The sequence below is a fragment of the Dreissena polymorpha genome, chromosome 1 (assembly GCF_020536995.1).
Source record: "Dreissena polymorpha isolate Duluth1 chromosome 1, UMN_Dpol_1.0, whole genome shotgun sequence".
NCBI classification, from domain to species: Eukaryota; Metazoa; Mollusca; class Bivalvia; order Myida; family Dreissenidae; genus Dreissena; species Dreissena polymorpha.
In genome coordinates, this window is record NC_068355.1 from 164,644,759 (window position 1) to 164,933,116 (window position 288,358).

General features: G+C 37.6%; 5 protein-coding genes across 25 annotated transcripts in view; 3 read left to right on the forward strand and 2 right to left on the reverse strand.

The window, feature by feature from the left end:
* Positions 1–12,747: 12,747 nt before the first annotated feature.
* On the forward strand, positions 12,748–17,473 carry LOC127859167 (toll-like receptor 4). Its single transcript, XM_052396516.1, has one exon. The coding sequence runs from the start codon at positions 13,034–13,036 to the stop codon at positions 15,617–15,619; it is 2,586 nt and encodes an 861-aa protein (XP_052252476.1). The 5' UTR covers positions 12,748–13,033; the 3' UTR covers positions 15,620–17,473.
* Positions 17,474–31,278: 13,805 nt separating this feature from the next.
* Positions 31,279–218,869, reverse strand: LOC127859027 (E3 ubiquitin-protein ligase HUWE1-like). Of its 19 annotated transcripts, none has more exons than XM_052396422.1 (79): positions 218,801–218,869; positions 197,733–197,789; positions 196,045–196,143; positions 194,781–194,900; positions 193,944–194,104; positions 192,714–192,855; positions 192,369–192,446; positions 190,959–191,084; positions 188,351–188,450; positions 187,409–187,509; positions 184,362–184,423; positions 183,996–184,084; positions 181,832–181,912; positions 181,229–181,314; positions 180,805–180,906; positions 176,487–176,724; positions 168,836–168,937; positions 166,486–166,566; positions 166,032–166,138; positions 163,487–163,664; positions 162,477–162,568; positions 161,754–162,016; positions 160,200–160,269; positions 154,767–154,943; positions 152,335–152,580; positions 151,231–151,552; positions 150,406–150,470; positions 149,402–149,646; positions 148,223–148,345; positions 138,869–138,942; positions 137,439–137,593; positions 136,448–136,570; positions 133,006–133,191; positions 130,734–130,859; positions 130,008–130,100; positions 128,611–128,749; positions 125,841–125,965; positions 125,261–125,383; positions 121,523–121,641; positions 115,606–115,693; positions 114,827–114,994; positions 113,704–113,924; positions 112,324–112,564; positions 111,059–111,245; positions 110,234–110,395; positions 105,786–105,928; positions 105,185–105,382; positions 103,937–104,230; positions 102,972–103,230; positions 100,558–100,785; positions 99,146–99,274; positions 97,487–97,668; positions 92,591–92,723; positions 90,536–90,649; positions 89,359–89,560; positions 84,418–84,568; positions 83,778–83,904; positions 82,582–82,736; positions 68,959–69,103; positions 67,997–68,588; positions 65,266–65,552; positions 61,576–61,657; positions 59,708–59,903; positions 58,977–59,072; positions 50,349–50,649; positions 47,617–48,767; positions 47,254–47,359; positions 44,102–44,318; positions 43,547–43,675; positions 41,989–42,194; positions 41,163–41,423; positions 39,969–40,160; positions 39,274–39,480; positions 38,279–38,554; positions 37,657–37,927; positions 36,758–36,863; positions 35,262–35,561; positions 33,907–34,097; positions 31,279–33,366 (listed from the first exon to the last, which is right to left on the reverse strand). In XM_052396422.1, the coding sequence occupies exons 2-79, from the start codon at positions 197,775–197,777 to the stop codon at positions 33,264–33,266; spliced, it is 13,761 nt and encodes a 4,586-aa protein (XP_052252382.1). In that variant the 5' UTR covers positions 197,778–197,789; positions 218,801–218,869; the 3' UTR covers positions 31,279–33,263. The 19 variants fall into 19 exon arrangements, with proteins under 19 accessions (XP_052252382.1, XP_052252391.1, XP_052252377.1 ...); XM_052396431.1 differs by having other exon boundaries at positions 162,477–162,565; positions 218,711–218,844; XM_052396417.1 differs by having other exon boundaries at positions 218,711–218,844.
* A 5,385-nt stretch (positions 218,870–224,254) lies between these two features.
* On the forward strand, positions 224,255–228,454 carry LOC127859300 (protein shisa-4-like). The gene is made up of 4 exons (XM_052396559.1): positions 224,255–224,405; positions 225,374–225,506; positions 226,806–226,963; positions 227,710–228,454. The coding sequence occupies exons 1-4, from the start codon at positions 224,360–224,362 to the stop codon at positions 227,802–227,804; spliced, it is 432 nt and encodes a 143-aa protein (XP_052252519.1). The 5' UTR covers positions 224,255–224,359; the 3' UTR covers positions 227,805–228,454.
* Positions 228,455–231,525: 3,071 nt separating this feature from the next.
* On the reverse strand, positions 231,526–237,441 carry LOC127867597 (uncharacterized). Of its 3 annotated transcripts, none has more exons than XR_008043574.1 (5): positions 237,305–237,441; positions 236,017–236,137; positions 234,186–234,307; positions 233,766–233,887; positions 231,526–233,070 (listed from the first exon to the last, which is right to left on the reverse strand). XR_008043574.1 is itself a non-coding variant. In XM_052408889.1 (5 exons), coding segments are annotated over exons 2-5 (510 nt in total). In that variant the 5' UTR covers positions 236,019–236,137; positions 237,305–237,441; the 3' UTR covers positions 231,526–232,762. The 3 variants fall into 3 exon arrangements, 2 of the variants coding, with proteins under 2 accessions (XP_052264849.1, XP_052264839.1); XM_052408889.1 differs by having other exon boundaries at positions 233,766–233,843; XM_052408879.1 differs by having other exon boundaries at positions 233,766–233,846.
* A 50,400-nt stretch (positions 237,442–287,841) lies between these two features.
* LOC127867608 (uncharacterized) overlaps positions 287,842–288,358 on the forward strand; it is a 4,086-nt gene continuing 3,569 nt past the window's right edge. The window contains exon 1 of the mRNA XM_052408902.1: positions 287,842–287,938. Coding sequence (XP_052264862.1) covers positions 287,893–287,938 — 46 coding nt within the window. The 5' untranslated portion in view covers positions 287,842–287,892. The remainder of the gene's footprint in view (positions 287,939–288,358) is intronic.

Genomic DNA, 288,358 nt, shown 5'->3' on the forward strand with positions numbered 1-288,358 from the left:
ATGGTTTTATTAAACTGGTTCTGTCTTCTGGTTTATTGGTGTCCACAAAAACAATCTCTCTTCTTCTAAGAGGTATCTGTAGCACCAGGTAAGCAGCCTCTTGAGCACCTATCTCAACACTGGACAAAAACTGATTACCAATACGCCGCACCTGGTCACGCATTGTACTGTCTTTTTCTTTTGCATCTTCACATGCTTGCAGCAGCAAATTTGATAGGCCTCTTTGACCTTTTGATATGTATGAAACAATGTAAGACACACACGAATATGCATCCAAGATGTACTGAATGTTCATATTTGCCTCCCAAGAAGAAATCAAGAGCTTATTATAGTTATTGATTCTACTTTCTGACACTTGTCTTTTTAAGAGAACAGTAACTCTTTTCAAACAGGAGCGTACAGCTAACAGGTATTCTTCCCAGGACATTTTAAGTTTCAGTAGAAATTCATTAAATGATATCGTGTTCCCGTCCTTATGCAATTCACTCAAAACAGCCATAACTATCTGGTAGTTGGCTTTGTACACGTTGGAGGTTTCTGAGTCGTCAAGTGGGTATAGTATAATTGTTCCTGGCATCGGTGGTAAAGGGAAATTGAAGCGACAAACAGATTTTCCCATTTTCCTACATGTCTTCGCATGTCTATGTGTTTGATAGTTGACCAGTTGTGATATAGAATCATCGTTTGCGCAAGTGACATACTTGTCAATAAAAGATGAAACTTCTGATGCCGAAGAATTGTCAATCAAAGGAGCATTTTTTATCCATAGCAGCATGTGGATATGGGGTGATCCTCTTTGTTGGAACTCCACTCTGTAGAAAAAGTCAGCAATTTCACCAATTGGGCGTGAAGAATGTTTAAGGACATGCCTTATGAAACACTGTATGCGAAAGTCAAAGTACCTTGCACAAGTAACAGGATCTGACTTAATGAGATTACATTTCTCCTGCCAATTCAGATTGTTAACGTCAACAGTCGACAAAATCTTTCCATTCAGAAGTTTTGACAGTGAACACAAGACAGGTTCCCATTTTGTTTCACCAGCTGAAAATGAACAGAACCATGTGGGAATTCCTAACTGTCTGATCATAGCAAACAGATCTCTCTTTGCATGTTCCCAGTAAGGAGGGTTCCCTCTGATAGTCCTCAGAACTCGGAAACCATCATCCTGCAGTGTCAATTTGTCAACAAATCCTGGTGACAGGATATCCCCAGCAGTTATACTCTGCCCTTTGCGTTTGCATTTACGTATTGCTAATGTCACCTTGTCTGTAATCTGCTTAATTTGAAGCTTCTTCAACTTGTAAAAAATGTTAGGAACACACAGAGCAACCCTTCTATCAACATTTCTTAATTCCCATTTACAGATATCGCTATAATGCAGTGGGATTTCCCTGTCTGTGTTTTGCAAGCATTTCTGACCACAATATATTGACGGGAAAGATAGAATTTCCGAATGCAAGTCTTGAAATATGCTTATAGGGGAACTGTTTTCTGCAGGCCAATACATAAACTCTGATTGAATTCGCGAAAATCAGCAGCTTGCAAGAATGTATCTGTATAACCAGTTGGTTTATCTTGGAAGTTATCATCTTCTGTCCACTCATCAGACATTCTTTCAGCATTATTTTCCAAGTGCTTCTCAGAAGTACTGGCCGCATAAGATACACCCAGAGATTTTGTTATGTAAGTCTGCAACCAGGACTCATCAACAACAATGCCTTCATTTCTAAAAATCTCACTGTTACTTACTAACCACTTGGCAGCATCAAATGCCTTATTAGGTCTCATATTTTCAAAAGCAACATTATGTTTGTAAGACAATTTACGTTTCAACTGCAACATGATGGTCTCGCTGTCATCAATCATTCTCGGCAATGATTTAATTGTGCTATTCACATCTGCAGGCACATTTACAACGTTTCATCTTACACTCACTTGACCACCACGGGGCATTTCACGTAGCTGCATGAAAGCTAGCCTATGCGAAACCAGCCTTTCCTCTAGGTTAGTAAGCTCTAATTCTTTGGGTCTACTAGGGAACATTAAACCATTGTTAGTACACAATTTGGGCATGCTACCCTTCCTTGCAGTAGTGAGGCATGTCATACATATCCACTTTGTAATGTTACTTCCACAGTAACTCAAGTACTTTGAGATTAAGTTACCGTCTTTCAAGTTGTTAGTGTTGTGTACAGAATGTCTGAAAAATGTCTGTGAGCAACACGAACAGACAAAGTCCGGTCCTTCAGATACCATATTTTTAAACTTTTTACATACAAGTTCAAAAAGATCATCATTAACTGATGAACTTGATTGATTGGCTTCATACATATCATCTATAAAAATGTTCAGATCATCATGACTTTCAAGAAGCGATTGCACTTGTTGACGCTTGCTTTGACACTCATTGACATCATTGTTTGCAAACCGTTTTTGAGCAATAATTTTTTTACTGCAAATGTCCTTCAATGTATAGCCAGAACCTTCAAGTATAACACAAACACCTGCCTTTGAACAATTCTTTGTTTTGATTGAAAATGAATGGACATCAAATTGTATCAAGGACGCACAATTACTGTCAACAGATCGAACAAGGTCCTGTATGAAAGAGACCAATGCCTTTAATGATGGAACGTGACCTAAAACACAAGTACCATTATCACAAACAAATCCATGGCTATTTCTGGAATGGCTGTCAAAAATGACATATTGACCATCCTGAAAAAGTATGCCTATGGCAACATTACTGAAAACTAACATCATGTGCTTTGAGCCGGAAAGGAAAAACGCAGTCTCCAGTGAAAAAGTATTGACACCATCAGAACTGTTAGGACTACTTGTTAATGATCCAGAACGAACACCACAATGCTCAACACTAAAAAGCTTTCCTTTACACTTTATTCTTCTTGGAAGATTCAATGGATCAATGAAATTGGTGCCAGTGTTGGACAACTTTGAAACGGCACAGTACAAATAACTACCAACCATAAGAATATCTTCTAAATGTTCCTTCTTCATGTCTTGTACCTTACTAAAGTACTGTGCATAAGCAAGGAATAAAAAACTACTTGTAACACACTGTCTTCTTCTCGCATCAATTGGCAAACATTCATTACCTTGGTGAAAGCCAGCTGTCGCTAACATGGAATATTCGCCCATTCTAAATAATAACTCGTCAAGCTTTGTGCAATCAGGGCATGTGTAAATAAAAAAGCGTATAGTTATAACAAAAAAAATACTTTCACTTTTCTTACAGTGAAAGTGGATTCATATTGTATAATGTAAACTTGGATTAAGGCATTACGATTGCATTGAAATTTACAATACACTATGTACAACTTGTAACAAGCAGATTCAGATCAAAGCAGAAAATTTACACTAACAAAGTACAAGTCTAAGTGAGTTTATGCAAACTTTTAAGCAATTTCCTTTTTTGAAGGTTAGCAATGAAATTCAAAACACCATTTATTCTAAATCACATCGGTTTGGTAGTTGAAATCAAGCAGTAAATATCACAGTTGTAAGCACTTTAAAATCAAAGCAGTAGTATGTACATTATGCTTTACGCAGCTCCAAGATGAGTCAATGCAAAATTTGAAAATCTCAATATTGGCATGCAGTTTAAAATCAAATCAGAAATTTGTGGCTGAAAAAGTGCACCTCACAGATAACCAATGCAAAGTTTTACTATCAAAAGTCCAAGCAACTCCAGTCAGTTTGAAATCAATCACATGTCCAAGCAGTTTGGTCCAATGATAATCCAGTATGATATCAAAATCAGAACTCCAAGCAGTTTCAAACTAAAGCAGTACAGTATGTGGCAAAGGGCAACTCCAAGATGCATGTCAACAAATCAGAATTCCAAGCAGTTTCAAACCAAAGCAGTACAGTATGTGGCAAAGGGCAACTCCAAGGTGCATGTCAACTTACAAAGTTACAAATCCAAGCAGTTTGTTTGCTTCGTTTTGGGTCACAGTATTGTTTGACACCATCGATCTATTATTGATAAAAAAATATTCTTTCAGTCTTCATGCAAACTATTTGAAGGTCTTTTAATATAAAAATACCTTTAAAGCAGGGAATGGGGTGAATTTTGGACTCATATAAATGAAACAAAACTATGCTATGCCAATGACATGAGTAAAATGTTTGGTTTCACATCAGTAATGAATGTAATATATGAACATCGTACATTGAAATAGTATTTTCATCGAATACAAATTATTCTGTACAGTTATTTCAAACGTTACGATTGTTAACAATAGAAACGTATAATATAATGACAACACAACAGTAACAACAACTTATCGTGTAATGTTGTCAGTTTAAAGCTCGGAAAAACAATGCTCAATGTGATATATGCAATAAATTGATCATTGTTCAATATAGAAGAAAATGAAGCAATATGTTTAATTCATATAATACATTTAACATTAATGCACAATATAAATTACAATAATACTTGCGATCATGGTGCATCAGCTACTCAGTTACAAAATGGCGTCACGTAGTATAATGTAGTTCGATATCGCCATCCGCGAATTTCTCAAATCAATAATTTCAAACAATTACCGACTATTTAAATAGATAATCTTTCCATTTACATCAGTGTTTGAAACGCTTATGAAAATTAATTACCCAAGCCTTTCAAAAAAAAAATTCACAAATGAAAATAGACGCTACCCTATTCGTCTGCGTCAAGAATTTGTCGTAAAAATTATGGTAAGCGTTAGATGCAGACGTGCACAACAGATTGAGTTCTGAATACAGATTTCTGAATACAGATGTTTATAGAAACTCCTCACAGCAGTTACTTTCCTTGCTTCGCCCGGTTAGTAACTTCTAGTATAAGGGAGAACACTGCGTAGGAGATTGAGATTTATAGTGCAGATAGAATTGTTTTACGAACGAAATTTGTTTTAGGTTATAAGAAGATTTTTTCACGTAAAAAGGTCTTAGAAAAATTCACTTAAAACGGTGTCAGCAATATTCTTGGAAGAAAACGTTAGAAAAACGTTTCCCAAAAAAATTGTAAGAATTACCATATACTAAATTGAATAGATATTTCGTCTGATTTTTGATCAGGTAAGGCTTCATAATGGTCAACCGATCGATGTGGGTTTTCGAAATGTCGTATATACGTAAAGCATAGGTGCATTGCACCTATGCTAAAAACGAGCATTTTGTATCTCGTTAAATCTATGTTTCCATACCACATCTAGCGTTGAAATTTTAGCTATTGCTATAAGGAACACTGATCGATTATGTGTTCACTTTATTTTACGAAATATTTTGCGAAGTAATCGTTGATTTTGAGTATTTATGTTACAAAGAGTATAATAATAACAAGTTAGTATGCAGTGATATGCAAGTGCATGTCATAATGGGGTAGGGGGATGAAAAGTACTCGTCGATGTATTATGATAGCAGATTACTTAAATATACAATACAGAACAGAACACAAAAAACTACAACATGAATGTAAGTCAACTTTCAAATACTTTGCATAACATCGTTTTGGAAGTTAATCGAACTGTGTTACTATTAAGTGTACAAATAAAATCTTCCAAAAAAAATTAAACTGGGAAAGTGTTTTTATACGCTAAAAGGAAAATATTTATTCAAGTACATATTTAAAATGAGGTTATTGCGTTAGTTATGTTTGTGCTTCGGATAACTCTAAATTTAACATGAACATTTCTTATTATCAATAGACAAACCGTTTAAAAGCTTCTTTTTTAAGAAAAACACTCTTAGTTTTCAACTACTGAATTATGCAGGCATTGCTTGGTATTAAACAAGTAACAAAACTTCCTTCTCCAGTCTGCAGCGGGTGAATTTTAAATTTTTTAAAGACAGTCTAAGGCCATGAGGCGCTCAACTCAGACCCCAAGGATACGTAGTTGCCAGGTTTTTCAACACACAACAATCATGTTCGAACGCTGCTCGGATATATACAAGTATTTAATGATCCGAGCAAGGTTCACGATGAGTGTGTAAAACATGTGACTTCTTGATTGTTCAAATAGTGCCCTACTTTTAGACGCAACGTATATACAATTATTAAATGTTCCGATCAAGTTTCACGATGAGTGTGTAAAACATGTGACTTCTTGATTGTTCAAATAGTGCCCTACTTTTAGACGCAACGTATATACAATTATTAAATGTTCCGATCAAGTTTCACGATGAGTGTGTAAAACATGTGGATTCTTGATTGTTTAAATAGTGCCCTACTTTTAGACGCAATGTAATCCAGTATCGAATTCATTAGAGATATCATGCGGACAAATATTCGGACAAAGTTTCATGAAGATAGGGCAATACATGTAGCATCTTGTAATTTCACAAGCTCTTGCTTCAATTTGATCCACTTACGAACTCATCCGAGACCCAGTTTTGAACTCAGCCGATATTTCATTGGCAAAAATATGCTGTCTCCCATTTATTGTGTTTACACGCTTCTTTCTTGTATTCTTGTATGTTACCCCGTAACTTGGTTTCGGACCATATGGGGTTCAGATTTGAATCCGATGAGATCTCGTTTCGAACTATTTTAACCAAGTTAAAGCTCTTGGTCAATAGTTGTGATCGCTAGAGTGTCCACATGGTTTTTCTTTAATATGTCCAAGTTACATAACTTTTGACCAAATAATGACCCAAATTCAAACACGGACGAGATATCAAAAGCGCAAAAGTTCTTACTATTTTTCATGAAGATTGGACAAGCAATGTGGTCTAGGAGTTTTTTCAAGACAAATGTTGACGATGCCAAATGGACGAAAAGCGATCACATAAGCTCACCACGAACACATTTTTCTAAAGTGTGCTAATATACTGTTTAAATTATAGTAAATATAAATTTCCTAATTTCTACGTCTACTACTAAGGCGGCGACTGATTCTGCTTAAAAAAAGTATTGCTTATGTATCTGGTGTAAGTGGATGTTTTGTTCATCATTATGTCCTTCAATGTCTTGTTAATTTATCATCTTTTACACAGACTGGAGGTTTGTTCATGTGTAAGTCCGCCCACCTTTTAATGAAAACAAATATATTTCATGAAAATGTTTGAGACGCTATGAGATGTGTTCCTGTTACAAATAACTAGGTTGACAATTATAACTCAGTGCTGATACTGATATTTATGATGCTAATAATAAGGATGACAACGAATATACATTTGACTGTTCGAATAAATAGTAGTAGTAGTAACACCTGTTCCGTATCTAAAAGTTCAATGTCACACTAAAAGGTCAAAGGTGGCAATAAAACAGCGTCTAATTTTGTTACTCATCGTGCGATTTGAAAATAACTTACAATATATGACTACTATGGAGAGACGAATTCCCGCGTTGTACATTCGTTTTCCTACCTCAAAGATAGGAATGTAACTTTGTCATTCATCAAGTAATTCCAAAATTACATGTCACAAATCACTTCCATAACAAGACGTAACAAACAATATTTGGGATTAGGGTCCGTGTACATACCGTCTAAACAAAAAACGACAATCAACGCATATTAGTTCATATTCCGATTTCCTAATGACCAAAACAAAAACAAAATATGAAAAAAAAGACTTTCTATATAATTTTTTGTTTAAATCTTCATATAACAAAAGTCAATGATTAAAACTTGAAACGGATGGTTTGGTCACGTTTACCGTTCTTGGTTCAATATTACGGTAAACGAAAAACGACAAACGATTGGCACTGTAAAAAGATCTATAAATAAATATGTTTATATATAGATCTTTGCTCTGTGCTGCTTTCTTGGGGAGGTAACTCATTAGTGGCGTTTGCGCGATTTTTTTCCAGGTGGTCCTATTTAAGAGCTTTACTGCACCTTCCCTTGAGTCCCGTATTCCTTTTATTATTAAATCGTATTCCGCATGCAGTTTAAACAGCAAAATAATCGGCGGCGGCTGCTAAAATGTCCCCTATGTTTTACTTTAAACATAAGCTTATATAATAGTATGTTTAAGTAATATTTATAATACCAATATTGAAACACAGAACAGGACAAAGGAATAATAAATGAAAGATTGTTTAAATCTTATGGAATGGGAAAGTGCAAGGTGTCTCATACACAGCTTTGCATTCGAGAGAGAAATTGAAAATCGAAGAGAAATGCTACGCTGAACAAAGATATTTTATTGTGCCATGATTATCGAAATGCATGTTGTACGTGTACACAAATCCAATGATTTTAAACAAAAACAGACATGTACATTCGTTTCATAATTTGATATTTCTAGATCAATTCATTTTCGAATTAGACTAGCCAACAATAGCTGTACCAAAACTCGACAATTCTTCTTCTATAAGTTTGTACATTTATGTATTCAAAATAATAATATCTAAGGGAGAAAACTGCGAAAAAAGATCAATAATGACTTATCTCTCGAATTCGGCAGCGCCACTCTGTTTTCGTTTTTCGTTTTGCCAAACCAAAAACGGTAAACGGGACCAAATACTTCGTTTCAATTTTCTAATATTGATTTTCGTAAAATTAAAATTATAACGAAATATGAATAGGGAAATTCGTTTCTTGTTTTGTTTTATAATAAGTACACAAAGAAACACGATTTAAGAATATAATTTTGTTCTCGTATTTTTGTCGGTTATAAGAAAATCGGAATACGAACTAATATGCGTTGATGTTCATGTTTTCTTGTGTCGAATCCCAAACGAAACGACGGTATATTAACGGGCCGATTAGCTGATTTTTGAGATTATATGGTATAAACCAAACGTCGCCTTTCTTAAGTAATAAATTCGCTTTACATGTAATTTGATAATGAAATAGCGTAATATTAATCAGAGAAACATATTTATAGGGCATTGTAAACGTCAAAACACGGTAGAACAAAATATACTTAAAAACGCTTTTTAAATATCCTTTTACAAAATTAATGGTGGGTAAATTTTGGTTTTCCCCGAGAAGCTAACGGTTTAAACTTGAGCCGTCCCGAAGAGCAGGTATTTTATGAAAGCGCGTTATATTCCCCTTTACAATACTGGCGCAGGTGTCGGTTTACATCACGGTAAAGTCTTCTCTTGGTTTGTTTGACATCGTTGATTACATTATTTTTCGAAATCAAAATATACGAAGAGATGAACGTGTATCTTGTTTACAATGCATTTCGAGCAGATATTGTATTTCGACTATTCCCACAATTATATTAGCCCATTGTAAGCAATATAAAACTACCGCTTCAGATAAATATTGCGTTACCTTTACTTGCATAGGGACACAATTAATGTTCTAAATACTTGATTATATAACTATCTAAAGATTGACAACTGATGATCTTTGTAAATTATAAATTTCATGAATATCATCGTGGATACATCGAAACATTCAACTATTGCTCACGTGTTCTGCTGTTTGTGTTGTACATCTATACCGATGGAATCAACAACGGGTATTGAGTCCCTTTTACATACATTGACATTAAAGTACTGGAGATATTTAGTAACAATAATATGGTGCATATATATTATGACAGTAAATAATACATTTGTCCTGCAAATGAAAGTGTCAGAACTGCTACGCACATACTTTGGTATGACGCTTGAAATATGAAGAGAGCATAATGAAACTTCAGAGACTTGACCAGAAGAGAAACACTTCAAAACACCTTCGCTGTTTTATTTGATACAGGTGACCAAATTACTATACACTCCCGGACCAAATCCATAAATATTTTAAACTCGAAGCTATGCATTATAGCGTTCGCAATTCAAACATAAAACAGAAGAATCTAAACAAGCATACAGTTAACACAAAATAGCAAACCTTTGAAACTCCAGAAACTAATTAATCTATTATCATCTCATTCAAACGGTCAATGTATACACCCTTCATTCTTACACACTTTATATTGTAGCAAATTGTAAAGATACTAACTTAACCGGACGTCAAATCACATAAACATTAATTTCATTGCAAAACATATTCTTCACCTCGTCAGTTGACCCCTGTACAAATTCAAAGACTGTTCAATACTTACAATCAAAATATATACTGTCAAGAATAAATAGTACGGGAGATCTAGTTCTTTAACATGTAGTGGAAAATAAAACATATGTTGCAAACCATGTTCATGTCATTAAATGTTTCAATTTACAAGAATGAAAAGGCTTCGAATAGTATGTAAACTTAAATTAGATAAAACCCATAAAGTGAAAATTAAGTTCAACTCCTCCGCATTGTTGTTTGAGGATGCATATCTAATAACCACAAAGTATAACCATTACCATAGGGTATGTGTTTTATCACAACCAAAATGCACTTTTGCTTAACCGAGAAAGCCGTGATATTCAGGTGACAGGAAGCAATTGCATATTAATGACATTTGGGGAAGCGTCTATTGCGCAGCCTACACAGGCAGCATCGAACAGTCCTTAGAGAAATGCCATCAATATTGAAGCCACGATTGCCGTATTGAGGGTAAGGCTAACCCTAACCCTTACCCCTTGATTGGTCATGTTTAACTTATATAAAATATACATTGAACTGTGTATCGTATATGAGGCTGTTTAAGCTTTAAACTTCATCAAATGTGTTCCACAATCACAATCACTAGCGACATATCCTCCCCTCTAGAATATATGCTCTCCATATGCGCCATCATATGAGAAAATTACCAGAAAGCAAAAATGGAGGTGAGGAAGAAGATGAAAGAGGCCAGGGCGGAATGGAACAATTGAGGAACAATATATCATCATCGACAAAGAGATGACCGCAGGCAGCAGTAAGAAGGCATACAACACCCTCAAGACCCTCACGAAGACCAGTCAGCCCAAGTCCGGTATTATATCAGACGCTGACGGGAATCCGCAGTCCTAAACAGGGAGACTCAATACTGCACTGACATCTACGAATACCAGCTTCAACAGACTCCAGTCTTCTTCAGAACGATCCCAGCCCGGATGAGGCCGACGAAAGTCCGCCCATACTTTAGGCAGAGGTGGAGGAGGCAGTTCGTAGTCTTAAGGCAGGAAAATCTCCGGGAATGAACAACGACCCTTCCGAGCTAATTAACCAGGGAGGAGAGGCAACCACTGAAGCAATGACAGAACTATTCCAAAAGATCTGGGATCATAGGAAGTAGCCCAGGGAGTAGCAGTCACTACCGAAAAAGGTCAACCTCAAGCTGTGCGAGAATTACCGCACCATCAGCCTTATCAGTCATCCAAGCAAAGCCATGGTATGAATTATCATTAATCGACTTAAAAGTAAGACCGAGGAACTGCTGGCCGAAAAGCAGGCTTGATTCGCAGAACGCAGGATACATGCAATTGAACATAAATGTCTACGAAGACTGTTCCGCATCTCCTAGACGGAGCACAAGACCAACGAGAACGTCCGGAACATGAATGCAACACTTGTTTGTCCACAAGAACCCCTAATGGCGACCGTCAAACGACGATAGCTGGCTTGGTTTGGACACGTCACCAGGCATGACTCTCTGTGCAAGACTGTTCTCTAGGGCACGCTTGATGGAAGTCGACGTCGAGGACGTCAGAATAAAATTGTGGTGATGGTGGTGATGGTAGTGTTGATGTTGATGATGATAATGACGACGACGGTAGTGGTGGTGGTGTTGATGATGATGATGGTGATGATGATGATAATGTTATCTGAGATGGCGTAACTAGGAAGAAATTATCTTTAGTGATTACAGAATTAAGCAATACCCGTCTCTAGTCGAGAATGACATACTGTCGTCTGCATACGATTTAAATGCGTCGCATTTATAGTTTTGTATAACTGTGTAATCAGGGAGCATTTGAAATTTCAAAAGTCTATTCTTTGACATGTTCAAAAAGTATCGTATTCTCCGGCGATGCTTGTATATCACACCGAAAGTGATTAATTACATGAATATTGCAAAAGCTAGTTTTTTTTAATGTATTAAAGGGTCCTTTTCACAGATTTTGGCATGTATTGAAATTTGTCATAAAATGCTTTATATTGATAAATTTAAACATTGGACCTAAAAATCTCAAGTAAACAAACACGAACTCATTTTCAAAAAAAAGAAAACAACTAATCCTCAACTGGGCTCGAACTACTGATCCCTGGGGTCCTGGAGTTAAAAAACTTCCGCTTAGACTATTCCGCCATCCGTGCTCATGTTTTAAAGCGATGCAATTTTACTTTATATTTAAGCAATCCTCTTAGTTTCACAAAATATAACGACAACAACAGAACATTCCAAGTTATTCAATCATTTCGAATTGCAACGCTTTATAATTTTAAGGTTTTCAAATCGTCAAAAGATGCATATAATGGATATTTTAGAGCATGGCAAATGTTTAGTATTACTATTTCCTCGCAAATATCATAACTAAAACGAAAATTTGCGAATTTGAAACAAAATTTTTAATTTTGTCAATTCACCAAAACGTGAAAAGTCCCCTTTAAGTAGTACTTTGTTCTTTGTAATAAACGTTGTAATATGTATTGTCAATTAATGCATATACGTGCTCCTATTTATTTTGTGTAAGAAATTGCCCATCATACTTACAGTTTACATGTAGACGTATTTTCTTACAAATATATAAGAAACGTTTATGTGTTTTATGAAAATACAAATGCTGTTCTGTTCTTTAAAAAATGTATTTTAAACTTGTAATCATAGACGTTTTCTGGTTATTGCACCTACAACACTTGCAAGAGCTTTATTTAACCCGTCGTATTATTATATAACTAAGATATTCAGACGCGCAGGCGATGATCGGCGTCGCTTTTTTTTCACAGTCATGATATATGACTCAGGAACCATTTATTGTTGCGGATAATAGACATGCGTGGTCGCCGATGAATTGAATGTTCGTGTGGAAGGGCGATTGTCAAATTACAGGTGAGGCGGATTTGATATTAGTCAATTAATTTTGGGGTGGAGCTGCGTCCCTTGCCGCCCAATTACCGCCGCCAATTTAACGCATTCGTTTAACCAATTCAGACGTTCTTTATAAATGTGTTATAGATGTATGCCGGGTATGCTCATATGAAAAATGTCGACTCTCCAGATAACACTGATTGTTTGCATGTTTGCAACAGCCAAGAGTGTAAATGCCATGACCGTGTATACGTGTGGACCAAACAATACGTGTGTATGCACATATGATAAACAGGAAAGGATTACAATGGACTGTGAAGGAAGGGGAAACCTTAAACTTTCCGAAATATGTGTGTTTATTGGAAATGTCACATCACTTAAAGCTGGAAGAAATAACTTCGGCAACTTAACAGCATCGGATCTGAAAGGATGTGAGAATTTAACAGAAATATCTTTTAATTTTAATCAGATTGCACACATAGAACGAGAGACATTCCAGGACTTTCGGCACCTACATCTATTAGATCTGTCAAGAAATTTGCTTCAGGTCTATTCCAAAGGCTGGGATGCATCTTGTCTTCCAAAGAACCTTCAGACATTAAAAATAAACGGCAATCCAATACCTTATAATGTAAACTTTCCGAATCTGGACAGTCACGATAATCTCAATAAACTGACATCGGATGGATTTTCGAATACGGCTTTTAACGTTTCAAAAATAGCATCTTTGTCTCTATCCGGATTAAATTTAGAAACACAATGTAACCTCACCCAAATAAACAACAATACGTTCTCGCTGTCAGATTCACTAAAAGTTCTGAACATTTCTGCTTGTGGAGTTATCAGCATCACTGCTGGAGCTTTCGAGCATCTTCACAGTCTAGAGGTTCTGGATCTATCTTATAACCGTCAGCTGGAATTATGGAGTTTGGCCAATGTCACGTACGGTTTGCAGTTTACACGGATTCGTTTTTTGAACATATCAAACCTTTTCAGTAGGTTTGGCGGCGGAGTACAATTAACAATGCCGAATTTTTGTTTCCTCTGGAACATAACGGTTGAGGATTTAGATATATCGGGAAATAAAATAGATAGTATTGAAACTAACGCACTAATATTGACTCCTCCGTCGTTAAAGATTATTCGCGTAAATCATAATAAATTTTGGTTCGGTCCATATGTGCTTCAGTTAGGATGTTTAGGCAATGTTTCAACGATATTTTCCAGTCGCCTTAATTACATCCCTAATCCATTTATTTATACTCTAGAAAACAGTAAACGATATTCTGCACCAAAAGTGGAACTTTATCAAATGACATGTCCTTTCTGTAATGTAGATTTTCTGAAAGAGTACGCAATGCGTACCAAAGAGTGCTCCTATATTGAGAATGGTGTCATAGATTTACTAAATCCGAAAATTCCTGTAAAACTTGAACGTCTGATTGCTAATGATTGTGATTACAGACATGACCTAAGTTCTAATTACTCTTATAATCCGGAAAATATTTCAATTCGTTATATCGATATATCGGGAAACACGTTTGTGTCGGTCACCGGATACGTTGGAGATATACCAATGCTAGAAACCTTAAATATGTCTCGCTGCTACATCTCAACTATTGGTTTGACCAGTTTAAACTACAGATCACTGAAAACGTTGCGACTGGCTGACAATGATCTAGGCGCACAACTGGCAGATTCAAAACGATCAAACATATTCGATATGCTACAATCCCTTCAAGATTTGGATCTGTCTTCAAATGGAATAACAGTATTGTTTACTTCGACTTTTACAGAACTTGTCAATTTGGAACGCTTAGATTTAAGCAACAACGATATAGAACACTTTGACGTCAATATAAACACATTACCACATTTGTTGCAAATTAATCTTGAAATTAACAGTATTCATACATTAAATATAGGAGTTCGACGCAAACTTGAAGCCAACGAAAACGATCGTTCTAAATTTTCAATAAACTTACAAAACAACTCGCTGGCATATGAATGCAACAATCAAGAATTTCTACATTGGTTGATTCAACACAAAGCGAACATGGTTGGATTCAGCATATATAGATTTGTTACATCTGACGATGTGACAATAACTTTCGACAAAATGATGACTGATCTGGACCACCTAGCATCGAGGTGTAGGTCATATGTAGCTGTCATTATAATTGGTTTGTTGGCATTAGCAACATTCTTGTCAGTGATTATCGGTGGAGTGATATACAAGTATCGCTGGAGAATACGATACCTCATGTACATGTCAAAGAAGAGATTTTTTGGGTATCATATGCTTCCTGATTACACAGCCATACAAAACTACAAATACGACGCATTCATATCGTATGCAGAAGACAATATACGTTTTATACTTGATGACGTCATTCCCCGACTAGAGACGGATATTATTTCATTGTGTATTCACCAAAGGGACTTTATTCCTGGAAACGCAGTCTCAGACAACATAATTCACGCCATCCAGAGCAGCAGAAAGACGGTCGTCATATTGTCAAATGCCTTTCTGAAGAGCAAGTGGTGCATGTACGAATTCAACATGGCGCGAATGGAAAGCATATATTCTAGAGGGGAGGACATTTCGCTTGTTATTGTGATGCTGGAAACTGTTCCAAATAGCGCTATGCCGTTGGAAATGTTAAGATGGATTCAAGACAATAATTATATTGAATACACGACTGATCACGAGGGGAACGCTCTTTTCTGGGACAAACTGAGACGTGTTATAACATCGTAAATTCGAGCATGCTAAATGTTATTCTTAGTATCTCTTTTTTTACTTTCTTCTCAGCCATTTAAATGAGTGTTCATGTTTTAGCCTAAACTGTATGTATTCAAGCCTTACGTTAGGTATGTAGTTTCTTGTATGTTTTATATGAGATCTAATAAGACATATTCCACTTTAAATTCGGCCATAGTGGTTTCAATCTTGGTAAGCAATTGTTTAAGGGTGAGTTTAATGCCTGTAGGCTGCGCAAAGCACCCGTCCACAAATGCTAAGTACATGTGCATCTGAAATTGTTTCCAGTCAGTTGAATATCACGTTTTTAGCAGTTTAACTATGTTATACAATAGGTCTTTTTTGACACATGGTAATTTTTATGAGTTGCGATGATCATGTATTGTATATGTCGTCAAACAAAAGCTGTTGATGAGTTAAAATTAACATAAAATATTTATTTGTATTTAATAATGTTAGATATTATACGACAGTCTTGTTGTCTTTATATTGTGAAACACTTACTTACATGACCATAGTTTGAAATATCCGATTTATTTTCAATGAACCTTTAGCAAACTCTGTCGCATCTTTTTATTAAATAAGAAATCATACGAACTATTTATTCGTAAAAGTATATTTTGATTTCAAAGAAACGAAAAGTGTTTGAATGTGTGCATGGGTCACCATGGAATATAAAAAATAATCGTTAATTAAATTAATTTAATTGAAAACGTTTTTTGTGCACTAGCAACATTTTATTATGTGAAGGTGATGTCAAGTCCGGTAACAATTAGTGAAGCAGATGAGAAAATATGACGTACACTTGTATATACTTTAGGGTTGTTTTAATGTTGTTGTTTTCTAGCTGAATGTTGAATGCTATTATGCTTTGGGTCTGGTTAAAATATACGTTTGATGTGTGTTTTCTAGCTAAATGTTGAATGCTGTAATGCTTGGGTATGGAACGCCAATGCTGCCTTCTGATGGCACTGGTCTTTATGTTCTGTGCATTAACTAAGTTGTTTTGAGTAAACTACATTTTGTCCTGAAGAAACATAATTTTGTTCTGTACATATTTCATTATGCTATGTGCATTTGCAATATCTAACAACATTTTGTTAGGTGTATACATCATTTCGTTCTGTGCATTCGTCATTATGATGTGTGCATTTACTAACTCGTTCTGTACTAACGACATTTCATTTTGTGCATACATCATTTCGTTCTGCCATCAGAAGGCTGCATTGGCGTTCCATACTTGGGGTCTGGTAAAAATCTACGTATGATGTGGTCCTGGATTGTTTAGAACTTTGGCCACGTGCCTCAAACAAAACAGCAGAGATTGTTCCTCTTCTGGTGATGTCACTGAAGCTTTGTTATTCATAGGTTCTGCTCATATTTCAAGCGTCCACCAAAGATATGCGTGTATCAGTAGTCACACTTTCTATGACATTGCAAATTTGGTGTTATGTTACGTTATAATATTATATGTACCGTATTGTATTTAATAATAATAGTACTTGATATTTCATTGAAGGTAAATAAGAAGATTCAATACCCTTCTTTGTATTGATTGATATGGTTATATTTCCCAGATATTAGAGCAAACGAGGTGTACATGAATGTTAACATTTATCCAACATATCAATAAAGTACATTTTTAATTTTAAAACATCATCAGTTGTAAAGAGTAGGGACATAATGTCATTACTTGTAAAGAATATCAATTAACGCATTAACTGGGTACCTATTCAAGTAATGAAATATTTATCAGGTTTTGGTATTTTTATTTCGCTTCCGATGAGCTTATATAATTGTGTTAATATATGATATGTACTATGTGAAATAAATAAAATGTACAGCTGCTAAGTGATAAACGTGGATCTCTTCGTGTCTTCTTATTTTGAAGAATGATTCATCTTAATCAATAAAAGAGTATACCTTTACGTAAACCGACACCTGCGCCAGCATTGTATAGGGGAATATAACGCGATTTTTTTTATATAAAGCGCTTCGAAAAGGTTCAACTCTAAAAACATAAACCTATCGGGGAATACCCAATTTTACCCATCTATTTTGTAAAGATGACAAACAGCGCTTTTGTTAGTTTATATTTACTCCCAGTATTAAAATTGCAAGATGATTAATAAAGTCACAGTCCGAATAAGATGTTTTAGGGTCGAATTTGAAATTTGACCTCTCAGTGTGACGGTGACCTTCGAGGTTGGGAGACAGGTGTTACTCGCTTAACGTCGCCTCATGATCGTGAAAATTTAAGTTAAGTCTTTTTTTATTGTATGATGAATGGCAAAGTTAAGCTCTGGACAAGCACGAAAAAACGCAGAAACAGACGGAAATACTCTACAACTGTGATTACAATATCGAGCTTTCCGCAAGCGGGCTCGAAACAAATGTTTGGTCCATTTATTGCTTATATTAATCACACAAATTAGATTTTTGCTGTTTTTGCAACTGAATTTTTGAAGTAGTTGATGTACATACAATCAGGTAAAAAAAACTTGTTAATAGCATGTTGCTATAGATTAAAAAGCCTTGTTAACAGCACCTTGCTTTTGGCTTAAACACCTTGTTTAACGCATGATGCTATAGGGTAAAAACCTTGTTTAAAAAGTGTTGTTAAGGGGTAAAAACATTGGGTACAGCATGTGTGTATGGGATCAATCGTTGGTAATCGCTCATTGTTATGGGTTTTAAGACATTGGTTAGAGCATATTGCTTTGGCATTAGAAAATAGCCTATATTATGACATTTTGAGGCTGTCACGTTTACGGTTAATCAGCTAACAAGGGAAACAATCATTTCCATGCTCTTACCTACCTTGGTCTATTCCATCATAGATAGCTATATGTTGATTTAAAGTGCAATTAAGACGAATAAGTTCGTATCAAACACCGCTCATCAACTACCGCTTCTCTTACCCCAAGTCTGTTAATGCCTTCTGCACTTCTTATTAGAACTCTTTTATCATTTTAAGATTATGGTTTTCGATTCGTTAAAACAAATATTATATCAGATTTGTCGTATTTTATAACTTAAAGAATTCTCTAATTAGAAGCACGTAGTACAACTATTGTTATGCCTTTAACAGACTAAACTGTCTCGATTTAGCCTTACTACAGTTAACCTGTTGAACAAAATGTTTAAATCATCTTAATGTAAGAGCTTCGTACACTTTGCTTGCTTGTTCAATACATACTATGAGTTACAACATTGGTTATAGTTTCAACGTAATTGCAAGTGTATTGTAAGTTACTAGTTAACTGTAATTGTGACGGTATATTTAATGAAACAGAGCTAGCGCGAGCTCATAAATTATGCACGCATTCGCTCACGATGATAAGAAACAATGACACTGTATAATTAATATTATAGCGCAGTGGATCAATTTGAGGCTCTTGAAACAAATTTAATTGGTAAGAGCTCAGCCCTTTTATTCGTTTAATTCTATGATTTTCGTGCAAATACTGTGTCATATATTTCATTAATAATATGTGCTTCATCTCAGTCTGAAATTATGTATTAATTTTAATTTAATTGAAGTTTTTTGTTCAGTCTTATTTTTATTTGTGTTCGTTTGCTGGCTGGCTCAGTTGGTAGAGCAATAAACTACCGAGGATCGCGGGTTCGATTCTCGGTCCTATTACTTGTGACTAGCTCAGTTGGTATAGCAATCAACTACCGCGGATTCCGGGTTCGATTCCCGGCCCTATTACTTGTGGCTAGATCAGTTGTTAAAGCAATGAACTACCGAGGATCCCGGGTTCGATTCCCGGCCCTATTACTCGTGGCTATCCCAATTGTTAGAGCAATGATCTACCGCGAATCGCGGGTTTGAATCCCAGCCCTAATACTTGTGGCTAGCTCAGTTGTTAGAGCAATGAACTACCGAGGATCTCGGGTTTGATTCCCGGCACTACTGCTTGTGGCTAGCTCAGTTGTTAGAGCAATGAACTACCGCAGATCCCGGGTTCGATTCCAGGCCATATAACTTGTGGCTAGCTCAGTTGCTAGAGCAATTAACTACCGCGGATCCCGGGTTCGATTCCCGGCCATATTACTTGTGGCTGGCTCGGTCGGTAGAGCAATAAACTATCGAGGATCGCAGGTTCGATTCCCGGCCATATTACTTGTGGCTGGCTCAGTAGTTAGAGCAATGAACTATCGAGGATCGCGGGTTCGATTCCCGGCCCTATTACTTGATGCTAGCTCAGTTGGTAGAGCAGTGAAGTACCGAGGATCCCAGGTTCGATTCCCGGCCCTATTACTTGTGGTTGGCTCAGTCGGTAGAGCAATGAAATACCAAGGATCTCTGGTTTGATTCCCGGCCCTATTACTTAAGGCTAGCTCATTTGGTAGAGCAATGAATTACCGAGGATCGCGGGTTCGATTCCCGGCCCTATTACTTGTGGCTAGCTATGTAGGCAGAGCAATGAACTATCGAGGATCGTGGGTTCGATTCCTGGCCCTATTACTTGTGGTTAGCTCATTGGTAGAGCAATGAACGATCGAGGATCGCGGGTTCGATTCCTGGCCCTATTACTTGTGGCTGGCTATGTTGGCAGAGCAATGAACTACCGAGGATCGCGGGTTCGATTCCCGACCCTATTACTTGTGGCTGGCTATGTTGGCAGAGCAATGAACTATCGAGGATCGCGGGTTCGATTCCCGGCCCTATTGCTTGTGGCTAGCTCAGTTTGTTATAGCAATGAACTACCGCGGATCGCGGGTCCGATTCCCGGCCCTATTACTTGTGGCTAGCTCAGTTTGTTATAGCAATGAACTACCGCGGATCCCGGGTTCGATTCCCGGCCCTATTACTTGTGGCTAGCTCAGTTTTCTATAGCAATGAACTACCGCGGATCGCGGGTTCGATTCCTGGCCCTATTACTTGTGGCTAGCTCAGTTTGTTAGAGCAATGAACTACCGCGGATCGCGGGTTCGATTCCTGGCCCTATTACTTGTGGCTAGCTCAGTTTGTTAGAGCAATGAACTACCGAGGATTGCGGGTTCGATTCCTGGCCCTATTACTTGTGGCTAGCTCAGTTTGTTATAGCAATGAACTACCGCGGATCCCGGGTTCGATTCCCGGCCCTATTACTTGTGGCTCGCTCAGTTTTCTATAGCAATGAACTACCGCGGATCGCGGGTTCGATTCCTGGCCCTATTACTTGTGGCTAGCTCAGTTTGTTAGAGCAATGAACTACCGAGGATCGCGGGTTCGATTCCCGGCCCTATTACTTGTGGCTGGCTTAGTTGGTAGAGCAATGAACTACCGAGGATCCCGGTTCGATTCCCGGCCCTATTACTTTTGGCTATCTCAGTTGGTAGAGCAATGAACTACCGAGGATCGCGGGTTCGATTCCCGGTCCTATTACTTGTGGCTGGCTTAGTTGGTAGAGCAATGAACTACCGAGGATCGCGGGTTCGATTCCCAGCCCTATAACTTGTGGCTGGCTCAGTTTGTTAGAGCAATAAACTACCGCGGATCCCGGGTTCGATTCCCGGCCCTATTACTTGTGGCCTGCTCAGTTTGTTAGAGCAATAAACTACCGAGGATCGCGGGTTCGATTCCCGGCCCTATTACTTGTGGCTATCCCAATTGCTAGAGCAATGAACTTCCAAGGATCGCGGGTTCGATTCCCGGCCCTATTATTTGTGGCCTGCTCAGTTTGTTAGAGCAATAAACTACCGAGGATCGCGGGTTCGATTCCCGGCCCTATTACTTGTGGCTATCCCAATTGCTAGAGCAATGAACTTCCAAGGATCGCGGGTTCGATTCCCGGCCCTATTACTTGTGGCTGGCTCAGTTGGCACAGAAATTAACTACCGAGGATCGCGGGTTCGATTCCCGTCCCTATTACTTGTGGCTGGCTGAGTTGGCAAAGCAATGAACTACCGCGGATCTCGGTTCGATTCCCGGCCCTATTACTTGTGGCTGGCTCAGTTGCTAGAGCAATTAACTACCGCGGATCCCGGGTTCGATTCCCGGCCCTTTTACTTGTGGCTGGCTCAGTGGGTAGAGCCATGAACTACCGCGGATCCCTGGTTCGATTCCCGGCCATATTACTTGTGGCTAGCTCAGTTGGCAGAGAAATGAACTCATGCGGATCGCGGATTCGATTCCCGGCCCTATTACTTGTGAAGTGATCGATCATTAAATTTAAAAGGCGGCGATTTGCCGCTTTTGACAATTGACCCTGGTAGGGCGTTTGTCATTTAGTTTTACAAAAGTGTGTGCACTAAATACTGTTTCCGCTTTCATATTCCAGTTGTGAATATTTCTACTTATAACATGAATTAGTGAAACAAGTGACTCACATTCATCATTTATTTCAGTCATTCCCAATCGACACTGAATCATGAAATATGATTTTCCTTTTATTTGGTATCAACGCCCTTATATTATTATTACATCCTAGTTCTGCAAATGGAAATTGTCAATACTTCCCTTATATTTGGTATCAACGCCCTTTCTATTACATCCTAGTTCTGCATAATGGAAACTGTCAACACTTTCCTTATATTTGGTATCAACGCCCTTTTAATTACATCCCAGTTCTGCACAATGGAAACTGTCAAAACTATCACAAGCTACTTGTAACCACGATTCATTCCTCTTTAGGTGGTCTGATTTTTTTTACCTGAACATTATTGTCCGTTTGAATTTCTATAGAATTAGCGGCTGCACTAACTACATACAGTACAGCTCACGCAAAACCAACAAATTCCGCGATCCGCGGAGTTTGACGACATCAATTGTTCGCGGAGTCGACTCGGCATCGACCATCTTGTCGCCGAGTCGCCGTGTCTGTTCGCCGAGACACGCCGCGGCACGCCTCGGCATGATGCCGAGGAAATTGTTGGTGATACGACGCTGAGTCACTCGGCGAACAATCTTATAAACTATAATTTACCTGGGATAGAAACTGATTACAAGTTCTGAAATCATGATGTTTATTAAATGTAGATTAACTACGTTCGGACAATTCCTCTAAATAAAATATAATTTAAACACACTGTATCGTTACCGTTACGCTGTTTCAGTTCCTTCATTACTGAAACAATTAGTGTATTGTATACTGACTGCAGCTTCTTGGGAAAACAGGGCTTAATGCATATGCATAAATTGTCAACCCAGTACCAGAGACTGTCTTTAAACGAAAAACTCCATAGAATCAGAAAGTGTCGTCCTTGATTAGCTTGTGCGAACTGCACTGGCTAATTAGTGTGCACAGGACACCACTTATTGGACATACATAAGGCCCCGTTTTCCCTGAACGCAGCCAATATGTACAGATTTCAATGACAAACTGGCCAATGTCGGCGCACAGGCTGTTTAACACTATTGATTACATACACACACTCACTGTCTGCAGTGTACCAGTGGTAAAGCATAAACAGGCTAATCAGTGTGCACAAGCAGATGCGGTGGTCATCGTTCTTAGGGTAGTTAAGAGCAGACCGACTTGCAAAACTAGCTCTTAACCTTAATTGTTCGCAAGCGAACAACTAACAAGAGAGGTGTTTGTCAGAAACACAATGCCCCCTTCTGCTCCGCTTTGAAGCCATTTATTTGATCTTTGACCTTGGAGGATGACCTTGACCTTTGACCACACAAAAAGTGCAGCTCCATGAGATACACATGCATGCCAAATATCAAGTTTCTATCTTCAATATTGCAAAAGTTATGACCAATGATTAAGTGTTATGACGGACGGACGGACTGACGGACAGACAGACAGACAGACGGACGGCTTGACGGACAGTTAAAAAACTTCATGCCACTCTTCGGGGGGCATAAAAAAAAGTACGTATGCCAAATACTGCTGTTCACAGAACATTATTGTATTTCAGCTAATGGAACCACATATATCTCAGACACGTGAAGTATCATATGCAAATGATGATGATGATGGTGATGAAAATGACGACGACGACCACGACGCCGCCGCCGCCCCGTCACCACCGCCGATGCTGCTGCTGATGATGATGATGATGGTGCTGATTATGTTCAATATCACGACCGCATTTGAACATAGATGTAGAAGTGGACCGCTAAACATTAGAACTGACGTGTATACATGTACATCGAACAAGCATAATAGGCTTCAATTTAACCCTTTACCACTTAGATACGTATTTTCACGCATTTGTAGTCCCTTGGAAAGTTATATTTAATTTAAGACCTTTCTTACTCGATTCAAGTTCTTAAGCCTTCATCTACAAACATTAGATACTGATGAGCAGCAAACAGCATTAAACCTGAACAGACTGCGAGTTACTCGCAGGCTGTTCTGGTTTTATGCTGTTTGCACATAGCCATTTCCACTTTGCTGATAGGGAAAGGGTTTAAACAAGTGTTCTGATTAAAAATAAGTAGCTTTTCTTCACATGGACTGGGTATTAAAGATAAAGACCGCAGGAGCACATTGGCAATCGAATAGCGCGAATTCTGTACCCCCGCAAATTCATGTGTTGAACATTACGTTAAGAAAATAAGAACACTGTCATTACATTATTCTTACAAAATTCCTTGCGTGTCATGAATTACCAAAAGGTTGTAATCGTAACACCATTATACGTTTGCCTTACATATACGTATCGAAGGCAATGATACGTGAAGTTTTCAGTGGTAAACCTTTATCATGATTTTTGGCAAAATATGCATTGAAACATTTGGTATTTATACCTGCTCTAACTGCCACACTTAAAATGATCGCACTACCAAAAAGCTTTAAAATTACGACGAAAATGATCACCTGAACACTATTTTAGACTTAAATAATCAATTTACATAATCGCGCCTGTAACTTAAGAAGCCTCTCCAAGCAAATATTCAGCAATCAATACAACCATGACCTACTTAAATACAATGGCTGTTTATACAAGTTAACATGTAATATAATGTGATTCACATAACTACTGAAAACCGCACTATGGCGCATAGGCGTTTGCAAGTAACAGGATTAAAGATCTTAACTACAATGTAAAGCGTGTTGTTCATGAATGTTCCTTATTCTTGATCATACAAATAGTTGTCTGAAAAGGCTTGATGTATAATACAATGCATATTGCAAAACATTTACAATGGCAGGAAAATAATATGATCGGAAGAAACACGTATTAAATATCCTTGCATAATGACACATCAGACCACCATTGCATGCACCTGTTTAATTGTTCTTAAGTGTTAATACTCTCTTGGTTAGTCGTTGGAAATTCTACACATTCGATACTTATCTTCCTGTTGTCATGGACAATTAAGAAACTATATATTCAGCCTGCTGGTATGCAAAATATATTAATGTAGAGCAGGCTTGGCTGGGATATCGATTTTATCAGACCGCCATTCCCGGGCGTTGTATCAGATTACAAAGATACAATACGTATTCAAATGTTTGTTTGAAAACTAACGGCGCACTGTCATGTTTTCAGCGCTAACATGCACGTAGGCCATGCTTAAGTACGGTATACTTTTCCACAATGAAATTGAGGCCTTGACATAAATTATTGCATTTTTAAGAGGGTTTTAACATGCAATTTAGTTGCAGTTTCGTAACATGTTACCGCTGTGTGCTGTAAACATTAAGCTTGTAATATGATGCGGGAATAAAAGTAGGCCTGTTAAAGGGAGCTTACACTTTTGAATGAAATAAGAAAACGAATGAGGTGTATTGCCAATATATGAAGGTGTGTCCCCCATTTATATGTGGTACTATATTATTGTGCTTTATTATTCACATATCCATAATACTTATAATGAGTTAATGGAAAAGACGATTATATAAAGTACAACATGGTAGATAATAAGACGAGACTTAATGTCATTTGCAGTACATAGGATATACACTTTTTTTATTAAAAAAATAAACATAATAAAATGCAACATGAATTCAAAACCATAAATATATATAATAAAAATATGTTATGTGTTTCTATTATACAATTAATCGATTTTATGATGCTTGTTTCAAACAGAAAATGATAACTGATCGCACTTAATAAAATAACTCATCCTATTACGTGTATATCCCAGTAAACCATGTCTCGTAGGAAAAGAATATTAATACACATCTAAAAACTTTAAGTGTATTATCAATAACGTAAATAATGGCCAGCTTGTAGGGGAATTTTCTTTTCTTTATTTAAGAGTGTGCAAATCTAGTATCAGTTTAACGATCGGTATGTCCAGTTCCGAAAATTGGAATAACAAATATATATCAAGCATTTGCGTTACACACGGAAGTTTTATACATAAAAGTAGTTAATAAGATATCAGCTATGTCTGCCCGACTTAAGTTATTCATTGAAAATAATTGGCATTGCAAATATGTTCTTCCCGTTTCACAAAATCTTAAAACAGCAAGCCCAAAAATTAAAGGACGTACTTGCAAACCTATTTTATCATATACAAAAACAAGCTTTGCAGGGGTATCGATTGCAACAGACCGGGATTTTTCAAAGCCGTATCAGATTTCACAAGTACAATTTAAACTTATGAGGCGTTCGTTATGGGTCTTATAAATATTGGGTGTATTAACATAAACGAAATATCAAGCGCACAAGCCCTCCCGTTCATCATGTTTAAGGTACACGATCTTCAACAATAGACAAATACATACTAGTAATACATGCCATGGCCAATGCGTCCCAACAATATATACCAGAGTGCAAGCTTCATTTTTATATTATAACGGGTATTTGACCATAACATACATACTTTGGAATTTTTACAAGTTTAAGATTTATAAAAATATGTTATGTTAAAGGTTTTATAATCGTACGGTCAAATAAAACATTATATCAAATCGCTGAAGGCACTGAAGTTGTTCGCTATTGCATAATCTTAGTTTTCAAAATTATGTTATAGCTTTTTATACCGCAAGTTTGAAATGCACACAACCCATTCAAATTTATAAAGAGTGTGTCGCAAAGCACAGGTTGAGATATGGGTGCACTGTTTATCCTCATATTAATGTTATAGAGATAACTTAGACAAAGCAACAACAATATATCTTTCTTTTTTCGCAGATGGTTGCTGCACTGGCAGCCATCTTTAGAATTTTGGTTGCCTTGCTAAAGAATAATAGGCCTAGAATCATGTACATGTTGTAAAATGTGTATCTAATACTACATTTATTTTCTTTAAATTATTAAGCAACAATTTTCGTTCCCGAAATAATCTACGTGATTTAACAGTGTAAACTTTAACTCAATATAGATCTAGTTATCGACATACACAATAATTGTTTTGACAGATGACATCCGATTGATAATTTAATTAAATGTATGCAGATATAGAGAAATGTTAACAATCGCACAGCGTATTTTCTGTGTATGTTTCTATATTTCGATAACACGTGTTATAGATTAGTATACAATCAATATTTGTAAATAGTTATACTCGGCGAATCGCCGCATCTACGCGGCGTTACTCCGCGAATCGATGCCGAGGCAAAAACAGACGCGGCGTCACTCCGCGAAATTTCGCCGAGTGCCTCGGCATCATGCCGAGTAAATACGCGGCGAAAATACGTTAACAGAAGAATCTATATGCCGCGGACTTTGTTGGTTTTGCGTGAGCTGTACTGTAATTATAAGGGGAATCCGGATGTATTGTATGAAACATCGACTGTTTAGAGATTAATATCTTACTATATCATATTTCTTATTAATAGATTCCCCATACAGGATTTCAGTAAATGTTCATGTAATAAAATGTTGTGATCTGTAAACAAATATTTTGTTTAATTAATCTTCCAAGATTATTGTGGGTGCATGTCGTTTTTTTTTTGTTTTTTTTTTACATACATTCATACTTGGGTGAGATGGTTGTAATCGTATTTTAACCCATTTATGCCTAGTGGACTCTCCCATCCTTCTAAATTGGATCAATTTATTTCAAAAATTAGGGATGTCTAGTACATTTATTTTTATATTTTGAATATTTCTTACAGAAATTCCTTTAAGCAAACAGCGCAGACCCAGATGAGACGCCGCATCATGCGGCGTCTCATCTGGGTCTACGCTGTTTGCCAAGGCCTTTTTCTAGACGCTAGGCATAAATGGGTTAATTTGTATCTTGAAAAAATAGAAAATACAATTTGAAAAAAAAACAATGCTCCAATTGAGTGTCAATGGACGCTAACCGGTCATCGAAAGTCGTCTACATTCGTTTGCAATTGATTATAGTTTATTCGTTTTTGAAACCTTGAACTGTGACTTGTACAGGTCCTAAGTGTGTTTATTCAAACCGCCCGGTATTGTGGCGACCATGTTATAAACAGACAGGAACCATTTTCGAAGTCGGCAAGAGATCATATGAACCAATTTTCTGTCCGGCTGGATGTATATTGGACTAAACAAAGATACCATTAGAAAAAATGTTATGATTTAGTTTTATGATTATTGGAAATAAATGTGAATTCTAGAGTGTTTACAAGGTTTTTCTATAGCCATATAGGGAAAAGTCCTCACCCCCCCCCCCCCCTTCCTGTTGGTCTTTTTTTTTAAACAGACCAGAACCATTTTCGAACTAAGATATCATTAGATATCAATAGAACACATGTTCTGACCAAGTATCTTGACGATTGTACAATAAAATGAGACTTCTAGATCTTTACTATAGCCATATAAGGAAAACAACCCGCCCCCACCTTTGTGACTATGTTTTTCAATAGACCTGAACCATTTTCGAGCTCAGCTCAGATATAATGTTCTGACCAAAGTTCGTCGATATTGGACAAAAAGGTGACTTCTATAGTGTTAACAAGGTTTTACTATAACAGCCATGTGAGGAAATCTGCTTCTCCCCCTGGCGGCTATGTTTTACCACGATCCGGAACCATTTTCGAACTGAGCTGATATATCATAAGAACCAATGTACTGACCAGCTTGCATTAAGAATCGACTATAAATGTTACTTCTAGTGTTAACAAGGCTTTATAATAGCCATATATGAAAAACTGCCCGTCCCCTGTAGGTCATATGTTCAACAAACCGTAACAATTTTCGAACTCAGCTGAGATATTAATGGAACTATTGTTCTAAACCAAGTTTCATAAAGATTCGACTATAAATGCGACTTCTATAGTGTTAAGAATATTTTACTATAATACATATAAGGAAAACGTCCCCCGCCCCTTGCGGACATGTTTTTCTTCGATTAGTAACCATTTTCGAGATATCCTGTGAACAAATGTTTTGACCAAGTTTCAAAAAGCTAAGACTTTAAATGAGAGTACTAGAGTATTAACAAGCTTTTTTCTTTCATTTGACAAAGTGACCCAGCTGTTGACCTCACTCGACCCAAGAATTTACTTGGCCAACATATGATTGGGCCAAATCATCTAACCAAGTTTTATAAAATGGGGCCTCTATACAGTGTTAACCAGGCAAATGTTGACGACGCATGATGGACGACGGAAAAAAGGCGATCACAAAAGATAAGAAGCACGTTGTGCTCAGAAGAGCGAAAAACGATGGTAATTGATCAAGCATGACATTTGTTATTCGTTAAATAACAGCTGCTTGCACATGTAGGGCGATGCAGACGTTGATGGCAAGATTCTGATGGTTGTTTGAGGTGCTTGCGGAGATCTGGTCATGCTGCTGAAGTCGGTGGCAGTGATGCTAGGTTGAGCGGTTGCAGAGCTAATGTAAATATCGTCGGCAGCGATGCTGAAGTCAATTGTGTTGATGTTGATTTGAGATACGGCGGTGCTAACATCGGATATGCTTACACTGACTGTGTTTCTGGGGTTGCAGGAAACTTCTGAGAACCCATTTGCGATAACGAACAGATTGACCTACTCCATGTCGATTTCAGCTCATCAAATACTTTGCCTCCTATAAGCAATTTCCCATTCAAAATACGAGCATCCTAGTCTTGCTATCAGATGTTTTGGTATATTAAGAATTTAAGTCTCGCTCTGGGAACAACCTGGCTTAATACATGTGCGTGAAGTGTCGTCCCAGATTAGACTGTGCAGGCCACGCAAAGATGACACTTAATGCACATGCTTTAAGTCCCGTTTTCCCCAAGCATTTTTTATCAAAGTGACTCTGGACTGGGACTCAGTGGCCACAATTTTGAAGATTTTTTGTATATGACCACTATTTGATATAACATACCAATAATAAATGATGAAACATATCGGCCTTTTGATATAAGAGATTTGCTCAAGTTTTCACTGAAAACAATATTGTTTAATATTTTGACCAATGCAGCTGAAATGAACGATTTGAACAAGGATCATTTCTTTAGTCTCCTAAACATCTGCCAAGAGATTGAGAAGTTAAACGACAAATGACAATGTACTCACACATAAGGTACTTAACATAAGCTCTTATCATGTGAACACAAAGTGCTCAGTTGAGTTAAACTACAGCTTTTTACAAATATGACAAATACCCCTGCACCAATAAAATGTTGTGTTCACTGAGGATGAAGGGAAATAACTGGTGATATATTGATCACTGAGGACATAGGGCGAAAATTCTGGGATGGAATGATCACTGAGGATGAAGGGAGATAACTCTGTAATGTATTTATCACTGAGGATAAAGGGAAATAATTTGGTAATGTATTGGTCACTGAGGATGATTTAATGACTCTGGGATGTATTTAACACTGAAGATAAAGGGAGCTAATTCTGTACTTTATTGATCACTGTGAATGAAGGGAGATAACTGTGGGATGTATTCATCACTGAGGATAAAGGGAGATAACTCGGGGATGCATTTATCACGGAGGATGACGGGAGATATATTTTGATCACTGACAATCAATTGAGATAACTCACGGATGTATTGATCGCTGAAGAAGAAGTGCTTTGCACATCTACACTTCATAATGATATTTGAAAGTTCAATTTAATCCTTTGAAAAATATGAAGTTTGCTGAACAAACATTAAAAATTTATTCAGACTGTGCGTTTTGAGCAGTTTTATTTTTAAAGTGCAAAAACATCAGGAATGTTTAACTGAGAAAAGTGTCTTACACATCTACTTTTTGATGACAAATCAGAAGTTTAAGTTTAAAAGGGGCCTTTATCCCTTTTTGGTTAATTGACAAAATTGAAAAAAAAATGTTTCAGATTCACAAATTTTAGTTGTAGTTATGATATTTGTGAGATTACAGTAATACTGAACATTTACCATACTCTAAAATATCCATTATATGCATCTTTGGACTATTTAAAAACTTGAAAATTATAAAGCCTTTCAACACAAAACAATGGAATAATTTGGAGGGTTCTGTTGCTTTCGTTGTATTTTGTGATACTACGAGCATTGCTTATATAAAGTATAAAATACACCTTTCATTGTATGAGCACGGATGACCAAGTGGTCTAAGCAATAGTCTTTTACTCCAGGGGTAAGTGGTTCGAGCCCATTTGAGGGTTACTTTTTGTCTTTCTTTAATTGTATTCTTGTATTTTTACTGGAGCTTTTTAGATCCAATGTTTACATTTATCAATATAAAGCATGTAATGACAAACTTCAATACATGCCAAAATATGTGAAAAGGTCCCTTTAAAAGTTCAAGCTGATAAAGGGAAGGACTGAATGACTAATTTCCTACAATGATATAAACATATACTGTATAGTTTGTACAGAGAGGCTGATTGTTGAAGGAGCACTGAAAACACTTTCAAAACATGATTTATTTACACAAGACATGAAATCAACTTGAAGCAGCACAATATGTACAAATATACCAAACATTTTACTTACAGAGATATTTCTAGCATGTCCAATATACACTGGCATAGTTGATATCAATACCTAACATAACTACGCAAGTCGGAGATAATCACAACAACCATCAAGTGATAATTTGAATTCACATTTGAAATATATCTAGCACTTAACTGCATCGCACTTAATCATATTGCAAATAAGAGTAGAAGTGAACAACTAGTGACGCCTATACCCATATATTACTTGTGTGACAAAAACATGTGCCACTCCAACAATTAATACACAACGATACACTAGTGACGTTTGTCCTATCACTAACCACAAGGGCTAAGTGAATACCTACTGAACCTGATCCAAAATTGAGCTATGCTCTGGAAAAACAAGGCCAACTGGACAAGAAGAAAGTGCTGTCCCAGATTAGCGTGTGCAGTCTGCTCAGGCTAATTAAAGGCATAACTTTCCGCTTTTAGGGAATATTTTTGTTTTAAGGAAATCTCTTCTTAACGAAAATCCAGTCTCAGCAGATAGTGTCATACCTGATAATCTTGGAATCTTTAGGCAAATGGCAGAGAGACAAGTTTAATGTTGCAAACTGTAAAGGAGCCAAGCGTAAATGGGTCTTCAGTGTTTGCCATATGCGGCCAATCTAGCTCCGGACCAGCCAATCACATAGAGCAGTCTGATCAGGAGGTGTCTTACCCCCTTATGACACCGCAACATCTTGCGTGCCTTTAGTCGTGAGGGTAGCTTTACAAGACTCATACTTGGTTAGAACATTATCCAAATAAAAAAACAATGTTTTACAATGCTTACAAATCATTTACTCAATTAATGGAAAACAGTTCTTAAACCAAGGTTAACATTGTAATTGCATTATACATAACTATTTACTTTTTGCGTGACATTAAAGGTACTCATAATATATTATTCAGGAACAGAATAGGAGGAAACATGACCTCTGCATGCATGTATAGACTGGTAGTTTCTTTGATTCAGGACATCAAACAGTCTACATTTGAAGATATTGCGGCAATTAAAGTAATGCTCTACTTATAATAGAAAACTATAATAACCTACTTAACAATAAGTAACTTGCGCAGGCTATTTACAAGTTGTTCAAACGTACAGAAACTTGTGAGTAATAGTACAAACAATAATAAACACAGTTGAACAATTTTGCAACATGTCAATGGATTAAACAAACATACATCTTTATGTAAATCATATAATTCACCATGTTGCATGTGAAAGCACTTTTAATTGTATGAAATTGCAAACAAACTAAACAAAATATAACAAACAACAAAAACAGGATATTTCAAGTGCTTGAGCAACAGCTACTGAGTCACCACAGAGGATGTAGACCTTGGTACGCAAGGTCCATAACTCAGTGAAAGTCAAGCTCAACCATTTCAAACAAACGTTGTTCAGCACTTTATAACCATAACAGAGATTATCCGTTATAGTACTAGAATAAAGCATAGCACAAGATATACAACTAAACAATATATAACAATATGATAAACTGCTTCTTATTCACACAACTCAGGATAATTGTTTAATTACCATGCATTTAGTGATGCAGAGTGATTTTGCTCTTGCATACATATATAATATTCTGCAATAAATATTTAGCACATGTTGAACCCATTCATTGCACAAGATTTGAACTTCCATATTGTGATAACTAATGTCAGCGTTCCCAGCCACCATGTTCTGTATGACCTTGGCTGGCTGGATGGCTCTGTTGTTCACCCTTTACCACACGGACACCTATTTTGACGTCCCTAAGTAAATCATTTAAAATAAATCCTTCTCTTACTAGATTCCAGTTTTAAATGCTTCAGTTCAAACCCTCGGGTATTGATGACCAGGTTTGTTGCTGTTTGCACATGCCATTTTCACTTTGCTTCTGAGCTGGCTGTGTGGTTAATTAGGCAAGTCCAAAGCCCTCTGAACACTCGTTGATGGCCAGCAGCAGCATGTGACGCAGCTTGTCATACGTCTCGTACGCTGGTAGATCCAACTGGTTGAAACTGGAGAATAAAATATGAAAAGCTTGTGTCATAACTTATGAATTTAATCAAAATGATCTGATTGCTATTTGAGTTATTTTTTAACCAGTTAATTTCATAAAAAAAATAAAACTGCCAACATCATGAAAGATATGTTAAATACTTTGATTATTTTGTAAATATTAGCTGTAATAAATCACATATCATTTGCAATAACCTTTAAAGATATGTCCACATTTGTATTACCATATTTTACAAAATACCATGTTCCAATTTGTAATAAATATGTATCAAGTGACTTCAATCCCATGAAAATAGTAAAACAAACCTTATCTGACAAGAATCAGGCAAGTATATTCCTTCAATACAATAAACCATTAATGTTATAAACCCAAACTTAACTTTAATACCATGGTTCTCTACCATACACTATAGTTTTATTATGACAGGACAAAAGCTTCTCTGTCAGCACAAAAGTAAAGGGAATTGAGCCCCACTTATCTCTCTCAATTACTCTGTGATACAGAAAGCAACATATGTAGAAAGCAAACAGTTGTTTACCAAGTATGTGCAGCAGGCAGGCGGTCCGTGGACCGGTCGTCACGGTGAATCTGGAACTTCTGCGTGCCGTTCATGCCCTCAAGGTGTGCGAACCCCTGCAGTGGCACCTTGGATGTGCCAGTCACAAACTGCAGAAACCGCGCTCGGTCAGCCTGGTCAAATGAGCGCAACGCTCGCCAGAACCACTGGATCTGAAGATGAGTAACAGATTACAAGATGACACTTTATCTTATAAGAATTCAGGACCACAATTACCAAACTAATTCTAAGACTTAAGTCTGAACATAAAGAATATTCTTGAAACTTGTTTTGTTCTAACATACATTAATACAGTTGAATATGACACACAATTGAAAACACCATTCTTTGTTAAATGAAAACAATAAATTAAAAAAAAAATTTTTTTTTTTATAGAATCTATCATTTTTCTTGGTTTCAAGTCTTTTCCTTTTTCTTATGTCTCAGAATGGGTTGATGAATACAGACTCAGGGCATATAGGAGATGTATAAACTTCAAGTGGATACACAATTACTTAAGGTATACCCCTTTACCACTTAGATCTGTATTTTCACGCCTAATTTTGTAGTCCCATAGAAAGTTATATTTAATTGAAGACCTTCCTTACTAGATTCAAGTTTGTAAGGCTTCATCTCCAAACCTTAGGTATTGATGAACAGCAAACAGCATGAAACCTTAACAGACTGCGGGTTACTAGCAGGCTGTTCTGGTTTTATACTGTTTGCACATAGCCATTTTTACTTTGCTTCTAAGTAAGAAAGGGATACTTACATAAACTTGAATAATTCAATCCATGTGCCAATAACACCTGACTTTTATTAATACATAAACTGAGCCTCTTTGTAACTACAAATATTCCATAATCATTAGAGCTATTGATATCAACCTGTCTTCACATTTTTTTAATCCACAAATTGAATTTTTTTTATTATAATAGTAAACATGTGAAATTTTCCCTAGCAAGACTACATTAACATTCAATTTCTACAAGTTACATTTTGCCAAAGCCAGGTAGTCAGTTTAATGGTAAGCCTTTACAAATGGGTCGTGCTCTGTGAAAAGGGGGTTTAACGCATGTGCGTAAAGTGTCATCTTAGATTAGTCTGTGCAGTCCGCACAGGCTAATCAGGGAAAACACTTTCTGCCTAAACTGGATTTTGGCTAAAAAGAGACTATCTTGAAACGACAAATACCATAAAAGTTGAAAGTGTCGTACCTGATTAGCCTGTGCGGACACTTTACGCACATGCATTAAACCCTCTTTTCACGCAGCGCGGCTCAAATATATCAACCAACTTCAAACACCAACCCATGATATTGTGCTCTATAAACTTACCTGTAGAGAGTTCTGCTGGTACTTGTGATACTCTGTATTGCCCTTAAGATCCTCTATATCTATGGTCGGCAGGCCAGAAATTAGCAACTCCAGCTCCTGCTCATTGAAGATGGAGATCAGTTTCTTGGGGATAATGTCGTAGAAGCCCTCCATGAAAGCGTTCAGCTGCTGTCGTATCGCCCCTGTCATCTTCATCTGACAGACGTGCTTCACGTACTCGTATTTTGTCTCCTCAGTGACATTGATGTTACGGCCGTTGGGAATTAGGTCTCGAATCTGGTTCACACCAAACTCTTGAATCTGAAGGAAATATACAAGCAATGGTTTAGTAACACAAGTTTACAAACAAGAAATATATTCAATCCTATATTCCTGAGATTCAAACTCAAAATATAAAGACAGACATTTTAGTGCTCTATCAACCAATACACTTGGCCTAGCAAAAATCACTTAAAAAAAATAGCCATGTGCCCATACCTCTATGCTAAAGGTGAGCTCATATCCTCCTATTCTTTGACAATTCAACCCAGCCATGTGCCCATACCTCTATGCCCATACCTCTATGCTAAAGGTGAGCTCATATCCTCCTATTCTTTGACAATACAACCCAGCCATGTGCCCATACCTCTATGCGAAAGGTGAGCTCAAATTCTCCTATTCTTTGACAATACAACCCATTCATGTACCCATACCTCTGTGCTAAAGGTGAGCTCATATCCTCCTATTCTTTGACAATACAACCCAGCCATGTGCCCATACCTCTGTGCTAAAGGTGAGCTCATATCCTCCTATTCTTTGACAATACAACCCAGCCATGTGCCCATACCTCTGTGCTAGAGGTGAGCTCATATCCTCCTATTCTTTGACAATACAACCCAGCCATGTGCCCATACCTCTGTGCTAAAGGTGAGCTCATATCCTCCTATTCTTTGACAATACAACCCAGCCATGTGCCCATACCTCTATGCGAAAGGTGAGCTCAAATTCTCCTATTCTTTGACAATACAACCCATTCATGTACCCATACCTCTGTGCTAAAGGTGAGCTCATATCCTCCTATTCTTTGACAATACAACCCAGCCATGTGCCCATACCTCTATGCGAAAGGTGAGCTCAAATTCTCCTATTCTTTGACAATACAACCCAGCCATGTGCCCATACCTCTGTGCTAAAGGTGAGCTCCTATCCTCCTATTCTTTGACAATACAACCCATTCATGTGCCCATACCTCTATGCTAAAGGTGAGCTCATATCCTCCTATTCTTTGACAATACAACCAATTCATGTGCCCATACCTCTGTGCTAGAGGTGAGCTCATATCCTCCTATTCTTTGACAATACAACCCAGCCATGTGCCCATACCTCTGTGCTAAAGGTGAGCTCATATCCTCCTATTCTTTGACAATACAACCCAGCCATGTGCCCATACCTCTGTGCTAAAGGTGAGCTCATATCCTCCTATTCTTTGACAATACAACCCCGCCATGTTCTCATACCTCTGTGCTAAAGGTGAGCTCATATCCGAGGTCTTTGACGTTGTTCTCCAGCAGGAAGACCAGGCTCTGGTAGAACGAGTTGTCCTCACTCTCCATGTCAGTGTGCCTGCAGGGTACCAAAACAGCATTAGTTTGCATTGAAAGTTTGAAACCAATTGAAACACTCTATGGTCAGTTTCCTGGGTAGAACTAGTACTTTGAGGGACATCTAAAAAACCAGTCCACAGTGGGATCGAACTGGTGACCTCCGGGTTGCTAAGCAGACCCCATACCCACTACGCCACGGCTTCCTTGCCGATCATGAGTTAACCCAAACATGGCTATCCTCTTTTTATGTAAACCCTTTACTCGGATACACTCTTGTAGTATCTTTGAAAATCCAATTAAACTTAAGACCTTTCTACTGGATTCACGTTTTAAAGGCTTCATTTCCAACCCTTAGATACTGATAAGCAGCAAACAGCATAACACCTCAACAGACTGCAAGTAACCTGCAGGCTTTCCTGGTTTTATGCTGGTTGCATTTAGCCATTTCCAATTTGATTCTGAGTGGGAAAGGGTTAATCAAAACAAGGTTATCATCATTGTACACTAATAATACAAAAAAAATATCCAAACAATGTCAAGTGTTTCCTAATCACAATTTTCTATCTTAACCAAGTTGAATGGCAAAAAAGAGCTGCTTCAGGACACCATTTGTTTCTATTTATAGCTCTCTGATTATACTGTCAAGTCAGTACTTTCCACTTAAACTTCTTCATTAAAAATTCAAAAAAAATAAGAAAAAAAATGTCCCTACACAGGCTATTCTGGGAAAACAATTATTAAAGCACATGCATTAATCTCCGTTTTCCCAAAGCCCAGATTATATTGAGATAAGGACACTATATCATACTAACTTGACAGACTGGCCCAAGATATGCTTGTAGAAGGACCGCGTGAAATAACACTCCATGAGCTTGTTATCGTAGATGGCCTTGGCAATAACCCGGCCCACGAACTTGAAATAGCTCAGGTGGTTGCTGTTGCAGTGAGAGAGGGTGTTGATGGTATAGATGACACGGTCGCCTGGCGAGGTGATGAACAGAGCGTACATCGGGTTGAAGATCTCGCGGGCTATGATGATGTACCACTCCCTCAGCAGCCCGCCTGCGTCCTGCCCGTCCTCACCTGAAAACAGATATACAATACAGGGCCTGCATTCACCGAACCATTCTTAGAATAAAGCATAGACTTAGAACCAAGATACATACATCCAGCATTTGAATACACACAGGCTCCCATTGGGAGTGATGTCATAAAAGAAATTGTTCTACATGAAGAAGGTTAAATATCAATAGGCTAATAAGGGAGGACACTTGAATTGTTTTCTATTTTAAGTTTTAATGAAGTTTCCTCAAAAAAAGATTCCACCTACGGCTTTGTTGTCCCTGATTAGCCTTTTTTTGTGAGTTTCCACAATCAGAAAGGCACCAGCCCAATTTCAAAAATGGTGAAAATTACTGCGAATCTAGCACTCACCCTCAAACACGATGTAGAACCTGTGTTTCCACTCCTCAGCCGTGCGCCTGAACAGCTCCCGGAACGAGTCCTCAAACACGTGTTCTCTCCTCACGTGGACTGCGAGATCCTCTCGCCTCATACCCTTGTCCATACGCTCCAGCTCCTGTCTGAAGTAGCGACGCTTCACGTCAAAGTCTAGGATCCGTGTGTGGTCTACCAGCACAGAAAAGGGGCCATCTGCCAGTGGGGTGGTGGACTGGCGAAGGATCTGGTTCAACACTGTCCGATGGGTCTCTGGAACAGGAATTGGCAGGGCTTTAATTCTTTGTGAGAGAGTGGCTGTTTTTCACAAATTTGATAAGTTCTTGACTCAAAGTGTTCACAATTTAAAGAAGTTCACATCAAATTCACATTTGAAAAAATGTGCTCATCATTTTTTAATATTTTGAACAGTTTGTGACTTATTTTTTGGCAGTCTTGAACAGTTCGGTATCTTTTTTCAACAAATTAGGAGGCCAAGGCCGCTTCACAAAGATGGGAAAACAACCCTGATTGGTATATGATACACCTCATGGCTAGTCAACAGTTCATAACATACAAACTTCCACACTTATTAGGTAAACTTTACAAATAACATTTTATAACATTCATACAGTAAATACATAGCGAGAACAGTTATAAACATTAGCTAGGAGATTCAGGGAAAGTAATATACATGTAGCAGTTAATGATAAAAGTTTAAAAATATTTTGGCCGTGCTCTGTAAATAGGGGGTTGAATGCATGAAGGTAAAGTGTCATTCCGGATTATCCTGTGCAGTCTGCACAGGCTAATCAGGGACGACACTTGCCGCTTGTATGGTATTTTTCTTTTAAAGACAATCTCTTCTTAGCAACAATCAAGTTTAGGCGGAAAGTGACTGCACAGGCTAATCTAGGATGACACTTTATGCACATTAATTAAACCCCCTTTTCATAGAGCACGGCTCATATATTTTACAACTATAAACTTACCAGCAAACTTGAGGAACTTCTGTGTGTCTGGAGGAAGGTTGACGGTGGACATGCTGGCCTGCATGGAGTTCTCCCTACTGTATCCCTGGGGCCTGTCAGTGGTGGAGGAGGAGGGCTGGGGGGAGGGCGGCATCTCCATGTTGAGATGGTCCAGCTGGTCCTCACGCTTGCTGGGCCCAGACTCCTTCACCTTCACCTCCTTCTCACCTGCAGCAGTACACACAATATGACAACAGCAGGCTCAGGCAACATAACAGAAATACATTGGTAAGGAAATGTAAGCAATAGCAGGGTCAGGCAGTACAGCAAGACCAGGTTAATGGTAGAGCAGGGTCAGTCATAGGAGAAATAAAATACAGAAATGTCAACATTCAAGTCTCTTCCAAACGAAAATCCAGTTTAGGCCGAGTGTTGTCCCTGTTTAGCCTGTCAAGACTACACAGGCTAATCTGGGATGACATTTTCTGTTTTCATTGAATTTTTCTTTTAAAAAGAGTCTCTTCTAAACAAAAATCCAGTTATGGCAGATTGTTGTCTCTGATTAGCCTGTGCTGACTGCAAAGGCTTATCTGGGACAACACTTTACACACATGCATTAAGCCCAGTTTTCTCAGAACAAGGACAAAATATACCATACATGCACAAAGCAGAAAAGAAAGCTAATTTTTTAAATCTAGACTATAAATATACCCTACCTGCATGAACGAGAAAGAAAGCCTCTACAGCTGGCTGCAGTATGAGTACGGCGTGGTGGTCGGGGGTCTTGTCCAGCTCTGACAGGCACTCTCCCAGCATCAGCCACAGCTCCTCAAGGCCTAGCTGCTCACTTAGCCGCGGCAGCTTCACCTCCTGGGGGCGCCCTGCACCTGTAGACTCGCCGGACGTACCTGAGACAGAGTGGTAATTGTTTGGATGGCCGTTTTCAACAGTTAAGTTATCATTTCAGTTTTCATGAGTACGCTAGACTTATTGCCTGTATAAGGTAATTGATAATTGCCCTCCTTGATTCAGAGAAACAAGATTATGCCCAAAGAGATAACTTCAAAAACAATGCCCACACAATATGGCAGGGCTTGGAATCAAACCAGCAAGCTTTGGATTGCAAACCAACAACAGCTCTCAATACAGAGAGGGGATAAAAGGGCAGTGTGAAATACAGATTTGTTTATTGAGCAAAGTTTAAAATCTTGAACCATGACAAAAAGCAAAAAGTGTAAACATGGAACTCTACAATCTAGTTAGCCTTATATGGAATAATTGATATCAGCTATATGTAACCTAAGACAACATGTAAGATACAGCAAGTGGAAGTAAAGCTAAACTACATTGTATTAAAGATTCTAAACATAAAATTAAATGCTGTTTTATTCATCTCGCTTCAATGTTATAACTAATAATCCATAAAAAGTTTGAAGTGGAATTTGTCTGCACAGACCAGCTTGATTAACTTTCAACAATCAAGATGTATCTTTAATTATCATCTTTTTTTTTTTACAATTATGTGATAATATCTTGTCATCTTTTTGTCTCAACTTAATGTTATAATAATTCAATAAATGGAGAAAGCCTTATTTGAAAGGCATTTAAATATATTGAGTAATTTCCTCAGCGTATTTGACCCTCTATAAGATATAGCAATAAAGTGTAAGGCTTTTTGTGCTCATTATTTCCATCTTATAACATTTCATAACCTCATGTAATGACAAACAACAAAGACTAGCAATACCAAATGTACTTAGCAATAAAAGAAACAAATTTTACTTCATAATATACATAACAAAATTTCTACCAGCCCCAATATCATGTCATAAGCCCCATGCTGTTTAGCCATTAACTAAGAAGTCTAAGAACCATCGAACAGCACATCCAATCCTGTGCCCAGGGCCTACCAGGTTTGTCAGTCTCCATGGGCGACTCCCCATTCGTCTCCTCCCTATCCCTAGCGGTAGACCTGATCCCCGCGGAGGCGTACAGGGGCGGCACATGGGGACTGTCTGGCTCATTGTCATCCTCGAAGATGTCGAAGCCCGGTCTGGGTACAGCGCGGGAGGCACCAGGTCTGGGGCGCGTTACAAACTGCATGATGGCGTCTGCCTCAGCCTCAAGGAGAGCCATAGCCTCACCAAGGTCTCGGATATCACGACTGGCAGCTGAAACATTGACAATAGGAAACATTCAGAATACAAAAAGAAAGAATCTTAGAGACTGATGTTTGAAACTGAACTAATGAACTGACTGATAAGTCATTAACTTTTAAAATGCTAACTGATACAACATCATGGCATGCCATCAAAGATCTTACTACATCTTATTCTACAGCAGATTCTGACATTCAAGCACTATTTGTAACTGAAATAGACTATTTACATTTAAAAACCTAGGTTTAGTGGGATATAAAATGCTATCACTATTCTTACGCCTGTCCTGCAGATACACAAGAGACTTGATCTGGATAAACTGGAGTCAATATATGTGCATAAAGTGTTGTACCAGATAACCTTGTTAAGTCCGCACAGGCTAATCAGGGACAACACTTTCCAATTGTATGGTATTTTTCGTTTAAATGAAGTCTCTTCTTAGCGAAAATCCAGTTTAATGGAAAGTAACATCCTTTATAAGCCTCTGCTGACTACGTAGGCTAATATGGAATGACACTTTATTAACATGCATTAAGCCCAATTTTCCAAAAAGAGGCCCATACATAAAGCATCATACCTGCTCTAGAAGACAGCAGGCTGGTCTTTTTCTTCTTGTTAGCAGACCTGGCAGCCTCTCTCAGCTGTATGATGACCTTCATGATGCGCAGCAGGAAGTGCTGGCTTGAGGTCTTGCTGGTCAGCCGCGCCATCGAGGCCAGCTGCAGCTCGCGTCCAGTCTTCAACTTCTTGGGAGCCATCACCACCACCGTGTGGCCCGTGAACCTGCAACACCACCACAGAGAGGCCTTCATGCATGTGTGGAAAGTGTCATCCCATATTAGCCTGTATAGTCTGCACAGGCTAATCAGGGACGACACTTTCCCCTTTAATGGTATTTTTCGTTTACAAAAAGTATCTTCTTAGCAAAAATCAATTTAAGGTGGAAAGTGTCTTCCCTAATTAGCCTGTGCAGACTGCACAGGCTAATCTGGGATGACACTTTACGCACATGAATTTATTCCTTTTTAAAAGACCTCCTAAGAACAAACAAGAAACCAAGAGACGGGTGATGCTCCCCAAAGTTTTTTTTTGTCACAATATTGCACTATGTATTCAGATAAAAGGAAACGTCTTGAGGGGCATACCTTTGGACAAAATAATACGATGGATGGTTGAGCAACTTAAAAATTTCAAGGGCCATAACTCTCTAAATAAATCATCTAACCAGAACCCACAAATAACATGCGCATCTCCTCAAGGTAGTTCAGCTTCCCATAAAGCTTCATTGAATTCCAGTCAGTAGTTGGGGAGAATTAGCCCGAACAAGAATTGCACTATATGTACAGTTTATAGAAAATTTCAAAGGGGAGCATAAAAATTTCATAAAAGCAGAAAGTGTCACCTAAGACAACCAAAATATAGGTTCTGAGAGTTACAAAATAGCCTGCAAGTCTTACCAGACAAATTAATTTTTCTTTTATATTTTTTAATCCAGTGATTTGGCATGTATTTACAAACATAACTATACATCAAATGTGATTAAAGAGTCCAGAGACTATTTGCATAATAGCAATTAGACTGTACTTATAAGGAATTACAAGCCAAATGAAAACCTTGATGAAGTGTTGTTATTGGTCAATTACAAGCCAAACAAGAGATGTGTTTCTCAAAAACACAATGCCCCCTACTGCGCTGCTTTGATTTATTATTTTGTTGTTGATAATATCCCTTTAAAAATATTACTTCCCTTGTGAAAATGATCTGTACCTGCCAAATGATAAATATAAATTATCTCCCTTTAAAGCTTCTAACTTCCATTGGATCTTTTTTTACCTTTGACCTTGAAGGATGACCCTGACCTTGAACTTTTACCACTCAAAATGTGCAGCTCCATGAGATACACATGCATGCCAAATATTAAGTTCCTATCTTCAATATTGCAAAAGTTATGGCCAATGTTAAAGTTTTCCGACGGACAGACAGACAGTCTGACAGAGGGTTCCACTGCTATATGCCAACCTACCGAGGGCATAATTTAAAGCTGAATGAAATGTTGTTATTGGTCAATTACAAGCCAAATTTAAAGCTGAACAAAACCCCAGAAATCCCAAAGTCAATTTAATAGTTTTTCTTACTTGTCATGGAGAATTCCCTTAGCCGCGGCGGTTGCTGTTGCTACTGTGTCTGGTTCCCGCACCTCTTCTACCATTTCCCCATCTGGGCCCAGCTTCTCCCTGATGCTACGCAACTCCTCGTACAGAAGTCTGAACATAACACAATATAATTGTATACTTTTATTAACATTATAACACAGCAAGGAATCAGTCAGGGATGGTAACGATCTATTTTGTATACTGCCATTATGTCAACGAAAGGATTTCTTGAAAAACTCACAGTACAACCAACAAGAAAACTTGAATAGTTAAGCATCTAAGGCAACAAGGCATTTTGTCAGTACATAAAAACCGTAACATGATCACCTATATCCATTTTAAGTTCCTCAATTCTCAATGCATAGCAAATTGATCATTTCATGTTCACAGACACAGCATTTCATCTCTTACCATTTCAACAAGACTATTCTTTCACAGCCTGTCATACCAAAACCCAACCTACCTGACATGTTCACAGATGGTGATATCTCACCACACATCATGAACACCTCCCCCCCCCCCCACACACACACCTACCTGATGTTGTCACAGACTGTTATGCCCAATGTTCTAGCTCCCTCCAGCAGCATGTTGAGCACAGCGCCCCTGGTGGCTGTGTTAGCCTGTGAGAGCTGCAGCAGCAGGTTGGTGGCGTCCTCCAGTCCCTCCTCACTGCACGCCTTGGACGTGAGCACCTGCACAGCCATCTCTAACTGACGCTCCAAGATGGCACATTCGGGCTCACCCTCTGATACTGGGGAAAGACAACAGAAGAGGATTAATGCATGTGCCTATATATTTTAATCCCAGATTATAAGGGAGCGACAATTTTTGTCTAATGTGGATTACGGCCAAAAGGGAGACTTCAATACAAAAAGAGTCGTCTCTGATCAGCCTATGTGGACTGCACAGACTAATCTGGGATGACATTTTTTGCACATTAATTTAGCCCTGTTTTCTCAGAGAGAGGTTCTGGTTCACCCTCTGGGAGAGGGGCGGACAGTCAGTGTATGGCTGGGAGAGGGGCGGACAGTCAGTGTATGGCTGGGAGAGGGGCGGACAGTCAGTGTATGGCATCATTAGAACAGCGCTCTCTGGGAGAGGGGCGGACAGTCAGTGTATGGCATTATTAGAACAGCGCTCTCTGGGTAAACTGGGCTTCATGCATAAGCATAAAATGTCGTCCCAGTTTAGCCTGTGCAGTCCATAGGCAATCAGGATCAAAATGACACTTCCCGCCTACACTGGATTTTGTTTAAAAAGGCTTTCATTATAATGAAAACTTCCATACATGCTGAAAATGTCTTCACTGATCAACCCATGCAGGCTGCACAGGCTAATCTGGAACCAAGACTTTATGCATTAAGCCCTGTTTTCCCAGAACGGTGCAAATTATCAGATAACTAAGTTCAGGTTCAGCCTCATTGACTGACAACAGGGTACAAAGTCTCTGAATTGTTAATGTTGGCCCATATTCATGTCAGATACAGGGGTGGCAAAATCTAAAAAAAACTATCCCTATCCACGGACAACCATTTAGGAAATTAAACTTGGCCGTTGCTGAACTACACTTGTCCGTTAATGTTTATATAAATTATAAACGCATTTATTGATTGAAGTAAAATAATGTGGAATAAATCAAAATTAGTATAATTTGCTTGTTTTAGTTATAGTTGTACTTCCATGGTACATTCATTATAGCAGTACATGTATAGTACAAACAATATTAAGACTAGTTTAATTTAGTTGACAAGGCGTTTACGCACTTTTTTCATGAGCAGACAATGTGTCCTTACAATTAACAGTCATTCCAGTGTAAAGTCCACACTAAGTATCGGCCAAAAGGGGGAATTGCTTACATATTTTACGTGTAGCAATTTGATTATCATCAACTCGTAACCTTGGAAAGTCTTTTAGCCAAGTTTCTTGAACAGTTCTGGTGCGTTTATTTAGATCATATTTTTTATCATAATCTTTCTTAGTTTTTTTGAGGGGTGGACTGCTCAAAGCTTCAGGTTCCTGTTCCGTTGTTGAAGATTTTTTAAAAACCGTTCCATCTTTACCGTTAAGTTGTCTGAAATAACAAGGTAGACCATGTTTTGGTTATCTTAGTTTGATACTTTTATTTCCATCTGATTGTAAAAATAAAGAAACCAGTGTGTACACTGTCTAACAGTCAGGCAAAATGATGAAAATGCGGCATGCTCCCAGTCTCTTAAAGCATTAGGGAGATCACTGCGCAGGAGAGTGCCTGTATTTTAGCTTGATAGCTCCGCAAATAGCACTGACAATGTTATCGCATGTCTACATCCCGTTTTGTAAAACTTAATTACGGTTTAATACAATGTTGTTGTTTTTGTATTCCTCGACCAGACTTTAAAAAAACTGGTTGTCCACGGACAACTTAATGGAAAACAAGATGCGTTTGTGAAACACAATGTCCCCCTATTTGACGTTTGACCTTAAAGGATGACCTTGACCTTCACCCTTCACTCAAAATGTGCAGCTCCATGACATACACATGCATTTCAAATATAAAATTGCTAGCTTCAATATTGCAGAAGTGACATTACATGAGCAATTTTGACCCATATATTTGACCTTGAAGGATGACCTCGACCTTGACCTTTCACCACTTAAAATGTGCAGCTCCATGAGATACACATGCTTGCCAAATATCAAGTTGCTATCTTCAATATTGCAAAAGTATTCATAAAATAAGCGATTTGGGCCACATATATTTGACCTCTGACCTTGAAGATGACCTTGACCTTTCACCACTCAAAATGTGCAGCTCCATGAGATACACATGCATGCCCAATATCAAGTTGCTATCTTCAAGATTGCAAAAGTATTCATAAAATAAGCGATTCGGGCCACATATATTTGACCTCTGACCTTGAAGGATGACATTGACCTTGACCTTTCACCACTCAAAGTGTGCAGCTCCATGAGATTCACATGCATGCCAAATATCAAGTTGCTATCTTCAATATTGCAAAAGTATTCATAAAATGAGCGATTTTGGCCACATATATTTGACCTCTGACCTTGAAGGATGACCTTGACCTTTCACCACTCAAAATGTGCAGCTCCATGAGATACACATGCATGCCAAATATCAAGTAGCTATATTCAATATAGCAAAACTTATTGCAAAATGTTAAAGTTGGCACAAACCAACCAACCAACAGACCAACCAACAGACAGGGCAAAAACAATATGTCCCCCACTACTATAGTGGGGGACATAAAAATCAGTTGCCCAGACAAGAAAATGTACGACTCAAGCAACTCGGACATTTGATTTCGCCACCCCCTGGGATAGCCTGTTCAGGTCCAATCAATAGGCATCCTGTCGAATTGGGCACAACCTAACAAAACTGTTTACTTTTCGAGGTTCATACTTACAAGCTTGATGGTGTAAAAACAGAGCCTATAACAAACAATACAGCACAAAACCACAAATTGTTACTAATCTTTTGACATTTCAATTCTGACACAAACCAGTTCCATTAATAAATACATAGTATGAAATACATATCTTAGAAGCTTAGATCAGAAAGTCAGGATCATTTATAAAATAAAAGTTACACTTCCAACAACAACCAGTTGTCAGATCATAATCATTTTTTTGAAAGTCCACATGTACACGACAACATAAAGGAAAATTGCCTGGCTGCCACTGACCTTTACTCTCAGGTTCCATGACCTTGCCCGGCTGTTGTTCCACTTCCTTATCAGGCCCAGGGGTCTCTAAAGGTGGTGTTGGCACCTCCTCAGGGGTACTTGTTGCCTAGAAAACAGAGAGTGCAGCATCAGCTACACTTATCCGGAAATGCCAGTCACAACATGTGAAACAAATTTTGATACAAAAAAGAGAATCATTTTTACTTGTCCCATCATGACAATGAACTGTTTCCTTTATCAAAATCAGTTGAAAATATGTTTTTTCAGGACTGCACACGCTAATCTGGGATGCACAAGCATTAAGCCCCATTCTTCTAGAGCTCTGCTCAATGTCATGCGAATGCTGTTTCTAACACTTCATACCTGTGGTGCCGGCTGAACAGGGGGCTGCACATCTGTTACTGTGTTCTCAACACGCCTGACGATGGCTGGTGTGACTTCCTGGGCCCGGGACAGGCCCGTGGTACCGACCACAGTGTGCCCAGAGTCAGCCAGCACACGGGAGACTAGACCCAAGAGACGTAACAGGCGGTCAGTGAGAAGCTGACTACGCTTGATCACGGGATGGGACAGCATGGCCATCAGCTGACCAATAGGAGAGTTGTCGTAGTCCCTGAAGGCAGCCTCATGGTCACTGTTCACTCCACTGTGGGCTCGCTGAATGCCCTTACCTTTCTTACTACTGCATAGAGAATCTAATTTCACAAGTAATTCCCAGAAATCAGTTTCACGAACATTATCTGTTTTAGAGTCAGTTTTCTCTAATACTTTAACTTTGGGTGTTGCACCAGTGGAACTTGTAGACGATATCTTTGATTTCACTTCAGATTCTTTGTTGTCTTTGTTGTTGTCCTTGTTACTATTATCACATTTTTGGACTTCTTTCACTTTAGAAGGCAAGAACTGATTCGGGAACATTCTTGCCAATGATATCAATGCGTCCAGCACATGCCTACACACTATAGGAGCTGCCTGTGGGTGGATTGTCACAACTGCGTTAGAATTGGACGAATGCTTCTTACCAGGTGCCTTCTGTATTTGAAAGACATTTGCCCTACATCCCAGGGCAGCCTCTAGACTGATGGACAGCCAGGAACCGTGATTGCGTGCTTCAACCCTGGACCCAGTTGGCGTATCAGTGTGCATGGGGGTCTGTGAGACGGATCTCTTTCCCTTGCCTTTCTCCCCGGGGCCTGGCCCCTTCCCCCTCTCCTCTATCTCCACCCGGGTCTCTGCAGTGCGCCCCAGTATGGCCAGCAGGGCCTGAAGGACCCAAGCGCGAGTAGGCCCGTGGTAACACAGATTGCGCAATACCCGGTGAAGTCTTCCTGTGTTCAGCTTAGGCTCGTCTACAAACAGCAGAACCAGCAGACAGGTCAGAGCCTCGTGGTCCAGCAGATGGCGCCCACGCAGCTTGAGGGAGGCCATTGGTAGGACGGCGTCACGGTCCCTGTTCCCGAATGAGAACTCCTGACCGGTCCGCGGATTACGTCCCAATGTGCAGCGGATGGTACCTGCAATGGAATGAGTTTGTAAAAATACATTCAATAGAAGGAAAAGTATATAATCTCCAAAGTTTACAAGCAATAGCCAAAATAATTATAAACAAGGTTTTACAAGATCAGTGTTTTGTCAAATAGTCAAGATTCAAATATTCATTATTGTTTCTGTAAAAACAGAACTCTTTTTAACCAATATTCAAAAGTTTTTTGTTACCATCTCAATGTTTCTCCTAGGACTAAAAAAAAGTGCAGTCAACAAGTAATTGTAAATCAGCATAGATAAACTATTTCCCCCTCAAAAGCAAAGTGAGTAATTGGCAGGCTGTTCAGATTTTATGCTGTTTGCCACTCATCAGTAGGTTTGGAAATTAACCCTTTAAAATGATTTATTTACCAAAAAAGGTCTCTAATCACAGTCAATCTTGTATTTAGAGACCACTAAAGGGAGTAACCAAAAGTGGTCTCTTAATAAAATGGTCTTTAAATTTAAAAAAGGCCATTTGTGATGAATGCCGACCTTTGATTTTAAATCCAGATATCGGATTATCTCTTTTTGACACAGCGATTTCTGCTTTTGTAATCAAACGAATCTAAATATAAATAAAATGAATAAACAATTTTTTACTTTAAATAAGTTGTATTTGTTTTCTCTAATTCTAAATACAATGTAAATGGTTTGCACAAAGAATGGGTTTTTCCGACTCCAAACTCATTCGCTATTAAATTTACGTGCACTTTTACTCTTCGACACTTCCAATACCCGAATTTTCTCATTTAACGTTAATACTTAATGTTTTGACATTTCAATTTCTGCATGTAAGCTTATATATATCTGACTCGATTATGGTACATAAGGAATTAAATAAAACTTCTTGATTGAAAACTAAATAAACACGCCTGATTGGAAAATTTGCTAACACAAACTAATTAGCATAATAACAATTACATCTTTTAATGAACAGATTTCGCTACATGTTACCAATTAATAGTTTATTTTTTACACCTCTCGAGAACACTGTGAAAATGTTTGTCGCGTTGGCGCATTGTTTCTGCAATAAAATTGGCGATCAAATTGGTCACTTAACATCCCAGATAGTAACTCTTTAACCCGTAGACTGTTGGCAATACCTCACTGTATTATTCGACACCAAAAATTGATACGCAGTCAGCATTAACACCGGTCAGAACCGGTCATCGAGACAAAGGAAAATGGCTGGTGTGAAATCACAACAAAGGTGTCATCGTTCATGTTATCGGCTTATAAACAATCAACACTGATTTGTCCCTGAACGGTCAACAGATTTTCCACTTTTACCTTAAAGCGGTCGCTTGATTCAAGACTTGGGCATCAAAATACACTAAAATCAGCAGTCGCTGGGCGCGTAAGACAAAAGTCACTTAATACAATATGAAAATATAGGTAAAACGCTCGGGCTGGATTAAAAGTGGTCGCCTAAGACAAAAGTCACTTAATTCAAGTGGTCGCAAGCACAAGATTGACTGTATATTTGATTTTCTAACGGACTGCTAACAGGTCAAAATGCGCTTCTTTGCAAGAAAGGGAAAATGTACAAAGCCAATGAAACCACATACCGGCATGTCTGAGTATAGAGGAGAGGTAGCCCCCGGACCCCTGCTGAGTGATGAGTCTCTCCTCCATGATGCGCCGGTGTCGGTTCTCCAGCTCCCTGCGCAGGCTCTGAGCCTCCGCAGCGAGGTCGGCAGGTAGCACGGCCATCATGCTGTCATCCATGTCTGCCAGCACGGACTGGCGCAGGCTAGAGGGCAGCGTGGCAAAGAAGCTGGCCGGGTCCACAGGAGCCTCTGGGTTGGCCACTGTAGGGTTACGTGAGGCGGCCAGGCGCTCCTGCTCTATACGCTGCTGGGCTAACACCTGGAGTGGGTGGTAGGGAGTCAATTATATGACTTCCTTTGCTATAGTACATATGACAGATTACTTGCTATGGGTTAGTCAAAGTCCCTTTTGCAGTCCAAAGGACTTCGAAAAAACAAAGTTGAGCTGTAGTATTTGAATGTTTATACAATACAATTGCATTAGACACCCTTCATTTGCCTTTTAAAGCAATGCAACAAAATTTAAAACACAATTATACCCAACAGAGCGAAGCCGGCAATTGACTGCTTCCTGACCTCATTTTTAGACTTAAGAATAACGAATCGTCCTTGACTCATTAAAAATACCTCACATTTTGCATGTATACAGGCAAACAATGGTGCTAATATTAACGTATTGTTCTAAATGAAGAATAATATAATAAAGAGCAAATTTATTGAATTGAAATTCCCAGCCAAATAAACTTTGTTTATGGATGGGTGCAAATCCCTTCATAAACTGCTTATTCATGAAGTGTAGGGTAATACTTTATAGGAAATAATTAGATGTAAGGTCATTTTCTTTCTGAATTGCAATTCTCCTCATTGATATCTAGACACCCATGAAGTTTAATGATGAAATCTTGTAGCATATCTGATATATAGCTCTGAAAAATTCCATCATACAAAAAAACTAAGGGCAATTACTCTTATTTAAGAAAGTGAAGGGTTACGGTTCTTAAGCAAGGCACTTTTCCTAATTAATATCAATAAAGCAATGAACTTTCATGTTGAAATCTAGCATGGTATCTGAGATTTAGCCCTTAAAAGTTACATCATACGAAAAACAGAATAAAGAGCAATAACCCTTAAAAAAGAAAATGTAGGGTTATGGTTTTTGTGCATGGCACTTCTGCTCATTGATATCTATACACCAATGAAGTTTCATGTTGATATTTTATATAGTTTCTGACATATAGCCCTAAAAAGTTTTGTGACAGACAGACGAACAATGCCAATTCTATATCCCTCCAGCTTTGGCAGGGGATCAAAAGTCCTTACTGCCATGCTACACTAGACTTTCAATCACTGTAAGTACAGTACAGTTTCAAGAATATTTTTTACTTTTAAGACTTGATTCTAAGAATACTCTCACCTCTGCCTGAATGCTGGGGACAATTCACTTTTTAAGCAAAACAGCAACATTTAACCCACCATAAAACACAAAAGACCCCTTGCTTTTCTTATGGCTTCACAAACTGGCAATTTAATCATAGATCTCTCAATTTCTTTTTAAAGCAATGCAGAAACTTTTAACCCACCATTATACTAAACAGAGAACTGGCTTTTCTTATGACTTCAAACATTGTCAATTAAATCTCTTAGATCTCTCAATTCCCTTTTAATTCAAAGCAACAACACAAGAGCACCGCATAACGGGTGCCACGCTCAGCTGTGGAAGCAGTTTTGAATAAATGAAAGCATGTCAGAATTATTTTTATTTTTTTTATTTTTTTAGAGGTCACAGTGACCTTGACCTTTGACCTAGTGACCCAAAAATGGGTGTGGCATGTAGAACTCATCAAGGTGCAGCTACATATGAAGTTTCAAAGTTGTAGGTTGAAGCACTTTGATTTTAGAGCCAATGTTCAAAACCTTATCAAAATGTTAAGGTTTTAGCACGACGCGGACGGCGAACATGACGACGGACACGACGAGCTGGCTATGACAATACCTTGGGTTTTCTCCAAAAACAGCCGAGCTTATAATGTTATCACACCATCCTACCCAATATCAAGAAGCCACCATTACCCAAATGGGACACTCTTCCCATTGTTACCTGTAAATGACATGTCTTTGTTATTATGTTATATAAACTGTTATTTGCTCATTGTGAAAATGTACATACTGTAGAAAATTAAAATGAGTTGCGTTCTGAGAAAACTGGGCAAAATGCATGTGTGTAAAGTGTTGTCCCAGATTAGCCTGTGCAGTCCGCACAGGCTAATCAAGGACGACACTTTATGCCTAAACTTGATTTTTGGTAAGGAGGGACTTCCTTAAAACAAATTTTTTAAATAAAATTCATTTTAATTATTAAATACTTACCTGTTATCGTATGCTTATACTTTCCAAGGGGAAATAACTCATCCGGAATTTTAACTGGGAATCCGCCACCTCAATACCGTAATACAGGCCAGGTTAAACATAGTGCAATGCAACCTAGCCAAAAATCGGTAACCAACCCTCAATATTCTTTCAATATATATACAAAAATATTAATCGAATAGCGGGGTGGGAGGTGGGACTTACCGATAACAGGTAAGTATTTAATAATTAAAATGAATTTTATTTAAAAAATTTGTTTTAATGTCATAAATACTGACCTGTTATCGTATGCTGATTTTGCAGCTGCGGTGGGAAGGTTCGTATATATTTTCCCAACACAGTAGAACCCATAAACAGGGTTATCAGCTAATGATATCAAGTAATCTTCGTTAAAACGGTATTAATTATGACTTCTCGGACAGAGTAATATGTCTATGTCGTAAAGAAGACACTACCGTTAGTGAAACCACAACAAGCCCAAACGTATACAAATTGTATTGTTGGCACTTCAGAAAACGAAGATAAAAAGATGACAAGGTGGTCGGATTCCTCCAGTAAACAGCTTAGAGCACGTCAAAAAGTGGGGTGTGATTAATATATGCCCACAAAACAGACAGAGCTCTTAATTCATGCGGTCAGATCCTAAAAAGGAATGAATCCTTAGATAGGATAAGATTAACTTTCCTTAGTCGAGGTCTAACCCCGAGAAATAGAAGCCGCAGACACATCTCCCCCCCTTTTTTGGGGAAATGAAGAGTGTCTTTGAGAACCTCGAATGGACTTCTGACTAACACTGCTGAGATAGAACTTCAAAGCCCTGATTGCCCAAAGAAGTTTATCCTCATCTTCATGACTACCAGTTTAAGAAAACTTGGAAACTTGAAGGTAGAAGCCATATAGAGGACTTGATATTAAGCAAGGAATCCTGGCTGACACAACAAAGTGAAAACGACAATAGATCCAACTGGAATTGGTCGTATTCAACAGAAAAAGCATGAATTTCACTTCTCCGTATGGTCAAAGCCATAATAAGAAGGAAAACCGTCTTAAAATTATATTGGAACTGTTAATAAGCCTGATGAAAAAGGTTCATAGGGAGCTCATTAAGCATCCCAACATGTTACACAAGTCAAAACCGCTTAAGAAGGTAAAGGAACGAAAAACATAGTGTTGACGTTCCATAGTTTGGATCAGTTCCAAAATAGGTAAGACAGCACAGAGTTGCGATGACTTACACAAAACAAGGTATACGAAAGCATAATCTCTATCCTTTGATGAAGAAAAGAACAAATTTCTTATCATCAAGAAAAAGATGAGTAAAACCTCTATGTATCTAGCAGAGTGATTAAGGTAATAACTATGCTCTCAATTACCCAGTAAAAAATGAATTTCCATAGAACCTTTATACAGTTCTGATGGAATTATCCTTGCACAAGTAACAAGGATTGAAACTCTAACAGAAAAACGTTCTTCTGTAGAGATAACTAAAAGTTATTAATGGCCAGACATGAAGTGGCACATGTTTGGATCAGTAAAAATATGTCTCAGTGATATTTGACCTGTGAAGAAGTTTCCTGAAAATAATTGTACAGGAGACTTAAAAGGTCGTAGAACAATAATCCCATGGTTCATTAAGTATATTTCATGAAATTATGGCAAAAACTCAGTTATTGCAAAAACTCACCAAGAAGGCAAGATATTCCAGTTTATGTCAATGGACGAATGTATAACAATCGCACACCCTGCTGGATCGATTTCTGTGAACTGCATTGTTGACGTTGTTCAGCATACCGGTATACACTGCGATATACGATCGCATAACGCTAATAACTAGCGTTTGATGATAAACAACATTCTTTGATATACTATGTACACCATGCAACTCGTCTGCAACTTCACTGCCGCGCATGCGCAATTACATTATTGAACCCAACGGAAAAATAATTCGAAAGAAAGAACTGCAGGACAAAAGGTCCAACAGGGCGTTGAGACGAACTGGTATGAGAAAGACGATAGAGAAAATTTGTTGTTCTTGCAAAGAACGAATAAGTTCCTGATTTCCAGTTACAAGGAGTGATAATATGATCACCTCCGTGTCTGTAAGTAAACCACGACCGATGTGTGATAGTTGAAACCATCACAAAGGAATCGTGAAAATGTGTTGTAAATGAAAAACAGCTAAAAAGAATTTTCGCTTTTCAAGATGTAGATGTGCAGGTGATATTCGTTAGGATACCACATAATTGAGAAAATCAAGATACGTTGTTCTATGTGATCGTCCATAACCTTATCTGCTCACATCTGTATAAGATGTAAGGAAGGTTGTGGTAGAATAACTATATTCTTGCCAAGATAATCTTCTAGTCTAGACACCACTGAATAGTGGTAAATAATGACAAAAAAGATGGAAATCTGTGTCATTAAATAATCCCGAGATTAATACAATTATCTTAAAAATAAAGCTGAAACGGACGTAAGAAAAGACGTCTCAGCAGAAGGACCGGTGACCGGACCGGTAAATACCGACCGGTGACCGGAACCATTTGTCAAGGATGGGTGGGCAAAGAAACCACGGCAAGCCGAACTTTCCCACTCCAAACACACTTGAAAATTGGTAGAATAGGACAGTGTTTAACACTTATAAGTTTATGACCTATCTACAGAATATAGCCTCTTCTTGAACCAATAACAGGCGCCTTTAAAATCCTGGATAATACAGGTCGCGAAGTCATCGATTTGCGAAGTACGGAAATATGATTGATAGTGGTACCTCCGGAATCGGAGGTGTGATGGCAGAAAAAGGTGAAAACCCTAGGGGTAACCTTAAGCGGGTCCACGCTTGCCGGTAGAATGCATGGAAGTCTTAAATTCTGACTTGATTAATCCATTTACTTCAAGACTTCTAACCTGGACGAATTCCGAAAGGAATACGACCAGTTATAGGAAGACGGCCTGTTATGGCCAGAAGTGTAATAGAAGAATAACTTTAAGATGAGGTCCCTCCAGATCCTAGGATCTAAGATCTGAGTTCAATAGGTCCTAAGCCATCTACAAGACTGTAGCCGCTATGCGGTCAATCTGATAGGCAATCCTATGTATCAGAACTCTTGTTGATTCCAGTAGCTTGAAAATATGCACTGCCGTAGGAGCAATAGAAAAGCAGAAGTCGATACAAATGTCGTCTTGCTAATCCTGTTAGCGTCATTAATGTGTCCCAACTGTTCCGTGACACTGACTGCAAAGTCTGTAGCCGACAGGTAAAGGCGGTTAAAACAATTCATCCTTCGGGTCTCGAACATAAATTAATAGAGGTCAAATAGTAATGTTCGACCTCAATGCTAGTCTCCGAGCCCACTTCAGCCGATCTATCTGCAAGACCAGTAGTCTGCATGTAGCCGGTTGAGATAGAAGTACAAATAACAGATATAGCATGATTTGGTAACCGTCGCCAGTAGAACATCAGTATTGAAAAACACAAAAAGTCATGTAGATTGTTGAATCCATAAAATATAGTATTCAATACAATCATAGCCAGGGGTATACAACTATGTAATGTAGACGATACCCGTGATACTAAAAATTGACCGATGAAAACACAGTGGAATACCGGTAATTGGTAAGTGGTGACCGAACCGGACCGGTCAATGACCGGTAACTGTAGCCCGGTGAACGGACCAGTCATAATATGACCGGTGACGTTACCAGTTAAAGACCGAAAAATGGTGGAATCCATATGGTCTGTTATCAATGTCAAGCACTGCTCGGAAAAGAAGATCATGCCAAAAAAATCCAATCCGATGGCGATGAGACATCACTTATTCTGACCGGTGATCAGTGATCGGTGATATGACCGATGAATGGTGACCGATGTCCGGTGATCGGGACCGGTATAATATAACTGCGTCAGAATGGAAATATCTGGTGCAGAAGAATGACCATCCACGAAGTCATCTGATAATGTTAACCGGAAAACAACGGTAGATTATCAGTATTAATAGGCATAAGTGTCCTTGTAGTCGTAGTGGAGAAAAGAACAGCTTATCCCGAAGCCTGAATGTTAAACGAACTAGTGTTCGTATACAACTACGGCTCGGTGACTGCAACATGTGTGGATGCCATAAGAAGAACCATCACACGTGGAATGGAGACATGATATTCCTAAAGGAATAAAATGGAGAACGTCGATATGACCAGTAGGTTCATTAACGCCTACGTGAGAAGTGGCGACATCCATATAACTTCGATGCCGAAATATTGTTCGGCTACGCTGGAAATATTGTCTTCTACAATATTGTCTCCGTGAGCATTGACATGATCGCTTACGAGCGTATCAACGCCGAGAACTGCTCAATGCAGGAGAGGTATGTTCGATAAATATCCAGTGGTGCTCAATGCAGTCCGCTGATGTCTACGTGAAGGTTGACGACGTCCTCGTTTCCTGCGATGTCGAGATCTGGATCGGCCGAGATGTGGATCGGCTGCGATGAGACCGAGATCTTCTAGAATAACGTCTCCGTGAGTGACGACGTGATCGCTTACGAGAGCCGCGGCGATGAGAACAGCTCGACGAAGAAGAGCGTGTCCGATGTCTAATCCTTGATGAAGACGATGTATTCAACGAAGAATAGGAGAATAATTCAATGAAGAAGACCGAGTTCTTCTTCTTGACCGGTGACTGGTGTTATCGGTGGCAGGCCTAACTGATGACTGTTGACCGGTGACCGGAGCGGTGATCAATGACCAGACCGGTGACCGGACTGGACCGTTGACATGACCGAACCGGTGACATGACCGGACCGGTGAAATGACCGGTGACCGGACCGGTGACATGACCGGTGACCGGACCGGTGATCAATGACCGGACCGGTGATCAATGACCGGACCGGTGACCGGACCGGACCGGTGACATGACCGGTGACATGACCGGTGACCGGACTGGTGATCAATGACCGGACCGGTGACATGACCGGTGACCGGACCGGACCGGTGACATGACCGGTGACCAGACCGGTGATCAATGACCGGACCGGACCGGTGACATGACCGGTGACCGGACCGGCTGGTCAGACGTCGATCAATGGTCCGTGATCAACGTCCCCGGTGACGTACCGGTCATATCATGACCAGTGTTGTCACCGGATAATGACCGTATGGCGGATGCCAAATGGTCCGGCATTGGTCGATGTCCTTGACCAATGCCATCGGGCAAAGACCGGCTGACGGGTGTCGCCATATGGTCTGATGTTGACCGACTGTCTAAGAGACTTAGCATAGTACGGTCGCGATCGTGCCCGATACCCGGTGACTGATACTGCAACTATCATCCATGATCTGCGAAGTCACCGGGTATTTATCCACTCTTGTTTCTGCGACCATCATGTAGTCGAATATATGAAAAACAAGAGCAAAGCATATTCAACCATAAACTGGTCACAGACCAGATTATCATACGGCACATAAAATCATTATTTGACCATAATGAAAATTATAATAATACTGCCGTAGATCATAAATTAAACAAAAGTTTAATGCAAAACAGATGAAAAATAAAATGACGATCAATTAGATTGTCATACGGAACGTTAAAATCATTATTGCACACAATGGCAAATGATAAACAATCTGTCAATAGAAGAACACGCTTTGCACGATCTCGTAACATATTAGAAGAACATGCTTTGCACGTTCTAGCAATGTATTAGAAGAGCACATTTTGCACGTGGTCGTTCGCGCCTGAAAACACCCAGCATGGTAGAAATAAACCATTGTTCGATAAAAACAAGCATGGCTTACCTTTTACAAATGAAACAAAATCCATTAAATCCACACAAATTAATCCGAATGAGAAATAAAAAGATAAATAACACAATTTATCTATTCAAAACCCCAATCAACCAAGTGAAAAACAATATTTTAATTCAGAGCCGTAAAAGACACGTATACACCTGGTTGATCCGGAAAGAATATTGAGGGTTGGTTACCGATTTTTGGCTAGGTTGCATTGCACTATGTTTAACCTGGCCTGTATTACGGTATTGAGGTGGCGGATTCCCAGTTAAAATTCCGGATGAGTTATTTCCCCTTGAAAAGTATAAGCATACGATAACAGGTCAGTATTTATGACATTAAAACTAAAAATACCATAAAAACGGAAAGTGTTGTCCCCGATTAGCCTGTGCGGACTGCACAGGCTAATCTGGGATGACACTTTACACACATGCATTAAGCCCAGTTTTCTCAGAACGTGGCTCAATTATACAAAACGAAACAATCCCTCACCTCCTCCTGTATGTTGGGTGGCAGTGCGGCCAGGAACTCTGGGCTGACCTCCATGCCCCCTGGAGCTGTGTTCTGCTGCTGTTCACGGGTTCGGGCCTGCAGTGATTTTTGTTTTTGCGTTATAATTATTAGCGTGATAAACCATGACATTGGGGAAAATGAAACATAATTAATATGATTATAAATATAAACAAGAAATTGCCAAGCAATATGGTCCCCTACCGGTGAAACTCCACCAGTCAGTAAAAAAAATAATTAATTATTTGTTGCCATAGCAACCAGAATTTTTTATGTAGAAACAAAATGAAATGACGTGAATAATCACCATATTGCAATCTATCTACGTTTCAAGTTTCATGAAAAAATATGAAGAACTTTAAAAGTTATCGCAGGATCCAGAAAAGGGTGACGGACTGACTGAGACAGACAGACTTACAGACAGACGGAGTGTAAACCATAAGTCCCCTCCGGTTTCACCTGTATGGGACAACAACAATATTCTAATCGATTGTTTATCAGTGCATGTTTGACTACAGTGTTTAATTTTTATTATAAAGTGCAAGGGCGTTATATCCCTGAATAATAAACTCAATAAACCAATTATTTTGTTCAATGCAAAATTTTGGCTTTTTGGGGTAAAATTTTGGTCAGATCTTGGAGATATAATATCACTTTTTGATTAGGAAACATTCTAAAAGAGGCAGTATATTTAGGCATATAAAATAACATGCCTGTATCCTCTGCATGCGCAGGTGGTCGGCTATCACCTCGGCACGGATGTTCTCTGGTAGCGCGGCCAGGAAGGAGGGGTCAAGGCCGTCTGGTACCCCTCCCTCAGAGCTCCCGGATTGTGCTGCAGCCTCCCCGGTACTTGAACCTGCCGCTGCCTGGCTTGCTGGGGTGGACTGAGGGCCACTGGGCTCAGTACTGTGGGTAAGATGAAGGGAATAATACTAAATACTATTGGAAAACAAGAGCTGTCAAAGGACAGCGCGCTTGACTATTTGAGTGCTTGACAGTATAACGCAAGCCATCATAGGGAAATTGTTCATATTCAATAATTTATTAGAAGATCTTTCAAAAATAAAAAAGGAAAAAAAAAAAAAAAAAATTTTTGCTGGGGTGGGGGGGGGGGGTTTGAAAGGGGGTATAATGTGGGGTGTGGTCATTTATTAGACGATCATTCAAAAATAAAAAAAGGAAAAAAAAAATTGGAGGGGGGGGGGGTAAGGGGGCTGAGAGGGGGGTATAATGTGGGGTGTGGTAATTTATTAGATGATGTATAAAATAAATTGGGGGGGGGGTAGGGGGGGTGAGAGGGGGGTATAATGTGGGGGGGGGGGGTTAATTTATAAGATGATATTTAAAAAAAAACAATTGGGGGGGGAGGTTGGGGGGGGGGGGGAGGAATTCTGGGTAGGGGCGTGGGGTATTGTTTGGGTGGAATCCATTGTGGTATTTAGGTAAGTGTTTTGTCAAAGTAATAATAAAATGTGATCATAAATAAAGAAGTTATGGCAATTTAAGCAAAATGTTCATTTATGTAAAAGGGGCCATAATTATGTCAAAATGCTTGATACAGTGGTCTGCTCTTGTTTATAGGTTGGGGTCATGTTGGTTAACAAGTAGCAACATATAAAAGCAATATGTCAAAGGATAAAGGAAATATTTGGGCTAGTACGCAAACTTTAACATAGAATATTGATAAATCTAAGTATAAAAGGGGCAATAATTATGACAAAATGCTTGATAGAGTTGTCTGCTCTTGTTTATAGGTTGGGGTGATGTTGGTAAACAAGTATGTAAAATATGAAAGCAATATGTCACGGGACAATGAAAATAATTGGGGTAGTACGAAAACTTTAACATTTGCACGCTAAAGGAAACAGAAATGCCGACGCCGGGGTGAGTAAGATAGCTCCACTATATATATTTCATATATAATTGTTGAGCTTATAACAAACACTCAAAACATAAATATGGCCCGGACAAGCTCATTTATGGCCTTTTTTGACCTTTGAACTCAAAGTAAGACCTTGACCTTGGAGTAATCGCCGTAATTCTTTCACGCCACACAGCGTCCAATTATGGTGAACAAATGTGCCAAATGATTTTAAAATCTCACAATAAATGAAAAAGTTATGGCCCAAACAAGCTCATTTATTGCCATTTTTGACCTTTAAACTCAAAGTGTGACCTTGACCTTTGCGAAATAGACGTAATTCTTTTGCGCGAAACACTGTCCAAAGATGGTGAACAAATGAGCCTAATGATTTTAAAATCTCAAAATGAACAACAGTTATTGCCCGGACAAGATTTCAGGACAGACTGACAAAGTGACTCCTATATAGCTCCAATTACCAATGGTAATGAGGGTATAAACACAGACTGTTTACTTTGGGTTAAGAAGTATTGTTTCCTTAAAGCTTGTTTGTTGTTTTTTTTGTAACAAGGCTGTACTGTGAAACACATGAAGGGAATAACACTAAAATATAATCACTTTTATCTCTGTTTTGTCAACTTGTATATTGGATGGATACTTTCAGAGATAAAGGACAGCTGTTTGTTTGTGTGAAGATTAAACACCAGGCGTAGTTACCTGGTTGATGTGGACACTGAGGTTACACTATCAGGTAAAAGGGTGAGAATGGTCATGTCCCCTACTTGCTCCTCTGGGCTCCCTGAAAACAGGAGTCAAAGGCATCAAATCAGTCATTGAGTATGCAAACATGAGCTTTGCTCTGTGAAAATCCAGCTAAATGTATGAGAGCTAAATGTATGAGAATAAATGTCGCATTCGGCACACACTAGTTAGGGACGACCATTAATGCTTAATGAAAATCTTTCTTAAAACAAGGGCTGTTTGTAAAACATGCATGCCCCCCATATGGGCTCTCAGTTGTAGTGACAGCCATTTTGTAAATATGTTTTTTGTCACTGTGACCTTGACCTTTGACCTAGTGACCTGAAAATCATCAGAACTATTGTAACTAACTATATATTTCATATATAATTGTTGAGCTTATAACAAACACTCAAAACATAAATATGGCCCGGACAAGCTCATTTATGGCCTTTTTTGACCTTTGAACTCAAAGTAAGACCTTGACCTTGGAGTAATCGCCGTAATTCTTTCACGCCACACAGCGTCCAATTATGGTGAACAAATGTGCCAAATGATTTTAAAATCTCACAATAAATGAAAAAGTTATGGCCCAAATCCAGCTAAATGTATGAGAGCTAAATGTATGAGAATAAATGTCGCATTCGGCACACACTAGTCAGGGACGACCATTAATGCTTAATGAAAATCTTTCTTAAAACAAGGGCTGTTTGTAAAACATGCATGCCCCCCATATGGGCTCTCAGTTGTAGTGACAGCCATTTTGTAAATATGTTTTTTGTCACTGTGACCTTGACCTTTGACCTAGTGACCTGAAAATCAATCGGGGTCATCTGCGAGTCATGATCAATGTACCTATGAAGTTTCATGATCCTAGCCATAAGCTTTCTTGAGTTATCATCGGGAAGCCATTTTACTATTTCGGGTCACTGTGACCTTGACCTTTGACCTAGTGACCTGAAAATCAATAGGGGTCATCTGCCAGTCATGATCAATGTACCTAACAAGTTTCATGATCCTAGGCATAAGCGTTCTTGAGTTATCATCCGGAAACCTTTTACTATTTCGGGTCACTGTGACCTTGACCTTTGACCGAGTGACCTCAAAATCAATAGGGATCATCTGCGAGTCATGGTCAATCTACCTATCAAGTTTCATGATCCTAGGCATAAGCATTCTTGAGTTATCATCCGGAAACTATTTTACTATTTCGGGTCACCGTGACCTTGACCTTTGACCTAGTGACCTCAAAATCAATAGGGGTCATCTGCGAGTCATGATCAATCTTCCTATCAAGTTTCATGATCCTAGGCATAAGCGTTCTTGAGTTATAATCCGGAAACTATTTTACTATTTCGGGTCACCGTGACCTTGACCTTTGACCTAGTGACCTCAAAATCAATAGGGGTCATCTGCGAGTCATGATCAACGTACCTATAAGTTTCATGATCCTAGGCATATGCTTTCTTGAGTTATCATCCAGAAACCATTTTACTATTTCGGGTCACCTGTGACCTTGACCTTTGACCTAGTGACCTGAAAATCAATAGGGGTCATCTGCGAGTCATGATCAATCTACCCATCAAGTTTCATGATCCTAGGCATAAGCGTTCTTGAATTATCATCCAGTAACCATTTTACTATTTTGGGTCACAGTGACCTTGACCTTTGACCTAGTGACCTCAAAATTAAAAGGGGTCATCTGCGAGTCATGATCAATGTACCGATGAAGTTTCATGATCCTAGGCCTAAGCGTTCTTGAGTTATCATCCGGAAACCACCTGGTGGACCGACCGACCGACATGTGCAAAGCAATATACACCCTCTTCTTCGAAGGGGGGCATAATTAAGTCTCTTCTTTATGAAAATCCAGTGTAAGCAGAAAAAGTTGTTCCTCTTTAACGTGTGCAGACTGTTAAGGCTAATCTGGCGCTACACTTTACGTACATGCATTGTGCCCTGACGCTACACTTTACGTACATGCATTGAGCCCTGACGCTACACTTTACGTACATGCATTGAGCCCTGATGCTACACTTTACGTACATGCATTGTGCCCTGACGCTTCACTTTATGTACATGCATTGAGCCCTGATGCTACACTTTACGTACATGCATTGAGCCCTGACGCTTCACTTTACGTACATGCATTGAGCCCTGGCGCTACACTTTACGTACATGCATTGAGCCCTGACGCTACACTTTACGTACATGCATTGAGCCCTGACGCTACACTTTACGTACATGCATTTAGCCCTGGCGCTACACTTTACGTTCATGCATTTAGCCCTGGCGCTACACTTTACGTTCATGCATTGAGCCCTGGCGCTACACTTTACGTACATGCATTGAGCCCGACGCTACGCTTTACGTACATGCATTGAGCCCTGACGCTATGCTTTACGTACAGGCATTGAGCCCTGGGGCTACACTTTACGAACATGCATTGAGCCCTGACACTACGCTTTACGTACATGCATTGAGCCTTGAAGCTATGCTTTACGTACAGGCATTGAGCCCTGGGGCTACACTTTACATACATGCAATTGAGCCCTGACGCTTCACTTTACGTACATGCATTGAGCCCTGGCGCTACACTTTACAAACATGCATTGAGCCCTGACGCTACACTTTTCGTACATGCATTGAGCCCTGACGCTACACTTTACGTACATGCATTGAGCCCGGACGCTACACTTTACGTACATGCATTGAGCCCTGACGCTACACTTTACGTACATGCATTGAGCCCTGATGCTTCACTTTACGTACATGCATTGAGCCCTGATGCTACGCTTTACGTACATGCATTGAGCCCTGACGCTATGCTTTACGTACAGGCATTGAGCCCTGGCGCTACACTTTACGTACATGCATTGAGCCCTGACGCTACGCTTTACGTACATGCATTGAGCCCTGACGCTACACTTTATGTACATGCATTGAGCCCTGACGCTACACTTTATGTACATGCATTGAGCCCTGACGCTACACTTTATGTACATGCATTGAGCCCTGGCGCTACACTTTACGTACATGCATTGAGCTCTTGCCTACAATAAACGTACATGCATGGAGCCAAAATGCTACACTTTACGTACATGCATTGAGCCAAGTTTTCCCAGTACCAAATCCAATAAGCTACACTTAGCGTACATGCATTGAGCCAAGTTTTCCCAGTACCAGATCAAATGATCTCACATTCACAAGTGAATACTAATAATTTCTCAAAAGAGTACACTGCTGTGCACATATGTAGTGGAATAAAATATACATTCTTTTAACATGCACAAAATAAGTTCAACTGACACATTTAAATATTACCTTAAAATGATCTTTGCCCTGATTCTGGATGTACAGGAACCCTTATCTGATGCATACATTTACAATGAGTTTTTGATAAGAAAGTCATTTTTTAGACCAACGTCACGAAGTTATTTTTCCCCCTCAGAAGGAAAGTATAAATGGCTATAAGCAACCAGCAGAATACCAGAACAGCCTGTGAGTCTATTCAGGTTTAATGCTGCTTTGGGTTGGAAATGAACGCTTTAAAACTTAAATCTAGTAAGAAACGTTTTTCAATTACTTACATTTTCTAAGATACTAAAAAAGCATAAAAGTTTGTATCTGAGTTGCAAAGGGTTATCATCCCATGCGGTGTCTCACCCGACGAAGATGAATGCACAGTGGCAGCATCAGAGCTGATGATATTGGACCCCTCCTCTGGGGTGATCACGCCGGACTCTGCCTCGGTCCTATGTTCCATCCCGTCCTGGCCAGTTGCCAGGGAGTCAACATGGGCCTCCGTTGCTATGGTGTCATTGGCCGAGAGCAGCAGGGATGAGAGGTTGCCTGCAGGAATGCCAGGGAGACCTCTGTTGGTTGCTGGGGTGGCACTAGGGGTCTGTCCAAGACCACCGTGCAGGTAGCTCTCAAACATGCCTCGCAGGTAACTGGTAACACACATAGTATATATATATATATTACATTTTAGATTTACCTTTCCAAAATGCTTGAATTAAAAATGCAAGATTCTGCTTCAATTGAAATTCCCAAGTTTGATACAGGTCTGTGTACTTTTACAGTGTTGTATTTGTACGGACATTCTTAGAAGATACGGATTTTGAGAGCGCCCGCAGATGATCATGTCCGAGAAAATGTGTATTTTCGCTATTATTGCATAAACAAATCACACATACCAAAATAATTTTAAATAACATTGAAAACAATATATTTTGTTCATTCGACATCGACAAAATAATTTGATTATTTCAATACAGTTCAAAGTTGTGTTTTACATATGCCTCACTCAGTCATCATCCGAAATGACAAGGCTTTACCTTCGGATAGCCAGTTTTCGATTTAAAATGTGTTTAAACAGTGGATTAATGCAAAGTTGAAATGCAGCCGCGCAAAGTAAGAAATGAGGAATTATTTTGGAATTTACAGCAGGAACTTGAAGGTACATACACACTTACATTTACAGCATAGTCTTTTGAAAGTGTTGAGTAAATAACCTTAACTTCATTGACGTTGCCAATAAAATAAAGCTGTTGTCAAGAGAGTGCAGATGGTATAACTTGAAAAGTGGATTGAAATAGTTATTATCCCTGCATGCATGAGGAAACTGGTGCTTATTCAGTTCCCTATTTATGCTTGGAAAGTTGTCGAAGGCTGAAGAAGGGAAGTAACTGCGCGTTGACCAGATTATGGATATGAAAAACACATAACAGGGCTTGAACGGCACATGAATCGCATTGTTAATACACGATTTCTCCCGTTCAAGCCCTCCTTTTGCCAAGTTTCTGCACCCCGCCAGAGGGCATTATAGATAGAGTTTATGAAATAATTATAATAGGTGTATTTTCTTGTAATAAGTACATGCAGATCAATAGTGAAATCAGGTGACTGCATAATATAAACAAGAACAATTCTCTCATGATCACTGATATAATAATAGCTATCCCAAGACATCTCATTCAACTATTCTTCAGCTTTGAAAGTATTCTTTACATGTTTTGTAGGTCCCAATGTATTAGTTACCTAACCTGATGATTCTTAGGACATGTGTGACTTTTCTATTGGATATCTGTAGTGGTAACAGAGATATATACTTGTAGCATGCAAAGATAAACCTGAATTTCAACATTCATGAAAACGTTTATATGATTTTTTAAGTATACAAGGGGACATAATCCTGCCAAAAACCATGTCACAGTTAAAGACTCTGATCAGTTAGTGCATACAAAAACCATGAACACATATGTCAAGTTATATTTCAATATCTCTTGTAAGTATAGATAGATCACGTGCAAATATTTACCATAATTGTTCAAGTACAAAAAGGGGGAATAATTCCATTAAACTGCATATCAGAGTTATCAAACTTTGTCACACAATGAACCAAAACACATGTGTGAAGTTTAAATTGAATACCTGCAGTAAAAACAACTAGAGCTTTGTCACAGACGTGACATATACCCCCACTAGCCGCATTGACACAGACTATTTCGCATCCTGTCTTTACAAAACAAGAGAATCTAATTTCTGGCGATTTTTTAAGAATTATTATGCAATTATCATTTATGGCCATTTTTGACATTTGAACTCAAAGTGTGACCTTCACCTTGGAGATATCGACAGTATTCTTTTGTGCGACACCTTGTCCAATGATGGTGAACAAATGATTTTAAAATGTTACAAAAAAGTTATGGCCCGGACAAGCTCATTTATGGCCATTTTTTACCTTTGAACTCTGTGTGACCTTGACCTTGGAGATATCGATGTAATTCTTTGGCGCGACACACCGTCCAATGATGATGAACAAATGTGCCAAATGATTTAAAAATCTCAAAATGAACGACATAGTTATGGCCCGGACAAGCTCATTTATGGCAATTTTTGACCTTTGAACTCAAAGTGTGACCTTGACCTTGGAGATATTGACATAATTCTTTTGCGCGACACACTGTCCAATAATGGTGAACAAATGTGCCAAATAATTTTAAAACCTCACAATGAACGACATAGTTATGGCCCAGACAAGCTCATTTATGGCCATTTTTGACCTTTGAACTCAAAGTGTGACCTTGACCTTTGAGATATTGACGTAATTCTTTCGTGCGACACACCGTCTAATGATGGTGAACAAATGTGCCAAATGATTTTTAAATCTCACAATGAACAACATAGTTATTGCACGGACAAGATTTCGGGACAGACCGACAAAGTGACTCCTATTTAGCATGGATAGGTTGCATGTTAACCTTAACCGCAGCGTGACACCGACATTTGGGTCAGTAGTATAGCTCTAATTAATGAACAGTAAAGCTAAAAGCTACATATTTAAAGACATAAATTAAACACATTTTCCCATAAACTTGGGAATTTAAAATACCTTGCATTTCCCTGCCTATCAAATCTGGGAGCATTTGGCGTTGTAGTGGCAATATTCTGATTGGCTGGAGTGTACATGGATGCTAAAGGAACATATCCCTGGCTGGTCCAGAAACCCCTGAGGTTGGGGGGAGGTGGCCCCATGGCACTGGAAGCACTGCCCCTGAACATGGACGGTACCTGGCCTGAAGGAGTGGATGTGGCCGAGGGCTGGGCCAAGCTGGAGGGGGTGGAGGAGGGCACAGCGTCCGGGAAACTGGGGCTGGGCGCTGACATTGTGGGCGGGGCAAATATGTGACTGGCAGCAGGTGGCATGGGGGTAAACTGCAGCCCTGTAGGGGTCGTGTCAGTCAGAAGGCTCTGAGGCAGGGCTGGCCCTCCGGGGTACATGGTGACAAGGTCTCCTGGGGCCAGGCTAGGGAACTGCCCGGGGATACGGGGTCGGGCCCCTAACGACGTGCCAACAGGGGTCTGCTGCATGGACCGAGGGGCCGAGGTTGTGGAGAGGGGAGGCATTGCATGGAAGCCCCCCATACTGGACGCAGGCATGTCCATGGCCACTAACTCACTGATCAGATCAGCTGCCGAGGAGGCTGCAACGACACATATATACTTTTATTATAAAATGTATGACAGCTACCGTATTTTGTTTCACTCGAAGTTGCAGCTTTTTTCCAGATAAAATTCACCTATTCCGCTGAATCTATATTTTATAGTCATAATTGCATAAATGCCTAAGTAATAACCATTTATTTGTTTTGTTCTGCCGTTTTCACTTAAATTTTTACTTTAAACACAAATAGATAACACACTTCTAAACAAATCGTATTAAAATCGCACATGCAAAACTTGTGCAAGTTTGAATGTTGAACTTTGAATAAATTCACATTTTGTTCATATGGTAATTTTTAATTGTTAACCACATCAATACCAAACAGACTTTGACAGTCTTCAATCACTCACCAACCACTGAAGAAGGCATGCTGCTGTTGTCAATGGTGGCACCGGTAGCAGCAGAGGTGGTAGTGGCGGCTGTTTCACCCGGCAGAGGGATGTTGCTGATGTCAGAGAACAGGGTGGTAGCGGGGCTGGGACCACACTGGGACACCTATAACACAGGATCATTGCAGTGAGATAGGCTACACATGGTACTTCAATGAAGTAGGCTACACATAGTACTTCAATGATGTAGGCTACACATAGTACTTGCAGCATCCAGACTGAGCATTGGATTAAGAATTTAAGCTTCAAGTTAAAGGCACTTAAACACTTTGTAAGTAATACACGTTTCTGATGAATAATTGTTAAAAAGTGGTACAAATGCTTTATTATTTTTCCCATTTTGATTGAAGATAATTATACAAAAAAATATAGTTTTACTATATTTCTTAGTCTGGCGTTTAAGTTTGGTTGATTTTCAATATAATGCCTACATTCTTATTGAATTTATCCAAGTATTTATGCATTACATTAAATCTGAGACAACACTATAAAAACACAAAGCCTCATTTCCCCTGCAAGAGGCTTAAACACATTCTTACGGTGTACACTTCCATCAGCTTAGTTGCAAAGTGACAAAGTTATCATTACCACATTTTTCAGGAATGTACTTAACTTAACAATACAGATAACAAAGTAATTGGAATATACTGTTTACTATATCTACTAGGGCTGCAACGGATATCCGAAATATCTGAGATTCCCGGATCCAAACGAGGATTTGCGGATCTAACCGTGATTGGTACAATCGGTTTGGTCCGAATCATATTTGAGTTTAACCTTTCGTTTGCGTTAATTGTTTCTTTTGCCCTAATACTTTTCGTTAAATTGTTTCTTTCTGTTTGAAAGGCTGACTGGTATGTAGTTTGTCACAATTATCGCTACTTTTTCGACAAAAACATGGTACTACACAGTCTACTTTTGTTTTCGATGGTGCAAAGTGGCGCAGAAGAAAAATCGCGATGCACCTAAACAATCAAAATCCTCAGTGTGGAAGCATGTTGGGTTTTATCAGCATACTAATTCTGGCTTATTAGTAGTCGTTACGAAGTATTTAATTGATACTTATTGCAGATTGCGTATGATGCGTTTTTTGCTTGTTAAAATACAGCGTTATTCATATTATATCTGACTGACATAGATGTGTTTAATATGAGACATTATTATTTGTGTTTGTTGTTAAAATGCTTACACTTTTTCGTGTATGTGCAATTTTGAGAAATTTGCGGAATCTGGACCTGGGTATAAATTTTTTTTCAAACAACATTAGTCCATTTTTTCATCTACTTAGTATTTGTTTTTGATGTCGTTATTTCTGCTTCCACTACTGCTGTTGCGGCTGCAGCTGCATCTACCAATGCTGCTAAAGTAGTATAAATATTAGTAGCTGTAAAGCTTGTAATAATAATAAAACTTAATTACTTTTTTCATAAGACATTTATAAGTTGTGGGGTTTCAAAACATAATTTTGGTTATAGCAATATAAATTATAATTTATTGTGTGTATTTTTACTTTCAAATTAGGATTCGAACCGATATTTGATATCCGAGCCTTTGGATTCGAATTCAGATCCGATTGAAATTTTGGATTCGCTGCGGCACTAATACAAATTTCTTAAATAAAATTCATTTTAATTATGAAATACTTACCTGCTATCTCATGCTTCTCCTTTCCAAGGGGAATTAACTCATCCGGAATTTTAACTGGGAATCCGCCACCTCAATACCGTAATACAGGCCAGGTTAAACATAGTGCAATGCAACCTAGGCAAAAATCGGTAACCAACCCTCAATATTCTTTCAATATATATACAAAAATAATAATCAAATAGCGGGTTGGGAGGTGGGACTTACCGATAGCAGGTAAGTTTTTAATAATTAAAATGTATTTTATTAAAAAAAATTGTTTTAATGTCATAAATACTGACCTGCTATCGCATGCTGATTTTGCAGCTGCGGTGGGAAGGTTCGTATATATTTTCCCATCACAGTAGAACCCATAAACAGGGTTATCAGCTAATGATAGCAAAACCCTAAACAATGGTTATCAAGTAATCGTCGTTAAAACGGTATTAAACTTCTCGGACAAAGTAATATGTCTATGTCGTAAAGAAGACACTACCGTTAGTGAAACCACAACAAGCCCAAACATATACAAATTGTATTGTTGGCACTTCAGAAAACGAAGATAAAAAGATGACAAAGGTGTAATATTCCTTCTGGATTCCTCCAGTAAACAGCTTAGAGCACGTCAAAAAGTGGGTTGTGATTAATATATGCCCACAAAACAGACAGAGCTCTTAATTCATGCGGTCAGATCCTAAAAAGGAATGAATCCTTAGATAGAGATAAGAGTAACTTTCCTTAGTCGAGGACTAACCCAGAGAAATAGAAGCCACAGACACATCTCCCCCCACCCCTACCCTTTTTTAGGGAAATGAAGAGTGTCTTTTGAGAACCTCGAATGGACTTCTGACTAACACTGCTGAGATAGAACTTCAAAGCCCTGATTGCCCATAGAAGTTTATCCTCATCTTCATGACTACCACTTTAAGAAAAACTTGGAAACTTGAAGGTTTTTTAAGAAGCCATATAGAGGACTTGATATTAAGCAAGGAATCCTGGCTGACACAACAAAGTGAAAACGACAATAGATCCAACTGGAATTGGTCTTATTCAACAGAAAAAGCATGAATTTCACTTCTCCGTATGGTAAAAGCCATAATAAGAAGGAAAACCGTCTTAAAATTATATTGGAACTGTTAATAAGCCTGATGAAAAAGGTTCATAGGGAGCTCATTAGGCAACCCAACATGTAACACAAGTCAAAACCGCTTAAGAAGGTAAAGGAACAAAAAACATAGTGTTGACGTTCCATAGTTTGGATCAGTTCCAAAATAGGTAAGACAGCACAGAGTTGCGATGACTTACACAAAACAAGGTATACGAAAGCATAATCTCTATCCTTTGATGAAGAAAAGAACGAATTTCTTTCATCAAGAAAAAGATGAGAAAAACCTCTATGTATCTAGCAGAGTGATTAAGGTAATAACTATGCTCTCGAATACCCAGTAAAAAAATGAATTTCCATAGAACCTTTATACAGTTCTGATGGAATTATTCTTGCACAAGTAACAAGGATTGAAACTCTAACAGAAAAACGTTCTTCTGTAGAGATAACTAAAAGTTATTATAATGGCAAGACATGTAGTGGCATATGTTTGGATCAGTAAAAATATGTCTCTCTGAGATATGATATTTGACCTGTGAAGAAGTTTCCTGAAAATAATTGTACAGGAGACTTAAAAGGTCGTAGAACCATAATCCCATGGTTCATTAAGTATATTGCATGAAATTATGGCAAAAACTCAGTTATTGCAAAAACTCACTAAGAAGGCAAGATATTCCAGTTTATGTCAATGGACGAATGTATAACAATCGCACACCCTGCTGGATCGATTTCTGTGAACTGCATTATTGACGTTGTTCAGCATACCAGTATACACTGCGATATATGATCGCATAACGCTAATTACTAGCGTTGATGATAAACAACATTCTTTGATATACTATGTACACCATGCAACTTCACTGCCGCGCATGCGCAATAACATTATTTGAACCCAAAGGAAAAATAATTCGAAAGAAAGAACTGCAGGACAAAACGTCCAACAGGGCGTTGAGACGACCTGGTATGAGTAAGACGATAGAGAAAATTTGTTGTTCTTGCAAAGAACGAACAAGTTCCTGATTTCCAGTTACAAGGAGTGATAATATTATCACCTCCGTGTCTGTAAGTAAACCACGACCGATGTGTGATAGTTGAAACCATCACAAAGGAATCGTGAAAATATGTCGTAAATGAAAAACAGCTAAAAAGAATTTTCGCTTTTCAAGATGAAGATGTGCAGGTGATATTCATTAGGATACCACATAATTGAGAAAATCAAGATACGTTGTTCTATGTGATCGTCCATAAACTTCTCTGCTCACATCTGTATAAGATGTAAGGAAGGTTGTGGTAGAATAAACTATATTCTTGCCAAGATAATCTTCTAGTCTAGACACCACTGAATAGTGGTAAATAATGACATAAAGATGGAAATCTGTGTCATTGAATAATCCCGAGATTAATACAATTATCGTAAAAATAAAGCTGAAACGGACGTAAGAAAAGACGTCTCAGCAGAAGGACCGGTGACCAGACCGGTAAATACCGACCGGTGACCGGAACCATTTGTCAAGGATGGGTGGGCAAAGAAACCACGGCAAGCTGAACTTTCCCACTCTAAACACACTTGAAAATTGGTAGAATAGGACAGTGTTTAACACTTATAAGTTTATGACCTATCTACAGAATATAGCCTCTTATTGAACCAATAACAGGCGCCTTTAAAACAAATTTTTCTAGTAAAATTCATTTTATTAGTAATTACTTACCTGATATCATATGCTATTTACTCCGATAGGATCGAAATTCATCCGGAATTTTCTGTCCGAGGAATCCCACACTTTTCATAAACCCGTCAGGTAGGTCAGAACAGGTCACATAGTGCCGTGTAGCCGTACAACCAAAACGGGACATTACCCAGAATCCACTCTTATTCCAATAAAAAATATGAAATATTAGACGAAGAGCGGGGTGGGAGGTGGGACTTACCGATATCAGGTAAGTAATTACTAATTAAAATGAATTTTACTAGAAAAATTTGTTTTAATAGCTTAATTACGTTACCTGATATCATATGCTGAATTTGCAGCTGAGGCGGGAAGGTTCGCGAAAATCTCCCCATCACAGCGGAACCCATATCTCGGGTTCTCAGCTAATCTTCGTTATTACGGTATTAACTTAATTCACGGATAAGCGTAATATACCTATGCCGTAGAAGATACTACCGTTTGTGCAACCACAAGGGGGCCCAACAAATACAAGTTGTCCTGTTGGCACTCCAGAGAACGAAGATAAAAAGATGAAAACGTGGTCTGATTCCTCCAGAAAGCAGCTTGAAGCACGTCAGAGAGTAGGGTATGATTAATATATGCCCACGAAGCCAACATTGCTCGTAATTCATGCGGTCTAATCTTAAAAAGGGATGAATCCCTTGAAGAAAGAGAAGAGTAAGCCCTTTTAATAGTCGAGGCTACCCAACGGGAAATAGAAGCCGCAGACACATGGCCCCCCCCCCCCCTTTAAGGGAATGAAGAGTCTCTTGCGAGAACCTCGAATAGACTTAACTCTACTAAGATAGAACTTCAAAGACCTGACAGGGCAGAGGAGTCTATCTTCATCTTCATTACCACAAGTTCTAGAAAGACTTGGGACCTTGAAGGGTTTAGAAGCCATTGAGGGGAGTTGATTTTTAGCAAGGAATCCTGGCTGACACAACAAGGTGACAGAGCCATCGGAGGAATCAAAACGAAGATGGCTTTCTTCGATAGAAAGAGCATGAATTTCACTTCTACGTTTGAATGAAGCCATGGTAAGAAGGAAAACGGTCTTCCAGGTTAGGAACTGTAAAGAAGCCTGATTAAGGGGTTCATAGGGAGCTTTAATAAGTGATCCAAGAACACAAGCCAAATCCCATTTGGGGGTAAGAGAACGAGACACAGGACGTTTAAGTTCCATGGCTCGGATCAGTTCCGAAATTGCTGGGTCAGCACAGACTTGTGATGACTTACGAAAAGCCAAGGTATGCGAAAGCACAGATCTGAATCCTTTGATGGAGCTAAGAGAAAGTTTCTTATCATCAAAGAGATAGATTAGAAAATCCGCTATGCGTCTAGCAGAGGGATTGAGTGGATCAATTTTCCCTCGAACACACCAATTAGAGAAGAGTTTCCAGCGAGCATCATAGACTGCTCTGGTGGACTTTCTCCTTGCAGAGGCAACGAGCGTTGAAGCCCTGACAGAAAAGCGTTTCTTCTGCAGGGATTGCCTGATAACGGCCAGACGTGTAAGTGGAACATGTCCGGATCCAAGTGAAGTCTGCCTCTCTGAGATAGGAGATCTGACCTGTGCGGGAGTTCCCTGGGAAATTCAAACAGGAGACCGAGAAGGTCGTTGAACCAGGATCTCCTGGGCCACCAAGGGGCTATCAGGAGGACCCGGCAAGAGCTCACACTGATTTCCCTAAGATTTGGGGAATTAGAATGGGTGGGGGATAAGCGTAAGCGTCCAGTTGATCCCAATCAAACGAAAGCGCGTCTACCGCCCACGCTGCTGGTTCGTACACTGGACTCACATACAGAGGAAGTCTGTGGTTGTCTCTGGTCGCAAACAGGTCGACCAGTGGATAACCGAATGTGAGGAATATCTGATTGGCCACTTCCTGATGAAGTGTCCACTCCGATGGAAGTAACTGGTGTTTGCGAGACAAACCGTCCGCCAGGGCGTTGAGACGACCTGGTATGTGTTTGTACAAGAGAGAGACGTTTAGGCTCTTGCAAAGAACAAGTAATTTCATTGTTTCCAGATACAGGGAGTGAGAGTGTGTACCGCCCTGTTTCTGGATGTAAGCCACGACTGATGTGTTGTCTGTCGATACCATCACACAGGAGTCCCGAAGATGTGATTGGAATTGAGAAACAGCTAGAAAGACTGCTCGCATTTCGAGATTGTTTATGTGCAGGAGAGACTCCTGAGGAGACCACAATCCTGATAATGTCAGGCTGCGGGGTTCCAGGTGAGCGCCCTAACCTTCCATGCTCGCATCCGTTATGAGATGTAAAGACAGTTGCGGGGGAAGAAGAGGTACTCCTGCCAACAGGGTCTCCTCGTCTAGCCACCATAGAAGGTGGGGGACTAAGGACGGAAGGATGGGAATCTGTGTTAGCAGATTGTCTGGAGACCATTTCCATCGAGCTGAGAGATAGTGCTGAAGAGGACGTAGGAAGAGACGTCCCAACTGCACGAAGTCTGCTACAGAGCTCAGGATACCGTTGAGTGAGAGGAAATCTTGAGCTGTGATATGAGATTGGGACAGCACCCATCTGACCTTCAAAAGGAGGTCTGATACACGTTGCGGTGAGACCCTGACCCGATTGATGTGGGTCAGAAAATTCATTCCCACGAATATGAAATCCTGTAGAGGGAATGAGGTCTGACTTGGCTACATTGAGAAGGAGTCCTAAGAGAGGAGCTCCTTCCAAGAGAACTCTAGGTGTAGCAGAAGCAGTCGACGATCGAGCTGGTGTAAGAGCCAATCGTCGAAATACTGAAGCAGTTGAACCACGTGTAATCGGAGGTGTGCGCTCACTGCGGCCATGAGTTTGGTGAAAACTCGTGGAGCTGTGGCCAATCCAAAGGGCATCGCCCGAATTGGTAGACCTGGCCTCGAAAGGAGAAGCGCAGGTACTTCCGGTAGTTGGGATGGATAGGAACATGGAAGTATGCATCTTCCAGGTCCAAGGAAACCCCCCAGTGCATGGGTTTGATGGAGCGCCGAATGAAGGCAGGAGTCTCCATCTTGAAAGTAGGTTTGACTAGAAACGTGTTGAACACTTTTAAGTCTATGACTGGTCTCCAGGAGCCGCTTTTCTTTTGAACAAGGAAAAGGCGACTGTAAAATCCTGGAGAACAAGGGTCGTGAACCCTTTCTACCGCCTGTTTTTCCAGGAGTCCGAGAATGGAGTCTGGAAGTTGTGGATGCGGAGATACCAGATCTATTGGGACGCGAGAGAGTGGGGGCCTTTTTTTTAATTGAAAAGTGAGGCCTTGTGTGACAAGAGAATGAACCCATGCGTCCGAAGTTATTTGGAGCCATTAATTTGCGAAGTGCATAAGTCTGGCCCCGACTGGTACCTCCGGCATCAGAGGTTGTGGCGGTAGAAAGGGGTATGACCTAGGGCTGACCTTTAGGAGGTCCACCCTTGCCGGAAGAAGGATTAAATGACTTCTTGTCCGCATTGGGTTTGCCCTTACTCCAATTTTGGATTACAGAATGCTTCCGATAGGAAGTTGTTCTGTTCTGAAAAGGAGGCCTATTTGTGGGCTGATGTGGAGCAGACGGACGCTTAGTAGGGAAACTGTCCATTTTAGCGTTCTTGGCCGGTGGGGCTCCTGGGGGCTTAGAAGCAGGGCGCTTAAAAACCACAGGGCGCTGGCCAGAGTTGCTCCTAGCTAAGGAGGCATGTATCTGATCTTCACGATCAGCAGTAAGTGCCGACTGTATCCTCCCTCCGAAAAGAGACTTTGCTGTTAGTGGAGCAGTTCGAAGGGAGTTTACGCCTGTTTCCAAAAGGAAATTATTGGGCAAGGAAGAGAGGATGAGGTCTCTCCGAAGCCGTAACATCTCAGACATAGACGACGCAGCATTGTGAGATAAACACTGCGTAGTACGTGAAAGATGTATCAACAAGGCCCGGAGCTCCTCTGGGATTGAATCAGAGAGCTCCCAAACCAAGTCTAAGGCTGTGGCTGCCATGAGATCTAGCTGGTTAGCCAGACCTATGGAACGGCTTTCTCTCAGCTCCCAATTTTCCAACAGGGAAAGAGGGACTGCTGTATGGGTAGATGATGAAGGCATTGTAAGTGACAGCTTACTAATGTCAGCATCAGGAACCGGAAGTTTGGAAAGGTCCAAACCGGTAGCAGGGTCGGGTACCGGGGCCTTATAACTTTTCCCGCCGTTCATCTGTTTAGGCTCCGTCAGCTCCTTAGGGGCTTTCCATGGAGATGGCGAAGGCTTATTGGCTGGTTCAAGTGACTGGAAAACAGCCATTGTGGAAGAGCCAATAGGAAGGCGTAGATCCACTCGGGAAGTAGCCTTACTTATCCTGCCGGGATCTCGTCTGCGTGCTACCTGTTCTGTAACGGTAACCGCAGATCCTGTGAGAGACAAGGAAGGGTGGGGGCAGAAGTCCTCATCTAAGGTATTGAACATTAGTTTGTATACCTGATTGATGGAGGCCAAATAATAAAGTTCGGCCTCAATAGACTCCGAACCCGCCTCAATCGAACCGTCTGCGGGAGCATTGGATTGATTGAAACCGGTGGATATAGAAGTAGGAATAATAGATTCATTCGCTTCTATCATGAGAGAATCGTTTTCCGGCACCATCAAAGATATAGCTGGTGAGTTAGGTCTCTCAGAGATCAAGTCAGCAGACTCACTTTGAATACCAGAGGTCGCTGGTAAAGGATCAGTCGAAAAATGGGACAAAGATTCCCGGCGACTGTGTGATCCACAAAGTATTGGGATTTGATGGTGTAGCGGCAGCCTGGGGTATACTTCTATGCAATGTGGAAGAGACCCGTGGGGCTGAAAACGCAGACGAAGTGGTTAGATGAATCCCTGTACCTTGAGCTTGATATGTATGCAAACTAGTGTTTGAATACAAATTATGTTCAGTGGTTGTAGGAACGGCTGAAGTGTGTGTTGAGGCCAAAATAGAGGCCGACACACGTGGAAGGGTGTCAATATATTCCTCAGAGAAGGATCGACTAGGGGACCTATGAGTCCGAGAGCGCCTAATAGAGGAAGGTCCCTTATCCCTGCGATGCCGAGACACTGTTCGGCGGCGCTGGGAATGATGTTTCATGATCGAACGTCTCCCCGAGCGCTGGCGTGATCGCTCTTTACGAGGCAATCTACGCCGAGAAACACTCGGTGAGCGTGAACGACGTCCCCTCCGATAATGATGAGGGCTATTTGAAGTAGACGATGAGTCATACGACGAAGAGCCCGAGGTGGAGCAGTAGCCGGAAACATCAGACACTACACGTTTACGTCTGTGACTCACAGCAGAAACGCGACTGCGTCTGCCTTTGTGGAGCACTGACAAGGTAGTGTCAACATCTACAGTGACCGGAACGGTCTGTGACACAGACCGGTACCCGGTGACCGGATCGGCCATTACATGACCGATGACCGGACCGGTCAATGACCGGACCGGTCATAGCATGACCGGTGACCGGACCGGTCAATGACCAGTGACCAGACTGGTCATAGCATGACCGGACCGGTCAGTGACCGGTGACCAGTTGACCGGTCATAGCATGACCGGTGACCGGACCGGTCAATGTTGACCGGTGAAGTCTCCGGACCGGTCAACTGGTCATTCCCGATAAACGGACCGGGCAATTTTTGTCCGGTGTCGTCACGGGGTAAGGGCCGATGCCTGGCAGCTACTGGTGGCATATGGTCAAGATCGTGTGGTGAAAAGTCCCGACACACGGAACTTTCCCTACTTTGATCTGAACTATTCTTGTTGCGTCCACGACTCTTGAAGGGTCGATGCTTGATGGCCCAGGTATCTGCAGACCAATGCTCACAGAAAGGGCAGCAGTTATCCTGGGTACATCCTGCACACGACAGGCAGCTACCATGGTTGTCCCATGCTGCCCTTATGTGTCCACATGAGCCACGTGTTTGAGGCATATTTTGCCTTGAACAAACAAACAAATACACAAAACAATACAGAAATACACGGATATATATGTTTTAACGCAATACAAAAACTTCTCTATTCTGTTAAAAAGAAGAATCCAGCGAAACAGAAGCAACAATTAAGTTAATAACAAAATGTCGGCCTTTGTATATCGCCATCCGGAATAAGAGTGAATTCTGGGTAATGTCCCGTTTTGGTTGTACGGCTACACGGCACTATGTGACCGTTCTGACCTACCTGACGGGTTTCTGAAGTGTGGGATTCCTCGGACGAAAAATTCCGGTTAAATTACGATCCTATCGGAATAAGTAAGCATATGATATCAGGTAACGTAATTAAGCTATTAAAATTGACCGATGAAAACACAGTGGAATACCGGTAATTGGTAACTGGTGACCCAACTGGACCGGTCAATGACCGGTAACTGTAGCCAGGTGAACAGACCAGTCATAATATGACCGGTGACGTTACCAGTTAAAGACCGAAAAATGGTGGAATCCATATGGTCCGATATCAATGTCAAGCACTGCTTGGAAAAGAAGATCGTGCCAAAAAAATCCAATCCGATGGCGATGAGACATCACTTATTCTGACCGGTGATCAGTGATCGGTGATATGACTGATGAATGGTGACCAATGTCCGGTGATCGGGACCAGTATAATATAACTGCGTCAGAATGGAAATATCTGGTGCAGAAGAATGACCATCCACGAAGTCATCTGATAATGTTAACCGGAAAACAACGGTAGATTATCAGTATTAATAGGCATAAGTGTCCTTGTAGTCGTAGTGGAGAAAAGAACAGCTTATCCCGAAGCCTGAAAGTTAAACGAACTAGTGTTCGTATACAACTACGGCTCGGTGACTGCAACATGTGTGGCTGCCATAAGAAAAACCATCACACGTGGAATGGAGACATGATATTCCTAAAGGAATAAAATGGAGAACGTCGATATGACCAGTAGGTTCATTAACGCCTACGTGAGAAGTGGCGACATCCATATAACTGCGATGCCGAAATATTGTTCGGCTACGCTGGAAATATTGTCTTCTACAATATTGTCTCCATGAGCATTACGCCGAGAACTGCTCAATGAAGGAGAGGTATGTTCGATAACTATCCTGTTGTGCTGAATGAAGTCCGCTGATGTCTACGTGAAGGTTGACGACGTCCTCGTTTCCTGCGATGTCGAGATCTGGATCGGCTGAGATGTGGATCGGCTGCGATGAGACCGAGATCTTCTAGAATAACGTCTCCGTGAGTGACGACGTGATCGCTTACGAGAGCCGCGACGATGAGAACTGCTCGACGAAGAAGAGCGTGTCGATGTCTAATCCTTGATGAAGACGATGTATTCGACGACCAATAGGAGAATAATTCAATGAAGAAGACCGAGTTCTTCTTCTTGACCGGTGACTGGTTTTATCGGTGGCAGGCCTAACTGATGACTGTTGACCGGTGATCAATGACCGGACCGGTGACCGGTGACATAACCGGTGATCAATGACCGGACCGGTGACCGTACCGATGACATGACCGGTGACCGGACCGGTGATCAATGACCGCACCAGACCGGTGACCGGACCGGTGACATGACCGGTGATCAATGACCGGACCGGTGACAGACGTACCGGTCATATCATGACCAGTGTTGTCACCGGATAATGACCGTATTGCGGATGCCTAATGGTCCGGCATTGGTCGATGTCCTTGACCAAATCCATCGGGCAAAGACTGGCTGACGGCTGTCGCCATATCGTCTGATGTTGACCGACTGTCTAAGAGACTTAGCATAGTACGGTCGCCATCATGCCCGATACCCGGTGACTGATGCTGCAACTTGTCATCCATGGTCTGCGAAGTCACCGGGTATTTATCCACTCTTGTTTCTGCGACCATAATGTAGTCAAATATATGAAAAACAAGAGCAAAGCATATTCAACCATAAACTGGTCACAGACCAGATTATCATACGGCACATAAAATCATTATTTGACCATAATGAAAATTATAATAATACTGCCGTAGATCATAAATTAAACAAAAGTTTAATTCAAAACAGATGAAAAATAAAATGACGATCAATTAGATTGTCATACAGAACGTTAAAATCATTATTGCACACAATGGCAAATGATAAACAATCTGTCAATAGAAGAACACGCTTTGCACGATCTCGTAACACATTGGAAGAACATGCTTTGCATGTTCTAGCAATGTATTAGAAGAGCACATTTTGCACGTGGTTGTTCGCGCCTGAAAACACCCAGCATGGTAGAAATAAACCATTGTTCCATAATAATAAGCATGGCTTACCTTTACAAATGAAACAAAATCCATCAAATCCACATAAATTAATCCAAATGAGAAATAAAAAGATCAATAACACAATTTTTCTATTCGAAACCCCATCAACCAAGTGAAATAAATAAAAAAACAATTTTCAATTAAGAGCCGTAAAAGACACTTATACACCTGGTCGATCCGGAAAGAACATTGAGGGTTGGTTACCAATTTTGCCTAGGTTGCATTGCACTATGTTTAACCTGGCCTGTATTACGGTATTTAGGTGGCGGATTCCCATTAAAATTCCGGATGAGTTAATTCCCCTTGGAAAGGAGAAGCATGAGAGTAGGTCAGTATTAATGACATTAAAATCTACACAAGGTCACAAAGCAACCAAGCAAAAATATTCATCCACAACATATGATCAAAATACTGTATTATCATTTCGGCCGTGGTCTGTGAAAAGGGGTCTTATGCATGTGCATAAAGTGTCGCCCCAGATTAGCCTGTGCAGTCCACACAGGCTTATCAGGGACAACACTTTCCGCCTAAACTGGAATTTTTGCTAAGAAGAGAATTTTTTAAACCATAATATTGTTAAAGCGGAAAGGTGAGTCCCTCATTAGCCTGTGCGGACTCTGGGACAACAATTTAGGCACATGCATTAAACCCCCTTTTCACAGACCACGGTCAACTTATATTTGTCAGCATAAAATTTCCAGATTAAAAAAAGGAGACTTTTTCATGGGCACGTAATTAAATAAATTTCTGATTTGTGATAAAAAGTGGAAACTGCTCAATATCTGATGTGTTTGAGTTAAAATCTATGGATCGTCAACCAACGAAATCAATGAAGATTAATGCCCCAGGAATACATATGATTTAATGGTATCTGTGTAAGTCCAAGAACCTCCATCTTCTGTTCCCCAGACTCTGTTTTCTTCTCATTCTCTGCAGCTTTCTTGGCAGCCTCTTCCTCGGCAGCTTTTTGTCGTTTGTCTCGGCGTTCAGCCAGCTCCTCGTCCCGCTTCTTCTCCAGCATGTCAACTATGCCTGGCTTGATGGCTGAAACACATGCCAGGATTGCAATATATCTAAGCCTCATTCTGGCAAAGTGGGGCTAAATGCATGTGTGTGTCGTCCCAGATTAGCCTGAGCAGTCTGCTTAAAAGCGTTCTGCTTTCGCAGTATTTTTCGTTTGAAGGAAGTCTTTTTTACCCAAAATCCTGTCTAGGTGATGCCATTCTTCATTAGCCTGTATGGACTGCAAAGGTTTATCTGGGACGACACTTTACGTACAGATATTAAGTCCCATTTCCCTTATTGAGAGTAATGGTAACAAACTTGTAGCTCAAATAAAAAGTTCTTAAGCATTTTGTTTAAATTCTTTGTCCTCATTTAAATAGTTTAAAAAAATCATATTTCAGTCAAACATGAGGTCAACATTGTGAAAAACAACCGCTTTCAAATTTGATTGCCTAGTAAAGACTTTGTAGCTAAGAGACATATATGACATCTTTTCTTATAACTTACTTTTTCTCCAAACTAAAAACCATTATTTTACACTGTATGTACAGTGCTAGGGATGAATAAAATGTGCAATAAAGATGAAAAAAGAGGGTATGAAAGGCCCAGTTGCTCACCTGAGATAACAAGATATTATTGGGACAAATCTTCTGGACAAGTTTCATGAAGATCAGAAAATACATGTGGCCTTTAGAGTGTTAACAAGGTTTTACTATAGCCATATAAGGAAAAATGCCCCACCCCCTGGCAGCCATGTTTTCCAACCATCCGGCATCATTTTTGAACTTGTCATAAATATTATTGGGATGAATCTTCTGACAAAGTTTCATGAGATCGGACAGTAAATGTGGCCCCTAGAGTGTTAACAAGATTTTACTATAGCCATATAATGTAAAATGCCCCGCCCCTTGGAAATTAAGGGAAAATTGTTAAGAAATATTCTGAGGGGAAGTTGCCTATATAAGGCCCGTGCTAAAGAATGAAAAAGTCCTGTTGATGGATACAAACCAGAGTTTGCACCAAATTGTGAACATGTCAAGCGCTAAATAATAATCACCATTTATCTCACACACTACTGACCTGCCATGCAGTCTAGGATGCTGTCCCCGTCGAGCACCTTGGCCTCCTCAGTCCAGCGGTTCAGCGTGCTCGGGATACTGGACAGGGTACCAAAACTGGACGCACTGCTACCATCAGAGTACGATTCCTGCAGGGGGGGACCATACACACATAATGGGCTTGATGCATGTGCTTAAAGTATGGTCCCAGATTAGCCTGTGCAGCATGCATAGACTAAAACAGGGATGACACTACCGCTTTCATGTTATTTCCCATTTATTCTTAGCTAGGTGGAAAGAATTGTCCTTCATTTGCCTAACTGGACTGCAGAAGTCATTTATGCCATGACACTTTAAACACATACATTAAGTCCTGTCTTCTCAGAGCAAGAACCATAGTTTCCATTTGTTTGTTGGGCATGGAGAGCAACATGTCAATGACATTGCAACACTAAACATGGTGGAGCAGTTTGAAAAGTAGGATAGAGAAACTGTTCTCCATAATAAATGTGATATAATTTGAGGACAAAAGTTTATCACTGAAATAATGTTTGGGAAAGCAAGCTCTTCAACAGCAAAATATCAATATTTGTGTGTATTAATATATTTAAGTGCATATCTGAGAGGTAATGGGTAAATCCTTGCCCCATACTGGTCCATACCTGAAAGAGATCCTCAAGTATCTCCTCGTACTCTGGCCGGGAGCTGATCCCGTTGTTGGAGAGGACAACCCGGGTGTGGGCGGGGCCTGCCTGGGTACTCAGGGTGTTGGTCAACTGAAGGATGTCTGCAGCTGTGCTGGGGCCCAGCAACCTATGTGAATACAGATTTTTTCATGTTTACATTCAAGGAAACCAAACTTGTGTTTTAACTTGAGATATGGGGATGATTTATGATAATACATGAGGCCTACACAATACATGCTTAAACTATCCAATTGTTAAATTTATACCCCCCCCCCTCCCAAAAAAAAATTATAAAAAAAAAGTTTATGGATGGGTACAAATCCCTTGATATACACTATAATTCTTAAAAGAAATATTAACCAAGTGTAGGGCAATTGATTTTATGCATTGCAATTATCCTAAATGATATCTATACACTTATGAAGTTTCATATTGAAATCTTGTAGCGTACCTGAGATATAGCCCTCAAACATTATATCATACAAAAATAACAACGGGCAATAACTTATATTGAAGAAAGTGTAGGGTTATGGTTCTTATGCATGGCACTTTCCTCATTGATATCTTTACACCCATTAAGTTTCATGTTGATATCTTATATTGTTTCTGACATATAGCCCTAAAATATTACACTATACAAAAAAGCAAAGGGCACTAACTCTTATTTCAGAAAGTTTAGGGTTATGATTGTTGTGCATTGTACTTCTCACTGAAGTTTTATGTTTATATCTTGTATCATTCCTGAGATATAGCCATAAACGGTTCGTGACAGACGCCAATTCTATATCCCTCCCCCTTTGGCGATGGATAATAAAGTGCATTTTAAGGTTATTGGCAGTACAAAGTACCAGTATAATACTTCTAGTAATATCATCAAAAAAAACAAGAGCACCGCCTTGCGGGTGCAGACCGCTCATCTATTTTCTTTTTAAAGGTGAAGGGACTCTCATTTTCAATCACAAAGGAGGGAGGAGTGGAGTGAAGAGGGGTGTATAGTGTGGGGTTGTGGACATTTATTACATTATCTTCCAAAAAAGCGAAAAAAAAATTAAAAAAAAATTAAAAAATCGGGGCGGGGGGGGGGGTGTTTTGGGTGCGATGGTTGGACGGTATTTCAAACATAACCGTTTTAAAAAAAAAATGGGGGGGGGGGTATAGTGTGAGGGTGTGGTGATAATTTGTGAGATGATCTTAAAAAAAAAAAAAAAAAAAAAAAAAAAAAAAAAATCAAAACAAAAAATTGGGGGGTGGGGGGGGTGGGGGTATAGTGTGAGGGTGTGGTGGTCATTTGTGAGATGATCTTAAAAAAAAAAAAAAAAAAAAAAAAAAAAAAAAATTAGGGGGGGGGGGGGGGAGGGCACGGGGGATGGTTTGGGTGAAGTCTATTGTGGTATGTCAGGCAAGAGTAGTTTCATCAAAGTATCAATCAAATCTAATCATAAATAAAGAAGTTATGGCAATTTTAGCAAAATTTAATAATTTGACCTTGAGAGTCAAGGTCATTCAATGGTCAAAGTAAAATTCAAGTTGCCAGGTACAGTAACCTCATGATAGCTTGTAAGAATTTGAAGTTTGAAAGCAATAGCCTTGATACTTCGAGTGGATCGAAACACAAAATTTAACCATATATTAAAAGTTACTAAGTCAAAAAAGCCGACGCCGACGCCAAGGTGATGACAATAGCTCATAATTTTTTTTCAAAAAATAGATGAGCTAATAATATTTAATTCTCAAAAAAGTGATCATGAATTCAACAAAGAATATCAAGCAATTGATATTTCTGAACTTTTATTTTTGCAAACAATTTATTTTCTCTATTGAATAACAGAACATCAAATTAGCAGATCAACATCATTATTGATTTTTATTGCTATTTAAAAAAGCAAATTTGTTTAATTGATATCCCCTGCCAATATACTTCTAGACACAAAAGTTTTCTGGACGGATGGACAACGTCAACGTTCATCATCTTCTATCCATATATATATATATATACTCATACCAAGTTTCAATGAAATCCGTCAAAGCACTTCCAAGATATGGCTCCGGACACACCCAAAAAGATTTTTTCAATATACAAAGGGCCATACCTCTGTTATTATTCAATGGTATACAATGCCATTTGGTGTGCATCATACTCTTATCCATATATATACTCATACCAAGTTTCAATGAATTCTGACAAAGCACTTCAAAGATATGGCTATGGACACAAAAAAGCATTTTTTCAGGATACAAAGGACCATAACTTCGTTATTAACAGATGGTGTACAAAGCCATTTGGTGTACATCATATGTATATCTATATATATACTCATATCAATTTTCAATGAAATCCGCCAAAGCAATTCCAATATATGGCTCCGGACACAAAAGTGCCGGACGGAAAGACAAAAGGAAGGACAACACCGAAACAATATCCATTCACCTATATATAAAATGTGGAAATACAGTCGACACCAATAGCCCCAATCCCCATTGATCCCAAGTTTGACTTCTACGAGTACATACTAAACAATATAGGCCATGCTCTGTGGAAAAGGGGTTTAATGCATGTGCATAAAGTGTCATCCCAGATAAGCCTGTGCAAACCACATAGGCTAATCAGGGACAACACTTTTTGCCTAAGCTTGATTTTTGCTAAGAAGAGACTTTCTTTAAAAGAAAAATATCATAAAAGCAGAAAGTGCCGTCCCTAAATAGCTGTCGCAGACTGCACAGGCTAATCTGGGACAACACTTTACGCACATGCATTTAACCCCCTTTTCACAGTGCACGACCTATGAAGACAACTATAAAATTATCATATACCTTTGTCACAATAAAGGACTGGTTAATTAAATACTTAAATAAAATACTTAAATACTTTATTCCCAAATTGACAATTTATTGAGTAATCTGGCACATGTTTTTGGCAGGCTAGTGTTAACTGGCAGTAGGTCTAGCACAAGAAATAACACTTGTATGATTGATTTGATGCAACGGAAATGCTTTTCACAGAGCACGGCCTATGTAGACAACTATAATATTATCATATACCTTTGTCACAATAAAGGACTGGTTACTTAAATACTTAAATAAAATACTTAAATACTTTATTCCCAAATGGACAATTTATTGAGTAATCTGGCACATGTATTTGGCAGGCTAGTGTTAACTGGCAGTAGGTCTAGCACAAGAAATAACACTTGTATGATTGATTTGATGCAAAGGAAATGCTTTTTTTTTTTTTTTACTATTGAGGTTAACCTTTACAAGAAAATGTAACTAATAAACATACTGTTCAGTACGTAAACAATTGACCTCCTGCATCCCTAAAAAATATCAAGGGCCTTGACTTGAGACATGACATCAGGGTTTTTTAAGTTTTCCAAGGTCTGTTTTTCATTAACCCTTCTAAGACTTATTAGTGCTGACTTTTAAAGGTTCAAACTTATAATTTGGTATAAATTATCGCAAGCATTATCACACAGGGGACAGACACAATCCAGCGTTAGAAGTACATTTATTGAGCAAACCTTAAAATTGTGATTGAGAACAATAAATGTAGACCGTGACTTAAACCAAGTGGTTTTTCCACCAGGCTTTATTGCTTAGCCAATTAATATAGCTATATGTTTACTCCACAAGACGCAATGGACACTGTGCTTATGGGAAGAGTATAGCATTCATAAAGTAAACATGAAAATTACATTGCCAAATCTGCAAAATAAAATCAACCAGGCTTAATTTCTGGAACATTCATGTAGCTATTTGTTAACACCATGGGGCACATTGACTCTGTGTAAATGGGAATAGTATAGCATTCAATCTGATGTTTTTAAATTAACACAGTAACAACATTGAAACTGAAATGTAGTTCCAGACTTGATCCTGGCAGTTTTCTACTAGGCTTGATTTCTGGAACATTCCTGTAGCTATATATTTACTCCACAAGACACATTGAACACTGTGCTTATGGGAAGAGTATAGCATAACTTTATTAGTCAATATGCCATTTACACCAATCAACATAAATATTTAAGTAATAAAAAATAAAATATACCAATTCAAAAGTGCACAAAAAAAATATATAAAAAGATGAACCAGTAGATAACATTGTCCTAATGATACCAGTGGACCACTGTAAATCTTAATTACTTGTGAGACATTAATTTTCGTAGATTTTGTGGGTGACCGATCTACCAATTTAAACCTTTACCACTCAGGAACGCACTTTGACACATTTGAAGTCTTTTAGAAAATTAAATTAAATTTGAGTCCTTTCTTAATAAATTCAAGTTTAAAAGGCTTCATTTCCAACCTTTAGATCCTCATGAGCAGCAAACAGCATAAAACCTGAACAGACTGTGAGTTACTGGCAGGCTGTTCTGGTTTTATGCTGTTTGCACATAGCCATTTTTACTTTGCTTCTGAGGGGGAAAGGGTTAAACACATCAGAAAATGACCAACATAAATTTCTCTTTTTTCTCCAAAATCACAATCCACGCATGTACATGTCCACCAAATAAAACACACTTTTTTCCAAACCACGAAACTGCAGGCCAACAAATATCATTGATTTAACAGCAAGGCTTTTTTTTGCTGTTTTTGTGAAGTGGCCTTTGCCCCCCCCCCCCCCCCCATTTTGTAAAAAATTGAGTTGCAAACTGTTCAAAATTGTGAAAACACGAGTCGGGAACTTTCTAAAATTGTGAAAATTTGAGTTGCAAACTTCTTGAAATTGTAAAAATTTGAGCAAACTTCTAGGAATTGTGAAAATATGAGTCAGAATTTCCCAAAAGTGTGAACAACAGCCATTCTCACAGAAGGTCAAAAGCCCTGTACAGTATACAAAATCAACAGCCAACATTTGCTACATATCCCAGGGACTATCCTTACTGTGCCACTATTGCTACACACCCTGACTGATCTTACCTCTGCAGTATCACAGGTGGGTTGGGTGGGCGAGGGAAGTTCATGTTTATCGTCTGAGTCCCGGGTGTGTGTCTCCACAAGCCTGCACGACCCCGGCCCCGGCTCTGCAGTCGGTACACGGAGCTGGACTGGGTCTCGGACTGGCGCGCCAGTAGAGGGTGGATCATGGTCACATTACTTGGTGCTGGGGGCACTGTGGGAGCTGTCAAAGATGGGATAACTGGGCTTAATGCATGTTCGTCAAGTGTCATCCCAGATTAGCCTATGCAGTCTGCCGAGGCTAATCAAGGAAGACACTTTCTGCTTTTATGGTATTTAATGTGCAAAGCGGTCTCTTCTTAGCAAAAGTCCACTTAAAACGGAAACTGAACAGTCAAATCTGGGTTGACACTTTAGTTACATGCATTTATATTAGCCCTGCTATCCCAGATCAAGGCTCAAGTAATACACTTGAGTAAACAACAACGCTTAAACTGAAACAAATCTGGCCTTTTACTGAGGTATCTATAATTCTCAATAATATTGCAATTACGTCTAACAAAGTATATAACTTTCATTTATATGATTAAGTTCTACTAATTTCTATTAAATTAGTTTTCCGCAGACTTTTCAAGCAAAAACAAACCAAATCCCCAAATTTAATTTTTTACCAAAATGGCCAGGAAAAGGCTTGCAAACACCAAACAAAAGCTGTAAGAACATACACACCTTTAACATGGTATGGCATTAAAAATAAGATGAATGACAAATGTTTAAAATGAGTTTATAAAACAACTACATGTATAAGTCATGTATACACAATAACTGTGCCACTGTTTAAACCAAAATGAACCTTCACAAATTAATTGCCGTTGCAGACATGAACCTTTACTTTGCAATTTTTCGACAAATAATTTTTAGTGAAAGGTCTTAATTTGAAGCGCACTTATCATGTCTACAACACATCTAGGTCGCAGTGGTGTAGTGGATATGACTTCTGCCTAACAATCGGGAGGTCATGGGTTCAATTCCCATTGTCAGAGCGTTCTTTAGATTTCCCCTATAGACATCAATGCACTGGTTCTAGTCCCAAGCAATGGACTCATGAGCGTTTCAAATAATCCTTAGGCTTTTCATGCAATAGAGCTAAAATTAATAGGTTAAAACTAACACATCTAGGTACGGTAATGCTACATACCTGCGGTATCATTGCCATTGTTATCATTATCATGGATGGAGATGGGGACCTGGTAGGTGCGAATGTTGCCACCATCATCCAGGGCATTGGCCAGCAGCACAGGACGCATACCACCTTGACAACACAGACAAAATATCAAGTGAGATAGCCTGTCATATCAACACTGGATGCATACCACCTAGACACACAGACACAATACCAAGTGAGATAGCCTATCATATCAGCACAGGACGCATACCACCTAGACACACAGACACAATACCAAGTCAAATAGCCTGTCATATCAACACAGGATGCATACCACCTAGACACACAGACACAATACCACAGACACAATACCAAGTCAAAAAGCCTGTCATATCAACACAGACACATTATCAAGTGAGATAGCCTGTCATATCAACACAGACACAATACCAAGTCAAATAGCCTGTCATATCAACATAGACACAATACCAAGTCAAATAGCCTGTCATATCAACACAGACACATTATCAAGTGAGATAGCCTGTCATATCAACACAGACACATTATCAAGTGAGATGATTAAATAGTAACAGCATGTAAAGTTACATACGTCCCTTTAAACTTACCATGTTTACTATCCAACAACAGGGTTTTTACCTTCTTTAGCAATGGCCTTATAAAGGCCCCTTCCCTTAAGAGAATTTCTTAAAACTGATGCCATATTCCCCAAAATTCAAGCTTACTTTCGGAAATTTCTTCCCTTTTTCAGTAAAAAAAAAAATTCACCTTAAATGGAAGGCCACTTTCCCCAAAACAAGACAAGAGATTGCCAAGCAATATTGTCCCCTACCAGTGAAACTCCACCATTGTCAGATTTTTTTTGATTTTTTTTATTTGTTGCCATAGCAACAAGAATTCTTGATGTAGGAACAAAATGAAATGACGTGCATAATCTCCATATTGCCATCTATCCATGTTTCGAGTTTCATGAAAAAATATGATGAACTTTTAAAGTTATCACAGGATCTAGAAAAGTGTGACAGACAGACAGACTGACTAGTGACAGACTGACTAAAAGACTGACAGACGGAGCACAACCTATAAGTCCCCTCCGGTTTCACCGTTAGGGGACAAAAAAAAGCCCTGAACAATTTTCATAAAAAGATGCCCTACTGCCCCTTTTAAGGCCTCTGGCCATTATATAGTCTTTCTTAATCCTAAATAACTGTAACATACATTTTCAGTGTTTTTTTTTTTGATGAAATATTCGGCGTTATTCGGCCCCATTCCCCCATCTTTAGAGTATATATTTTTCCCCAAAATATTTTTTAAATTCCCCTCTCGGAAGTGTTATTCAATTTTAATCAATACCTCATTTAAATACTTTCATTACGAATTTACTACAATTTTCCTGAACTGCATCCGCGTGTTTACTTTATTTTAGCCTTTACGGCAAACAATACGTAGTTCACTATCACGACTTTCGCTTTACGACATCTACTGCAAACCATATGTATTCCAACATGTCGCACAACAACAAAAGCTATCGTAAAAAAATTGACAAATCTGTTTTAACTAAAAAATAAATTGATATTCTTTTCAAACAAGTACAATTTAAAGTCAGTCTTCTTCAAATGCCGGCAGTGAAACGCCAGAAACGTCCGGTCAAGAGAGTGTTGAAAGACTGTTTAGTTTGCTCAACCTGTTTTGCACGCCACAGAGAAACAGACTTGGGGAAGCTACACTGAAGTCCCTGATCAGACTTTGTCTGCACACGGAGAGACTTGGTGAAGAGGAGGTCACCAGAATAATTGATAAATTCGCTGAAAAGCCCATAAATGTTAAACTTTGAACATAACATGTTAATGAATAAAAGAGTTTGAATTATGTTTTTCTCCCTCTGTATGGTGAATTATAGTGTTAAAACTTGATTTTGTACTGTAACTAAGCATAGAAATTTCCCCCTTTTCCCCATTTACGCGAGAATTTTCCCCCTCTCAGGGGACCCGACCCCCTTCCCCCGAGACTGAAAAAAACCACTGATTTTGTAAGCCTATATAATTATTTACGGATGCGTTTTTAACTCACCATCAGCCAGTATTTCTTCAGGGTGTAAGGAGAACCCCTGATCGGTGAAACCGCGACTGAATGGCATACGGCCTCCAAATGGCGGGAGGCTCTCTGGTTGAAAGTCAAAGTTGTCTGCCTCCATGTCCGATCCCTGAACACAAACGAAGGAAAAAGATAAGATTCAATTTCAATTAAAAAGGTCCAGCCATTGATTTCACATTAATATAAGATCAGATAACAAATAAGTTGTAGTCCATAAAATGAGCCACATGGTTGTTCCACCAGGCTTGATTTCTTGGACAGTTGGTGTAGCTATATATTTACTCCACAAGACACTTTGAACACTGTGCTCATGGGAAGAGTATAGCATTCAATCTTATGTTCTTAAATTACAACAGCGACAACATTGAAACTGAAATGTAGTTCCAGACTTGATCCTAGCAGTGGTCTACTAGGCTTGATTTCTGAAACATTCCTGTAGCTATATATTTACTCCACAAGACACATTAAACACTGTGCTTATGGGAAGAGTATAGCATTCAATCTTATGTTCTTAAATTACAACAGCAACAACATTGAAACTGAAATGTAGTTCCAGACTTGATCCTAGCAGTATTCTACCAGGCTTGATTTCTGAAACATTCCTGTAGCTATATATTTACTCCACAAGACACATTAAACACTGTGCTTATGGGAAGAGTATAGCATGCACAAATTGAATGATTACATATGACAAAGAATGAGAACAGTCTCTTATAGAAACATAAGCTGTTAACAGACATGTTTTGTTAAATGAGCCTCTTTCTGAGAAAACTGCATATGCGCAATGTCATCCCACATTAGCCTGTGCAGTCAACACAGGCTTATCAGGGACAACGCTTTCTGTCAAACTGAATACTTTTTTAGATACTTTCTTAACCCTTTCCTTGACAGGTACGCGTTTCTACGACCCTATCGATTCCCTGTCAAATACGCGTATCTACGCCTGTATAGATTCCCTGTTATCTACGCATTTCTACTACCCTATCTATTACTTGATATATACGCGTTTTTACGCGGCACGATTTAATTTGATATTTAAATGCTTAAAATGACGTTTTAAGTGTAACAGAAATGCATATACACCTGCGTTCATCATTTTTCTAAACTTTAGAGCAAACATCCGGTCATGTTGCTATTTAAAGTTATGATGCAATTGGCGACCAATCAAGACGAGGGTTTACCATTTGACATGCGTAAATCACGTTCCGGGATGTGCGCACTTCAGGCATTTCGTAATGTCCTAAAATAACTGCTATTCTCGAACCGTATTTAATTTGGACATTTTCCGAAAACGTATTAATAACTCGTTAAAAATGTCGCAAAAATAAACACGTTCCATAGGGATATAATATGATTTGGGTGTAAATCGATTTCATTCTTATTGTTGTTTGATTCCATTATATCGTAAATGTTTGTTTCCGAGATCATATACGAGAATTACATCGATATGTTTAATGGCATGTACACTCAAATGTTTTTACAAACGACACGTGTTTTTGTTTTTTTTTCATAATACACAGGATATTGGATTATCGGTGCTTGATTGGGCAATAAAACAAAGACGCAGTCTGCGGTCTTCAATATGCCTTTGAACTGACCAACATAATAATTAATAGCGCACATGCTAATCTAACATTTAGGGATAAGAAACACGGGTTCTAGACACTTTGAATAAACATGTTTACCGGACGCAGCAGTAGTCTTCAGATGACGTTGGCGCGCGTGCCATGTAACCTCGGCGTTTTGTAATTTGGTACACGAATACACGGGTTTGTCGGCGACTTCTGGGTTATAAAGTTATATGTCGGCGATCAGATTATAAACTGGAGTATTTGATAATAAAGTAGCTGCTTAAAATTGGAATTTTGAAAATAAATACACGAACTGAAGACTTATTGAAGACGCCAACATTGCCGGATTTCGATCGGTAATAAAATGCAAAATGCAAATTAATTATATGAATATTCATGGCACATTATGCAACATCCAATTAAAGTGTTACCGGTATCTTTAAATGTTTATAAATCATTTGGTGAATTAATGTAATAGAAATACCAAGTATTGTACGAATTTGATAAGAAATAATACAATTGATTTTGAAAATGCATGAAGTTGTTTGAGAAACTCTGTGTTTTTCTATAGTCATTTATAAGAATTTACATGAATTTTGAGGCTTGCAGAATGAATTTATAAAATAAAAAAATCTTCAAAAAAGAAAAATTGTAGTTTGGAAAGTAAGAAAAACAAGAGCACCGCCTTGCGGGTGCAGACCGCTCATCTATTTTCTTTTCAAAGGTGAAGGGACTCTCATTTTCAATCACAAAGGAGGGAGGGGTGGAGTGAAGAGGGGTTTATAGTGTGGGGTTGTGGACATTTATTACATTATCTTCCAAAAAAGTGAAAAAAACAAAAAAAAAAAATAGGGGGCGGGGGGAGGGGGGGGGGGGGGGGGGGGTGGGGGGGTGGCGGGGGCGATGGGGGGGGGGGGTATTTTTTGGGTGCGATGGTTGGACGGTATTTCAAACATAACCGTTTAAAAAAAAAAATGGGTGGGGGGGGTATTTTGTGATGGGGTGGTGGTAATTTGTGAGATGAGATTAAAAAAAAATAATAATAAAAAAAAATAAATTGGGGGGGGGGTGGGGTGGGGTGGGGGTATAGTGTGAGGGTGTGGTGGTCATTTGTGAGATGATCTTAAAAAAAAAAAAAAAAAAAATAGGGGGGGGAGGGCGGAGGGGGGGAGGGGGGGAGGGCACGGGGGATGGTTTGGGTGGAGTCTATTGTGGTATGTCAGGTAAGAGTAGTTTCGTCAAAGTATCAATCAAATCTAATCATAAATAAAGAAGTTATGGCAATTTTAGCAAAATTTAATAATTTGACCTTGAGAGTCAAGGTCATTCAAAGGTCAAGGTAAAATTCAACTTGCCAGGTACAGTAACTTCATGATAGCATGAAAGTATTTGAAGTTTGAAAGCAATAGCCTTGATACTTAAGAAGTAAAGTGGATCAAAACACAAAATTTAACCATATATTAAAAGTTACTAAGTCAAAAAAGGGCCATAATTCCGTAACAATGACAACCAGAGTTATGCAACTTGTCCTTTTACTGTACCCTTAGTTTGTGAGTGTTCCAAGTATGAAAGCAATATCTATGATACTTTAGGGGTAGAGTGGACCAAAACATAAATCTTAACCAAATTTTCAATTTTCTAAGTATAAAGGGCCCATAATTCCGTCCAAATGCCAGTCAGAGTTACATAACTTTGCCTGCACGGTCCCCTTATGATAGTTCATAAGTGTTGCAAGTATGAAAGCAATAGCTTTGATACTGTAGGAATAAAGTGGACCTAAACACAAAACTTAATCAAATTTTCAATTTTCTAAGTATAAAAAGGGCACATAATTCTGTCAAAATGCCAGTCAGAGTTACATTACTTTGCCTGCACAGTCCCCTTATGATAGTTAGTAAGTGTTGCAAGTATGAAAGCAATAGCTTTGAGGCTTAAGGAATAAAATGGACCTAAACACAAAACTTAACCAAAATTTTCAATTTTCTAAGTATAAAAAGGGCACATAATTCTGTCAAAATGCACGCCAGAGTTATCTATCTTTGCCTGCCCAGTCCCCTCATGATAGTAAGTAAGTGTACCAAGTTTGAATGCAATAGCATTGATACTTACTGAGAAAAGTGGACCTAAACGCAAAACTTAACCAAAATTTTCAATTTTCTAAGTATAAAAAGGGCACATAATTCTGTCAAAATGCACGCCAGAGTTATCTAACTTTGCCTGCCCAGTCCCCTCATGATAGTAAGTAAGTGAACCAAGTTTGAATGCAATAGCATTGATACTTTCTGAGAAAAGTGGACCTAAACGCAAAACTTAACCGGACGCCAACGCCGACGCCGACGCCAAGGTGATGACAATAGCTCATTTTTTTTTTTTTTTTTAAATAGATGAGCTAAAAAATAATATTCCAAAATATAATTATTTGTATTTGATTCAACACACCAACTTCGCAAAGTTTCTATATGAGCTGGAAAGAGATTTGCATTTAAACCCAGTAAAACACACAACGGTCAACTTTACATGACTATAACTGATGAATAAAATAATGTAGAAACATAAGTTAACACCACAGGAAAGGAAATTTTATTAGCTAAAACTTTTATATTGAGTGTTTTTCAATAATATTTCAACTTTTATAAGATAATCAAGTTTAAAGGCAATGACGGTTGCGTTTCCATAGAGGTAGATTTGCATTGAAACGCATTAAAACACACAACGGTCAACGTTGCATGACTATAACTGACCAATAAATTAAGGTGGAAACATACAGTTTACACCACAGGAAAGGAAATTTTATTAGCTTAAACTTTCATATTGTGTATTTTTCAATAATATTTCAATTTTTATGAGAATATCAGGTTCATAAGCAATGAGGGTCATAAAACAGCGTTTTTCCAATAATGCCTGTAAAGATGGGGTACTGATATTGATAAGATGGCTATCAGCCACTGGTCAGCAGGCAGCTAGGTCTTGTGGTAACTGGAGAGGCTTATATTGGCTAAATGGCTGTCAAGGAAAGGGTTAAAACAACAAATTCCATACAACAAGCGGAAAGTGTTGTCCCTGATTAGCCTGTGCTGACTGCCCACGCAAATCTGGGAGGGCATTTTACCATATGGATTAAGCCATGTTTTTCAAAACACTTATAAACAAATGAGGACACAAATAAACACAAATTCAAACCAATTACTTTAGATAAATGTTATGCATTATTTGTTTACACAAAACTTACATTGATGTGGCTGAAAATGCATACATTAACAAGATAATAAGAAGGCTGTTTCTGGAGCTATTTGAGACTCACCTCACTGTCTTCATCCTCGTTCTCAATGTCATCCCTCTCATCTTCATCCTCCTCATCCTCCTCATCATCTTCCTCATCATCGTCATCATCATCTCCATCGTCATCACTGTCGTTGTCTTCATCATCAGTATCAGAGGCACTGTCAGCCGTGTCCTCCACATCCACAATGTGGGTGGTCAGATCTGTTCACACATACAGTTGGCAGTGTTGTTTTTTTTCATTTAAATTTGGGGCCATTATTAAGGTCCATTCCCAATAATAATAAAAAAAATCCCAGATGGGACCTAAAAATGCTCAATTGAAGGTTTCAAAAAAAAAAGTATGATAAATCTCAACAATTAATTCATCTCCCATCCAGCTCTATTGGACAAACTTAAATAAATATAATATTAAAAACACTTTTATTCTGAATTTTAAAGTATTTGTTAGCAAAAAACAACAAAACTAAAAAGTAATTTCACAATTTAAGTCAAATTGCTGTGATTTTTCACAATCCAAAGGGACCCTGTCCCATTCCCAAAATGGTGCAAAAATACCAGATTACTCAAGATACTGAATACAAACAGTTTAAACTTTTGAATCAATATGGCATACCTTATTTAAAACAAAAATTACATTTCAAGCAAAGTATTAGTAAAGAATTAGACAAAGAATAACAAGAAACTAAAAAACTATATCAAGAAAGGTCACAATATCAGGTACCTACCTACAGAAGTTTCATCATAAGTCTCAGCACGATATCTCAATACTCTCAACAAGTGATAAATTACTGTTATTGCAAAAGAAAACGGTTAGCTATTCACCAAAATAACCACAATGAAATTTTTTTACCAAACAAGAGCTATTTGTAATAAGTCTAAATACAAATGAGCCTCGCTCGTGGAAGCTGGGTTTAATGCATTTGAGTAAAACCTCATCTCTGATTGGCCTATGCAGACAACACTTTCCACCTCAACTGGATTTTTAATAAGAGACTTCCTTCTAATGAAAACAAGAAACCGTCGGAGACGGGTGATGCTCCCCAAAGGTTTTTTCGTCACAATATTGCACTATATATTCAGATAAAAGGAAACGTCTTGAGGGGCATACCTTTGGACAAAATAATACGATGCATGGTTTAGCAACTTAAAAATTTCAAAGGGCCATAACTTTCTAAATAAATCATCTAACCAGAACCCACAAATAACACACGCATCTCCTCAAGGTAGTTAAGCTTCCCATAAAGCTTCATTGAATTCCAGTCAGTAGTTGGGGGGACAAGAATTGCACTATATGTACAGTTTATAGAAAATTTCAAAGGGCCATAACTCTGTGAAAAATCATCCGACCATAACTGGCTGATAATATGCACATCTCCTGTTGGTAGTGAAGCTTCCCATAGAGTTTCATTGAATTCCTGTCATTAATTGCTGAGAAATAGCCCAGACAAAAATTGTGCATGGACGGATGGACACATGGACAGACAAAGCGGCCACTATATGCTCCCCCCCACAAAAAAATTTGGGGGAGCATATAAATACCATAAAAGCAGAAACTGTCAGCCCTGATTAGCCTGTGTGGATTGCACAGGCTAATCTGGGACAACACTTAATACAAATGCACTAAGCCCCGTTTTCCCAGAGTAAGGCTCAATTTCAATATAACGGGCGGTTCACGTACTCTGTGAGTGTTCTATCTCGTCCTCGTCTGCCTCTGAGATGAGCTGTGAGATCATCTGTGAGTCGTGGTGTTCATCCAGCTCTCCCTCCTCTATGTCCACATCTACCAGCACCTCCTCACCTGGCTGGTCTGTAATACAATCAATTACCAATGTTAAACATTTATCTTACTTTGTAAAAACAGAATAAGCCTTCTCTAACATTATGTATCCAAAATCCAGGTTTGCAAAGAAAAATGCAAAAACAAATTGTTCTAAGTTTTGAGTTTCACTTTTTCTTTCCATGTTTTTTGTTGTTGTTATTTAATTGCATTTTGGCATTATTACTTTATTGTTTTTTTTACGATGGGCTGTATATGCTTATGTCGCAAATAAACTGTTCTGTTCTGTAAATATTATACCTTTACCTCTTATACACTCATTTTGACTGCTTTTAGTCCCAAAGAAAATCTAATTAATTTTTTTTAGTAAAAGACCTTACTTATTAGATTCAACTTTTTAATGTTTCATTTCCTAACCTAAGGTTCTGATGAGCATCAAACAGCATAAAACCTCAACAGCCTGAGAGTTACATGCAGGCTGTTCTGGTCTTATTTTGTTTTCATATAGATGTTTTTACTTTGCTACCGAGTCTGAAAGGGTTTAGAACTGATAAGACAACTTTTTTAAACCCAGGGACTAACATCTCTGATTAAATTTAAAGACCATAATTCAAAATTTAATAAATCCTTCCAATTTAATTAAAGCTAAATAAAAGGGGTTTTATGCATCTTAACCCAAATGTAAACCCTTATATAACCACTTCCTGCCTGTCTCCATGATAATCTCTCCTTTGATCTGTGGCTGTAAGTCTATTCCCTCCACCCTGAACGTCAACTATCCTACCCCTTTAAATCCACTCTTGACCTCCATTTAAGTCCATCTACCCTCCTGTAAGTCCCTTCTCTAAACCTTTCTAGTCCTCCTTGTTAGTCCTTCAAGCAATTCTGTTATCATGATTCCCCCTATTAGTCTCCCCCTTGCCCCATACTCTTAGTTACCAAACTCTTCCCTGTAAGTGCCCCTACCTACACCCCGTCCCCAGTCAGTTGCCCCCCCCCCCCCCCCCCCAACGATTGTCCCAATACCTCCTCACTCTGTAAGTCCCAAACCCTTACTTATGAAAGTCATCCCAATTACTCGGCAAATACCCACTATCCCATGAAAGTCCCTACCCTCTGTAAATCCTACCTCCCTCCAACACTGTTTTGTACTTCCATGTGTTTCCATGATGATCTACCCGATGATCTGTGACTCTGGGTCTGCTTCCTCTCTATAAATCCACTCTTCCCTCCATTAACTACCCTTACCTTCTGCCTGTTAGTCCTCTGTCCTACCCATTCTATGCCCCCTTCCCTCCCCTACTGATACATACCTGTTTCCATGATGATCTCTCCCATGATCTGTGACTCTGGGTCTGCTTCCTCCGCCCTACCCAGCAGGTTATCTATAACCTCCTGTAGGCCGGTACTGTCACCCTCGGGCTCACGCACGCTGTCCTGATGGGTCTCCTCCAGCCCCTCAGCCTGCGAAGGCAGCAGCACCTCCTCTATGGACACCTCCCCGCCCGCCCCCATCTGAGGCTCCTCCTCAGGAGACTCTTCTGTTAACACACAAGATATCGGGTCATAACATTAGCTGGTTTGTAGATGTTTCATTGATTAAATTTAGACCCCACTGACATGATTCAAACAATTTGGTAGTTGACAGTATGTTTCACACTAAATATTAAACCCCATACCCCTGCAGTTAAAACAAGAGATGTGCTTGTCAGAAACACAATGCCCCCTACTGCGCCGCATTGAAATAAAATTTCTATTTATCATTTGCCAGGTATAGAAATCATCTCCCTTTAAAGGTTATTACTTCCCTTGAATTTTGTCCAATCCAACCGGGGGATGGGGGGGGGGGGGGGGGTGTCACAGTCAATTATGACCATGTCAGACATCACTGACAACCAAGGCCTGTGGTTCAAAAGAGATCATAGTAAGAGTTGATCATGTAAAGGGTAAAGGTCTTTTTTATTATAGTGTCACCCCTTTTGAAAGGGCCAGCCAATTTGGCTTATGAGACACCTTTGCGTGTATACCATGTACCTCCCAACTCCTATCACTATGCCAGGCGCCAGGCGGATAGAGGTTGGTAACTATTAATGTTTAACGCTCGCGGCTCACGAGCAGGCCATATCGGAACAAGTCCCATGACAAACATCCATCCTTCGACAAACGCTCCCCATGGAGCTCGAACCTTTGACCTCCCGATACCGAGACGGACGCCTTATCCACTAGGCCACAGCAATCATGTATCTATGGACATAAGTCCACAGGTATGTAATGATATCAAAGAAATTATGATTTTATCATTTAAAAAAAAACTTGGAAAAATCAATCATTTGGGTTATAAATAATCAAAATAATAAATCTGTACAGTAACTGTGAAAAGAACTTCAATTCTTGGTAAGGAAATATATAATATGAGATTTATAATTATATAAATTACTTCCCTTGAAAATAATTGTCTTTAACAAATCTCTATTTTTAGTAGCAAATAATTAAAAGCCACTACCTTGACTGTAGATTCACCACTCAAAATGTGCAGCTCCATGAGATACACATGCATGCCAAATATATAAAGTGGCTATGTTCAATATTGAATAATTTTCTCCCTTTTTAAAGCTTATTTCTTCCCTTAAATCTTTATTTTTTACCGTAGACCGTAAAGGACGACCTTGACCTTTTATCACAATGTGTTTGTCAGAAACACAATGCCGCCTACTGCGCTGCTTTGATTTATTTAACAAAATTATATACGTGGGCAGGTCAGATAACTATGTCCATTTAAAGCTTATTACATCCCTTGACTTTGTTTTTTCGACCCTAGACATTGAAGGATGATGTTCACCTTGAAATTTTACCACTCAAAATGTGCAGCTCCATGAGATACACATGCATGCCATATATCAAGGTGCTATCTTCAATATTTAAAAAGTTATGGCCCACGTTAAAGTTTTTTTTTCAGACGGACGGACAGACACACTGACTGACGGACAGTTCAACTGCTATATGCCACCCTACCTGGGGCATAATAAAATGTGTAGTTTTGATTAATAAACATGCTTTTAACTCTTGTGATTTATATAAACAACTGACTAGAATGATTTTAATAACTTTACAAGAGGATCACCCAAGGAACATTTCGATGAAGTTTTGTTAAAATCTGCCGAGTGGTTTAGAAGATGTCCGAGTAAAAAAGTTTACACAAAACCCACAATAAATACAAGGAGGCCCCGAAACCTTAAAACTAAAACTAAATTTTTTTGAAGATGAATAATACTCTGGTAGCACTTTGTAAGTTATGTTCAAGTTAAAAAAACTCTTGGATTTGCAGATCAATAGGGGGAACAACGCATGTGATGCACATGAACACTTACTGACGATGATTAGTTTCAGTTTAGCATGAAACATGGAAGTTGTTTTTTTAACAAACATTTGAAAATAAAATTGTAGGCCTAATGAATGACTGACAGAGTAACTCGCTCTGGGAAAAAGGTGATCAATTAATGTGCTTCTGAACAGGCTAATCAAGGACAAAACTTTCCGTTTTATGGTTATTTTACTATTTAAGGAAGTCTCCACTCAGCAAAATTCCAGTTTAAAAGAAAAGTGTTGTCCCTGATAATCCTTTAGGGACTGCACAGGCTAACCTGATATAACGCTTAACTCACATGCATTAAGCCCTATTTTGCCAGACACCACTCTGTCCTGACAGAGGAACAATGAAAGATCCTACCTTGTGCATGTGAGGTGGTTGCATTGTTATCGGAGGTGACAGCATTCTCAGTGGAGGCCTTCTTCTGTTTGGCCGTCACATTCTGGCAGTGCTGGTTCACGCTACGTGAGAGGGTCTCGAGGGGTTTGAGTGCCGCGTTCACAGTCGCCGCCATGTGGGGGCTCGAAAGGTCAAGGCTGTGAGGGATTCGGGCCAGGTCAGTCACCAGGCCACGCTTCAACAGGTTCTTCACCATGTTATTAATTAGGTTCTGCTGGCCCTGCAAGTGTATAGGTACAAACAAGTGAGCCTTGTTCTGGAAAAACTGGGCTAAATGCAGTAGTATAAAGTGTCAGATTAGCCTGTGCATTCTGTGGACTAAACAGTTTAATCATAGACAACATCGGACCCTTTTATAGAATTTTTTCATTGGTAAGAAAGGAAGTCTCTTTAAAATAAAAAACCATTTAAGGCAGAAAATGTTGTTCCTGATTAACCCCTGTTCTGGGACGACACTTTATGCACATACATTGAGCCCAGTTTTCCTGAACGATGCTAAAATAACTAGAGCCTAGTGTAAAAGGTGGTTAACACCCCCACATTTCTTTGTCAGACATGTTCAAGAGCAAATAACTCAGGAATGCATGGATAACTGGGCATAAAGTATTTTGAAAATTTGACGACATGGTGATGAATTACTGAATTTCCAAATCAAGAAAGGTATAGCTAGGGATAGCAGGTATGTATTTATGACATTAAAAATCATGCCAGCAATTATTAGATTTGTAGTTCAGCTAGCCGACCACAAACTGATGTCTCAAATCACAACGACTTCAGTGTTTTTTGGTTATACATTTTTTAGTATTTGTTAAAGAAAGAAACACAACACCAATTTCCTAATTTGAGTCAAAACAATGCAATTTTTCCATATGCAAAAGGGCCTGGCGACCATTCCCAAATTGGTGTTAAAAACCACAGGTACATACCTTAAAAACCTGGTTGGGTATCTGTCCTGGTGTAGGGCAGGACTCTATCATGGTGTTAATAATGCCTGTGAGAGCCTGTATGCGGGTGTGTTTCTCCGTGCTTTCTGGTAGCGCCAGGGCCCGCTGCAGAGCAGACTTCACCTCAGAGACAAGAGACAGCTGGGCATCTGGGCAGTGATTGGACGACGCTATGCTTGCTATGAACACCCGAGAGAGAGCTGGACAATCTCGGTCGCCCGCGTTACCATTGGTGTGGAGAAGATGGTCAAGTACAAACGCAAGAACTGTACAGTCCTGAAGCAGAGAGCAGTAAGGCTACAAGGACTTAAAATATGTCAAGTAGAAATAAAAAAAACTACCCCCACATGAAACTAAAATGTTTCAAGTTAAAAACAATAAAAAACTATTAAAAACTGAATAATTCCACATGGATAATTTTGATCAAATGGGCAATTTTTTAACAAATTGTATAGAAAACAAACATACAATGCTACATAACAAACTTTAAATCTTTGCACCTTGTGAAGAATTAATTGAGCATTTAGCATCAAGACAGATATGATCGCTATCAGCAACAACAGAAACAAGAGCTGTCACCATAGGATGACTTATGCCCCCTATAAACGCTTGATAGAAGTTATGAGCTTTTTTCGAAAACTAAACGCAGATTTTGAAACCTAAACACGGACCCTAAGTTCAAGGTCAAGGTCACAGGGGTCAAAAATTGTGTGCGTATGGAAAGGCCTTGTCCATATACACATGCATACCAAATATGAAGGTTATATCTCAAGGGACAAAGAAGTAATGAGCATTTTTTGAAACCTAAACGCAGATTTCGAAACCTAAACGCGGACCCCAAGTTCAAGGTCAAGGTCACAGGGGTCAAAATTTTTGGGCGTATGGAAAGGCCTTGTCCATATACACCTGCACACCAAATATGAAGGTTACATCTCAAGGAACATAGAAGTTATGAGCATTTTTCGAAACCTAAACGCAAAGTGTGGCGGAAAGACGGACAGACAGACGGACGGACAGTCCGATCACTATATGCCCTCCTACCGTGGGCATAAAAAGCCAGCCCCATACCTCCAGTACGAGTTCTGACTGTCCTGCATGGTACATGTGATGTGTGATAAATACCTCCGGTACAAGTTCTGAGTGTCCTGCATGGCACATGTGCTGCATGGTAAATGTCCTGCATGATACATACCTCCGGTACAAACTACGACTGTTCTGCGTGGTACATACCTCCGGTACAAGCTCAGACTGTCCTGCATGGTACATGTGCTGTGTGACTAGCTGGGTGCAGTTGCAGTAGGAGCGGATAACCTCAGACAGGATGCGCAGAATGTTGGACTTTGTGAGTAGGGGCTTCTTGTCCTTGTCCTCCCCAGCCTTCCCCTCACCAGTCTTGCCTGCTCCATCACTGACCCCCTCCGCTGAGGCCTGATAATCAAACACTCACATGGATAAATACTAAATACACATACTTGTTAACCACCCTCCCACCACCCTGTCTCTGCTCTTGCTTGCTCGATCAGTGACCACTCTACTGAGGGTTGGCAATCAAACACACACATGGATGAATACAGATACTTGTTACCCACCCCCTCCCTATCTCCCCTCTTGCCTGCTCCATCACTGACCCCATCTCCTGGGGCCTGGCATCAAACACACACATGGATAAATAACACGTGTTACCCCCCCCCCCCCCCCCCCCTCCCTGCCACCCAGTCTCCACTCTTGCCCACACCATCACTGCCCCCCCTTACCTGTGGTCTGGCAATCAAACACACATGAATACACATTTATCCCCCTGCATTAAATGTCCCACAATTTCACACCGTACCTGATCATCCTCAGTGTGTAACATCTCTGCTGTAGAGTTTTGTCTCGTGATCTCTGACTGGCGGTCGTTGAGCACGGTGACCACATGTTCCAGCACCTCTGACAGAGACTGGGACGAGCGACCATCACCAGCAGTACCAGCACCTGAAATGTCCAGCAATACAACAATTAGCACTGACATCACAAATACAGGGTTCATACAGATTTTCTCCAATGAAATTCAAGCACTTTTTAAGCACTTTTCAAGGGAAAAAATCCAAATTCAAGCACTTTTTTAGTCCCACCTACTGAAAACTGTATATTATTCTGTGGCCAACACTGACAATATTTTCGCTAAATTGGTCTCTTCTTGCCTAACATTCTATGTGAATTTCAACAGTCTGCACTACCTTGCTACAGTAACAACTGTTTAATCCATAGTAAGATATTTCATTGTGATTTAGTAATTGACCAAGGCATTACACATACCAAAAATAACCTGTTATTTGTATTGAATATCATTATGTATTCTAAATGTTCATAACAGATATTCCAGTGGTATAATATAGCTGCTACAAAATGTTAAAGACAATTATGCATCTGATACAAATTAATTCTGAAGTAAAATAGAAAACTACAAATGTACAGAATCTCGCAACGGCAATATAAAATGCCATGTATTAATTGAGGCTTGTAAAAATTATACTTATTAAGTAATTTTCTACAGCAGGTACACATGTACATGTAAAATCTGTTATAGATGCAATAATGTACTGTGTATGTTCAGACTGAGAGTCTGCACTCATGTAAACAGATTGCAGTTTCTTCACAGTATCATCTAATTTATTTGACAATCAGTCAAGTGCAACTTTTTTGTCTTTTGCAGTACGTCTGAATGAATTGGGTTAACCGAATGAATTTGCTTCTGACACAGACAAACTGCATTTTAGGTGGCATTTCAACGCTGATTCCCCCATACTGTCGATCTATATACCTGTTCTGTGTTCTTTACAAGATGCTTTGACTTTAGAATCGGCATTGTCAACAACCCAAGGGTACTTCCAAAGCCACCCTTTCTGAAAAATGCACTTATTCGCTGGCATATTTCAACTTGTCAGCACCGTAATGGCATAATTCGTTCAACAAAAACCGAGTAGACCAATTGGCGGAAGATTAGTAGTATTTGACTCCCTTACGTTCTAAAACCCGTACCGATACAGTACTTGCCCGTATAAACAGATCGGAACGGTCATAAATCGTGAAAAAAACTACAACTTCCGACTCACGAAAATTAAATATTTTTATCCGATTTTCAAGCACTTTCCAGCCAAATTCAAGCACTTTCTAAGCACTTTTCAAGGCTATGGTTGAAAATAAGCACTTTTAAGCACTCCAGATTGTTTTTTAGCACTTTTCAAGATAAACCTTGATTTTCAAGCACTTTTCAAGGTCTGTGCGAACCCCGAAATAAGATACAGGGGTATTAGGTAAAATGTGCTCACTGGCCCATGCTTAAATTTGTCAGCCCTTGATTCTTTTCAGACAGTCATCAGTCCTGAAGAACAAATTTGGCAGCTGCAGTCATATGTTAGATAATAACAAGTGCATTTTTTTCACCATTTTGGAAATGGGACATGGGCCCTCCTCAGGGGTCTCGCTAGTGGGCGAAGTGGGCGATTTGTTCGCCCAGGGAATATTACTTTCGCACATTAATTTCATGAAGGCGAAGTAACAACTCCCCCTTTAAATGAATTACTTTGTGCTAGACATTGACTGATTAAAATCATGATATGCAGGATTGGACACAGGAGGATTCTCAGCCATAAGTTGCCCCATTTACAGGTCATGCAAAGTTGAACATTAAAAAAAAACAGTCTGGAGCTTTTAGACTTCTTGAAATTGTTCATAGATGATGCCTTGATTAATTGCCTAGTGCTGGCTACTAATAACTATGCTTAAACAAAGCTAAATGACCCATTATAAAAACAATACTCAAGAATGATCAAATGGGAAGAGATAACCTAGCACTGGGCCAATACATATGGGGCTCATTTACAGGTCAGATTTGGAATCTCTGCTGTAAAATGAGATTTCAAATGAATTTTTAATTTAAAACAAATATTTGTAACAAAATATGAATTTGATTTAATGTTGAAATGCTTAAAATTAACAAGGAAATAAAACTATTCTGAACATTACGTTACAATTGAAGTTTATTTGATACACCTGTTCAGGAAAAATATATAAAAAGTACCATCATTATCAACAATGCATGAGAAATAAGAAAAATGTAGGTTTTATACACTTAACATGTCTTATTGTATAAAACAAGTGAAGAGTTGATTGAATGCTGAACAGAAACCACTTATCCTTTAAGTTGCCGCAAAATATACGTAAAAACTAAGATCTATGACGCAAGTGCACCATTTCTCCCAAAGATGTTACCATTTCTCCCTATTTTGGCTTAAGGGAGAAGCCACTTTGAGCCTAGCTAGACCCCTGCTCCTGATTGGGAAAACTTGCATTTTTTATGTAAAATTGGGAAATGGGTGTAAATTTAATTTTTTTGCTTACAAATACTCTAAAATTGAGAATTACTGCTTTCAAAATTATATTTACTATCGTAAAACTACAGAGCTGCTTAGGGAAATTAACTAAATGATGCATTTTATTTACCACAATTTTTTTATAAACAAATTCAATTGGGACTTTTAGGCAAAAATTTAGGAAAAATATTGTCCTTCTTTACATTGGAAATGGGGCTAAATAACAGCCCAAAATTCGACCAAAAATAACAATCAATGCTAACTCTGCATTGTGTTTAATTTCATTAAATAAATTTTAGCCTGATTACATAAAAAGCCTTTTGATTACTCTACATAGAGAGATACTCTATACTCAGTTTCGACGGAGAGGAACTAAAGAAACTTTTAGTTTAAACAAATTTATTTTAGCTTGTTTTCAATGAAAGCCACCGGCTAACTGAGACACTATTACATTGTTGTCCTGGGTAGAAACAGTACTTGGTGTCTTTGGGTGGAATCGAAAGAACTCTCCAATAGTTGGGATCATACCATAACCTCCCAATTGCTATAGGAAACCATATCAACTATGCCAACAAACCTGCGCAATAAAATGAGCCGAGCTCCGGGAAAATGGGGCCTAATGAATGTGCGTAGTATTGTACTTGATACGCATGTGCAGTCTGCAAAGGCTTATCTGGGATGACACTCTCCACTTCTATGGCATTTTTTGTCAAGTTTATCCTACACAAAAATCCAGTCCAGCCTGGGACAACACTGTGTGTACATGCATTAAACCTGGTTTCCCTGAAAGAGGCTCGGAATGAGAGAAGATGAAGGCAAGGAAAACATTATGTTAGGGTCCGTAATCCATTGGAACTTTGTAGCCACAGGGAACTTAAAATGTAGCCTTTACCATTGAATTTAAAATTATTATTTTCTTAAGTCATTCACAAATTGCTGTTATTGCCAGGACTGTGTAGAGAGATACCACAAATACATAAGTACACCAAATCGTAATATTACTATTGTTACGTACCTCTGCTTTGAGGTATACCGTTTTAAATAACTGATTACTCATAGCTTTCAAATAGCTGTTAATATAGTGTTACGCTTGTTCCATCCGTTTTGAAATATGACACGAAAATAAACGTTCAAACAATAATTTATTCGTGCAAAGACAATAATCGCAATAAACAACACGTTAGAGAGTGACACAATGTAAATTATTCCTAACCGCCAGCCTCCCGGTAATTACACTAGGGTAGTGTTTACATGGATTTACAAATGTGACGCACAATCAGACAGTTCTGCGTTCTTTCAGAATTTATGTAAATAATGCAATAAAAGTGTTAAAAACGTTTCCAAAAGCAGTGTTACTTAATGTAAACAATCTTCATATCAATGGATTATTACTATCAAACGTATGTGATTTCGACTTAAAGGTATTTACTTAGAAAAATGAACGACTGTCTCTGGACAAAAATTACGTCTATTCTAGATCTTGACTTTTGCTCAACTGTCAACTATTTTGACTTATTGTTCAATACTGATGACCAAAATTGGTCAGAGACCAAGATTCTGGGCAGTGACCAAGATTCTGGTCACCAGTGACCAAAATTGGTCAGTGACGTGACTGACCAAAAATAATGACCAAGAAATTAGAACGATACATGACGTCATTTACCAAATGTCATAACAATGAGACAAAATGGCACCTTATTTAGAAAAACAATGAAAAATACAAAGTATTCAAATGGATTGCTAAATTCTAGATGAAAGTTCTGGTGATGTTTAGATTATATAGACTCAGTTGTGTACACTTGTCAATTGGTTTATAAAGTCACATAATGTCACCAGAATGAACAACTTAAAAGGCAGTCATTTGAACAGGTAAGTGCAACTGTTACACCTGGGGTGTATCACTATTTCAAGACCGCTATTATACCTTCGTTTTCATTCCAAGGGTACTTGACTATGAGAGCGTCTAGCAAGTTCTCAATGACGTCTTTCATGGGTGAGGAGACAGTGGTGCTGGCCAGATGCTTGGTTGAGATACACTTCAGAATCAGGGTCGCATTGGGGCCAGTGAAACGACTCTCATCTTCCTCTGAAACGGCCCAAGATTTGTTTTAACTCTTTACCAGTTAGATATGTATTTTGACGCATTTGTAGTTCCATAGAAAGCGAAATTTGATTGAAAACCTTCCTTAATAGATTAATGTTTTAAAGGGTTCATTATCAACCCTTAGATACTGATGAGCAGCAAACAGAATAAAACCTGAACAGACTGCGAGGTTACTCATGGGCTATTCTGGTTTTATGCTGTTTGCACATAGTCATTTTCACTTCTGAGTGGGAAAGGGTTAATTGTGTAATTCACAAATGGGTCTTACGCCATAAGACCAGAAAACCATGCATGACTATATAGCTGGCAGGGTCTGCTCCTGCAGACTGTGCCGATGCGCAGGCTGGTCTGCAGCTATGCTGGCTGTATAAGGCATAGTACCTAGAAGCAGCTCGCTTATCATTGAGTATGACGGAGGAACAATATTTCAGTGAATTGCAAAGGTTAATGAAGAATCTAATTTTCATGTTTTAAATACGCCGATCACATGTTATGCAATTTTAATTAAATCTCTTAATTTATAACTTAAGGATATCTAAAGGTGTTTTTTCAACATTATAAGGATATTTTGCAAACACAACCATTCAGATCTGCCTTTTCTCCATAATATTTTTCTTGGCCATTGTAACACTGTAGAAGCCATACCTCGTTTGGTAGGACAAGGCAGGGCTACTCTTAGACACTCCTTGGCCAGATCAGTGAACAGTCGTGGGTCCCTACAGGCCGCAGGGCTCAGTACACGCAGAACGTAGTGCATCTCCTTAGCCCCAAAACTCCTTTGAGAGACCCCAGTGAGGTTGGACCCTGCACCTGAGCAGGAGTTCTTAATCACCTGAACATAACAGACATTATATGAGACTCGTTCTGGGAAAATGGGGCTTAAAGCATTTGCGTAAAGTGTTGTCTCATATTAGCGGTACAGAACACACAGGCTAATCAGGGACAGCCCTTTCCACTTCAATGGAATTGTTTGTTCAAAGGTGTCGTCCCTCATTAGCCTGTGTATGGACTGCACAGGCTAACCTTGAATGACATTTAAAGCTCACGCATTAAGCCTGAATATCTCACAACAAAGCTCGTATAAGTAAGAATCCTATTATATTCGAGACAGAACAAATAAAACATGAACAACAAGAGACGTGTTTGTCAGAAACACAATTCCCCCTATTGCGCCGCTTTGAAGCCATAAACTTGACCTTTGAACTTGAAGGATCACCTTGACCTTTCACCACTCAAAATGTGCAGCTCCGTGAGATACACATGCATGCCAAATATCAAGTTGCTATCTTCAATATTCAAAAAGTTATGACAAAACTTTAACGAAGGTTAAAGTTTTAGGAAAGAAAAATACAATATTATTTGACATTTGACCTTGAAGGATGACCTTGACCTTGACTTTTCACCACTCAAAATGTGCAGCTCCATGAGATACACATGCATGCAAAATATCAAGTTGCTATCTTTAATATTTAAAAAGTTATCAAACTTAAACCAAGGTTAAAATTTTGGGACACACACAATGACACAATGACAGATAGACAGGCCAAAAACAATATACCCCCGATCTTTCATTCCGGGGGCATGAAAAATATTTTGGAGGGGGGATATCAAATCATATTGTAATTTTCACAAGAACATAATATAACACATTTACTTGAATTTATCAACAATTTTGTAGTAAACTAATTTAACATTTTTAAGTTGTATACAAAAATAGATCTCCTCACAATTTGAAACAGATATTGCAATCATTTTAAAGTCACTAAATATATACAATATAAATGTTTAAAAAAAAAATACCCCACCCCTTCCCCCCAAATAAAACCACAACAACATCCATTTTCAAATCAATCAAGAGAATAACACCATAATCTTAACCATAAAACCATATCGCAGGAGTATACACATACCTTTTCCATACAGAACCTGAGTGCTGCGGGCTCCTCCAGGATGTGCCTGAAGATCAGCGTGACTAGAGACAGGAAGCCCTGGAAGGCGGAGGTCTGGGTGAGACCAAGTAGTAGGCGGGGGCCCCCCAGCTCGGCAAACTGCATCGCGTACTTGTGTTCACGGGTTAGTCGTAGGATCAGTCGAAGGGCCGCGTGTAGGGTCTCTGCCTCCACAGGTACCTCAATCATGGCCACGATGGAACTGGGTAGGTAGAAACATCAAGGGATTAGTACATAATTATGTGATCCCGTTAAAAAAGTTAATTCGCTATGGGAAAACAGGACATAATACTTAATTCATAGGCATAAAGGGCTTCATGAATTAGCATGAGCGTAAAATGTTTACCCAGATCAGCCTGTCAGCAAAGGCTATTAATCAGGGACAACAATTTCCACCTCACCTGTATGTTTGCTCAGAAGAGACTTTAAACAAAACAAGGGACAAAATTGTCACAAAACCAGGTTTTCATTGTGAAAAAAAATCTGATAAAGGAAGAAAACTCAAACTGAACTTTTGAAATGAACAAACAAAATTAACCCCCTTTGTAAGTTTGTTTTTAAAAAAAATCTATTTTTAGTCGTGGCGACCTTGACATTGGAGATATTGACGTGATTCTTTCGTGCGACACACCGTCCCATGATGGTGAACAAATGTGCCAAATGATTTTAAAATCTCACAATGAATGACATAGTTATGGCCAGGACAAGCTCATTTATGGCCATTTTTGACCTTTGAACTCAAAGTGTGACCTTGACCTTGGAGATATCGACGTAATTATTTCGCGCGACACACCGTCCAATGATGGTGAACAAATGTGCCAAATGATTTTAAAATCTGACAATGAACGACATAGTTATGGCCCGGACAAGCTTGTTCCGCCCGCCCGCCAGCCAGCCCGCCAGCCCGCCCGCATTCGCCAATCTAATAACCAGTTTTTTCTTTCGGAAAACCTGGTTAAAAATACCCTAAAAGCAGAAAGTGTTTTCCCTGATAGGCATGTGTGCCTGCACGGGATGATCTGGGATGACACTTGACACACATGCATAAAGCCTAATTCTCAGAGCTTGGCTTATTAGAGATTTGAGCTGACACCTGGGCATGCTCACCATAGAACTGTGTAACAAAGTGATGAGCACACAAATTTATTATCCTGAGATATTGCATACAAATTAAAGGAAGTTTCTTTTACACAAAAATCCACTATAGGCAAAAAAAGTAGTTCCTGATTAGCCTGTAAGGACTGTACAGGCTACCCAGGGACAACACTTTACGCACATGCATTAAGCCCAGTTTTACCCCAACAAGGCTCCATTAGTGGCCCCATTGAGTTCCTCACATACCTGATAATACTGGAGATCTGTGCAGACTGGATGCCACACACAACCACCTCGGTCCTCTCCGTGCCTGTGGTTCCAGGCTCCACATCTGTGTCCATTCTGGAGTGGCTGGCAGCCTGGTGCCCCACGTTGTTGTCTTCCTTCTTGTCGTTGGACTGCTTCATCTCTGCCTCTGAGAGACGGGTCAGCATGATGGGCCGCCTATTACCAGTGTCCATGTTTACCTGTGGGAAGATAAAAGAAGTCCCTAAATGACAAACATCAACTCTAGGCGCAAAGAGTTGTCCATGTTTGTAGAGAGATACAAAAAGAAACGGGTAAAATGATGAGCCGCCTCTAACAAGTGTCCAAGTTCACCTGTGGGCAGATACAACACATCTCATTCAGGAAAACCTGGGCTTCATGCATGTGCGTCAAGTGTTGTAAAGATACCTTTTGCCAACACTGGATTTGACTTTCAATAAACAAAATATTCCAACATGTTAATTGTCGTCTCTTTATTGCCTAAGGCAACTGCACAGGCAAGTCTGGGTCGACACTTAAAGCACATGCATTAAGCCCCAATTTCGCAGAGCACAGCTACAACTCTGAAATGCTGACATCCTGCTGCCCACAATGTGCTAAATATGCTAGCATGATCATTTTTATTTTAAATAGTTCATGTCCATTGAACATTAACATGCTCCATTCACTTGAATTTGAATCAGCTTAAATTTACAAATAACACTTTTATTAACTTAATATTATAAAATGTAAATGCTTGCAATCTACTTAAACTAATCAAAATTTGCAAAATTACTAGCTATCCAGAGCTTTCATTTTGTAAAAGATTATTCATATGAATGCAATTAACACTTTACCACTTAGATACGTATTTTGAAGCATTTATAGTCAATCAGAAAGTTAAAGTTAAATTAAGACCTTTCTTACTAGATTCAAATTTTAAAGGCCCCATTTCTAACCCTTAGATACTGATGAGCAGTGAACAGCATAAATCCTGAACAGACTGCAAGTAACTCGCAGGCTGTTCTGGTTTTATGCTGTTTGCATATAGCCTTTTTCACTTTGCTTCTGAGTGGGAAAGAGATCAAATCAAATCTTTCATTATTGCTGAACATGTTTCTACCTGAATCATAGAATTGAAGAGGACAGTGTATCTGCGGCGGCCAGCAGTGAATCTGACACTGCTCTCCCCTGCCTGGTAGGCGTCATCTATCGTCTTGTTGTTGCCAATGTTGTAGCGACACCAGCGCCCGTTGGAATCATCAAACCACTTCCATGTGTGACAGTCAGACTGAAGATAGATTGATAGTATAGCAAGGAATCATCACACCACTTCCATGTGTGACAGTCAGGCTGAACGCACACTGATAGTATAGCAAGGAATCATCAAACCACTTTCATATTGAGGAGCAGAGCATACGATAAAACACTATCATGGGAGAAAGTCTTGTTCTTATCCACTACTTAAATAACTATAAGCATTAAAATATTAAAACTGGAATCACCGCCTATGAACCGTCAACTTAAATGATTTTCCTCTGGGAAACAAGGCTTACAATATTTCAGCAGTGTTGTTCAAGATTAGCCTGTGCAGTCTGCACAGTCTAATCTTTGATGACACTTTCCGCTTTTATAGATCTTTTCTTTCAAAAGAAGTCTCTTCAAAACAAAAATCCAGTTTATGAAGAATGTATCCTCCCTGATTACCTAATCTTTGATGACACTACGCTAATGCATTAAGCCCAGTTTACCCAGAACAAGGCATATATCAAAAGTTACTAGTCTCAAACTATAAACTGATGCTTTATAAGCTATTACATATAAAGTTAACCAAGAGTCATACCACTGTTAAACAAGCTCTAATGGATAAAGTTCCAGTGTAAGGTAAAGCAATGGTTATACCAGAGTCTTCTCGGCCTTGGCTTTCCTCTGTGAGATGACAGAGACCTTCTCATACAGGTCCAGTAGTAGCAGGAGGGGAGCCAGCCACCTGTGGGAGACATATGAGACACGCTCTCAGAAAAGGGGGTTTAATGCACGTAAGTAAAGTGTTGTCCCAGACACTTTAAAAATTGGCCAATAAAGGTGGCCATTAGAGCCTTATCAATGTGTAAAAAAACACATATATTAAAAATTACCCCACCCCCTAACACCATGTTTTTCAAGGAACTAAAACCATTTTCAAAATGCAGCAAATTATCTGACCACAGTTGTATGAAGATGGAACTGTAATTGTGAATTCTAGAGTGTGAACAAGGTTTCACTATTGCCTTACATGGAAAACTGCCCAGCCCGGCGTTTTATCAATGGAACGGAACCATTTTAGAACTTGGCCAAAATATCAATTGAAAAAATTATCCTATCAAGTTTCACAAAGAGTGGACTAAAATGTGACTTCTACAGTGTTAACAAGTTTTACTATAGCAACTGTAACCATATAAAGAAAATTGTCCAGCCCACTGGCGTCCCAGGCTTTTTCCGCTCCATTTTGGGAAAACGCCACACTGGAATTTTGGGAATTTCGCGTCGTGAAAACCCTATTTTGGGAAAAAAATTAATCGCAAAATTGGCTCAATTGGGAAAGATTATCGCATGTACAGTGTTTCCTATATTTTAAAGAAGTCGTTAACTGGTAAATAACGACTATTTTGATAACTTATTATTAAAATTTTACAAAATATTATGAACATGTTGGATAAGTGCACGTTTTTTAATTTGAATTTGGGGAAAAGGCCTGGCCTTTTTTGAGGTGAAAAGAATTGCGCGAAGCGCCGGATTTTGAGGAAAATAAGGAAAGTCTTAAATAATCATTTAACATATTTTATTGTTTTTAAAAACAAATTCAAGGCAACAGATAATTAAATTATGCATTTCTTTCTATTTTCTACACCGGATCAGGTTAACTTATATATTTAAAGGTTAAAAAAAAAAAAAAAAAAAAAAAACATTTTTTTTTTTTTTGGAATTGGGAATTTATTTTTTTCAATTGGGAAAAAAACAACCAGATTTGCATTGGGGATGGGGCCTAATTTCGGACCCGTGGCATAGGGCGGAAAAAGCCTGCGTCCATGCTGTTCAACAGATCACAAACATTTTTAAACTCAGCCAAGATATCTGCAAAAAAATCTAGATATTTTATCGACATATTGTAACAGATGGAAATTAACTGTTAATAGAGATAAAACCAAAGTACTTATATTTAGAAAAGGTGGTAGACTTCCAAATAATCTAAACTTTTATTATGATGGAAACCACATAGAAATTGTGAATAAGTATTCTTATCTCGGTATAATATTTACATCAGGAGGTTCATTCTCGGAATCACATGAGACATTGTCCGGTCAGGCTCTTAAAGAAATATTTAAACTCAGAAAATATTTGTACAGTTACGTTAATATTACTGTTGAACATATGTAAGATCTCTTTAGTTAAACCAATACTGTTTTATAGTGCTGAGGTTTGGGGATTTGCTCAAGCAACGCCAATTGAAAGAGTGCATACAAAGTTTTGCAAGTCTGTATTAGGTGAAAATGTATTAAATGAAACACTCAAAACGATTTTATTTATGGTTATCTTGGCCGAATGGATTTACATTCCCAGAGGCTTGTTTGTATTGTTAAATATTGGTTGAAGATCACTGGATGTAGTGATAGAAAATATGTGTCGTGTATTTACAATACTATGTTAAATGATATTGATTATAACCCATGTAAGCAAAACTGGGCTTCACTTGTTAAAGATACGTTGTGTAGATTAGGTTTCGATCATGTATGGCTGCAACAGAGTGTTGGAAATAATAACCAGTTTATTAGTGTATTTAAACAACGTGTTAAGGACATATTTGTACAGGACTGGCATAGTAGATTGGAAAATTAATCTCGAGCGATATTCTATAACACTTTCTGTAATTTCGAATTTCAACCATATTTTAAACATGTAAATGTTAAATGCTATAGAAATGCTCTTACAAAGTTACGAATGTCATCACATAGATTAAATATTGAAACAGGTAGATGGAATAGAACACCAAGGGAACAAAGGCTATGTAACAAATGTAATAAATTAGAGGACAAATTTCATTTTCTTTTTGAGTGTAAGCTATATGATAGTGTACGATGAAAATATCTTAAGCAGTATTACTGTCATAGACCAAATATGTTTAAAACTGTCGAGCTGTTTACAAATGATAAGTGTGAAATATTACGAAACCTAGCTGTATATGTAAGCAAAGCCTTTAACTGAGAAAAGCACATTATACAATGCATTAATATTTATATTGTTTATTGTATAGTATTAACTATAATTCACCATTAGTTACCTGATTCACTTGTAGTATATCAAAATTTAAATTGTTGTCGGTGTTACTGGGGTCTCTGCATTGCAAAAATATGCATAAATAATTATCCGACACCATAAAGCCAAAGTATTAATTATCCGACACCATAAAGCCATCAAATGTGTATTACATAACTACAGATAAATTTTAAATTATGTACACAGTGATTTATAAAATAAGAATCGTTTTTAACCCATGGTGATGTATACATATTGTATAATAATAGTGTGGTAGGATCATATGAATGTAAAAGATAGATCCATTATTGGATGTAGTGATGAAACAAGTTCAATTATTTCAGTAAAGTATATTGCAACAAAAGGATACAATCGGTGATTAAGATTTTTAATATTTTATTTTGAATCTCGAATCTTAAATCATATCTACTAAGTCTAGCAGTTTTGGTATTCTGAGAGTATCATTTAGTAAGAGAGAAAACTCTTCTGTTCCTTGTGAGAATGATTGGAAGAGTTATCTCTCCTTTCTGCACACGTTTTTCTAATAATCGCCATATTTCGATTAATATAACAGGGCCATTGAAAAAATGGTTTATTAAAGTCTCATCACCTTAAAATTATTGTACTTATGTTTTCGTAATATAATATGAATATTACATCATGTTATATTAAACTAATATATGCTGTGTAAATACTGTATGTTTTCTTTAGAAAATGGATTTTGAATTTCTACTGGATGCAATATGTAGGACTTGTATCAGAACATTATTGTTTATTCAACCATAACGTTTTTATGCAACACCATGTTTTATGAATATATGAATATGATATGTGTTGATCAAGGACCAACACGGCCTATTTCAACTGTGTAAATGTGTTATGTATTTGTCGAAATAAAAGTTCTCTCTATCCTTTGAACAAATATTCCTACCAAGTTTTATGAAGATTAGACTAAAAATGTGACTTCCACATTGTTAACAAGGTTTTACTATAGCTACTTGAGCCATATTAGGAAAACTGCCTTGCCTCTTGGAAGCCGTGTTTTTATTGGACCATAACCATTTTCTATCTAAGCAAAGCTATCTTAAAAGCAATTGTTCTGACCAAGTTTCATGAAGATTGGGATAAGACGTCAAGAGTTTAACAAGGTTTTACTTTAGCCATATAAGGAAAACTGACCCGCTCCCTAGCATCCTTGTTTTTTGATCAACAAGAACCAATTTTGGACTCAGCCAAGATATCATTGGGACAAATGACTCAGTTTCATTAAGATTGGACAATAAATGAGGCATCTAGAGTGTTAGCAATGTAAATGTTGACCACGGACGACACACAACAAACAACAAGAGTGCCAAACTGTCACAAGATACGCCCGTTTGAAGGTTTTGGACAACTTGATAACTTTACCATGACCCATATTTGAACTTGACCTACATATCATCTAGACACAACTTCTGACCAAATTTGGTGAAGATCAGAAGAAAACTACTTCAATTAGAGAGCGGACACCATGCTAAATGCTTGAAATGCACTAAGTGACCTCGTAATCTAGTTTTTGATCCGGCATGACCCATATTTAAACTTGACCTACATATTGTCTAGACACAACATCTGACCAAATTTGGTGAAGATCGGATAAAAACTACTTCAATTAGAGAGCGGACACCATGCTAAATGCTTGAAATGCACTAAGTGCCCTGTGACCTAGTTTTTGACCCTGCATGACCCATATTCAAACTTGACCTAGATATTGTCTAGATACAACTTCTGACCAAGTATGGTGAATATCGGATGAAAACTACTTCTATTACAGAGCGGACACCATGCTTAATGCTTAAAATGCACTAAGTGACCCCGTGACCTAGTTTTTGACCAAGCATGACACATATTCGAACTTGACCTAGATATTGTCCAGATACAACTTCTGACCAAGTTTGGTGAAGATCGGAAAAAAACTACTTCAATTAGAGAGCGTACACCATGCTAAATGCTTGAAATGTACTAAGTGACCCTGTGACCTAGTTTTTGACCCGGCATAACCCATATTCGAACTTGACCTAGATATTGCCTAGATAAAACTTCTGACTCAGTTTGGTGAAGATCGGATGAAAACTATTTGAATTAGAGAGCGGACACTGCTGTGGACGCCGCCCCCCCCCACCACCAAGGTGAAACTATAATACGTCCCGTTTTTTAAAACGGGCGTATAAAAATGAGTGAAAATCTCTGACCCAGCCCCACCCCAACCTCCATAACTTTTGACCCAGGGGTCAGATCAAAATTCCAAATAGTGCAGGGTCGCTCATAGCTACTATGTGTGTAAGTTTCAAGGTTCTAGTGCTAATAGTGTAGGAGGAGATAGTGGCCAGGACGGACGGACAGACGGACAACCGGAGAGACGGCGGAGATAACCACAATATCCCCACGCTTTTCAAAAAGCGTGGGGATAATAAATTTTTGATGAAACATGATGATGAATGGAAATCCACAAGAAAAGATTACCTTAGTACTTGCTATGTTAGCATTTCTGATTGCCAATATTGCCAATTGAAACTTAAAGCTGGTCATCAAAATAAAAACTTCATTAAAAACTGGTAACTGCCAAAAATAGTATTTATTTAAAAGATGTTTCCACTTTCCCCTCTTTAAATGAGCCTATGGTGCTGTCATCACATGACATGCAGTCAGTATAATTATATATATATGTAGCCATAAGGGTAAGATAATCCGCTCGAGATAACATAGACAGGACGGACAGGACGCATTTTGCTTGTCAGCATCTTTCACTTAACATGTAAGCAGACACAGCTGCATTACGGGAAATTCTAGGGTTAACTTTTTTCAGCACAATGCTTATTTCAACATCCAATCAATAAAAAGTAAAATGCACTAATTGACCCTTTGACCTAGTTTTTGACCCAGCATGACCCATATTCGGACTTGACCTAGATATCAACTAGATGCAACTACTGACCAAGTTTGGTGAAGATCGGATGAATACAATTTGAATTAGAGTCCGGACAAAGTGGCGCCGTTGAAAATGCACTAATTGACCCTATGACCTAGTTTTTGACCCGGCATGACCCATATTCGAACTTGGCCTATATATCAACTAGATGCAACTGCTGACCAAGTTTGGTGAAGATCGGATGAATACAATTTGAAATAGAGTCCGGACAAAGTGGCCCCTTTGAAAATGCACTTATTGACCCTATGACCTAGTTTTTGACCCGGCATGACCCATATTCGAACTTGGCCTAGATATCAACTAGATGCAACTGCTGACCAAGTTTGGTGAAGATCGGATGAATACAATTTGAATTAGAGTCCGGACAAAGTGATGCCGCCCGCCCGCCGCCCGCCCGCCGCCCGCCCGCCCGCCAAGGGGTTTCACATAATACGTCCCGTATTTTATACGGGCGTATAAAAAGGGATCACAAAAGCTGACCATGAGCATGTTGTTCTCAAGTGAGCTAAATATGTATTTCCAAATATTTTGCTTTCAATGTCTGGAATATTCACATACTTGGGTGTGGTGGCGTGTTTCATGGCCAGCAGGTACTCCTTGCCTGCCATCATCATCTGTACCAGCAGGTCCGTCAGCCGGTGTTTCTCCACTGCCTCTGCACACGGCATCATCGCTTCCTGAATTGGAAACAGAGATAACCATATTCCCACTTAGAAGAAAAATGAAGATGGCTATATGCAAACAGAGACCACACATTCCGTTTTTATTGTATTTTTCGTTTAAAGGCAGTCCTTTTTGAGCAAAATCCAGTTTAAGCAAAAAGTATCGTTAAGCCTGTGCAGACTCAACAGGTTTATCTTTAACGACATTTTAGGCACATGCCTTAAACCAATACACACTGTGAGATTTATAATCTATCCAAATAAGGTATATGTCAATCAGGCAGTATTGACTTTGTACAGAATGTAATACAGGGTAGAACAGTTAACAAATGTCTTGGCATGCTGAATTACATGCATGTTATTATTAGTTCTAGTTGTAAGAATAGTTGTGGATCTAATCCCAATTGTCAGTGCTCAGGCTGCTGCCAGACATTATCGCCAATGGCAATTATTTAATCCAACTGGCTATTATTTCTTAAAATTGTCTAGAAACAAGTTTTTTTCCGGATGGACGGACAGACTGACATACACACAAAAACATACTGACATACTGACACACTGACGGACAGTTCAACTGCTATATGCCACCCTACCGGGGGCATAAAAATGGCGATTATTTTATCCGCCTACATCAAAAATAAATTTGGCTCTACGAGTTTTCTGGTGAATGCGAAACGCCTGTAAATCGGGCCATCAAGCAGGAAAAATCGATAACGAGATTATCTGTGTACACACTCGACCCTGTGTATTGTCATACACGCGTCAATAACTTCTGCGACATCGTGGCCTAGAGCGTTTTTCTGAATCAGTGTCCGACAGACGTGATATATTTCGGAAAAAACCTATTTAATCTCCCAGTGCTTTACCAATTATCGGTAGCTGTTAGATTTTCGTTTTTCTTTCGCCAACTATTATTTAAGCTTCATTATTGACAATCGCCGCGAATGATTTCGGCTGGTTTAGTTTTTCACGCCGTTTTTTTTGCAATTAGATAACGTTGAACATTTCATGATCAAATAATAATTTAATTGCCATGAACAAATTATCCCCGTCATTACCGCTATCTGTCGTCTGCTTCAACATTTATTGATGTGTGATAATGATTTCATTTTTTGGTGTAATTATTTTGTTTATGTTGCTCAAATGATACCGTGATTGCTTTAAAGTCAGCGGGCGCTAATTGTTGTCTGCTTTAAAGTTTCTTTATAAAAAAGAAGCAGATTTTGTTATTTTTCTATAATTAATGTGTTTTTGTTGCTCAAAATACTAATTAACGTTAAAAAACATTCAACACTTCTCAAAGGTAAGAGTATAAAAACTTGAGTTTTGCAAAGTTGCAATTATTCACGTTTTCGCTACTTTCTGAAAACCGTACCATTCTACGCATGTTGCAAATGTCCGCCATCTCGCAATTTTAAATCATGTATCTATGAGTTAAGTAAAGCACTGAAATATCACATTTTACAACAATATTTCAACCTATATTGATTGCGTGTTCGCAAGGTTACGGGTTTTTATTTTCTGCAGTCAAACGATATGCATATTTTATTTCATGTGCAAAAGAGGTATCTCGACATCTTTTTGGACAGTCGTTTTCGGATACGGTACTGTTTGTCGATTTTAATTTATGTTCGGCATTCTTTATAACATTTTTATAGAATGACGAATACATACATGTATGCGGTGTTACGGATGGTCTGGTTGACAATATTTTGTATTGTACTAACCAGAACTTGCACCCAGACAGAATTTAAAAATTGAACAATTTGAAAGGGCAGTTTTCTTATTTTATTTGAATCTAATAGTACTTTAATAAAAGTATTTATCTTTTTTGTTTTAGAGTATATATGTATGTTACTGTAGCTGATGTCTGGTTTGTAAAGTCACACCCACAACCTTGATTGTATTCTTTATTGTAAAGCCTTGATTATATTTTATAAGAAAAGGCACTGATATTATGCTTGTTTTTAATTATATATTATAACTTAAATCCAATAGATATACATTTGATAAAACATAGATAAAATGAGATTCATTTTTTCTTATTTTTGCCTTCAGTATTATTTTGCGGAAAAGTCTGCGTCTGTTTTGGCTATTTTCTTTTTTAAGGAAAAAATGATGGCTATTATTTTCTGAAGGCCAGTGTGAGCACTGAATTGTGTCTACATTAAGCTTGTGAATGGCAAGTTGATTGTATTTGATTTGTTTATAATTAATAAGTTTGACAAAATTAATTAATCTCAAATGTCTGACTGTCTCAAATTTCTGACTGATTCTTTGTCAGATATTTACATGTTAGGAACTTAGGAATACTGTTCAAAGTGTCATTTACATGTGGACAGAATATAAAAGTTCATGGTGATTTAAAAGTTAACAGCTTCCCCCTCAGAAGCAATATAACAAGAGGCCCATGAGGGCCTGAATCGCTCTACTGGCTGGAATCAATAGGGCTCAAGCCCTTGATAGTATGAACAATCTGAGTAAGTTTTAAATAAACAGACCCAAAAAGGGAAATTTATCGCATAATCAAGAAGAAGCGTAATATTTAAACTTCAAATGGCTCCTTTTCAACAATGAGTTGGACAAATTTTCTTCACTCTCAATGGGGTTCTGGCCTTTGATGATATAAAACATCCGTTGAAGTTTCAAAAGAATAGAACTTTATATGTAAACAAACAAGAAATGTGTTTGTTGAAAACACTATGTCCCCTTCTGCGCCGCTTTGATTTTTGATTTTTTTTACCTTTGACCTTGAACGATGACCTTGACCTTTCACCACTCAAAATGTGCAGCTCCATGAGATACACATGCATGCCAAATATGAAGTTGCTATCTTTAATATTGCAAAAGTTATGGCAAAATGTTTAAGATTTTCATTTTGTTCTCAAATTCAAGGGGAGATAATTCTGGACTAACTCCGATATTGCTCATTTTCATTAGGGTTTGACTGATCATTCAGATAAAGACACTGTGCAAGTTGGGAAATGATTGGATGAAAACTGTGAACTTTATTGCGTAAACAAGCCTTATTTCACAATTTTCTCAAACTCAAAGGGAGATAATTCTGGTCTTTTTACACTGATGTAACCCATTTTCAATAGGGTTCGAGTCCTCATTAATATAAAGACACTGAACAAGTTTGAAAAAAATCGGATGAAAACTGTGGACTTGATCGTGTAAACAAGAAAAAGTCTAACGCACGCACGCACGCAGGCACGGACGACGGAAACCAAGCCATGACATAAGCTCTTCAGGCCTTCGGCCAGTAGAGCTAAAAATGGCTATATGACTAAATGGCTTTATGACTAAATGACAATATGACTAAATGGCTACATGACTAAATGGTTATATGACTAAAAGGCTATATGACTAAATGGCTATATGCAAACAGCATAAAACCAGAACAGCCTGCAAGTAACAGGTTTTATGCTGTATGCTGCACATCAGTGCATAATGGTTAGAATGAAGCCTTTAAAACTTGAATCCAGTAAAAAAAAGTCTCAAATGAAATTGAATTTTCTAAGAGAGTTCAAACTCATCAAACTGTGCATCTGGGTGTTAAAGGGAGTCAAAGTTTGTGCAAACCCTGCCAGAATGTGTATCCCCATTGATGTGATGCATGCGGTTGACTTACCTCAAAGAGAAGACTGAAGAGGTGAATGCGCACTGCAAATTTGTTAGCCTGTGCCTCCGCTGTGGGCTGGGTGAACTCTGTGGGGCTGGACAGGGACAGGATGCTGCTGGCCAGGGACTTCACCTGGAGGAGGGACACAGGGGGAACATTAATACATTTGAACATTAACTATTAAACAGTCATGTGGGGCTGGAAAGAGACAGGATGCTGCTGGCCAGGGACTTCACCTAGTGGAGTTAAGAGGACATATAAATATTTGATAATTTAGATAACAACATCGCACAAAATCGATAAATATCCTCATCATAAATGTTCACTGACAGAATATACAGAACAATTATGATTATATGTTTTCCCTGTTTCGTTTTTAGAGCGGCGATCGTATAAAACAATTAATTGTAAAAGATCTCATTAACAGATACCATCGAAAGGTCCAATATGTATATATATATATATATCCCATTAATAGATCCCATGAATATATCCCAATCATCCTGTCCTAAACATTTTAGTAGAAAAACCATACCTTAGTTGCTTTGGAGGACTACAGTTCGGTAATATTCAAACAGGCTCTAATTACCTCTTCTACAAGAGTGTTGAGGAGCATTTTCTGCCAGTCGGCGCCGTTCCTCTGTATGACAACCACAAGCAGCTCACACACCCGGTACACAGTCTCCGGCAGTGTGTCCAGCAGCAATAAGCAGCCTGCATAGAAAATGAGGGGCAACAGTACAAACACTGTCACAAAGATTTAGGTTTTGTTTACTTATTTTAGTTAAGTTTATTTTGGCACTGATACACAAATCACACAGTTTTATTTATTGCGTTTGAGACCCGTGAATGTTTTTTATCATACCAATATTTATTTCAGATCACTTTTAATGATTATAGTTTTAACTTGAAAACTACCATATTACTTTCTGTAAGTTTCCTTAATCATACAAGAGGGCCAAGATGGCCCTAGTTCCCTCACCTGAGAGGAGTAGGTTCATGTCAAACTTGACCTAGATATTGTCCAGACAAACATCCTGGTCAAGTTTCATCATTACTTCATCTGTGAGTCATGATCAATGTACCTATGAAGTTTCATGATCCTAGGCGTAATTATTCTTGAGTTATCATCTGGAAACCATTTTTCTAATTTGAGTCACTGTGACCTTGACAGCCATTGTGTGAATACATTTTTTGGCACTGTGACCTTGACCTTTGACCTAGTGACCTGATAATCAAAGTTAAATAATAATAAGTGTTCTTGAGTTATCATCCAGAAACCATTTGACAATTTCAGGTCACCTTGACCTTTGACCAAATGACCTGAAAATCAATAGGGGTCATCTGCGAGTCATGATCAATGTACCTATAAGTTTCATGATCCTAGGCCTTAGCGTACTTGAGTTATCATCCGGAAACCATTTTATTATTTCGGGTCACCGTGACCTTGACATTTGACCTAGTGACCTGAAAATCAATAGGGGTCATCTGCGAGTCATGATCAATGTACCTATGAATTTTCATGATCCTAGGCCTAAGCGTTCTTGAGTTATCATCCGGAAACCATTTTACTATTTCGGGTCTACGTGACCTTGACCTTTGACCTAGTGACCTGAATATTAATAGGGGTTATCTGCGAGTCATTATCAATGTATCTATGAAGTTTCATGATCCTAGGCATAAGCGTTCTTGAATTATCATCCGGAAACCATTTTACTGCTTTGGGTCACTGTGACCTTGACCTTTGACCTAGTGACCTGAAAATCAATAGGGGTCATCTGCGAGTCATGATCAATGTATCTATGAAGTTTCATGATCCTAGGCATAAGCGTTCTTGAGTTATCATCCGGAAACCATTTTACTATTTCGGGTCATCATGACCTTAACCTTTGACCTAGTGACCTGAAAATCAATAGGGGTCATCAGCAAGTCATGATAAATGTACCTATGAAGTTTCATGATCCTAGGCATAAGCGTTCTTGAGTTATCATCTGGAAACCGTTTTACTATTTCGGGTCACCGTGACCTTGACCTTTGACCTAGTGACCTGAAAATCAATAGGGGTCATCTGCGAGTCATGATCAATGTACCTATGAATTTTCATGATCCTAGGCCTAAGCGTTCTTGAGTTATCATCCGGAAACCATTTTACTAATTCGGGTCATTGTGACCTTGAACTTTGACCTAGTGACCTGAAAATCAAAAGGGGTTATCTGCGAGTCATGATCAATGTATCTATGAAGTTTTATGATCCTTGGCATAAGCGCTCTTGAGTTATCATCCGGAAACCATCTGGTGGACGGACCGACCGACATGAGCAAAACAATATACCCCCTCTTCTTCGAAAGGGGGGGGGCATAATGAGAAAACTAAAACTGCCCCTCCCAGCAGCCATGTTATTCAATTGACCGGAACCATTTTTGAACTCAACTCTCGTATCAAGGAAACAAATGTTCTGAGCAAATTTCATGAAAATTGGGCCAAAAATGTGACTTCTACTGTGTTCACATGTTTTCACTATATACATATAGAAAAAAATGCCCCGCCCACTGGCGGCCATGTTTTTTAACCGATCCCGACCATTTTCAAACTGGTCCGAGATATCAATAAAACCAATGTTTTGACCAACTTTCATGATGATTGGGCAAAAATTGTGACTTCTAGAGTGTTTACAAGGTTTCTCTATAGCCAAATAGGGAAAACTGCCACTATATACATATAGAGAAAATGCCCCGCCCACTGGCGGCCATGTTTTTTCACTGATCTCGACCATTTTCGAACTCGTCCGTGACATCAATTAAACCAATGTTTTGACCAACTTTCAAGATGATTTGGCAAAAATTGTGACTTCTAGAGTGTTTACAAGGTTTCTCTATAGCCAAATAAGGAAAACTGTCCCGCCCACTGACGGCCATGTTTTTCAACGGATCGGAACCACTTTTTAACTCAACCAAGATATCATTAAGACAAACATTTTGACACAGTAACATGAAGATTGGGCATGAAATGTGACTTCTACAGTGTTTACAAGGTTTTTCTTTTTTTTGACCTAGTGACCTAGTTTTTGACCCAGCACAACCAAGTTTCAAACTTGGCCGAGATTTCATTGGGACAAAGCTTCTGACCAAGTTTCATGAAGATGGGACAAGAAATGTGGCCTCTAGAGTGCTTACGAGCAAATGTTTACGGACGGACAAAGACCGGTCACAAAAGCTCACCTGAGCAGTCAGGTGAGCTAAAAGCTACTAAAAAAACTAGTTTGTTTAACTTTTTCAAACATAATCGTCATTTGTTTTTCATTTTTGTGTTACAGAACAAAGTATATTCTGACTCCTGGGGCATGTTTGACCCCTACATACCAGGCAGCAGGTTCTTTGTGAAGTCGTCTAATACAGCCGTACTAAGAGGCTCTCGGGAGTCGTGTTTTTCCTCTACCTCTGAGTCTTGTTTCTCCTCTACATCCCTGCCTCCTTCCTCATCCCTGCCTCCTTCCTCTACCTGCAAACATAAAATAGGATCTTAGATACTGATGTGCAGCATGCTGTTTGAACGTAACTATTTTCACTTTGCTTCTGAGTGGGAAAGGGTTAAGAGTTGTTCGGATAAGATTGTGAAGTCCCCACTGGCTACAGAGACAAAACTGTCTGCCATAACTTTGTATTTAATAAGAGGCATTTTTTAAACGGAAAATTCAATATATAAGGAAAGTGGTGTCCCCGAGTAGCCTATGTGGACTGCAACTTTACCTTTCCTCCAGAATAACTAACACACTTAACTGAATGATTGTTAAGTCCAAGTGGTTTAATGCATGTGCGTAAAGTGTCTTCCAACACAGGCTAATCAGGGACAAAACTTCCTGCCTTTATGATATTTTCCGTTTAAAGAAAGTCTCTTTTTAGCAAAAATCACGATTAGCCTGTGCATGGGACAACACTTTACGTACATGCATTAAACCCCCTTTTAACAGAGCGCGGCTTATTTTGTTTTCTCTTCCATAACCAACATACAAACTTGAATAATCCTACATAAACCATTCTCTAGACATCATGCTGAAACTAATGGCTTACTGACACACGGGGAATGACCATCTGACTGACTGACAGACATGTTCAAAGCAAGATAACTTAATTTCTTTGAAGTGGAACACATAATTAGCATAAGGATGCATTAGATGGGGACACATAATTAGCATAAGGATGCATGAGATGGGGACACATAACTAGCATAAGGATGCATTAGACGGGGACACATAATTAGCATAAGGATGCATTACCAATCTACCAATCTATTCAGGCACTATCAACAAATAACAATCTCTTTTGAATCTATCAACAAAGAACAAACGCTAAACAAAAGGCACAACAAATTGTATCTTATGCAACTTCGCAATTTGGAACAGACATTTTTTTACATATAAATCTCCATGCAGACAAACAGTGATAACCAAGGTATACAAGTTACATCACATCATGGGTCAAAAAGAGAGCAATGTACAACTGACCTTAAAACAGGGATAACATAGAGCCTGGTTCTGGGAGAGCTGGGCTTAATGCACGTGTAAAGTACACAGTCCGCACAGGCTAATCAAGGAAGAAACTTTCTGCTTTAATGGATTTTTTTGTTTAAATGTTTCTTCTTAACGAAAAATCGGGTTGAGGCGGAACGTCTTGTCCCAGATTAGTCTTTGCAGTCTGTCACTTTATACACATGCATTAAGCCCACATTTCCCAGAACCTGGCTAGAAAGTACAACTGACCTGTGTATCAGGTGTTAAAGAGAGGGCAATAGCCTGCAACATCTGTGCATTCTCATCAGGGTCTACACCCGCCAGACCTCCCACAGAGAACGGCTGAAACAGCACACATGCATGTGAGGACGATTGATCACATAACTGTTATCATTGGGATGTCTATTGTAGCAGAATCCTGCTTTTGTATGCAAGTATTTTGAGATTTTGTAATTATTGACTACTCTTATTATCTGCTTTGAAGTCATTTTGATGCAAATGTCAAAATGAAACAAACTTAAAAAGTATTTAATATTATGTTATATAATTACACAATTTATGTTCATTAATTTAGCAGTATATACATTGAGTTATAGAACACAAAACTTGTACAACAAACCCCCAAATGTCCTAATTTGTCCCCATTTGCTTAATTGGCAAATATCAGAGTAAGCCCTGCATTAAATGCAAACAAAAGAGAATCACTCTTGGAAATCGTGTTTATGGATGTGCGTTAAGAGTCATCCCAGATCAGCCTGTGAAGTGTGCTAAGGCTAATCTGGGACAACACTTTTCAACTAGATTGAATTTTCGTTTAAAAAGACTTTCTTTGAACAAATTTTTTTTTAAGCGAAAAGTGTCATGCCTGATTAGCCTGAGCGGAGCGTACAGGCTAATCTGGGACAACACTTTACACACAAGCAATAAGTCCCGTTTTCTCAGAAGAGCGAGCCTCAAGTATGTTCTGCATGCTACCTCTACAGGTGTGGGTGAAAAGCCTGCGCTGCTGTTGGTGAGCAGGAACTCTGTGGCCTCCTCCAGGGTGTGTGCATGGCCCAGTGCCTCAATACAGCGGGCACGCGAAAAACCCATCTCCATCAGCTGTCAGATAAACACAGTGAACATGAGCCACTGGAAAACAAGGCTTAATGCATATGCGTAGTGTCTTCCACATTAGCTGTGCAGACTGCACAGGTACAACATGTAATCAGGTGCGACACTTTAGGCATAGTCTGTATTGTTATGTAGAAGAGACTTACTTTAATGAACAAGAGATGCGTTTGTCAGAAACACAAATCCCCCTAATACGCCGCTTTTTTTGTTGACCTTTGACCTTGAAGGATGACCTTGACCATGACCTTTCACCACTCAAAATGTGCAGCTCCATGAGATACACATGCATGCCAAATATGAAGTTGCTATGTTCAATATTTCAAAAGTTATTGCAAAACTTTACTGTAAGGTTAAAGTTTTGGGACAGAATGACAGAATGACAGAAAGACAGGCCAAAAACAATATACCCCCGATCTATCGATCCGGGGGCATACAAATTCCATGAAAGCCGAAAGTGTTGCACTTGATTAGCCTGTGCAGACAGACTAATCTGCGATGACACATTATACATTAAGCCTAGTTTATAATCTGCAATGACACATTATGCATTAAGCCCAGTTTATAATCTGCAATGACACGTTATGCATTAAGCCTAGTTTATAATCTGCAATGACACATTATGCATTAAGCCCAGTTTATAATCTGCAATGACACATTATGCATTAAGCCCAGTTTATAATCTGCGATGACACATTATGCATTAAGCCCAGTATATAATCTGCAATGACACATTATGAATTATGCCCAGTTTATAATCTGCGATGACACATTATACATTAAGCCCAGTTTATAATCTGCAATGACACATTATGCATTAAGCCCAGTATATAATCTGCGATGACACATTATGCATTAAGCCTAGTTTATTATCTGCAATGACACATTATGCATTATGCCCAGTTTATAATCTGCAATGACACATTATGCATTAAGCCCAGTTTATAATATGCGATGACACATTATGCATTTAGCCCGGTTTATAATCTGCAATGACACATTATGCATTAAGCCCAGTTTATAATCTGTGATGACACATTATGCATTAAGCCCAGATAATAATCTGCAATGACACATTATGCATTAAGCCCAGTTTATAAACTGCAATGACACATTTTGCATTAAGCCCAGTTTATAATCTGCAAGGACACATTATGCATTAGGCCCAGTTTTCCCAGAATTTGATTGATATTGTCACACAATGATAGAGTATTTGGAAGGATGGGTATGTCATAAATATAAAAAAAAACAAGCGTATTCTCACACAAAGAAGCAATTATTATTAATTTATAATTATTATATTTTTTATTAAACAAGAGGGCACAAAGTCCATCATTGAGATACAATTGAACTGATCTGTTGTCAGCAGCCCAAGATATAGATGTATTGTTCGGACCAATTTTCATGAAGATTGAACTATAAATGTGACTTTAAGAGTTGCCCTCTGGTGGCCATGTTTTTCAACCAACCAGAAAGATTTTCGAACTTGTTCCAAGATATGATTGGGACAATTCTTCTGACCAAGTTTCATGAAGATGGGACTATAAATTTTGGCATTTATAGAGTGTTAACAAGGCAAATGTTGACAACACACTATGCACACTGCACGACGGACAAAGGTGATCACAAAATCGCACTATTTAGCACGTTGTGCTCAGGTGAGCTAAAAATGCATTTGTTTCCCTCTCAACTACTTTGGGGATGGTAAAGATACCAGTAAAGGATTAGGTATAATGGATTTTGTACATGATCATAGTTATTATTTTACAATTTCTAACATTTCCTATTTAATGCTTAAAGATAAGATATTTATTTCAGTTTGGGAAAAATAGAACTAAATCTTAATGGAAATGGAACAGTTTGACTGTTCCAAAATTGACATGGACCAAAAGCTAACTGAAAACCCAATAATAATCTAGGATCCCAAATCTGATTGGAAATGGTACCATTAGACCGTTTGACATGGACCAAAAGCTAACTGAAAACCCAATCATTATTTAGGATTCTACATTCCTTCTAGAGCCCCTTACTGCTGTCACATATGCCTCATTGACTGGGGGCCTATTGACATGGCCCAAAAGCTAACTGAAAACCCAATCATTATCTAAGATCCTTCATTACTACTAAAGCCCCTTACCGCTGTCACATCCACCTCATTGACTGGGGGCCTCACAATGAGGCTGGCGGCCCCTGAGAGGGAGGCGACTGACTGGGAGGCGCTAGCTGCGGCCCCAGTCATGGCTACAGAAGAGGCAGCACTAGACAGGGACGAGGGGCCCGCCACCGCAGGGTCAGGGCCAGTCTGAACCTTGGATAGCTCCTCCTGAAAACAGATCTACAGAATGAGCCTCTGTATGGGAAAATAGGCAAAATACATGTGCGTAGATTGTCTTCCCAGATTAGTCTGTGCAGTCCACAAAAGTGGAAGAGGAAGTCTCTTCTTTATAAAAATCCAGTTAAGTTGGTGAGTGTCATCCCTGAGAAGCCTGTGTGGACAGCACAGGCTAATCTGGGATGACATTTTTCTCACATGCATTTACCTCATATTTCCCAGAACTAAGCTCATATATGGGCTGATAGGTGTAGAACTATGCAATCTGAACTTTACCCTATTTCTGGAAGACAAAATGAATGCCCAAAAACATATGCCAAATAGACTTTGCCACAATTTACATTTAAATTCAATTACTGTACAGGCATGAGATAATTGTGATCAATTAATGACAAGGTTACAGTTCAGACCAGCTTTATTATGGCCAAATTTAACCATTGATATCTTAGTATAAGCCTGACTTTGACTTTTGACGTAGGGGACAGGTGTTACACATAATATGCAGTCCCCTAATGGCAGCTATTAGGGTTTTTTAAAATATCATGATGAATCACAAAGGAACAGACTCAACAAGCTGTTTTATGGCATAAGTTGACCTAGAACAGTTTGACCTTGACCTATGAGGTAGAGAGATAAGAGCTATATGCTTGATTGCGTCTAATGATGGTTTTCGTGCTCGCCAAGCTATATCAAAATCAATTGACAAATGGCAAAGGTATGGCTGTGGTTTGGCTTTGTTTAACCGTTGACATCTAAGTCTGACCTTGACCTTCAAGGGAGGGTGACTTCTGTTACATACAACACATCCTCTCATGAAGGTTTGCATTTTCATAAGTTAATTGACAATCAGACGAAACATGGCTGAGTTAGACACAGCTATCGCCAAAGAGCCATATTTTTAGAAATTCAAGTGCAATAACTCCTTAATGCCAGGTGAGACCTTGCTGGTTATGGAACTTGGCTAAATTTTATGCAGCTAACAATTTTCATAGAAATTGGTGACAATAAGATGAAAACTCATAGAGTACGAGAGCGACAACCCAAAAAAGCAGTTGAACTGAATAACATACTGTGCCAAAACTTTAAGTGTCCCTTCAGAAGCATACAAAATTGATTGGGATGGAAGGAATTTTCGCTCTTAATTTGACTAAAAAGTAGAGTGACCTATATTCAAGTCAGCCTGTGCACATGAATGCAGTTAATAGAAGAAAATGACCCATGTTTTTTCTACATTTTTTTAAGTAAATTGTGCAAAAAGAAGGTAATGACAACAGAAATCACCATGTTTTCAGTTCCACTTCATTCTACATGTTAATTTTGCATTCGGCCCTGTCAGAGTGACCTATTTTCAAGCCAGATTGTACATGTGAATGCAGTTAATAGTAGAAAATGACCCATATTTTTTCTAAATTGTTTAAAGTAAACTGTGCAAAAAGAAGGTAGTGACAACATAAATCACAATGTTTTCAGTACCACTTCATTCTGTATGTCTATTTTGCATTCGGCCCTGTCAGAGTGACCTATATTCAAGTCAGCCCGTACACATGAATGCAATATGTGATTAAAGACCCATATTTATCTAAAATTTATAAAGTAATTGTGCAAAAGAAAGTTAATGAGAACATTAATCATAATATTTTCAGTACCACTTAATTCTGCAAGTTTATTTTGCATTCAGCCCTGTCAGAGTGACCTATATTCAAGCCAGCCCGTACACAAGAATGCAACATCAGTAAAGTAAAACATTAAGTATACATTTTTTTTAAATTATAATTATGAGCAAAAAGAATGATAAAATGACATCAATAAAAATGCCATTTATAAAAAATCTTTCTCACAGCTCCAGATAAGGTTTTGTGAAATTCTTAATGTTACTACCAGATTTTCAAAAAGAATTCTTAACTCTGAAATTTTATTCTTAACGTTACTACTAAGTTTTGGAAAATAATTCTTAACTTTTCTAAATGACCTAAAAATAAATAATAATGGTTATTTTCATGCAAAAAAAATCAAAATAAACATAATAGCAACTTTATTTATAGGAGTTCAACAGTGTCTATTCAGTATTATACAATTTTATTTTTCAAATACCTTCATATGCCCAAACTGTGCTTAGATTGCATGCCTTCCATGAATTTTTACATATTTTACAATTAAAACAGGTCTCCCCTTCAATCTTTTCAACGATTAAACACGGGAATTGTCCCTTCCACTCGTTCAATGTTTTTTTTTGTTTAAGTTTGGACCTGTCGTGTCGCGTTTTTTTTAGCATTTCCCACTGTGTCGGCAACTGAACATACAACATTGTATAAGATCTTTTCTATAATGTCTTTCTTAACATTCAACTTTGGCTCATTTTGCGTACAATATGTTAAAAGCCTGTTTTTGCAAGCTTTGCAGTTTTTTAGGACGCTCTCTAGGCGCCGCCATTGTTTTTTGACAGATAGACTGTACACGCCGCTTTTATTGGAAAAAAATGCGCTTTGTTAAACAAACCCGAAAACCATTCTATATAAGCACTAAAAAGATCTTTAATACGTGAAAAGAACTCAATAAAAATCGATACAAACCGATGTAAAAATAATATTCGTAACTTGATTTTGTTATTCTGAATGGTACGACAAGATTTTAAAATAAATACGTAACGGACTTGAAAATAATTCGTAATTACGAAAATAAGACCTTATCTGGTGCTCTGTTTCTGCAAGTTAATTTAGCATTTCGCCCTGTCAGAGTGACCTATATTCAAGCCAGCCCGTACACATGAATGAAATAGGTGGAAAATGATCCATATTTTTTTGTTATTAATCACTTACATTGTGCAAAAAGAAGGTAATGATAACAGAAATCACAATATTGTGAGAACCATCTCATTCTGCAAGTTTATTTTCCATTCTGCCCTTTCACAGTGACTTATATTCAAGCAAGCCCATACACATGAATGCATTCAATGAGCAAACAAAGAGAGTATATATTCACAAATAACAAAAACAATGAAAACTTATTTCCATAAAACTTTCACGCTCAGAAGCAAAGTCAAAATCCCTATATGCAGCTAGTATAAAACCAGAATAGCCTGCGAGTAACTAAGTCATTTCAGGTTTTATGCTGTTTGCTGTTCATCAGTACTATAACTTTAATCTAGTAAAAAAATGTCTTTAATCTAATTTGATTTTCTAAGGGACTACAAACGCCTACTTGAGTAGTAAAGGTTTAAAACTATGAAGATTGTAGTCAATGGTCTAACCTGTATAATGGACTCTGCCTTGAAGACGTGGCACAGTATGGCCAGCATAGACTCAGACATGCGACCTCCAAACACTTTAAGAGGCTTCTTGTCCCAGAGGCTCATCACAGCGTGAAAGGCCGCCTGCAAACATACGGGACACCATGACAAACATCAGAAACTTACAAGTGTTTTTTTAACTAAAATACTACAATAAAAAACTGGGTGATTGTTCTACAATAAATTTTGTTTTTACAATTCACTTTAACTTCATGCACACCTTCAGCACATCTATAAAGATTGCAAATTCACAAACTCAACCCTCAGTCATTGGTAAAAATGAGCCCCATCATGCAAAAATGGGTCTTATGACATAAGGAGGATAGCACAAGACCAGCTCATACTTTCCCGGATGGTCATGTGCTACCCTTTGCACTATAAAGTCACAAGGTTTTAAGGTCTAATTAGCGGAAAGGGAGGCTCCTGACAAGGCTGCACAAGTGCGCATGCTGGTCTGGCACTAAAAATATGGCATAACACCCATTTTTGCATGATTATGCTTGATAAGCCCTGCAACAGTAAACGTTGAACCAGACTTGCACAGTTTCTCACTGATATGCTTTCAGACCGATAGTGCGTTTTTCCTCTAAACACAGTGATATGACACGTTTACTTGGCCAAACTACACTTGTGTATGGATACAAACATCCTATGCATTTAATATTTTCTTCTACAAACTGGTGTATAAACACATACTTCTCTGCCCAAGCATCAGTGATGCTTAGGATGCTAACCATATTAGTTAAAAATATATAGGGATGGCATATTTGCTATGGTGTATGCCTAGCAACTGGGATGACACGGGTTTGAACACCACAATAAAAATCTCCCCCAAAAAGACACCAACAACTGGTTTTATTGAAGAAACTGACTCGAGAGCATTTCAATATACCTAAGGCATTAAATGCAATACAGCTCAAATTAATAAGTCTAAACTAAACAAGACCAGTACCTTCTGTATACGTATGAGGTACTGGACAGGGTCGAAGGGTTTCAGGAAGGTCCCAGTGGGTTTGGAGGGTAGCTGGTGGGAGGACTCCAGCACCGTCTTAGGGTTCACCATCTTCTCCAGAAGCATCAGCCACGCATCCAGGAAACTGCCTGTGCCTGAACACAAACAAGTCTTATTATGGGAAAACTGGTCTTAATGAAAGTGTTGTCTCAGATTAGCCTGTGCAGTCTGCACAGGCTAATCAGGGATAACAGTTTCAGCCTTCACTGGATTTTTATTTAGAAGAGAACTCCTTTAAAAGAACAATTCCATAACAGCAAAAAGTGTCGTCTTTGATAAGCCTGTGCGGACTATTTTTCATTGGAAACAAGAAACCGTCGGAGACAGGTGATGCTCCCCAAACGTTTTTTTGTCACAATATTGCACTATATAATCAGATAAAAGGAAACATCTTCAGGGGCATAACTTTGGACAAAATAATACGATGGATGGTTTAGCAACTTAAAAATTTCAAAGGGCCATAACTCTCTACATAAATCATCTAACCAGAACCCACAAATAACATGCGCATCTCCTAAAGGTAGTTGAGCTTCCCATAAAGCTTTATTGAATTCCAGTCAGTAGTTGGGGAGAAATAGCCTGGACAAGAATTGCACTATATGTACAGTTTATAGAAAATTTCAAAGGGCCATAACTCTGCAAAAAATCATCCGACCATAACTGGCTGATAATATGCACATCTCCTGTTGGTAGTGAAGCTTCCCATAAAGTTTCATTGAATTCCCGTAATAAGTTGCTGAGAAATAGCTCGGACAAGAATTGCACTATATGTACAATGGAAAATTTCAAAGGGCCATAACTCTGTGAAAAATCATCTGACGAGAACCGGCTGAAAATATGCACATCTCCTCTTGGTAGTGAAGCTTCCCATTAAGTTTCATTGAATTCCAGTCATTAATTGCTGAGAAATCGCACGGACAAGAATTGCTCTATATGTACATTTAATGGAAAATTTCACATGGCCATAAGTCTGTGAAAAATCAAATTGGTAGTGAAGCTTCCCATAAAGCTTCATTGAATTACGGTCATTAGTTGCTGAGAAATAGCCCAGACAAGAATTGCACTATATGTACAGTTAATGGAAAATTTCAAAGGGCCATAACTCTGTGAAAAATCATCCGACCAGAACTGGCTGATAATATGCACATCTCCTCTTGGTAGTGAAGCTTCCCATAAAGTTTCATTGAATTCCGGTCATTAATTGCTGAGAAATAGCCCGAACAAAAATTGTGCACGGATAGACGGACACACGGACGGACAGACTAAGCGGCGACTATATGCTCCCCCCCCCCAAAAAAAATTCTACACATTATACAATGAATGCATGTTTCACAAGCTGTAAACTGTGAGTGTATTTTTGTCCAACTTACAAGGCAGGGCGGCATCCTCTGTGCCCTCTTCTGTGAGCTGGGAGCCATTGATGGAAAGGGCCCACCGGAAGTCACTACAATAAACAACAGGCATCAGATAGCCCTTTACGACTTAGATACGTATCAGATAGCCCTTTACCACTTAGGTAGGTATCAGATAGCTCTTTACCACTTAGATACGTATCAGATAGCCCTTTACCACTTAGATACATATCAGATAGCCCTTTACCACTTAGTTACGTATTTTGAGGTGTTTGTAATTCCTGAGAAAGTTAAATTTAATTAAAGACCTGCGTTACCAGATTCAAGTTTTAAAGGCTTCATTTCCAACCCTTAGATACTGATTACTGACAAACAGCAAACAACATAAAACCTGAACAGACTGCGAGTTACTGCTGTTCTGGTTTTATGCTGTTTGCACATAGCCATTTTCACTTTGCTTCTGAGTGGAAAAGGGACACAGCAGCAGAACACATGAGGCACTTATTTTCTGATGTTCTGATTTTATTCCAAATAAGCCAAATACGCCAAACAGATTATGTAACAAATCCTGTTTCTTTATATTCAGATTTTCTAAAGTTTCAACAGTATTTCAGTTATGAAGTTATCACAGAGGACCTTGCACCTCCTTAAATTTGTCAACACTCTGCTGTGGGTGCAGTTTTGAATAAATGAAAGCTTGTCAGATTATTTTTTTGAGGTCACAGTGACCTTGACCTTTGACCAAGTGACCCAAAAATGGGTGTGTTGTGTAGAACTCATCATGGTGCATCTACATATGAAGTTTCAAAATTGTAGGTGGCAGCACTTTGATTTTAGAGCAAAATGTAAAGGTTTTAGCACGACGAAAATGTAAAGGTTTTAGAACGACGCGGACGACACGACGAGCTGGCTATGACTATACCTCGGGTTTTCTCCAAAAACAGCCGAGCTTAAAAGAGGCTTTGTCGGCTGTTCAAATGTCTTTAATTACCTTTGAATTACTAAGGGACTACAAATGCTTCAAAATACGTTTCTAAGTGGTAAAGGGTTAAGCATGTGCACACATCGTGTCTCAGTTTGACCTTATTAGCTTACAAAGCTTAAGCCACTGAAAACAACGTCTTTTCACTACATGTACATTAAATAATAAACTGTTTAAATAAATGCCCTCTCAGGAAAGTGTGTACAGTAACTTCATGAATAAGTTTTCATTTGGCGAGCAATATGCTGATTTCCATGCTTTCTATGAGGATGACATAATATTGTACATGTCAGCATTATTTGTTGTATGCTTCTCAAGCAGAACAAGAATAAAAACAAAATGCAAGTGCATGGTAATAATGAATATAGAAATAGGCTTAATTATCTTAGAGGGGAAGCCTTTTTTATTTGAACGTGCACAATTTTGTAAAAAAATATTAATATCATCATCATCATCATCATCTATCATCATCACCATCAGGTCACCAATTGCAGATTTTTGGTTGCATTTTAAATCCTTGTCACCGACCTTTAGAGGTTGAAGTAGAATTACCACGGAAATAATTTGATTATCAATAAGTTAAGTGGCTGCACCTTGAATGACCCCACACTCCTCATATTTGACATCCAGTGCTCTTACAATCTAGCAAACAAGCCCAGTCCAACAGAATCAATGTTTAAACCAATGTAAGCTGTACAGAAGGAATGTAATGACCACATAAATCGCTATGCAATCAATAACACTTAATTCTGCAAGTTTATTTTGCAATCGGCCCTGTCAGAGTGATCTATATTCAAGTCAGCCCGTACACATGAATGCAGTGTGTGAATAAAGACCCATATTTATCTTAAATATATTTCAGGGTGCAGGATCACGTGACTTTGTGGGAATCACAATTGAATGTTAATGGATGTAAACACACCAGTATATGGTGCTTTTCTCCAAATAACTTTTTGAAACAATTTTTCTTAAGCATTTCAACTAGAACATAAAAGATGCCGCTTATGACAAGGTGAATTACATCAGAATTATTTTATTTTATAAGCCTGTGTTATTGGCAAAATATGCGATGTGTAACCCATTCATGTACAAGGTTATGCTGCCACACTGTAAAATTTTGGCACTGATTTTAGACGTATTCAATGATTTATTCTTAAATCATATGGTATTGGCACAAACTGCAAGAAAAACTGTCTTTAATGCTCTAAAGATTTTTGCAAATGTATTTCAATAACTTGACATATTTGCAAAACTAAAGTTCTTAATTGTGTGTTTACATTCAGTCAAGCTAGTGTGTAACCCCTGTGAACCCCGTTGTTCTGGCACCCTGATTAAGTAATTGTGCAAAAAGAAGGCAATGACGACATCAATCACAATGCTTTCCGTACCACTTCATTCTACATGCTTATTTAGCATTTCGCCCTGTCAGAGTGACCTATATTCAAGCCAGCCCGTAGACACATGAATGCATTTGTTATCAACAATTATACTTAAGAGTCACAAACAAAAGAGCAGCCCCTACCAAGTTAATGTTGAATCACGATGGGCCCAATAGTCAATCTCAGATAGTACAGGGGTTGTTCATGCACATACAGAATCATCTTCGAAAAAAAACAACATTCAAATGCATAGGGACACGTCATCTTAGGCACAATTAATTATAATTTAAGTGTTCCTTTCAGTTTCTTCAAGTCAATGGCAATGTTGTGGTTAATATAGCAACCACTTTCAGGCAAATTGAAGCATGCCACTTTGTCATACATTTGAAACAAGTTGTAAAACAAATTTTTTTAAATAAAATTCATTTTAATTATTAAATACTTACCTGTTATCGTATGCTTATACTTTCCAAGGGGAAATAACTCATCCGGAATTTTAACTGGGAACCCGCCACCTCAATACCGTAATACAGGCCAGGTTAAACATAGTGCAATGCAGCCTAGCCAAAAATCGGTAACCAACCCTCAATATTCTTTCAATATATATACAAAAATATTAATCGAATAGCGGGGTGGGAGGTGGGACTTACCGATAACAGGTAAGTATTTAATAATTAAAATGAATTTTATTTAAAAAAATTTGTTTTAATGTCATAAATACTGACCTGTTATCGTATGCTGATTTTGCAGCTGCGGTGGGAAGGTTCGTATATATTTTCCCAACACAGTAGAACCCATGAACAGGGTTATCAGCTAATGATATCAAGTAATCTTCGTTAAAACGGTATTAATTATGACTTCTCGGACAGAGTAATATGTCTATGTCGTAAAGAAGACACTACCGTTCGTGAAACCACAACAAGCCCAAACGTATACAAATTGTATTGTTGGCACTTCAGAAAACGAAGATAAAAAGATGACAAGGTGGTCGGATTCCTCCAGTAAACAGCTTAGAGCACGTCAAAAATTGGGGTGTGATTAATATATGCCCACAAAACAGACAGAGCTCTTAATTCATGCGGTCAGATCCTAAAAAGGAATTAATCCTTAGATAGGATAAGATTAACTTTCCTTAGTCGAGGTCTAACCCCGAGAAATAGAAGCCGCAGACACATCTCCCCCCCCTTTTTTGGGGGAAATGAAGAGTGTCTTTGAGAACCTCGAATGGACTTCTGACTAACACTGCTGAGATAGAACTTCAAAGCCCTGATTGCCCAAAGAAGTTTATCCTCATCTTCATGACTACCAGTTTAAGAAAACTTGGAAACTTGAAGGTAGAAGCCATATAGAGGACTTGATATTAAGCAAGGAATCCTGGCTGACACAACAAAGTGAAAACGACAATAGATCCAACTGGAATTGGTCGTATTCAACAGAAAAAAGCATGAATTTCACTTCTCCGTATGGTAAAAGCCATAATAAGAAGGAAAACCGTCTTAAAATTATATTGGAACTGTTAATAAGCCTGATGAAAAAGGTTCATAGGGAGCTCATTAAGCATCCCAACATGTTACACAAGTCAAAACCGCTTAAGAAGGTAAAGGAACGAAAAACATAGTGTTGACGTTCCATAGTTTGGATCAGTTCCAAAATAGGTAAGACAGCACAGAGTTGCGATGACTTACACAAAACAAGGTATACGAAAGCATAATCTCTATCCTTTGATGAAGAAAAGAACAAATTTCTTATCATCAAGAAAAAGATGAGAAAAACCTCTATGTATCTAGCAGAGTGATTAAGGTAATAACTATGCTCTCAATTACCCAGTAAAAAAAAAAAGAATTTCAATAGAACCTTTATACAGTTCTGATGGAATTATCCTTGCACAAGTAACAAGGATTGAAACTCTAACAGAAAAACGTTCTTCTGTAGAGATAACTAAAAGTTATTAATGGCCAGACATGAAGTGGCACATGTTTGGATCAGTAAAAATATGTCTCAGTGAGATATGATATTTGACCTGTGAAGAAGTTTCCTGAAAATAATTGTACAGGAGACTTAAAAGGTCGTAGAACCATAATCCCATGGTTCATTAAGTATATTTCATGAAATTATGGCAAAAACTCAGTTATTGCAAAAACTCACCAAGAAGGCAAGATATTCCAGTTTATGTCAATGGACGAATGTATAACAATCGCACACCCTGCTGGATCGATTTCTGTGAACTGCATTGTTGACGTTGTTCAGCATACCGGTATACACTGAGATATACGAGCGCATAACGCTAATAACTAGCGTTTGATGATAAACAACATTCTTTGATATAATATGTACACCATGCAACTCGTCTGCAACTTCACTGCCGCGCATGCGCAATTACATTATTGAACCCAACGGAAAAATAATTCGAAAGAAAGAACTGCAGGACAAAACGTCCAACAGGGCGTTGAGACGAACTGGTATGAGAAAGACGATAGAGAAAATTTGTTGTTCTTGCAAAGAACGAATAAGTTCCTGATTTCCAGTTACAAGGAGTGATAATATGATCACCTCCGTGTCTGTAAGTAAACCACGACCGATGTGTGATAGTTGAAACCATCACAAAGGAATCGTGAAAATGTGTTGTAAATGAAAAACAGCTAAAAAGAATTTTCGCTTTTCAAGATGTAGATGTGCAGGTGATATTCGTTAGGATACCACATAATTGAGAAAATCAAGATACATTGTTCTATGTGATCGTCCATAACCTTATCTGCTCACATCTGTATAAGATGTAAGGAAGGTTGTGGTAGAATAAACTATATTCTTGCCAAGATAATCTTCTAGTCTAGACACCACTGAATAGTGGTAAATAATGACAAAAAGATGGAAATCTGTGTCATTAAATAATCCCAAGATTAATACAATTATCTTAAAAATAAAGCTGAAACGGACGTAAGAAAAGACGTCTCAGCAGAAGGACCGGTGACCGGACCGGTAAATACCGACCGGTGACCGGAACCATTTGTCAAGGATGGGTGGGCAAAGAAACCACGGCAAGCCGAACTTTCCCACTCCAAACACACTTGAAAATTGGTAGAATAGGACAGTGTTTAACACTTATAAGTTTATGACCTATCTACAGAATATAGCCTCTTCTTGAACCAATAACAGGCGCCTTTAAAATCCTGGATAATACAGGTCGCGAAGTCATCGATTTGCGAAGTACGGAAATATGATTGATAGTGGTACCTCCGGAATCGGAGGTGTGATGGCAGAAAAAGGTGAAACCCTAGGGGTAACCTTAAGCGGGTCCACGCTTGCCGGTAGAATGCATGGAAGTCTTAAATTCTGACTTGATTAATCCATTTACTTCAAGACTTCTAACTGGGACGAATTCCGAAAGGAATACGACCAGTTATAGGAAGACGGCCTGTTATGGCCAGAAGTGTAATAGAAGAATAACTTTAAGATGAGGTCCCTCCAGATCCTAGGATCTAAGATCTGAGTTCAATAGGTCCTAAGCCATCTACAAGACTGTAGCCGCTATGCGGTCAATCTGATAGGCAATCCTATGTATCAGAACTCTTGTTGATTCCAGTAGCTTGAAAATATGCACTGCCGTAGGAGCAATAGAAAAGCAGAAGTCGATACAAATGTCGTCTTGCTAATCCTGCTAGCGTCATTAATGTGTCCCAACTGTTCCGTGACACTGACTGCAAAGTCTGTAGCCGACAGGTAAAGGCGGTTAAAACAATTCATCCTTCGGGTCTCGAACATAAATTAATAGAGGTCAAATAGTAATGTTCGACCTCAATGCTAGTCTCCGAGCCCACTTCAGCCGATCTATCTGCAAGACCAGTAGTCTGCATGTAGCCGGTTGAGATAGAAGTACAAATAACAGATATAGCATGATTTGGTAACCGTCGCCAGTAGAACATCAGTATTGAAAAACACAAAAAGTAATGTAGATTGTTGAATCCATAAAATATAGTATTCAATACAATCATAGCCAGGGGTATACAACTATGTAATGTAGACGATACCCGTGATACTAAAAATTGACTGATGAAAACACAGTGGAATACCGGTAATTGGTAAGTGGTGACCGAACCGGACCGGTCAATGACCGGTAACTGTAGCCCGGTGAACGGACCAGTCATAATATGACCGGTGACGTTACCAGTTAAAGACCGAAAAATGGTGGAATCCATATGGTCTGTTATCAATGTCAAGCACTGCTCGGAAAAGAAGATCATGCCAAAAAATCCAATCCGATGGAGATGAGACATCACTTATTCTGACCGGTGATCAGTGATCGGTGATATGACCGATGAATGGTGACCGATGTCCGGTGAACGGGACCGGTATAATATAACTGCGTCAGAATGAAAATATCTGGTGCAGAAGAATGACCATCCACGAATTCATCTGATAATGTTAACCGGAAAACAACGGTAGATTATCAGTATTAATAGGCATAAGTGTCCTTGTAGTCGTAGTGGAGAAAAGAACAGCTTATCCCGAAGCCTGAATGTTAAACGAACTAGTGTTCGTATACAACTACGGCTCGGTGACTGCAACATGTGTGGATGCCATAAGAAGAACCATCACACGTGGAATGGAGACATGATATTCCTAAAGGAATAAAATGGAGAACGTCGATATGACCAGTAGGTTCATTAACGCCTACGTGAGAAGTGGCGACATCCATATAACTTCGATGCCGAAATATTGTTCGGCTACACTGGAAATATTGTCTTCTACAATATTGTCTCCGTGAGCATTGACATGATCGCTTACGAGCGTATCAACGCCGAAACACTGCTCAATGAAGGAGAGGTATGTTCGATAACTATCCAGTGGTGCTCAATGCAGTCCGCTGATGTCTACGTGAAGGTTGACGACGTCCTCGTTTCCTGCGATGTCGAGATCTGGATCGGCCGAGATGTGGATCGGCTGCGATGAGACCGAGATCTTCTAGAATAACGTCTCCGTGAGTGACGACGTGATCGCTTACGAGAGCCGCGACGATGAGAACTGCTCGACGAAGAAGAGCGTGTCCGATGTCTAATCCTTGATGAAGACGATGTATTCAACGAAGAATAGGAGAATAATTCAATGAAGAAGACCGAGTTCTTCTTCTTGACCGGTGACTGGTGTTATCGGTGGCAGGCCTAACTGATGACTGTTGACCGGTGACCGAAGCGGTGATCAATGACCGGACCGGTGACCGGACCGGACCGTTGACATGACCGGACCGGTGACATGACCGGACCGGTGACAGACCGGTGACCGGACCGGTGACATGACCGGTGATCAATGACCGGACCGGTGACCGGACCGGACCTGTGACCGGACCGGACCAGTGACCGGACCGGTGACATGACCGGTGACCGGACCGGTGACATGACCGGTGACCGGACCGGTGATCAATGACCGGTGACCGGACCGGTGACATGACCGGTGACCGGACCGGTGACATGACCGGTGACCGGACCGGACCGGTGACATGACCGGTGACCGGACCGGTGATCAATGACCGGACCGGTGACATGACCGGTGACCGGACCGGCCGGTCAGACGTCGATCAATGGTCCGTGATCAACGTCCCCGGTGACGTACCGGTCATATCATGACCAGTGTTGTCACCGGATAATGACCGTATGGCGGATGCCAAATGGTCCGGCATTGGTCGATGTCCTTGACCAATGCCATCGGGCAAAGACCGGCTGACGGGTGTCGCCATATGGTCTGATGTTGACCGACTGTCTAAGAGACTTAGCATAGTACGGTCGCGATCGTGCCCGATACCGGGTGACTGATACTGCAACTATCATCCATGATCTGCGAAGTCACCGGGTATTTATCCACTCTTGTTTCTGCGACCATCATGTAGTCGAATATATGAAAAACAAGAGCAAAGCATATTCAACCATAAACTGGTCACAGACCAGATTATCATACGGCACATAAAATCATTATTTGACCATAATGAAAATTATAATAATACTGCCGTAGATCATAAATTAAACAAAAGATTAATTCAAAACAGATGAAAAATAAAATGACGATCAATTAGATTGCCATACGGAACGTTAAAATCATTATTGCACACAATGGCAAATGATAAACAATCTGTCAATAGAAGAACACGCTTTGCACAATCTCGTAACACATTAGAAGAACATGCTTTGCACGTTCTAGCAATGTATTAGAAGAGCACGTTTTGCACGTGGTCGTTCGCACCTGAAAACACCCAGCATGGTAGAAATAAACCATTGTTCGATAAAAACAAGCATGGCTTACCTTTTACAAATGAAACAAAATCCATTAAATCCACACAAATTAATCCGAATGAGAAATAAAAAGATAAATAACACAATTAATCTATTCAAAACCCCAATCAACCAAGTGAAAAACAATATTTTAATTCAGAGCCGTAAAAGACACGTATACACCTGGTTGATCCGGAAAGAATATTGAGGGTTGGTTACCGATTTTTGGCTAGGCTGCATTGCACTATGTTTAACCTGGCCTGTATTACGGTATTGAGGTGGCGGATTCCCAGTTAAAATTCTGGATGAGTTATTTCCCCTTGGAAAGTATAAGCATACGATAACAGGTCAGTATTTATGACATTAAAATCTCTTGAAGCAAGCATCACACATTGCTGTTATTTCCTTTGAGTTTCATGACATATTAATGAACAATTCTCTTCATTTTTACGAAATGCAATTTTCATCTCAATATTACATTATTTGCAAGGGAAAAAAAATCCCAATTTTAGTCAAAACAAGCAAATTCGTTGAATTGATATCCCCCACCAAAAATAAATTTGTTGACAGACCCCAAACTGACTAACAGAGGGAAAGACTGACTGACAGATGGAAAGACTGACAGACGGAAAACACCAATTCTAAATCCATTTGCGTAAAGCGGGGTATTACATGATTTTTCCCAATCAAGAGGGCCCAGGCCCCATTCCCAAAATGGTGATATAAAACTACACTGGTTTCTATGTGCACTTACTGGAACAGAGCCTCCTGTCCCCCACACTCTATGAAGCTCTGCAGCATGAGATGGTATGGCTGCTTCTTGTCATCAAACAGCATCACAGACGTGAAGCCCAGAGAACACACCAGGAACGTCAATCTAAACAGAATTGGACACGCTCTGGGAAAACCGGGCTAAATGCATGTGCGTAAAGTGTCATCCCAGATAAGCCGATGCTGTCCTGGGATGACACTTGCTGTATTGATTTGACTTTGCTAAAAAGAGACTACCTTTAAACGAAAGAATACCATAAAAGAGGAAAGTGACATTCTTTATTAGCCTGTGCTGACTGAACAGGCTCATCTGGGATACCACTTTACGCACATGCATTTAGCCCTGTTTTACTAGAACACCTTTCATATGCACTTTTATTGAAACCAAATGGTCAACTGATTATACCATCAAGAACATCTTGACAGAAGATATCTTGGTTCCTAGTACTTAGCTGTTTTTTTCTGATGATGAGTTCAGTCAACATAATATCAAAATAAAATATTTTGTTCAAAAATATGTTATGGTACACAATTTTAATGCTATATCTAAACAAGGCTATTGTCAAGCAATATGGTCCCCTACCGGCTCCGCTATTGTCTGATATGCCACACTTTCAGGGAAAAAAAATGTTTGGTTGCCATAGCAACCACAATTTTTGACGTAGGAACAAAATGAAATGACGTGCATAATGTCCATATTGCCATCAATCCATGTCGCAAGTTTCATGAAAAAATATTAAGAACTTTAAAAGTTATTGCAGGATCCAGAAAACCACCATTTACAGCAGTATTTCTAGTCTATTTGTTGCCATAGCAACCAGAATTTTTGACGTAGGAACAAAATGAAATGACGTGCATAATGTCCATACTGCCATCTATCCATGTTTCAAGTTTCATGAAAAAATATGTAGAACTTTTAAAGTTATCGCAGGATCCAGAAAAGTGTGACAAACAGACAGACAGACAGACAGACTCACAGAGCACAAACCATAGGTCCCATCCGGTGAAACCAGTAGGGTACAATAAAAATTTCAAAAGCCAAATAGTACTCCTGCATGTCTCTGATTTCATTTCCTATGCAAAACACATGCAACTTGGTAATAAAAGATACAACACTAGTTTTTGTGACTGTTAATCTGACACAATGTAAGCCTGCGCATACCTGAGTCTGGGGTGGGGCGAGTATGTGGGTGGTTCCCACTTGATGCCATCCGTGAGCAGCTTACACAGCCATTTGGCGAGACTCTGAGCCGCGGGACTCGGTACGATGGGGATGGTGGGTGGCAGCTGGTTGCCTCGCTGTCTGAGACGCCCGCCCACTGACAGCTTCACCAGGAGCCCAAACAGCTCTGCGAGGGCCCGGCCCAGTCGAGAGGAGACTGTCATCAGGGGCTTCAGCTGCCTCACCTGGGACATGAAATCATTGGCATTTATATTTGAGCCTCGATCTGTGAAAAGAGGGTTTAATGCATATGTGTAAAGCGTTGTTCCTCATTTGCATGTGGGGACTGCACAGGCTAATATGGGATGATACTGTACACACATGCATTTAACCCCTTTTTCACAGAGCAAGGCTCATATCTGTAAACATAATAATATGTTAATGCCATCTAAAGGGAATGAGCCTGGATAATGTTGTAGAACTTTTAGTCTAACCCTTTTTCCATTATGTATGTATGGGCCAATGTATCATTTGTAATAATGTCATTATTTCAGAAAAGGTAATTATGCGAGGATCAAGATGGCGACGTCCATGCCGTTACAAGTATTTTTCACTGTTTTATACCCTTTATGACTTTTGTTAAATTTTTAACCGATCACTTTCCACTCATATCAGTAAGAGAGTTATTAGCGTTTAGTTTGTATTAATATCCCCTTTATACCTCCACTTAACGGGCTATCAATTTTCTAAGCGGGAACTGTTACATTGAGATCCCGCTAAGAAATTTTCTTCCAAGTAAAGTTAAGATATTGAGCAAATATTACTGCAAAATAAACGCTAATCACTTTCTTGTTGAAATGGTGGAAAGTGAGGGACATTTGAAAAATTGATTAATGATATAAAACGGCGAATAATACCTCTCTTGGCTTGGACATAGCCATCTTGATCATCAAGTGATTACCCCATGTTACTTGCAAATGGAAAATAAATATATTAAAAGTAACCTGGGCCTGAAGGGCTGGCGACAGCTTGGACTTCTTCCCTTCCTTGTCTCCGTGCGTGACTTCATCTGAATAATTTAAATAAAATCTTTGACGAATACCATTACATTTTCATATGCATATCTTTTTATGAGCCACATAACACATTTCTACTTGAGAAATATAGAATGAACAATAAGTGTGTAAAATTTAACTTACTTATGAATGAGAAAAATTAAACTGCTCTTTATAATCTTGGACAATACATCAATATTAAAGAACAAGAGATGTGTTTGTCAGAAACACTATGTCCCCTTTTGCGCTGCTTTGAAGCTATATATTTGACCTTTGACATTGAAGGATGACCTTGACCTTTCACCACTCAAAATGTGCAGCTCCATGAGATGCACATGCATGCCAAATATCAAGCTGCTATCTTCAATAATGCAGAAGTTATTGCAAAACTTTAACCAATTTTAAAGTTTTGGGGCACACAATGAATGACAGACAGACAGACAGGCCAAAATCAATATGCCCCCCCCCGATCTTTCAATCCGGGGGCATGAAAATTAATTAAAAGAGCAATCTCGATAACCACTGAAAACAAAATGAAATTAAATAAAAGTACACATATTATTCGTCTACATGCTGCATTTAACTTAAAAATAAATGAACATTGTGTATGTAAATTTGTTGCAAGTTGAAAACTCGTATCCCATATTGTTAGATTTTCTTGAATATCACATGACCCACAGTCTGCGCATGTTAATGTCTATGTTATGTATATTTTTTTTAGTTGTAAACCCTTATCACATAGGTATGTGCTAAGTATAAATAAATTGTTGAAACCTGTATCCATAGTGATGGGTGCATCCGATGTCGAGAGTGACTCCATGGCCTGACTGACCCCATTGCTGCCCGGGCTCACTGAAGCTCGAGACAGAGGGTCATCTTCCTTACTGTCGAGCTCAGCTTTCAGATCCTTGTTCAGTAGTTTGTTCATGTCTGCACGCCCGAACTCTGAGTCAGCAGGTAGTCGGTCCTCACTGCATAGCGCTAAAAGCACGGTGCTCTCCCAGACCAGGGAGGTGTAGAGCTTGCTGAGACCGGACAGAACCTTCTGTCCCAGCTCGGAGCCCCAGTGATTCACTGAGATGTTCCTCATGTCCGTCTGAACACACACACACAAATTATAAAGTTAAACTAGAAGTTGAGCATCAGTCTGGAAAAATGGGGCTTAATGACAATATCCGAATTAATGGAAATTTACATTTAAAGTCTATTCTAAACAAAAAGCCTTTTAAAGTGGAGTGTCATCATCTATTTGCATGTGAGAACTGCACAGCAATCTGAGATAACATATAACGCACATGCTTTAAGCCCTATTTTCCCTGGGTGAGGCTCAATAAAAATTTTAATGATGTCCAAATATATGTCTGTAGAGATTTGTGTTACAGCTTTGGAAATGGGACCAGTATTGTTCGAATCAGGGATGTTTGTTGTGAAATTTAAGTAATGTTGACATTTTATGAAAGTTATTTGAATAACTTCTATCTTAACTAGTGTTATCAAGGTAAAATGTGGAACTTTAAAACTAGTGTTTAAATATAACCATACAAGAAGTTTCATTATTTACAGCTAAGATTTGCATAACAATGCATTAAGAAAGTTTGTCCTTTTTTTATTTCTGTTTGAATTCAAATTAAAAACAAATAAGTAATTTGGCATGGGGAAAGGTCCTTGAAAGGACAATGATAAAGCATACAAATTGGAGCCTTCAACAAGGAGTTTGATAGTTGATGATAAAGGGACAGAGCAAACATATTCAAACAGTGTAGTAAATGGAGTAAATGGAGATTTGGTATGGCATTTTCTAAACAATTAAATATTTTAATTCATTTGCGGTAGTTGAACTAAAAAACTTGCAATTTCGGAAACAAAAGGAAACCCTACCTGTCCCATTTTGCAGACATGGACAAACATGGTGATGTAGGCATGTGCGGACGACAGGGAGTGCAGGAGGGGGGTTGCCGATGGTGACATGGTGGCGTCCGGGATGTGGGTAACGCTGGCTAGCTCCCTTAGTAGCACCGACCCCCCAGGGGCCTCGAGGGATCTGTGAAGGGGCTCAAGGCCGTCTAGCACCTTGTTCAGGCTGGTCAAGCCAACCTCCAGCACTTTAGGGTCGCGCAACAGGGTCTAAACAATGAAAAGGAACTTCATCAGTCACAACTTCTCAACACTGTCCGACCAGTGTCATGCACACAAAATAATACAGATTCAAATCTTCACAACTCCAACTCATTGGCAATATAATATTAACCATCGGTTGACATTTAGGAAGAGATGATGAATGTATATTTAAGGCGTACACAAGTATTTCTAGCCATCGCATACGCTAGTCAACATCAGACCTTTTTTTGTGCAAAAGAATGTAATGACAACATGAATCACAATGCAATCAATACCACTTTATTCTGCAAGTTTATTTTGCATTCTGCACTGTCAGTGACCTACCCTTCAGCAAAAACGAATTGAGTAAACGAAGAATATTTTGTTATGAAAAAACAAACATTTTAAATAATGTGTTCAAAAAGAAGGTAGTGACAACATAAATCACAATGTTTTCAGTACCACTTCATTCTGTATGTCTATTTTGAATTCGGCCCTGTCAGAGTGACCTATATTCAAGTCAGCCCGTACACATGAATGCAAATGGAACAAGGGACAAAATTGTCACAAAACCAGGTTTTCATTGTGAAAAACAATCTGATTAAGGGAGACAACTCAAACTGAACTTTTGAAATGAACAAACAAAATAAACCCCCTTTGTAAGTTTGTTTCAAAATAAATCTATTTTAAGTTGTGGTGACCTTGACATTGGAGATATTGACGTGATTCTTTCGTGCGACACACCGTCCCATGATGGTGAACAAATGTGCCAAATAATTGTAAAATCTCACAATGAATGACATAGTTATGGCCCAGACAAGCTCATTTATTGCCAATTTTGACCTTTGAACTCAAAGTGTGACCTTGACCTTGGAGATATCGACGTAATTATTTTGCGCGACACACCGTCCAATGATGGTGAAAAAATGTGCCAAATGATTTTAAAATATGACAATGAACGACATAGTTATGGCCCGGACAAGCTTGTTCCGCCCGCCCGCCAGCCAGCCAGCCAGCCCGCCCGCATTCGCCAATCTAATAACCAGTTTTTTCCTTCGGAAAACCTGGTTAATAAAAATGCCATCTATAAAACATCATACTGCATATTTATTTTGCATTCGGCCCTGTCAGAGTGACCTATATTCAAGCCAGCCTGTACACATGAATGCAGTTTATAGAAAATTACCCATATTTTTATCTTTTTTTTCAAGTAAATTGTGCAAAAAGAAGGTAATGACAACATAAATCACCATGTTTTCAGTACCACTTCATTCTGCAAGTTTATTTTGCATTCGGCCCTGTCAGAGTGACCTATATTCAAGCCAGCCCGTACACATGAATGCATTTATTGAAAGCTTCATGCCTTTGCTAGTTTATTAAGTCATTTATAAATAGATCTTTAAGCATAATGCTTTCATTAATCTTTTATTTTCAGATGTTAAGATGCATTTAGCCCTGTCAAAATTGACCCACATTCAAATCAGACTGTACATGAGTCTGGCTCGGAGACCACTAAGTTTACTTAATGTGCATCAATTGGTGTCCCAGATTAGCCTGTGCAGTCAACACAGGCTAATCAGAGACAACGCCTTACGCTTTGATGTTAATGTTTTGTTAAAAAAGGAAGTCCCTTTGAACTAAAAATCCACTTGAGGCAGACAATGTCATCCCTGATTAGCCTGTGCATACTGCACAGGCTTGGGAGACAGAACACACATGCATTAAGCACCATTTTCCCACAACAAGACTCATATTATTACCAACAAGAGATGTAATCCTGGAAAAAACACCATGCCTCCTATTGCGCCGCTTTGAAATAAAATTTCAATATATTATTTCACAGGTTTAGAAATTATCTCCCTTTTAAAGCTTATTACTTCCCTTGGATTGTATTTTTTTTACTTTTGACCTTTAAGAATGACCTTGACCATGTTCTTTCACCACTCAAAATGTGCAGCTCCATGAGATACACATGCATGCCAAATATCAAGTTGCTATCTTCAATATTGCAAAAGTTACGGCCAATGTTAAAAGTTTTCGGACGAACTGACGGACAGACAGTTCAAATGCTATATGCCACCCTACCGGGGGCATATAACAAATCTGTTCACTTATCCTATGAAAAGAGGTAACAATGCGAAATGAAAGAGTCTTAAGCAAACATCCATGGCACATGCAAACTTTTATTATAAAATTCTTTTTTAATGACATACCAGTATTGCCTTACAGACGCTGGCTACAGCCTGACATGCAGGGGAGGCGGGGAACTCGATGGGTAGGTTGGGAAGACCCAGGATGTCCATCAATTCTGGCAGACCATTCTGTACCACAAACTCACGGCAGTGGTCATCTGTAGAGTTGTTACTGAGAATAGCCTCCACAAACTTCATCTGCAACAGACGTGTTTATTTTGCATTCTGCCCTGTAAGAGTTACCTATATTAAAGCAAGCCCGCATGAATGCAATGGGTGGAAATTAACCATATTTTTCTAAAATACACTGTAATTCCAATACAGTGCTGTCCGTTATAACGCTGTGTCCAATATAACGCGGGGGTCCTTGGATCCCGTTTTTTCTCCAGCCTTCCATTTCTGATTCAAATCCATGTTATGCAACATAGTATTTTCAGAAAATTCAAAGAAGTCGGTGATCACAGCTTGATTGCTTTATTTGTCGGTATAACTGATTTTAATCGATTAGAGTTTAAACGACATTCCACAGCTAATTGGTGTTAATCTGTTTTGTAATGTCAATAAAGGTGAGAAAACTCGCGAGTCCGTGTTTATTACATGTATTTCCTATCAGAGCGGTTAATTTCAATAAGGCAAGTGCAAGCGGATAATTATCAAATTAAAGTTATTTAAAATGATTACCTGTTTATGTTTTAAGTTTTGTATTTATCATGTATTGTATTTCATTGTATATAAACTATGGCTGTGTAAGTGTGTTATCGTTTATTATATGCTATACATGCTTTATAAATAAAAATATCTTTGTGTGTGTTTAATGTTTCAGTAAGTATACAAAAAATAAAAAATAAAATCCTGACGATTTATTTACATGCTAACGCAGTGTAATAGTTAACAGAGATGCACTTAAATTTTTGCCCGTTATCATAAAGTCCACGGAAAGCACGTTTTTTACATGCTGCGTATGACGCAATAAAACATTTCTTTGTACATGTATCGTATTGCATTCAATCTAAATTTAAATTCGCTCGTCCAATGCAAATTGTGTCCCAATGCACTGTACTATTTTTTCTGAAAAATGGCGTAGGCATATGAATTTGAATATGAAATTCATAAACATATTTCTTGTCATAAATGTTTAACATTATTTTTTCGTAAGTGATGTTGTAATTATATTGGATTATCGGATAAATGTGCACATAAGAAAAGCGGTATGTTTACTGTTATCGATCGATTCGGTTTATATGCGTCAATTTGCTGATGACAACACAGCATGACAATACACAGGACCTATATTATAGGCTATACAATACCTGTTTTTATAGCCCCTTTAAATAAATAAGCTCAAAACTTATAACGCTGTCCGTTTATAACGCTGTTGCGTGGCTTGGACCCCGTCATCCCCATTATATTGGAGTTACAGTGTATATAGAGTAAATTGTGTAAAAAGAAGGGAACGATAACATAAATCACCATGCTTTCAGTACCACATCATTCTACATGTTTATTTTGCATTCTGCCCTGTCAGAGTGACCTATATTCAAGCCAGCCCGTACACGTGAATGCAGTGTGTGAAAATTAATATATTCCATTCTTAAAACATATTCATATCAAGATAAGTAAAAAAGTGTGTTTTCATTATCAATTGTGTGTAGAAATAAAATCAAAGTTATACTGCCATTTTTTTATTACTGTTACAATAACACTTCTGTTTTCTAACAACAAATATTTTTTATTTCAGAGTACCAAACAGCATATACGAGTACCTAGTAATCAAATTTTAACTCAGTGTCTTTTCAGTTTTGGGGGAAGGGGGTCGGGTCCCCTGAGGGGGGGGAAATTTGCGCGTAAAAGGGGAAAAGGGGGAAATTTCTATGCTTAGCTAGTAACAGTACAAAATCAAGTTTTAACACTATAATTCACCATACAGAAGGAGAAAAACATAATTCCAACTCTTTTATTCATAAACATGTTATGTTCATGTTCAAAGTTCAACATTTCTGGGCTTTTCAGCGAATTTATCAATTATTCTGGTGACCTCCTCTTCACCAAGTCTCTCCGTGTGCAGACAAAGTCTGATCAGGGACTCCAGTGTAGCTTCCCAAAGCCTGTTTCTCTGTGGCGTGCAAAGCAGGTTGAGCAAACTAAACAGTCTTTCAACAATCTCTTGACCGGACGTTTCTGGCGTTTCACTGCCGGCATTTGAAGAAGACTTACTTTTAAGTTGTACTTGTTTGAAAAGAATATCAATTTATTTTTAAGTTAAAACAGATTTGTCAATTTTTTTACGATAGCTTATGTTGTTGTGCGACATGATGGAATACGTATGGTTTGCGGTAGATGTCGTAAAGCGAAAGTCGTGATAGTGAACTACGTACGGTTTGCGGTAAAGGCTAAAATAAAGTAAACACGCGGATGCAGCTCTGGAAAATTGTAGTAAATTCGTAACAAAAGACGTATTTAAATGAGGTATTGATTAAAATTGAATAACACTTCCGAGAGGGGAATTTTAAAAATATTTGGGGGAAAAATATATACTCTAAAGATGGGGGAGTGGGGCCGAATAACGCCTAATATTTCATCCAAAAAAAACAATGTAACTAAATAAGTTTAGTTAAAGGGGCCTTTTCACAGATTTTGGCATTTTTTGAAGTTTGTCATTAAATGCTTTATATTGATAAATGTAAACATTGGGTCTAAAATTCTCCAGGAAAAAATCAAGAATAAAATTTAAAAAAGAAAAAAAAGGTAGACCTCAGCAGGGCTCGAACCACTGACCCCTGGAGTCCTGGAGTAAAAAGTCTCCTATTTAGACCTCTCGGCCATCCTTCCAGACATACTGTTGGACGCATTTTATACTTTATATAACCAATCCTCGTAGTTTCACAAAATACAATGACAACAACAGAACTCTCCAAATTATTAATTCGTTTCGCATTGCAACGCTTAATAATTTTTAGGTTTTTAAATCGTCACAAGATGTATATTATGGCTATTTTAGACCATGGTAAATGTTCGGAATTACTTTTTCCTCACAAATATCATAATTAAAACGAAAATTTGCGAATCTGAAACAACGTTTTTCAATTTTGTCAATTTACCCAAACGTGAAAAGGCCCCTTTAATCCCACCTACAGTGATTCTACAATGATCCTATAATGTTTTACAGTATTACTTCTTTAACACCATTATTGATAATTCCTGTAGCTTTGTGACAGACATGACGTATACCCCCACCTGTCGCATTGACACGGACTATTTTGCATGCTGTCTTCACAAAACAAGAGAATCTAATTTATGGTGATTTCTAAAAATTATTATGCCACTATTATTCATGTCCATTTTCACCTTTGCACTCTTTATTTCTTTCGCATGACATGCCGTCCAATAACAAAACAAAACAAGAGCATCGCATAACGGATGCCACGCTCAGCTATGGGTGCAGTTTTGAATAAATGAAAGCTGGTCCGATTATTTTTTTTAGAGGTCACAGTGACCTTGACCTTTGACCTAGTGACCCTGATGTGGGTGTGGCGTGTAGAACTCATCTAGGTGCATCTACATATGAAGTTTCAAAGTTGTAGGTGGAAGCACTTTAGAGCCAATGTTAAGGTTTTAGCACGACGCGGACGGCGGACGTCAGACGTCGAGCTGACTATGACAATACCTCGGGTTTTCTTGAAAACGCAGAGCTAATTAATGTACATTTAGTCATTTTAAAATCTCACAATGAATGACATAGTTATGGCCTGGAAAAGCTCATTAATGGCCATTTTTGAACTTAAAAGTGTGACCTTGACCTTGGAGATATTGACATAATTCTTTTGCATGACACATTGTCAAATGATTGTGAACGTATGTACCAAGTAATTTTAAAATCTGACAATGAATGACATAGTGATGACCCGGAAAAGATAATTTATGGCCATTTTTGACCTTTGAACTCACAGTGTGACCTTGACCTTGTAGATATCGATGTAATTCTTTTGCGTGACACACCGTCCCATGATGGTGAACAAATGTGCCAAAACCTCACAATGAATGATATAGTTATGGCCCGGACAAGCTCATTTATGGCCATTTTTTACCTTTGAACTCAAAGTGTGACCTTGACCTGGGAGATATCGACGTAATTCTTTTGAACGACACATCGGCCAATGATGGTGAACAAATGTGCCAAATGACATTCAAATCTCACAATGAACAACATAGTTATGGCCCGGAAAATCTCATCTATGGCCATTTTTGACCTTTAAACTTGACCTTGGATATCAAAGAAATTCTTTCGCGCGACACACCGTCCAATGATGGTGAACAAATTTGCCAAATGATTTTAAAATCTCACAATAAATGATAAAGTTATGGCCCGGACAAGCGTTTGACCTTTGAACTCAAAGTGTTACCTTGACCTTGGAGATATCGACGTACTTTTTTCACACGACACACTGTCCCATGATGATGAACAAATGTATCAAGTTATTTTAAAATCTAACGATAATTGACATAGTTATGGTCCGGACAAACTCTCCGTTTAAAACACACTAAGTGACCCCATGACCTAGTTTTTGACCCTGCATGACCATATTCAAACTTGACCTATGCCTCATCTAGATACAACTTGTGACCAAGTTTGGTGAAGACCGGATGAAATTTCGGGACAGACCGACAGACCGACGGACCGACAAAGTGACTCCTATATAGCCTAATCCTAATAATTTTGTCATGGGGTCATTATAAATATGTAGGTCAGAAATGCCCACCTTTTACTAGGACATCAATAATTCGATAACTTGAGCACATGTAAAGGTCCCTAATTCTATAAAATATTTGAATTAAATAAAGGATTTTTGTTAGATATGGTGGAATATTGATTTTAATTCACAAGTGATCATAGAAAATGTTATTCTGCGCCACTTGTTAAAGTATATTTTTTCTATGATCAAGAGTGAATTTAAATCGATATAACACCAAATCCAACAAATTTTCTTTTTAGTTTATGCTTACGAATATTTATTTTTGTATTTTTGCCATTCCGGAAAATATAATTCCCCGTTGAACGTCTCCCAGGTATTTAAAAAGGAAGCTCATCTGTATGTTTTTATAAACATCAATGCAGGAGTCTCCCATGGGGAAACTTAAGATATCTACAAAAATAAAACAATGAAAATTATCGATAATTTTCACTGTTATGTTCCACTGTTTAAAACAGTGAAATATCAGTTTTAATTCACTGATATTTCTCTATAACCCATCGGAAAGCATAAAATAACACTTCATATTATAATAGCTGTATTGCATTATTTCTTGTTTTATAAACAAGATATGTGTATTTGATGAATATTCTGGGGGGTTTTACTACAACTTAGAATTTTTCAAATGGTCTAATATTTCAGAGACTGTGATTGTTTAATTGATTTCTTAAAGAAATGTTACTGTATCTAGCCAGATTGTACATACCACATTGAGAACATAATCCATCAAGGGTATTGCACGTTTATCTGCTGGCACAGAGGTGGCAACACTTGTTCTGAAAATACAGGCATTATGAGACACATTACGCTAAAAAAATTATCCTAGTTTTGTGAAAACAGGGTTTAATATATTTGCTTTAAATGTGCCTTGCTTAGCATGTGCAGTCTGCACAGAGTAATAAGGGACGATATTTTCCGCCAAAACTGGATTTTGCGTTTAGAAGAGACTTCAGTTAAATTTAAAGTTAAATTAGAATGGAAAGTGTCGTCTTTCATTACCTTTATGGACTGCACAGGCTTATGAGGGCAAAATTGTACGCAAATGCAATTAGCCTGATCTTCCCAAAACAAGGCTTAATAGATCCTCCACTTTGCTCACTTCCCCACTTGGTGCTCCTAGTGCAATTTTACAGGAAAATCCAGTTAAACAAAGCACCTGAACCAAGTAAGCTCAACAAACACAAACTGAGATAAAGTGCAAACATCACTGAAAACCATCTAACTCATATGCATGTACAGAAAGAAGGTAATGAGAACACCATTAAAATGATATCAAAACCACTTCTTTCTGCCTGTTAATTTCGCATTCGGCCCTGTCAGAGTGACCTATATTCAAGTCAGCCCGTACACATGAATGCAATGTAAGGAAAATAAACTATTCTGGTTTCAAAACATCTTTTTTAGTTTATGATATACAAAAATAAGCAACAATGACATAGATGACGACATTAATAAAACATTGATCTGCAAGTTAATTCAATCTTCTGTCCTGTCAGAGTGACCTATATTCCAGTAGGCTCATACATATGATGAATGCTGTGTGTAAAAACCAATATATTCCATTCTTAAATCATATTTTTGAATTAATTTTGAGAAACAAAAGGTTATGACAAGCTAACCTAGACATTATCACAGAAGTAGTAATATGGAGTCAGTTGTAATTATGCGACCGGTGTGGCTATTTTGGACCCTATGGTGCGGTCTGTTTCAACCCCATAATGTGAATGAAGTTTGTAAAACTGAATTTTATAAAATTAGGGAAAGTGTGAATACACCGTGTTCCATACCAAATATTACAAATCTGGACATGTCAGTTTTTAAGATGTATATTTTGTATAAAGAAGTTTATTCATATAAGTGTAGAGGGTTAAAATGAATCATTTAGTTGTAAAAACAAATCTTTAAGTTCTAAATCTGTACACAACAAAAGTACAAATGGCATAAATAGCAATACCAAAAAGTTAAATATCATCTTGCAAACTTTATATTGCATTCTGCCTTGTCAAGAGTGACTTGTACTCAAGCCAGCTGTTACACATGAATGCAGTGTAAGGATGAACCATATAGTAATGACATATCAATCCCAATTATAACAGTTAAACATCAATCAGCAAATTTGTTGTTCATAAAACGCTGTCGGAGTGATTTTTATTTAAGTTAAATAATGCAAGTTTTATAATTTCAATACAAATGTCCAACGTAATATGGAATCCAGACACAAGTTCAAAATCTAAATAACCATAATTAATGTAGCACTCACTGTATAAAGGACTCTGATGCAGACTCCGCAGGTTTAGCCTCATGCGAGCCTTGCCCCTCTCCAGTCAAGGGAGGTGACTCTAAGCCTCCAGCCCCTTGGGCGACCCCTGCAGCAGCCATGTCCTCCTCCTCCTCATCGTCATCTGAGGACCCCCCATCCTGGGTCTGGGGCGAGCGGGCGTTCAGCAGCTGGTCTGCCTTGGCAGCTGGCTTCTGACACACATACTGCTCATCATGACCCATACGGTTCACCTCTCGTAATAACTGTAAACATGGGAGAAAAACATAGCAACTTAGTATGGGATTAAGTAATTCTCTGAACTCATCGAGCCTCACTCTAAGAAACCAGGCTTAATGCATGTGCCTACAGTGTTGTCAAAGATAAGCCTGTGCAGTCCGCACTGGATATTCAGGGACAACACTTTCCGCTTTTACAATTTTTTTCTTTATAGGAAGTCTCTTCTAAACAAAAATCCAGTGCAGACTGCACAGGCTAATCTTGGACTGCACTTTAAGCACATGCATTTAGCACAGTTCTCCCAGAACGAGGCTCAGACTGTGGGCCATGGAACCTCATCAACAGCATAAAAATATCAGCAACGAATGAGGTAGACAAACAATGATGATTGATCTCATTATACATGACCTCAATGTTTAAGTCACAACCATTATTCTTCACAGACCTCAATGATTCCTAAGGCCCTAGCCTACGCTATATACTGACCTCAATGATTCCTGCAGTGGCATCCTTACGAAGGGAGGGCTGGTGTCTCATCAGGTCATCCATGGCGTTACCAAGGTTACTTGCAGTGTCTCCTGGGGATACACAACACACTTCTGTCAAGAGTACTACAGAAAATGGTAAACAGTATTCAAATGGGCCGTGCTCTGTAAAAAGGGTGATTAACACTTTCTGCCTAATTTGGATTTTTGCTAAGAGGAGACTGTCTTAAAATGAAAAATACCATAAAAGCGGAAAGTTATGTCTTTGATTAATCTGGGACGACACTTTACGCACATGCATTAAACCCCTTTTTCACAAAGCACGGCCCAAATGCAGTTTTTTCTGAGTTCTGCTTGCAACCACTGGGGACTATCAATTTTAAAATCTGGGGGTTTCTACAAGAATTTGCGTTTTCTATGTTGTTTATATGTGTAAGCATGCATCACGAAGATCACCTGGCCAATGGAATATATAGACTTAATAAGAAAACAACGGTTAAGATATAAAAAATGTTGGAGACAGTTGATTTGCTGCATTGATGAAACGGAGTGTAAATGGGTTTGAAGACATTGGAAAATAGTTACGTCGGATTTTTCTTACTTGCCTGTCACACACTGTAAATGGTACTTATTACTTTTTATGTTTGATCAGTGGTTTGTATGTGATTTGCACATACCGGTAGGTACGTGTAAAGGAACACTGTGTATAAAATACTTTAAATGAAACCCCCCTAATTGAATCATCAACTCAATGACAAATCAATCTGAATAGAGACTCTGAGACTAGAGTTGTATAAATTCAATTCCAAATACATAATGATGTTTACAGTATTAACAGGTCTTAATGCATGTGCATAGAGTCGTCATAAATTAGCCTGTGTTTCAGGGACAACACTTTCCGCCTAGATTGGATTTTTTTTAAGAAGTCTCTCGATTCCAATAAATACTTCCATAAAAGCAGAAATTGTCGTCCCTGATTAGCCTCAAATCAGTTCTACTTTCCTTACTCACCAAAAGGTTCAGCACTCCTGCGTCTCCTCATTGCAGGGAGGTAGTCGGGGGACAGCAGCACCTTGAAGAGGCGCTCAAAGGGCTTGCACTTGACAAACGCCTCCAACCCGCGCGCGTTCAAACAAAGCGCACTGAACACATTCGGCAGGGAGGCCAGTACCTCTCTAGTGGCAGGCACCTGGCAGGAACAAGCAAGCAAACATGAATGTGACACATACCAGGGTTAGACATTTCAATTGAAACACATTAGCAATGTTTTGTAAGCTATTTCGATCTTTAAATAAAATCATCTTATTAGCAGACATTTTTAAAAACAGCTGTACATATTTCAAGACTACGACTACACTTATATTCTTTTTTCAAATTTTCCAAGAATTATAAAGCGTGCAACACAACAAATATTTAATGAAGACAAATACTTTTTGGCAAATATTTTGCTTACGAAATATGCATTTATTTTGTGATGGTTTTCATTCATTTTGAATTCAACAAAAACAATAAGCAAATGGATTCTTTGAATGTTGGCAAATGTAAACAAAACAAATGTCACACGTGTGTACAGCAATAAAGGACCAGAATGAGGTACATAAAACACAAATATTTTTCACGTTGAAAAATAATTGATTATTGGACATTTTAAATAAAAAATATCAAGATATTTACCAGTAGATGAGAAAAAGAAAAAGAAGTTAAAAAACTCTTTAAAATACATCATTATTACAATAAAGCTGTACAAAGCACTTAAAATAATGTTTTTCGCACCTACACTGGATTCACGTTTAGAAAAGAACTATTGCAAACAAAAATGCAAACAAGGGCTGTTTGTAAAACATGCATGACCCCAATATGGGCTGTCAGTTGTAGCGGCAGCAATTGTGTGAAAACGTTTTTTGTCACTGTGACCTTGACCTTTGACCTAGTGACCTGAAAATCAATAGAGGTCATCTGCCAGTCATGATCAATGTACCTATGAAGTTTCATGATCCTAGGCCTAATTATTCTTGAGTTATCATCAGGAAACCATTTTTCTGTTTCGAGTCACTGTGACCTTGACCTTGACCTTTGACCTAGTGACCTCAAAATTGATAGGTGTCATCTGCCAGTCATGATCAATGTACCTATGAAGTTTCATGATCCTAGGCGTAAGCATTCTTGAGTTATCATCCAGAAACCATTTTACTATTTCCAGTCACTGTGACCTTGACCTTTGACCTAGTGACCTGAAAATCAATAGGGGTGACGTCCTCTGCCAGTCATTATCAATGTACCTATGAAGTTTCATGATCCTAGGTGTAAGCATTCTTGAGTTATCATCCTGAAACCATTATACCGTTTCGAGTCACTGTGACCTTGACTTTTGACCTAGTGACCTGAAAATCAATTTGGGTCATCTGCCAGTCATGATCTATGTTCCTATGAAGTTTCATGATCCTAGGCGTAAGAATTCTTGAAATATCATCCGGAAACCATTTTACTGTTTTGAGTCACTGTGACCTTGACCTTTGACCTAGTGACCTGAAAATCAATAGGGGTCATCTGCCAGTCATGATCAATGTACCTATGAAGTTTTATGATCCTAGGCGTAAGCATTCTTGAGTTATCATCCGGAAACCATTTTATTGTTTCGAGTCACTGTGACCTTGACCTTTGACCTAGTGACCTGAAAATCAATAGGGATCATTTGCCAGTCTTGATCAATGTACCTATGAAGTTTCATGATCCTAGGCCTAAGCATTCTCGAGTTATCATCCACAAACCATTTTACTATTTCGAGTCACTGTGACCTTATCCTTTGACCTAGTGACCTGAAAATCAATAGGGGTCATCTGCCAGTCATGATCAATGTACCTATGAAATTTCATGATCCTAGGCGTAAGCATTCTTGAGTTATCATCCAGAAACCATTTTACTATTTCCAGTCACTGTGACCTTGACCTTTGACCTAGTGACCTGAAAATCAATAGGGGTGACGTCCTCTGCCAGTCATTATCAATGTACCTATGAAGTTTCATGATCCTAGGTGTAAGCATTCTTGAGTTATCATCCTGAAACCATTATACCGTTTCGAGTCACTGTGACCTTGACTTTTGACCTAGTGACCTGAAAATCAATTGGGGTCATCTGCCAGTCATGATCAATGTACCTATGAAGTTTCATGATCTTAGGCTTAGCATTCTTGAGTTATCATCCGGAAACCATTTTACTATTTCCAGTCACTGTGACCTTGACCTTTGACCTAGTGACCTGAAAATCAATAGGGATCATTTGCCAATCATGATCAATGTACCTATGAAGTTTCATGATCCTAGGCCTAAGCGTTCTTGAGTTATCATCCGGAAACCATCTGGTGGACGGACCGACCGACATGTTCAAAACAATATACCCTCTCTTCTTCGAAGGGGGGGCATAACAAAATCACAATTCCATCAATGCGTAAAGTGTTATCCCTGTTTAGTCTGTGTAGTCTGCATATGCTATTCTGCGGTTGCCCCTTCAAGCTCATGCATTAAGCCCCATTTTCCCAGAGCGATGCTTGTACACTTACATCTTTGATGAGCAAGGCATGCAGTACGACGTCAGTGAGGCCGTTATCCTGCAGGGAGGAGAGCAACGAAGGCTCCTGGAACACGTACACTGTCACCACATCAGTCGCTGAAATTGACAATATACTGCGGCATTGTACATGTCCGAATGTATCAACAATCATGCTGTTCTAAAAGACAATTATCAAGAAATAATGCTGGCAGTTATCTGAATTTTGTAAGGAACATTATTATTATGGAATAACTCCACCATTTAAAATAAAGGTCCTGTTGCATTTATTCTGGTAAGTTTAACTATCAAATTAATGTCCAAAAGTATATTGCTACACTTTTCACTAGGAAATGACATTGTAACGGCAAATCAAACTGGAAAACAAAATAAAATATGTACATGCAAGCTATCAAAGTCTTCACCCAAGGAAATGTGACTAGGCCTCTGTCATCCTTCAAACTTACCCAGCAAGAAGAGTGAGGGTCCATAGTACTCGGCATTGCTGATGATGTGCTTCAGTGACTTGGGCAGAGAACCATCCATCACTGAAACAGACAGCTTACATGTTGTATTAACCCTTAACCACTCAGATACGCAAGTACCATAATCATTATTAACTATACTGAAAACTGTATGTTATATTGTGATATTTGATTGTTGACATTGAAAGAACAATAATAGTACATATTATTATTCGAAAACCACTTGTGAGACAACAAAGGAAAACTGGTTGCATCGAAGAAATTTTGGGCCAGCGCTAGCCCTGACACACTTTAACGTGATTGTAGTATCTTAAAAAATTAAATTAAAACTGTATTGTAATAGCTCAAGACATCATTTTAAACCTTCAAAAACTGATGGGCAGCAAACAGCATGAAATCTGACAGCGCCCTCACACTACTTTGGGGGAAGGGGTCCGCAGCCCTTAGGAGGGGGAATTTTCGCAGTGTTTCCCTTTTTGTTTTGTCTTTTTTACTTACTCTCTCATTATTACATTTGAACATGTTTGCGCTATATTCATTGCATTTTTCATAATTTAGTATGTTTGCAAAGATTTAATTGAAATAGAATTGAGATATAAAAATCATGAGACACATCTTTTTATTAAAAAAAAAAAAAAATTATTTTTATATTTTAGGGGGAATTTTTCCCCCCAAAAGGGGAAAAAAGTATACTTTTCAGGTGGGGGACTGCCGCCGAATTTCGGCGGCAGATTTAATAGATTGAGGGCCCTGTCTGAACAGACTGCGAGTTACTCGCCGGCCGTTCTGGTTTTATGCTGGTTGCATACAGCCATTTTCACTTTGTTTCCGAGTCGGAAAGGGTAAAATATTGTATTATAAAATTCATTCATTCATCTGGAATAAGAGTTTATAAATTAAAAATGCTTTTTTTTGTTATTCTTTGTCTAAATCATTTAGCCAAAAGTGTACAGTTTTCTGCTAAATATAAATAATGTTTTAAGTGACAAAAACAATAAACGATCATGCACAACAAAATTTCTCCTTTTAACATGGAAATAACAGGAACTCTATGACAGAGAATGTTTATGTACAGACAGAAGCTAGGGCGGGCCTTAATTGCAAAGCCAACACAATCACTTCACTCTGCATGTTTATTTTGCATTTCGCCCTGTCAGAGTGACCTATATTCAAGCCAGCCCGTACACATGAATGCAACATCAGGAAAGTAAACAATTAAGGTATACTTTTTTGTTATAATAATTATGTGCAAAAAGAAAGCAAATATGACATACATTACAATGCCATTAATACATATGAATACTTTGTGTGCAACGATATAATATTTTGGTATTAACATAAAGTTATTAGTTTATTATATGCAAAAAGAATGATGAATGACATGAATAAAAATGCCATTTATAAAACATTATTCTGCATGTTAATTTTGCATTCGACCCTGTCAGAGTGACCTATATTCAAGTCAGCCCGTACACATGAATGCAAATGGATTGAAAATGAACCAAATATTGTTAAATATTAACAGTAAATTGTGCAAAAAGAAGCAAATGACAACAGAAATCACAATGTTTTCAGTACCACTTCATTCTACATGTTTATTTTGCATTCGGCCCTGTCAGAGTGACCTACATTCAAGCCAGCCCGTACACATGAATGCAGTACAAGGACAAGGGGCAAAATTGTCACAAAACCAGGTTTTCAACTCAAATTGTGATTGGAGATATTGACGTAATTCTTTCGCGCAACACACCATACAATGATAGTGAACAAACATGCCTAATGATTATAAAGTCTCACAATGATTGACATAGTTATGGCCCGGACAAGCTCATTTATGGCCATTTTTTACCTTTGAACTCAAAGTGTGACCTTGAACTTGAAGATATTGACGTAATTCTTTCGCGCTACACACCGTCCACTGATGGTGCACAAATTGCCAAATGATTTTAAAAACTCACAATGAACAACATAGTTATGGCCCGGACAAGCTTGTTCCGCCCGCCCGCCAGACCGCCCGCCCGCCGACATTCGCCAATCTAATAACCAGTTTTTTCCTTCAGAAAACCTGGTTAAAAATAAACTATTCTGGTATTAAAAGAAATTGTTTAGTTTATCATGTGCAAAAAGAATGATTCAATGACATAAATAAAAATGCCATTAATAAAGCATCTTTCTGCAGGTTTATTTTGCATTCGGCCCTGTCAGAGTGACCTACATTAAAGCCAGCCCGTACACATGAATGCAATTAATCAAACTGACTTAAATTGCATAAAAGGTTTACTATAAACTTCAAGCAAAAAAATCTTGTATGTTCATGGTCCTGACTACTCACAGTGCCGCATGCTGTCAGAGAAGGAAGGCTCGGGTATGGCTTTCTTCATGAAGTTCAACATGGACTTGAGAAGGGCAGCTCTCTGGGGGAAACACTGCCGACCTGCACAAAACAACACACTTACCAACAATAGTTCTATATGAGAAAAGCTCCAGTAAACCGGGGCTTAATGCATGTGTGTAAAGTGTTGTCCCATATTAGACACTAGACAGTGCAGTCCGCAAAGGTTTATCTGGTACAACACATTACACGAGGCTGTGTTTAAAATAAAAAGAGACTTCCTTTAAATAAAAAAATATATACAATCGAAAAGTGTTGTCCCTGTAGCTAGATCTGGAAGGACATTTCATGTAGACGGATTAAGCCCGGTTTTCACAGAGAGAGGCTCATATATTTTTAGTCTGTTTTTCTCAACGCTTTATGCCTCTGTTCATGCTTGTTTTTCTGTAAAGATTTTCTTTATAATTTTAAGTGTTTATTTTGCTGGTCTCTGGTTGAAAGCCGTAACTTCATTACATTCCTATGGAAGGTACTAAGCTGGCGAAACCAGAAAATACGCATAAAATATAATGAAACCCATTTTCAGGCATTAAAATAAACATACATCAATATTCATCACATGTTTTACTATGACTTTTATAGCACATACCAGGCTGACCACACTGAAAGCTTTATAATTATAACTGAAATCTCAATATTATAACAAGAAACAAATGTCATAATGCTTGACACACAGTTCAGGGATTTTTTTCCTTCTTTAAAAAGTACTTGTAAATAGAACTTTCCAAATTAAGGAAAAACTACAAATTCCGCAATGTCCGCCTGAAATAATCCCAAAAGTAAGGAGATTTTCATCAACTTCCTTCCAAACAAGAGCTGTCACCATAGGATGACTTATGCCCCCTATAAACGCTTGATAGAAGTTATGAGCTTTTTTCGAAACCTAAACACAGATTTTGAAACCTAAACGCGGACCATAAGTTCAAGGTCAAGGTCACAGGGGTAAAAATTTATGTGCAAAGGCCTTGTCCATATACACATGCATTCCAAATATGCAATTGCTATCTGAAGCGACATAGAAGTTATGCGCATTTTTCGAAACCTAAACACAAAGTGTGACGGACAGACGGACGGACCGACGCAGAGCTCAAGATAACTTTTTCAGCGGAGGGGTATTTCACTCAAGAATTTTTTTATTGATGCGTAAAAATCAAAATCCGATAATGTTAAGAAGTATTTATGTCCATAGGATCAGAATTAATAATAAATTGTACATGCAGTGTTAACTCCCTATAACAAGCAGTCTTGTACACAATAAAGCAATCACTTTTGTTTTCTTTAACATTTCAGGGCTTAACACTAACTTTTTTCAACTATCCCATTCGGGCTTGTAAATGCAGAACCTATTAGCCCTGACCAATCTTTCATGTGCCCTGACCCAAATATTATCAAAACCTTTATATTTATCATTCAACTTGTATTTTCTTGTGCATGGAGATGCGCAATTATGATTCAATCATTCTTATTAGCTTGCCATACTAATGCTAATAAATTCAATATTCATCTACTTAAGACATCTATTTGTAATCTTCACGCCATTTCGAGAGAAATTTCCTTGTTTTTTTCCCCTCATACTTTCTATTATTTTCCTCCTTCCCTTTTCTTTTCTTATCTGAGGAACCCCCATCCCCACCCTTTAAGCCAAACTTAAACAACGACATGAATGTTAAAACCTTTTTAACATAGATTGCCGCGGTTGCCGTCTGACGACAAATGGTAAGTGAATCTTAGGTGTCGCAAAATAACGTGTTACGGTAGTCGTAACAATTGTACAGGGTTAACTCTCTACTAAAAGCCACGATCAACCATTAATATTAGATTTGCTAATTGAATTGCGTAAAAAAGATTGTCAAAACACTTCTAATCGATCAAACAAACAAGAGTTCCGCGGTCGGAGATGACCGCATTGAAGCCGGATTTTTGATTTAAATGACAGGAAAGTACCTTTCGTGTTTTTGTCAATGCAATACTTAAATTACTGAAATATTGTTCAAAGGTCAAAATGAAATGTAAGTACTTTTCAAGGCATGAGCAAACCTTGTGTTATGTTTTGAATGCATGCATATACATGAACAACAATAACATTTAAGGTCACAAATATGAACTTGAATTGACAAGTCCATGTCCAAGCATACGAAAGTTAAAACAACTTTTAATTTTTAACATTCAAGGTCACAGTGACCTTGACCTTCAATGACCTTAAAATGACCAATTGTCATCTACTAGTGCTGGCCAACCTTCATGTCCAGTTTGAAGACTGTAAGTCCAAGCATAAGAAAGTTATACCATGAAATAAGAATTTTAACATTTTTACATTCAAGGTCACGGTGACCTTGACCTTAAAATGACCAGTGGTCATCTACTAGTTCTGGCCAACCTTCATATCAAGTTTGAAGACTCTAGGTCTAAGCATACCAAAGTATTAACAACTTTAACATATTTACATCCAAGGTCACAGTGACCTCGACCTTCAAATGAATGACCTTGAAATGACCAGTGGTCATCTAAGTGTGCTTGCAAACCTTTACGTCAGTGCCTTCCCCAGGAATTTGTTTAGGCGCCCCGGGGGTGGGTCCGGGAGGGGTGTCCCCTCCCGACGTTGATTTTTTTTTAATTTAACGTGTCATTTCACGTTCTGTGGTGCGTTATAACTAAAAAAAAAACAGCGTCAAAAGACGTCGTTTGGTGCGCTATGACTCTTCAAAGAAATCCCCAGTCATTTAAAAATATACTTTTTTATATTGTTTAATTGTTTTAAAACTTTTCCGCACAGATAGTAAAATCCCGACTCGAACGATTCCCCAATACATCCGTTTCAACCCGACTCTATTACTGTATACTTACTATTTTTCAAGTTTCTATTTATTACCCGATAATCCCGTTTATTCCGTTTTTATCAATCTCTTTCTGGTAAATATTTACGATAAAAGCTTTCAGTTATTTCTTTAACACAAACCTTGCCATTTTTTAAGTGACTATTTATAGATTTGATGAAATATTGCCTCTGAATATGCGTCAATCCCCTGACCTGTTGTGTGCTTGTTAAAACGCTCAATACACGCCATTTGTATGCAATAGACGCGACGGTGTACATGCTGCATAATTTTCGCGCTCTTTTTAATTGAGAAAAAGATTCGACACAAAATAAATTTGCACTGCTAATTTAAAGCAAAATATTTAACGTTGCGGTAACATTTACATTCGGAAGTGTGTTTCGGATTAAAAACGCGTCAACATCGACTTACGGTAATGGGTTTCGGATTACATATTTAATTATTCCCATTTGAGATTTCAACAAATATTAACCGTTGCGTAATAATTTCAACGATAATTTGTTTACACACTTTACGAGTCGAATAAATGTTTTGACGGAATTATGCATGAAATTCACGTTGTCCACGAGGATCACGGCCGGTTGCCATCATCAGTATTCTAACTATCGATTATCGGACGAAACATTTACAAGTGTGCGTAATTAATTCAACGAAAATTTGTTAAAGCGCATTACGTGTCGAATAAATGTCAGAAAAACGAGGTGAATCAGTTCTATAAATGGACATGTTGAAATATACATGTACTGGAATTAAATAAACTGTTATCACATAATTGTAACCGGGAGTCATTTGCACAACTTACTCGCTATAATAATTAATTGTTTACCACTTGCAATTAATTTCTCGTATTAATTATGAGTCATAGGTAACACTTGTTTACAGTTAAAAGGTGTGATGATGATGCCCGAAACCGTCTTTAATGTTCTGTACTGTACTAATTACCGGTTTTATATTACTCAAATGGTACAACTTCTTGCTAATCAAGCTGCGATAAACTCTTACTTCATGCCCGATGTCAATCAAAAATAATGGTCGATAGTTAACCCCGCCCTCATAAGCATTCGCGTAACCGATTGGACGATGAACTTCACAGTTTGACGACTGGAAAGTTACCAGATACATCCTTGTCAGCATTTAAATGACCGTGTAATGTGGCTAGAATAATCGATACGCGCGTCATGCTATTCTCTTATCAGTGGATTATCCATTACCCCATGTGGTGTTTATGGCGATTACTTGTGAAAGTAGGTACCGAGTGCTCTTTTAAAACAGGGAATATTGATACACTGATAGGGAAACCTTGATTTTTTTGGACAATCTCCACTTTCTTTTACTGAAGAATACATTGATCGGAAAATTTCAAGCGCCCCGGGGACTCTGATTTCGAAATTCAAGCGCCCCGGCAAGGGGCGCTTAAATGGCCTGGGGAAGACCCTGCTTTACGTCAAGTTTGAGATTCTAGGTCCAAGCATACCAAAGTTACAACAATTTTAACATTTTAACATTTAAGTTCACAGTGACCTTGACCTTCAAATGAATGACATTGAAATGAATGACCTTGAAATGACCAGTGGTCATCTAAGTGTGCTTGCAAACCTTTACGTCAAGTTTGAGATTCTAGGTCCAAGCATACCAAAGTTATAACAATTTTAACATTTTAACATTGAAGGTCACAGTGACCTTGACCTTCAAATGAATGACATTGAAATGAGCAGTGGTGATCTTCTAGTACTGGCCAACCTTTATGTCAAGTTTGAAGACTCTAGGTACAAGCATACCAAAGTTATAACATGGAATAAGAACTTTAACATTTTTACCTACCAAAGTTATAAGAACTTTAACATTTTTACATTCAAGGTCACAGTGACCTTGACCTTAGAATGAATGACCTTGAAATGACCAGTGGTCATCTAAGTGTGCTTGCAAACCTTCATGTCAAGTTTGAAGACTCTATGTCCAAGCATACCAAAGTTATAACAATTTTAACATTTTAACATTTAAGGTCACAGTGACCTTGACCTTCAAATGAATGACATTGAAATGACCAGTGGTCATCTTCTAGTACTGGCCAATCTTTATTTCAAGTTTGAAGACTCTAGGTACAAGCATACCAAAGTTATAACATGAAATAAGAACTTTAACATTTTTACATTCAAGGTCACAGTGACCTTGACCTTCAAATGAATGACCTTGAAATGTCCAGTGGTTACTTACTAGTTCTGGCCAACCTTCATGTCAAGTTTCAAGACTCTAGGTCCAAGCATACCAAAGTTATAACAACTTTAACATTTTTACATTCAAGGTCACAGTGACCTTGACCTTCAAATGAATGACCTTGAAATGTCCAGTGGTTACTTACTAGTTCTGGCCAACCTTCATGTCAAGTTTCAAGACTCTAGGTCCAAGCATACCAAAGTTATAACAACTTTAACATTTTTATATTGAAGGTCACAGTGACCTTCACCTTCAAATGAATGACCTTGAAATGACCAGTGGTCATCTGTTAATCCTGGCCAACCTTCATGTCAAGTTTGAAGACTCTAGGTCCAAGCATACCAAAGTTATACCATGAAATAAGAACTTTAACATTTTTACATTCAAGGTCACAGTGACCTTGACCTTCAAATGAATGACCTTGAAATGACCAGTGGTTACTAACTAGTTATGGCCAACCTTCATGTCAAGTTTCAAGACTCTAGGTCCAAGCATACCAAAGTTATAACAACTTTAACATTTTTTATATTGAAGGTCACAGTGACCTTGACCTTCAAATGAATGACCTTGAAATGACCAGTGGTCATCTGTTAATCCTGGCCAACCTTCATGTCAAGTTTGAAGACTCTAGGTCCAAGCATACCAAAGTTATACCATGAAATAAGAACTTTAACATTTTCGAGCACGCCGCCACCCCGCCCGCCCGCCCGCCCGACAACATCAATCTATAAGCCGAGATTTTTTCGAAAAAAATCCGGCTAATTAAAATTATTTAAAATTGGTAAATAACTAATAATTTTATAGTAACTTTGTGTTAATGTCGAGTTTTATACCTTCATTGATCCCAGACGATCCTGGGCGATCCCGGCTTTTTGTTTAAAACGTTTTTTTATCGAGAAAACACGTCACTTCAAGGAAATCAATAAAAAACCGTATCTAGCGGAATTCTTTTTAAAAATAGGTACTGACGTGTTTTACCAGGAAAACGGCCGGGGATTTTCTGAATTGTCGGCCTCTTTTTGATTGTAATCAGGGGGTTCCAAATATATTTCGAGATAGGATCCGTTTGTTGTCTCCAACTTCACTCTGGGATTTAATTGTCATCTGATCATACTGTATTAAGATTTCTGCATCTTTGAAAAGCGTATTTAAAACACAGTTTATTGATATAGAACACATAATCCCGCCAAAAATACACACGACCGGTCGGGCATGTTCCTGGGACATTGGCTAGCCCAGACCTAGGTACAGGCAATGAATGTCGTTCGGACGTGCCTTAGTGTTAAGCCCTGCATTTGTTCTGGTTTTTGTCCTTGGCTTATAAGCAGCCATTAATCTATTTTTCCGTCTTGATTTGGCAAGCCACTGTTAAGCACACACTGTGCAGCCACGATCAATATCTTCTAAGCTTGGTCCACACAACTTGTTTATTATAGGTGTATTTCGGCTGCCATTTAAAAAGTGCTTGAAGAAAAAAGGTTTTTCCATAGTGCCACACAAGAGATGAACTGATAGCAAAAATTAAATGCTTAAAGTTTGGCGATTCAGGTTTTATCGAAAGTGATGTCAAATGTTTTCACCATAAGCGTATATCGATTCTCAACAATGCAGCGGGGAGCCTGTTGTGTCAACATCGGCCTTTATCGTGGGCCAAAATGAAATGATACCGTTCTGACTGAGGAGTAAATTAGTTCGCGAACCACATTCTATACATAGATGGTCATGTCACTAAGTTTTTACCGGTGAAGACACAATGACAGGAACCAGTAATGTTTACATGAATTTATAGGCATGTGTAATTCAAATTTAGCCAGGAGTTTATTTTACTCAACACGATTTTAAGTCAGGCGTATTTTCTTTTTTGTCATGCGTATTTTTCGCAAATACGCATCTTATCTGGCCCTCTGGACGGACGGACAGTTTGATCACTATATGCCCACTATATGCCCTCCTTCGGGGGCATAAAAAGCATTATCTGCAAGTGAACATTTGCAATGAGAAGTGAAACTGAATATTTATACCAATATACTAAGCAATTAAAAAGACCAATAACTCCCAATCAGAATATTTCACAATGCAAATTTTCCCAATTTCAGTGGGGTTTTTTGCGCTAATTTTTCACCATTGGTATGGTATAGGTACTTTTCCCAATAGGGGAAACAAAATCACTGCAGTTGTACTTCTATAATCAACTTCAAAAGCCACAGCTCTTTTAACTAAATCTATTTATTTTATTCAATTCAACAGTCAATTAATGCCGTCACAGCTTTTTTAATGGCTCACAAATGAACCATTAAAGCAGCGCTAAGGAAAAACTGGGCTTAATGCATGTGCATAAAGTGTAGTCCCAGATTAGCCTGTTAAGTTCGCACAGGCAAATAAGGGAGGAACATTTCTGCCTAGACTAAATTTTGGTCATGAAGAGACTTCCCTTTTAAACTAAAATTTCCATAACACTGAAAAGTGTCATCCCTGATTAGGCTGCATTAAGACCAGTTTTCCAAGAACCACAATCTCCATCCCCAGGTACACAGCTGCCTCACCTGTCTTGGCTGCCGAGTAGTCCAGCGGTGCAAGATTGCTCTCACTGTGTGTGATACCCGTGGAGGTGGAGGGCTGGTCCACACTGACCCCGGCCCCGCCCTCGCACAGGCTGTCGTCATGGGAACACTCAGTCTCCATGGCCAGGGGCGGAGACTCGGGCTGGGAGTCCAGGAGGGCGGGGCTACGGGGCAGGCGGATCTCAAACGGCTGCTCCTGTCTGCATATAGACACCTCATGCTGCAAATAGAGGCATAGGAGACTTAATAATTACCTCTCAGATACCCAGGTTGATGCCTTAATAGTCCCTCAAATAAAACAAATTTAAGAAATTTCGTACTAGATTCAAGTTCTTAAGATTTTATTTTCAACCCTTAGGTACTGATGAGCAGCAAAGGGTTAATCCAGTCTGCATATCAACATCTCATGCTGCAAATAGAGTTATAGGCCGTTTACCACTCAGATACGCACTTCGACGCATTTGAATTCTCTTAGAAAATCGAATTAAATTTAAGACATTGTTAAATCCATATTTCAAGTAGCCTAAATGTTTTTCCAGACTTGATCCTAGCAGTGGTCTACTGGGCTTGATATCAGGAACATTCCTGTAGCTATATGTTTACTCCACAAGACACAATGGACACTGTGCTCATGGGAAGAGTATAGCATTCAATCTTATGTTCTTAAATTAAAACAGCAGGGTTCTCAATAACTTTTGAGCCAACAAGCCCAAATGTGAAACCAACAGGCCTTCTAGGGGGGTCAGGGGGGCATGCTTCCCGTGAAAATTTTAAAATTGAGCAATTGATTTCCTGCATTTTGGGCCATTTTATGGCTAGTTTAGTGGTCAATCAGGCACTTAAATTTGAGCTTTTTTAACTAACAAAAGATAAATGGAAAAAGCTCTTTATTACTTTTGTAAAATTTTAACTCAACATGTCATGAACGGAACGTCAAAATATTTTACTACTTTTTGACCGATCCTGATATGCGACTTTTCATTGTTGTTGTTGTAATGCGTTAAGGGAGATAATGAAGCGATGTCTTTGCTTAATAGCAAATAGGAGCAAAATTACAGAAAAGACACGCACATTTCAAAAAGTCAATTGCAGATTTTCCAAATCTGAGCAATTTTCAACAGGCCAAAATCTGATTTCAAATGGCCGATTTGGCCAGCGGCCAGCTCTTATTGAGAACCCTGAAAACAGCAACAACATTAAAACTAAAATGTACTTCCAGACTTGATCCTAGCAGTTTTCTACCAGGCTTGATTTCTGGAACATTCCTTTAGCTATATATTTACTCCATAAAACACTATGGACAATGTGCTCATGGGAAGAGTATAGCATACCTAAAGTGAAAGATTACACACGCCAAAGACTGAGAACAGTCTATTAATGAAACTCAAGCTCCTTATGTTTACTCTTACCCACTCAGAAATGCACCTTTGTAGTCACTTAGAAAATCATAATTAAGACCTTTCTTACTTGATTCAAGTTTAACTTTCAAAGGTTTCATGTCCAACCCTAAGATACTGAAGTGTTGTCCCAGGGACGAAACTTTCTGCTTTAATAATATTTTTTGTTTCAAGAAAGTCTCTTCTTGGCAAAAAATCTAGTTATGGCGGAAAGTTTTGTCCCTGATCAACCTGTGCGGACTGCACAGGCTAATCTGAGACGACACTTTTTGCACACGCATTAAAGGGATCTTTTTACGGTTTAGTAAATTGACAAAATTGAAAAAAATTGTTTCAGATTCGCAAATTTTCTGTTTAGTTATGATATTTGTGAGGCAACAGTATTTCTGAACATTTGCCATGGTCTAATATAGCCATTATATGCATCTTTTGATGATTTAAAAACCTAAAAATTATAAAGCGTTGCAACGCGAAACGATTGAATAATTTGGAGAGTTCTGTTGTTTTTCGTTTAAATTTGTGAACTACGAAAATTGCTTATATAACGTATAAAATACCCTTCTTGTGTAAGCTTGGCAGGATAGCTCAGTTGGCTAATGCGTTTTTACTTCAGGATTCTGGGGGTCACTGGTTCAAGACCTGCTGTGAGCTACTTTTTTCATTTTTTAAATTTTATTTTTGACTTTTTACTGGAGCTTTTAAAATTTATGGTTTACATTTATCAATATAAAGCATTTAATGACAAACTTCAAAACATGCCAAAATCTGTAAAAAGGCCCCTTTAAACCCCCTTTTCACAGAGCATGGCTTAATCATTTAAATGGGCTCTGATTCAGATTTTTAAATACTTAGCAAAAGCAACAATCAGTGGATTGTCACGAGATTCGTTTATTTAAATCGTGTATTTCTAGCTTCGTTTATTTAATCATGTAATTTGTATGGAATTTGGTAATATATTTGTTAAGTTGCAATGCTTGCTACACTTGCATTTATTGGCTTGTAAGACTTGCTACACTTCTAATATGAAGTAAACAGTTTTCATTATGAACTTGGTTTTATAACTTATACTGATTCATGAGATCCATAATCAAATACTTCACTCCACATTCCAGAAAATCAACTGTAGCAATGCTTTATTCCACAGTCCATAAACCAGGGTTTTCCACAGGCCATTTTATAGTCCCAGGGGCGCTTGAAATTTTCCGATTATTTTTCAGTAACAGAAAGTGGAGAATGTCAAAAAAAATCAAGGTTTCTCTATCAGTGTATCAATATTCCCTGTTTTAAAAGAGCACTTTGTACCTACTTTCGCATGTAATCGCCATAAACACCACATGGGGTCATAGATAATCCACTGATAGGAGATAACATGACGCGCGTATCGATTACCGTATTCTAACCACATAACACAGTCATATATGCTGACAATGATGTATTACAGGAAACTCTCAGGTAACTTTCCGGTCGTCAAACTGTGATGTTCATCGTCCAATCGGTTACGCGAATGCTTATGAGGGCGGGGTTAACTATCGACTGTCGTCAGACACGAAGTAAGAGTATATCGCAGCTTGATTATTAAGTTGTACCATTCATGTAATATTAAACCGGTAACTAGAACAGAACATTAAAGACGTTTTCGGGCATCATCATCACACCTTTTTACTGTAAACAAGTGTTACTTGTGACACACACAGACTTTATATACGCTCCGTGTGACACATAATTAATACGAGAAATTAACTGCAAGTGGTAAGCAATTACTTACTTGTGGCGAGTAAGTTGTGCAAATAACTCCGGGTAACAATTTATGCGATAACAATTTAATTCCAGTACATGTATATTTCATCATGTCCATTTATAGAACTGATTCACCTCGTTTTTTCGACACTTAATGCGCTTTAACAAATTATCATTGAATTTATAACGCACAATTGTAAATGTTTCGTTCGGTTTTTTTAAATGAGCATCATCAATTTGTAATCCGAAACACGCTTCCGAATTTTAATGCTTACGCGACATTAACAAATTGTAGCGTCAAATAAACAGTGTATTATCCTTTGTATCAAGAAAAAGCGCGCGAAAAATATGCAGACATGTAGAACGTCGCATGGAAAGTGTGGATGTATTTTGTGTTGTATAAAAACATGAACATCATGTCAGGCGATTTACGCGTGTTCTTTGGAAAAGACGATACATGTAATTGCCACATAAATCTTAGCCAGTTACTTAGCAGTGCAAATTTTTTTTGTGTCGAATCTTTTTCTCAATTTAAAAGAGCTCAAAAATTTATGCCACATGTACAACGTCGCGTCATTTGGGTGAGCATTGGTGTATTGAGCGTTTTAACAAGCACACAACACGTCAGGGGATTGACGCCTGTTCAGAGGAAATATTTCATCAAATCTATAGTCATTTATTTAAAATTTATTTGATACTATAGAAAAATGGCAAGGTTTGTGTTAAATGACTGGGGGATTTTCTTGGAGTCATAGCGCACCAAATATGACGTCGTTTGACGCTGTTTTTCTTTGAGTTATAACGCACCATAGAACGTCAATTGACACGCTTATTTAAAAAAAATCAACGTCGGGAGGGGTGTCACCCCCTATCAGCCCCGGGGCGTATGACAAAAATCCTGTGGAAAGCACTGATAAACTAACAAACAATTGCAGCATTGATCCACTCCACAGTCCATAAGCTAACAGACCATTGAAACAATGCTTTATTCCCCAGTCCATAAACTAACAGAACATTTCAGCAATGCTTTATTCCAGAGTCCAACAACAAGAGACTATTGCAGCAATGCTCCTCTCCACAATACAGAAACTAACAGACCATTAAAATAATGTCTGATACAGTCCATAAACTACGAGACCATTGCAGCATTCTTTACTGCTGTATACCTCAAGCCTGTTTATGAATGACTGTAGACCGCCTTGTGTCTGGAAGGTCGCCATGTCCAGGTTGGTGATCAGGTCCACTACTCTCACAGCACGAGTCGCAAACTGAAACAGCCAAGCCTGAAAGCTTACAAGTTATTAACGGGATGTTTGAAGAAAATTGTTTCAATTTGCTTGACATAATTTTACTTTTTTTCTTGTTTTTGTGTTGTTGTTGGTGGTGTTTTTTTGTGTTATTTTTTGGAGGGAGGGGGTGTTACATTTGTTCTGTTATCAAGTTGCTTTGTGGAAAAATGCTTCATGCCTAATTTACTAACTTTCAATGTCCTGAATCCTTACAAATGTATCATATGGTTTTCTATGTTGTTATGATATTTTAAGAGGGATTTTGCATTCAATCACTAAGACTAAAGCAGCTGATACATACGGTGATGTGATCGTGTCCGACGCCGAACCAGTTGATGACTTTCAGTAAGGACTCCATCATTCCACAGGACACCAGAGCCTCCACTCCTGTAAACACACAGCTCACATCAAACACACACATGTAAGCCTTCACTCCTGTAAACACACAGCCAACAACAAACAGCTCTGGGAAAACAGGCTTTAAAGCATGTGCGTAAAATGTCAGTCCAGATTAGCATGTGCAGTCAGCACAGGCTGATCAAGGACGCCACTTTCGGCCTAAAATTGATTTTTTGCTAAATAGAGACTTCCCCTAAACGTAACATACAATCAAAGTGGAATGTGTCATCCTTGATAAGCATGCGCAGACTGCACAGGCTCATCTAGGACAAAACTTCCTTCACATCTATTCACCCTTTTCTCAAAATGAGGCTCATTTATGTTAAGTACCCTTTTAAACCTCTGATGAAAAGTGAAATGATTGTGGCAATAGTCAGATTGAAACAAATCGTTGCAATTTGTTTTAATGTTATCCTGTTAAGAATATTTTGGTATCTAGAACAGCAAACGGTACTGTGTTATCCCAATGGTCACTATGTTGAGGTAATGACTTCAAGAGACTCACCATTCTCATAGCTGGCCAGGTGGTAGAGGAAAGAGAACAGAGCTGTTGCATAGGACTGGGGAAAGGCCTTCATGTCCCCTTCTGAAATGCAAAATAACACTGGGGCTCAGTAAACAGTCAGGGGGAAATGTTCTGGTACTGGACTTTAAAAGAACATAACGTTAAATATTAATACTTAACCCTTTACCACTCAGAAACATATTTTGACGCATTTCCAGTCCCTTAGAAAGTTACATTTAATTAAAGACCTTTCTTACTAGATTCAAGTTTTAAAGGCTTCATTTCTAAACCTTAGATACTGATGAAAGCTAAGAGCACAAAACCTGAACAGACTGCGAGTTACTCGCAGGTTGTTCTGGTTTTATGCTGTTTGCACATAGTCATTGTCACTTTGCCTCTGAGTGGGAAAGGTTTAACAAACTAACAATATGATTTCTATCAACTAATACATAATAAAATATGATTCCATAAACAAACAGATTCCAATAGGTACTTAATACTCTAATGTCAAAAGTTGCAGATTGCTCTATAATTCTACAACACGTGATGTAGGCAACAAATGACAAGTTGATCCCCCCTTACTCTTTAATTTAAACTTACTTATTTTAGCTCGATTGCATCGAAAGCCTAAGGCTTATATAAAAGCTCTCAAGTCCGTTTCCTGGGCCTAGAACCAGGTAGTGAATTTTCATTGAATTCCGGTCATTAGTTGCTGAGAAATAGCGCGGACAAAAATTGTGCACGGACGGACACACAGACAGACAGACGAAGCGGCAACTATATGCTCTCCCCAAAATAAATTTTGGGGGAGCATAAAAATGGCAAACACAATACTTTATTTTTGAGATGCAACCTGTTCATTACTAAGTATGAATCACAGTAGAATTTTCAAGTCCACTGTATGAGCCTCGCTTTTGAAAACATGCAACTCAATGCATGTTCCTTAAGTGTTGTCCCAGATTGGCCTTTAAAGTCAACACAGGCTTATTAAACACACCACTATCCGTGTTTACTGAATTTTTGTTTAGAAGATACTTCATTCGTATGAAAAATTAATTAAAAGCGGAAAGTGTCCCTGATTAACCTGTGTACACTGCAAAAGGGGGGGGGGACAATTTTCACAAAAGCTTTAAGCCAAGTTTTCCAGACAGCTGCTCATATTATTGCAGCTTACCAGTCAGTCATGTGTTGTATGCAGTTTCTGACTAGGGCTTACCAGTCATGTGTTGTATGCAGTTTCTGACTAGGGCTTACCAGTCATGTGTTGTATGCAGTTTCTGACTAGGGCTTACCAGTCATGTGTTGTATGCAGTTTCTGACTAGGGCTTACCAGTCATGTGTTGTATGCAGTTTCTGACTAGGGCTTACCAGTCATGTGTTGTATGCAGTTTCTGACTAGGGCTTACCAGTCATGTGTTGAATCAGTTTCTGACTAGGGCTTACCAGTCATGTGTTGTATGCAGTTTCTGACTAGGGCTTACCAGTCATGTGTTGTATGCAGTTTCTGACTAGGGCTTACCAGTCATGTGTTGTATGCAGTTTCTGACTAGGGCTTACCAGTCATGTGTTGTATGCAGTTGCTGACTAGGGCCTACCAGTCATGTGTTGTATGCAGTTTCTGACTAGGGCCTACCGGTCATGTGTTGTATGCAGTTTCTGACTAGGGCTTACCAGTCATGTGTTGTATGCAGTTTCTGACTAGGGCTTATCGGTCATGTGTTGTATGCAGTTTCTGACTAGGGCTTACCGGTCATGTGTTGTATGCAGTTTCTGACTAGGGCCTACCAGTCATGTGTTGTATGCAGTTTCTGACTAGGGCCTACCGGTCAAGTGTTGTATTCAGTTTCTGACTAGGGCTTACCAGTCATGTGTTGAATCAGTTTCTGACTAGGGCTTACTGGTCATGTGTTGTATGCAGTTTCTGACTAGGGCTTACCAGTCATGTGTTGAATGCAGTTTCTGACTAGTGCTTACCAGTCATGTGTTGAATGCAGTTTCTGACTAGGGCTTACCAGTCATGTGTTGTATGCAGTTTCTGACTAGGGCTTACCAGTCATGTGTTGAATGCAGTTTCTGACTAGGGCTTACCCGTCATGTGTTGTATGCAGTTTCTGACTAGGGCTTACCAGTCATGTGTTGTATGCAGTTTCTGACTAGGGCTTACCGGTCATGTGTTGTATGCAGTTTCTGACTAGGGCAGGCAGGAAGCCGTGGTAGGAGGCTGCACCAGTAGCATCCACAATGTTACTTAGTCTGCAAACGAAAATGAGGGAACATATACCAATGATCATCAATACATGGATAGTTTGCTTGGATATAATTTCAGTCATAAACTAACAGTTTTAAATATGCAAAGCAGTTTTTTAAATGGCAATATTTTATTTTCCGTAAAATTATTAAAATTAACTTCTAAATAAAATAATCATTTAGTTAAAACATAATTTAAAGATAAAGTGTTGAGCTTGAAATCTGATTTGTGCTTTTCTATTGACATACGGTATGATTTATCTTTTTAACTTCGATATCTTACTTGGGATTTCTCTCTAGATGTATGATTGAAGTCAATGTTCTCAAACCAGCACTTTTTATTTCCTGTAATTAAAAACACCAAATGCTACTAGAGCTTTGTTACAGATGTGACGAATACCCCCACATGCCGCATTGACACAGAATATTTTGCATGTTGTCTTCACAAAAAACAGCGGACACCATGCTCAATGTTGAAAACGCACTAAGTGACCCTGTGACCTAGTTTTTGACCCGGCATGGCCAATGTTCGAACTTGACCTACACATCATATAGATACAACTTCTGACCAAGTTTGGTGAAGATTGGATGAAAACTACTTTAGTTAGAGAGCGGACACCATGCTCAATGTTTAAAACGCACTAAGTGACCCCATGACCTAGATTTTTACCTGCCATGACCCATGTTCGAACTTGACCTAGACATCATCTAGATACAACTTCTGACCTAGTTTGGTGAAGATCAGATAAAAACTAATTAAATTATAAAGCGGACACCATGATGAATGTGTAAAACGCAGTTACCCCATGACCTAGTTTTTGGCACGGAATGACCCATATTCGAACTTGGCCTAGATATCATCAAGATACAACATCTGACCAAGTTTGGTGAAGATCTGATGAAAACAACTTGAATCAGAGAGCGGACATTTAATACGGACCGACCGACAGACCGACAAGCTCACTCCTATATACCCCCTAAACTTCGTTTGTGGGGGTATAAAAATTAATACTAAATCATTGCTCATACTTCTAACAATTATCTATAGCAACAATAAATTTTGCCTCGCTCTTGGAAATCTGGCCTTAATGCATGTGCACAAAGTTTAATTGCTGGTTAACCTAGTCTGCAAAGGCAAATAAAGGACCACACTTTTGTTTTTGTGGAATTTTTTACTTTAAGGCAAGTCTCTTCTTAACAACAAGAGCACCGTATAACGGGTGCCAACGCTCGGCTGTGTGTGCATTTTTGAATAAATGAAAGCTTGTCAGATTCTTTTTTTTTAATTTAGAGGTCACAGTGACCTTGACCTTTGACATAGTGACCCAAAAACTCAACAAGGTGCATTTACATGTGAAGTTTCAAAGTTGTAGGTGGAAGCACTTTGATTTTAGAGCAAAAATGTCAAAGTTTTAGCACGACGCCAGCGGACGGCAGAAGGCAGACAACGAGCTGGCTATGACAATACCTCGGGTTTTCTCCGAAAACAGCCGAGCTAAAAATCGGGTCAAACAGAACAAGAGATTCCCCCTTCTGCGCCGCTATGAAGCCATTCATTTGACCTTTGACCTTGAAGGATGACCTTGACATTTCACCACTCAAAATGTGCAGCTCCATGAGATACACATACATGCCAAATATCAAGTTGCTATCTTTAATATTGCAAAAGTTATGACCAATGTTAAAGTTTTCAGACAAACAAACATACTGACTGACTTGACAAACAGACAGACGGACGGACGGACAGTTAAAAAACTATATGCCACCGTTCGTGAGCAAAAAAGTCTTCCCTGATTAGCCTGCGTGAACGACACTTTACACACATGCATTAAGTACTGTTTTCCAAAAGCATGGCTCATACATTTTCAGATTTCTATGTCTGTACTCATTTTTTGGGGTATTCACATATTTATGACCAATAACCTAGCTTAAACATATCTACATCATAAAATATGTTATTGGACTTAAAATAATGTCTTTTAAAGTCAGTGCATATAGAAACATGAGCACTGCCTTGCGGGTGCAGACTGCTCATCTATTGTTCTTTTTAAAGGTGTAAGGACCTATCTCAATTTCAATCACAAAGGAGGGAGGGGTGGAGTGGAGAGGGGTGTATAGTGTGGGGGTGTGGTCATTTATTACATTATCTTCCAAAAATGCAAAAAAATGCAAAAAAAAAATATTTTTTTTTTTTGGGGGGGGGGGATTCTTGGGTGGGATGGTTGGACAGTATTTCAAAAATAAAATAATAAAAATAAATATTTGTGTTTTTTACAGTGTTTGAAAAAAACAAGAGATGTGTTTGTCAGAAACACAATGCCCCATATTGCGCCACTTTTATTTTTTTTTATTTTTTTACCTTTGACCTTGAAGGATGACCTTGACCTTCCACCACTCAAAATGTGCAGCTTTATGAGAACGCTGCTTTGAAATATTATTTTTTGACCTTTGACCTTGAAGGATGACCTTGACCTTGAAGGATGACCTTGACCTGGAACTTCCACCACTCAAAATGTGCAGTTTCATGATAACGCTGCTTTGAATAAAAAAAAATTGGACCTTTGACCTTGAAGGATGACCTTGACCTTGAAGAATGACCTTGAACTTCCACCACTCAAAATGTGCAGCTTTATGAGAACGCCGCTTTGAAATAATAATAAAATTGACCTTTGGCCTTGAAGGATGACCTTGACCTTAAAGGATGACCTTGATCTTGAACTTCCACCACTCAAAATGTGCAGCTTCATGAGAACGCCGCTTTGAATAAAAAAAAAATCTTTTGACCTTGAAGGATGACCTTGACCTTGAACTTCCACCACTCAAAATGTGCAGCTTCATGATAAAGCCACATAGAATTTTTTTAATAATTTTTTTTACCTTTGACGTTGAAGGATGACCTTGACCTTGAAGGATGACCTTGACCTTGAACTTCCACCACTCAAAATGTGCAGCTTCATAATAACGCCGCTTTGATTCTTTTTTTATTTACCTTTGACCTTGAAGGATGACCTTAAAGGATAACCTTGACCTTGAAGGATGACCTTGACCTTGAACTTCCACCACTCAAAATGTGCAGCTTCAAGAGAACGCCGCTTTGAAAATTTTCTTTACTTTTTTTTACGCCGACACCGGCGCTGGCGCCAAGGTGGTGACATTAGCTCATATTTTTTTTTCAAAAAATAGATGAGCTAAAAAGGCAAGTCCATTAAGCAATTATGTCCTGTCTTTCTCATTTACTAATGATAAAATCTTGTACTTCGGTCAATTGGTATATCAGTTGATGATTTTTCAATATCCACTAAAACACACAAGTTAAAACGTGAATGTTACCATAATATTGTCTTTCTTGAGTTCGATGATGTCCACGAGTTCCTCTATGAAGCCTGGATACAGTAAGGCATTCATGTTCTCCTGTATGGCATTGGAGTACACTGCAACCAGACAACATATAGCATGCTCAACAGTGCTATCCTATAGGTACATTTTGTCAAAGACTGGTGTCTAGAGCACTTTTATTCGCTCATGGAACTCTTAGGACTCGCATAATGTCTGAATGTTTATGATAAATCTGATGATGAAATTCCATATTCAAGTAGCACAAATTACGTTCCTAGATGCATTCTCTATGGCATGGGTGTAATTTAGGGGAAGTGCGAGGTATGTGATTAAGGAGAAGTGTGAGGGGTCTGATTAAGGAGAAGTGTGAGGGGTGTGATTAAGGAGAAGTGTGAGGGGTGTTATTAATGAGAAGTGTGAGGGTTATGATTTAAGGAGAAGTGTGAGGGTTGTGATTAAGGAGAAGTGTGATGGGTGTGATTAAGGAGAAATTTGAGGGGTGTAATAAAGGAGAAGTGTGAGGGGTGCGATTTAGAAGAAGTCTGAGCAGTATGATTTAGGCTTGGGTGTGATATAGAAGTCAGAGGGGGTGTGATTTAGAAGAAGTCCCAGAAGTTGTGATTTAGGAAAAGTCTGTGGGGCTGTGCTTTAGAAATAAGCCTTGGGGTTGTGATTTATGAGGAGTCCCAGAAGTTGTGATTTATGAGAAGTCAGAGAGGAGGAGATTACTTTTTGAAAAGAAGATGTGCTAAATACGCAAATTCAACAGTATTCTTTGGGGGTAAATTCCATAATGTACTCTTCTTATTCCTCAATCCCTGTGAAAAATATTTGCAATCTTTCATTTTTATAATGCTGTTTGCACAAAACCATTTTAACTTTGCTTCTGAGCGGGAAAGGGATAATGGATTTAGAGATGTATGTAGTTGCACTCACCCAGTATGGCTATAGAGTGAAGTCTGGCCTGCACACACTGCAGTCTGGTCTCGTACTTGGAGAACAGATTGGCCAGCCGAATGTGGGTAAACAATAAAGTCTGTAGAAACAAACAGGAGGTAACATATCTGGGCAGCGCTCTGGGAATACGAAGCTTAATAAATGTGCATAAAGTGTCGTACCAGATAAGCCTGAGTAAACCACAAAGGCTAATCAGGGATGACACATGCCGCTTTAACTAGATTTTTTATTAAAAAGTTCTTTTAAACAAACACTGCCATAAATGTGGATTGCACAGGCTAACCTGGGATGATACTTTACTCACATAAATTAAGCCCTGTTTTCCCATAGTGCGACTCATGTATAAAGTATTTATCTAAAAGGATTACAAATTCATTAAAACAAGAGATGTGTTCGTCAGAAACACAATGCCCCCTACTGCACCACTTTGAAATAAAATTTCTATTTATCATTTGGCAGGTATAGAAATCATCTCCCTTTAAGGCTTATTACTTCCCTTGGATTTTCTCCAATCCAACCAGGGGGGGGGAGGGGGGGGGGGGGGGGGTCTGTAGACAGTCAAAATGACCAAGTCAGACATAACTGACAACCAAGGCCTGTGGTTTATCAAAGAGATCATAGCCAGAGTTCATCATGTACCTATAGACATAAGTCCAGAGGTATGTAATGAACCCTACCATTCACAAATTAGTACAGTAAAGAAATGACAATTACATCATTTAAAAAAAACCTTTGACAAATCATTCATTTGAGTTATAAATAATAACAAGGGACAAAATTGTCACAAAACCAGGCTTTCATTGTAAAAAAAAAATCTGATAAAGGGAGAAAACTCAAACTGAACTTTTGAAATGACTAAAAAAATTAACTCCCTTTGTAAGTTTTGTTTTTTTTTTTAATCTATTTTTAGTCGTGGCGACCTTGACATTGGAGATATTGACGTGATTCTTTCGTGGGACACACCGTCCCATGATGGTGAACAAATGTGCCAAATGATTTTAAAATCTCACAATGAATGACATAGTTATGGCCAGGACAAGCTCATTTATGGCCATTTTTGACCTTTGAACTCAAAGTGTGACCTTGACCTTGGAGATATCGACGTAATTATTTCGCGCGACACACCGTCTAATGATGGTGAACAAATGTGCCAAATGATTTTAAAATCTGACAATGAACGACATAGTTATGGCCCGGACAAGCTTATTCCGCCAGCCCGCCAGCCAGCCCGCCCGCATTCGCCAATCTAATAACCAGTTTTTTCCTTCGGAAAACCTGGTTAAAAATAAAAAATGTGTACAGTAACTGTGAAAAGAAGTTAAATTCTTGGTAAGAAAATATATAATATGAGATTTATAATTATATAAATTACTTCCCTTGAAAATAATTGTCTCTAACAAATCTCTATTTTAAGTAGCAAATAATTAAAAGCCACCCTCTATTTTTAAATACCAAATAATTAAAAGCCACTACCGTGACTGAAGATTCACCACTCAATGTGCAGCTCCATGAGATACACATGCATGCCAAATATCAAGTTGCTATGTTCAATATTGAATAATTATCTCCCTTTAAAGCTTATTACTTCCCTTGGATTTGTATTTTTGACCTTAGACCTTGAAGGATGACCTTGACCTTGACCTTTTACCACGATTTGTTTGTCAGAAACACAATGCCGCCTACTGCGCCACTTTGATTTATTTTTAAAAAATATATAATTTGGCAGGTCATATAATTATGTCCATTTAAAACTTATTACTTCCCTTGGATTTGTTTTTTCGATCCCTAGACCTGGAAGGATGATGTTCACCTTGAAATTTTACCACTCAAAATGTGCAGCTCTATGAGACACACATACATGCCAAATATCAAGCTGCTATCTTCAATATTAAAAAAGTTATGGCCAATGTTAAAGTTTTTTTCGGATGGACGGACAGACTGACAGACATACTGACTGACGGACAGTTCAACTGCTATATGCCAAACTACCGGGGGCATAAAAATGAAACTTATCAATAACAATTAAGTGATTAAAAGAGGTTAATCCATAAAACAAATCTTAAATTTTATGAATGTACAGAAAAATAACAAAGGACAAACATTTAGATACCGAGTTTTAACTGACGTGGGTTAAAAATGTATAATTCCCATCTGAGTTCACATGTTAATATACCGGTAAAAGGGCACAATAATATTGACAATCGGCTGTCCTGCTAGCCGAAGGTTGATACAATCAATTGTAAACCAGGCAATTGCTTCTCGCTCCTGGTACATGAGTTTGCTTAATTGTCCCCACAGCTAACAATTGGGGTTTTTCTCCAGGTTCTAAGCCCCCTCCACCCCCATCCCACACATACAGCACAGCATCCAATTTTAATGTTTATTAAAATATGACAAACCTGGAAAATGTCATTTATGATTCCAAATGAGGCCCAACTATCTTGAGTTTCTAGTATGACAGGGAGCAGAGCTGTGACCCACGACTGGTCCTTACTTATATACTGCTGTCTAAGAGGTGGGGAAAGACCTCAATAACTTTGAAATACATAAAAACTAATTATATCAACAATTATACAACTGGGCTTACCTGTTTCTTGGGAGGCATTTTCTGAAGGTCATTTGCTGCAATAATGTTTTCCATAATCTGGGACGGAAGTTCACTCAGTTTATCAACATTTTCAACATGAATTGATGTCACTATATTTGAAGTCCCCTGAAACAAATATAAGATACAATTTACATGAATCTAAAAAATCTGTTCATTATTGTATCAGACAGCAAATAAGCATGTTTTCAACCATATTCAATTACAATAGAATTGTGCTTTTTTCATATTATTTCCTACATCATAATATGTTAAGACTGTTTGTGTTCAATGAGACTATATTCAATTTACTTGCAGTTTTTTCTTTTCACCATTTTGGTGACCTTAGGAATGAGAAAAATCACGTAGTTTTGACTTCAATTGAGAAATTACCTTGCTGTCGTTTTTTTTTGCTTACAAATACTCAAATTGAGAATAAGTGTTTTAACATTATATTTGCTTAGGTTTAACTCATAAGAGCTTGATAGGAAATGAACTGAACATTTGGCATTATTTAAATTAATTAAACAAGAGATGTCTCCACAGGATGACATATGCCCCTGCAAAACGCTTTGATAAAAGTTGAGCATTTTTCCCAACCTAAACGCAGATTTCGAAACCTAAACGCGGGCCCTTCTGTTCAAGGTAAAGGTCAAAGGGTTCAAAATTTGTGTGCGTATGGAAAGGCCTTGTCCATATACACACGCATACCAAATATGAAGGTTACATCTCAAGGGACATAGAAGTTATGAGCATTCTTCGAAACCTTAACGCAAAGTGTGACGGACAGACAGAAAGACGGACAGTGTGATCACTATATGCCCTCCTTCAGGGGGCATAAAAATGGAACTTTTAATTGGGATTATAATCAGTCATTTGGGAAAAATATATATACTGCTTGTGATTAGGAATAGGGCCGAATTACAGCAAAATATAACAAACAAGAGCTGTCACCATAGGATGACTTATGCCCCTATAAACGCTTGATAGAAGTTATGAGCTTTTTTCGAAACCTAAACGCAGATTTCGAAACCGAAACGCGGACCCCAAGTTCAAGGTCAATGTCACAGAGGTAAAAATTTGTGTGCGTATGGAAAGGCCTTGTCCATATACACATGCATGCCCAATATGAAATTGCTATCTGAAGCTACATAGAAGTTATGCATTTTTCTAAACCTAAACGCAAAGTGTGACGGACAGACGGACAGACAGTCCAATCACTATATGCCCTCCTTCAGGGGCATTAAAATAACTGATTTGTCCTGCTGTAATTCATGTCTAATACTAGAAATGTTACTTTAGGAAAACAAAGCCAGTTTTGGGGACTGTTAACGTGTGTTATACTTCAAAGTGTTTTTCAAAATGTGGGGGGCCTGGGGACACACAGCAGTAAACAAATAACTATCCACCTACCTTCCTTGGAGTGCTTTTCTCGTCTGTGTTTTCATGATAAAATTCAAAATGCAATGTGGTAGCACTGGCCGGGAATTCCTGTAAAACAACAGTGCAACAGATTCAATCAACAGCCCTGTTTGTAAATGCAATACATATTAACAGAAGATTTGTGTAGCTGGTCCATAAAACACTAGCAGTGGCTCAAAAAGAACAAATAACTACTGGAAATATTGTTTTAAGTTCTAATTCCTTTATTAGCAAGACATATTACCAAAAAATATTAACAAATACATTCTGTTCAGACATGTTCTACCAGATTATGTACTGTAAGATAAATGAAAATAAATCATGTTAATAACCTACCGTGATTTGTACATTCTGACAGCACTCAGCCAGTCCAAAGCCGTTGTCCTTGCCCCCCCAGCTCTCAGCCAGATGAGTCAGGTGAACTATCAGGCCCTGCTTCTTCTCTGTGCTCAGTCGCGTGATAAAGTTGGACCTCTTACTGAAAACATGTGATCAAGTTGGAACTCTAACTGAAAACATGTGATAAAGTTGGACCTCTTACTGTAAACATGTGATCAAGTTGGACCTCTTACTGAAAACATGTGATCAAGTTGGAACTCTCACTGAAAACATGTGATCAAGTTGGACCTCTTACTGAAAACATGTGATAAAGTTGGACCTCTTACTGAAAACATGTGATCAAGTTGGACCTCTTACTGAAAACATGTGTTCAAGTTGGAACTTTCACTGAAAACATGTGATCAAGTTGGACCCCTTATTGAAAACATGTGATCAAGTTGGAACTCTCACTGAAAACATGTGATAAAGTTGGACGTCTTACTGAAAACAAGTGATCAAGTTGGACCTCTTACTTAAAACATGAGATCAAGTTGGAACTCTAAATGAAAACATGTGATCAAGTTGGACCTCTTACTAAAACATGTGATAAAGTTGGACCTCTTACTGAAAACATGTGATCAAGTTGGACCTCTTACTGAAAACATGTGATCAAGTTGGAACTCTCACTGAAAACATGTGATCAAGTTGGACCTCTTACTGAAAACATGTGATACAGTTGAACCTCTTACCGAAAACATGTGATAAAGTTGGACCTCTTACTGAAAACATGTGATCAAGTTGGACCTCTTACTGAAAACATGTGATACAGTTGGACCTCTTACTGAAAACATGTGATCAAGTTGGACCTCTTACCGAAAACATGTGATAAAGTTGGACCTCTTACTAAAAACATGGGATAAAGTCCACACAGGCTAGTCAGGGACTACACTGTCTGCTTTTGTGTTGTTTTTTTCTGTTTACAGAAAGTCTCTTCTTAGCAAAAATCCAGTTAAGGCACAAAGTGTCTTCCCTGATAAGCCTGTGCGGACTTCACTGGCTAATCTGTAACGACACTTTATACACATGCATTAAACCCCCTTTTCACATAACACGGCCCAAATCTAGAAATCTTTCATTGAGTTTTAACAGTAATTTTAGGGTAAATGAACCTCCAAACAGAAGAAAATTAGTTTCAACATCTGCTTATCTTCAGCATCTTTATAACTAATGCTCTCATGATTTCCACACCTGAATACATAGAGTAGATTGAGCACTTCTAGGACAACCGTCATATCGCAGGACGTCAGCAGGGTGGTCAGGTGCTCCATGGAGTTGTATAAGTGGCGGGAGAAGCTGTGCTCAATCAGTGTCGACGTGAACACCAGCACTTGCAGTAGCAGCCTCTTCAACTAAAACGAGACAACAAAATACAGGGAACTGCATAGAAAATACACCTGCCATGACAATCAATTCATTCCCATCCAACATTCACTGTATTTTTTCTCGTTTATAAACAAATCATAAATGGTAAATTTTCATCAAAAACACGATAATCAATATAGTAATCTATAAATATAAAATGAAATAATTAAGTCATTATTACTTTTGAATGAAATAAATTATGAAGACTATATTTAACTTTAAACAAGACATGTGTTTTTCAGAAACACAATGCCCCCTATTGCGCCGCTTTGAAGCCATATATTTGACCTTTGACCATGAAGGATGACCTTGACCTTTCACCACTCAAAATGTGCAGCTCCATGAGATACACATGAATGCCATATATCAAGTTGCTCTCTTCAATATTGCAAAAGTTATGACCAAGGTTAAAGTTTAGTGACAGACACACAGTCTTACACATACAATGACAGACAGACAGGCCAAAAAAAATATACCCCAGATCAATCGATATGGGGGCATAAAGTACAACATAGGAAATACAATTTTTCACAAACAAAATATCATCGACATACAATCTGTCTGTTGAAATGTAAATAAAAAACAACATAGGATATACAATTTTTCCATAACAAATATCATGGGAATACAATCCCCATCTGGCTGAGGGAAGCCTTTGCCTACCTGTGCATTCTCAGGCCGATCACACTCGAGCACCCATGAGGTCTCCGTCTCTCTCTTACATGCCTTGGCCAGAACATCATCAAATATGTCGAGCACATCACTCCAGTGGTAGAGCTCACACTAAAAGTGTACGTTCAAAAATAACTGGAAACAATTTGAGATGAAGCATGATGTAAAACACTTCAAATATAACACTAAATAGCTATCATTAAAAAATTTGACTGAAAAGGCTTGGGTTTTTATTACATTCATACATTTCTATTAATTGATATCTGCCCACAAAATACTATTTCACATTCCAATCAATGTTGATGGCATATTTACAAATGCATCAACCATGAGCAAAGGTTATTCTTAATAAATGATTTATTTTAAACATATTTTAAATGTAATGTGATATGTATGTTCGTTTTTTCTTAAGATTGTAAGGCAACGTTCACAAAATTCTCATGAATTTAACTCCAGAGTAAAAATAATTAGAGGTTTGGGAATCAGCACGTATGCAGCAACATCTTTGTGCAATATGCACAGACTTCATACACAAGGCTAACATTTGAGCCTTGCTCTGGGTCAACTGGCTTAATTCATGCATGACAAGTGCCTTGCTCTGGGTCAACTGGCTTAATTCATGCATGACAAGTGCCTTGCTCTGGGTAAACTGGCTTATTTCATGCATGACAAGTGCCTTGCTCTGGGTAAACTGGCTTAATTCATGCATGACAAGTGCCTTGCTCTGGGTAAACTGGCTTAATTCATGCATGACAAGTGCCTTGCTCTGGGTAAACTGGCTTAATTCATGCATGACAAGTGCCTTGCTCTGGGTAAACTGGCTTAATTCATGCATGACAAGTGCCTTGCTCTGGGTAAACTGGCTTAATTCATGCATGACAAGTGCCTTGCTCTGGGTAAACTGGCTTAATTCATGCATGACAAGTGCCTTGCTCTGGGTAAACTGGCTTAATTCATGCATGACAAGTGCCTTGATCTGGGTAAACTGGCTTAATTCATGCATGACAAGTGCCTTGCTCTGGGTAAACTGGCTTAATTCATGCATGACAAGTGTCCTCCCAGATTAGTCTGTATAGTCCGCACAGGCTAATCAAGGTCAAAACTTTCTGCCTAAACTGGATTTTTGCTAAGAAGAGATCTCCTTGAAACTCCATAAAAGATTGAAGTGTCGTAACTGGTTAGCATGTGCTGATTGCACGATACTTTACGCACATGCATAAGGCCTATTTTTCCAGAGCGCAGCTAATTTCCATACCTTAAGGAAAGTTGTAGACTTGAGGTCAAGTAACTCTTGCAGCAGATTGTCCGGACTGGTTGCCTTGATTCTCTCTATCACTGCTGCACAGTCCACAGGCTACATAAAGAAACCATTAGTATTCAAGTGTGCTGAGATCAAAGCACAATAAATATCAAGATCAAATGACATGTATTGAGCAAACATGTCAAAACATATAAGGTTATACATGTACAGTTGATTGTTGACAAGAAAAAAAAGAAATATGCCAAAATAATATTTTTCATTGTTTTCCTATTGTTTTTTATTGTGATAATAAAGTTCTCAATTGAAAGCAACCAATATTACCAACTGTGGTAAAAACAAAGTATAACAAGGGCTGTTTGTAAAACATGCATGCCCCCCAATATGGGCTGTCAGTTGTAGTGGCAGCCATTGTGTGAATACGTTTTTTGTCACTGTGACCTTGACCTTTGACCTAGTGACCTGAAAATCAATAGGGGTCATCTGACAGTCATGATCAATGTACCTATGAAGTTTCATGATCCTATGCCTAATTGTTATTGAGTTATCATCAGGAAACCATTTTATTGTTTCGAGTCACTGTTTTGACCTAGTGACCTGAAAATCAATAGGGGTCATCTGCCAGTCATGATCAATGTTTCTATGAAGTTTCATGATCCTAGGCGTAGGCATTCTTGAGTTATCATCCGGAAACCATTTTCCTGTTTCTAGTCACTGTGACCTTGACCTTTGACCGGGTGACCTGAAAATCAATAGGGGTCATATGCCAGTAATGATCAATGTACCTATGAAGTTTCATGATTCTAGGCGTAAGCATTCTTGAGTTATCATCCGGAAACCATTTTACTGTTTCGAGTCACTGTGACCTTGACCTTTGACCTAGTGACCTGAAAATCAATGGGGGTCATCTGCCAGTCATGATCAATGTACCTATGAAATTTCATGATCCTAGGCCTAATCATTCTTGAGTTATCATCTGGAAACCATTTTACTATTTCGAGTCACTGTGACCTTGACCTTTGACCTAGTGACCTGAAAATTAATAGGGGTCATCTGCCAGTAATGATCAATGTACCTATGAAGTTTCATGATTCTAGGAAACCATTTTACTATTTCCAGTCACTGTGACCTTGACCTTTGACTTAGTGACCTGAAAATCAATAGGGGTCATCTGCCAGTCATGATCAATGTACCTATGAAGTTTCATGATCCTAGGCCTAATCATTCTTGAGTTATCATCTGAAAACCATTTTACTATTTCGAGTCACTGTGACCTTGACCTTTGACCTAGTGACCTGAAAATCAATAGGGGTCATCTGCCAATCATTTCAATGTACCTATGAAGTTTCATGATCCTAGGCCTAATCATTCTTGAGTTATCATCTGGAAAGCATTTTACTATTTCAAGTCACTGTGACCTTGACCTTTGACCTAGTGACCTGAAAATCAATAGGGGTCATCTGCCAGTCATGATCAATGTACCTATGAAGTTTCATGATCCTAGGCCTAAGCGTTCTTGAGTTATCATCCAGAAACCACCTGGTGGACAGACCCACCGACCGGCATGTGCAAAACAATATACCTCCTCTTCTTCGAAGGGGGGCATAAATATCGAACAACATTGACAAATATACACATACATTGACATACATGTACAACATAATTAACTCTGAAATTTCACCTACCACATCAGTCGAAGATTTCTTCAATTTATTTCTATCAATCTTCATCTTTCAATTTATCTGAAAATAAAGGAAATCATTTTGGGAATGGTGCCGTTTTCATCCAAATTGGGAAATTTATTAATTGTGCTGAAAACTTTATAAAACACGTACAAATAATAAGATGCCTGGGCCCTCAATCTATCAAAAATGCCGTCGAATTTCGGCGGTAGTTTCCCACCTGAAAAGAATATTCCTCCCCAAAACTGATTTTTCCCACCCTCAGAAAATGAAATTAATACATTAAAAAAAATTGCTGATTTATAGTTAACAAGAGATGTGTTTGTCAGAAACACAATGCCCCCTATTGCGCCGCTTTGAAATAAAATTTCAATATATCATTTGGAAGGTTTAGAAATTATCTCCCTTTTATAGCTTATTACTTTCCTTGGATTGTATTTTTTTACTTTTGACCTTGAAGGATGACCTTGACCTTAAAATTTGTTCTACATTATATCCTTTTATAAAATATTACTTCCCTTGAGAAAATGATCTGTACCTGCCAAATGATATAAAATAGAAGTTATCTCCCTTTAAAGCTTGTTACTTCCCTTGGATTTTGTTTTTTGACCTTTAACCTTGAAGGATGACCTTGACTTTGACCTTTCACAACTCAAAATGTGCAGCTTCATGAGGTACACCAGCATGCCAAATATCAAGTTGCTATCTTCAATATTGCAAAAGTTATGGCCAATGTTAAAGTTTTCGGACGGACGCACAGACTGACGGACATTTCAACTGCTATATGCCACCCTACCGGGGGCATAAAAATTGACTGTTTTTTGCGCACTGAACTATCTACGCTATCTACACTTATTTCGTTCTTATGGAATTGGTGGTATGTAACCTTAATTGATTAGATGCTCAATAAATCATCGGGGAAAAAAACACCCCGACGATCAAGAACGGCCGGAAGGTGAAGGTCAAAACAACATCATGTCTCATAACAGCAAGGCTTATCGTAAAAAAATCAACAGTAAAACATTATCCAAATGTAAAAAATTGATCTTCTGTTCAAGCAACAGTCCATTGCCCAGTCAGATGCATTTTGTTCCACTAGTACTACTAGTCATGATGCTAGTGATGATGCCATGTCCAGTTCCGAGATCGCAGAGGCACTCCCTGACTCCGTTGATATGGCCTCGGTATGATATAACAATTATATATAGGAGCATGGATCTTTTATTTTAAATTATTTCAAGAAACGGTGTTTAGAATAGTAAACTGCATTGATAGAGTACCTGTTCTTGCATTTTTTTGCTGTAGAGTAAGTTTGCTTTGAAAAATTCACCCATTTACGAAAAATTCCCCCTAAGGGCTGCAGACCCCTTTGCACAAAGTAGTGTGAGGGCGCTGGATGCATATTAACATCAAAGTGGTGAATGATTTCCTGCAAAATCATGTTTCTATCAACACTAATCGACGTGTATATTAAAAACCAAACACTCTTTTAACTGAAGCCTTGCTTGAAAGTATCAACGATCTAAATCGAGACTCTTGAGCCTCATGTTCCGTAGTATAACCTGCCTATGACTGAACCTGCTTGCGTCAGTGGACTCAACTGTCAATGAAACTTTGCTATAAACAACATCTGACAACTATGAAATGGGCTCAATATTTGATTCATAATCTTCTATTTCAAAAGTCTGAATTGTATAAATCAGTGCTCCAGCTAGGCCTAAATCGAAGGGCGCCGCGCCCTGCCCTCCCGAACCTCCGCCCTGCCCCCCCGAACCTCCGCCCTGCCCCCCCCCAAAAAAAAATTAAAAAAATAAAAAAAATGTTGTTTTTTTTTTTACATATGATAATTCATAAATCTCTTATTACATTGTAATTAATTTAATCCTCATTGTAGACATTATATTTGAATGGTTTAATACTAATGATAATAATACAATTCTTTATAACATATAAATTAACATGCAATAGAAAGCATTCCAGAAACACCCGCGCGCTCGAACGTGCCCTTTTCACAAAATACTGTGCGTCGAAAGTGCCCTTTTCACAAAATACTGCGCGTCAAAAGTGCCCTTTTGACAAAAAAGCCCCCCTGCCCTTTTCAAATTCTAGCTGGAGCACTGATAAATGCACGCTTGCAGGCCTTTTCCGCCCTATGCCACAGGTCCGAAATTCGGCCCCATTCCCAATGCAAATCTGGTTGTTTTTTCCCAATTGAAAAAAAAATTCCCAATTCAAAAAAAATTCTTTTTTTTTTTAAACAATAATAAATTATCCTGATCCAGTGTAGAAAATAGAAAAATATTGCATACATTAATTATCTGAGGCCTTGAATTTGTTTTAAAAACAGTAAAATTGTTAAATTGATTATTTAAGACTTTCCTTATTTCCCCCCAAAATCTGGCGTTTCGCGCAATTTTCTTCACCTCAAAAAAGGCCATGCCCTTTCCCCAAAATCAGATATAAAAAAAACTGCACTCATCACACATTTCAAAATATTTTGTAAAATTTTTATAATATGTTATCAAAATAGTCGTTATTTACCAGTTAACGGCTTCTTTGATATATATAAGAAACACTATTTACATGCGATTATTTTTCCCAATGGAGCAAGTTTTGTGATTATTTTTTTCCCAAAATGGGGTTTTTCACGACGCGAAATTCCCAAAATTCCAGTGTGGCGTTTTCCCAAAATGGAACGGAAAAGGCCTGGCTTGGTAATCAGTACCCGTATTAGGTTCGACTGTTTTCATTTTACACCGAAATTGGTTTACATACTACTTAACGTGTCACCAGTGCTCACGCTGCTGCCAGACATTATCGCCAATGGCGATTATTTTATCCAACTGGCTATTATTTCTTAAAATTGTCTAGAAAAAATGGCGATTATTTTATCCGCCTACATAAAAAAACAAATTGCCTCTAAATGTTGTCCGGCGAATGCGAAACGCCTGCAAATCGGGCCATTAAGCAGGAAAAATCGATAACGAGATTACCTGTGTACACACTCGACCCTGTGTATTGTCATACACGCGTCAATAACTACTGCGACATTGTGGCCTAGAGCATTTTTCTCAATCAGTGTCCGACAGCAGTGATATATTTCGGAAAAAACGTCTTTAATCTCCCTGTGCTTTACCAATTATCGGTAACTGTTAGATCTTTGTTAATTTTTCGCCAATTATTATTTAATCGTCATAATTGAAAATCGCCGCTAATATTGTTGGCTGGTTTTGTTTTGCACGCCGTTTTTTCTGCAATTAGATTACATCGAACATTGCTTGATGAAATAATTATTTAATCGCCATCAACTAATTATCCCCGTAATTACCGCTGTTTGTCGTCTGCTTTAACATATGATTCCAATTTTTAACCAGGTAACCTGGTTTTCCCAATTCAAAGGGACCCGGCATATGCCATGGTCAGCTAATTTTAACGAAACACGTGTTTGGAATTACACTAAGGTGGTGTATTTTAACTCACGCGCTGTAACGTTAACTGATGTAAACATGATTGGCATTGCGAAAGTGTTATTTTTGGAATAAATCATTTACAATTGATATTGGCCTCTGCCTACAATATTGCGGCCGATGGCAAACGCCATATTAAGAGATAAAGTAGTCGAACGATATGCACATTTTAGATTATGCATATTAATATTTTATATTATGCATATTTCATGTGCAAAACGCGTACGATTTTTCGGATTACTGTTTTCGGATACTGTATTTTTTTCGTCCATTATGATTTATTTTCGAAGTTCATAACAGCAAAAATAGAATGACGAATACACATGCGGTGATACGGAAGGTGTGGTTTATAATATTTCGAGTATTCACCAAAAATTGCAATTGGAAAAACTATAAAAAAAATAGTATAATTAGTGCTCTGGGTGGGTTGGGGCCTCTGCCCTTAATTCTTATGTGTATGTAACTGTAGCTGAGATCTGGTTTGTTAAGTCACACCCACAACATTGATTGTATTCTTTATTGTTAAGCCATGATAATATTTTATAAGAAAATGACACACTGATATTATGCTTGTTTTTAAGTATATATATATATTATAACTTAAATCCAATAGATATACATTTAATAAAACATAGATAAAATGAGATTCATGTTTTTTTCTTTCTTTTTGCCTTCAGTACCGTTTTGCGGAAAAGTCCGCATATGTTTTGGCTATTATTTTTTTAAGGAAAAAAAATATGGCTATTATTTTCTGAAGGCCAGAGTGAGCACTGTAGTGTAGTACAATGAGTATGGTTCCATGGCACTGAAGATGCCAACAATTCTGCGTGACTAACCCAGTGTCACTATCAATTGATAGTTTCAGTGGTTTTCAGGTGTTGCTATACCTACCACAATAATCAGTGCATACTGTGTATTCCTCCGTAAAAAAAATCGTGGCCAGTCTCTAAGGAGAGTAATGATGTCAACCTGGTGTAATCCTCGTGGAAATTGTGCAGTTCATGCTTAATATTGCCAAAACTTTTATTTCAACACGTAAAGCGGTTAAACAAGTTATAATTTATTTAATTAGCTAAAAGTGTAAATGTTTTGTTGCATTCACATATGACCATAATTATACTTGTTATCTGAAACACGCTTTTGATTGTTAAGGTCAACGCCATGTAATCAAATTCTAGCTTCAAATAAACAGTGCACACGTCATGTATATTTTGTGTATACTGTTCATTTTATGTTCTGATAAAAAGCTCGCAATAAATATGCTGCTTATGTAAAACATCATGTTTTAAGTGGATAAAGTTTTGGTTGTTGAAACAAGCTTAGCAGGTTTACTTACCTATTGTGTACACTCAGGCCTTTTCCGCTCCATTTTGGGAAAACGCCACACTTGAATTTTTGGAATTTCCCGTTGTGAAAAATAATCACATGTAAATAGTGTTTCTTATATTCAAAGAAGCCGAAAACTGGTAAATAACGACTATTTTGATAACATTATAAAAAATTTACAAAATATTATGAACATGTGTGATAAGTGCAGGTTTTTTTTATCTGATTTTGGGAAAAGGGCCTGGCCTTTTTGAGGGGAAAAAAATCGCACGAAACACCGGATTTTGGGGAAAATAAGGAAAGTCTTAAATAATCAATTTAACAAATTTTACTGTTTTTAAAACATATTCAAGGCAACAGATAATTTAATTATGCAATATGTTTCTATTTTCTACACTGGATCAGGTTCACTTGTATATTTAAAGGTTAAAAAAAAAAAGTTTTTTTTTTTTTTATTTGGAATTGGGAAAAATTCAATTGGGAAAAATACAACCAGATTTGCATTGGGAATGGGGCCGATATTCAGACCCGTGGCATAGGGCGGAAAAGGCCTGACACTGCAATGTTTTGACCAAATTGATAAACATGTGCGTATGCATCTCTTCGCCGATTTTTTTTGGTCTGCAAATTGGGATTTTTTTGTGAATTGAGAATTTGCTATTTTGAAATTGGGGAAAATGGTGTCATTTTACGGTATCAGCATGCGCACATGCACCGAAGGGCAGTTTGTTTTTGAAAAGCGGGAGTGGAAAAATATAATTTCTATACAGTCTGGCAATTTATTAAATAATCTTATCCATTTTTATCAACTTTTATAACGTATGGAATATTTGCCAACCAAAAATAAACGTTTTAGACCCAGAACTGACAAATTTAGGAAATTTTTTGACGGATCAGGATCACCAGGCGCTTTAATAAACATTGGATGCACCTAAAAGACATTTCTTTTAGAGTACTAGAAAATGGCACTTTCCCATTCTTAAAAATAAAATAATTTCCCAATTGCAGACAAAAAAAAATCCAATAAATTATTTTGTTTAATTAAAAAAATCCAACATTAGTTTCCCTATGCAGCTTTATAGCTTCTCCTTCTGATACAGCACTCCTTCTAAATAAAAGATTTTGAGAAGGCGCACTAGCTTGAACCTAGTAAATAGAATATTCACAACTAGACAACACTTAGTTATCAATTAAGTATTTGTGAGCAACAATCAAATATACCAATTCTCCAGAGTGAAGACTTCTGATTGGGCTGGTACTTTTCATAACACTAACAGGGCCAACAAAATATCGCTGGTTCAATACATCAACTATGAGCTAGGTAACTTAGTTCTTCTTGAATGCTCTGAGGTTTTATGAGTACATTCATACACCTCATTGTTCTTCCTGGCACAGGCAAAACCCATGTAAAACAAGGGCTGTTTGTAAAACATGCATGCCCCCCATATGGGCTGTCAGTTGTAGTGGCAACCATTGTGTGAATACGTTTTTTGCCACTGTGACCTTGACCTTTGACCTAATGAAAGTTATCATCCGGAAACCATTGTACTATTTCGAGTCACTGTGACCTTGACCTAGTGACCTGAAAATCAATAGGGGTCATCTGCCAGTAATGATCAATGTACCTATGAAGTTTCATGATCCTAGGCGTAAGCATTCTTGAGTTATCATCCGGAAACCATTTTACTATTTAGAGTCACTGTGACCTTGACCTTTGACCTAGTGACCTAACAAGAGCTGTCAGAGGACAGCGCGCTTGACTATTCGAGTGCTTGACAGTATAATGTAAGCCATCATGGAGAAATTGTTCATATATGTGGTAATTTATTAGATGTTTAAAAAAAAAAAATGGGGGGTGGGGGGTTGGGGGGGGGGTGGGGGGGGAGTGAGAGAGGGGTATAATGTGGGGTGTGGTAATTTATAAGTTGTTTAAAAAAAGAAAAAAAAATTGGGGGGGGGGGGGGTAGGGGGGGGAGTGAGAGGGGGGTATAATGTGGGGTGGGGTAATTTATTAGATGATGTTTAAAAAAAAAAATTGGTGTGGGGTATTGTTTGGGTGGAATCCATTGTGGTATTCAGGTAAGTGTTGTTTTGTCATAAAGTAATAATAAAATGTGATCATAAATAAAGAAGTTATTTGAGCAAAATGTTCAATTACACTTCAACACCGTTATTTCGAACACCGATAATCCGAAGTCACCGTTATTTCGAAGTATTTTTCTGGTCCTGATTTTGATTCTTGTTTGTTTAATGTTAAATTTCATTGTTAATCCGAATTTCGTTAAACCGAAGTGATTCTGTCAGTCCCAACACTATAATTCGCACCTAATTATCAATCTTTAATCCGAGGTCAAAACTGCAAAATACTGAGCGTAATTTCACACATTTGTCGTGGCGCGTCAAAAGCCGATAATTACACCTTTGTCGTCTGCTCGAACGCCGGTGTTCAGAGAGACATCGCGTATTATTAAAAAAAGGTTAATTCATTTCCAAAAATGTATGCATATGTATGTATGTCTGATAATTTGTGCTATTAGTTTTATTTTACATGTTCTGTAATTAGAGAAAAATAAAAACAATAAAAAAAGAATCGTTTCATTCCCCTGTTTGTTACGAGTAGAAATATATTGCTATCTGACTAGTTTACGTTTTTAAGTAAGCGTGTAACCGAACCATGCGAATTCCACAACGTTTTATTTTTAAGGAATCAAAGAACTTCTGTCAAATGTTTATTTCGAATTATCGTTAATCCGAAGTTTTTTAACTCCCGACGACTTCGAAATAACGGTGTTGAAGTGTATCTAAGTGTAAAAGGGGCCATAATTATGTCAAAATGCTTGATACAGTGGTCTGCTCTTGTTTATAGGTTGGGGTCATGTTGGTCAACAAGTATGCAACATATAAAAGCAATATGTCAAAGGATATAGGAAATATTTGAGGTAGTACGCAAACTTTAACATAGATTTATCAATAATATGCATATTCTAAGTATAAAAGGGGCAATAATTATGACAAAATGCTTGATAGAGTTGTCTGCTCTTGTTTATAGGTTGGGGTGATGTTGGTAAACAAGTATGCAAAATATAAAAGCAATACATGTATGTCAAGTAGTGTTTTTCCCAGGATTGCAAAGGGGCATGGCGCATTACTTTCAAAAAGGGCATTTTAGCGTGCAGTTTAGGCAAAAAAGGGCAAAAACGTTCCCTGAATACCTGAATTACGGGGAAACATGTAATCTCATCAGAAGCAGTTGTGGACAAAATAACATATAAACAAGCACATTTAATGGCAATAGATGTATTTAACTTACTATGATTTATATTAATATATTTACCTTGCAATGTACATTTAAGTTCCATGCTGTTTCAATAAACTGTACAGCACGACAAACATAATAAAGCAATATATGCATATGAATCTGATTATACCCAGATCCACTAACATATAAATGAAACCATGTTTGTCTTATCCCATTTTCTAACAATAATCTCGACAGATGTTTAAAATAACATTGCGAGTAAATTGATCGCAAACAATATGCAAACACTCGTTTCCGTGACATACATCCACCGAGTAATTATAAATGAATAAATAATGTTGTTGCTATCTAAAACATTTTTATGCGTCGTTGATTTTCACAGACATTTCATTAATTCCTTCTTAATGTATAATCTCCATCGTTAATTCGATCGTTTACGACGTTATTTGCTATTTTTGCCGAGTCACAATTTAATTCTGTATAGTCCGCCATGTTGATAAAATGTCAAATGATGTAAGCGACAGGTGCGCATAGCAACGTTAAATCGTATACGCGATTCGCATTTTGTTAAATTAGTATACGTCTCAGTAATTATTTCAATAATTAGATCTAATTATCTTAAGAACGAAAACGATTAAGAATAAATTTGTTTGTGATTTTAAATGTAATTATGCGTATAAATTTATGTTTTGATATAACTGAATAATGCATGCAATGCACAATTGCCAAGAGAATAACATCAAGTTTTTCATCAAAAGTCTCCGAAGTAATGATTTTATCGTGATGGAGTACATTGTGTCACACCGGTCTTACTGACAATAACGTAGTGACGTCACCATCTATGTATAGAATGGATGGAGTACACATTGCCGAGCGAAAAGTGCGCTTGGTATAACATAGCCTCTGGCATTATCGATTGATACTGACACGGGGTTATTCACGCATGACTAATTCACAGCTTTGGAGCAGTCAGTAAGACCTACCTATAAATCGAGCACTGTTATAGATTAAATCTGCTCAATTAATATAGTCTATTAGATGTTGACGTCTTTCGAGTAAATCAAGCACAGTCGGAGCGTCACAGACAATCAAGGAAGCTGATTTTGCGGACCAAGTTAGATCGTAAGGCAATAAAGATGTTATCGATAAGGGCGCGTGGCGTGGCGAAATTTGCCATAGAAATTTGCCTTTGAAAAAAAGGGCGCGTGGCGAAATTTGCCTTTGAAAAGGGCAGCCTGGCGATCCGGGAGGGCGACGTGGCTGTTCGCCACGCTAAAATGGCCTGGGAAAAACACTAGTCAAGGGACAATGAAAAAAATAACATATGATCTCACACTGACACGAACAAATATCCTCTATTTATTTGACATGAAAATTAATTTTATTGCATTTGTTTCCCCTGTATATAAGAAAGATATAATAGTGTATTACCTCCCCTCTCCTGCTTATATTTATATTAATCAGCAAAATTAAACATTAACACAATATTTAATATACAAAATATACAAAAAAAATCTCATATTCTGATAATATTTTTACTGATCCACTTTATTTTACTCAAATGATATTGTTTCATTGGACTGATAATTATAGATTTAGGATTACAGACCAGTTATAGCTAACTAGCTTCAGTTATATTGTTCAGAGTTCGCCCATTTGGCCGCGTATGCGTTCTTGAGTTATCATCCAAAAACCATTTTACCATTTCGAGTCACCGTGACCTTGACCTTTGACCTCCAAAAACAATAGGGGTCATCTGCAAGTCATGATCAATCTACCTATAAAGTTTCATGATCCTAGGACTAAGCGTTCTTGAGTTATCATCCGAAAACCATCTGGTGGACGGACATACAGACAGACAGACCGACATGTGCAAATCAATATACCCTCTCTTCTTCAAAGGGGGGCTTAAAAAATATGTCTCACGTATGTCTATAAAATCGAGTTCAATCAACCTAATACATTATTACAAACACAATACCTGCTACCATCGACATCAAATTGCGTGTATTTTGTTGAGAAATGCTCAAAACATAAACTTGATAACAAATCGTTTATGGTGGAAGTTGTGAATTGTCGATTAGAGCAAGGTGAAAGAAAAGGTTACACTGCACAAATTGTTTTCACTGTAGTATCTGACGATCTGGTCTAATGGTAGCAGTTGAAATTGTATTGTGTATAACAGTGTAGTTTGAATTAGGACACATTCTTATTACTGTATTCTCGCTGCCATCGGATAAGTGGCAGTCCGTGCTTTTAGATACGGCATTGTAGAAACAGTTATTGCCCTGTATACTAATTGAACTGAAAATATGGAAAAAAACTGGATTCAGTGTCGGGTGTTCTTACATGCTTAGCAAGTCTACCGCCCTGTTATGTACTCTGCGGTGCATTGACAAAGGGATTAACACGTGCTTATTTATTTGATGTGGCAATAGACCATTTTCACAATCAGCCAAAATTGATGAGGGCGATGTCTTGTGACTCGCAGAATTCCAGACCGAGGCTGAACGTGTATCGATTCGTTGTGGAAGTATTGTGTAGTCATTTTGGGGACTAATTAAACGCCAAAATACTCAAAATGAAAGAAGTTTGTCCAAACTTATTGCCAGAAACAAAATACTGTAATTACGGGTGCCGGTCAACTCATACCTAATTCAACTCGCACGGTAGTAAACTCGCACGTTTTTTGGTCAACTGGCACTGCATTTCTGGTCAACTCGCACTTTTTGAAGTCAACTCGCACCCCCAAAAAAATATATAGAAATGGATGAAGGATGTAATATGATCAGTAGTTTATAAGTAGATTATAAGTATTAATAATATAAATTATGTCCTTTTTTAATAATCTGAATATACCTTTGTCACATTTTATGGCTCTTTTAAACTTGTGGTCGCTGTTTTTCACGGGTTAAATAAATGTGTGAAAGAGGTGTGAAAGGTCATATATACAAAAATCAATAATTGCAAGGGCTGTTTGTAAAACATGCATGCCCCCCATATGGGCTGTCCGTTGTAGTGGCAGCCATTGTGTGAATACGATTTTTGTCACTGTGACCTTGACCTTTGACCTAGTGACCTGAAAATCAATAGGGGTCATCTGCGAGTCACGATCAATGTACCTATGAAGTGTCATGATCCTAGGCAAAAGCGTTCTTGAGTTATCATCCGAATATCATTTTACTTTTTCCGGTCACCGTGACCTTGACCTTTGATCTTGTGACCTCAAAATCAATAGGGGTCATCTGCAAGTCATTATCAATCTACCTATGAAGTTTCATGATCCTAGGCGTATGCGTTCTTGAGTTATCATCCGAATACGATTTTACTATTTCGGGTCACCGTGACCTTGACCTTTGACCTAGTGACCTCAAAATCAATAGGGGTTATCTGCGAGTAATGATCAATCTACCTATGAAGTTTCATGATCCTAGGCGTATGCGTTCTTAAGTTATCATCCGGAAACCATTTTACTATTTCCGGTCACCGTGACCTTGACCATTGACCTAGTGACCTCAAAATCAATAGGGGTCATCTGCAAGTCATGATCAATCTTCCCATGAAGTTTCATGATCCTAGGCGTATGTGTTCTTGAGTTATCATTCAAAAACCATTTTACTTTTTCTGGTCACCGTGACCTTTGACCTTGTGACCTCAAAATCAATAGGGGTCATCTACGAGTCATGATCAATGTACCTATGAAGTTTAATGATCCTAGGCCCAAGCGTTCTTGAGTTATCGTCTGACAACCACCTGGTGGACGGACCGACAGACCGACCGACATGAGCAAAGCAATATACCCCCTCTTCTTCGAAGGGGGGCATAAAAATGGGAAAACATTAATCAATTAAACTTAATTGGTATGATAATTAATCAGTGATACTTTAATGTTTGTCACAACACTGATAATGTTGTAAAGGGTGTTGTATACCGCCCGCGATTCAATCAAAGTTGATTTAGCTGGTAATTAAACAGTTTTACTTTTATAATCCAAGTCCAGGTGTAAGTTAAAATAAAGAAAATTAAAACAAAAATTAGGCGATGTTTGTTGCATGCAGTATAATAGATCAAAGATATTCTTAGTTATGTATATAAATCGATTAAATTAAGAATAGGTTATCATTATCAACATTATCTTTTGATCTCCCCCAAAAGACACCAAGTACTGGTTCTAGTCCCAGGAAACAGACTCGAGAGCGTGTATATAAGCCTATGGCTTTTGATGCAATCGAGCTAAAATAAATAGGTTTAAACTAATTAAAGAAAAACAAATTGAGCATATCTTTAATTGCTCTTACTCCAAATGTACCGGTAATAATAGATCATTATCGACCATTATTAGGGGACAAACACCATTATTGATCCCCATGAACGACCCGTAAATCGTTCGTAACTGTTATCTAAGCCCCTTATGCACACACCACTGATAAGAGCGAGCATGTTTTGATTGAACGTTGGCCGAATGCAGACAGCATTCGGATAAGAGCTTGCAAGCGATTGTGAAAATTTCAAGTGCATGCATTTTAGCCCGCTGGGCTTAAATCGCCTAGCGAAATCCCTGATTATATATATTTATATATATGAATATATGGTGTAACTGTTCAAATATATATATATATATATATGGATACAAATTACACTTCACTGAATGGGTTGTTTTATATAGATCATTGTTCTTAAATCATGCTCCAGTGTTTTACTTTATGTTATAATTTATAAAAATGTCTATCTCAGAATTCAATGAATTACACTCAATATCAAAGTTATAATTCTTATGTTACTAAGAAGTGAATTCTTTATTTATGTCTAACCTTATTAAAGTATCTGATGAATAAATCATTATCAATTGAAAGTCATACAACTTATGTTACTTTTCAGTAATTTCTTTTTGTAATTTCTATCAATTCCTAGTTTTCATAATCTTTTAATCCATGCATTACACTTTTGTTATTTTCTATTTTGTATATGGCTAAAAGCAATTGTATGCTTTAGAGCTAATAAATGTTGCTGCTGTAGATGTTGTACAGTACACTCCACGCGTTTTCCCCAATTTCCCTCCATACTCCGCGGTGATTGACCTGGAGGGAGATTAAGAAAATCCCGCCAGACGCGGCGCTTGCATGATTTTGGATGCGGCGGTTAACAATCGTCAAAACTGATAAGCCGACGCGGCGGCCCTCGGCGTTGGCAACGCGAGGGAAACTCCGCGTTTAACGAGATAAGGATCAATTTAATTTTGTTTGACTTCCTGATTTTCAAATAAAATTACATTTATTACAAGTACATACATGTACATGTAGTATAATATTTACAATTAAAAAAAAACAAGCAAGATAGATCGATCCCGACGTGGTTGTAGAAGTAGTTGTTGTTGTATAGAAAACTCGTTGATTTACAACAAACAAAACGTCGTCTTTTAACTAATACTTACCAATTAATATAAACACAGTTTGCAACATTGTTTTTATTTTGATAATTTAATCCAAAGTTTTCATGTTAGCAGGTGATTTTCTATACTGAACATGTAAACAAATGACCAAGGACCCTTAAAAATTGCGCAAATCTGTGTGAATTGACAGTTTGACGTAATCAAAGAAAAGCCGCTTCCTGTCTAAAGGCATAACTTACTCAAGTTAACACGTTCAACGAATGCATAGGGAATGGTTTTAATTGTCGGAACAAAGTCAATTCTCTGCTTGCTCAGGGGTTTTTTTTAGAAAAAGGGGAAGAAGCTGGACACTAGGTAAAAGGGGAAAATCGAGCGCGAAAGAGACATATTTGGGGAAAAAATACAAAGTGTTCATTTCAACTCTATAACTCACCTACAGACTTCAGGGGGTTTTTTTTAGAAAAAGAGGCATGTCTCTGACCTTTTTGTTCTTAAACACATGAACAAGTATGATATTAAAGTCAAAGTCCTAAATAAAGTTGCAGGTGTAGATCTAATAATGGGAAATGTTTTCAACTGGGGCCGGGGAACGATGTCAATATTATGATTTCAATTTCATGATGAATGGGTTGACGATCTAGATCTGCTACAGTATTGGAAGGGAAAGGTGCGGCAGCTGCCGATTGTCTACTTTCACTTTCACAATAATCTGACAGTATTAATCGCTGTTGATTACATGTACCTCCGAATCCTGCTGGGTTTCAACGGTTTTTGATGATTCATTCTTAAAAAATGCATCAACGCAATTAATATTTTCCGAGTCCGAATTTTTTTTGTTCGTGTATGAACGCCAATTGTGAGACTTTTTTCTGTTTTAACGTTTATATCTTGGCTTTCACATAGCCCGGATGAAAATTCGACTGGTTTCCGGTAATTAATTGACGAAACACTCTCACCCGGAATCCAGTAAAATAGTCACATGATTAAAACGATTAGTTGCCCGGTTTCCATGACGTAATATAAGACTTAAGAGCTATATATAGAATCACTGGGATTCCCAGATTTGAGTGTTCGTCGGGAGAGAGAGAGAGCGAGATCGTTGTACAGGATAAGTGTCGACTTCCCAAAAGAAAAAAAACATTTCTTTGAGGGTAAAATATTATATTTTGGTGAAAAATTATATTTTGGGAGGGGAAATGGTATTTTTAGGGGAAAAATTCTGGTAGGGGAAGACGCCGAATATCGGCGTAACTTTCTAAGTAAAAAAAAACCTGTGGCTAATGCATTTATTTTCTCTTTGAAGTTAGGTTATTCCATTGATTGCTAAACGAAGGTGGTAACTATTGAGTTGATAGTTGCATTTAATATTCACAGTTGTATTCTAGTTGCGTGGACATTCAAAACAATGTTTACCAGTAATTATGGACCAAATCGGCAGAGTGACATTCACACATGTTAATCCCTTTTGTCAAAACACCGCAGACAGCAGTCTACACAATAGGTCAGTAGACCAGCTTTGCGTGTTTTCATAACGTCAAACACTTAAAATCCAGTTCCGCCCAGATGTCTTCTTTAATCAGTTTACAGTACAATTACTGTTAAAATAATTACTCTACTAAAATACCGTAACGATAAAGATTCAGCGTGTATGATTTGAAATTATTTTGGAGGAAATATCAACTTATTCGCAATAAAATACCAAAAAACTTTTAACCGAAATCAACAAAATTCAATGTTCTCTGCGCTATAAAGTTTGTATCAAAAAAATCAATACACGCACGCTTTGCTGGAGTATACCTTGTACATTGCAGCATAATTTTCTCGCACTTTTGTCGGGAAATATACATGATGACTGTATATTAGAAGCATTTGTAAACGTCGTGTTAACATTAAAAATCGTAGTGTGTTTCGGATTACTAATTATTATTCTCAATTGGAAATTTTACGGAACATTTAGTCTTATATATGTTATGAATTTTATGATTTAAATATTAATTTGTCAAATGTCTTATATTCATTCATATTGTAGACGTACCTGTGAATTAAAAAACATAATTTTTTATACGTATTAATTTTCTATACAATTATCTTTTTTATACATGTACAACACAGGGTTTTCATTAGGAGGCGGCCGGCGGCCGATTTGACCGCCTCAAATGTTATTCAGGCCGGCTCAAATTCAGAAAGAAAATTAAAAAAAAAAAAACATCGGCAAATTTTCACGAAGATGGCGAGATATTTAGTATTCGTTAATAAACTAAATGTCTGAAACGGAAGTACAAATGTAAACAACCTTAAACGATATATGTTAACTCCTTTCTCATTAGTCGAATCGACATAATTGTCCAATCACAGAGCGGGTAACGAGACTGTACGACTTTGATTCAAGGTCACAAACTGTGACAAAGTCAACAATTGAATATGTCAAAAAAAAGAGAGAAAAAAACGACTTTTTCGTTTGTGTTTCGAGTAAGAACGATAGTTCGCTGTGTAAGTTATCTTGTTCCAGTTTTGTTAACGTTATATCATTTACCGGAACCTCCGTATAAATGCACTTTCCTGCTACACTTACATTTCGTTTTTTATTCGATTTTCGACAGATTTAGTTGATGTTTGGTTTCTCCGCGGAGTTTTGATCCTCCCAGCGGTAAGTGGATTTATTTGTTACCACATTTTACAGGAGGGTGAGTCTTATTTGCAATAACTACTTGTGGACTAGTCATTTAAATTGGTTTAGTTATATATTTTGAAATGTCATTGTCATTATTGGAATTTACAACTTATTAAAATGTTAAAATTTCCAGTGTTTGTTTAATTTAGATTTTCATTATTACTGTAAAGAATACATGTTATGTACTGCACAGAAATTATACATTAAGCTAGGGCCCGGGCCCTTCGTCCCCGACGGGGACATTCCACCTCAGACCCATGCATCTACATGAAAATTTAAAGAAATAGATTGTGATATTTGCTAGCCAAAGTATTTTTTTCTGTTTTGAATCTCTTAAAAATACAGGTGTCTTAAAGCTCAGGAGAAGCGATTTCTTTGTTTCAAATAAGCTAAATTGCAGGTGCTTCCGGGGGCCTCTGGCCCCCTGTCCAGGGTGTGCCCTGAACCCACCGTGGGCCCTATCGGCACCCAGATTTTATTTTCAGGATTTCAAATTTGGGACAATTGACACCCCTGAGAGTTGATGCAACCTGAGGACTTAACAATTCACATTAATATCCGCTATTTTAACTGAGGAAAGTAATGTAAAATATGTGCCCAAAATCGCTCAGAAGCCACGATTTGGCACCTTTATTTTAAAAAAGTTCAGGTGAAGCATGCCCCCGGACCCCCCTAGCAGGTTGGCCTCCTCAAATGACTCTAAAGCCTGCTACAAAGAATCCTTATGAAAACCCTGCAACAGTATTTAAACAATTTATTATATCAATGTTTTTATTTTTTGGCATGCCCAGTAGCACACTGCTAACGCGGCGTTGCGCGGCAGTCACTGATAAGAACGGAAATTGTCTGCATTTACCGACTAGGCTAAAGTAATACACGCTGCGGGAATAAGCGAACGCGGCGTAACGCTGAGCGTTTTATTGAGTTCACCTCGCTCTCTCAACGCCGCATGAACACTCGCTAGCAGAAAAGACCCCGCGGAGGGAGCACGTTTTTTGGGGAAAACGCGTGGAGTGTACTGTATTATAATTCCCTTACAGCTGATCTAAGGGTCGTCGTTCCTTTTGTTTCCTCCAAAAGTCTGTTGTCTGACCGCTTTTCATATACAATTAACATATGTATTCATTAAAATTTGAACAAATTGTGTAGACAGTTTCTGTCCATTTAAAACAAATGTTTAATATTTGAAAATAAACTTTCTTAAAAACATAAATTGCATGTTCGGAGAAAAGCATAGGTTAACCATTTATTGGTAGATGTTGTTGTAAACACATCGCGTGCGTTCCTTTAATTTATCTTTTGGTTAATAAAAAATGTTCCACATGCAAACAAGTTGACATTTGCATTTACGGTAGTCCAAATAATTAGACGTAAACTACCCCGCTTACGTCTAAACGGCTACCGTCGTTTTCCTATAGCAAATTGAGTTCAACTTAAACTTCAGTTTTTCTCGTTAAATCTTTGCTAATGCATAAAATTATCATTAATTAGACATAAATGTGAGCGATTACCTCTTAAATGTGTAAAAATTGTGCTTTTAAACCACTTATGTACATTTTTAAAATAACCATACACAACACACGAAGTGTGTTTGTCGTTTATAGAATTACATTGAATTATCTTGAACGAAATTATTTTTTGAATAGGTTACACATAACCAATTGTTGTTGTTCAACAAACCACATCACTTTTTAGGTTTCTGTACTCTTTTATTAAATGAAACCTATATGTGTGTGTTAAAACTACCAGTTGTATCACGGAGTGTATATTGATAGGAGATGAATCGAGTATTTGACCCTTACTGTAGTAAATTCAATCTTATGCAAAAACTATTCATCCGATTTTATTGGTTTATACGTTATCTTGTTGCTTATTAATTCCTCTTTCAAAAAATATACGTTTTAGTATATTCCCGTTGTTATTAATGGATTAATAGCGAGATAAACACAAGAAATACACATTTTATGTTTTACCACCGCGCGTTTTACCGTGTTGTGGCTATCGATCTTGTACAATTAGCGTACAGCGAAGCGCCGAGGTTATACATTTTGATGTACCCACTCACGTCTTTTGTTAAATTATAGTTTCATTTCTCGACCGATTTTGACAAATTATATATCATTAGAAAGCTTACGTTACGTAGTAAAAAGATATATAAATATATATTAAGTTTTTCTTCTGATTTCGACAGCCCGGCGAGTTATAACTTTAACTTTTGCAAATATCATACCGTTTTGGAGTTTTAGAATCTAGATTTACGGTTGACATGTTCGTACTTAATACCAATTTGTAGCGTTTATATATGGAGTTCAGTTTAAAAAATTTCATCATGCTTAGGAGAATAGAATTCTGTATACGATAGAAAAAAAATGTTTAAAAACGAAAGTAATTAAGGAATGAAGGCGGAAGAAAGTAGCGCGCGTTCCTTACGCACTGAACTGATGCTACGGTCTTGGCGATTACGCTTTTGTTTAGAAAACGGCCATCGAATTTCCTTTGCCATGATTATTATATTTTTTATGAAATATATTGTAGTATTTTGTTCACGAAACATATCAATAAAGCTTATTATAAATAAATCTTAACAAATTAACGATTTCAGCTCTTGTTTATAACACAGAAAGGGTGTTAAATTTATGATGAAACAGCGTATATAGCGGACCCTCTTGATATTTTGCGGCTTTGCATGCATACTTGAAATGAAATGGGTGTCAAAACATTTATCGTTTGCTGTTAATTATCAACGAGGGAATTATGTATAATTATATATAATGTTATTTACCTTAAATTATCAGTTTATTAAAGATTCTTGAAAATCACGGTCGGTGTTACGCGGGTCATTACGTATTTTGACATCAGGGAATCATGTCCAACTATTCAAAATCAGATTTTTCTTCACTGGGACGATGACGGCTTAGATTTAGACAGGCAGACAGATAGTTTATTCAGACTTATACAACAGTACATCGTCTTCAACTCAAATATATAAATTATTTTTAGACGAATTGTTAGGTGATTACACATATAGCAGTGATGATTCTGAGAATGTTGCCATGTTTCTTATCCGTGCAATCTAGAGTCCGTGGTTTGAGCTTTTTTGTCGCGGTGTTCAATAAAAGATATCTCAATAATCTTGTTTATTGAAAGATCTGTGGTTTTATTGCCCCTGTGTTCAGCACAAACCAATTATCTCGTTATGATCAGATACTGTGCCGACCAATACTAAATAACACTATGGTGTCATACGCCACAGCAGGGACCTATAATTGTGATCATGGAGTCTAAGTGCAAGACTTAAAAAAGTATGTTGTTTCGCTTGCGGTTGTTAAAGCCAAAACGGGGCTTCCCAGCTGGCACAGCTGCTGATATTCGGATCTGAATACTTAAACTTATTCAGACCTTATTCTTAACCGTTGCGCGTTTTACGATATCGGATTTTAGGCGGGAATACAACTCATTGAAACTATTCAATTTTTTATACAACATTAAGCATATTAACAGTTATTGAAATTAACAATATCAGCGACATCTTTTTAAAGACTAAACACCTTTTCAAGTATCGAATTTAAAATGTCAATTAAATATATTAATACCAAAAAAGGTTTCATTTAATATTGTTCACATTAAACCTTTAAATGAAAGTGTCGCTTTAACTATTTTCCGTGTCTTATTAAGCCGCGAATCGTTTGCTAAAAACAGTTAACAAAAAGGGCTACACGTTCTAATTCTTAATGAAATACAAAAATAAGTATAACATAATTAATAACGTCCATAAACACACACGGCAAGATCAAAGTTTTAATGGAAAATTAATATGACATTCCACGTAAATTATTATTTTCGTCTAAATCGAATACTATATATAGAGAAACAATGTATTTATAACCGACCAATGAGGTAACATTATGCAACTTTCAATTTACACAGTGCTATATGACAACAATATGGAATTTGAACAGTGGTAGTGTTTTAAGGTCTGGACTATCATTACTTGTAAGTTTGTATAAACATTTTTCTAATGCAATTAGTAAAATAATGTTTATATTTTATGTTTAATAATATATTGCATGATTATTCTGTGCTGTTATATGAATTTGATGCCGTTAAAGCTTCCGACATGAATTCATGTCGGAACGATGCTATTGCAAAATAACGTTAAACGATATGAGGTCGATGTAAATCGACCTCATATTTATAGGAGTACATTTACGGTTGACGTGTTTGAAACTTTTATTTAAATCTTTCTTCTGCGAGCACACCATATCATGTAAGTTATCTTAATTTGCTCATTATAGATATATTGACGATCTATTTGTGTTAATTCACGCCAGAAAAAAGTTTATGTTGCTAATTTTACCAATAAATTGGCACCTGGAATCCAGGCGGTAAAATTTCCATGGTAAATCGTGTTACCAGTTGCAACTCCCAGTGATCGGAGGGTCAAAATAGCTTGGAGTTGAATTATTGCAACTAGAAGCAAGGTATTTGTAACCATGCCTGCTTCTTTTAACAGAGCTTTTAATGTTTGAATCAAATTATTAAATGTGTGCTTCTGCTGTTCTTTTTTGTGACACTTAATTGCATTTATTAATTCAAATTCATTCCTGATGAGGTCCTTTGATCTCTCTACTACTACTACTTATAAAAAACAAACCGAAGAATCAATCTGGTATAGTCATTAGCGTGCAAAAATTGTCAAATAACAATTGTACTCTACTAATAACAAACTGAATGTAAAATGATGTTCCAGATTTTCCCACCATTCTTTTACGAGAATTTTTTTTCGTGAACATGGCGGAAAACGAAAGCATGAGGCGATCTAATGAATGCTACATCAATAAGACAGCAACATTTGCAACAATGTTTCACCTTAACTTTCCATCATTTACCGGGTGTAACAACTTTTGGAAGCCTGTAATTACATAAAAATTGTACAATTTCTACAAAACGCAAATTCACCTCCAGACGGCTGCCATGTTGAAAAAATAGGCCCCGGATGTTAAAAAATTAATGAACGGTAAGAAACGGCTTCAAAGCACTATTATTGAAAATGTGTTTCATTTTGGATGTATTTTATAAATTAAAAGAGTTTGGTGATTTAAGATTTCTTCTTTAACCTAGTAGAACACAGTTAATCCCGTTTTTATCAAATTCGACTATAAGTTTTACAATAAATGGAGGTTTTGTCTGAATGCACTTTTTTACGACTTACAGACGTTTCGCGCACAAGTTTATTCGCATCCATGTTATTTCGCCTCCAAGACGTTTCCGCCCTCGTCGTTTCGCCCCAATTTTAATTTTAATAAGAGGATATTTATCACGTCAATGATTTAACTTATAGTCTAGAACAGTAACAAAAATAAGAAATAATAATTGTCTGGTCTATTTATATATTTATTTGACATAAAATAACGTAAAATAACAGTGTAAAACAACGTGATGAACACATACGATCTTTTAGTAGTTTACTAACATAAAACGACAATGAAAGCATTCTTTATTTATATATGTGAAGTACATAAACATAACAGCGTACAAGCAACATGAAGAAACGTCCTTAGAGTTTCCCGCAAGCACGCAGGTAGTGGGTGGTGGAGTTTGCATGCTGAGTGTTAGTGATGCTCGATTGGTCATTATCGGCTCGGGTACTACTAACATGCACCCCGGGTACTCTTAAGTATACTTACATGTACCCCGGGTACGGTAAATATACTTAATCGTACCCGGTCGATATTAGACTGTACCCGAGTTGTATTCCCGCCTAAAATCCGATGTCGTAAAACGCGCTACCGATTATCTTAAACAAACTTGTCTTTAAAAAAAACTGCGTCAACATGCTTTGTGAGTATGAGTTTCGATAATATAGAGGCCATTTTACAGAAAATTGACATGCATGTGTATATAATTAATTTAAAAAAAAATAGTCGACAACGACCGATTTAGCGTAAAATTTCCCGGGTACGTTTTAGTACATTTACCGTACCCGGGGTACATGTAAGTATACTTAAGAGTACCCGGGGTACATGTAAGTAGTACCCGAGCCGACAATGACCAATCGAGCTTTAGTGATATCATCAATTACCTTTAATTTACAATATTTTCAAACAACGTAGAACAACAAAAGACAAACATCAATTGTAGTGCATTTTAATTACACATTTTATTCAAATCCCATCAATGAACAAAGTACACAATAATGATATGTGACACAACATTGTTCCGCTAATTGGGGCAAAACGATGGGCGCGAAACATCCGAGTACCTTTTTTTACGATGTTACTAAGTCGAGGCCACGAGATAGAACAAAAAAAGAGTGGAATTTAAAAAGAGAGGAGAGAATGTCACCTTTATGCAAACGCAGTTGCTCGGGTCGCTAGTAATGTTTGTTAGTGATTGTAACATTCATGTCCTGAACCAAAGTTGAAATTATTAGAACGAAGCTATTTGTGAACCTGTTCAAGAAGGTCAACATTCAAAACTCATGATAATAAATCAAACGATGTCAATTTGTTTGTTTACAATGTATTGTAACGTCAAAGTTATGTTCTACCGTATTCATATAATGTCAATATGAAAATGTAAATATGTTACGAATGATTTGCATTCGGTTTATTTCGTTATAATTTTGAATATTACATCAATATTTAAAAGCAATGTGTATTTCTTGTTGTATAATAGTATAATATATTTATAGTACTATGCTATACACTTATTATACCAAATTTCATAAACACATACAATCGAAGTTATAGCCTTACAAAAGTCTATATGGAGTAATGTTATACATGTACTTATCATATGTGTCTGTGAGAGTTAATTCTACAAAAACACTTGAAACGTGTACACAGATGAATTAACCACATATACTACGAGTACTGCGAATTGGTGGGTACGACGTATCGATGCAATCCAAAACATGCCGAATATCTGCCCCAAAATCTATTAGTTCCGGTGCCGAAGTTTTTCCCTATTTATTATAAACAAAAAATAACCGTTAAATGGCCTGTCTATGGGTAATTATGTTCTTTATAACAAAATACTATGTCAGTGTCAAAATCGTGGACAGTTGCAAAAGTTTTGTTAAGGATAAAAAATGAGGTCACATGATGATGCGCGTGTTATACGGTGCTGTATTTTTACATATATGGGCATGCTAGCTACTACCGTTAGTATTACTCGCTCAACTTCATACCATTCAGTTGAAATAAAATGTGGCCTTTTTCTCGTATATTTTTCCTGGTTTTTTCCAATTAATGTTGTTTTTTCAGTTGCCCACAATCGTCAAATTTGGTCTGAAGAGAAGTAAATGTGAAATTGTAAAAATCTATATTGACACTAGAGAACTAGAAAGTTCGAAGTTATTGCTAAGTTGTTGTTGTTTTTGAAATATGTAATAATGTTTAGTTTATTTTGTGATGTTTTTATAAAATGCACATATTCTATGTAATTATATATATTAAACATAAAATATGCATACTACTGAAATAAAAGGTAAAATGTATGTATTTTATTTAACTAACATTTACTCTTATATAGTACACCAATGACTTGTCTGAACTTTGTGCTAGAATTCTACAAAGCGCTTAGCGTTAATACACCGATATGCAGTACTCTTCGTAACAAATAAAATTGCGTCCGACCGTAAGCAGAACCAAGCCGATATCGAAATAAAATATCCCATCATATCATAATGGAACTTTATTTCTTCACAAAATGGATAAAATAAAAACGAACCGATGTGTTTTCTTTGATTTATTATGATAAAAAATATTTGAATACAAAGGCTTAATACACCGATAAGCGGTATTCCCAGTATACAATGTAGGAATCAAATGTACCGGTACTTCAATAAATAGTTCAAAATCATATATATATCTACAGTATGGCAGTTGCTTGATTCAGCAAACCGTCGTTAAAAATTGTATTGTTTCACGCATAACCGACCGGTTCCCCGCCACATGGTGTACCCACACATTCTGATTAGTTAATCTGTTGTCAGGTTCGTTGAAACAAAACAAACATCACTTTTCAATTGAGACGTGTTCTGAGAAAACTGAGCATAATGCTTGTGCGTAAAGTGTCGTCCCAGATTAGCCTGTGCAGTCCACGCAGGTTAATCAGGGACGACACCTTCCGCTTTTATGATATTTTTCGTTTAAACGAAGTCTCGTCTTAGCAAAATTTCAATTTAGGAGGAAAGTGTCGTCTTGCGGAATACAAGGGCTAATCAGGGACGACACTCTACGCACATGAATTTTGCCCAGTTTTCTCAGAACGCGGCTCAAGTATGTTTCCGCAGCAATGAATTATCGTGGCTACGACGCCAACAACAAATATGAAGCTGAAAACAGCAGCAACGGCAATCCAAGCTAGATTCCTGAAATAGATGGGACATATATACTCGTACAATGTTATTATTGTAAATACAGAGATTCAAGGGTTTAAACCTTTAGTAAAGTTTCACAATTAGCGTTCATTATAGTTAAATGTTAATGGTCTTGTTGATTTGAAACGTTTCATAGCTAGAAGAAGAGAGACCACATACTAAATTAAGCAATCCTTCCATGACATAAAAATACAGCAAAAATCGTAAAACAAAACTTGTGAGGTCACGTGATGACTGGTGAGTCGTGCTCTTGGAAAACCGGGCTTAATGCATATGCGTAAAGTGTCGTCCGAGATAAGGAATTGCAATCAGCACAGGCTAATAAAAGACGACAATTTCCGCCTTCAATGGGTTTTCCATAAAAATACCTTACCTTTTACAAAGACGTATAAAATACATATATATTATAGGTCTTTGTCTTTTACAAGGAAGGAATCCACAAAAGCGGAAAGTGTCGTCCTTGATTTGCCTGTATGGACTGCACAATATAAATGTGAGCCGATAAACATGAGGTAATCATATATTTATTGTGCCGTACTATGTGAAACGGGGGTTTAGTGCATGTGCGTAAAGCGTCGTCCCAGATTAGCAAGTGCAGTCCGCACAGGCGAATCAGGGACGACACTTAACGCTTTTATGATATTTTTCGTTTAAAGAATGTCTCTTCTTATTAAAAATCTAGTTTAGGCGGAAAGTGTCGTCCGTGATTTGCCTGTCGGACTGCACAGGCTAATCTGGTACGTCACTTTACGCAAATGCATGAAACACCCTTTCAACTTAGCACGGCCCAATGAGTTGAATTGTTAAAACAGTGTATAGCCGAACTGATGTGTTAAGTTGTTCGTTCCACTTACATAACTGGCCCTAATTGTTCGTGCCGACTTTTTTATATTAAAGTAACATAAATACTAAAAAAATCAACGAGTATTTCGCAAAATATGTCGTAAAATAAAGTTAATCCGTGCAAAGTTAGTGTTCGTTACAGCAATAGCCAAAATTCCAACGCTAGATGTGGTATGGTAACAGATTTAACGAGATACAAAACGCTCGTTTTTATTTATTTTTTTATGGCACAATATATTCCATTTTAATTTCCCGCGACGATATCTTTTCATACGACACACCAACTATAATTTGGTATTTGAACATGTGTTGAATATATTGTCCCGCCAAAAAAAAAGAGCATTTTGTATCTTGATAAATCTATGTTACATGACCACATCTAGCGTTGAAATGTTGGCTATTGTTGTAAAGAAAATTGCTTGTTATGTGTTTTCTTTATTTTTCGATAAATTGTTCGAAATATTCGTTGATTTTGAGGGTTTTTGCGCTTTTAAAAGTTGAGTTTTTGATTATTCTTGCTTTATATGATGATATTTGATCGATTAACCCTTACAGATAAAAGAAAGAAATGTTGCAATGAGATTTAGAAATGTTCTGTTATTCAACTTCTTTATAGATCATCCTTATACAGTGGGAAATAATTTACAAATGTATATATAATGAAAAAAAAAGCTAACGAGAAGTTTAGCCAACTGTTACCACATTTAATAAGGGGGTCTACCACTGTTACAAAGGGGATTTACCACTGCTCTAAAAAGGTTTACCAATGTTACAAAGGGGTTGTTCATTTGTGAAATATTTTATTTCGCAAGTGATGCACATGTTGTTGTTTTTTCACTCAATGGTTTTTATATTGGAGTATTAAAGATGAACGTGTTCCAAGTCCTTCATAAGTTTGGCCAGTTTAGTTTTTTTATTTGAGTCATGAACTGCACGTATTTTCACATAACATAATTTTTACTCTCAAAACATCATGTTCTTAGAGAATCAAAACACATTTTATAAATGTAAAATGACAAAGTGAAAACCTGCCTTAAGACAATATAATTTATAAATACATGTATGAATAAGACCGTGTTTTTACTTGGAACGTTTAATTGTTTTCTTTGAAAAACCGTTAAACAGGATAGATGAATACAACAAGGATGTCACATTAAACTACTTAGGCCTTTGTACATTTAAGTATACAATACTAGTCACGCGGTATATCTTTTCCTTATATTCAAGTGTTACCGGAAGTTAAGTTATTCAAATCCATCATCTGGTCAATATATCCGCGTTGAAACAACATGTTGTACGCAGCCCAATACTTGGTGGGGATTTTATTAGCAATTTGTAAGAATTTTATTTACACACATTTAATTAATTTACACAATATTAGTATTATAATTTAAATAAATGTGCATATTGAATCTTTATTTTCAAGATATTTATCGAAGAATTTCATTAACATAAATAAATGAAGATATAGCTCATTATTTACACATATTCATCACTATAATTCAGGAAACGCATGTATGTCATTTTAGATCTGAAAATCACAAAACAACCGAATTATTAAACACGTAATTGAATAAAAAATGAATTGCTCGAACTTGCATTTATAAATTGATCTAGTAATCGTTCCTGGAAATTAATTATTAAATTATATAGATGCATACTTTCTTAAACTATTTATCGACCAAGCATTTAAAATCGTCTGGTGTGTTTAAAATAAATAAACGGCATCAATCTTGAATTTTTAAGTCGTGCAACGAATACTATGTGTAATTATTTGAAGCAAGGTGATGCGGCGTCTCATCAGGGTCTGCGCTGTTTGCTTAAAGGAATTTCTGTAAGAAATATTCTAAATATAGAAATAAATATACTAGACATCCCTTTTTTTGGAAATACATTGATCCGATTTAGAATGATGGAAGAGTCAACTAGGCATAAATGGGTTAAACAAAGTTTAATTCGATAGTTTGGTTAGGTGTATACTGTAAATCCAAATTGTTGATCTACGTACGCATAGCGTTTGTAAACACGTTATGCTCCTGGTCACCAATCTTAACCAATTTATGGCGAGTGGACTTTCCCATTAATCTTAATTGGATCAATTGATTTCCAAAATTAGGGATGTCCTGTAGATTTATTTCTATTTTTAGAATATTTCTTACAGAAATTCCTTTAAGCAAACAGCGCAGACCCTGATGAGACGCCGCATCATGCGGCGTCTCATCTGGGTCTACGCTGTTTGCCAAGGCCTTTTTTCTAGACGCTAGGCGTAAAATGGGTTAATGTTTACATTTTGCCTTTCCTAGTTGGCCAGGGTACCCTGGTTGAAGGAGCAGAGACATGTTACTACTACAACAGTGTCGGCCAGTACATAAGATTGTACTGCCCATACAGCGACTGTTGTGGTGTGTACTACAATAGATACTGCTGCAACGCAAGGTACGAAACAAACAGTACATTTCATAGATTAGGATTGCCCATGATTATTGTTGAAATAAAAAAAATACGTTCAATGTTAGATAATTCAATTCAGTTTGAAATTTATATATTAAGGGGTATTTGATTCATTGTGTAATAGTTTTTAAATACAAAAGAGAATCTGTGCATGCTTAAATATTAAGGATGTAATTTGACAACTTATATTGTATCAAACTAAAGTGACCTTTTTCACAGGTTTTAACATGTTGTGAATTTTGTAATTGAATGGTTTATATTGATAAATGTAAACATGTGATCTACTAAGCTCCAGTAAATAAAGAACAAGATTAAAGAAAGAAAAAAAATGACCCTAATCTGGGCTCGAACCACTAACCCCTGGAATTCAAGTCTAACGCTTAGACCATTAGGCCATCCGTGCTCATTTACGAATGAGGTATTTTATACTTTATATAAGCAATCCTCGTAGTGTCACAACTATAACGACAACAACTCCAAATAATTCAAGCGTTTCGCGTTGCAACGATTTGTAATTTTCAGGTTTTTATATCGTAAAAAGATGCATTTATAATGGATATTTTATAGCATGGTTAATATTCAGTATTACTGCTTCCTAAAAATATGACAACTACAACGAACATTTGCGAATATGAAACAATTTTAAATTTTGTCAATTTACCATAACGTGAAACTAATAATGACTAGCTCTAAAATACTATACAACGCAACCCTATTGCATCAGTACCCGTATGATATTGTACTTCGTACGAATTAATATCAATTCATTTATATGTTACGGCATGGAATTTCCTTGCATTGAAAAATACTTTAAGGCGTCCCAAACATTCGTTGATTTCTGATTTTAGAGAAAAAAAAGAGCAATTTGCGTGCGTGATGTTCCGATGTGTTTGTGTTAAATTTGCCAACTCCCGAAATGAACTAACATTTGAGCCGCGTTCTGAGAAAACTGGGCTTAATGTATGTGCGTAAAGTGTCGTCCCAGATTAGCCTGTGCAGTCCGCACAGGCTAATCAGGGAGACACTTTCCGCTTTAATGGTATTTTTAGTTTCAAGGAAGTCTCTCCTTACCGAAAATCAAGTTTAGGCGGAAAGTGTCATCCCTGATTAGCCTGTGCGGACTGCACAGGCTAATGTGGGATGACACTTTACGCACATGCATTATGTCCACGTTTCTCAGAACAAGGCTCATTTATGTTCAACATTTACTTATGGTTTCTAACTTTATTTTATTATTGTTTAAAACAGCGTTCATAGATAATCATTCGTGTCCCCATATTTCAGCCCCACGGCAGTGATTGTGGGTGGCGTGTTGGGCTTGCTGTTCCTGATCGGCATCGTGGTCTGCATAGTGTCCTGCTGTTTCTGCGCCTGTTGTCCGGTCTACCAGAACCGGGTGCGGTCAAGGGGCGTGTATATTACAACAGCAGGATCGAACACAGGTCAGCAATTAAGAAGTTTTAAGTACACAGTGAATTGTGTGTGGCGCGACAGCCTCTCTTAATGTTCATTAGTTTTTAAACTACATATATTCGCGTACATTTGTTTGCAAACTATTTAGCTTTCAAGTAGTGGATATGGTGTTCGCCTAGCGAGCTGGAGGTCAAGGGTTCGATCCCCACTGTGTTTTTTAGATCCCACCCCCATTGACACCAAGTACTGGCTCTAGTCCCAGGAAACGGATTCGAGAGCTTTTAAAAAGAGAAGTAGTACTTTGAATGCAATGGAGCTAAACTAAAGGGTTAAACAAAGTACTGTAAATGTGTATGTACATAACTTGATATCAATACATCTCTGAAATGTATTTCTTCTGTGAAAACGTGTGGGCCTTCGTGTAATGGGATACAAGAACACATCAATGGCTGCAAACTAAAAAGAATATATATGGGCCGTGCTCTGTGAAAAGGGGGTTTGATGCATGTGCGTAAATTGTCGTCCTAGATTAGCTTGTGAACTCCACACAGGCTAATCAGAGACGACACTTTCCGCATAAACTGGATTTTTGCTAAGAAGAGACTTTTGAACGAAAAAACCCATAAAAGCGGAAAGTGTCGTCCCTGATTAGCCTGTGTGGACTGCAAAGGCTAATCTGGGACGACACTTTACACACATGCATTTAAGCCCCTTTTCACAGACCGCGCCTTATATCTTATTGTTAAGAACATTATGTATAGTTAAATCTTTGCAGTGGCCCCAAATTACAACACCATCAGCGGGACGACTCAGCCATCAAAGCCCCCCGCCGGTGCGTACATGGCGCAACCACCGGCATATCAGTCCTAACACGTGGACACGAAGGAACAATAACACGAATATTTGTTTCATGTTGTAAACTCATATCACATAATTGAGCCTCGACCTGGGAAAACGGAGCTAAATGACAAAAATCCAGTTTAGGCCGAATGTCACTGATTACCCGGTGCGGACGTCACAGGCTAATCTTAGACGGCATTTTACGCACACGCAGTAAGCCCTTTTTCCCCAGATCGATGCTTATGTGTATATGCGTAGTTTCTATAAACTGAAGACTACATAACGAAAGATTTCAACGGATTTCGAAATAAACATGTGAGCAAAACGTGTTTCCTGAATACTTAACTTACGTCATGCAAACTGTTTACCGGAAACCAACTAAATGTTTTCGTTTTAAATAATCCATTCGCTGACTTATTGATATACTGAATGAATGAGTGAGCGAGTGAGTGTGTGAGTGAGTGAGTGGGTGAGCAAACGATTGAAAAAAAATGAGTCTTTATTAATATAATAAACTCTCCATATAGATTAATATACATGTATTATACCCTGTAAATATCTATGGCATTAGTACTATTATGATAAATGCGTGTATGTTGATTGCTGTGACTTGTAATATTATTGCTTCAATTAGTATCAGGATGTCTTGAATTACCACTTGAATACAACATATATTTATATTTCGTAGTGTTGTTTATACTTAGATGCAGTAAAGCAGCCTTCCGCGTGCATTTGAGTTTCGTACTGTGATAACAAGTATGCTTAATGAAGATTTCCCCGATTAGAGAGTGCAGTTCACTCAGTCTATTCACGGATTTCCCCGATTAGAGAGTGCAGTTCACTCAGTCTATTCACGGACAACACTTTCCGCTTGAAGGGGCCTTTTTATTGGTTTGGTAAATTGACAAATTAAAAAAATGTTTCAGATTCGCAAATTTTCATTGTTGTTATGATATTTTGGAGGAAACAGTAATGCTAAAAATTTACCATGCTCTAAAATATCCGTTATATGCATCTTTTGACGATTTAAGTATAAAATACATTATTCATTGTATGAGCACTGGTGGCCGAGACTTTTACTCCAGGGATCAGTGGTTCGAGCCCAGTTGAGAGTTCTTTATTTCTTCCTTTAATTTTATTCTTGTTTTTTTAAATAGGAGCTCTTTATATCAAATGTTTACATTTATCAATATAAAGCATTTAATGACAAACTTCAATACATACCAAAATCTGTAAAAAATCCCCTTAAAACTGGATTTTCGTGTAGAAGAAACTTACTTAAAAGGCAAAATTCCATAAAAGCAGGAAGTGATGTCCCCGACAGGCGAATATAAGGTACGGGACTTAACGCACATGCATTCAGCCAAGTTTCGGGGACATCCATAAAGTACGTCACTCTTTAATTTACCATTACTACCCCCCCCCCCCCCCCCCCCCCCTGTTAAAAACTGTCACAAATCACCACGCCCTAGCCTAAAGTAATCACACTTTCGAGCATTTTTTTTTTAGTTAACACTTAATAGAAATGTACACTTCACTATTAAATTGTATAGAATTATAAAATTTACACTGAAAAAAACTATCACATCATTAAAATGATTTTTCTATAAAGATATTTCTGGTTTATTTCTACTGAACATAAAGTTTATTCAGATAATTCTTTTTATTAAGTTAATGAACATTTTAAATTCCCATTTTTTCTCCACAAACCTATGCACATGATGATGGTCATCTTTTATTTATCGTGTTTCAATACGTCTAGTTTTAAATATAGGAATGAATAAATTTGAATTTACTGACTCTGACTACATCCAAACATCTACAAAACCAGTATTTTGAAGTAAGGCATGTACTTTGGTTATCCAATTGTAATAACGTATAATATTTTCAGCACCGTTTCTTATATTACATAGCTTACAGTATTATATACAATTAACAAATAAAGTATTTTATCAATCGTACATCGCCCTTGTTTCCCGTATAAATGACCCACCACTTGAAAGAAAACTGCCGAGATGGTTTAGTGATTGAACCATTTCTATTTGCTCATGGGAACTGCGATATGTAATGCACCGCCGCCTCCGGGTGGCAAAGATACGCCCGCGTTCGTCGGTTCAGCCACAGCACGAGGCCGCTCTGCGGGCCGCTCGACTACGAGCGCCGCGAGCCCTAAGCGAGATCTATCCCACGCGAAAGCAGCGATGTGAAATCATCCGCAGACGAACTAGCTCTCTGTCGGGATGTCGTACGTAGGCAGAGCAGCTACCACACTGCGATCCTTTGAGACTTAGACCTTCGACTATTTGCTCGTTCTGTGAATTATTTCCACCCTTGTTGTGTATCAAGGACATACTGTAAATAAACTATTAAACTCTTCAAATGTCCCTGACGTCATGTTATTTGTATTGTGACGTGTTACGTATTCGTAAATATCTTCTTCTAAGTCACTTATATTTGAAGGAGATAATGTTTAAAATACTCAAAAAGGAATCAATGTCAATATTATGAACCGTGTAATTAAATTACTTCTTTAAAAAAAAAAATTCAAAACTGTTTTTTTTAATCGCACTTAAATCATGTTAAAGTATTGATTCCTTTTAAAATAACGTTTTAGACTGGAACATATACTCTTTTTTTGCTTAAAGCATTCCTTGCTTACTTGACCATATTTATACAAGCTGAACTTGTTAAACTTCTTAATATGCGGACTGCACAGGCTAATTTGGGATGACACTTTACGCACAAGCATTATGTCCAGTTTTCTCAGAACGCGACTCATTTATGAACCCGACCCAGAGACCAACATTAATATTCGTGAATACTAATAAATGGATTCATGCCATTTCATTTGCTTAACCCATCTATGCCTGGTGGACTCTCCCATCCTTCTAAATTGGATCAATTTATTTCCGAATTGAGGAGTATATTTATTTCTATATTTAGAATATTTCTTACATCATGCGGCGTCTCATCTGGGTCTACGCTGTTTGCCAAGGCCTTTTTTCTAGACGCTAGGCATAAATGGGTTAACAATCCAAATATAACAGTTTTATCATAGATTTCAATCTTTAAATGTTTGATGGCAACCCCTTATATATGTACTTCAAATGGATATTTCATCGACAAAAACAATGCCGTGCGCATTTTTGGTTGCATAATTAAGTTCTATTTATAATGCATATGTTTTAATAAATAATCCCTAAATGTAAATAACAAATCGGAGTAACAGGCGGTCACATACGTGTACTACATTATCATATACCTTCACTTTTGCTATGTTTTTGTTAAATTCAACTAAAAAACACTTTCTAAACCAGTACACAGATGGATACAAGACACAGGATAAAAACAAATCAAAGTACTGACATTACTGGTTTGACGATGCTTTTGAAGAGGATGGATATAAAAGCATCAATTTAAGTTTATATACATCACCACAATTGTGTATGTTGGTACGAAAATTTCGGGTACGAAAAAAATTGGCACGAAAATTTTGGGTACAAAAATTATGCCACAAAAAATGGGTTACGAAAAAAAATAATTTACGAAAAAAACAATTGGGTACGAAGAAAAATTTGGGTACTAAACAAAATTAAGGTACGAAAAAAATGGGTACGAAAAAAATTGGGTTCGAAATATTTTGGGTACGAAACAAAATTTGGGGGTATGGGGAAGTAGTACCCGTGGGGAACTTGACCCATTCAGCGAAACTGGGAGGCGGGTTACATTCTCGATCAAATATAACAAGAAATATCTTTAAACATATATTCGACGTGTATTTTATGTACCACTTATCTTTAAAAAAAACGTTCTGTTACAGTAAAACGTTTGTGGGTTATAACATTACGTTTCGGCAGATATATTAAAAACTGGACATTTATCTTTACTTTCACATGTATATCATACCAAACTTTATATTTCGTTGTTTCCTTTCCTAAGTTAATGATGTTATGTGTACGGACGTGATTTCACATGCCCATGTGCATGAAGATATAATTTTTCTCTTTTGATTATTGTTTTTTTCTCTTATTCAATAAGCTTAGGCATGTTTGTTCGTTAAGTACGGCAATAATTTCATGATGATTCCCGAAAGTAGGTATGAGCACATAGTCGTAAGAGCACTTGAATACGTGAGTTCGCCCATGAACACATGGTAAGATTAACTAAATCTCCGCGTTATGACCTAATATGTGTTTAAAACAGCAAACAATATCCAACAAACGAATGAATTATCAAACATAGTATGTGCATTGATGTGGCTCTGACATTTCTGTTTGAAAAGTTTATTAAATATGCAAAATGAGAATGCACGCATAAGAGCGAGTTTCATAGACATCGTACGGCTATTATGCTGTTTATATACCATACTCGCTATAACGTTTACAAATGGCAGGTTCGAAACAATTAGTTTTCTTTACACTCATGATCGCGTTAAACGTTAATTATACCCGTTTTCATTCGCAATTTATTTAGAGAAACACGATAAATGTCAAATAGAATATGCATAGTTGTTTCATTGATCTAACTGATTTAAAATTAACGTTTTCAAACTATTATTAAATATTTTTCCCAGAATATGCTGTCCTATTTATAGCTGAGCTTTCTTTACCTTTATCAATGATACTCAGCGAGGTATGCCGATTAGAAAAATCGAGCTATCTCAATCGGACTGGCTCGGTCTTTTACATAGGTCGCCATTGTGAAGAATTTATTTGTTCATGGTATGATAACTTAGACGAGCTGCTTCGCAGCATCGTCAAAAATGAACTTTTAGTAATTTTTCAAACTCATTAATTTGCATGCTACAGCTATAACTGCATATAGCACAACGTATTGTTCAGTAGGTCATATTTAATAAGGACTCTCGTCAAATCCCGCATACCCAGCCGGTGCACCGGTATATGGTCCACTATCTTTGCGTAACTAGCTGGTTGAACAACGATCGGTTCCGAATCATGGCCTTATGGAGAAGTGTCTCCCTCAAACGGTTAAATAAAACCTGCGTTGTTGTGATGGCCACTGTATGGCGCCGTGTCATCGTACGGCTCCGTGTTAGCAGAATATGGCTCAAACTCTACCGGCGTGTATGGAGCCGCATCCGATTGAGGTGTGTAGGGTTCCGAGTCTGGATTGTACGTGTGGAGATCTTGGTTCTGGTACGGATCAACCTGTACAGCAGGGTAGAACGATTGAGCATCCGGTCCGACCTGTCCAACCGGATATGGATGGTTGTAGTCAGGGGAAGACGGCTCTTCGTCGATGACAACACACCCGACTGACTGATGGTTACACATATCTGCAGAATGCGCAAAGCATACATTATGCAGTGGTATTTAGTAAAGAAATCAGTAAACAAATACAAAACAAAGGATAAAATTATCACAAAACCAGGTTTTCAATAAAAAAAGTCTGATAAAGGGAAACAACTACAACTCAAAATGTGCATTGCTACTGATTGTTCATCACAGTTACCCCCCTTGTTTCAAAATAAATATATTTTTAGTCGTGGCGACCATGACCTTGGAGATATATACGTAATTCTTTTGCGCGACACACCGTCAAATGATGGTGAACAAATGTGGGAAATGATTTTAAAATCTGACAATAAATGACAAAGCTATGGCCCGGACAAGCTCATTTATGGCCATTTTTGACCTTTGAACTCAAAGTGTGACCTTGACCTTGGAGATATCGACGTAATTCTTTCGCGCGACACACCGTCCAATGATGGTGAACAAATGTGCCAAATGATTTTAAAATCAGACAATGAACTACATAGTTATGGCCCGGACAAGCTTGTTCCGCCCGCCCGCCAGCCAGCCCACCCGCCCGCATTCGCCAATCTAATAACCAGTTTTTTCCTTTGGAAAACCGGGTTACCAATATCGAAGCACAATTGTGGCCTATAATGTTCGCCTATGTCATATTTTGCAAATGAAGTCGATGACATAATAGGATGTTGAATGTGCCAACATTTCTCTATCATCTTACCAGTCTCGCGAGGTGAGGCCGGGGTCACTGTTATCACGACATTGGTATGCCCAGTCGATCCGTAGGGGTGGGCATTATCTGCTATGAACCAAATTGCTTATGACCAGTCACAGCTGTTTACGCTGTATACATACATGGTATCACGAAGTAGGCATTTATTTCATTTATTTAGTAAAAATTATTAACACAAAAACCTTGAAAACAAATTCTATAAATTTATCAGTTGTCATTGATAGCTCATTTAACCATTTACTGTATAGTACACTGCTAAAAGCAATTTCGTTCAATAATATACACGCTTCCTTAATTTTTGATTAGCTGAAAATCCTTTGGAAAATTGTCAATGCGCCAATCATAGCCCATTTTCCTCAAATGCAAGCACCATTATTTAAGTTTAAATTTAAATTTATGAACTGTTACCTGTTTTGATGAGAAGGTAACTATGACGACGTCGTACAGCGCAGCAGTAGATTATCACGGCTACGACGGCAACAACAAATATTAAGCAGAACACAGCAATAATGGCAATCCAAGCTAGATTCCTGAAATAGACAGGGTAGAACTTTAGCTGACAAAAGACCGAGATTTCCCTCCACCCTGAGGGAGACTTTTAGGATGTTTTTTATGAATTTACAAGATTTCGTTTACGGCTGTTATTAATTGTAAGGTCAATATTTCAAGGTCAATTGGTTCAAATAAAGCATGATTTGGCCATAATTGAAGCACTAAAAATGACTTGGCATGGCAAGCTCATACCATGTTCTGCATTTATTTTACACATTAAAATATGCTTCTGTTTCAAAGTAGTATGTGGGGTGTAAATGACCTTCAGTGATAGATGTAGTTTATTCCTTGTATGTGTTTTCTTTTAATAAAATGAATGTTTATGTTTATAAAAAGAAAAGCTGGATATCATTTAATGATACTTATAAGGCAAATTAGGAACTGTTATCGAATAGCGTTAATATTTTAACATTTTTTAAACAATTTGACTGATTTTCGTAAGTTTAAACATTTGTTTACTGAATCTTCTCTTATCCGGCCCTGATTTGTATTCCCGGAAAACACTGGTGACATTCAGACTAATATTGATTGATATATGTCCAAACATTCGTATGGGATTGGTGATTTTGTTAAATATGACTTTAAAAAACACACAGTACAACTCTTCAAATGGGATTAAAAAGTCAGCGACATAAACGTACATTTTTACGTTTACATTGTCAAACAAGTGCCAAATATCAAGAAAACATGGCATATTCTCGATAATATTCATGATTCTATTGTTACAAAAAATATTTTCAAGTTTGGTCAAGACTTAACAAAAAATGATATTGCACCAAGATCACAAGTGTTGACTTTAAAGGACTTCGGATAAATATTTTGGTTACTCTTTTTAAAAATTAAGCGAAAAAAAGTATTGTGCTGCTAGACTGAAAAATACTCGTTTAACATCTTTACTTTAAGAAATCTAAACACAACTGGTTCAACACATCGTCCATGTGTGTGGAAGCAAAAACTCTGGAACCTGTGGCCAAAAGTCAATTTGCTTTTTAGTTTCGAAAGTAAAAGGGGCAATAACTGAAGTACTCATTATTCAATATGGATTATTTCTCAATACAATTCAATACAAAAGCATATGGTTAAAACAATACCTCCATGTTTGTTAAGACTTAAAGAGAAAACAGTTTATCACATCCAGTTGTTCCCGTTGACAGATGATTTATTTGGAAAGTACCAAATTTAACAAGTTCGTCACTGACATTTTAAAATACCTACTGTACAGCCAACTCTGAAAATACTCGGTAAACATGTGACATTCATCATAGAACTGGCCTGTTTCAATGAAAATATCGTATTAGTAACATTTTAGGATTGTATCTTGTTTTAAAATAAAATAATTTTGTAAGATAAATGACTGGCTTTTGTTGATTTATTTCATTCCTAATGAAACGACAATTTAACGCTTGAGGTGCTGAATATTCTGCAAAAGAGGCTATAAAATGAACTTTATGTTCATGCAAGCATTGACGTCTTTTAACACTTTTCTATGCAAAGGATAACAACTAGCGCCATATTATTGTATGATTTTTTGTCTATACAGGTATATAAATGAATATATATTTTTTATTTGGAAGGTTAAGAAGCGGTGTACACTATCCCAGTTCAACAAATCGCTTCTGTAAATACAACATGCACTTCAAAACAAAACTTCTCAAACCATGCTTAATATCGGAATGGTGATACTTACATAGCCAACTTGGATCCGCGACACACTGGCGGGTGGAGGCTATAGTAGCAAACAAACTGGCACGTCGTTGTCAGTGGTTTGCCGAATTCATCTATGTTGGAGCAGTTTTTTTTAGAATAATCTGAAACAAAAGTGTTGAGTTACACAAACTTATGAGTTCAAACATGCAAATAGCCTCGTGTAACGAAATGTTTGTAGATTATTTATTCTTAAATACCGAAATCAAAACTTGTTAGCGGATAGAAGATGATGATGATTTGTAAATGTTCTTGCCAGAATAATGAACATTTAGCATGAAATTCTTCAAGTAACATAAAAACTAAAAATCAGCGAGTATTATGCAAAATATTTCGTAGATAAAGTAACCCATAAAAAATCAATGTTCCTTATAGCAATAGCAAAATGGCCAAATTTAACGCTAGATGTGGTATGGTACCATATATTTAACGAGATACAAAATGCTCGTTTTTATTTTTTGTGGCACAATATTTTCCATTATTAATTTCCCGCAACAGTATCTATTCATACGACACACGAAAACTTACATGGTACATGAACATGTGTTAAATATAATATTGTCCCACAAAAACGACAAATATCATTGTGTATCTTGTTAAATATATGCTACCAGACCACATCTAGCGTTGAAATTTTGGCTATTGCTATTTGAAACATTAGGTATTTACTTTTGAAATAGTGTACGAAATATTCCTTGATTTGGAGTGTTTAATGACCTCAAAGATTCCTTAAGTCAACAGACAGATTGACACATTGGAAAATGTTTCTGTGGGTCGGTCATATTGTGTTGGCTTGGTTCATCATGGTTTTGACTCTCACATTGTAAATCTGATGAAGTATACACACATTGAAACTAAAGCTTCACCACCAGGACTGAAAGGTTATTAAACATTGTGGTCCTTTATTTCTGGCACGTAACATTTAATTTAACAGTTAGATACACAAATTACTTAGATACACATGTATCCATAAACACACTAACATGAATAAAACTTGATTCATAGTATTGGGAAGGTCAATAAAAGCATTTTGGATGTATACCGGTTTTAAGGAGCACACAACCTAACACGTGACCCGTAACTTTTCATAAAACATGTGTTATATCCAAGAGTCAATAGTAAAAAAAGCTCTGCAATAGGTCATCGAAATAAAAAAAGTGCTTATCGAAATATTATTTAAAACATGTTAAATATTAACATCAGCATCAAGTTGTTGACAATATAAAAAGTATTTATTGATTAAATATTTAATGAAAACAAAAAACACATACCTCGTTGTAACCTTAACACAACTAGATGTAATAACCGAGCCAAGTTGAATGGGCTAATTATAAAAGCTGTGCGATACACGATTTATATCTTTATATACATCCTGTTTACATGTCTTTGCAGTAATATGTGTTCATTGAGGAAGCGGGCAATTATTCAATTTATTAGACACTTATCACATTGTTGTTCTCATTATTTATTTGTGTAGGGTGATGTGAAATACCGCCTTTTTCAAATGCATTATAAACCGACCATCGTGAATAATATATTCCTATATTTCATTTAATAAAATAGAACCAAAATGATGATGGTATTAGCAACTGGATACTGCATCGTTTTTGTTATCGGCTGAGATTAAAATACCAACCTTACATAAAAGAGATTCATTCTTTGGATTGGTTTAACGATGCTATAAAATCGATTCCGATTGACTATTCCCAATGAATATTTGCGTATTTTAATATGAAGTAAAATGGTTAAACTCCATTTTCGCAAACCATATTTTCTTCAACCGAACCAGTTGGCCTAGCTGACTTTTCACTTTAAATGCTATCGCGATTCATCAACTATCTCCGGTACCTCGTGTCTAATGGTCGCGATCTTGGCTTGTATTACTACTTTACTCACCAAAATGTGATCAGTCTTTTATTATAAGGCATATACCACGCGCGTTGAACTAGCGCCAAACTTTCTGCCGAAATTTTAATACAAAGAGCGCTGTCAACGTTCATTTGATGTGCATTTGGACCTTTTATCCAAACGATTTACTTTTCAAACATTATTTTGCCACGGTATTGTCAACTTTTGAAAAAGAATATTAACGTTGTTTACAAAACTAAACAAACCGAAAGTTAAACTTGATTAATGACATTTCGTAAGGTGTAAACATCATCATCATCATCATCATCACCACCACCACCACCATCATCATCATCATCATCATCATCATCATCATCATCATCATCATCATCATCATCATCATCATCATAATCATCATCAATCCCTTGACCAGTTTGGGGGGAAATGAGGAACGACGATACAGAAATCCTCCTCAAGTCAGGTCTGTTATGTTTTGCTGAGAATAATTCCTCCATGGGAAGAGGGATGTCCACCCTTTTACATTGTTCATCAAGCTTTTCTTCTAACGGCCTCGATGTCGACCGCCCTCTAGCGTTCCGTGGAGAACAGTATTGCACAGAGAGTTGTGCCTAGTGACGTGTCCAAACCAAGCCAGCTTTCATCGTTTGACGGTCGCCAGTAGGGGCTCATGTGAACCGACAATTGTTGCAGTCATGTTTCGGACGTACTCGTTTGTCTTGTGCTTTGTATAGGAGCTGCGAAGCTGTCTTCGAAGACATTTATGTTAAAATCCCTTTATCCTGCGTTCTGTGTTCGCGTGAAGCGTCCAGATCTCGCAGCCGTAGAGTAGAATGGAGACTACGAGGACTTGTAGAGCCTTTACTTGGTGGGGAAGCTGAGTTAACTGATTGTCCAAAACCTGCTCAGTTTGGTCAATGCTGCGGTCGCCATGGCAATTCTTATTCGGACCTCAGCGGTACTGCTACCATCATTGGACAGGGTTGCGCCCAACACTTGAAGCTGGTCACTTCTTCTAGCTTCGTACCGTTCATGGTGATGTCTGCACTGGTGTTAGTCGTGCTGCTCACCATGATCTTCGACTTCTCCGTGCTGACCTCCATTCCGTATGCTCTAACTCTTTCACAGAGTCTGTTGGTGAGATCTTGAAGTTCACTGCTGGAACCACCCATAAGGTCAATGTAATCAGCGAATCTCAAATCGGAGATGGGTTTTCCACCGATGGAGATAGAAACGAGGTGGTCATGGATTTTCTCCTGCATTTCAAGGAAAAGGTTTAACACGACGGGAAAGAGCAGACATCCCTGTCGGACGCTTCCTGCTGTCCGCTGAGAGTTCTTGGATGAATTGCACCAGCCCTTCGTCAATGTTAAATCCTCTCATAACTTGCCATCATGCTACACGCGGTCGAAAGCTTTCTTAAAGTAAATGAATGTATGTAAAAGCTCACGTTGGTGTTGCAGGTGTTTCTCAATGATTATAATGCTGTTCCACTGTGCTCCGCCCAGCTCTGAATCCAGCCCGCTCTTCGGCCACCAGTTCCTCGGCCTTACTTTTCAATCAATTAAGGATGATGCGTACCATGACTTTGCTGGGATGACTGATTAGACTGATGGTGCGGTAATTCTCGCACAACTTGAGGTTTTCCTTTTTCGGCAGGGGTATGACTAATGACTGGGTCCACTCATTGGGCCATTTCTTCTCCTCCCAGATCTTGTGGCATAGTGCCGTCATTGCTTTAGTCATTGTCTCTCCTGCGTGCTTTATCAGCTCGAAAAGGACGTTGTCCACTCCCGGTGATTTTCCTGCCTTAAGACTACGCACTGCCTCTTCCACTTCTGCCTATACTATTGGCGGACTTTCGCCATCCGCCTCTTGTCTAGGATAGTTCTGAAGGAGACTTGAATCCGATTGAAACGGAGCACTTAAATGATATAATAGAAACATTCATACACTTTATTTATTACTGATTTTACAAGTATATACTTATGTTATTTTTTTATCAATGATCAATCAACTAATAGATCTATGCTTGGATTTGCGTTTTCTCTATTGGAGCCAAACAAATACTATCACATCAGCATTCCTTTTGTGCAAGTACTTTATAAATCAGGGATTATTATTTTACTGAGTCAGCTTAAATCCTTATGTAAAGGTTTAAAAACAGTGATGTAACATGTTTATTATTCAATTGAAGATGCATCGAGATTATAATGACAAATGTATGAATAAATAATGTATCAATTATAATGACAAACTGTGTAATTATTTCAGTATTGTAGGAAAGGATTTGAAGTCATTTTGAATAAAGACATCAAACATGGAATGGTTGTCATTTTGTTAATATTCTCAGACAAAACTGTAAATGTCATAACTGAATATATTATTGTAATATTACTTATATTCTTCGAGCACAATACGCATTTTCCATGACTTTTTTATTAATAGTGATGGCGTTTGTTATGATTCTGATTGCATTTATAAACTGTTTTCATGCAAAAACGGATACGGTTTCATATTTGGGGGATTTAAAAATTCAAAGTTAAGGTCCAGTTTTTATGTAAAATCAATTTTTATATGCAAGCATTTATTTAACTTATAATTTAAATTAAAATAGTAAAAAAAGAGCTACTCACTTTTTTAGTAAATAAGTAGCAAAGTAAACTGACAGAATCATCAATTATTATATTAATTGATTATAAAAAAGATAGTGCTGGTATGTAGGATATTGTTTCCATCTGGCTATTAGAAGGCTTTAGTTTGACCCCACTGGCACTTAGTAAGACATCTCTAAATTTTATTTAAATAATATGTATAATTAAAGATAGACAACATTCGTTTGGATGGTGTTAAGGCGTTGACATTTAGTGTGTACGTTTGTGTCATTTTGACCGAACTTGGGAGAGGATTTCGCGCCAGTTGACTAAGGGTCAAGGTCTAAAGGTTTCTGTTGTGTAAAAAAATAAAAAAAACACACACGTTTTTGCAAAAGTACTTGAGTTCGGAATCATGTGCTATGCTGATATTTTGTGTCAATGATCCATATGTGACCATCTTACTTGAGATAGTACATTTATAGTTTAAATAATTTTTGAATAAAATATTTATTTATGATTTTATTGCATTACCACATTTCTTGTTTTATCAATTATTTTTTTGTGCAACATTTGTTTTTTGTAAATTAATACTGCGTTCGCAGATCAATCGAATCCAGACATTTTTTGTCTTGAAATTATTTTCAGGCGAATTGTTAAATTATATTCCTTATCACGTTAAAGGACAATTTAATCATGTTCATAACAATTAAATTTATTTTATTTCTTTTTACACGCCATGTTATAGACTTTGAACTAGATAAAAACGTCTTACGATTAAAACAAGTTGTTTTTTCATTATTTTTTTCATATCGCTATATTTAACAAGAAATGTATAGATGTCATATACTAAATAGCTTAGATAATGGGTGTCATAATTTAACCCCTCAAAATTGCATTAAAAATGGCTAACCACATATAAATGCACCAAACAGCTACCAACATATCAACTGTGTATATGTGTGCTTAACTTGGCTAACTTTAATATTCAGCGGCTATTGCGGTTCTATGTCGACGACAGACATCTTCAACCATATTGGATGAACTATTCTTTTTAGGAATGTCCTTGTACTTCTTTCTGTAGGGACAAGTGAATAATTCTGCGTCGCTGCAGCCTTTTTTAACTGTACCTGTTGAGTATATTTCACAGCTTTCACTGTCATATTTGTTAAATATGTTTGTGCGGCAGACCATTCGCATTTATCTATGTAAATTGTGTATGCCCTTGTTTAAACTTATTTTTTATCTGTTTCACAACCGTGTTACCGCGGACAGCCATATCTGCAAGGCATTTGAATGTTTCCCCTACCCGATAGTATGGTCTGTTCCCTTCGTCGGCTACAAAGCACAGCAAAACCGCTTGCCTACCATCAGAAAATCTTATCACGTACGAATATATCTGCATATTCCTGTAATTCAATATAACAGTGGTGTTTTTTGTCTGTGCTTGTTATTTTAATTTCTTAATCACTGCAGACACCTGGGAATTTTCTGATGTCGTCGCTTATGTTGATGTTGCTGAATGTAAAATTGAGTCTCCTTTTTGGTTTTATACTGCTAGTGCTGTATTTTTCGTATTCATACATTTTTTTTCTCAGTTTTACTCCCCTTGTTTGAAGGACAGTTACTGTCTTGCTCAAGTGCACAAAATGGACTACTTGATGTTTTTGTTTGCGCTGTGCAGCTTTCTTTATTGCATTTCGGTTCCTATTTTGGACGGACACTTCAAAGTTTATATATTGTATTTCATTTTTGAGGAATAGGAAAATTAATCGGTGAATAGGGTCGATTTAACATCTCTGATGGACAAGCGCTTATTATCACGTCGTCGTCTCTAATGATTATCAGAAAGTTATTGCTTTTTAATAAATGATTCTTTGATAGAGAATTTTACATTTTCTAAAGGATTTGTTTTGTTTCCACGCGTGATATCGGGGACTATTGATTCGAAATGTATAACTTTACATTCAGTATCATAGGGTGGACATGTGCATCATGTCAGGTTATTACGTTCCAATGGTTTGTTCAGGGAGTTTTTTCCTTTGAATAGTAACACGTTCCCATGCGAGATCTAGGACACTAATGATGCGAATTTTATTAAACATACTATTCAATCTCCTTTCACGATGGAAAGGCACGTATTATGTAGCTGTTCCTTTCCAATTGTTTTCAGTTCTCGGACACTAAAATGTGTATTTTGAACTTTATGAGTTCCTTACGCGCCTGAGGCTTCATTATGTAAGGACCCGGAGTCGGTTCCAGCGCTCCAACCTTATTAATTGAATAGTCTAACAAAAGTATGAAAGCATATTAGATAATATAGCAGCATTTCCAGCTTTTGAAGTATGAATGCTGCTGTTGTCTTGTGCTTTGAGAGAGGGGGGCAAGCCGGAGTACCCGGAGTACCCGGAGGAAACTGTCCGATAAGGTTAATTCTACCAAATTTCACATGCGCTGGCAGCGAGGATTTAACCCGGATCTCCTAAGTGACAAGTGCCCTTTTAATAATAACTTGTTTCCACGCCTGTTCTCAGACAGTTATTATCCGAATAGGATTACACTGTATATGCCGTATTCTTATAAGTTGGACATGCGAATCTTGATTTCGTTTTAATACTGTGTAAGTAAATAGGCTTAATAATGTTAATGTTGTGTTGCCAACTGCTATATTTTAACTATTTTATTATGTTAGTGCTGGTATTTCTATAATAGTGTTTTGAGAATTAGACTTATGCAATTAAACGGACAAAACTCTGAAGAGGAAATTGTGTGTACATTGAAACGTGAGGATTGAACAAACCTGCGATTTTATCGTGCAACTGAAGACTTCAGCAACTAAATACATTAGTAAAAACTTCTTGAATAAAACTGGAAGCGGTCCATGTGCACCAAGTCAAGTGAAATGATGTTTATCTGGCTCTTCAATTACTAACACAGTGAATCTTAAATTTAAGAATGCCATTCCAATGCATAAGATTTCTATTTAGTTTTCCGTATGTTTGTACAGACCCTGTGTTATCAGTGATTTCACAAAAATGTAATGTATGACTAAATTATTAGGTTAACACTAATATACATTTATTATCGACATATATATCCATTTAAAAGCATGAGACAGGTTGCCATGTTTTCAAAATTAGGGAAAGATCTACGGTGCTGCTAAGAGGGGAAGGTAGAAAGCCGAACTAGTACGAAGACCTTTTTAATATTTTGTACAATCCATTAAATTTTATATTCTAAATCTTGTAATTATCGTTTTTTTGTAATATGCTTTTCATTTGCTATTCAATAATTGCATAAATGATGCTTTTTTGAAATATTTCCAGACTTTTGGTGATGATCTTTTGAGAGTATTTATCTACTTTTGTCAAAGGTTGACCTTTTCCTGAACTGAACCAAATATGGCGATATTCCCTCAATTCTCAGAAACGAATATCCGTATTCTATGAAAAAAGCGAGGAAACAGTTAACAATTCACAAATAGTGTTGTTAATGTAATTGCTTTAAAGGTTTAAGAATATTTTATAGCTTGTGACACGATAATAAGCTTAAAAATACACACTTGACATTATAGCAGTTACTACTGCAGTTCATTGCATGCGATGTCTCGTGCGTGGATGAGTTACTTAAACCACCGGAAGGGGATGACGAGGGCGTCTAGAAATATAAACATCTTATCATATGTTTCTGCCCCCCACCTAAACAGCCAGTTCTGTGGGTAGCTTAACGGTCTCTCCGTGAAATATATGGAAGGAGTGTGATCCAGACTTTTGTACGCAGATGGCACTAAGGCAATAGATCTTCCTGTGTGTGACACACAAGTGCCCACCATAAGCGATTGTGATCAGTAAATGTCCATCGTATCGCGGTGGGCTGTGCGTGTTTGGCTTCTTAAACTTAAATGTGTTTTTCTTCTGTCTTGAATATTTTTTTAGAATGTTTTCTTCTGAAACCTTAAGACAGGTTCAAATCTGGGTCCAAACGTGTCATAAAAAGGAAAAGGTCGCCAGGTAAAATCCTAAAAATAAATTTATAAACAATCTTAAATGTGTAATGTGTGACCTAATCAATATGAAACTACTTTGAATCGCATATCCAAAAACTTTGTTTTCAGGTCAAATCTTAGATTAACTTGCTACTTCCAGCTTTAAAGCAAATTCACAGAAATGTTCATTTGGTGAATCACATACAATTTCATTATTAATACACCTGTTTTATTCTTTGTGTTTTCACACAAAAACGAAGTTTTAAAAGGGGTATATTGTAGTCACTCTGTTGTTTGGTCGGTCTGATGGTCAGTCGGACCGAATACAATGTTAAAGATTAATTGAGTGAACTTCTTCCACTTTTCTTCATTTTTTGATGTGAAATTCGAAAATAAAATATTGTAATATTATGGGCAGTGATCCTTATATTCCTCATAAATGAGCTCTTGAACATACCATGATTATGTCTGCCATATTCAATTCTAAAAGTTTGAGGAGAAAACTTGTTTCATTTTTTTTTCAAGCAATGAATTGAAACTTGAAATGTGTCCTAATCTTAAATTGTAGATGTGCAAAAAGAGTTTTCACCTGCACGGATTTACTTATTTCGAAGTTATGTGCCCTTGAACGAAACCACGAGCATGGCTGTCATGTCAAATATTATTCGTTTTTGGAGCAAACTAATAATACATTTCTGAAGCGATTGAATTGAAACTTGAAACACGTCATCACCTTGTTGTGGGAATGGGAACCGTACACTTCGTCATGCACAGTACTCCCTTATTCTTCAGATAAATTCACTGTCATTCCCAGCATATCGTCCGTGTCATGTCATGCTTGTGACAAAGCGTTGGGGGAGGGCTATTATTCACCTTTGTGGCAAGGGTCTTCATAAAGTTCATAAATAAGCTATAAAATGGTTTCCGCACTGAAAGTCATGTATCCATCAGTGAAATCAGCCGTCAGGTTAAATAATAAATATATCAATTCATATTCTGGTGTAACCCTGGCTCAGCTCAAACATCCAAATACATCAATTCATATTCTGGTGTAACCCTGGCTCACAATCATCCAAATATATCAATTCATCATATTCTTGTGTAACCCTGGTTCAGCTCAAGCATCCTGTTCATGATGACCGTTAATGACATTGAATAAAATATCAACTCTAATATTGAAGAAATCATAACGAGCAACGATATAAAATTCTTATTATTATCTTATGCCGATTATAAAGTTTTATTTTTAACTTTTCCAACATCAGTCCAACTTATGTTACATGCCATTGAAAACTATTGTAATAAATACAACATGAACATCAATATAAGTAAAAGAAAAGACGTTATTTTCGAAAATAGTAACCGAAAAGCAAGTTTTAACTTTATATGATGAACCGTTGCAAATTGTCACATCATTAAAATATTTGGTTGTAACTTTATTTTAAAAAAGGAAACTGGTATCAAATAATAAAATCGATTTCAGAACACGGTGACAGAGCGCTTTATGGAATGTAATGTGTTTTAAACCAATATGAATTCCCACCTATAGAACAGTTAAATCTTTTTGATTAATAAGTAACCCCCGTTCTTCACTACTCTGCTAAAATCTGTGGAGAAGATTTTTAAAGACAATTAGAGATTATTCACACACAATTTTTAAGAAAACTTCTATGTGTCAACAAATCAGCAAATCTTTCAGCATATATCTGTGATACGTAAATTACACAAATTTAAATATTGGATTAAAATAATATCACTTACACATGATAGTCGCATAAAAATAGCATATACATTAATTCTCAATGACGCAGAACTAAAAAAAACACACAACAATAGAAATCGGGCTTATCCACTCAATTCAATATTCGAACAACAATGTTTAAAATTATGTATGGCCTGAACACAAAACCCATACTGAAAAATCTGACCTTACATACATTTACAATCTTATCAAACAACGATTATTTCATCATAACGAATAACACTGGTACAATGAGATAAATACTTCGTCAAGAATTAATACACATTGCCGCATCAAGCATACGTTTAATACACTACAATATCTTGATATCATTACAACGAAACAATTTAAAATTGCACTAACTCCATTCCGCCTATCACCACAAAGATTAGAAATTGAATGAGTTCGAAACCACACTATTGCTCGTAATAACAGAAAATGTAAATTGTGTAATCTGTATGTCGTAAAAAGTGAAAACCATTTCCTATTAATATGTCCAAAAATACAAAGATATTAAAAGACATATTTAAAGTAATATTATCAAAGGTAGTCAACGTTAACAAAAGTTTGATATGTTAACATAAAAAACAAATCATTAATCTTTGATACATATAATGCGAATTGTTAACTGAAAAATTGTAGAAACAAATTAATTTATTTATGTATACTTTTGTTCTCAGAATTTGATGAGTAACATTCAATATCAAGTTAAAGTGATACTACTTATAAAAGGCAGTAAATTATTTGTGTCAGTATTCAATGAACAACAGCCATTATCAATATTTAAGTCATACGTTTAATGTAATTCATCAGTTTACTCCTAACATAACATACGTTTCAGAATTCTTATAACCCACGTCATTACACGCGTGCATTCTGCATTTGGCTTATCTGCAAGTGCATGCCGAAGAGCTGACAAATGTTGTTTTGTTGTGATTGTATGCAGTGAGCGCATTACGCATAAAATTATAAGTCGAAATCTAACACGAAACCCGGTATAATTTATATAGTAAAACTAACACATTGTACAATGTGATGCATTCAAACACAACACACGGTTTTATTTCTATAGACAACAGTTATTAATGAATTCTTACATGAAACGCAGTTTGACTTCTATAGCCAATTAACCCATAGTACTATATGATGAATTTTAACATGCCATACTGTTTGATTTGTGTAGCCAATTAACACATAGTACTATATGATGAAGTCTAACACGACATGCTTTTTGATTTCCATAGCCTCCTTAACATAATTTGTAATGACAACAAGCGGTAAGATTTATATTGCCAATAAGCATACAATAAGATGAAGTCTAACATGAAACGCCGTTTGAGTTCTAACATAGTTTAAAATGATCAATTCTAACACAGCAAATGGTTTAATTTCTATAAGCAAAGTAAAACATAGAACTATATGACGAATTCTTATAAGACACGCGAGTTGATTTATGTAGCCATTTGAACATATTAGTATATGGTTAGTCATAAGATAATCGTTTCCAGATGTATGAGCGAAAATAGAGGCTGCAACAACTCAACAAGATTCACTCTCAAACCATTCCACTCACAACGCAGACTCAGACTCTTGTTATAATGACCACGAAGAGCCTCCCAAGGATAGTGGCTGTCTACCGTCACACTTATTCACAGCGTTTTCAGCTGTGCTCTGTCAGCGATGGTAGAGACTGCGACAGCGACTCTGCAGGATTTACCTTCAAACCATTCCACTTATCACTGGCACTAAGACTCTTGATATTTAGTCAACAGAGTGTCTCCCACAGGCCAGGACTTTATTTTAGCACACGAATACTAAGCTTTTCCAGCTGTGTGAGCGATGATAGAGACTGCGATAACACCTCAACATTATTTATTCTCAAATATCCACTCAGACTGAGTATTTTTAAATTTAAACAACGGAGAGCCCCCACAGACCGCGTCCCTCTTCTGAAACACAAATACTGAGTTTTTCCAAATATGTTAGCGATCGTAGAGACTGTGACAACAACACTACATGATTCAACCTCATACCTCGACTCCGCGTATCACTCAATATAAGACTCTTGATATTCAGACCACGGAGAGCCCCTCACATAGCGGGACTGTCTTCACGTAAACTGATATTTAGCGTGTCCAGCTGTGTGAGCGATGATAGACACTGCGACAACAACTCAACATGATTCACTCTAAAACCTCTCAACCGATCACTCAGACTCAGACTCTTGATATTCAGACCACGCAGAGCTTTCCAAAGTCCAGGACTGTCTGTACCCACATTAATACTAAGCGTTTCTAGCTGTGCGAGCGATGATAGAGATGCATCGACGGCTCTACATGATCCACTGTCAAACAACTATACTTAACATCCAGACTCAGACTCTTGATATTCAGACCACGGAGAGCTTCCCACAGTCCAGGAATGTCTATATCCACACTAATACTAAGCGTTTTCAGCTGCATGAGCGATGATAGAGAACGCAACGACGGCTCTTCATGATCCACTGTCAAACAACTGTACTTAACATCCAGACTCAGACTCTTGATATTCAGACCACGGAGAGCTTCCAACAGTCCAGGAATGTCTATATCCACACTAATACTTAGCGTTTTCAGCTGCATGAGCGATGATAGAGAACGCAACGACGGCTCTTCATGATCCACTGTCAAACAACTGTACTTAACATCCAGACTCAGACTCTTGATATTCAGACCACGGAGAGCTTCCCACAGTCCCGGACTGTCTTTATCCACACTAATACTAAGCGTTTCTAGCTGTGCGAGCGATGATAGAGACTGCGACGACGACTCTACATGATTCACTGTCACACCTCTATTTGTTTGTAATATCTAGACTCAGACTCTTGACATTCAGACCACGGAGAGCCTCCCAAAGACCGGGAACATCTTCCTTCACACGAATACTAAGCGTTCCTAACTGTGTGAGAGATGATAGAGACTCCGACAACGACTCCATATGATTCAATCGCATGCCTTCAATCCACATACCACTCAGACTCAGACTCTCGATATTCAGACCTCGGAGAGCCTTCCACGGACCGGGACTGTCTTTCCACACATGCATACTAAGCTTTTTTCAGCTGTGTGAGCGATGATAGAGACTGCGACGCCGACTCTACATGATTTACTGTAAAATCTTCTAGCGTACGACTCAAACTGGGACTCAGATTATTGATATTCATACCATGGAGACTGGGAACGCCATCATACATATTAATACTAAGCATCTTAATACTTAGCCTTTTCAGATGCGTGAGCGATGCTAGAAACTGCGACAACAATTCTTTGTGAATCACATCAAAATCTTCACGCTCATTACCAAGCTTCAGAATTTGGATATTAAGACCACAGAGAGCCCCCTACAGACCGGGACTGTCATTCACTAAAGTCTTTATGTTAAATTCATTGTCTTGTACAGTCGTTATTAATGCAGTTGTACATGTATCTGGCCCCTCTAAACACGATGTTATGTAATAGTTCTGCAGATCAAAACTCACCGAATGATTGAGTGTCAGCAGCGTGCTGAACACACTGCGCAGACAGGTAGATTACATGGCAGTGTTTTTTTTATGGCAATTTCGGGGCCGATATTCGGCCCCATTCCCCTCAAAAAAGAGTATATATTTTTCCCCCATTTTGTAGAAAAAATCCCCTCCAAAAGTAAAAAAAAAATATTTTTTTTTTTTTTTTTTTTTAAATAGCCGTCTTAGGATAAATATACAGGGCTCAACATTTATGGTTGTCCTATTGCCCCTGGCAAGTAAAAGTTGGGTCTGGGCAAGTTATTTTATAATCTAGTTGTCCGCCCGGAAAAGTGCAAAAAAGAACAAAGAGCATTTAATTTAGACTTTAATTGCTGTAATCATTTTGTTAAATGTTCAAAAATAAAAAAGGTTTTGTGGTGTATCATTTTGGTTTATCAAACAATATGATGTTTACAGTTGATGTGATATTTCATGTTTGGGCAAAATGCTTGACGTTCAGTGCAAGTAGATTTTGGAACTACTGGCCCGGTAGGGCAAGTTGGTTTTTCGGTTAATGTTGAGCGCTGATATATCTCAAATTTATTTCATAAACAACTAATAAAGCATATGACTATAATTAATATGATTTTGAATTATTATAAAGAGTTATATTAAGTTAGTTTTTCCCAAATCAGTTAATGTAACATGAATTGTATTTTTTTCCCAAAATGGCCAGGGAAAGGTCTGATGTATCTAGGTAAATCGTGTCAATATTCGTTGATAAAAACATTCCAATTTGGTCCATTTTATTGATAAAAAATGCTCACATTTTCCATTTTATCGATTTAAAAAATCCCAATTAGACTAAAAATGGCAAGGAAAACTAAGACTGTGCATGAAGGCTGAACTGTCTGAAACAAATGTTGAAAAAATCATTGGTATATATTTAAGAAATAGGACAAAGACATTCAGCTGTGAATATTACATTCATGCATACATGTGTATTCATATAATAAATATCATTACATATAAAAGAGTAAATTTTTAATACGGGCCCCGCCACCATTCCCCTATAGGTGAAAAAAACACTGCATGTGACCCACCTCAGGGAAATATCTTCAATGCAGTGCAGTATTGAAGGTGGGCCTGCACTCTGGACTGGATCCGCACTGTTTAGAACAATCGAGACCCTAAGTGACGATATGACCGAGTTGGAAGCATCTGCAAATTAACACAACCTCCTTCATTTAACACGTATGACGGTACTGAAAATATTAAAGGGACGTATTCACAGTTCGGCAAAAATGCAATACAAAATTGTCATAGTTAAAAATATTTGTGTCATATTTAAACAAATAAAAAAAATAAAAAAAACTTAACTATGAAAAATGTAACAAATATATGTTTGTTTATTAATAACCATCAATTGAAATAACTATAAGGCGAGTATGACTTTTTTATCGATAATTGAGCACAAATGCGTTTTACCTTCATAGGATTTTACTTACGAAATATATTCAAAGGTCTGCATGGTGTGGTAGTAGCGAGTAAGCTTATGTTTGAATAGGTCCCGAAACCGATGTCATGAGGGACACGTTATAAACAATATTTATCTTTGTGGTAATAATTATTTAAATCAATTTGAAATTTGTTTGTATCAATTTTTTCTTTCAAAAACTCGACTTCACGTGAACCAGTTCCTTTACATGAAGTAATATAGGTTGTCAATGGCGCACGTGCAAATCAATTTTAAAGATATTTAATCAATCTGGATTAAATTATTGATTTGTATTGAAACACACACTAATACTTGTATTGTTCGTATATTCAAAAGGTATTTATTCATTTATCACTCAAAGGCTGCGACGTTTTTTTTTATACGTACATGTATATTCGAGTGTTTTATTTAAAACTTTGCTTATTACCACATTTTTATTATGCATTTATGAATGTCTCTTTTTGGTAAATGATGCACGCTACATTTTCTTATGTTATAAACTGATACATTTTCAATGATTGATTAATAGGCATGTAATACCTTAAACGTTCAATGAGAGGCAACCCGTAGAGTTATATTACATAACTTTTCGCAGCGGTTAATTCCGCTTTATTCTTAAGTAACATATCAATAACAGATGATCTGATATCTGGACGTATTTCTTATTTGGAGCTATTTTTCTTTTTGTTTTAGATTTGAAATACGAAATTTTGATTCTCCGATCTTTATTCGAATATATATTATAAAGCCGTTGTATTCTGCATCCAAGACTAAAATATGTGACCAATATACCAAACATATACGGATTTTAGACTTTCCAAGTTTTCGTTTTTTTCCCAAACCATTTAATTACTCTCGGAAACATACATAATGATAAAGCAAAACGTATTTCGTATACATGAATACGTAAATCCATTATATCAGAAAAGTACCAATGTCTCGTCATAATCGATGAAAAAATATTGTTTTAATAACGGCAAAAGAAAAACAAAACATTTGTACTTAGAATTATTTTATGTTACCTTAATTGATTTTTTTCTTTAAATATCATTGTTTCACCGCAAACGTTGTGTTATCTTGTTATTACTGTGATCAAATAAACCTTGTGTTACGCACACACTCGGAGAACTTTCGAGGTGACGGAAATGTGACGATATTACACGAAGTTCATTCCAGGCTTAAATCATTAACCAAACGATTTTATGAATCGATCATTATCACGTGGATCGTTATGAAAGCGAGATTTCTTTGTAAAATCTGTTGACGGAACCGGTCATATGTCCGCGCGTTGGTTGTTCATTTAGATGCACGATCGACGTGCATGCTCCTCAAAGCATGACCAACTTCGTAAATTGTAATTATAAGTTGTTGTTTTTCTAAATACAAAAATAAAAATAAATAAATAAATGAAAGAATAAATACATAAATACATACATACATACAAATATAAACACTTTGATTATTCGCTCAATGTTTATGAATGAAGCCGACGTCATTTTGAATTGTTATGTTGTGTTGATGGCGCGGACACGCATTTGTGTAACTTAAGCGCGGAAAATGACAGAGAATAAAACGATTCCAGAGCGAGACTGACTATGTACGCCGGGATTGTCTATTTGAATGCGACACAATGGTCAGCGGATATAATACTCAGGTATGCACTTAAAGTCACACACCTTGAAATGAAGTACACGTTGATCAATACACATAGATGCAATTTAAAACTGTGCAAAATTGTCATTAAATCTATAGCCTTGTAAGCAAGTTATTTATTTATTTTTTTAAAATATAAAACCGAAAGTAGGATTTGTATATTTATACGTCCATGTCGACAAATGCGATTATTTTTAAGTTTTAAAGCGCAAAAAGACGGATTTCTACCTCGTAACCACCATATAAATTCTAATTGAGATAGATAAAATTAAATTTATAGCCTATTTAGTATGCAATTTGTTATTTTTCAAACGGTACCGCATTTAAAACCGAAAGTTGGATTTCTAGACGTATACGTCCATTTTGACAAACGCGATTATTTTATAAGTTTTAAATCGCAAAAGAGACGGATTTCTACCTTGTAACCACCAGATATATTCTCATTGGCATAGATAAAATATGTTTATTATTTATACTTAAATTTACTATGCCATGTATTTTATTTCAAGGTGGGTGGCTTTAAGACAGCCGCAAAGACGCAGCGGGACTTTTAAATTCAGTTTAACTTACTTACACACACGGTGAAGCCGGTGACCCAAAGGAAACACCAGCTGTCCGGTATGATGCCCACCAACCAAACGAACATGCTTGCGGGAAAGGGTATTGAACCCGGGTCGCCCAGGTGAAAAAATAATGCACCAACCGCCCCAAATTCACGCGTGCTCATAAATGATTATGACTTAATAACTAATTAGACAATGTTTAACAACAACAATATGTTGACGGGCTTGTCTTTCTGCATGACCACTTGTCTCAATTGCAATTTTTCGTTAGCGACGAAAACGGATATAATTACACTTATCATAATGTTTCATGTAAAAATTGGGTTTGCTTATCAAAAAGTAAATATAATGCTTATTTATAGATAATTTACGTTAAAGCAACAAAAATACTCGAAAATACTCGAAATCAACGATTATTTCGCAAAATATTTCGTAAAATAAATTTACCCGTAAAAAATCAGTGTTCCTTATAGCAATAGCCAAAATTTCAGCGCTAGATGTGGTATAGTAACAAGGGTTAAGGGGTTTAAGTCGCTTTTGAAAATAAAACGTGTTTTTAACACAGTTAAACAAGTGTTTCTCCATTCAAATCATGCATGTGATTAGCCATATTTTACCAAGAATCTGAGTCAATAACACGTATATACTCTAAATAAATGTATATTCAACTGTGTGACATAGCAGTTCGTCTTTCGATTCGCAAACGTAGTAAAGACATTGTTCTATATTGCTTAACATATCAATGTCCATAATTATTTTCTTAGCGTTTATTAACATGTAACTGTAAGAAACACATAGCCACACATGACTGCGTTTTTTATAATAAAACGTCAGGCTTGTAACGTCAGCTTCTGGTTTGAATATTAAAATACGAACGAAAGTAAAGACATTTATTAAATAACATTAAGTAATGCATATTTTTAGAGAACCTATATATATATACATATGTTATACCATTCATTTCTAGATACAATCCTAAATAAAAAGAAGTTTTCGGTGTACTAAATAACTAATATTGACATTTTAAAAACTAACCCAAGTATTAACCAAATTTTACAAAATGCAAAAAAAAAAAAATAAAGTGTAAAAAACAATCACCTAATTTAAAGCGGTAACTCACAAAATCTAATTTAAACACAGTCCAGCCCACTGTGAAAAAATGTAACGACCCAAGATGCTGCATGTGTGGTTATATGATAGAAGGCGAAAACTTTTGTTTTAATGGTAATATATTTAAAATAAAAACAGAAATGTCATGCGATGTCAAAAATGTTATTTATGTCTTAGTATGTAGTGGTTGCAATAAATATTACATTGGACACACTGGAGATAAACTACGTAATCGACGAACTGTTCATGAACAACAAATGCGCGATCCCTCAACAAGACAAATGCCATTAAGCAAACATCTTGATGAATGTTCTAAAATGGAACCAAAAATTAAAATATTTCCATTTTCTAAGTTATATTCGGACTCTATTTCAACTAGGTTAGCAAAAGAACAATTTTGTATCGCTTTATTTAAGCCCCTGTTAAATTGATTGTTATAATTTGACGTTTGACGTCATAATATAAGTAACGTCATTTGACGTTGTTACTTTGACAATTTGACGTTATTGTTATATATATGCCCTGATGAGCTGTGCGAAACCGGTCGGCATATATTAATACAATTTTTTATACCCATGCGACGTTTGTTTATTTTTTCAATATATTGATATCTTAGTCCGGATTCACTTAACATTTTTACATATATATATATATATATATATATATATATATATATATATATATATATATATATATATATATATATATATAACTTAACATTCACTTAACATTTTTACATATATATATATATATATATATATATAAATTGATAATGCAAATCTGGTAGGTACAATTTTCTTGGATTTAAAAAAAGCATTTGATTTTGTGGACCATAGGGTTCTTCTACACAAATTAAAACTTTATCATTTTAATGATAGGTCATGCGACCTATTTTCTTCATATCTCCGCAATCGATTTCAGTTTATCAAAGCAGAAAACACTACCTCTACTTGTAAAAGCATCATTGCTGGTGTTCCCCAAGGATCTATTTTAGGACCTCTTCTATTTCTTATTTACGTTAATGATCTTTCGCTAGATCTTACATGTGATTCTGCAATGTATGCTGATGATACAACATTGCACACTGTGGAAACAAATATTCAAACACTTCAAAATAAGCTACAAACAAATCTTTCATTTGTAAATGATTGGTGCCAAACTAATAACATGATTATTAATCCACTAAAAACTACTTGTATGGTATTAGAGTCAAAACGGAAAGCTCAAAATATAACAGATCTAAAACTTAAAATTTCAGATACGGTGATCCAAACAGTAAATTGTCAAAAACTTCTTGGCCTTTATATTGACAATACTCTATCTTGGAAACTACACATTAACAGCGTTTGTTCAAAAATGTCATCACGAATGTTTCTTTTGCAAAAAATAAAACCATATCTAACCCTTGAAATGCGTAAGCTCTTCTATAATGGTTATATCTCACCTATATCCGACTACGCATGCGTTACCTGGAGTTCAGCGGCCAAAACGGAAATTAATAGAATAGTCAAAATACACATTTTGTACCTGTTTCAGCTAGGTTAGCAAAAGAACAACATTTTATACATGTATTTAAACCCAAATTAAATTTCATTTAATATTTATTGACGTTATGACGTCATTATTGATATGACGTTATCTCCATGACATTTTGACGTTGTAATATATTGTATCATGCCCTGATGAGCTATGCGAAACGCGTTGGCTTAATCAATATATATTTAAAATCCCAGACACGTGTTTTTACTTTTATTATATATATATATATATATATATATATATATATGTATATATATATATATATATATATATATATATATATATATATATATATATATATATATATATATATATATATACAATAATTATTGTAATATGTCACTGAAACAATATTCATTCGAGAAAATGGCACAGGATCATAATGATCTATGGTTACTGTATCAAAATTGTATTGTTGATATGGAGAATTAATAAGTACATCATTTAAATGTTTTACAGTTCAGAAAAAGTAATCGTTTGGTAGATTCTGTCAGTTTAACTATGTAATAAGACAGTGGTATTAGATCCTTATACAGCATCGTAAAGGTCACTCAAACATTTATTAATTATACTAAGTTGACATGTGCTGTAGCAATACATTATGTGTGATATAACTTTGATTAAGTGAATTGGTAAATTTAACTGATTCATTATGCAGTTGTGCTAACATTAAACCCGTGAGGTAGGGCCTGCCGAGATTTAGAGACGGGGAGGTTTAAAACTTGTTATACTCTAACAAAATTCACTAGCATAGCTGATATGACAAGCGTCGAAGAAATCAGTGGACAATATTATAAAGCTTTCTGGATGGCATGTATAAAAACTCATGTGGCATCACTTATTTAATATAACATGACTAATGTGAATGGTAAGTTCACATTAACCTTTTTTATTGCTCTGGCATTTTAAATCTTTAACGGCTGAAAATGAGAGCTGCAATCAACATGTTATAGTGCTTGCAGATGCCATACAGTCTAGTAATTTAAATGTCATTATGAATTAAGTGATTGCCTATTTTTGATTTTTTGTCTTTGGATACAAACTTGTGCAAAAAGAGCGGCCATTAGAAAATTGGCTCCTCCCAATTAATTGTATACCTATCTCTATGGTTTAAGGAAGGCACTACTGACGTATTGATATGATGTATTTGCTTTAATTATATGGATTTCATTTCGTTATTACAATGCATAAGTCATAATTTAAGAACCATGTAAAAAGAACCCACTCTATCTCCTGTTTATGTGCGTGACCATATAGGCGCTTTTTTCTTTTACGTGGACATCCATACCACTTGTAATTACATGAGCTACATCTAAAAAAATGAATCGTGTCTCCGTAGTATAATGTGAAATGTTTCCCAAACGCAAATCATTCGACACACGTGTATCATTTAGGTGCTTCTAACTGTTTTGTTCTACTGACAGCGAAAATACGGGTACAGACACGGTGATATTAATGTTTTGAACTGAGGTATTGAGATTTAATGCGATTCAATTAACTAAATGTACACGTGCGTAATACGCATATTCAAACAACCATCTGCAAATAATTTATAAGACAAAAATCTGTCAGTAACAATTGCTAAAAACAACCTGGCAAGTAAAACACGATATTGTAATCATTAACCGCCGTTTAATGGTATTTAGTGGTATTTAATGTGCATTGTATATATTGTTATATTTTACCTCTTATTCATATGCCGCCTCCTGTCAGATTCAATTGCTTCAAATTGTGACACGATGACAGGTTAAACTCAGAATGAGATGTAAGCTCGCCACGTGCCGGTGAACTCAGGAAGTCACTCCTGTCTGTCGATACACATAAGACCTGGGCATTGAACGTGTTTGTGGACCATATGTAATTAAAATCTCTTATGTTGCTTTAATATGTTGCAATATAAAAGTGGTTGAGTTTCAGCTGTATACCATCTTGACTGTTTGCTGCTGCCTCTCTGATTCCAGACTCTATGATCCGCTGAAACTCACACGGGCTCCAAATCTGTGCCCCTTCCGCAAAATTAACGTCATATTTATGGCAATGAATAACGTCATTTTGGTTCATCAAAGCCGACAGTTGATTCGCAGCGGAAATGTTCATTCCACACAAAAAGATGAGAACTTGCGATATTTCGAGATATGATCTATAGATGAGTTCAAGATATCTGGATATGGCGTCCTCAATAACGTGTGGATTGCAGGCGATATGATATGCTGCAAGAAGTTCCTGCACAGTTTTGTGAACGAACGAGTTGGAGCTTCCTGTCCTACTTTTATCTTTCCTTTTTATTAATATTCCTAAATTGAGAGCAAATGCCTTGCAAACTGTAAACTCGTCCGGAGGAAAATAGTTGGACAATGTAATGTCATTGAAAACAATCGACGATTCTCTCTCAGTAGAAAAGAGCAATTTACAAGCTACTTCAGCTAGCGTATCTAAGTGTCCAATGTTTGGTTGTATGTAGCTTGTACTAGAAAAACAGCGCACTGTTGGCGGGTGTGAATCGTTAAAATAACCAATTCGACGGTAAGCCTTTTTACAAAGACTTTCCAGCAGAGTAGTATATAGAGCACAGCGTGACGTTCCTTTCAAATGTTCCTCTTCCTCAATCGTATTTACCCAAGAACAGATGACCAGCGTGTACAGCACTGGTGAAGTTGATACAGATTCGAGCTAACTATATTCAACAAATGACTGTAAATTGTTAGAAGTTTCTGCTGGATCCTTCGTTTTGTCAATTAAGCATCGAAGTATATTTTAACTAAATGCATACGGATTGCTAATCCCCTGGATCTCTAACAGCCTGTCGATTTGCGAATTCTTGATACGTTCATCAGCCAGCTTCCACGGTCGAGATGTTGTAAGTACCGTGCACGTATTTTTTGAAATCCAGCCATGCACGGTTCAGCCAGGTTAATCCCATCCGGAGACACCCATTCATCTAGCACTTCCCGTAATACGAGGATAATTTCACTGTTTATTATTTTTACGAAAAGTTTGTACACATCAGCGCGTTCGTCTACGGAAAACGTTGTATCAATAAGCTGCGAACTTAAATTTTTGAATTGTTGACACGTCATCGAATGCTTCAGGGGATGCCGATGAAACCTGATTTCTGTGGCACCAGTCATGGACCAACTTAGCTGAAAACGTAGATTTACCGCTGCCGGGTTCACCTTGTAGGTATATTCGCCGATTTGAATTTTCATCTGTGTAAAATATTTGTTTGTATGACAGCGTTTGCTCCTGTTGCACGCGTTTTCCATTCTTTTCGATTTCAATTAGGTGTATTTTTGGCGTTGCATAAATATCTGCTATACGTTTGTCAAGACTTGCATCCAAATTTAAAAGAGGCACATTGCTAGAAGTGTCACTGTAGTATGCCATCAAACGTCGACGAAATTCTAAAGAGAGAACACTGTTGAAATTTATAAACGCACTTTGCTTAATATAGTTTTTTTAGCTAAAACTCGAGTGACCTCTATTATGAAGTCACCTGATAGTATTTTATCGTCAGATTAGAAATGAGTTCAATGAGATTCGTGAACGTTATCTGTGTAAAATGATTAATTTTAGCTCATAGACAAATTTTCTTATTATTTTAATATATAGACGATTTTTTTTATTGAGTTGACATATTTTATGCACTTTCTTTGTTTTTATTAAATAATTTCGTATATTGTGCAAAATGATAAGTTTCACACAAATGCTGAACATTCCGATTAATAAATATGATTTTGTTGGTCGGCGACTTACATTCCAATATGCAGTCAGACATACCTTTACAAGATTGCTCGTAGTTAGTTTCTGTAGTTTTCCGACATTGTTCTTCAAGTTCATGTTTACATGTGCCAATGTGTTCACTGAAGTCCTGTTTACATTTGTCCGTTTGTGCGCTGAGAACCATTTTGAAGTTTTCAATGTAAATCCGCATCTCTTCTATAGCCATCTCAGTGATATTTTCAACTTTCTTAAGTTTATCTGTGCCGCCTCTAACAATTCAACAACAATTTCCTCCCTTGTTAACTTCAGAACGTCAGTTTGTATCTATACAGAGCAAACTGTCTTAAAATACGTGTTGAGAACAAAAACAAATTTTACATGAAGAATGTTATATAAATATTTATGCAAATATAAGAGTATATAGACGGCCTGATTAAGACTTAATGCAAATCACGTCGATATTGAAGTCGATTTTAAAGTGAACCACCCTTCAAAATAAATTTACATTATAATTGGCTATCTAAGAATGATATCATCATTGTTAACCTAGTCAATAAAAAGTATCTCACTTATATGTGTTCATATATGAGGGATTGATTTTAAATTAACATTTATTCAAAACATTAATACATTAACAGTACATTTTTACCTATGGGATCCTTTAATTAAATAACCACAGAAAAACGGTCGATATCAATAGCGAGGTATTTAATATAAATACGCGTACTTACGCACATACATAGACGGATTACATTCGCCACAATAGTTTGTACTATACCTTTGCTAATTTCCCAACAGCATCCTGTGCAGCGACGTCGTTTGCTAAACATTTTTGGTCGGACAACAGGCTAGACAGTGTTGAAAAAATGTCCTGGAGATCTGTGGCTGTGATCTTGCACGTAGACGAATGGCGGACAGTTCTGCCTATGTCTAGCGCCTTAAACATATGCATGAGGTAAAGTATTTCCGGATGAAATACTGCCAGTTTGTGACGATAACCGTTTTAAATACTCCATTCCAAAAGTAGCGGAAACTTACATACCCGAATGTATATTCATAGCGTCTATGTATAAAATTTAATAATACAAGACTCTTTTAATAAAGTAAAATATAATTAAAACAAAAAGCATACGTACAAATACATATGTTATTTGTGTTCATTTTAAAGGAGCTGTGTTTTCCAAAGTCAAACAAAGAAAAATCTCAACGCGTTTGTAATGTATCCACACAAGCTTACTCATATAAACACATTTTGATTGGTTAGGAAGTTACAAAAATTAAGTAAGAGCCGCATTGACATCATAATACAAAACAAAAGCATGTGTTGCTTTCTCAGTGAAAAGATATTCACGTGTCAAGATAATAACATTAACATTAGTGAACTCATGCATCTCGACTTGGCAGACCAACGCTGGGACGGAAGATTACATGATTATTGTGCTATTTGTGTGGGACTTTACAGATTCATTTGATATGGAAAGCATATAATGACCTTTGTTAAAAGACATGGTGGATGTGTTTTTCCAAGACCAATGGGGAATGAAAACTTATTATCGAAGTGTTTCCAGTTCATCATAAAAATGATGATTCAATTGAAGTATGTATCTTTAACCGAACTCTTTTCAGTATAACCATCTATAGGTAAATAAGCCTTGGGTATTTGCCACGGACTTGATGCCCAGTGAATCGCAACTGTATTTTTCCACGAAGGGTTTGGACATATATTGTTGCTTTGCAATTTCCACAAGGACTTTATTACATACGTTGCCAGGACATTGGCGTGATTGTTGTGTGTCATGCATAGATGTAGATATGCCATTTGCTCCTCTTTTATTGCATATCCCTGGCGAAGGGCATTTCAGCAAGTTTGCGGTGTGACAGCCAGTACACGCGACTGTGCCATTTGTCAAGATAGCGTTGTATATATTGCCATGTAGAATTTTAGCCTCGTTGTCCGCAAACTGCTCTATGGCAGACTTTGCAATATCAATTGCCAGCCATGCCTTCAGCCAGTTTGTCCTTTCCGAGTCAGTGAACACATCGGATAGACTCGCCATATATTATTACGCTACATCACCGAATAAAAACAACATCCGAAAGAAATACGCTGTGGCTTGAGTATCACCTGTGAAATACAAATATTAATTACATCGGTCCGGTTATTTGATAATGATATTAACTACTTGCAAGATTGTGTATGTGATTACGACCACAGTTGTTCATATATTATGTTGATGATGTTAATGATTTCGATTAAGAGAACGACATTAATGATGAATAATGTTCATTTGACATTATTATGATTATAATAAAGCTATTATATTTTGATAATGATAAGTTTAAGCTATGATAAGAGACAAAAATGGTACAATTATGAAACGGAAAACTTTGGAACGATTTGACAATCTTCTGTTCGTTGGTACTATGTTTTCGTTAAGACTGGGCGCCTATGGCCGCAGTAGTTGACTTTAAATAGCACCATTGATCTCCACGCTTGCTGAGCTACGGTCAACGTATTAGGTTCTTTATATCCTAGTACTACCACTGACCTATCGCCTATTGCCACTCTAAATTGATCTTAATCATCACCAATGTTCTTACGCCTGATTGCATTTTGCAGCAACTGTTGGCTATTTAAATAAACTGTGTACTGTGTTTTCTTTATAAATAATACGCTAACATTGGCGATAAATGTAGACTATGCGTATACAAGTTCTGATACGTTTAATTATCATTCTTAATTATCATTATTTTAGATTTAGATTTTGTTTTTGACGGTTTTGTTGTTACATCACATGAATGTACACGTTTATTGTGATTACAAGGGAAATTTGTCCAGTACAAGTTTGGTCCGCTGTCTTAGCAATTGTCCGTCAGTGATCGCTTGAAAAAAATTGATGGTAAATATTTGAATGCTATTTAACAATAAGTGACTTTTCGTGCAGATTATTAGAACGATCAGACATAAGTAGATACTTGAATTTGTATAAATATTGGAGAATAGCACGATTTACGGACGAGTAAACATAATTTATCCCAATGTGTTGCATCATAAAATTGGCCCGGGACTTGACAAGGAAGTGATTACACGTAGTATTTAGCGCAACTAAGGGAAACAATGATCTGAGATTGCTTATGTTGTCTTCATGGTCAAGTGCTATTACTCAGAGTCTGATAGAAATAAATGCCATTTTAAGAGTACATAATAAGCTTTCACACTGAAGTATATAATTTAAATGGATATTATAAAATGTCAAATAAATATGACATTTCAAAAGTTAAATTGCATTTAAATTGTTTAATAACATGCATGAATTAGATAGTTTATTGTTATAAAGTGAGCGTGTTTGATATGTGAGATTGATTATGTTGGTCAGATTTTATTCCAATTTTTTAATACGTTTTTATTGAGTATGAAAATAACGAATATTATACTTGTCCATTTGAATTGAAGTAACTGTTTGAATAGCAAAGGCTACGTACTATATAGTAATATAATGGCTGAAGGTGGAATACACCATAGTCTTCGAGATTCAACAAAAAGGTCGATTACAGTTATGAGATAGAGTATGCCGAAGGATTGAGCAATTAAAAAAAAAGAGAAATACAGACGATACACATATGAAGATCAGCGTTCTTTAGACAAACGGATGTTGATACAGACCATACCCGATTGTAAAGCGAAACAGATGAAAACAAAGTTCAGCTTAAACCAATAAGATGATGTTAAACGTAAATGCTTTTAAGAGTCATAATATAAGGCACACGCTGTCGTACGCTATTTAAGCCATTTGCGAAAATAGTGAAATTTCGGTTTAAAAACAATATCTTACTTGCGAAAATGCTGAAATCTCGTAAACTTTTCACAGTAAATATCCGCAAATTAAACTCGCATTGGTCTTCTATGTTTATCTTTTAATTTCATTACAATCGTATGCAATTTAAATAGTAAGCGGAAACCGAGCGGCACCAGAATACGCGATCTAGGGTGACATTATTTTTATGTGTATCCCAGAAAAGCAATCTTTTGGCGTAAAAAACACTAATCTGCTTGTACAAATAAAGCTGACCCATTCATAATATTTTCAAAATCACACGCCGTATCAACCTTTATTGCTTAAATTAAGCTATAGTCGAACCAGCGTTGTTTGTACCGAGGAATAAGTGAGTTTCTCTACTTGTTCGAATTCCGGGATCAGTCTTTTGAAGCTCACATGCTGGCTGGATAATCAACATGGAAATCGCGTAGTAACTGTTTAACTTGGATACACAATCAAAAAATGTCGTCTTTTTACGACCGGTTGCAAAAGTCGTATTGAAAAATAAAAGAATGAAAAGAAGCTTAACAATAAATAAATTACATCAAAGCTGATTTTTACACCTTTATGACGATTATTGATCTTAATTAAAAAGGTAATTAATTATTGTATTAGTTTTGTAACGCTAAGGTTAATGGGGCATTGTTCTTAAATCAAATGCAAATTAAAAAAAACACACACGATTTTTTAATACTGAAGGAGAACAATTCTTAGGTAATCGCTCCGAAATGTTACTCTTAGCTCATTCTTATCATCTGGATCCTTAGCTTTACTTAAAAGAACAAGCAAATTTATCAGCTCCATGTTCAGTTAATTTAAACGCTAACAAAGATTAAATAAAACAAAATACTTGTTTATAAATTCAAATGCCACCAGAATTCCAAAATTTTACCATATTCTCTGCCCAAGTGCATTAATTGATCGCAAGTACACGTTAAGTTTTGATCGTATGCCTAATTATGTACTGGGAAATGAAATTCAGTTTCAATCCTGTGTAGCCACTCCTTTTATTAATAACTATGTCTCAATTTTGTCTAAATACACTTTTACAATGTATATTGCTCGTGAAGCCATTGAATATAACTTCTAGCCATAATAAATTTTGCTGTATTATCATTATATATGTAAATACATTATACAGAATTATATTCTAAATGATGTAATTTACTTCCTGTATTGAAGTGTCTATTATTTTATAAAAATAAACAGTGGTGGATTTATACACTCACTATTAAGCTAATTCCAAATATACCATCTATAATCTTTTTAAGTTTTTGTATGTGTGGTCGTTACATGGGGGAACAAAATGATCAAATCAACTACCGAGAAAAGTTCATTAATATTTACATGTATAAGTGTAGTTTCCCTTTAATTATATTAATTATATAACTGCTATTTCTAAGAAATTCTTCTTCTTCTCACCTTTGTTCTATAATAATATGTAGTTAACAACTTGAAAATGTTTATAAATTGCATTCTCAGTCTTATATGCCCCAAAGTAAAAACATTAATTGTAATACATGCACACTTTCTTTAAGTTATTCCCAAAGATCATATATGTTTCGTATAGGTGGTCCGACACAACATGTGTCAAATTTGGGAAAATAGTTATATTCGATATAAGAGTAAAATGTTATGCTCATCATTACATTGATCTGCCACCGTAGATACAAAATGTATCATCGGTCCGGCCCTTTATTTACTGGTTAATACGTAATATGTTTATCAGTGTGTGAAATGTACATAAATGTGTTATATTTCTATTTCTTCCGCTAACTTATGATTGTATTAATTTGGTTCCGTTTTTTTAATAATGTAATATATCATGACCTATGTCGACTATTTTCCAATGCCTTTGAAAACGGGCTAAAAATTCATATTTTAACTAGCTGACTAATGCCACCATTATAATTATGTTGTTTAAAAATCACTTCTTAATAACTCATAGGCTTCTTCCGACAGGTTTTACACACAATGAATATACAAATTTGCTTAAAGCCACACAATTTGCATCTGACCTTGAAATGAAATACATGTTAATCAATACATATAGATGCAATTTGAAAGTGTACACAATTTTCATTACATCTTTAGCCTAGTTAGCAAGTAATTTATTGTTTTACAAACGGTACCGCATTTAAAACCGAAAGTAGGATTTCTATACGTATACGTCCATTTCGACAAACGCGATTATTTTGAAGTTTTAAAAAGGAAAAAGACGGATTCCTACATTGTAACCACCAGATATATTCTAATTGGCATAGATAAAATTAAATCTATGCCTAGTTAGCACGATATTCATTATTTTTAAACGGTACCGCTTTTAAAACCGAAAGTAGGATTTCTATACGTATACGTCCATTTGGACAAACGCGATTATTTTTAAGTTTTAAAGCGGAAAATAAGACGGATTTCTACATTGTAACCACCAGATATATTCTAATTGGCACAGATACAATTAAATCTATGCCTCGTTAGCAAGATATTTATTATTTTTTCAAACGGTACCGCTTTTAAAACCGAAAGTAGAATTTCTAGACGTATACGTCCATTTCGACAAACGCGATTATTTGAAAGTTTGAAAGCGCAAAAAAGACGGATTTCTACCCTGTAACCATCAGATATATTCTAATTGGCATAGATAAAATCAGTTTTTTATTTATACTTAAATTTACTATGCCAAATAAGTTGTGTGACTTTAATCCTTACGGTTTTACCTATTGTTTCCTCGATAGGCACAGCTGTCATCTCGGGTAGCTCCAACATTATCAATACGACCGTTTCGCCATATTGGTGCACAATGGTACCATGTGCCTTTTAATTTCAATTTTACATGGTCCCTTTATGCACCAATGGGGCGATTTATGCGTAGACCCTTTTTGTAAAGAGTTAGAACGGTAGATGACAAGAGTTATGTGTGTACCACAAATCGTTCTCTGTCTTGCGAGTTACCGAAAACTGTTCCACTACAAAACGGCCAAGGATGTGACCGTGCTTTTTGGATCACTTGAAGAATGCATAAAAAGCCTTCGTGACCACGAAATACAAACAAATACGAGGTATGCTGTTGGCTTCAGCAGCAAAGGCTTTGGCAAAAGAAGTACCGGTAGGTCACCAGCAGTCAAAATACATTATTAAAATGAAAAATGACTAGGGTTTGTTTAACCATGTGCGTTAAGTGCGTTTAAATCGGTGTGTAGATATACCGAAATCCTATTAATATTAATAATTTATCAAAATACTGCGGATATTAAGATAGAATATTGCATAATTCACTGAAAAAGCAGCAGTATAATTAATTCCCCCTACCAACCTTCCCCAGGAGCCTACCCCCCACCCCAGCTTACCCCTTGGTTTCCAGATTGTTAAATGTACACCTATTGTGTTTGGTTTGACTTTTCAACAACAAATAATGACAAAAATATGCGTATAGGTATTATAAACAGGCATGGCAACTCGAGTGTTCTCGATGAAAACGGTCTTGTCCAGTGTTCCTCAATCTTTTGTCAATAGGCACATAGTGCGTTTTATACTTTGTTTTTATATAATACATTAACACAGGTTCTTTTTTCAAACTGTGTATTTTCGTCAATATTCCTTGTTGAAAAGTCAAACCAATCCCAATATGTGTACATTTAACAATCTGGATCCCTGGGATAAATGGGGGTGGCAGGTTGGGTCCGGGGAAAGTCAATATACTTCATTTATTCGCATGCAAAATGACAAGAGTAAGAATAAACACATGCTTTATTTGTATTTTAGGTCACCAGCCTTCAATATGCTTTATATATTCATATTAAAAATGACAAGAGTTTGAAGAAACATATATATCGTTTACTTTTTTTGTTATCGCCACTTATTTATTTACTCAAAACATTACTACTCTTAACTAAGGGTGTCACATTTAAACGTTTGAACGGCCACGTTTCGTGTTTTGCTCAAAAACCTTTACAAAAACAGTTAACCTTTAAACGCCAGTCTATATCAATAAAATTCGTTTTAGTTAATTACGTTGTGACGTTTCAAAGCTTTTTAACAGCTGCCAGGGCCCTCGTTTGGCATTTTTTACTGCCGAATATCGGCGGCTTTCCAACATGAAAAAAGTATACTTTTTTCCCCTATTTCAGCTATAAATCCCCCCTCCCTTTTTTTTATTTAATGTTATACCTATGTTGCCTGCTGGTATGGTGCTACTAACTTTGATTAGTTGTTTATTTATATAAATCATATTAAAATATCGCAATTTTAAGTGCTCAATGGTTGGTGAAAAGATCTTCTAAAATTCCCATTTTCGCCCAAAACGACGCAAAATTCCCCCCTCTAAGGGCCCTGGCCCCAATCCCCCAAAGTGTAGAGAGGGCCCTCGTTGCTGAAAAAGACTCGTATTAAAAACTATTTGTATCCTGTGCTCCAGATGGCCCTTATTCATAATACCGTAAGCATAACAATACACCATGTACGGACTAGACCTCTTGAATATTTAACGCGCATCATCATGAAATTCCCGGCTTTTGCTGCATGAGAATGCCCCGAATCCTCTTGAACATTCAACGCGCGTTGGCCCAAGGAAATATTCACAACGTTTATTCATCGCCATTCATTTCTCGAGATATGGCGAACAATCTCCGTATAGGAACATTTTACTAAAATTTAAGTATGCATCTTTTGATATACATCGTGCTATAAGTAGAACGTTAAATAATTGAAAACTGGTTTACTCTTGTTTAAGGAATGTTGGTAAATAATTCACATTCGTGTCAAAATATTACGGCATGTAAGTAGACAAATTGTAACCCATTGGTTAGACAACGATGAGAACAGTTGGTTTTAGTATGACATCATGTGCGAATGGGATATGCACTAAATATAATATCAGGAAATAAGTACTTCTTTCAGTTTGAAGAAGTGATGGCACTGATGCGTGATGATTTTAAAACGGACATAGGGATACCCAGGGGTTTTTCAGCACTGTCTGCGCCTCCGGACAACGGAGGCACTCCCAAAGCAAACGGACCCGATCCCAAACCGAAATTATAAAAAAAAAAACAATTTCCAAAAAAATTTTTTTAAGAATGAAGTGTCTTATAACTTGTGTGACTAACCAGTGTTTGTTTTGGTCAAAATATTTGCTATAAGGTTTTAACTGTTTAGTTCTTATCACAGAGTGTAACTGTAACTGAAAAACAAAACTGCAGTAATTGAATTAACGTTGAACATGCCCAATATTGCATCTGTTTACAAAAAGAAGACAAAATAACCAAATAAAAACAAATTTATTTGTTAAACCACTGAATTTTTTAAGCATGATTAATTCACATTTTTTTCCCAAATGAGCCGTTTCATCGAAGCAAAAATTCCCAAAATGACCAATTTTGTCAATAAAAAATTCCCAATTTGGTCAGACTCCTTTTCCCAAAATAGGCAGAAAAACCCCTGATACCGTTTAAACGGGAACATTTCGTTTATTTCATTTCGTTTAAACGTTTAGAAAAATCTGTAAACGTGACACCCTTACTCTTAACTAGAACATCAGTTATAGACATAAACAAACCTTTTCATTAAGTAGGTACATATAATAGCTTGTTATGTAGCAAACATATGGTAATAGTAGAAACATAATCAATTTATTTATATGTTCTTGTTTGTTATCGAATCAGGCTCAAATATTGTCAACAACAAAAGGGTCCAGTGGCTGTATGGGAAACTGTTCCCCATAGCCTAAGGCCTAAAGCATGTATATTTTGTACAGTAGACATTTACAATGTTTCTTTTAATAATACTGAAGTTGTTAAAATGATGTACCACACTCGGCATTGAAAACAACACTTCTGTGTGTGTTCAGATTAAATTTCGGTGAATGTGGAAGTGATCAATAAGCAGATTTGCACTTCATTACAACCAGCCTAAGGTAATTGTGGCTGCTGTTATGTAAATGCAAGTCTGTTGTAATCATCATATTGTAATCATACATGGATTGTGTGTTAAAATGCAAGGAGGATAATCATGAGGAGGATGCAAGGAGGATAATCTCAGGAGGAGGATGCAAGGAGGATAATCACAAGAGGGGAATGCAAGGAGGATAATCACAAGAGGGGAATGCAAGGAGGATAATCACAGGAAGAGGATAATCACAGGAGGAGGATGCAAGGAGGATAATCTCAGGAGGAGGATGCAAGGAGGATAATCACAAGAGGGGAATGCAAGGAGGATAATCACAGGATGAGAATGCAAGGAGGATAATCACAGGAAGAGGATAATCACAGGAGGAGGATGCAAGGAGGATAATCACAGGAAGAGGATAATCACAGGAGGAGGATGCAAGGAGGATAATCACAGGAGGGGAATTCAAGGAGGATAATCTCAGAAGGAGGATGCAAGGAGGATAATCACAGGAAGAGGATAATCACAGGAGGAGGATGCACGGAGGATAATCACAGGAAGAGGATAATCACAGGAGGAGGATGCAAGGAGGATAATCTCAGGAGGGGAATTCAAGGAGGATAATCTCAGAAGGAGGATGCAAGGAGGATAATCACAGGAGGATGCAAGGAGGATAATTATAGTTGGAGGATGCAACGAGGATAATCACAGTAGGAGGATGCAAGGAGGATAATCACATGAGGAGGATTCTAGGAGGATGCAAGGAGGATTATCACAGGGTCACTGAGTGTACATGATGCAGGAAGATGCTGATATTTCATTCCGTTGACAGAAATTAAGAGCCTGACCCAACATAGTTAAAGCAGAATACTAATAAAATTAAACTAGAAATGGCGCGGCAGAGGCCGACGCGTATCCCCACGCCGAATGTTTGACCTAGGTGTGCCCCAGGGTTGGTAATGGGGCCATGCATAGCTGAGATTGATAGTATTGTCATAAGAGAAGTTCATCATCAATTAGAAGTGAATTGGTGTAGAAATGAAGAAGTTATAGTAAAAGGCAATTTTGGGTGGGTGTGACATATGTGGGCAGGGCGCCCCAGGGTTGGTAATTGTGCCATGCATAGTTGAGATTGACCGTATTGTCATAAGAGAAGTTCAGTATCAATTTGAAGTGAATCGGTGTAGAAATGAAGAAATTATAGTAAAAGGCAATTTTGGGCGGGTGTGGTCTATGTGAGCGGGGCCCCAGGGTTGGTAATGGGGCCATGCATAGTTGAGATTGACCGTATTGTCATAAGAGATGTTCAGTATCAATTTGAAGTGAATCGGTGTAGAAATGAAGAAATTATAGTAAAGGCAATTTTGGGTGGGTGTGGTCTATGTGGGCGGGCCCCAGGGTTGGTTATGGGGCCATGCATAGTTGAGATTGACCCTAATGTCATAAGAGAAGTTCAGTATCAATTTGAAGTGAATCCGTGTAGAAATGAAAAAATTATAGTAAATGGAATTTTTTGGTGGGTGTGGCCTATGTGGGCGGGCGCCCCAGGGTTGGGATTGGGGCCATGCATAGTTGAGATTGACCCTAATGTCATAACAAAAGTTCAGTATCAATTTGAAGTGAATCCGTGTAGAAATGAAAAAATTATAGTAAATGGAAATTTTTGGTGGGTGTGGCCTATGTGGGCGGGGCGCCCCAGGGTTGGGAATGGGGCCATGCATGGTTGAGATTGACCGTATTGTCATAAGAGAGGTCCAGTATCAATTTGAAGTGAATCGGTGTAGAAATAAAGAAGTAAATGTAAAATAACCTAAAAAAATGAGTGATAATTTCTGACGCGGCCCCACCCCAACCGCTATAACTTTTGACCCAGGGGTCAGATCAAAATTCCAAATAGTGCAGGGTCGCACATATGCTCATAGCTACCATGTGTGTAAGTTTCAAGGTTCTAGTGCTTTTAGTGTAGGAGGAGATAGTGGCCAGGACGGACGGACAGACGGACGGCAGAGATAACCACAATATCCCCACCTTTTTTTCAAAAAGCGTGGGGATAAAAACAGAAGCATACCAATACTCGAATTCACAGTTAATGAGATACATCAACATCTAATTTACCAAATAACGATGATGACGAATATATTCTTTTACAATAAAAATGTTCTAAAACATTAAATGTGTAAACATTCTGTGTAGTTATCATAGTATTTTTATGCCCCCCTTCGAACAAGAGGGGGTATATTGCTTTGCTCATGTCGGTCTGTCTGTCCGTCGGTCCGTCCACCAGGTGGTTGTCAGACAATAACTCAAGAACGCTTGGGCCTAGGATCATGAAACTTCATAGGTACATTGATCATGACTCGCAGATGACCCCTATTGATTTTGAGGTCACTAGGTCACAGGTGAAGGTCAGTTACTGGAAATAGGCATTTTAAGGATTTAGCATGGTTCAAACAAGGGAAACAACTACCGTTTATGCATGTTCTGTTTTGTTACAGCATTTGCCTCCCTTGTAATATATTTAAATTTTACCAAATGTAAGGCTAACTGCATTTTTGTAATGCATTGTATCCACCACCACCACCGTCACCACCACGACAACCACCAACACCACCACCGCCGCCACCACCACCGCCACCACCACCACCACGACCACCACCACCGTCACCACCACGACAACCACCACCACCACTGCCACCACCACCACCGCCACCACCACCACAACCACCACCACCACAACCACCACCACCACCACCACCACCACCACCACCACCACCGTTGTTTACAGTGACAAAAAACGTATTCACACAATGGCTGCTACTACAACTTATAGCCCATATAGGGGGGCATGCATGTTTTACAAACAGCCCTTGTTGCTTCTTTCTTTGTACAGGGACTAGCATTAAGGAGAAGATGCCTGTGTGAAGGTGTTACCTCTTCATGGCAATACAATACAATACAAATCTGAAATTGTGTTTGTTTCTCCCGCAGTCCTGCATATGTATTTTCTATAACTGTTTGTTAATGGTGTTTTGTATGGTTATTGGCCTTTTCTTGTGTTAATTTCAAATTAATTTAAGAACTGTGCATGATTATTTTTAGAAAATTGTGGTAGAGTTAGTTAGTTGTTGCAGTGAGGGTCTGAAATTTGTTAATGACATTTAAAGGAGTGTGTTCACAGATCGATGATTTTTTATGCCACATTTATCAAACATAAAAGGATACTGTATGAACGTGAGTTAAATACATGTATACATACAATTAAAATAGCTGGGTACGCAGTGTTTAAAAATATGTGTGAACTTAAACGAAAATAAAGTTGCTAATACCGAATTGGAACTTAAGTATCAAGAAATACATGAGTTATTTCTCTATGAAGTGTTGAGTAATATTTATACAAACTTTCGTTTCTACTGAATTGTAAAGGTAGCTTTATTGTATTTTGATGATAATAAGTCCTTACACATGTTTCATATGCCAACCACTTTGAACTTGTATAGCCAATATCTGTGACAAAGCCCACTCCTCGAGCATTACTTGTATGTGACAGCCTTTTGTATTATGTATTGTTTTTGTATAATTCAAGCTCTATAAATAAATTATGCATATATTTTTGCTATAGTGAATCACTGTTGTGTCTTGAGTATGTATTTATGAGTATGTCTTTTAAACTTTAAAAACGTATTTGCTCACTTATTGCAATGTTGTAAAACATAATGATCGGATGATTTGTAACCGAATAAATAATAATACATTAAGCAATTTGTTGAAGTTTACTTAAGTAAGATCATTTTGAACAATTTCATATTAAATTTTTGCAACATTCCACTACATGTATCAGTATGTGTAACATCACTACGGTACATAATATGACCGAAAATGCATAACGTCATTACCTTTAGGACGACCGAAACATAAAATTTTTAATTTGCTCTAAAAGGCGTAATTAAAGCTTACTAATAACTTCCATCGTAAAACAGCTTCATACATTTGCCCACTCCTCGAGCATAACATGTATGTGACAGCCTTTTGTATTATGTATTGTTTTTGTATAATTCAAGCTCTATAAATAAATTATGCATATATTTTTGCTATAGTGAATCACTGTTGTGTCTTGAGTATGCTCTCAAAGGCGTTATTAAAGCTTACTAATTACTTCCATCGTAAAACGGCTTCATACATTTGCCAAATGATATCAATTACATAAGTTAATGTTTGAACTAATTTAAGCTTATTTATTTTTGCTCGATTACATCAAAATCCTAAGGCTTATTGAGACACTCTCGAGTCCGTTTCCTGGGAAGAACCAGAACTTGGTATCTATCGAAGAGATAATGAGAACGCTCCCCGAGTAGGGATCGAACCCACAAATTCCCGATCGCTAGGCGGACAACAAATCCATTACACCACCGCGACCTTCAATTATATTGTATATCATTGAAACTATTGCAGTATTGCTCTCTCATTATACACTAGCATGTGGTCCTTTATTTATTGCAAGTGATCAATGGCCAAAACCGCACTGCACGATACAAAAAACAGCATTACACAATACATAACAACATGCAAACATAATCAAATAAAGCTGGGGTCACCGCGTACCGGCATGTGCTTTTTCTAGCTCTTGTCATTTTGCATGTAAATAATGAAGTATATTTACTGCTCGCGACATAAAACACAATTAAACGATAAGTTTCTTCTAAACTCTTGTTATTTTGCATATGAATAAATTAAGTATTATTGACTGCTGGCACCATGAAACACAATTAAAGAATTGCTTTTAATATCTTTTGTCATTGTGCAGGTGAATAAATGAAGTATATTTACTGCTGGCCTCGTGATACACAATTAAAGCATGTGTTTTTCTAGCATTTGTAATTTTGCATTTGAATAAATGAAGTAAATTGACTGCTGGCCTCGTGAAACACAACTAAACGATATGTTTTTCTAGCTCTTGTCATTTTGCACGTGAATAAATGACGTATATTTAATGCTGGCCTCGTGATACACAATTAAAGCAAGTGTTTTTCTAGCTGTTGTCATTTTGCATTTGAATAAATTGAGTAAATTGACTGCTGGCCTCGTGAAACACAATTAAATGATATGTTTCTTCTAACTCTTGTCATTTTTCCATTCGAATAAATGACGTATATTTACTGCTGGCCTCTCTTAACTCTTCTAACTCTTGTCATTTTGCATGTAAATATATAAAGTATATTGACCGCTCGTGACCTAAAACACAGTTAAAGCACGTGTTTCTTTCTAACTCTTGTCATTTTTCTTGTGAATAAATTTAGGTTTATTGACTGCTTGCACCGTGAAACACTATTAAAGCAATTTTTTCTAACTCTTGTCATTTTTGGACTCACGTGAAACGCTATTAAAGCAATTTTTTCTAACTCTTGTCATTTTTGGACTCAGATGTTCAATGCAAACCACAGGTTTTTTTCTAACTCTTGTCATTTTGCATGTAAATATATAAAGTATATTGACCGCTCGTGACCTAACACACAGTTAAAGCACGTGTTTCTTTCTAACTCTTGTCATTTTTCTTGTGAATAAATTATGGTTTATTGACTGCTTGCACCGTGAAACACTATTAAAAGCAATTTTTTCCAACTCTTGTCATTTTTGGACTCAGATGTTCAATGCAAAAGACAGGTTTTTTTTCTAACTCTTGTAATTTTGCATGTAAATATATAAAGTATATAGACCGCTCGTGACCGAAAACACAGTTAAAGCACCTGTTTCTTTCTAACTCTTGTCATTTTTCTTGTGAATAAATTAAGGTTTATTGACCGCTTGCAACGTGAAACACTATTAAAGCAATTTTTTCCAACTCTTGTCATTTTTGGACTCAGATGTTCAATGCAAAAGACAGGTTTTTTTTCTAACTCTTGTCATTTTGCATGTAAATATATAAAGTATATTGACCGCTCGTGACCGGAAACACAGTTAAAGCACGTGTTTCTTTCTAACTCTTGTCATTTTTCTTGTGAATAAATTTAGGTGTGTTGACTGCTTGCACCTTGAAACACTATTAAAGCCATTTTATCTAACTCTTGTCATTTTTGGACTCAGATGTTCAATAAAAACGAAAGGATTTTTTCTAACTCTTGTCATTTTGCGTGTAAATATATAAAGTATATTGACCGCTCGTGACCGAAAATACAGTTAAAGCACGTGTTTCTATCTAACTCTTGTCATTTTTCTTGTGAATAAATTTAGGTTTATTGACTGCTTGCACCGTGAAACACTATTAAAGCAATTTTTTCTAACTCTTGTCATTTTTGGACTCACGTGAAACGCTATTAAAGCAATTTTTTCTAACTCTTGTCATTTTTGGACTCAGATGTTCAATGCAAACCACAGGTTTTTTTCTAACTCTTGTCATTTTGCATGTAAATATATAAAGTATATTGACCGCTCGTGACCTAACACACAGTTAAAGCACGTGTTTCTTTCTAACTCTTGTCATTTTTCTTGTGAATAAATTATGGTTTATTGACTGCTTGCACCGTGAAACACTATTAAAAGCAATTTTTTCTAACTCTTGTCATTTTTGGACTCAGATGTTCAATGCAAACGACAGGTTTTTTTCTAACTTTTGTCATTTTGCATGTAAATATATAAAGTATATTGACCGCTCGTGACCGAAAACACAGTTAAAGCACGTGTTTCTTTCTAACTCTTGTCATTTTTCTTGTGAATAAATTAAGGTTTATTGACTGCTTGCACCATGAAACACTATTAAAGCAATTTTTTTCTAACTCTTGTCATTTTTGGACTCGGATGTTCAATGCAAACGACTTTGCGACATCCTTTGCGACAATGCTCCTAACTCTTGTCATTTTGTATGAGCGAGTGTCTAACTCTTTACAAATAAGGCTAACCCGATTTATGCCATCGGCGGCATCGGCAAATACCATCGTTAATCGCCCTCGTGTACGCGTGCAGTCGAGCCAATACACACGCCAAAAATGACTTTAACCATTCCAACAATAGAAATTGAATCTACCAACAGCAAGCAGCAATATTGCCTTAATCTCACTATTTTAACTTGCACCTTTGAAATAAGAAATTTTACTTTAACTCAAAAGCTTCCCGAATCAGCGCGTGCTAAAGCAAACGACGTGTGCACAAGACAACACCGCACAAGTAAGGTTAAAGATCACTAATAATATTAGAACCATCGACATATCGGGGAACTTAATAACCTTCCGTTACATCATTCGCAGGCAATGATACTATGTTTGAGTATTTATGTTGCTTCATCCTACAAATTCCGAGTCAATATATTCATATATATTTATTAATTCTACCGTACATATCCCCACTCTCACTGTACAATATGTGTTGTTGTTGCAAAAACTCTCGGATGTCACAATATTGTACTTAACATTGCCCTTTGTTATATTGCCCTTATTGTATATGTTATATACTTGGGTGAAAATAAAAGTTATGTTCTGTTCTGTTTCGATTAAATCGTTATACAAAATCTATTTATTTTTTGAATTTGTAGCACTTAGTCAGAGTAATAAATCTAGTTCACTATACCAATGACAGTAACCTATATAACCTATAAAACTTTATAATCGCTAATATGGCTTCTTTAAGCTTTAAGAGTCCTCTGGACGAAAATATTTGTGTTATCATTTAATGAAATAAAAATGCAATAAGCCTTCAATTCATTACTAATTATTGCAGAAATAGTGGCATAATTTAACACATTTTCATTATTTTCAACTTTGATATATAAGTAAAGAAACATACCTGCACACCATCTTCTCCTTAACACATATATAACGATAGATACCGGGCCGTATTCCACTATTGAATGCAGTGCGAATGTCGAGTTATATCGGAGACATGTACTATGAGAACGCATGTCTTTTGTTCTGTTTATTTAAAAGATGCTTTCAGATGATACGAAAGAGTGGTTCGGTTAAACTAGCCTTTCAAAATTTACAAAGCAATTGTTTTAAACAAAGCTAATACTGTGAGGCAGTTTTTTTTTGTATGCGGTAAATATGTTCGCTTTACTGAAGCGGCAATACTTTCAGCAGGCGTTTATTTTATTTCCCGTTCAATATATTTTATTGTCCTCGTCAATGGGTATGTGAAGGGTCGAGGGCATCGTTTTTTACAATATGGTAACCGTCACATCATCCGCCTATTCAGTACTCAGGTGCTTTAGATGACTTGACATGTTATGCCATCATGATTGTCATTTTCGTATAATTCCACATATGTTCTTCAACTGAAAACGATACTATGAATTATATGTCACAAAAGTTCGTAAATGAGTGTACAAAATAACGCTAATTGGGGAATCAATATTATATTGTTGCTTTAAATGACTTGCTCATATACCAAGTAAACAACTACAGTTAAACTTTAACTTTATCAACTTACAATTAATAGCACAATATAACAGAATAAATAATTTGCTACCAAAAAGTAAAAAAAAACAACAACATTCAATGATATATTAGAGATTATTTGTTTCAACCATTGTTTTAAGAAACAGCCTCCTGATTAGGCTGCCATTCAATAATAGAGTAAGTTGTATTTGTTTAAAGCACGGTTTGTAGAAAAGCAACCGGATAAAATTGAGTATAAGATATTTGTTTAAACGTTTGTTTGAAATTACATCATCCGGATTAGGATGTTTATCACAACATGCACAATTATAGCATTCCGTCATTCTTGTTTGCAATATAAATAAGTTTCAACTGCAATATATTGTGTAACGTATAAACTTTTCCACATTATAATGACAAGATATTTCGTGCGTTTTTATTCACAATGTGTTTAAATTTAGAACCGGCTAAACATACCATCAATTTCAATCCTCAATCATGTTAGTGTGTACTTTCCCATTTAAACATACGACAATAGAAACATTAAGTGATTAAATCAATTAGTCCTTGTAAATTGTTCACAATAAAATCTTTCCTGATCTTTTAATTCAGCTTTAATTTTAATTTGAAACTGGTAAAAGGAAGGCCTGATGTAGTTAGGTATGAATGTCATTCAAGAATAATGTTAACCCTTTACCAATTAGATACGTATTTAACCCTTTACCACTTAATTACGTATATAAAGATTGTGTTAGTGTGTGTATAACTTATGTTGATTATTTTGCGTCCACCAATTGCATTTTCTTTGTATTTATTTTCCAATTTATTTATAATCCAATAAACTTGTATTGTTACACACCTCGAAGATACAAATACGTGAGAATGTTTTCGAATTGCATTTAAAGCTGTGAATACTATTAAGCCGAACTGAGTGCTATTCAAATAGGCCGCCGCTTTTGTAACATAACCATCAGTCATTATTGTCAAGGTATGTTTACCTGTTATACGGAACATATCGAAATAGATTGACAAGATAACGTGGAAAACTAAGTTTAAAAATAAATCGGGAAGAACACATAACCGTGGTTAATCAATTAAAAACATTACGTTGAGGAAAAGATTAACAGAAAAGTTAATAGCGGTATGCGTGATAACACTGAACTCTAAATGTTATAATATTATATACACTTTAGACATAAATCAATTCATATTTCTTGTACATGAACTAATAGTTATCAATCTCGCTACCTATTTTCGTAATTTTTACCAGAATGCTTCGTAATTATGAATGTCGATGTTCATTGTAAACCATTGATAACATCACAAAAGCCTCTTCAACAGACGTGCACTTTGAATACCTTTTGAAAATAACAGAGCATCCTCATTCAAATTTGCCTGAGAGTTCAGATCATAAATGGCTATGATGGGAGCGCAAAGTTTTTCAATACTTTCACAGGTTTGCTTCTGCAAAACAACATGTATTGCTATTATCCGAAATAGTTTAACGGGGCACTTCACACTTAACAGATCAATGAACAGATAAATCGGATAAAGTGTCCAAGTAAACAATATGGAATTGTTACTTCTGATTCACAAAGTAAGTTAATTGTATAGTTTTAAGTGGTTTATTAAGCATTGTAAAAACATTTCATTTTTGAGGAATGTGTCAATTAAAGTCTTCCATATAAATTCGGCTCGTTTCCCTGGCTCGGTCAGCATCTGGAACGTGCACGTCGCCACCGGGGCGAGAGTCACTCATAGAAAATTTCCTGAACTCCACCAGTCCGTAGGTGGATAGTGATTTCACTACATCGTCTGGGGAGGGTCGGATAGTGGAACTACTGCGGGCGGCTCTGCTAATCCAGAGAGTACCATCATCCCTCGAGCCGGACGTTGCTGCGTTTACATTATGTTCCCGGCAGCCACGGCAGTCCCGTTTGTCCGAAACGTATCGCGCCGTGTGGCTGTTACAGATTTTTTACCTTTAATCTAAGGTTTGCTAGGTTGTGCTAAGTTTCCTCACGGTTTATCAAGGTTTACGTGACGTGCCGTCGAAGCGAAAACGCGGTCCTTCGACGGTGCGCTAAGTTTTCATCCACGGTCTGCCACGGATGTATAAATGTTGCTTCAAGGTACGATGCGTTCTGTTAAGTTCCCGCACGTTGTTTGCGTTTGTCATGCATGTCTGATACGTTGCACACGGTTGTCAATCATTTGTCACGTTTTGTAAAGGTACCGTGCGGATCAAACGTGGACATCCGAGAGGTTTCGGGCACGATTGTGCTCCCGGTAAAAAAGAAAACTCTCCAGCAACAGTATTTATTATGTCAAAATGATTCCAGTGACATGGATGTGAACGACGAGGATGGTTTTGTGTTTGCCTGCTTATTTGCAGCATTAATAAAATCTTTGCGTTGTGAAGAGCTGAACGAAGCACAAAAGTCCGGAAAAAGACGAATAAGAAGGCCAAGGTCCCTGTAGGTTCGTCCATGACTTTCGGAAGCTAGAAGGCAGCAGCAAGAGCACTTTGATGCATTTCTTACCAGGGTACTCCGCAACAAAGGTATCAACACCTTTCAGAATTATCTGAGGATGCCCCAGAATGATTCGACGAGATCCTTGGAATGATATCTCAAGACAAGATACGAAGTTTCGCTCTGCCCTTACACCTGGATTGAGACTGGCACTGACTCTGACAATTACTCGTCACTCTCCTATGCGTTTCGGTGCACTAAGGCAGCAATTTGTCATATGGTTCCGGAAGTATGCAGCGCTTTTGTCCAGGCCTACAATGCCGTAGTGTTCACCGTTATGTGACACCTGAGTGGAGATCTATCTCCCAGGAATTTGAAGACAAATGGAATTTGCCACATGCATTTGTGGCTCAAGACGGGAAGCATGTTGCTATCAGCAAGCCACCAAACACGGGTTCCCTGTACCACAACTATAAGGGATTTTACAATATACCTCTCCTTGCAAGTAGATGCGCGGGGAGCCTTTTTTCGGCGCTTTATTGGTGGCATTATCCTAATCGAGTGTTCAGACTGAAATGAAAGTTTCCTGAATAGCGCGGCTTTTATATACTCATCTTCAGACCGCGCGAATCGTGTCAGACCGTACAACAACTCAACTGGCCGTAACGCATCTGCCTGCAAAGCGCAACACAACGTAACGGGTCGGACTAAACACGTAGCAAAACGGCTGTCAATTATCCTAGCTTGCCGTGGCAATCTTGACAAAAAGTAACAAAACGTAACAAAACTTGATAGAAACTCAACATGTCGGGGAATAAATAGGATTCCAGTCAGAGTACGGACCCTTTTCGGATTCTGTTACGGCCTGCTACGTACTTTCAAGTTTTGTTGAGTTTAAAAAGTTCTATCACGTTTCTCATTTCCGCCGTGGCGTCCGTGGAAAATGTTTTGACAGTCTAAAATTTTGGCACGAAAACCACGGTCACCCCGTTGTGTCACGTTTATCTATCCCGTTCCTCTACGTTGCTTCACGTTCATCCCGTTTCCTCTACGGTGGCCCGAAACGTGATTACCGTGGTCGCCGGGAACATAGTGAAAACGCAGCATAACTCCCAAGCGGAATGGTAATTTTCCGTAGTTGGATAGTGGTTTCACTACGTTGCCGAAAGAAGGGCGGGAGCAGCGGGGCATCGGTGGTGGCAGCGTAAAGGATGGGGGGACGGAGTTGTTTCAGAGATGCAGACCAGGACTTCTAGGGGTGGTCCAATAAAGATAATGGTAGTTTTCCAAGACGGCGGTACTCAGTACGCGCAACGTGCTTGGTAAACAGTTCTTAGATTCAGGTCTACGGCTGGTGAAATCTACAGAGGCCATAAAGGCGGCGCAGCGCGCGAGAAGCGGGAAGAAGTTCTTTGTTAATTGTCAGCACTCTCTTTGCGGTGGATTAACCTTGTACTTTTAAGTGACGCTGTACCTTAATTGTTTTCGAATTGCCTACCAGTGCACAATACGGTCTCATTGGCCACCATGCACTGGTCTATTTGGATCAATAGTATTTCTTTTGCGAATACCCGTTCAGACAGGGAAGCAAAGAGGCGACAAATGAGAACCTCGCGCTAAAATGTGAAACGTTGGCTTTGGAGATGGAAATTGAGTTATATCAAAGAGTGACCATATGCGGACTGGCTTGTGTACTCCTGTTCGTGAGAGGCAGGCGTCTATGCCTCTATCAAAGCAAAATTATACTGCAGAAAACGTCGCGTTAAAAAACATCCATCGAAACCTTAAAGTATTGTGAAGTCAGCCACGTATACCGGTCAATTATTGTGGCATGATTATAAAGAGCATTTTGGAACATAGGCTGAGAATAATCATTTGGAATACAGCGACAAGCGAAAGGAGAAACCTGTCATAGAATGTCAGAGATTATTAGCTCATTGTTGCATGCATTGGCAGAGCGCTTTGCGCCTCCTAATCAGCAAGAACTGTACATAATGCAATTACGTGACCGAAGACAGAAAGTATCGGATACGCTGGGAGGGTGGGGCAAGACATTCGAAAATAAACAATTCTTAAATACTCCTCTGAACCAGAAGATCTGAAAGAAAAGTTTCCAAAAGAAGTTTCTTGATGCTCTTTCTTGATGCTTAAACAGGCCCGACCAGTTAGCCTCAATGATTCCACCAGGCACGCTTTGGAGCTTGAAGCCTTTGATCGAGCACAAAGGGCGAAGTCCGATGGTATGGGGCTACTGTAGCTAAAGATACCGATACACCAATGAAACAGATTGATGAGCTTCAAAAGATGGTTGATAGGCTCAAAAGACGGCTTAGTCAGTCCTGAGTGCCGCGAAAACCTCAAAATCTAGATACAGGTCAGGGTTGAGCGACATGGATCAACGGTGTATTCCTGCGTCTCAACGTTTTATCTGAAAAGACAGAGTCTTGACAACCGACGTGGGTCTCGCGATAGAATAAAAGACGACTTAACACCGAGTGTCTATGACAAAACGTCACAATGCGGGAAAGGCCATCATTGAAGCGTAGAAAAACTTTAGGACATATTTGATGAGCTTATGAGGAAGTCTGAAAGCTCAAGCCCTGCGTATAGGTCGACGATGCGATCTGTGTGGTTCAGAGAAGCATCTTAAAAGACAATGCCCAAATTACCGACGAAAGAAACAAGGTCAAAAGAAATTTTCATCGGGCTACTGAAATTTTCCAGCTGACGCCCACCGGGCTTCTATAAATCTATAAGAGCGGTAGCCCGGTTTATTGACAGACATACGTAGAATAAACACGCTGACCATGTGTTTGTACACTGTGTATTACTTATAATCCGATAAAAAAGTGCAATCAATTATCTAATCAGTCACCGATCACATGCGGTAATGTCGATTGTAAACAGTAACAGTGTATTTTAATCATCCAATCAGAATCAACATTTGTCGTCTGCTAATAATATAATGAGAGCCGGTTGGATAGTTGCACATGATGCAACGTCATTTCGCAATTTGGAATTCTTTGTAAACCGCAACAATGAGTAATAGCGACAACGTTTTTAATGTCGTTAAATAAACCAAGGACGCCGACATTAAATAAATCAAAACAATAGCGGATTCTTCAAAACGGTAACGAAACCGAAAATGAGTATTAATTACAACGGTGTGAACGCGGTTAACACCTGCTAATTAGTTTGCATTGTCAATTAATAATTGAATTAATCGACTGTTAATCGATAATCCCATATATGCCCGATTTATATTTTTTTAAACCAAATTATGGGTGGGTAATATAGACGATAAGAGTCATAAACACAAACGTTTGAAATTTTCGAAAGTGTCAAATGAATTTCGGCATATGGTTCTATTTAAAGATAAGATGAAATAAGCTCCCAATCAGGACCGTTGTATTGCAACATGCCGCTTTGCGTAAATCACCTGACACGGTTTGCACGCGTCGTGTACAGCTATTTTAGGTTACAATTTCTACATTAAATAAATGAATTTCTTTGTCCAGATAAAAAGCGCGTAAAAATTGGCGCGGGTGTATTTATTTGTAAATAAAAATTTCGTAGCGGGTACAACATTGCGATTATTTAATTTCCATTAAAAGTTTCGTTGTGAATTTCAACTAAAGTACCGGGGTATCTCGCGAATTATTTGGCATTGACATTTCCTCTTAATAAAATATAATGTAAACACGCTGTATCGTTTCCGTTACGCTGTATCAGTTCCTTCATTATTAAAACAATTATTGTATTTTATACTGACTGCACACAAGTGTCGTAACATACGGATGCAATACGTTAATTCGGACATTACTTAAAGTCGGACACAAGTAAATAAATGATTTAATACTCTCTTGATTCCTTTGAAACTCGGTATTTGTTGTTAAAAAGGGCAATTGCATTGATTAACACCATTAGAGTCATTAGTATTGATCATCTAAACGCTTTATTTACGTTTCCGACTTTACGTACTGTCCGAATTTAAGTACGCATACATGTGCACATACATGCAATATCTACATGTAGTATATGATTTTCTTTTTTACATTTACATTTAAGTACACGGTGCCTGTACTGTAACATTAATTTATGATATTGACTGTTTACATCAGACTACTTGCTGTATTATGTATATGTATGTATACATATTATGAACATGTAAATGAAGAAATAAAATAAAGATGAAAACTTGCCTCTTATCATTTTGTATGTAAATTTTATGGGCTACCAAATATTTTTATTGGTAGCCCAGACTGGGCTACCTGAAAAATAAGAAATTTTTCGGACACTGTGTTAATGTATGATAGCATGTTGCCTATCTATAAATCTATATACACTTGTTGATTCGAAAGATTGCAATGCCAGAAGAAGAGGTTTACACGTTCTCATTTTAATAATCTGTCAATGTTGTTTAAGTACAACCTCTACTGCAAAGACATTTCTAAAACGATACTTATAATCTGAATGGTGATACAAACATATTCATCTTGGATCCGCAACACACTGGAGGTGGAAGTTATTTCAGCATGGCATGTCGTAGTCAGAGGTTTGCCGAACTCATCTATGTACGAGCAGTCTACTTCAGCGTGAACTGAAGCCACGATCGTTTTTTGTTACACAAACTCGTGCGTTGCAAGTACCAATAGCATAGTTGAAAGGCATTATGTATGTGCTTTTTTCAATATTGAAACCAAAACGTTATCGTGTGTGGAAGTGAATGATGATATGTAAATATTTTTTTCAGAAGTATCACAACCTGTAAATGTTAGCAGGACATTCATGAGATTTTAATAATCGAAAGTAAAATTGACACATTTGAAAAGGTTTCTGGGAGTCCGTTATAATATGTTGCGCTGGTCAATTATTGTTTTGACTCTCACATTCTTAATCTGATGAATTATACAAACAAATTAAAATTTCAGCTGTACCAGCAGGACATAAAGATTATTAAACCTTGTGGCCCTTCACTTCTGGCAAAGAACCGATGGCCAATAGCATTGGAACTGTCAATAAAAGCATTTGGCTATATACCGGTTTTAAGGAGCTCAAAACCTTTCACGTAACCCAGAACTATTTACAAAACATGTTTATATTCAAAAGTCAATAGTAAAAGTAAAAGCGCTACAATATGTAATGGAAATAAAATGAAGTGCTCTTGAAAGATTTAACATTAACATCCGCATCAATTTGCTGACAAAATACAATTTATTTATTGGTTATTTTTTTTATGTAAACAAAGAACACATACTGCGTTGTAACCTACACACAACTAGACGTAATAACGGAGCAAAGTTGAGTTGACCGTTAATAAAAATTGTGCTTTTAACGGTCTATCTGTATAAACATCCTGTTTGCATGCCTTTGTAGTAATATGTTTTCTATGAGGAAGTAAGCAATTATTCATTTTATTTAACACGTATCAAATGGGTGTACGCAGTATGACTTTATGCAGAAACATGTGAAAACCTCCTACTCAAAGTCAAATTCAGTATAAACAACAATTTGTGAATAAAACATTATCTTAAATAAAATATAACGAAACTGATGATGGTTTTGGCTGGATACTGTATCACGTTTTCACGATATGCTTAGATTAAAACTCCATCCTAAAGTAAACAGTAGTACTATTGTTGACTGGTTTAAGAATATAAATTTGATACCGTTGGGTTAAACCCCGTGCGTATATCTAATCATTTGCGTATTTAAGTATGTAAACATAAAGTAAAATAACTATTACTTTTACTGTGACTAATAAAAAAAGGAACGGTTGCCTTCGTTCTAACGGCCTCAGAGAAACAGTGTGTAATAGGGCAGGTTTTCTCCCTTCATTAAAGTATTGCCCTTTAATTGTAAACTACTTTTAAATGTACTTTCCTTGAGTTAATAAGTAAACATGTTGTATCATAATATGTTGTGTTCAATTGATTAGCAGTCACTTGTATATTTTGTATTACGATATGCTGATGTATGTCTATTGGATTTTTGCTGTGTTTACTATTTCAACTGGAGACGGATGTACGTCTCTTATTAGTACAGAGACGTTATGTACGTCTAGGCTAGTAGAGTGACGTGTTAAAGTGGCCTTTTCACAGATTTTGGCATATTTTGAAGTTTGTCATTAAATGCTTTATATTGATAAATGTAAACATTGGATCTTAAAAGCTCCAGTAAAAAATCAAGAATAAAATCAAAAAAGGGAAAAAAGTAGCTGGTACCAGGGCTCGAACCAGTGACCCCCGGAGTCCTGGAGTTAATTAGTCTGAAGTAAAAACGCATTAGCCCTCTCGGCTATTCCGTCGGGTATATCAGTGTTAGTATTTTATACCTTATATAAGCAATCTTCATAGTTTCGTAAATTTAAACGACAACAACAGAACTCTTCAAATTATTCAATCGTTTCGCGTTGCAACGCTTTATAATTTTTAGGTTTTCAAATCGTCAAAAGATACATATAATGGCTATATTGGACTATGGTAAATGTTCAGTAATACTGTTACTTCACAAATATCATAACTAAAACAAAAATTTGCGATTTCAATTTTGTCAATTTACCAAACCGTGAAAAGATCCCTGTAAGAAATTGGAATCGAGCTCTGTTCGTACCATCCTGAACTAGGATAATGTCCGGTGTGTTTATACCACATTTTTTAAAAAATATGATAAAAATAAATTAGATTTAATTTCATGTCTTAGTTCTTTGTTATAGTTGATAGTTTAAACGCCTCTTTAAGTGTAAGACTTAGGAACCCGGTCTATTACATTACAAACTATGGCCCCTCCTCTTCGGGAAAACAATTGACTGTTCCTAGATGTCGATGAAATATTTGTATAACATCAATAGAAAATGGAGACAGTTACTTTTTCATAAAAATTTGCGCAAATGATAATTTGGTAATTATCTCACTTTCAGTCTACATGATAGTTATAAACTTCTTTTATTTTTACACACGTGTTAATTCCTCCTTCCTATAAATAGTAATCAAATAGAATAAAAGACATATTTTATTCATTCAAAATACAAGGTGTACACCTGCATTGAAACAATATAATTCATAAATAAGCATACAAATGTGTGTTCCAATGTAAGTTTAATTTCAATATCAAGGTGAGTGCAGTGTCTTCTTCTACACTGTATTCTTTGAACGCATTACCGTTGAAACGGACATCATGAATGTAGTCAACGATTTCAAATAAAACAACATTCACATAGGACTCATTATATTTAACCTATGTATGCCTAGTGGACTCTCCCATCCTTCTAAATTGGGTTTATTTATTTCCAAAATTAGTGGTGTCTAGTCCATTTATTTCTATGTTTAGACTATTTCTTACAGAAATTCCTTTAAGCAAACAGCGCAGACCCTGATGAGACGCCGCATCATGCGGCGTCTCATCTGGGTTTACGCTGTTTGCCAAGGCCTTTTTTTCTAGACGCTATGCATTAATGGGTTAAGGTTGCAATAATAGTTACGCAATACCCGCAATATTTTTTTCCTTATATCTGATAACCGGAAGTTTAGTTGTAGAAAGCTCTCATTTGGTCAAAACATCCGTGTTGAAACAACATGGCGTATGCAGTCAATAGCTTGGTGGGGATTTTGTTAGCTGTTTGTAAGTGTTTTTTATTTACAAAGATAATTCTATAATTATTATTGAAATGCATGTGTATTTTGAATCTTTTATTGAAAAGATATTATTCGAATTATTTCATTAATATAAGTATACAACCAAGAATTACAACCATTCATACTTATTATTTACAAAACGAAAAAACTGTATGCCGTGTTATTTTTGAAAATCACAAAACAACATAACAGCCTAACATTAAAACAAAGAATTTAATTAAAACAAGAGGGCCAAGATGGCCCTAGATCGCTCACCTTTTTTTTTACAAGGCCTTGTTTATTGCTTAGTTGAAAATTCAGTACTCTAGAGCATATTAGATTGGTTCTCTTCTGGTTACTTTTACAGTGTGAGCATATGATTAATTATTATGAGTACTGTCTATTTGCATGTTGTTTTTTTTGCATG

Coding starts and splice junctions, on each gene's coding strand:
- LOC127859167 (XM_052396516.1), top strand. CDS start 13,034: ATGTCGACTCTCCAGATAACACTGATTGTTTGCATGTTTGCAACAGCC.
- LOC127859027 (XM_052396422.1), bottom strand. CDS start 197,777: ATGAAGATTGATAGAAATAAATTGAAGAAATCTTCGACTGATGTG. Junction 194,105..194,780: donor ATCGGCCTGAGAATGCACAG/GTAGGCAAAGGC, acceptor GTCTCGTTTTAG/TTGAAGAGGCTGCTACTGCA. Junction 180,907..181,228: donor TCGGACACGATCACATCACC/GTATGTATCAGC, acceptor TGGCTGTTTCAG/TTTGCGACTCGTGCTGTGAG.
- LOC127859300 (XM_052396559.1), top strand. CDS start 224,360: ATGTTGTACGCAGCCCAATACTTGGTGGGGATTTTATTAGCAATTT. Junction 224,406..225,373: donor GGGGATTTTATTAGCAATTT/GTAAGAATTTTA, acceptor TGCCTTTCCTAG/TTGGCCAGGGTACCCTGGTT. Junction 225,507..226,805: donor AGATACTGCTGCAACGCAAG/GTACGAAACAAA, acceptor CCCATATTTCAG/CCCCACGGCAGTGATTGTGG.
- LOC127867597 (XM_052408879.1), bottom strand. Junction 233,847..234,185: donor TTACCTTCTCATCAAAACAG/GTAACAGTTCAT, acceptor TTTGGTTCATAG/CAGATAATGCCCACCCCTAC. Junction 233,071..233,765: donor GGCCTCACCTCGCGAGACTG/GTAAGATGATAG, acceptor CGCATTCTGCAG/ATATGTGTAACCATCAGTCA.